At 36.6% G+C, this 288,358-nt stretch overlaps 2 protein-coding genes and 1 pseudogene across 5 annotated transcripts; 2 read left to right on the top strand and 1 right to left on the bottom strand.

The window, feature by feature from the left end:
• Positions 1-126,073: 126,073 nt before the first annotated feature.
• Positions 126,074-172,585, top strand: IL7 (interleukin 7). 3 transcript variants are annotated; one of them, XM_037150097.2, is made up of 7 exons: positions 126,074-126,726; positions 133,928-134,061; positions 163,585-163,665; positions 164,690-164,821; positions 168,635-168,717; positions 169,186-169,239; positions 171,605-171,639. In XM_037150097.2, the coding sequence occupies exons 1-7, from the start codon at positions 126,717-126,719 to the stop codon at positions 171,621-171,623; spliced, it is 513 nt and encodes a 170-aa protein (XP_037005992.1). In that variant the 5' UTR covers positions 126,074-126,716; the 3' UTR covers positions 171,624-171,639. The 3 variants fall into 3 exon arrangements, with proteins under 3 accessions (XP_037005992.1, XP_053516983.1, XP_037005991.1); XM_037150096.2 differs by lacking the exon at positions 168,635-168,717 and having other exon boundaries at positions 126,124-126,726; positions 171,605-172,585; XM_053661008.1 differs by lacking the exons at positions 168,635-168,717; positions 169,186-169,239 and having other exon boundaries at positions 126,117-126,726; positions 171,605-172,585.
• Positions 172,586-179,241: 6,656 nt separating this feature from the next.
• On the bottom strand, positions 179,242-237,736 carry ZC2HC1A (zinc finger C2HC-type containing 1A). Of its 2 annotated transcripts, XM_053661214.1 has the most exons (10): positions 237,654-237,736; positions 229,017-229,090; positions 220,316-220,432; positions 214,863-215,004; positions 212,742-212,890; positions 208,833-208,932; positions 208,170-208,269; positions 187,428-187,544; positions 184,257-184,364; positions 179,242-182,038 (listed from the first exon to the last, which is right to left on the bottom strand). In XM_053661214.1, the coding sequence occupies exons 1-10, from the start codon at positions 237,667-237,669 to the stop codon at positions 181,873-181,875; spliced, it is 1,089 nt and encodes a 362-aa protein (XP_053517189.1). In that variant the 5' UTR covers positions 237,670-237,736; the 3' UTR covers positions 179,242-181,872. The 2 variants fall into 2 exon arrangements, with proteins under 2 accessions (XP_053517189.1, XP_053517188.1); XM_053661213.1 differs by lacking the exon at positions 187,428-187,544.
• On the top strand, positions 222,015-222,766 carry LOC119049741 (BTB/POZ domain-containing protein KCTD20-like; annotated as a pseudogene).
• Positions 237,737-288,358: the final 50,622 nt, after the last annotated feature.

Below are 288,358 nucleotides of genomic sequence, written 5' to 3'. Positions count from 1 at the left end.
CAGCAGCATCTACTTCCCACAGAATGGAAAAGCCAAGGACCAGCAGACAGATGCCTCCTAACCGAAAAGCAGCAATGCAGAGGTGAGCAATGAATGCACCTTCTAACTGTGTATGTGTGTGTGTGTGTGTGTGTGTGTGTGAAAAATCAAAATATTTACCTGTAAAGGTCAATAATTGCTGAAGTATACTGTTTTCTAAATCTCCAACTAGATGTTCAACAAGGGTCTAACCATTTTACCTTACTCATTCCCCCCCCCACACACATGCCTGTTTTTTAGGTGCATGGCTGTTACTTGCTGCCATCAACACAAAAATCTGTGCCAGACCAAGTTGTTCTAATTGGATACAAAAGTAAGAAATGTAATGGGACATGATTAACCTGTTAGTCTACTCAGCTGTAACAGCTGGTTGGAAATGTAAGGAGTTCCAATAAATCACCCCCCAAAAACAGCAACTGCTAATTGAAAGTGAATTTCAGAAAAAAAGAAATATCTGATGGACAGCATATTAACATTATAGGTATCATCCTATTATTTCTTTAAACTTTACCCTAGCTTCTATCTCTCTCCAAATTCCTCTATAGAGTAGTATTTCTTTTTTTTAAAAAAAGATTTTATTTATTTATCCTTAGAGGGGAAGGGAAGGAGAGTGGGAGAGAAACATCAATGTATGGTTGCCTCTCGTGGGTCCCCTGCTGGGAACTGGTCTGCAACCCAGGCATGTGCCCTGACTGGGAATCGAACTGTGATCTTTTGGTTCGCAGGCCCACACTCAACCCACTGAGCTATACCAGCCAGGCCTAGAGTAGTATTTCTAAAGAACAAGGTTGAATGGAATTTTCCTAAATTCGTGTTTCACTTGATAAAGTTTTCATAATTTTTTCTTGGCTCAATGTTGACCTTATGGTAATTTTTGTTGATGGGTCCAACACTTAGTATCACATTTTCACATGGGCCCCTATGTGCATGTGGTACAAGTCAGCACTGTATCTGGACTGCTGGTGTTCACAGATTTAGCCTCCTAAGTTTTCATTCACAAAACCGAACTTCAAAGGACAGTCAGATACTGTGATTTTTGGTGTAGCTAAGGGAAAAAATAGAGACTGTCGGGCAAGAGCCTGTATATAAGCCATCAGTCAGCTCATTTAATCATCATATATCTTGTTAATATTGTGCATATTTTAGATTAAAAATATAAAGTTATATTGAGGGACTAAAAATAGTGAATGAATGTTCTGCATCCAAAGTAGATCTCATGACCATGCCCAGCACAAAATTGAAATTATGAATTTTCTTACACAGTCACTTCAAAGGTCAGTTCCTAACCCTTCTTCTTAAGAATTTTCCAGACTTATTCTGCACACCAGTAAATAAACTTTTTATTTGTTGAAGGTTAAATTGCCTTAATGCAGAGTAAAATGATACTTTTACATGTTTCATAAATTTTGCAATCTATGCAACTTGGAGCCATCAACAACTTTTATAGTTAAATATTTTTACTGAACATTGCAAATTAATTGTTTTCCAGATGAAATCCACATCTTAAAACATTTTTTTCCACTGGCTTCTTTTCTCTCTCAGTTCTCTCTAGCATTCCTTAGTGACATGCTGGCAGAATTCTTCAGGGCACCCCCCCCTCCATCGCCACCCACCATGTTTCTGACCACTCTCTACCCGTGGGGTTTTGAGTAGTACCAACCACCACAACAGGAACTGAATGAGGAGTTATGTGCTAGTGGGTAGAAGAGCCCCTGGCCTGGCCCACAGCCACACAGGCAGATCCTCCCCGAGATCAGTAGTGGGGCAACTGTGCTTGTCACTTGCAGTCAGCCACAGAAAAGAAACTGTCCCATTTTCCTACCTAATAAAAAAACTACCAGCCTGACCCACTACACTAAGAGGAGAGACATTGATAATAAAGAACAAAAGAAGAAGAAAAAATTTTTAAGGTACTTTTTTACTTAAGGCGGGAACTCAAGCTAGAAAAACAAAAGCTGTTAGCTTCCATTGAAGTAGAGTTATCAGAAGCAATGAGTAAAGTCTTCAGGCAGAAAGTAGGAGGGTCCTCACGGAGAGAGAATGAGAACTCCAAATAAACTTCCCAGAAATAATGAATATTGTTTCTGTTTTCTAAAAAGTTAAATTTTAAAAATTAAAAAAGAAAGGTGTATGTTAATTAACTTTTTTTAGCATTCTTGAGGATTGAGAGAGTGATATGCCATAACAGAAAGTTAACTTACGCAGAGCTGGAGTGTATGAGTGGGAGAACATGAGGTATGCAGAACAGTTCAGGAAATCTGATGACCATGTAATAGGGAACCCCCAAGGGCAGAGAAGTATGGGGGGAAGGAATTATTAGACAAAAATTTAGAAAAAAGAGGAACTACTCTAAATTGTAGAGTCTTCAAATCAAAAGTATTCATCATGTCATAGGCAGCATTTGTGAACACACACACTCTTCCACATGCCATGGCAACATTTCTGAAATGCAAGAAGAAAGAGAAAGACCTCACAAATTTCAGAGAGAAAATTACAAGAAACATAGAAGACACACTTTTTAAATCATCTTTCAATAAAATTAAGTCTAAGCTAACAATGGTATGACTGGAGTTCTATAAAATGTTATTTTAGAAAATTATTGAAACAGAAAGATATAATTTAAGAGAGTCTCATAATAGCACGAGACTAAATATTCTGAATTGTTTTAACTGAGGATTTGGAAGAAAGTAGAAAACAAATGTCTTGTAAAGTTTTTATCTCTGTGTGTGGAATGTAGAAGAGGAAGCAAGTAAAACATCTTGGCAAAAGAGTGTAGTTATATTTTAACACTCCTAAAATATTACAAAAATAATGTTGGTTGTTAAAGATTAGAAAATGATAAATCAGAATCACATTCTACAATTAATAAGGGTTAAAGAAAGAAAGAGAACCTAGCCCAAGACAGTAAGAGTAAGACAAAAAGAGGACAAAAGTAACATAAGAATGTTAAAGTAAAACATAAGGAATAAAATCAATCCTATGTTGCCAAAATAAACGTGAAAAACATTAAAAGTAAATGAGTTGTTTAACCTAATAAAAGAGAAAAATAATTAAAATAGAAACTAATGAAATATTGAAAGAATAATAATAGGAAAAATTTAACTCTTTGAAGACTAATGAAATAGATAAATGATCTGAATAAGGACATAAGAAATTTTAAGAAAACAATATTAAGGAATATAACTGCAGACAAGGCAGCAATGAAGAGAATTACAAGACAATTTGACATACCATTTTATAGCAACATATTCAAATAGCTAGATAAGGCTACTTTCTGCAATGGCCGACATGCTCTCTCTTAGCACTCTCTCATGTCAAAAGTTACTACTAGTCACATGTAGCTCTAAGGCATTTGAAATGTATCTCATAAGTTTGGAGTAATAACTTTTCAAATTGTATTAGATTTTAATGAATTTACATGTACATACTCACATATGGTCAGTGGCTACTGGTATTGAATGTAGGGCAATGCAGAGGAAATGATGACTACCCCCCCAAATACAACACTTAAAAAAATCTGAGCAGTTCAATATTTATTCAAAAGATCAAACAATTGAATATCTACTAATTAGAAAGGCAACAAGCCTAGACTTAACAGATGAATTCTATCTGCCTTTAAAAATCAGATGATTCCTAATTTATTTAAACCATTTCAGGGAATTTAAAAATAAATTGTAATTTCTCTAATTCACTTTACACAGGTGGGAAATTTTGATACTACAATTTAGCAAAGATAATTAAAAAAACAACACAATAAGCCAATTTTGCTACTAAATACTAATGCAAAACTCCAAATATTAAAGCAAATCCAGAATCATATTAAATGAATTGTAACTAAGTTTTCTACCAAATTTATTCATGTGTCTTGGCTGGTGTGGCTTATGGATTGTGTGCCAGCCTGCAGACCAAAGGGTCATCAGTTCAATTCCCAGTCTAGGGCAAATGCCTGGGTAGCGGGCCAAGTCCCCAGTAGGGGGTGCACAAGAGGCAACTACACATTAACATTTCTCTCCCTCTCTTACTCTCTCTACAAATAAATAAATAAATAAAAGCTTTAAAAATTAAATAAAATAATTGATGTGGTTCAACAGTAGAAAATCTGTCAACATAATTCACTGTAACATTAAAGAGGGTAAAACATGTAATTATAACAATGAGAGAGCATGTAATAAATGCAAGTTATTTCCTAATAAAAATTCTATTTGAAAATAAAATTAAAATGTCCTGGCCCATGTGGCTCAGTTGGTTGGGTGTCATCCTGCAAACCAAAAGGTGGTGAGTTCCATTCCTGGTCACGGCGCATGGCTGGGTTGCGGGTTTGGTCCCCAGCTGCAGCACGTGCAAGAGTCAATCAATCAACTTTTTGCTCTCACATCAATGTTTTCCCCCTTCTCTTTTTCCCTCCCTTGCCCTGTCTCTGGAATCAATGAAAAAGTTTTTTAATTATAAAAATTTAATTAAATATGTTAAAGTGTACCCCAAATAAATAACTAGTACTAGAAATGGTGAAATGCTGTAACCATTTCCATGAGATTATGGAAAAAAATTACCTCTAGCTATCATTAATTCAAAATTATGTTAGACTTCCTGGGCAAAGCTTCAACACAATAAACTTTAATACCATAGATTTGCAAAAGTAAGCTGAATTATTCTTATTGCAAATGAAGATAATAACTTCAATGGTTTTAAAAAATAAACATATTACAATAAATCCAGGGAAATTTTTATATAGACCTAGCATGCAAGAAGAGCTCAAGAAGTCAGGGATGCCAGAATCCTCAAAAAATCAAAGAACAAATCTGGCCTCCAAAAGTAAAAATGTCTCACATGTCAGAAAATGACAAAGTTTTTAAAAATGTATTTTTATTGTTTATGCTATTACAGTTGTCTCATTATAAACCCTTTATTCTCCTCCACCCTACACACCCTCTCCCACCTGCAATCCCTCCCATTAGTTCATGTTCATGGGGCATACATATAAATTCTTTGGCTTTACATTTCCTATACTATTCTTAACCTCCCTCTGCCTATTTTGTACCTACCATTTGTGCTACTTATTCCCTGTACTTTTCCCCCATTCCCCCATTGATAACTCTTTATGTGATTTCTGTTTCTGTGAATATGTTCCTCTTCTGCAGTTTTTTTTTAGTTTATTTTTGGTTTTGTTTTCAGCTTTGGTTGTTGATAGTTGTGAATTTATTGTTATCTTACTGTTAATGTTTTTTATGTTCTTCTTTTTCTTAGATAAGTCCCTTTAACATTTCATATAATAAGGGCTTGGTGATGATGAACTCCTTGAACTTGACCTTATCTGGGAAGCACTTTATCTGCCCTTCCATTCTAATTGATAGCTTTGCTGGATAGAGTAATCTTGGATGTAGGTCCTTGCCTTTCAAGACTTTGAATACTTCTTCTATCTAGCCCCTTCTTGCCTGCAAGTTTTCTTTTGAGAAATCAGCTGATAGCCTCATGGGAACTCCTCTGTACATAACTCTCTCCTTTTCTCTTGCTGCTTTTAAGATTCTCCCCTTATCCTCAATTTTGGGTAATGTAACTATGATGATGTGCTTTGGTGTGTACTTTCTTGGATCCAACTTCTTTGGGACTCTATGAGCTTCCTCTTCATGGACTTTCTGGAAATCTATATCTTTTGCCAGATGAGGGAAGCTCTCCTTCATTATGTTTTCAAATAAATTTTCAATTTCTTGCTCTTCCTCTTCTCCTTCTGGCAGCCCTATGATTTGGATGTTGGAGTATTTAAAATTGTCCCAGAAGTTCCTAAGCCTCTCCTCATTTTTTTGAATGTTTGTTTCTTCATTTTGTTCTTGTTGAATGTTTGTTTTTTTCTTCTGCTCTAAAAGATCTGAGTCCCAGATCTGCCCTTAACCTGAGTCCCAGTTTCCTTCCCATCACTGTTGGTCCCCTCTACATTTTTCTTTATTTCACTTTTCATAGCCTTCACTTTTTTCCCTGTATTTTGTGACCGTACTCAACCATTTCTGTGAGCATCCTGATCACCAGTGTGTTGAACTCTGCATCTGATAGATTGCCTATCTCTTCATCACTTAGTTGTATTTTTTCTGGAGCTTTGATCTGTTCTTTTGTTTGGGCCATATTCATATTTTTTGTCTGGGTGAACCTGTTACATAGTAAGGGACAGAGTCTTAGGGTTTTGCCAGGGTGGGGCAACCCACATCACTACATTGTGGCACTGTATGTGGGGGAGGGGTCCAAGAGGGAACAATGTTGCTTGCTGGGCTCTCAGTTGTCTCTCAGTCACTTCCTCTGCTACCCATAGGCAAATTGGGCCCTTCTGGTGCTGACTCCCAGGTGGGTGAGTTTGTATATGTTCTAGGAACCTGTAGATCTCTCCAAGGAACTCTCCTGTGAGGTGGGGAGTCTCTCCTGCCCCCACCACTCTCCACAGATTTTTTTCAGTCAGTGGTTTTGAGGCTTTATCTCTCTGCACTGGAACCCTGGGTTGTGTAATCTGTCTCGCTCTCCAGTTGTTCCTCAAAGTCTATCACATGCAAATGTGGGACCATCCTCTCTATCAGCTGCTGCCTCACCCAGTCCACCTGCTGCTGCTTTGCCCACACTTGTCCTGCAGCCATCACCTTGCTGTGCATCTTCTAACCCCCAGCTGCCTGTCTCCACTCCTCATACAGGTCTGGATGAATGTTTCTCCTTTAACTCATTGGTTGTCAGATTTCCATACAGTTCTTATCTTCTGTAAGTTCTGGTTGTTTTATGTTTCTAAATACATTGTTATCCTTCTTTTGGTTTGGCAAGGAGGCACAGTGTATCTACATGTGCCTCCATCTTGGCCAGAAATCCTGAAAATCACATAAAGTGAAATAACAATGACTTAGAAAAAAATTATAACTATGACAAAGTGTATTTTGCTCAATTTCTTACTGGTTTTATAAAAGGATAAGTAATCCCTGGCTGGTATATCTCAGTGGTTTGAGTGTGAGCCTGTGAAGCAAAGGATAACAGGTTCTATTCCCAGTCAGGGCACATGCATGTGTTGCAGGCCAGGTCCCCAGCAGGAAGTGTGCAAGAGGCAACCACACATTGATGTTTCTTGCCCTCTATTTTTCCCTCCCCCTCTCTCTAAGAATGAAATAAATAGCCCTGGCTGGTGTAGCTCACTGGATTGAGCATGGGCCTGTGAACCAGACAATCGTGGTTCGATTCCCAGTCAGGGCACATACCGGGGTTGCAGGTGTTACATCCCGTCCTTGAGAGCAAGAAGGGTCGGAGACTGCTGGGTAGTCAGAGGTGTTTTATTGGCCAAAGTTTCAAAGTTTTACCTGCGCAGGGGCGAACTCTCGGGGTGCCTCCGGAGACACACGAGTGCCAAAATGGCTGCAAATGAGAGTCGCGCCTGGTGCTTACAGCCTGGGGTTTTTATTGGGGTGAGCAAGCAAGCAAGCAAATACAGAAGCAGACGTAGCTGTTAGCAATTGGCTATTTTGAGAGGACACACACACATCTCTGCTTACTACAATGGATACTTTTCTGAAAAGACAAGGCCATGCAAAGACAAGGTCATAACACAGGCGGGTTGTACTTTTACTTTTTTTTTTTACTTTTTTATCTCCCTTGCTGAGACAGTCTGGTGCCTGCCTTGTCCTCCCTGCTAATTTAACCCTATGGTGCCTGCCTCATCCTCCCTGCTAATTTAACCCTAACCTAACCTAACACAGGCTGGTTCCCTGCAGGGCAGTTCCCAGCAGGGGATGCATGAAAGGCAACCATACATTGACGTTTCTCTCCCTCTCTCCTTCCCTTCCCCTCTAAAGATAAATAAATAAAATCTTTAAAAAAAGAATGAAATAAATAAAACCATAAAAAATACAGTGAGCTTTAATGAGATTTCTTAATTCATGGAATGTAGGACCACATTAAAAAAAGATAAGTAATCCAATAGAATACTGAATTTAACAAACTATTTACAAGACAGGAATTAAAATGGAAAATGAACAAATAAAAATATATTTAATTACATGAGTGGTCAGAAATACACAAATTATAACTACAGCAAGATACCACTTTTTACACATTAAACTGCATACAGTTAAAAAAATAAAAACAGTAACATACAGTGTTGGTAGAATGCTGATTACTAGTGTTTTGGAATTAATGTGGCAAAATTTATTAAACCTAAGGTACTATGACTTGTGCCTGTGGAAACCCACTTTGAGATTTATCCCACAGATATAAAATGTAGCATTTGCTCAGTACCAACCGGCTTTAGTGGTATAAACCTAGTATCATATCAATTGATGAAAAAGCTATGAAATGTTCTGTGACTATTAAAAAGTATGTGTTTGAGCTGTGTCTTGTTCTGATATAATGCACATGTGTATTGTTCAATGGAAAAATCAAATTGTTAAAGTATATAATATGATTCTGTTTTTATAGAAAATAAATCCCACATGTGTTTGTTTCTGGGAACATGAATAAAGGTGTAGAAAGACATACTAATCAGGCTATGTGTTTGTTGTTGTTGGATATTTTCCCATTTTAAACTTTCTTTTACATTATATTTTTTAACTTTAAAAGGTAAAAATAAAGTCATACCATGGGAAATGAAACAATGTAGTATAAAGACATACAAAGGAAAAGATAATTATACCCCAATCCCATGTTCCTGCTCCTTTTCTCCAGTGCTGGCTTTTGTGGTAACAAATGCTAATAGCCCAGTGCCTGGCCTTCCTAATTTGTATCCTTGCTTGAACAAATGTGAATATACTCGTATATGAGCATATCACAGAAGTAATGGTTTGCTTATTCCTATTGAAATAGAATCAATTAGGGATATTTCTGATACACATGCTCTATACACAAGTGATATTTAAGTGTCTGTGTATTTGTGTGTGTGTGTAGTTCTCCCCCTTGTGATTTCCTTCACATACACAACAATTTTAGTTGCATGGATATATCACAAATATTTGGACATATGTTGAAAGGTTGTGTGTGTGTGTGTGTGTGTGTGTGTGTGTTGGTTTGGCCTGATTTGTGACTGTGTTTTTGGTTTTATATTTTTACTTGTTACTTTTATTTTCAAAGATTTCATAGATTTCTTATTTTCACTCTTGTTCACCACCCTTTTTTTCATAGATACCTCAGATGAGTAGAAATTGAAGAATAGAAAAAAATGTTATTTTTAAATAAATAGTTATTATTTGTTTTTTAAATGAGCACTCACCAGTTTTGTAATTTAGATAATCTAGTAGAAAAAACTGAAGGAAAAAATTAATTTATTTATTCTGTGTACAAATATATTGTTCCAAGTTTTATTCCTTTTATTCCTATCATCTTCACATGATACTCTCTTTATATGAAGAATAATTAAATATCTAGAATATATGTGAGAAATTTGTCTAGATCAATATAGCAGGTCAATCAGAAATTGTGGAGCAGATGGTGCTCAATAAAATGGCTTATTAATCCTAAAAATTATGAGAAAAGTCATTTGATAAGAATATCACATAGTACCAGTTTATGTATGTATAGTCCATTAATTCATTGAATTAATATGTCTACCTATAAAGTCGACTGTGAGGAAATAACCCATGGCATAGAATATTTGAATGAAGGATGGTTTGGAACACAAAATACCATCCTGGACATAACATCCTTAGCTTTACATGTCCACAGCTTGCATGCTTTGAATACCTGGAAACTAACCTACTCCTACTTCCTTTGGAAAGGCTCTTTACCAGCTGTCAACACTAAAGGAGATGTAGTGTTCCATGGAGTAGTGGGTAAGAATACATGTGAGACCTCAGACTTTCTGGATTTGCATCCAAGGTCTCTTTATTCCTTATGTGACCTCCGTACTCCATTCCTTATCTGTGCAACAAGCATTGGAATAGCATTTAACTCACAGGTAACGGGGAGGATTCAATAACCTGATACATATAAAACAGAACAGTGCTTGGCTCAGTGCCATAGAAGCATGTGCATTATTTGTTGATGTTATTGTTGTTGCTATTGTTAACATATGATTGGCTGCCATGCACTGGTCCACTATTGTGACTCAGCTGTATGCTCCATCAACTCACATTAGGGCTTTCCCAAATTGAACTCTCCTGGCTCAAGCATCAGTCTAAGGCCAAGGTGAACAGCAAAGGTTCGGAAAAAAACAAGAGGATGATGTTAAAACATGAAATCAGGTGACACTTTAAGAATTTGAGGCCTAAAATATTTAAAAACTTGGACAGTCAGCCATGACTTTCATAGTAGCCAGTGTATCTGCCTCTGGAAATTATTTCCCCCACCTTGTTTCTCATCCTAATTTCTTGATTCTCATCTACCATATGTTAATATTTTAAATAAATTAAAATGGTTTCTAAAATAAAAGTTATAACATCTTAGCCAGAGACAAAAATAACATATAATCTAATGGATAGAATAAAGGAACTTAATTTAAGATCTCATTATCCTATCAATTTTGGAGCTACTCAGCTGTTGGTCACATGATTCCTACTCATTGGTTCATTACTGTGGGTTTATTATTCTGGTTACATTGGGAGTTACATTTCAGATAGGTGCAATATTTGTATGGATCTCCTGGTAAGTGAAATACAGGGATAGATAAAACCATTTCTTCCTGCCAAAAAACACCCCCTTCCATTTCCCTCATTCTGAAAATTGAAATGATCTTTTCTCCTCCACCCATTTTAATCACTGAGTTTTAATCTTTATATTATCTCTTTTATCCTGTCTTCTCCATTCTTGTCATCAACTCTCCTTTTTATTGGTGTCACCTCACAGCAGGATTATGATCATAGCTTCTTATTTTGGTTTCCTGATTCCTCATCAGTTCATTCTGTATCAACATGAACAAGACATGTTCTTCTTTCAGCGTGATTTGTCTTCTCTTTTAAATTGTTAAATATTCAAAAGCTAGGACCATGAAACATTCATGTCTATATTTTCAGTTTTCAATCGTGTGCCCAATACATAACAATTGTGAGGTAGAGGGGATCTTGAATTTAAATTTGACTTGGGGGGCTAAGAGTGTGGTCATTAAGCTAAATCCATTTTTTTACAAAAATGTGCTTCCCAGCTCTTTGAGGGATTATGAGCTTGTTTAGGAATTCTTTGTTTTTGTCTCTTCTATCCTCTCAAATGTCTACAGCATGTGCCAGGAGGAAAATCGTAATTTCTGTGTGCTCAAGCAAAGAGTACTTGAAAACCTGTCTCCTCAACAGTTAGAAACAAAAATAGTCCCTGAAGAAAAAAGTGTCAGGAATATAATCTGATTTCAATTTTAGAAATAATGGTTTTGATGAGTAATTTATATGAAAAGGACAAGTATTACAAGTCATTTCTTCGGTAGGACAACAGGTGGCAGCAAAGGGGGCTAGTCATGGCCTTCCCACTTTTCACAGTAATTAAATCAGAGAACTTGCTTTCTGTTTAAAAATTAACACAATATTTAAAAATCAGTAAAGTAGTTTTAGTTAGTAATTATGTCATTTAGGTTTTGAAAATAATAGTGTTCTAGGACAAATAGGTAGAGATGTAGATTTTTAAGACCTCTTTAGAAATCTCCCTTAAAAAGTTACTTTTGGTAGATCTAAAAAGAAGAAAATAAATGAACTAAACAGAAGGTTGGCTTCCAAAGAGATGTTCACAGGACCTCTCTCTTACTTTAGCCAAATTTTCTCTTCCTATTAAGCAATCTGGCTATCACAAGAACATTTGAAAGCTTTTAAACCACCAAATTTCATTCATGATATAGTTTGCTGCATATTTTTAAAATACAGAACTAAATTTTTTATAGAAAATATTAAATGTGAATAAATAAAGTTAAAGTTTTTTAGTATTACCAGGATTTATCTATTCTTGGGAAATGAAAAGAACTATGGCCATTATACCAGTCATTTTGAAAGTAAAGGTGTCCCTTGACATGAATTATCTGGATAATTGACTAAATATTAAATTGTATTATTGATATGATTGCATCAGTGATGACAACTCTTTCTTTTAGAGAAATATTTTCACCTATCATCTTTTTGCAGAGGGAACTAAGGGCAGAGTGGCAGAAAAAGGACTAACATCTTCTTTGCACCCAATGGAGAAAATAATGAATGATCAGATCACATCACTGAAGAAGCTCCAGAGGTACCAAAACTGACGACAGTTAAGAAGTCACACATTTGAAGATTAGGCTCAGGTTAAATTATTGGTAGAGTTTTTAATGCATTTAAGATGTTCAGGCCACTTACAAGTATAATGGTCTTTTAAAAATACATGTATTTTATTGATTATGCTATTATAGTTGTCCTGATTTTTCCCATTTTGCCCCCCCCAGCACCCCTCAGTCCCTCAGGCAATTCTCCCACATAGCTTGTGTCTGTGTGTCATGTGTATAAGTTCTTTGGTTAATCAATTTCCTATACTGTATTTTACATTCTTATGGCTATTTGGTAACTACCTATTTGTACTTAGCAACCTCAGCTTTTCACCCATCCCCTCACATTTAGCCTCTTATCTTTTGCTTTTTAGATTCAATTATTGACAGATATGTTATTTTTTGCCATTTTATTGTTCATAGTTTTGATCTTCTTTTTCTTAAATAAGTCACTTTAATATTTTGTATAATAGTGGTTTGGTGATGATGAACCCCTTTAGATTTTTCTTATCTGGGAAGCACTTTATCTGCCCTTTGATGCTAAAAGATAGCTCTGCTGGGTAGAGAAATATTGGCTGTAGGTCCCTGCTTTTCATCACTTTGAATATTTCTAGCCAGTCCCTTCTGGTCTGTAAAGTTTCTTGGGAGAAATCAGCTGACAGTCTTAAGGGAACTCCCCTGTGGGTAAATACATTTTTTTCTCTTGCTGTTTTTAAGATTCTCTCTTCATCTTTAACCTTTGGTATTTTAATTATGATGTGGGACTTTTTGTATCCACCTTGTTTGGGACTCTCTGTGCTTCCTGGACTTGCATGTCTATTTCCTTCACAAAATTAAGGAAATTTCCTTTCATTATTTTTTTTCCGAATAGATTTCCAATTTCTCGTTCTTTCTCTTCTCTTTCTGGTACCTCTATGCTGTGAATGTTGGACCTCTTGAAGTTGTTCCAGGGGTTTCTTGTACTATCCTTATTTTCTGGATTATTTTCTCTTCAAATAGATCTCCAATTTCTTGCTCTTTCTTTTTTTCTTCTGGTACCTTTATAATGCAAATATTGAACCTCTTCAAGTTGTCCCAGAAGCTGCTTATACTATCCTCATTTGGGGGATTATTTTCTCTTCTTGTTCTGATTGGTTGTTTTTTCTTTCTTTTTTTCTAAATCATTAATTTGGTTCTCAGCTTCATCTACTCTACTGTTTGTTCCCCTGTAAAATGTTCTTTATTTCAATTAGTTAGTCCTTGTTTTTGACTGGATCTTTTTTTAGGCTACTGAGGTCCTCACTAAGTTTTTTTGAGCATACTTGTAACCAGTGTTTTGAACTTTGCATCTGATACATTGTTTATCTCCATTTCACTTACCTGTTTTTCTGCAGTTTTGATCTGTTCTTTCATTTTGGTCATGTTTCCTTGTCTCCTTGTTTTGGCAGCCTCCCGGTGTTTGTTTGTATGTATTAGGTAGAGCTGCTTTGACTCTGCATCTTGGTAATGTGTCTTAATGTAGTAGATGTCATTTAAGCACAGCCTCTCCTATTACCCAAGCTGGGTACTTGAAGTTTGGCCTTCGTGTGGGCTGAGTATACTCTCCTCTTGCAATTGAGCCTTGGTTGCTGTTGTCAGATCAATGGGAGGGATCTACCCAAGCCAGTCAGCTTCGAGGACTGGCTGTGAACACTGACCATCACCCTTGGCCCTCTCTAGGGTTAGCTGTGCATGGGCAGGGCGGTAGTGCTCTGATACAATCTGTATTGGGTGTATTGGCCCTGGGGTCTCCTGAGTGGTGCAGGCCAAGGTCAGCTTCCACTTGTGTTTTGTCTAGGGCCATCCTGCCTGAGTTATAAAGCAATCTGAGATGGCTGCTATTTGTGTTGGGCTTGGTGATTGCCAGTGGTGGTCAAGCTATTAATCTTGACTGGCTGCTGCTAGTGCCATGCCAGGGTTCACTGAGCCCTGCTGTTGCGTGTTTAAGAGGATTTAGGAAGTTGTGAAGCATGAGCCAAGACCAGCCATTCATATGGAAAAGCAGCTTGGATGGGCTTGTAAATTGAGCAGGGCAGAATTGGTGAGGATCTCCAAGGCAGTTCAAGCAGTGTTAGGTTGATGCAGTCTCAGATATGGCACCTGCCTGTTGACTGTGGTGGGAGGGTTCAGAAAAGGAACCATGGCCTCTATCCCCCTTGATACCAAACACCTCAGTTTCTCCCTGTATGCCACTGGTGCCTTTGAAGCTGCTACCCTGGTGCTGGAGCTCAGAGGAAGTGAGTCTGGGTAGGTGAGTCCATGAGTGAGTTCTTTAAGAGGAACTGTTTGGGGGTCCAGAATTTTGTTTCACTGATTCAATTCCCACTGGTTTTTGCAGCCAGAAGTTGTGGGAAGTTTTTTCTGGCTCTGGAACCCTGGAAAGGGGACTAGGGGTGTGGGGTTGGGACTTTTAGTTCCTGAGATATCCCTCTTGAATTTTTATCCACCACACATGTGTGAGGGACCTGCATGTTCTGCATCTGCATCCCTTCTATCAATCACGATGAATATTGTTTCTTTAATTCTGTAGGTGTCAGACTTCCATTAGCTTTATTTCTGGTAGTTCTGGGTGAAGGTTGTTCTATATTGTAGTTGTAATTTTTATGTGGTTGTGCAGAGGCAAGCCATGTTGGCTTACACCACCATCTTGACCAGAAGTCTAATAGTCTTTTCTATTTCTTTAAAAGAAATCAAATGTGCTTTTAGAAACAGAACTTGGTGGATGGCTAACAAACACTTGTTTTGTTTGTTTTTCAACTGTAAGTGTAGAGGGGTAAAGTTTGCTTGATAACAGAAGTAGTTTCAAAAGGAGTTTAGACTCACATGGTGCCTTCCAGAAGCAATAGTTATTTTGTCCTCTCACTCCTAGTAATTACACGTTTTCCTACCTTAGGCACCCATGGCCTTCTATATTTTCTTCCTTCTACCCTTACTTTCAGATCCCATGTTGATACTAAATATAAATAACAGGAGCCAAAGCAGTAGATTAAAGTTCTACTGAGTGAAATTTCAGGCTCCCAACTATCAAGTGGAAGGGCACTTACAAGGCATCAAATGAGGGAAGAGAGTTGAGTGCATTAGACTCAAATCTGCCTATACGCTTGTTTCTTCTATTTCCATTACAAGTAGCTGAAACCATTGCAGCTACACACAGCTGTAACTATCATAGATACAGCTATGATATGGTCTCTGAGGGAAATAACCTCTGTATAACTGTATAATACATAACTGTATGATGTAAACCTGTGACCAATGCAATCTCAAAGCAAAACAAACAAACAAGCAAGCAAGCGAAAACCAAACTTATAAATACAGAGAATGCACTGATGATTGGTGGGGGTGGGGGCAGCAAAATTGGTAAAGGAGGTTAAAAAGTACAAACTTCCAGTTATAAAATAAATAAGGCATAGGATGTAATATATAGCATGATGACAATAATTCACAATACTATATTAGTATTTGAAAATTACTGAGAGTAAGTCTTAAAAATTCTTATCACATAAAAAATTTTTATAAGTATATGGTGAAAGATGGTAACTATACTTATTTTGGTGATCGCTTTGTAATATATACAAATATCAAATGATTAAGTTATACCCCTGAAATTAGTATGATGTTATAAGTCAATTATACATCAACAAATTTTTTTTTACGATTCTTTTGCTGTGGTCCAAAAGACAAAGCTTCCCACATGGAAAATTAGATCCTTTCTAATTAAGTAGTCTCAAGAAGTAAGATCAGCACCAATACTTATGCCTTTGAAGACTTCATTTCTCAAAAGAAAATACCTGGGCTGGTTCAGTGTGTTTGCTTCTATCACATAGCAATGGCTTGCTCCCGAATGGAGAAAGCCCTAATATCAAAATAAACTTAATAACAAGGGCAAGATAGCAAGATCAGTCAAGATGGTAAAAAGGCAATGGACAGAAAACAAAAAAGAAAGGGGAGTCATAGTAAAGGAATTTTGTTTTTGGAGCAGGAAGAATCACGCATCTAAGGGCTGCTAAGTTTGGTCAAAAACATGTGGAAACTATGTTCCTGGTCAGCTCACTCTTGGCATCTGAACAATAACTGTGGATGCCAGGTCAATAGCAGGTCCTCTTGACCATGGTGCTTCCAAACAAGAAGAAAAGGAAGCATCTGAGCCAGATTCCAAAAAGAGACAGCAATGTGTTATGTCCTCACTGTGTTTGGTTATCTCTCAATGAAAATAAATCTGGTTCCACCTGGATCACAACCAGAACAGGTGATGATATAGAGATGGATTCATTCCACTTTTTGTTCTCTTGTAACTCTTATGGGAAAGAAAAGCTGTTATAGCATGATCATATCATTTAAAAACAAGAGCAGAAAAAGCATGCTGACATGCATTTTACCTCACAGATTTAGGATGTGTCAGAGCACATTAAAATCTGCTGGAAAAGCACAATTTGTGAATTACAAATTAAGTCCCAGCTCAGCTCAGCTCAGTGCAATCAATTGGTCCCATTCTTGCACAGATCCAATCATTAATATGACAGCATAAATGTAAGGATACAAACCAATGTCTCTCCTATGGCCATGTAATAAGGGTATACATACTTGTGGGTAGGGGTCCTCACTAGAAAAAATATATTTCCTGGTTTGGGATACCAGATCTCCTCCAACCTGTCCAAATAGCTGAGACCTGCTAGGATTTCAGGATACAAAGAGGAAAATTTGTTTGACTCATGGAAATGTAACTATAATAACAGTTATAAATTATTATTGGATAAGCAACAGGTACTGGGTTAAGTCTGTCACATAAATTACAAAATCCTCACAAAACTCAATGGGACAGACCCCAAAGATCCACAGTTATTGGCTCTTGGTAAACACTTGGTAAAAATTGGAATTTGGAATTTCAAATGTTTTGAATTTTAGAAAGACCGTATGATACGTAGACCATATATTTTCTAACCCCATTAGAAGGGTTTAGAGCAAGACGGTGAAATCAGACAATAATATTTAAAAATTAAAATATATAAATATTTAAACTAGAGTGGGGACAAATGAAGATAAAAACAGGTAATGTTTGGCTACCAAATAAAATTATTCTAAACTTTAAAAATATTTCTTGGACATTTTGGATTTTAAATTTGAGTATGAAAATTCTAGATTTAGTTTTTCTTATTGTTTATATCTAATTTTACTATGATACATTTGTCACAGTTAATGAACTAATGTTGATATATAATTATTAACTAAAGGTCACCTTTTATTTAGACTTTTTTAAGTTTTTACCTAATATCCTTTTCCTTTTCCAGGATGTCACATTGCCTTTAGTTGTCATGTCTCTGTAAGCTCCTCTTGGATGTAACAGTTCCTCATATTTTTCTTGTCTTTAATGACCTTGAGTTTGGAGGAATATTGGTCAGGTAGCTTGTAGAATATTTCTCAGTTAAGATTAATCTGATATATTTCTCAGGGTTAGACCAGGGTAGTGGTCTTAGGGAAGAAACACCAATGTAAAGTATTGTTATCATCACATCATGTATTGGGTATATACATACTATCAACATGACCCATCACTGTTGACATTAACCTTGATCATCTGGCTGAAGTAGTGTTTGCCATGTTTTGATATTTTATAGTTATGCTTTCCACCTTTCTACCTTTCAGCATTGTACTATTTGGAAAGAAATCACTATGCCAAATCCACTTTTAAGGAATGGAGAATTATACCACACTTCACTGAGGGTAGAATATGTATGTAAATTATCTGAAATTCTTCTGTCCAAGAGATTTGTCTATTCTCTCCTATTTATTATTCTTTTAATCACTTATGGACTCGTAGAAATTATACTTTGGGTCATAATCTAATATTACTCTGTTTATTTTGTTCAAATAATTTCAACTTTGGTCATTGGGAATTATATCAGTAAACTCATCTTATTCTCTGCCCCAGCTGTAGAATCAGCCATTTCTCAATGAGCTCTAGTTCTTTATGTTGGGGAATAATATTAGGAACCAAGATCTGGGTGTTCGGTGTGCTTGTTTCTATCAGGGGAATTTTAGGGCCCTTATTTAATCTTCATATGTGGGGAGAGAGAAGAAGGATCTAATTTTTAAGCCAGCATTCCCAAGAATTTCTAAGAAGAGAAATGTCAAATCTACAAAGTAGCTGATGACACATATCTAGGATTCTGCACATTATTTGCATGTAATGCTGGCATCATCTCTTCTTCATATCTTATTTTGCTTTGCAAAATAAATATTAATACAGTAATTTTATGCTTTTGCAGAAGAGAGACAGAATTATGTATCTAGCGAGAAGCCATTATTAAGAAACAAGGCAGAAGAAGCCTCTAATGACAGGACTAAAGTGACACACATAAAGGTACCATGGGAAACTTAAAATACTAAAAAAATTTTGTGTGTGGTATAAAATAGTATGTTTTGATGGTGGGACATGGGGACAAAAATGGAAGAGGCTTGGGGAGAGTGTGTTTTCTTTCCTGCTGAATTGAATAAAAAATAGTTCCAGTGACTTAGCATGTGACAAGCTCTCAGTTATTGTCCAAATTAAAGTAGGTTTCTGGAGCACGGCAGATCTGTAAGCCTGATGTTTGCAGAAATGACAGCCTGTATGAGAGAAAAGCTTTTAGCATATTCTCAGTGGTAGCGAAATGTGAAATGCAAGACCTCACCCTGTTCCACTGAATGATTTTTTTATGGAGACCTCAGGTATGATCATACTGTTTTTGAGGGTGAAGGAAAATTTAGCATGCCCTTAATGTATTTTGCTTTGATGTTCCTTATGTACTTATTCTATAAAGGAACCAAATTAAAATTCACAGAAATGCACAACAGGTAGGATACTAAATAAAATCATGATGTCATAGAGCACCGAAAGAATACAATTCTGGGGTCGTAGAGAGTAGAAAATAACATTTAGGCAAAAGCAGAATCAATATATAGTATCTGAATTATCATGTGGGCGAAGTAACTGGTTTGCTGTATGAAAAACATGTCCCTGCTTGGCAGTACAGTCCCAAGTTCCTTGTTCATACTCAGATAAAGCGTTCTCAAGATCTGGCCTGTCACAGAACACACTACAACACTGAAATGCTAGCACTTGGAATTGAGGCACCAAATCCTAACTTCTGTACTCTCGAGAGAAACCCACTGGACAGATTCTAAGAGCCACCAACAAAAGCCCATCAGATTCAATACGGTAGAGATAATCATTACCAGGCTGGACTCTTCTTTCAAATATAAAATAGCGAATTATAAAACATCCAAATGGGAGTGCGTGACACAGTCCAATCCTTCCTAATTTAAACTGCAAGATCTGTGGCTTTGCATAGGATGTAGGATCTGCCTACTAAACTATTTATCTGGAAGTCTGCAAAAAAATGCCTTTTTGCTCTGACTGATGATTTCAGGGTAGGACTATTTCATAGGTACTTTCAAAGTCATTATTCAGAGTCCTAGCTAAGTGCCCTTCATTCTGAAGATGTGAATTAAAGAAGGAACAATGCTGATGGCAGGTATTAAGTGCATGTTCTTTCACTGCCCTGACAGCTATGAATTGGAAAGACATTAGAATACAATCAAATTAATGGAATGCTATTTTCATGTCAGCAGATACAATTTTGTGGAGGTTTTATAAACAATTCTAAACCCATCAACCTTGAGTGCTGTATTATTATTATAGTTCTTTGTGTCTGTACAGCTTGTTATTCCAGGACAAGGCCCATTTTGTATTCGTTTCTACATGCCTGCTGCCTTTCATGGTGTCTCACTTGTAGAATTATCTCACTTAATAATACTTAAATCTGAACACGTGAGAGCAGACACTGAGATATGGATTGTCATGAGAATGACATTACTTTTTTTTCACCCTGATTTCCCCCATCACCAAAAACAACTAAACTTATTAACTGGTTCCATATGACAGACAGCATTGTGAGTGCTTTTCATCCTAATTTATTGAGCCCTCCCCCAAACCCTACAAGGTTCTACTATCATTTTTTCCAGGTATTGCATGTTTTATTTTATTTTTTAACTTTATTTTTAAAATTAGTTTATTGTTGTTCAGTTACAGTTGTCTGCATTTCCCCTCCACTCCCCGTTACCCCAGCCAAACCTCCCTCCCTCCCTTGCTTCCACCCTTCCCTTGATTTGTCTACTATCATTTTTAAACAAACGAATAAACTGAGGCATAGGGCCATTCAATAACTTGCCCAAGATACTACAGCAATTGAGTGACTGAGCCATGATTTGAAGTCACACAGCTCTGTGTCTGAGTCTGTGTTCTCAGTCAGCCCACTCTGCTGTTGAAGGTGTGGATGAGCTTACAGAAGAATGAAAAACTGACTCCACTCAAAATTTTTGGCATTTTCTAAGCAGCTTACATCTCCTCATTAATACAGCTTTTTACCAAGATCCACTTTATTACTAATCAACTTAAATGACTATACATTTTTATAAATTTAAAATAAATCTTTCTTATAACACTCACCTCTGCAAACTTCAAATGTTTCTAATAATGTGAGGTAGATTTTACTTGAAGACACCATTTTATTCATTTATTTTAAGATTTTATTTATTTATCTTTAGAGGGGAAAAGAAGAAGGGAAGGAGAGAAATATCAATGTATGGTTGCCTCTCATGAGTCTCCTGCGGGAACTGGCCTGCAACCCAGGCATGTGCCCTGGCTGGGAATGGAACTGCGATTCTGTGGTTCACAGGTCCACGCTCAATCCACTGAGCTACACCAGCCAGGTTGAAGATACCATTTTAAAACAATGTTTATACCTGTCCACTTGGAAATCTTAGTATTTGAGGGACATAAATGAGTAAAATATTCAAAAACAAAATTAACAGTCTTTTATGTCTATTATATATGCATAAGATATAATTAAGCACTTTTTACTGCAGTGGAAAGAACAATGCCTGTTTCCATCATTAACCCAAAATTCACCCAACACACAGATTGCAGTTAGAATTCTCTGGTTATAAAGTGCCTGCCCTGGGTGATAAGAGGAATCTGATATCTCACTCCTTCTTCTCATGTTGAATTTCTATAGAAATTAGTTAAACTCATTGAAAATCTTTGCAGCACTTAAATCTAATTTTTTCTTTATTTTTACTCATATGAACATACATTTTTATTTTTTATTGTTGGTCAAGTACAGGTGATTCCATTTCCATGGACAGGCTTTGTCCATGGGTCCTTAGTACATGTTCCTTGATGACCCTTCCCCTATTTCCCATCATTATCCTTCTCTCCTCTGGTTACTGTCAGTTTGTTCTTTTTTTTTGGCATTTTTTTATTTTTAAATTATTTTTCAACTACAGTATTCTTTTTTTTACTCCCTTCCCAGCCCACCCCCTCCCCCAGCTCCCTCCCCTTTCCACTCCTCTTAGAAGTTGTCCAAGTGTCCTTCATGCTAGTTCCTGTAAATCCTTCCTTTTTTTCCCCTGAAATTCCCTCTCCTCTCCCCTTCTGGTCGCTGTCCCCCTGTTCTCTGTTTCAGTGTCACTGTTTTTATTTTGCTTGTTTGTTTGTTTTGTTATTTAGCTTCCTGTTAACGGTGAGATTGTATGGTATTTGTCTTTCACCATCTGGCCTATTTCACTCAGCATAATGCTTTCCAGTTCCATCCATGTTGTTGCAAAGGGTAGGAGGTCCTTCTTTCTTTCTGCTGCATAGAATTCCATTGTGTATATGTACCACAATTTTTTGATCCATTCATTTTCTGACGGGCACCTAGGTTGCTTCCAGCTCTTGGCTATTGTAAATTGTGCTGCTATGAACATTGGGGTGCAGAGGTTCTTTTGGATTGGTGTCTTAGGATTCTTAGGATATAGTCCCAGCAATGGAATTGCTGGCTCATAAGGCAGGTCCATTTTTAGTTTTCTGAGAAAAATTCCATACTGTTTTCCATGGTGGGTATACCAGTCTGCATTCCCACCAATAGTGAACTAGGGACCCCTTTTCCCCACAACCTCTCCAACATTTGTTGTTTGTTGCTTTGTTTATGATAGCCATTCTGACTGGTGTAAGGTGGTATCTCATTGTGGTTTTAATTTGCATCTCTCTTTTGGCTAGTGATATTGAGCATCTCTTCATGTGTCTCTGGATCCTCTGTATGTCCTCCTTAGAGAAGTGCCTGTTCAAGTCCTTATCCCATTTTTTAATTGGGTTATTTGTCTTCTTAGAGTGGAGCTGTGTAAGTTCTTTGGATATTTTGGAGATTAAACCCTTGTCTGAGGTATCATGGGCAAATATGTTTTCCCATGCAGTTGGTTGTCTTTTTATTTTAATAATATTTTCTTTAGCCATGCAGAAGCTTTTTATTTTGATGAAATCCCATTTGTTTATTTTTTCCTTTATGTCCCTTGTTCTAATGGGACATATCAGTAAAAAAGTTGCTGCTTAAAATATCTGAGATTTTCTTGCCAATTTTTTCCTCTGGGATTTTAATGGTTTCGTGGCTTATATTTAAGACTTTTATACACCTTGAATTTATTTTGGTGTATGGTGTAAGTCAATGCTCAAGTTTCATTTTTTTTGCACGTAGCTGTCCAGTTCTCCCAACACCATTTGTTGAAGAGGCTATTTTTAGTCCATTTTATGTTACTGTCCCCTTTGTTGAATATTAATTGACTGTAGAGGGTTGGGTTGATTTCTGGGCTCTCTGTTCTGTTCCATTGGTCTATGTGCCTGTTTCTGTGCCAGTACCAGGCTGTTTTGATTACAGTGACCTTGCAATACAATTTGATATCAGGTATTGTGATTCCTCCAACTTTATTCTTCTTTCTCAAAATAGCAGCTGCTATTTGGGCTCATTTATGGTTCCATATAAATTTTTGAAGTGTTTGTTCTATGTCTGTGAAATATGCCATTGGTACTTTAATAGGTGTTGCATTGAATCTGTATATTGCTTTGGGTAGAATGGACATTTTCATGATGTTAATTCTTCCAATCCATTAACAAGGTATATGTTTCCATTTGTTTGTGTCTTTTTTGATTTCTTTCTTCAGTGTTGTGTAGTTTTCTGTAAACAGGTCTTTCACCTCCTTGGTTAGGTTTATTCCCAGGTATTTTATTTTTCTTTTTGCTATAACGAAAGATATTTTTTCTTGATTTCGGCTTCTGCTGATTTATTGTTAGTATATAAAAATGCCTTTGATTTCTGGACATTAACTTTGTAACCCAATGTTTTACCAAATTCATTTATTAGTTCAAGCAGTTTTTGGGTAGAGTCTATAGTATTTTCCATGTACACTATCATGTCATCTGCAAACAGTGACAGTTTTGTTTCCTCCTTTCCTATTTGGATGCCTTTTATTTCCTTTTTTTGCCTGATAGCTGTGGCTAAAACTTCCAGTACTATATTGAATAGAAGTGGTGAAAGTGGACATCCTTGTCTTGTCCCTGATCTTAATAGAAAATTTTAGTTTTTTTCCATTGAATATGATGTTGACTGTAGGTCTTTCATATATGGCCTTTATTATATTGAGGAATGCCCCCTTTATTCCCACTTTGCTGGGTGTTTTTATCATAAATGGTTGTTGAACCTTATCAAAAGCTTTTTCTGAGTCTATTGATATGATCATGTGGTTTTTGTCTTTGCTTTTGTTTATATGATGTATTACATTTACTGATTTGCGAACATTGAACCATCCTTGCATCCCTGGGATGAATTCCAGTTGATCATGGTGTATGATCTTTTGGATATATTGTTGGATGTGATTTGCCAATATTTTGTCGAGGATTTTAGCATCTATGTTCATCATCAATATTGGCCTGAAGTTTTCTTTCTTTGTTATGTCTCTATCTGGTTTTGGAATTAGGATGATGGTGGCTTCATAAAAAGAATTTGGGAGTTTTCCATCTTTTTGGATTTTTTGGAATAGTCTGTGAAGAATAGGGGTTAGCTTTTCCTTAAATGCCTTGTAAAATTCTCCTGTGAAACCATCTGGTCCAGGGCTTCTGTGTGATGGGAGTTTTTTGATTACTGCTTCAATTTCTTTTGCTGTTATTGGTCTATTCAGGTTTTCTGCTTCTTTTTCATTGAGTTTTGGAAGATTGTATTTTTCTAGAAATGTGTCCATTTCCCCTAGGTTTTCAAATTTCTTGGCATACAGTTTTTCATAGTAATTTCTTACAATTCTTTCTACTTCTGTGGTATCAGTTTTAATCTCTCCTTTTTCATTTCTGATTGTGTTTATTTGTGTCTTCTCTCTTCTTTTCTTAATGAGCCTACTTAAAGGCATATCTATTTTGTTTATCTTTTCAAAGAACCAACTCCTGAATTCATTGATCCTTAGAATTGTGCTTTTAGTCTCTATGTCATTTAGTTCTGCTCTGATCTTGGTTATTTCCTTCCTTCTACTTGCTCTGGGTTGTTTTTGTTGTTGTTCCTCAAGTTCTTGCAGGCGTAGAGTAAGGTTGTTTGTTTGAAATGTTTCCATCTTCTTTAGGTAGGCCTATGTTGCTATAAACTTCCCTCTCAGGACTTCCTTCACTGTGTCCCATAAGTTTTGGGTTGTTGTGAGATCATTTTCATTTGTTTCCAGAAACGTTTTGATTTCTTCCCTAATTTCATTCTTGACCCATTCATTGTTTAATAGCATACCATTCGGTCTCCATGATTTTGGGTGTTTTGGGTTTTTTCCTTTGGGGTTGGTTTCCAATTTCAGTCTCTTGTGGTCAGAGAAAATGCTTGGTATGATTTCAATTTTCTTGAATTTTTTGAGGCTCGTTTTGTGTCCTATCATGTGGTCTATCTTTGAGAATGTTCCCTGTGCATTTGAAAAGAATGTGTATTTAGCTTCTGTGGGATGAAGGGCTCTGTATATATCAGTTAAGTCCATTTCACCAAGGGTGTTGTTTAATGCCTGAATATCTTTGTTGATATTTTGTTTGGAAGATCTGTCCATTTTTGATAATGGGGTGTTAAAATCCCCTACTATAATTGTGTTGCTATCAATATCTTTCTTGAAGTCCTCTAAGATTTTCTTTATATATTTGGGTGCTCCTATTTTGGGTGCATATATATTTACAATGCTAATGTCTTCCTGGTGAATTCTTTCCTTGAGTATTATGAAATGACCTTCTGGGTCTCTCTTTATGGGCCTTTTTTTGGAAGTCTATTTTGTCTGATATGAGAATTGCTACCCCAGCTTTTTTTCTTGTTCATTTGATTGGAAAATTTGTTCCCAGCCTTTGACTTTTTGCTGTGATGGTCTTTTGTCCTGAGGTGAGTCTCTTGTAGGCAGCATATGTGTGGGTCATGCTTTCTTATCCATTCAGCTATTCTGTGTCTTTTGATTGGAGCATTTAATCCATTTACATTTAAGGTTATTATTGATAGGTACTTATTCATTGCCACTTTTGTACCTGTGTTCCTCTCTGTCTCCCTCTTTTCATTCCTTTCCTTAAAGCAGTTTTTTTAGTGTTTCTTGTAGGGCTGGTTTGGTGGAAGCATATTCTTTTAGACTTCTTTTGTCTTGGAAGCTCTTTATTTGGCCTTCTATATTAATTGAGAGCCTTGCTGGGTAAAGTAGCCTTGGTTGTAGGTCTCTGGTTCTCATTGCTTGGAATATTTCTTGCCATACTCTTCTTGCTTGGAGTGTTTCCATTAAGAAGTCAGTAGCTAACCTTATTGGGACTCCCTTGTATGTTACTTCTTTTTTCTCCCTTGCTGCCTTTAAAATTCTCTCTTTGTCTTGGAATTTTGCCATTTTAATGATGATGTGTCTTGAAGTGGGCCTCCTTGGGTTCCTCTTGATTGGGACTCTCTGTGATTCCTGGATTTGTGTGACTTTTTCTTTTATCAAATTAGGGAAATTTTCTCTCATTACTCTTTCAAATACGTTTTCTATCCCTTGTTCTTATTCTTATTCTTCTGGTATTCCTATTATTCCGATATTATTACATTTCATACTGTCTTGCATTTCTCTTAATGCCTCTTCATTCTTTCTCAGCCTCTTTTCCCTTTCCTGTTCTTTCTGCGAGTTGCTTTCTACTTTGTCCTTCAACTCACTAATCTGACCTTCTGTCTCATTAATTCTATTTTTAATACTTTCTACTGTGTTCTTCAATTCGGAAATTGTATTCTTCATTTCCTCTTGGCCCTTGCTAATAGTTTCCATTTCCTTTTTCATGTTGATATAGTTTGTGGTGAGATTGTTGTAGCTCCCCTGTAGTTTCTGGTAGCTCATTGTGAGCTCTTTGAACTTCCTGATAACCAGTGCTTTGAATTCAATATCTGATAGTTGGCTTGCCTCTATTTCATCTAACATTCATTCTGAGGGTTCCTCCTTTCCTTTCATTTGGGGATTCTTTGTCTTCCCAATGTTTGTGGGACTCTTCTTGTCAGCCTCAGCTTCTTAGATTGATCTGTTTTGACTCCCTGGGTTTATGGTGTGAACTTCTATGGTGGATGCCTGTGAAATTCAGTGGTGCAGTCTCTCTCAGTTATCCTGTCATTCTCTGCTTCCACCTACTCAAATATGCAGCAACTTGTGACTTCTCTCCTACAGCAAAGTGCAATTTGTCTCTCTGACTCTACCATTTGGAGGCCTCTTCTATGGGTCCAGCTCTGGTCTTTTTGTATTTTCAAGTTGTTTGTGTCTCTTGTGGGTAAAAGAAAGAAAAGACAAGGAAAGAAATAAAAGGAAGAAAAAAGGAAGGTAGGGGAATGGAAGAAAGAGTGATAAGTTTGGAAAGAAAGGAAAAAAAGAATAAAACAAAAATTTGAAAAAAGAGGACAAAAGCATAGAAAAATAAAACTAATAAAATTTAAAAGAAATAACAATACTTTAAAAAAGCAAAAAAAATAAAGAAAAGAAATGGGAAAAGAAAGAAAAGTTTTAAAAAAGAATAAAAAGAAAAAATAAAGTAAATTAAAATTTAAAAAAAAAAAAGAGAGAGAGAAAAAAAAGGAAACATTGCTTGTTGGTTTCAGACTGGCCAAACTGGTTTTTCTGGCTGCAATTGGCTGAGAGGGTCGATTATTGTGATTTTTCTGCCAACCCTCTCTCAGGAGCCAGACCACTGGCACCTCTCCCTAGCTCCCTACAATGGGGAACTAGGACTTCCTCACAGTGCTCTTTTCCCAGGGGTTACTGCTGTGGGTTGGGTTGCGGGGTGCACAGGTGCTTGCCCCGGCCAAGTTGCCTGGTTCCCAGTGCATCGAGCACAGAGCACAGACCTGCCCCCGGTGTGTGGGGAAGCTCCAGATCCTCTGCCCAACCTCGGGTTCACTGCCAGGCTGGGTGTGGAGCAGACCAGGCAGTTGTGACAATTGGAGTCAGAGCCCCACACTGTGCCTATCAGATCTCCAGGGCTGGCAACCACAGAGTCCTCAGCACCCTCTCTGTAAACTCTAGCAAATAAGTCTCTCTTGGTGCCCAACCTTGCTTGGCCAGAAAAAGAGGGAGTTGAGGATCTCAGCTCTTTCCCCAGGACCCCTTGGCAGGCCCGTGGCTTCCAGATAGTCTGAGGGAGATGAACTGAAAGTTGGGAGCCAATCTGAGGGCTGGGCACCTGCGAAACTCTGTGCACATGTCAAGGCGCGCTGCAGGTTGTGTACTGATCCCCCAAACTGTGGGCCTTCTGCTCCTGTCTTTGTTTGGGTCCCCTCACAGGCCTGGCAGTGAAATCCTAGGGAGGGAGCAGTGCGGGGGACGTTGGCCCAAGCGCTTGGCAATCGCCCAGATACACTGCTCGAGGGCACTGGCCCCCCAACCATGCACCAGCCAAAAACTCTTCAGCTCCTGTCTTTGTTTTGTGAGGCCGCAGCCTCCAGACCAATCCAAAATAGGGGTTTGCACGGGTCACTGGTCCAGAACGCTGGGAGCTCATCAAGGGGCACCATGTGCTGAGCACTAGTCCCCAGACTGTGCACCCCCCCCACCCGAATTCCCTGCTGTTCCTCTCTTTGCTCCATCCCCCGGACTCTACTGTACCACTGCTGTCTCCCTATTGTCTGGTTCCTCCGTGACCATTGAGATTTCTGATCCCTTATTTTCATACATGCTGGGCAACTGCTGGCTTGCAGGCTTCTCCTCCGCCCACAGGTTTCTCTCTCTTGTGTACAAGGAACTGGAATCTGCTCTGTCCTACTCCATTGCCATCTTCCCAGTTTGTTCTTTATTTCAATGTCTCTGGTTATCTTTTGCTTGCTTGTTTTGTTGATTAGGTTCCACTTATGGGTGAGATCATATGGTATTTGTCTTTCACCACCAGGCTTATTTCACTTAGCATAATTATCTCCAGATCCATCCATGATGTTACAAAAAAGTGTTGTTGTTGGTGGTGTGATGGTGTCTTTTCTTGTTATTGTGGTTCTTTGCTTTATACAGTGACTGGTTTCTATGGCCCATTTAGCAGGATAAAGCATTATTGCATTGTTTCAAAAGCATTAACCATGGTCTCAGCAGACACACTTTCAACTACAACATATCTAATGTGTAACAGTCAAATTGCTTAATTTCCTTTATTCCAGGTCCCTCACTTGTCCTATGGGAATGATCTGTTCTTCATAAAGCTGTTTGTTTATTGATTGATTGATTCCATCAGTCAACAAAGAATTTTTGAGCATCTGCAGGTAACAGGTACTATTCCAGATACCAAAACCTACACAAAGTGAACCAAGTGTCCTCTCCTTGGCAATCATGTGCATTATTATTTGGATTAAATTAGAAAAATGTAGATAAAACCCTCAGTGCCTGGTGTATACTAGTTAAAAATGCACTAACTACTTTAATAATTAACCCAGAATATGCTCTTTGCTCACACAAATTTAAATGGATGAGCAAGCTTATTTTTCACCCTCAGGCCTTGATAATCTCTGAGGAACTAGAGACTAACAATTGCAAAAAAAAAACAAAACAGGGAATTGGAGGGCATGTTGAAACCCAGATGTGGGTGATTAATTTTGCTTAAAGCTATATGGAAAGCTTCATAGAGGAAGGTATTTGATATTTTATACTTGAGCAGAATATGAGGAAGTGGAATTTGACTAGACAAGAAAAAAAAGGGCTATCATGGATCTGTGTGGAAGGGGCATGGCAGGTCACAGGAAGATCACAGAGGCATGTGCCATGCTCTGTGAGGTTCTCACAAAACTTGGGGTACATCTTGAAACACCTTTCTTCACATGTTCAGATGGGGTGCTGGGTATGGTCAGCAGTGTCTACAATGACATTCATCAAATACATGTCATCAATTTCCTTTCTCCTCCAGTTTCTCAGAGATACTTCTCAAATCTCAGCCACACACATATGCACACAGTTGACACTGGAAGCTGAACATTCTGTAGTAGTTTTTCGCTAGTTTGTGCTGATTGTTCTATAGCAAATAATGAACAACTTTGTTTTCTGTCTTGTGGGAAGAAAAGAGTATCACAGGAAAATAAAACAATGTTAGATGTTTGGTGTCTCAAGTTTTAATCTACAAAAAAACTCATTCTTTATGCACCATCTGCCATAATAGGAAAAACAAAAACAAAATAAATGCTCCATGTTTATTTAAATATGCCATCCTGAAGCCAGTTATAACAAAGTCGTCATTCTGTACTTCCTGTACCACAACTTTCTGTTTGCTTCCTCTCCTTCCTTTTCCTTCCCTGACTTCCCATTCATTCTACTTTTCCCCTTTACTTTTTCAATTTTCCTCCCTGAAAAATGATTGTTGTGGAGGGTTAAAAGCAGTGTTCATTGCCATTTAGGCTGTTTTTCCAGCACTTTTCAGGGGAGACAATGGCATCTTCATGCACCATGCACAACTGTCACCATTCAGAAAGAATAAAGGACACAAAATGTTGAAATATCAGCTTGAGAACATGAACACTTGCTAATAAAGTAATTTTTGTATAGCATATGCATTTCATATTCACAAATATAATGATTATGCATATTTTCATAGAGAGAAGCATATGTTAATACTGCTAGTATTAATATTAAAATATAGCAGTTATATAGTTTTTAATGATTTAAAAATAAAATCTGATTCAAACTAGACTCCTATCATCAAGTCTTGATTTAGGCTTTTGTCTCTTCTGCCAATAATAACACCAACCCCCATACACTGTAGCCACACTACATTCAACACAGTTTAAGGAACAGGCTGCATTGTTTTGCCCTCTCTGGTTCTATAATGTTGATCTCTATGCCTGGCAGGTTTCCCATGTCAGCTTTCCCTCCCAATATCATTTCCTCTTCCATCCTCCTGAACACATACCAGCACTTGCATGTACATACAGTTTGCATGGGTAGCACTAACAAGTGCTTAATAATGTTTATGAATAAATTAATGAATTGATGAATAAAAGTGTATTATGGATACATTGTTAAGTTACAATTTGATGGAGGTGAGGAACAAGTAATAGACATTGTAATTGATCATCCCAAATCGGTGGGCTAACTTGTTTTCTTGTAAGAATTGTAGCTGCAATGATCTGTTTTGTTCTCTCTCTCCTCAAAGCTATTTCCCAAATGCTGACTGATCATCTGGCATTAACAAACTACAGCTTTATTTCTTCTATAAGCTATTTTCTCTAATGGGATATTATCCACCATAAGTGCTCAGGGAAGTTATGTAGGACTGAAAATAGAAGGTTGAATTTAGTAGTTGGGAGGTTATTGTTGGTTTTTGTGAGAACAATTTTTACTGTTATGAAGATAGTCACATTGTGAAAAGGTGAGAACAAAAGGTCATGTGAAGAGTGATTGATGATTTCTGTTTGAAAAAAGTAGTTTATAAATCAAAGAAAGAGTTTGTTAATGTCAGATGATGAGACAATTATTCACCCTCTCTCTCTGTGTCTAGAAACTCTATTCTGGTATCTGTATCCCACTCTGTCCAATGACTAGTAATCCTATGAAATTCTTACTCTTTCATTTCTTGGCTAGTCCTTTTGTATACTTACTGTGTGTCAGGGATCCCAGCCCCAGGCCTTCTAATCCTGGGGCAAATTCTCCTCCCTGGAGATATACTCCCATTTCTTTACTTATATGCAAATTTTAATTATGTCTTTACTTTTCATATAGTTACCAGACTCTAAACTTAAATTTCTAATTGTCTCCTAGGAAAATAAACTTTGATATTGTAGTACTCCAAAGTAACATCCCGAAGAAATTTTTAACACACCTGCTTCCACACAGAATACCATGCATATGTCTCCATCAGAGAGGAAGTGTGTCTAGTGTCAATAGGATGGACTCTGGGGCCAAATGCCTTTTACAATATGACAATCTTCACCACTAGTTCTGTGACTTTGAAAGGCTGACTAATCTCTCTGTGTTTCACTTTCTCACTTGTAAAGTGGGCATAATCATAACACATTAAAAATACTGTTATAAAAATATAAAGAGGTTATTCATGCAAAAATATTTAGAAGAGTGCTGCTACAGGTAGAATGTTTGTGTCTCCCTAAATTCATATGTTGGAATTTTAACCACTCAGTGTAATGGTATTAGAAGGCCAGCCTTTGGGAGGTTAAGTCATAATGGTAGAACCCTTATAAATGGGATGTGTCTGTTAAAAAAAAAGACATTACAAGAGTGGCATAAGAGAAATGGCAGTGTGAGAAGTCCCGTTGGTCTCTCTCCTTGAAATTTCAACAATTTGAACAGCTACAACTCAACAAAGGATTCCCTACTTAACATACAATCATGTCAGAGAGATTTGTGCATTGAAGCATCTAAAGCTGTGCAAGTGGAACAAATAGGGAAGTGAGGAGGGAGGTGTGCTCAGACTGGCCATGAATGCAACCCTGCTGCTAGGACCTGACAGTGGGCTCCACCCAGAGAGAGGAAAAGGGTAGCTGAGCCTGGTGCTTCCTCCAGCTTGGAGAAGTTCAGTGGGCATCCCTATGGGAGTGAGCAGTGTGAGTTGCAGCTGAGCTGAGAGACTCGGGCAAGGACACAGCGCAGAGGTTCTTCTATGTCTGTCAGGCAGTTGGCATTCCAGAAAAAGAAAGAAAGCCTAAGTAATGGAGCCCTGCTGAGGGCAGACTTCCAACACCCTCTTCCTGATGTCACTGGTGTAAAGGTGCAGAGCACAGTATCTGCAAACCCAAGAACTGTTTCTATATAATCACCATCTTCCTAGAGAAGACGGTGCACTGTAACTGAGCTCTGATAGGGGCATATAACTGAGGGATCCTCATGGGGGCCTGAGGTTGTCATTACTAAAAAGGCAAAACAAAGAAGGTGGTCAGGGTTTCCCATGCAACCCCACCACCAAGCATTGCAACCACACTGATGACAGCTGCAGGGTTCAGCTTTGGAATTTCACAGAGCAAAAGGAAGGAAGGAAGGAAGGAAGGAAGGAAGGAAGGAAGGAAGGAAGGAAGGAAGGAAGGAAGGAAGGAAGGAAGGAAGGAGAAAGAACAAACCAAAACCAAAAACTTATGATTCAGCACCACCTTCTGGAAAATAATAGTAAGATCTTTTTTGGTCTACTTGTACATAGATGCCTAGACAGAGAAGAAATCCATCAAATACCATGAATAACCAAGGTAGTGAGACAGCTCAGAAAATGAAAACTCTCAAGAAAGCAAACTTGAACATATGAAAATATGTGATATAAATGATAGAGAATTCAAGATTGCTATTCTGAAAATGGTCAATGAGATGCAAGAAAATACAGATAAGCAATTTAATACAGCCAGAAAACAAAGAATAATATGAGTACTTTACCAAAGAGATTGAAACTTTATAAAAGAACCAAACAGAAATCCTGGACATGAAGAATTTAAATAAAAATATCAGATTAGGAATGAACTATCAAGCATGGGAAATAGAGTGGACCAGATGGAGGAAAGAATTAGTGATATCAAAGATAAAAATCTAGAAATGATGCGGAGGGAAGAAGAGAGAAACTTGAGCACAAGTGACAGGTACACTGACCGGCAGTGCCTGAGGCGTCATGATGAGACATGAGACAAATTCACACGGACTACCGAGTCCTGTGGAGGAAAAGGGCCAGCAAGGCTACTCCCTCAAGGGAGGAGAGCCTCAGAATGGCTTTGCCACTCTTTCAAGGGGAGAGCAGCTTGGAGGGATAGGGCAACTCTCTCAAAGGGAAAGAGAGCTGCTGCAGCGGCTGGGCAACTCTCTCACCAGGGGAGAGAGAGTGCCCCGACCCTTGCCTAGTCAGGGTTTTATTGGAATTTTTGCACAGGAGTTCAGGTACAACTTACTAATCATTGTCAAGCAGTAAACAGTAGATAGTATACAAAGAACTATTAGGGCCTCTTCTAAATCAGGGCCTGTCAGCTAAAAGGCTATAGAACTTTGGGAACATAAACTCTTTTTCTGCTTGGGCCCTTATCTAACTAAAAGCATTTTTAAACAAAGCAGGTCTCACAGGGTTTCACATATTCCTTCTCAGGCCTAATTACCCAGGCAGGCTGCCATTCCCAACACAAGGCTTGTACTACCTTCCCCATCAGAGGTTCTTGGGCTTAAGGGGATTAGAGCCAGAAAGCACTTCTCCCAGAGGACATGGGGACTCAGGCTATCTCAAAGCTGGGGGGTGAGAGTCCATTGCTCCCTGTCGCAGCCCCCCCGGGTCCTTCCATGATGGCCTCCCAAGTGATTGTGTGTGGCCTAGGTTGCCCCTCCTATGAGGGGTCTCACCTGTCTCTGACCATCTGACCATACTTTGGGGGCAGGGAGATGAAGCAGGGGCAGCATCTGCTGCCAGAGACTCACATTCTGGAGGTCGTTCACAGCCTTAGACATGGGAGATGGTTTACAATTCCTGAAACCGGGCAGTGCAGTCCCCAACACTCAAGGAAAGAATAATATATATGGCTAAGTTATCCTTTAAGTATGAAGGAGAAATAAAGGCTTTTCCAGACATACAGAAGCTGAGGGAATTTATCACCACAAGACCTCCATTGCAGGAAATACTAAAGAGAATTATTTTACCTGAAACAAAGAGTAAAAGGTCACAACGCTATGAGTAAGATCACCACCAAACCTACAGCATAAACAGGGATAATTTGTGACAACACAACATAAAAGGGGAGGCGGTAAAGGTCTGAATTTTCAAAAAAAGATGGAGATCAGACACACTCAAGAAAAAAAATTACTGTAAAAATAAAACTTTCTTTTTCATAAACCTAATGGTAACCACATACACACATGTAACTGGGACACAAAGCAAAAAAAGAAAAAAGAAAAAAAGAAAGCAAGGAAAGAAGTGTAGAATACCATCAAACAAAAACAACATACAGAAACACAGAGGGAAAATATCAATGGAGTCACAGAGCTAAAACAAAATGTTAAATGACTATAGAAAATCCTCATACATCAATAATTACCCTAAATGAAAAGGACTAAATTCATCAATAAAGAGACAGAGAGTAGCAGATTGGATTAAAAAAAGAAAAACAAAACCCAACCATATGCCATATGTTGTCATCAGAAAACACATTAAAATGTAAAGACAATAGTAGATTCAAAGTGAAAGAGTAGAAAATAATTCTCCAAGCAAATAACATCCATAGAAAAGCAGTAGTCATACTTATATCTGACAAAATAGATTTTAAGATAATAAAGGTAACAAGAGATAAAGATGGATATTTTATAGTGATAAAAGTGACACTACATCATGAAGACATAACTCTTTTTAATATATATTCACCCAATCATGAAGCACCAAAATATATAAAGCAACTGATGACAGAACTGAAGGGAGAAAGGGATCATAATACAACATAGTTGGGTACTGTAACATTCCACTGACAGCTCTACACAGATCATCCAAACAGAAAGTCAACAAAGAAATATTGGCCTTAAATGGACATACTGTATTTTTCAGACTATAAGACACACACCCCCAATTTGGGAGGAAAATGGGGGTGCATCATATAGTCCGAATGTAGCTTACCTGGCTCGCTGTGGCAGGGCAGAGGGGCGGCAGCCTATTTTACTTATGTTTAATATTTCTGGTAAATATCTGACCACACTTTTTGCTTCAAAACATTTTTTCCTATTTTCCTCCTCTAAAGTCTAGGTGTGTCTTATGGTACGGAGCATCTTACAGTGTAAAAAATTTAGTAATTGAAATTTACAGAGATTTTCATCTCAGAACATCAGATTACACATTATTCTCCAGTGCACATGAAACATTCTCAAAGAGAGACTATATATTGGATCACAAAACTATCCTCAAAAAATTTAAGGAGACTGAAATTATAATATACATATTCTCTGACTACAGTGCTTTGAAATTAGAAAACAACTACAAAACAAGGAAGTTAAAATCCACAAATATGTGGAAATTTAAAAATATATTACTAAAAAATGATTGGGACAAAAAAGAAATAAAAAATGACACCAAGAGACTTCTGCCAAGATGGGGTGTAGGTGGAAGCACTGTGCCTTCTCGCACAACCAAGTTTAAAAACAACAAAGTTTTAGCAACAAACAAAATACAGAAAATTGAACTATACAGAAGTCTGACAACAACGAACCCTTCAGCCAAATCAGTAAGAGGGGCAGAGCCAGCAGCAGAGCGGAGTCTGGCAGGAAAGATCTACCAGACCAACCTGGGCATGCCAGCAGCCCTGGTGGATCCCAGGTGTGGAGTAGCAGGTGGACCCACTGAGAGCTGACCGTGCACAGATAAACCAGTGAAGCAGCAAGCAGTGAGATGGACCACCCAGGCCCCAGGGGTGGGAAGTGGTAGAGGGGACCACTATTGTTCCTCCATGACCCCACCCCCACATACAGCATCACAAACCAGTGACCTGGGTGGCCCTGCCCTGGTGAACACCTAAGGCTCTGCTCCTCATACATAACAGGCATGAACAGATCAAAACATGGCTCAAGAACAACTCAGAGCCCCAGAGCCAATAAATCTAAGTGATGAAGAAATAGCCAAACTTTCAGATGCACAGTTCAAAACACTGGAGATCAGGATGCTCACAGAACTGGTTAATTTTAGTCACAAATTAGAGGAACATGTGAAGGCTAAACTAATTGAAATGAATGGTAATGCACAGGAAACTGATAGTAAAGGAAAGGAAACTGGGACTCAAATCAAAGGAGTAGACCAGAAGGAGGTAAAAAATAACCAAACAGGAAAATATAAAGAAACAAGAATTCAAAAAAATGAGGAGAGGCTAAGGAACCTCCAGGACATCTTTAAATGTTCCAACAGAATTATAGGGGTACCAGAAGGGGAAGAGGAAGAACCACAAGTGGAACACTTATTTGAACAAATAATAAAGAACTTCCCCAATCTGGCAAAGTAACTAGACTTCCAGGAAGTCCAGGAAGTTCAGAAAATCCCAAAGAAGGTGGACCCAAAGAGGAACACAGCATATACATCATCATTACATTAGCCAAGATTAAAATGAAGGAGAGAATCCTAAAAGCAGCAAGAAATAAGGGGACAGTCACCTACAAAGGAGTTCCCATCAGACTATCAGCTGATTTCTCAAAAGAGACCTTACAGGCAAGAAAGGGCTGAAAAGAAGTATTCCAACACATGAAATCCAAAGACCTATGACCAAGATTGATCTATCCAGCAAAGCTTTCATTTAGAATGGAAGGACAGAAAAAGTGCTTCTCAGATGAGATCAAATTCAAGGAGTTCATCATCACCAAGCCCTTATTATATGAAATGTTAAAAAATAGAAAAAGACTTATGTAAGACAAAGAAGATAAAAAAGATGAACAGTGAAAGGACAGCAAATGCACAGTTATTAAGAACCACACCTAAAACAAAAGCAAACTAAGAGGACAGCTAGATCAGGAGCAGAACCATAGAAATGAAGATCACATGGAGGGTTAGCAACAGGGGAGTGGGAGGAGGAGAAGGGGGGAGAAGGTACAGAGACGAAGTAGCATAGACGGTAGGTAGAAAATAGGGGGGAGGGCAAGAATAGTAGGGAGACATAGAATCTAAAGAACTTGAGACATGTGGTCATAAACTAAAGGGGGTACAGTGGGGGAGGGGTGTGTAGGGTGGAGAGGAATGAAGAGGGAAATAGAACAACTCTAATGGCATAATCAATAAGATATATTAAAATTTTTTTAATAAAAATAAAAAATAAAGTAAAACAAGCAAACAAAAAAATGAGATCAAAAGATAGATAGAGCCCTAGCCAGATGGCTTAGTTGATTGATGTGTCATCCCATATACCAAAAAGTTGCCAGTTTGATCTCTGGTCAGGGCACATACCTAGATTCAGTCCTTGGTCAGAGTATGTACAGGAGGCAACTGATTAATGTTTTTCTTTCACATCATTGTTTGTCTCTCTCTCTCCTTCCCCCTCTTTCCCTCTAAAATCAATAAATATGTCTTTAGGTGAGGATTTAAAAAAAGATATATGGAAACAAATGAGAATGACAATATGACATATCAAAACTTCTGGAATACAGAAAAAGCAGTAAAAAAGAGGAAACTTTATATCATTAGAGGCCTATCTCAAAAACCAAGAGAAATCCCAAGTAAACAACCTAACATTCCATTTTAAAGAGGTAGAAAAAAAGTACAAAAGCAATCCAAAATCAGCAGGACAAAGGAAATAACAAAATTTAAAGCAGAACTGAATGAAATAGAGAGCAAAAGACTATTCAAAAATGAATACAAAGATGATTTTTGAAAAGATGAATGAAATTGGCAAATTCTAGCTAGACTTACTAAAGAAAAAAGAGAAAAGATAAAATCTGAAATGAAAGAGAAATTACCACAAAATCACAGATACACAAAGGACCATAATAGAATACTATGAAAAACTATATGCTGCCAAATTCAAGAACCTAGAAGAAATAGATTAGTTTCTAGAAATGTTCCTATAACCTGCTTAAACTGGATTATGAAGAATTGGAACATCTAAATAGACTGATCAGCAGTGAGGAAATTGAAACAACCATCAAAAAACTCCCCAAAAATAAAAGTCCAGGACCACCAAATGGTTTCACTAGTGAATTCTACCAAACAGTCAAAGAAGATTTGAAACCTATCCTTCTCAGACTCTTTCAAAAAATTGATGAAGGGGCAATACTTCCTAACACATTTTATGAGGCCAACATAACCCTGGTACAAAAACCTAGCAAGGATAACGTGAAAAAAGAAAACTAAGACCAATGTATCTGTTGCATAGAGATACAAAAATTCTAAATAAGATGCTAGCAAATAAAATATGACAATACATTAAAAAATACATCACAATCAAGTGTGGTTCATTCCAGGAGCACGAGGATGATTCAACATGCACAAATCAATCAATGTAAAACACTACACATTAACAAAAGGAAAGGTAAAAATTATATGATCTTGTCAATAGATTAAGAAAAAGCATTTGACAAGATGTATCCATTTATGGTGACAACACTTAACAGAATAGGTATAGAAGGAAAGTACCTCAACGTAATAAAGGACATATATGACAAACCCTCAGCCAATATCATACTCAATGAAAAACTGAAAGCTTTTCCTTTAAAATCAAGATCAAAACAAGGATGCCCATTCTCACTATTTTTATTCAACGTAGTGTTGGAATTCCTAGCTAAAGCAAGGAAAGAAATAAAAGGCATCCATATTGGGAAAGAATTAAAAGTGTCACCTATTGGAGATGACATAGTTCTGTGTATAGAAAAGCCTAAAGACTCCACCAAAAACAATAAAAAAATAGAATATAGTTTCAGGATACAAACTTACTATTAAAAAATTCAGTTTTTCTATATACTAACACCAAAACTTTAGAAAAAGAAATAAAAACTTCTTTGCAATTGCTACCAAAGGAATAAAATGCCTAAATTTAACAGAGGATGTGAAAGACCTGTATACTGAAAACTATAAAGCATTATTAACAGAGATTGAAAAAGACACACAAGATGGAAAGATATTTCTTGTTCATGGATCAGAAGAATCAACATAATTAAAATTGCCATATTATTCAAAGTAACATATAGATTTAATTTAATCCCCATCAAAATCTCAATGTGATTTTTTAAAAGTATGTTTATAGTTAGAGAGAGGAGAGAGAGAGAGAAACACTGATGTGAGAGAAAAACATCAATTTGTTGCCTCTCATATGCACCTAGACTGGGGATCAAACTTGAAACCTAGGTATGCGCCCTGCCTGGGAATCAAAGCCCCAACTATTGGTGTACAGGGTGATGCTCCAACCAACTGAGACACATCAGCCAGGGCCAAATGTCATTTTTTAAAGAAATAGGACCAAAAAAATCATCACATTTGTAAGGAACCACAGAGGATGCTGAATAACCAAAACAGTTCTTAGAAAAAAGAATGAAGATGGAAGTATCATACTACCTGACTTCAAATTATACTATGAAGCTATACTATAAAACAGCAGAGTATTGGCAGCAAAACAGACACACGGATCAATGAAATAGAATTGAAAGCCCAGGAAAAAAAACCCACATGCATATGGGCAGATAATCTTTGACAAAGCAGCCAAAAACACACAATAGAGAAAAGAAAGCCTCTTCAGTAAATGATGCTGGGAAAATTGGAAAGCCATATGCAAAAAAATGAAACTAGATTACAGTTTGTTTCCATGTAAAAAATAATTTCAAAGTGAATCAAAAACAAAAATATCAGATCTGAAATAATAAATTACATAGAAGGAAACATAAGTATGAAGCTTATGGACATTAGTCATAGAGAACATTTATCAATCTGACCCCAAAACAAGGAAAATAAACACACAAATAAATGAGTGAGACCACATTAAACTAAAAATATTCTGTACAGAAGAAAAAAGTTAGAATAAAACAAAAAGGCAACCAACTGAGAGGTGATATTTGCAAACAGCAGCTCCTACAAAGGGTTAATATCCAAAATATATAGAGAACTCATAAAACTCAACACCAAACAAAAAACAATCCAATTAAAAAGTTGACCAAGAATCTGAACACTCACCACTCCCAAGAAAATGTAAAAATGGCCAACAGATATATGAAAAAATGTTCAACTTCACTAGCTATTAGGGAAGTACAAATCAAAGCTAAAATAAAATACCAGCTCACACCTGTTAAGTGGCCATTAGCAACAGGACAATTAATAACAAGCGTTAGAGATGTTGTGGAGAAGAAACAATCCTCATTCACTGCTGGTGGGAATGTAAACTGGTACTGCTGCTATGGAAAACAGCCTGGAGGTTCCTTAAAAATTAAGAATAAATTTACCATATGACCCATCAATACCTATCCTGGGCATCTACCCCCCAAAACTCAAGAACATGTATTTGCAAAGATATATGCACCTCTATGTCCAGTGCAGCATTATTCATAGTAGCCAAGACATGGAAACAACTAGTGTTCTTTGATAAATTGGATAAAGAAAACATGATACATGTACAAAGGGAACCAGTTTGTTTTGGTCTGGCAAATGTGACTCAGCTCTGTATGGAAAACCTACAGATGCGAAGTGGTGGGCAGGAGCCAGATCTTATAACCGAGTTTCCCCGTGGGTATCAGGCCTAGAAAATGCATATGGACTGCTATGGCTGGCTCTTGCTAAAACTCCATCACCCCGGTTTAAAACAACAAATGTGTATTGACTATCTTCAAGGTAATTTCTGAAGCCTGTGTGAATTCTCCCAAGGACAGAGCTAATGAGCTCATTGTCATTCCCCTCTGCATGTTATTTTCATTTTCTTGATTGTACCTAAAATGTAGACAATAATATTTTATGTATAGGTAATAAATCTTTCTCTGATGTAAAACCCAAAGAAAAACAATAAAAGTTTGTCTAGGCAAGGGTTGAGGCACTCTCCTTTTCAGGGAGTGGTCGAGGCATCCATAGGCAGAAAACTCTCCCCTTGAGAGAGTAGCCATGCTGTTCTCTTTTTCTCCACAAGATTGTTGTCACCTGTGCATTTATTCTCGTCATCAGCTACAACAGACAGACTCTGCTGGCTGGAGTCCACCACACATGTATACAATGGAATACCACTTAGCCATACAAAAAGATGAAATACTGCCATTTGCAGCAACACGTGGATCTTGAGAATATTATGCTAAGTAAAATTAGTCAGATAAAGCTAGGAGCCATATGATTTCACTCATATGTGGGATATAAAACTGAAACCCATGGACATAGACAACAACACTGTGGTAGTTACCAGAGGAAAAAGAGTGGAATTGGAGTTGGGATAAAGGGGATATAATATATAGTTAAGGAAGATTATTTAACTTTGGATGGTGATCACACAGTGCAATACATAGATCTTGTATCATAGAAATGTATACTGACCTCCATTAACCCTCCTCCCCACCAGCTCATCCTTGGTTGTGTGCCGGCAGGCCTGCCTTTTGTTCTCTGCCTCTTGTGAGGGGCCTGATATACCTGAGAAACAACAAGATGGAGGTGTAGGTAAACATAGCTCACCTAGTACAACCACAGCAAAATGCCAACTAAAATATAGAACATCACTCAGAACCATCTGCAAATTGAGCTATGTGGAAGTCTGTCACCAAGGACTTAAAGAAAACTCATTCATCCAGACATCCCAAATACATATGTGGTGGATTATAAAACAGAAGTATATCTTGGGAATAAAGAATCTCAGCCCCATATCAGACCACCCAGACAAGGATTCCAGTGCCAGAAAGATAAATCCTCTAATTGCTGGTTGTAGAAACCAGTGGGGGTTGGATCGGTGGAAGAAATTGAGGTATCTTCAGGCACTTCCTTTTAAAAGGTCTTGCAAGGCGCACAAACTTACTCAGGATCACTCCTTTTTGGATCAGGGAAGCATCTTGAAGGGCACCAGTGGCATATGGAGAGGAATTGAAGTATCTGGCATTTAGGCAAAAGCTGGGAGCCATCTTCCTCCAAGACAGAATTACAGACAGTGGTTATTGTACCTTTTCTGAGCCCTTGCCCACACAAAACTACAGCAGTGGCACCATATCTGAATCTCCATCAACCCTGCTCACACCCTGCGCAAGCCCCACTCTGACAATTACCAGAGGGTCTGCCCCATTCAATTTACAGGTCCACTCAAACAACCCTCCCACTCTGGTAATAGAGGCTTTTCTATATGAAGGGCGAGGCTAGGCACAGGTTTAGACCATTCTAAATCCACCCAAATAAGCAACAGCTTAGACCAGCCCCCATACCTCTCACTTAGTGGCCCTAGGCCTGACACTAGCAGCAGCCATCAGATCGCTTTAGATCTTATACCAAAGAGCCCCAGACAGGACACAGGTAGAAGCTGACATGGGCAAGTACCACCCGGGAAACCTCAGAGCCTGTGAAGTTAGTGGAAAGCTACAGGCCACATCAGAGTAGTACCTAAACACCTCCACAAGCTATCGAGATGGTTGCTGGCCAGTGATAGTAGCCAGTCCAACCAGCTGTCTGGATTGAGTAAATCCCTCCCATTAACCTTCTGTCAGCAATCAAGACTCATCTACAAGAGGAGGGAGTACTCAGCCCACGTGGAGGGAGTACCTCAAGTATACAGCTTGGTAGATAGTGGAGGATGTGCCACTGGGTCCTACAGGACACCTACTTTGTCAAGCCATCCTATTAAGATACAGAATCAAAGAAACTCTACCTGATACATACAAAAAACACAGAGAGGCTGCCAAAATGAGGAGACAAAGAAATATGGCCCAAACTAAATAACAGAACAAAATTCCAGAAAAAAAAGAACAAACAAAATAGAGATAAGCAGTCTATCAGATGCAGAGTTCAAAACACTGGTATTAAGAATGCTAATGAACTCAGTGGGTACTTCAACAGTATAAAAAATCCATACAGAAAGGAATGATGTAGTAACTGAAATAAAGAACAATTTACAAGTACAGGGAATCAAAAATGGAGTGCATAAAGCCAAGAATCAAATCAATGATTTGGAACATAAGGAACAAAAACAGCCAATCAATATAGCAAGAAGAAAAAGAATTCAAAAAATTGAGGGTAGTATAAGTAGCCTCTGAGACAACATTAAACATTCCAACATTCACATCCTAGGGATTTCAGAAGGAGAAGAGAAAGAGCAAGAAATTGGGAACCTATTTGAAAAAATAATAAAGTAAAATTTTCCTAATTTGGTGAATAAAATAGACATATAAGTTCAGGGAGAACAGAGAGTCCCAAACAAGACAGATGTAAAGACTGCACAAAGACACATCATACTTCAAATACCAAAGTTGAAAGATAAAGATAGAATCTTAAAAGCAGCAAGAGAAAAGCAGATAATTACCTAGAGAGGAGTTCCCATAAGGGATGACAGCTGATTTTGTAAAAGAAACTTTGAAGGCTAGAAGGGATTGGCAAGAAGTAGTCAAAATGATGAAAAGCAAGACCTACAACCTAGATTACTCTATCTAGCAAAGCTATCATTTAAAATTGAAGGGCAGATAAAATGCTTCCCAGACAAGGTAAAACCAAAAGAGTTCATCATCACCAAGCCATTATTACATGAAATATTAAAGGGACACATTGAAGAAAAAGAAGAAAATCAAAACTATGAACATTAAAATGTCAATAAATACCTAACTATTAACAATTGAATCTAAAACAAACTAAGAAAAAAAGCAGAATGGAAACAGAATCAAAGATATGGACATCACTGGGATTGTGGCTGATGGGAGGGGGCTCTGGGAGAATGAGGGAACAGGTGCAGGGATTAAGAGACATAGAATATGAAAAAATAAGAGCCCCTTATTCAAGAAAAAGCCTACTCTAAAAAATAAGATGAGCCCTGGCGAGTTAGCTCAGTTGGTTAGAGCATTATCTCTGTATGTCAAGGTTGAGGGTTTGATTCCTGGTCAGGGCACATAAAACAATCAACTGATGAATGCCTAAATAAGTGGGACAACATATTAATGTTTCTCTCTCTCTCTTTCTCTCTCATTCTAAAATCAATAAATAAAAACAAAATAAGCTGGGGTCATGGAAAGGGCCAAATAAAAGATATAGCAAGAGAAGACTAGATGGAGAAAAATATTTTCCATAATTTCATCTGACAGAATAATCAATTTTTTAGCAGGAAATAGTTGGAAATTAATACTAGAACCTTATCATAATTCTAGTCATTATAAACATTATGCTTTTATATGTGTTGGTATAGTAAAATTAATTGTATAAAATGAGTAAACTTTTATTACAAAATTATAGATTTATCCTCAATTAATTATTTTCCTATTTTTATAATGTGATGAGTTAAAATAAAACTATCTAATTACATTGCTATCTATTAATTCTTTAATCAAGATAAATAACCACACTTTAGGGGAGAAAACTCTCTGAAACTTCATGTATGCCTCTGTATGTCAAGTCTTATACATGCATATGGTCCTAATTTGATGATATGGATTTTCCATTTTTCTTCTTATTATTCAAAACAATTTATTAAGTCATTTCTATTTAGTAGATACTCTAGGAATACAGCAAAAATAATAATGATAATATTATTATTGCCATGAAATTATATAATACTGATAATATATACTTATTATAAAAAAGCTAATATTTATATATTATGTTCAAACACTGTTCTAAAGTTTTACATATATCAGTTCACTTAACTGTCACAACCCTATGAAGAAATAGAACAGATATGATTAAAAAGCTACAGAAAGCCTAAGCATCTTGCCCAAGGTCACTTCATAGGCATGTAACTTGTACAGTTGGTACAAGTTGGTCCTTGTATAAGGACCCCATATAGAGAAGATTCACTGTTCTATTGTCCCTGTCTCAAAATGCTTAATTCATTTTGAACAAAATTTTCTGCATTTTAATTTTTTATTGAGCCCTGATAGCTGATGCTGCTTAGATTTGTAAGTGTTGGTTTCTGGTGAACTAATCTTTAATCACTGTACTCTACTGCTCTCTTGAGACAGTGGAAGCTTATTCTTATGTGTATATTTAACAAATATCAACTGCATATCATGTAGCAGGCACTGTTCTAGATATTGAGGATATAATGAGGGCAAGGTAGACAATGTCCCCATAATCATAAATTTTATTTTAGATAATAAATGAATAACCTGAAAACATAGGATTAAGATGCATTGTCTAAGGAGAATTAAACTAGAGTTGTAAGATTAAAAATAACCAGTGGTTGCTATGGATCGACCAAGGAAAGATGGCATTTAAAATAAGATCTAAGAAGATACCTTTCATGAGATAGTCCGAAGAAAACATGTTGCGCTTAATTCCATGTTTGTTCTTTATTGTTCACCTTCAGGGGTAGAAAAAGCAAATATTTCCTAGTCTAAAAAATGAATTATTGTTATAACATTCTCTTCCTTATTTGACATGCTTTTCAAATATTTTGATTTCTGACTAATTCATTTTTCCAAATAGAAATGGTATACAAAAATGAGAAAGCTTCGTACCTTATATTGAAGTGTCAAGGGAATTTGTCAGTGATTTATGTGTTTGTAAATTAAACTCAGCATGCCTAGTAAAATCTGGCCGTGATACTAATTAATTGCAATGAGAACAAGATAGAATTGATTAGGACATTGACTCATCAGGTCTGGGCTGTTCTCTACTGTGCACGGTGAGTGTCTCCTGTAGTTGTGCAGTGTGGTGTCACTGACTAGGAGTTGATTTACAGCCTTGCTTTCCCAACCCACTAGAAATATAAAATATTATCGTTAGACCCTTTATTTTACATACAAGGATGCTAAGGACCAGTAAATTTATTTAGATAGTAAAGGGCAGTTTTACCAGAAAGAAGGTGGGCGGGAGGAGGTGGAAGGGGATAAAGAGGGGACAAATGATGATGGAAGGAGATTTGAATTGGGTGGTGAACACACAGTACAATACACAGATGATGTTTTGTAGCATTGTGCATCTGAAACCTATATAATTTTATTAACCAATATCACCCCAGTAAATTCAATAACAAATTTAAAAAATGGTAGGCCTCATGATTTCCTACCAGTGCATTTTTTAACTCCAAAAAGAATAACCAATGAAAGATGAAGCAGGACACATTTCTGTTACAAAGAAAGACCCTGAAGCAAGTCAGGATCACCACACCTATAAGAGAAAGATACTAATAATTAGTAACACATCTTGCTGAATTCATAACAGCATTTTATATTTTAAAAACTGCTTCTCTGCTATAATAGTGATCACTTATTTGTAATTGAATCTACTTGCCTTCAATTATCAAACTCTATATTACTGAATACAACAAATAGCCCCTGGAAATTTGAATAAACAAGCAGTGAAGTCAAAAATATGAAAATCTTTTTATCTTAAGGTCTTTGGGAGAAATTTTGCTTTTGAATTTCTAATCACAGCTCACCTTAAGTTGTACAGTCACCTACTTGAAATTCATTGGCTATCTCTGACTCTTTTTAGGGCTATATTTTTGGTAATTGACAGATAGAAAATAATTTTCTTAAAGTCAGTTATTTTGTAACAAAATCAATAAATATTTTGGCTACAGAGAGAGCAATACTAAAAATAAAAAATAAAAGAACCCCCCCTAGGAGTGAGTGGAGAAGCGAGCTACTGTTATGGTTTTTAAACCTCAGTTTATAAAGACTCAGGGCTCCAGAGAGACCCTGCAAGGGCAGAATGGTTGTGGGGTGTTGGTAAGAGGAAGGCAAAAATGAGGGGGTTAGGTCTGGGAGGATAGCCAGCTTCTTCTTCTGTGAGAATGAACTCTGCTTATTTGGTCTGTATATTAGGATTCAAAGAGAGGTGTTTATTAAAAACAATGTTTGCTAACCAGAAATCTATTGAGCTGTTAACTATTATAAGTTTGTTGCTGTCGAGAAAAGAAATAAACTAGATTTTTTGGGAGACACACACACAAATAATAATGGGGAGAAGGAGAGAGAGAGAGAGAAATCTATTGAAAGTATTCTAGGTTTTCAGAGGCCCCTAAGGACAATTCCCAGAGCCATGGAGTGGGTGGGACAAAGATCAGACACTGAGGGACTAACTGCTCAGAGCTCCTGAATTCATGTGCGTCCAGTTTAGCGATCTTCCCAGAGAGAACAGCTGCTCTTGGCCCACGATTTTGAAATCCCTAGGAGAACCTGAGTACCTTAGCTGAGTCACATATCCCCTGTGGAAAAATTAACCAAGGTCAAATGGCAGGTTCACCAGCCCCCAAAATGACTGCTGAGGGCAGGGCAGATCTCCTAAAAGAAAGGTGGGCTTGGTAGATACTTGACTTTAAATCCCATACCTATCTTCCTAGCAACTAGGAGACCAACCATGTCGTATTCTTGGATACAAGACCAAAGGTCATTTTTATGGGTTGAACCGTGTACTACCAACATTTATATATTTCAGTCCAAACCCCTAGTACCTCAGAATGTGATCTTATGGGGAGATAGGACTTTTGTACAGGTCATCAAGTTAAAGTGAGGTCATTCATGTGGGTCCTAATTCGATATGACTGGTGTTTTTGTTAAAAGGAGAAATTTGGATACAGGTATGCAGAGAGGGAAGAAGATGTGAAGACACAGAAACTGCTGTGTGAACATGAAGACTGTGGCTGATTACAAGTAGAGAGCTAGAACAAGTCCTCCCTGCTCAGAACTCAGAAGGAACCAACCCTGCCAACTCCTTGATTCTGGACTTTTGGCTTTCAGTGAGGCCATTAATTTTTGTTGCCCAAGCCATTTAGTTTTTGGTACTTTGTTATGGAAGCCCTGACAAACAAAAACAACTATTGAGGAGATGACCTCTTTCCGCAGGTTACATAAATTAACCTCCACTCCCGACTGTAAAAAAATTTGAAGAGTCAGGCCACCTATATTACTATGAGGTTTCTGGAAAGTCACTTACATTTTCTGGGTGCCAGTTTCTTCATCTTCAGAGGAGCCGTGATTCCTCAGCTGTCTAGGTCGGTTGTGAGATTTTCAGGATAAATTAGAACATTGTATTAGAGAGTTCTCTGAAGAATGTCAAGGAATCTAACTTGATGACCTTTTTTCCTATGAAAAATTGACATTGCACCTATTTTATTTCAGTCTGACTATATAAATCAGCTAATGAGGAAGCTTCTAATAGAGTCATTTTAAGCAATATTATTTTGACAATTATACATTGAATAGGTGGAGGAAAATGGGACATCTTCAGTTAAACCAAAGTTTATAGTGCCACTTGTTTTAATGTTATGATTGCTTTCTCCCTTCTTTCTCAAAATCTTTCCATTTTACCTAGTACAAGTTGAGTAATCCAATGATTAATAAGATTCTTTTTACCACTTAAAGAAATTAGAAGGATCTTGTTACATTAATTTATATCAAAATATGTTAAACGACTTTTAAGATAGAATTGCAAGTTTCTAGATGACTAGATAATGACTTTGTGAATGCCATGGATTGAATTTTAGCTTCATAAAGCTGGTGCATGTACACACACACACGCACACACACACACACACACACACGCTCATGTTCCTGCGGGTCCCGAACTTAATCTGATTTAACTGCTCTTCCTGCCCCGTGACATGCTTTTACTGGTATAACAGTAGATCAGAAGCTCTCACCTGCATGCTGGATAGAGATGCAATTATTGGGTCTGCTCTTGACATTATGAAACTTGCCTGAGAGATTTTTGTTGCTTTGTGGCAACTCCCTTGAAATCCACAACAAGATATTATTTTGAAAGGTGGCTTTATACTATGTGTTTGCCAAGTTTCAGGTAAATAAAATGTAGTTTCACTGGTCCATACATTGAGCTTAACTGGATTCCAAGTAATGGACACATATGGCCTGTAGTTTTTATTATATCTACATTCTTTGTGCTTTTAAAGTTGAAGAGATAAGTTGAATTTAATTTTTTAATTGATTTAAAAAGAAACTATCACACATCCTTAGAATAATCTCTTTCCGATGTTTTGTAAATAATAAATTCATTCAGTATTCACTGACTTGCTAGTGCCATTTAAAAATAACTTACAGCCAGTGTTACAAAAATAGCTCTTTCTGCATTTTTTTGTTATTATTCTCTGTTAAAGAGACTGACAGATTTGATGAAGCAGTCGTTTGTCATAGTTATGTTCCTAGTCATAGTTTCTTGGGGCCACTGTATTAGAAAATATGCTAAAAAGTTATCCCTTCATGTTACCTTGTGAAAATAGGTGAGTTGACATTCCCCACACATATATTACATAAAATACTAAAGCATAGATTAATTTATAGTTCACATATTATATAGCATACCTAAATTAATTTATTTTCTATGGATCATTTCTGATAGGCATTTAACCAGTCTTTGTACATCATACCTCCATTCTCGAATTCTAGACTATGTTATGACAAATTTTTGCCCCTGATTTTTTATATTAGAAAGCTCAGAGTTATTTTATTTTTCCCTTTTCTTCATAAGCTATCTAATCAAATCAATTTATTATTTCTTTTTGCTTTCTTTTTTAAAAAAGTATTGGTGATCCTTTCTCAGTACAATAGCTGCCTCCTGGGTGCCTATACCTCTACTCTTATCTTGTCAATTTTCTCCCCAATTAGTTTGAACTTTACTTCTATAGACTTACCCAATTTTTTAATGAAAATATGATCCTGGCATTCTTTACTTGAAGTGTTGCAGGGTTTGCCAGTGCCTAAGCAATACACTTCAGGCTCCTTGGCAGGGTAGCCAATGACTTTTAAATCCTGGCCCAAATTTTATTCTTACGCCTACACCCTCCACTCAGTCCTCCTACATTCCTGCTACACCACACAATTCACTATTGCCTGGACATGTTCTTTCATGCCTCCAAACTGTTGCCGATGCCATATTATATCTGCAATACACATACATTCTCACATACACATATGTTTTTTACTTTATATATCCCTCTACAAAATTGTTTTCATAACCCTGTTTTGGAGTTTTGTATATATAGATACACTTAGCTCTAATTTATTCATATTTAGTATTGTACAGTCTTTCTTTTTATGAATATTATAATCTATTATCCCATTGCCCTGATGGTAGACATTTAAGTTAGTCTAATATTACAAACAATGCTACAAATAACAGTAGCATATATGTGTATATTAGCATGTATGAGTAATTTGGGAGTTTAATAACCTAGAAGTGAAATTACCAAAAAAGAGGATACATACACAACTTGTTTGATGTAGTCTGCCAAAAACATCATTTTAAAGATGTTACCACTTATGTCACAATCAATATTATCTATTTAGCTTCATACTTATCTTTGTAAGATGTTATCAATCTTTGTTATTTTTAAAATCTTAGTGTAGCAGTGCATAATTATATCAGTGGGGAATCGTAACCCACTCTACCACCCTTTGACATTGTTTCTGTAAGTGCTGACTCTGACTAATGTGTAGTTTGTGGATGAACAGCATGCTTGTAAAAGAATCTAAGGAACTAGCTTCAAATGTTACAAACTCCAACCTTCAGGCATCCCAGTTCTGGGAGATTTGGTGACCTTCAACGGTGAAGTCAGGATGACATACGACCAGGATGATGTGAAGCAGGATGACTAAACCAGGGTGATGCACACTGGACCATCACTGTCACTGAAATGCACTGTGCTAGTATTCACATAGAGAATTTTTTGGCCCCCTCCCTTGATCTTTTATTCTGTTCCTCTCTCCCTTCTTATAAAAACCTCTGCCTCCACTGAGAGGTGGAGATGGGCTTTGTTACATGAGTCTCCCATTTTCTAGGTGGCCAGCACCTGAAAATAAACCACTTTCCTTTACATCAGCACCTGCCCCTCAGGTATAGGCTTCATAGCACCGGACAGCCAGATCTGTTTTTGGTTACAGTTTTTGACAACTACAGATGAAACTATGTGGACTCTGGTAATGCCCAGAGGGCCCAGGCTGGGCATCCCAGTTGCTTGTGCCAGGCTGATACCAGGACGAGGATTTCAGGAATTTCCCAGCAGCTCCTGAGGGTTCTTTATCTCAGAGACTCTTTCTGCTCTCCTTCTCAAGGCATCAGCTACATTTAAATGCTTTGCTGGTGAAGGTTGTTGGTGGGCTGATGAGCCCAGACTGGGTAAGTCCACGGTGTGCACAAGGAGAGAGACCCTGTCTCCCCACATGGGTCCTTTGAGCCATTTAGAATTCTGTAAAATGAATAGGCACCACTTGGCAGCAGGCACAGCTCATTCACAAGAAAATATCTCAATTCTCCATTGTGGGATTGTTTGATTTTTTTATTGCAAACTGCTTTTTAATTAAAAAAGCAGTTTTATTGTTTTTGTTTCTGTGTTCTTCTGCAGAAAGAAGTCTATTTTTGTTTGAGAGCTTATGTCTGTTTCTCTCATCTGTCTGAAACAAAAATTTGGTTACAGTTTTTTCGGTTACAGTTGCTTTCTCACCTTTGGAGACTTGGTTTGATCTTTGCTCTTTCATACACATCAAGAATCCTCTGTCCCCACTGTTTGGGTTTCATGCCATTTGGAATTTGTCAGGGTTGTTTGTGGTACTGGTGTGAAATAATATTCTAAGGCTAGTCCCAGTCCCAACTTTTAGAGGATGTAGTTTGAGTGTACTCATCTGTTTAAATTTTTTCCTTGCTTTATATATTTTGTCTTGTTTCTGTTTATGAAAGGAAGAGCTTTGTCTTACTCTAGAATTGTTCTGCCAAAGGTCTGACAAATGGGATAAGATCTGTTATGTAGAAGCTTTCATGTTGTTACATCGTAAGGATTCTACTGAGAACGGATTTAAACTGATGGTCTAAAAAAGGGGAAAGATCTCACTACCCTCTCAGAGAGTAAAAATCAGAAAAGGAAAAAAAAAACATGGCATTTTTAAACCTAAGTGGCTAAGGCCATGCCAAGCCTGATATTTCCCCTGTCTCTTCTTCAGCCTCTGTAAAAGTTATCAAGAACACTAGAAAATGAAACAGCTCACTTTTGAGCACACTAAAGGAATGCAGTAATCACCAAGAAAAATATTGTAAGTGTATTTGTCAATAGAAAAAATGGTTCTGAAAATTATAAATGTGTTTATAAATGTATCAATATAAAGAATTCTAGTTACTTCCAGTGATCTATAGAAATTGAAAATTCTAATTAAGTTGGGAAAATATATGGTTTTAATAATAAAAGCTACAAATTATGGCAACATATTTTGAAGGAAATAGAATTAATTGTAGGTCAAGTTAAATAAACTTTGTTATTTCTGGATAAGTTAAAAAGGGCAAATGAAGAGGGACTAGGAAAGTTGCAGAGAGTTGGTATCAGTTGAAAAAGATTTGTGTAAGTCATAGAGGGTCTGTAAGGTGAAGATGGTCTGTGTAAGTAGAAGAAAGTATGTGTAATTTGAAGGATTGGTAGAAAAAAGAAGCAAGAAGAAAAGGAATTGAGGAAGTACAAAAAATGAGAAAAGATAAAAGAAATGGATATACATATTACAGAAAGGGAGAACATTTGGAGAAAAAATTTTCAACAATGGAAATGGAAATTAAAAAAAGAATAAGAAAGAAAAACAAAGGCACATAGGTAGATGATAAAGCAAAGTAATAATTTTATGGACAAAAGCTCCCTGTGATTTTCCAAAACCAATAGTTATTTCCCAACTGAACCCCCAGGTAAAATTGACAGTGCAGAACAAATTAATTGATTTCTTAGTCTGATATAGTTTCATTTGTAACGTTGATTGCTATCTCAAAATGTTTTTACAAAAAAAGTAAATTACTTTATCAATTCCATTGTGATGTGATCCGTAACCCTGTCATTTTAAGTATTATTTTTGGTCATTTAGAGTCAGTCATTGTTTTACTCTGATGCATTTGTAAAAATGTTACATCTTGTGAGTTGTTCTAGAATATGCCTTACTGAGAATATATTTTTAAATCATGCTATGAAATAGATGGGGATTTGTGGAGCTCTGCAGAATGACTTGTTCCATAGAAACACTGTCAAGTACTCAGGAGAAACGAGAATTGGGCCCTGACTGGTGTGGCTTCATGGATTGAGTTCTGGCCTGTGACCCAAAGGGTCGCCAGTTTGATTCTCAGTCAGGGCACATGCCTGAATGGGGGGCCAGGTCAGGTCCCCAGTAGGGGGCACACAAGAAGCAACCACACATTGATCTCTCTCCTCTTTCTCCCTCCCTTCCCTTATAAAATAAATAAATAAAATCTTTTAAAAAGAACAAACAAGAATTGGTTGTGGGAATGAATGAACTGAGGATAATTATTGTTCTTATGACTTCACTGAAACTATTACTGATTTAAAAGTACTTATTTGTTTTCATAGAATGATTTGATAAATTGTAGTAATATTGAAAGCATTTATGTTTTTCTCCCTACTTTATCCCTCTACAACTTGGAAACTCTTAATGAGTATTATTATTTTCATGGCACTATATTTGTATGCCTGAATTCAATAGGAATCTGATGTTTTCCAGTTTCCAATTGTGGATTTATTGCCTTTGGCCAAGACTTTGACTGGGATGTCACATCTGGGAAAGAACTGCCTAGACTCTGGATGTCAGCAAAAGCTTATTTTAAGAAATAAAGATTGACCTTATGAAGCCAATAAAATTCTCTTGAAGAAATAGCCTGGTACCTTGCTTATTTATATAGTTCATAGCTGTTTTTCCAAGTAATGGGGAAAATATGTTAATTTCTTGCTTTCCACTCTGATGTTTAATAAGTTTGAGCATCTTTTCATATATCTTTATGGCCCTATTATGTTTCTTCCTGTAAAACTTGCCTATTTATATAATTTGCTTTCTGTGCCTGGCTTAAATGTCAAAAACATCTTTCAAGGTCAAACAAAACTTCTAGATGTAATTAATTCTTTTTAACAACTACATAAGATTTCAAACTGCATATTTCATAGCTTATTCAATTGTTGCTATATTAATGGACATTCAGAATGGTTCTAGTATTCTACTATTACCACTTAGGTTATACTATACATCCTTGTACATAGAAACTTACCAAAATATATTTATAGTGATTGAGTAGAATTTTCTAAATGTGAGATTGCTGTGTTAAAATGCTGACATATTTGCATACATTAGTCATTTTAACAAATACTGAGTTAATTTTCCAGAAGGGGTGGAGGAGGGGAATAAAAGGGGAAAGGAGGAGAAGGGTCATCAAGGAACATGTATAAAGGACCCAAAGACAAAGCTGAAAGGTAGGATTGAGGGTGGGAGGTGGAGGTGGATGGGGCAAGGGAAAGTGGTGGGGGGAAAATAGATATAACTGTATTTGAACAACAATAAAAAATACAATTATCCTTTTTAAAACACACAAAATAAAAATTTGTTAGTACATACATTCTTCAGCAATATGAGAGCCTGCCAGGCCAGCATTCCTGTCAGATTGACTCTTATCAGTTTTGAACTGAACATGCATGCCTTGGAGTCAGAATGTCTTGGTGCAAAGTTCACATGCATCGTTTACCAGCTCTGGGGTTCAGTTTTCTGCTGAGAAATGCTGATGATGCTACTAGCAGGTACTTCATGGGGTTTTCATAATAATTATATGAAACATTTGAAAATGCTTAAAACTGTTCCTCATACATAAAAACCCCTCATAATTATTAGCCATTATTTATTTTTGCCAATTTGATGTTTTAAAAAATGGTACAGGATAGTTATAAATTACTGGAGGTGACATTGGTTAACAAAATTACATATAGGTCTCAGTTGCACAATTCCACCACACATCCTATGTACACTGTATTGTGTGTTCACTACCTTAAGTCAAGTCTCCTTCCATCATCATTTACACCACCACACCCTCTTCTGCCTCCCATTTGTCCCACCTCTGACCCCCAGAAATCATCACATTGTTATCTGTGTTCATTAGGTTTTTTTCCATCTTTGCTCAATCCCTCCACTCCAATTTGTATTTCATTCACTCTGGAAGCAACTGAGTGAAAAGTATTCATAGATTAAGTCTTTCTTTACAGAGTGTTTTTCTCAGTTTGCAATGATATTTTTAAAAATCAATGTTAAATAACAAACCAGATACTCATAAGCTTCATGATCGGTGACATCGTGTCTCTTTTTCTCACCAATGTATTCTTTGTGCCTAGTACATAATTGGATAGTGGCATGACATTTTTATCTTCAGTTTTAGGAACTTGCTATATAGCATAGCTATTAAACCTTTTTTTTGTTGTTGTTTATATTACAAATATTATTACTTTTCCTATGACACTTTATGAAATGAAATATCAGCTTTTCCATCATAGTTTCCACATTTCCTATCTTACTGTCCTCCTACAGAAGTTTGTAAAAATATTTTCCTGAATAGTTTTCTAACATTTTAAATAAAATTTTAACAAACAATTATGGCAAGAGCATTTAATACATAGACCAATATTTCCCTACTAGATTGTAATACTACCCTTATCATAAGTGAAGTTTCCCACATAGATTTGAGCTTAAATTTTGTCTTTATTGGGAACCATTTATCTGCCTACTCTTTTTTAAAATTATTTTTTTTAATTTATTTTTAGAGAGAAAGGGAAGGAGAGAAATATCAATGTGTGGTTGCCTCTCTTGAGCTGCTGCTGGGAACTGGCCTGCAACCCAGGCATGTGCCCTGACTGGGAATCCAACCACAATCGTGTGGTTCGCAGGCCTGCGCTCAATCCACTGAGCTACACCAGCCAGGGCTATCTGCCTACTCTTATTTCAATTTTAAAAACTGTTGAATTGCAATATTTTGCCATTACTAAATGTATACACTGCTGGTATTTATTGTATAATGTAATCAATAACATTCAGTATGTATCAACTATATACAATATGATTGTTTGATTGTCTTCCTCACTAGATTGTGAAATCACTGAGAACAGGGAATGTTCTCTTCTGCTCCCTATATCCTGGCTGCACACTACTCTGCCTGGCACAGTATAGATACTTAAAAAACATTTTCAATGAATAAATAATAATTAGATGAACATACAAAATCCTAAATCCTAGATTCTAAGTATCATACTGAACATTAAAATCTTTAAACCATTGACATTTCATTCCATTACATGGAAAAAAGCAACATTTTATGGAGTCACTTTGGCATGTCATACCACAGCATTGCTTGCTTATTTATTGACATTGATACAGGCCTCTGTGCGTGTGACTCATGGAAATAACAGCAACTTCACAATCAACAGAGAAAACATAACTCCGTGTCTAGGAAAATCTTCTCCTCAAAGATTCAAGGTTCAGATTTTTTAAAATTTCTTTCCTTTTGCTCCCAAATATTCTCCATCATCCATAAACTCTGTCTATAGATCCTATGACAATCCCTTCCTGTAAAAGGAAAAAATTGCTGTTTTTAGACAAGCAATGCCCAATTGCATTTTTCTTTGATAATCAGAAGAATTCAAATTATACTTTAAAAAGAGGACCCTGGATAGAAAGTACCTGCATGTTAGAAACATTTTCCTTGGAGGCAGATGCTAACACCATTTGTTTAGTCTAAAAACCTTAGGAGTCCCACTTTCTGTAACCTGGCTTAAAAAATATCCATGTTCTTTTCATATGGGTAAAATATACACGGGTATTTTTTAAACCATATTATCTCTGATTTTTTAACAATCACTATTTTATATTGTTTATAGATTCTTGTATCAGACATTGAAATACGGTTCAGTGTGTATGTCTTGTCTCTGTTCATGATTTCTGGAGCCTCAGCTGGGAAGACCTGAAGCCTGAAGGTGACCTGATGGCTGGAGGCTGGAATCGTTTGAAGACTGAGTGCTCACATGCCTGGGGCTTGACACTGGCTGTGAGTTGTGAGCTCAGTTGCGGCTCTATGAGGCGTGAGGTTTCTTCAAGTAACTGAGCTCCTTTACAGGATGGCGACTGGGTTGGAAGAGGAAATATCCTTGAAGCATAGGCAGAAATACATGACAGATTATTTGTTTTAATTTTATTTTTTATTTAATCCTCACCTTATAATATGTTTATTGATTTTAGGGAGAGAGGAAGGGGGAGAGAGAGAGAAAGAGAAATGTTACATGAAACAGAAACATCAATCAATTTCTTCACCTATGTGCCTTAACCTAGGTATGTGCCTTGACTGAGAACCAAAACTAACCTTTTGGTGTAAGGGATGATGCTCCAACCAACTGAGCTACTTGACCAGGTGCATGGCACTTTTATGATCTAACCTCGGAGGCTAAATAGTGTCACTTCTATTGTACTTTGGGATGAAGAGAATCACCAGGGTTCACCTGGGATCATGGTGAGGGGACATAGACCAACTGTCAATGAGAGAAATGACAAGGTCACAGTGTAAGAACATTGGGATAGGAAGTATTATTGTGGTCATTATTGGAATACACAATCTACCCAAAGTATAATTACTTTGAATTTAATATTTAACACTTCCATGTACTTAAAAAATTACCAGGTTTTTTGGACTATAAGAAACACTACTGCTCCCCCCAAATTTAGGAGGAATAATGGTTATTAATGTTGTTGTTGAGTTCTGTTTACATTTACATTGGTGAAATATTATGTTATTTAGGCTATTAAATATTTTACCACATTCTTTGCTTCAAAAATTTTTTTCCTATTTTTCTCCTCTAAGACCTAGGTGTGTGTCTTACGGTCCAAAAAATACAGTATTATACATATGTATGTATGTACATATATGCAAAAATAAAAAATATATTTTTCATGTGTTTTAAAACTTTATATAAATGCTATATATATGCATTTTAAGCTTCTTTTCCCCTTTAATGTTCTTTTAAAGATTGATCCAGATTAATATATGCACTCCAGTTCATTCATTTTAACTTTAGTACTATATAGTATATACATATGTACATACATATACATACATATTTGTATATACATAAAACATAATATATATTTAATACTGTATATTTATATTTATATATGTAAAATAAAATATACATTTAGCACTATATGTATGTATGTGTGCATGCATGCATGTATGTATTTTGCATGTAAGAATGCCACACTTTATTTCTGCTCTCATTTGTCTGGTCTTTTCAAGTCCCAGAAAACAGTTCCAATACCCAAATCAAAGGGGTGCCAGAAGAAGAAGAGGAAGAGCAAGAAATTGAAAACTTATTTGAAAACATAATGAAGGAGAACTTCCCTAATCTGGCAAAGAAAATAGACTTCTAGGAAGTCCAGGAAGCTCAGAGAGTCCCCAAAAAGTTGGACCCAAGGAAGCAAACAACAAGGCACATCATAATTACAATCCACAAGATCAAAAATAAGGAAAGAATCTTAAAAGCAGCAAGAGAAAAGGAAAGAGTTACCTACAAAGGAGTTCCCATAAGACTATCAACTGATTTCTCAAAATAAACCTTGCAGGTAATAAGAAGCTGGAAAGAAGTATTCAAAGTCATGAAAAACAAGGACCTACATTCAAGATTACTCTCTCCAGCAAAGCTATCATTTAGAATGGGAGGAGAGATAAAGTGCTTCCCAGATAAGGTCAAGTTAAAGCAGTTCATCAAAAAATACATATAAAAAAATAATCTCACAAACACTGAAAAAATAGTAAATTTTCAGCACTCTTCAGCACTCTGCTTGAAGTAATGGCCTAGCCCTTAATGTGTAAGTTATAATTTGTTATACTATGTTAACAGAAACAAAAATAAATAAAAACTTTTATTTATATATTTTATTGATTATGCTATTATAGTTGCTGCATTTTTCCTTCCCCATTATCTTCCTCCACCCTGCACCCTCCCTTCATTTAGCATTCATGTACCCCTTAGTTCATGTCCATGGACAAGTTCATGTTCATCGTACATATAAGCTCTTTGGATTCTCCATTTCCTATACTATTCTTAATCTCCCCCATCTGTTTTGTGCCTACCAATTATGCTTCTTATTCCCCGTTAATTTTACCCCCATTCTCTCTCATCCCCCTCTCCACTGATAACCCTCCCTGTGATCTCCATTTCTGTGATTCTCTTCCTGTTCTAGATGTTTGCTTAGTTTGTTTTTTTAAGTTCAGTTGTTGATAGTAGTGTTTACTGTCATTTTATTGTTCATAGTTTTGATCTTCTTTTTCTTAGATAAGTCTCTTTAACATATAGTAAGGGCTTGGTGAAAATGAACTCCTTTAACTTGACTTTATCTGGGAAGCACTTTTTCTGTCCTTCCATTCTAAATGATAGCTTTGCTGATTAGAGTAATCTTCAATGTAGGTCCTTGCCTTTCACGACTTGTAATACTTCTTTCCAGCCCCTTCTCGCCTGTAAGGTTTCTGTTGAAAAGCCAGCTGACAGTCTTATGGGTACCCCTTTATAGGCAACTGTCTTCTTTTCTCTTGATGCTTTTAAGATTCTCTCCTTATCTTTAGTCTTGGTGAATTCAATTATGATGTGTCTTGGTGTGTTTCTCCTTGGATCCAACTTCTTTGGTACTCTGAGCTTCTTGGACTAGCAGTCTAGTTGCTTCACCAAATTGGGGAAGTTTTCTTTCATTATGTTTTCAAATAAGTTTTCAATTTCTTGCTCTTCCTCTTTTCCTTCTGGCACCCCTATGTTGGAATGTTTAAAATTGTCCTTGGGGTCCTAAGCCTCTCCTCATTTTTCTGGGTTCTTGTTTCTTCCTTCTGTTCTGGTTGAATATTTCTTTTCCAAATCTTTGATTTGAGTCTCAGTTTCATTCCCTTCACAATCAGTTGCCTGAATATTTTTCTTTATTTCAGTTTTCATAGCTTTCACTTCTTCCTTTATTTTGCAACCATGCTCAATTCATTTCTGTGACCATCCTGATTACCAGCATTTTGAACTCTGCATCTGATAGGTTGGCTATCTCCTCATCGAACAGTTATTTTTCTGGAGATTTTATCTGTTCTTTCATTTGTGCCATATTTCTTTGCTTGGGCATAGCTGTTACATTTTAAGGATCAGAGCCTCAGGTATTCACCAGGGTGGGGGCAACCCGCTTCTCTGCATCTGGCACTGTATTTGAGGTAGGGATCAGAGAGGGAACAATGCCACTTGCTGGGCTCTCACCCTGCTTTCAGTCACTTCCCTCACCACAAGTGGATTGTGCTCTTCCAGGTGGTGATTCTTGGATGTGTACACTTGTGTATGTTCTAGGATTCTGTGGGCCTCTCCCACAGACTCTGCTGTGAGACTGGGAGTTTCTCTCACTGCCAGAGGTTTTGAGGCTTTAGTTTCCTGCACTGGAAACCTTTCTCATTCCCCAGTTATTCCTCCCAGCCAGTTCCCAGGGGAATGTGTGATATCCCAGTCTGCCAACTGCTGCCTTGCCTGTTCTGGTCCACCAGCTGCTGCCTTTACACGTCCTTGCTGCCCTGGCTTCCCGTCTCTGCCCCTCCTACCAGTGTGTATCTTTGCATCTTTAACTCCTTGATTGTCAGACTTCCATACAGTTTGATTTTCTGGCACTTCCAGTTGTTTTTTGTTTTTAAATTCATTGTTATCCTTCTTTGGTTGTCCAAGGAAGTGAAGCATATCTACCTATGCTTCCATTTTGGCCAGAAGTTTCAAAAAAGAAATAACAATTGAATAAAGCTTAGCTTCCAAAGTCCAGGTAAATTTTTAATGTATATTCAGTCCAAAAGTATATTTTTTGCATTTTAATATGCAATACTTGTTATATTAAATAACAATATAATGAATGAATAAATGAATGAACTGACAAATTAACCCATCAATCATGTGATGATTAGTCAAGCATCTATGAATTCAAAGCTTTCCATTATCTGGAGCCAAACTTTCCAACCTGACTGACTTATCACACATCTTCCTGTGCAGACATTGCTGCCTGTCCTTGGACTGCTTTCTGTCCCAGTTTCTGTCAGTTGAAAACTTCTCCATCCTTCAAACTGCATCTGAAAGTCAGTCTGGCAAAGTGACAAAGGCTTAGGCTCCAGATCAGACTGGTTTCATAAAACTGCTCACCTACTTTCAAACTCCATGAGCTTGAGCAAGTTCTCTAAACTTTATGTTTTTAGTCTATAAAATACAGATAACAATGGTATTCACCTGGTGGGTTTATTTTAATAATTAAGAGATACTACACATGTGGTAAGTTTTCAATGGATATGAGTTTAGAAAGTTGTAAGATGGCATTTCCCTCATGAAATCTTTCCTGGGTGCTATATCCCAGTAACAAAGTATTTCCCCAACTTATCTGTACATTATATATAATCATCTACAGAACCTTTAAACATCCAAGACCCAAGGCACACCCCAGAACAGTTAGTCGAATAATAGTATCCTGGCAGGACAGAAGAATTTGCAGTTTTTGAAGTTCCCTCAATGTTTCCAATGTGCCTATAAATTCAAGAAATATGGCTGTAGTGTCTCCACACTCTACCTGATTATAAGAATCTCCTGGAATATTTACTAAGTAATTAACAGAGCCTTTGCATTGAATTTGAGAACTTGAATCTTCAAGGCAGAGACACAGGGATCTGCATTTTTAATGTATCATAAGTAAATCTCATTCTCAGGAAAGACTGGAAACAAATTGTTGATATATTAGATGTTCCTTTATATTAGATTATCTTGATAATTTATAAGTTCCTCAACGCAGGGATAGTGTCTCTTTCAATTGTGTATTTCCTTACGTGGTACTTACATATATTGGGTATGGAATACATGCTTTATGTTGAGTTGAATTAAAAAACACAAAAGTAGAGTAATATAAATCCATCTCTTAATTGAAGCATTTATAATTGTATTAAAGAGTAAACATTAGCACACAGAGTACAACCACTTGTACATAATCTGACATCTGCAAAGTGTTGACATTAGCCTCAGCTTTTCCCCCATCAAGCTTCAGGATCTTGGAGAGCCACTTAGCTCATCAGGGCCTCAGTTTCCTTATATGTATAATGTCATACATCTGCTTGTGAATTAAATGAGCTCTCTACAGTTTATTCAAATTGAATGCAAGCTAAATCCAAATTTTATTAAATATGAACAAGGAGAAGCTGAAGCTTTATTTCCCAATTTTAAAATGTCTCTCTTAATTATTCTTCCCAGAAACAATTCCATCACTTTTCTGCAACCAAACATTCTTTCTCATTTTGTGTTGCCCTTTAGTATCCACAGATCAAATGTGTTCAGAACCTGGCAGCCACTGTCCTTCCTACAGGGGTGGCAGCCTCCCTGACTACACTTTGCCATTCGCACAAACCTCTATGCTTGTTTTTATTCTGAAGCTTCTCTCTCATTGTCTGATTTGTGAATTATGTGTCTGTGTTCTGTTTCCTGCCATAATGTTTGCTCCTCATCAGTTGGTCATTTTCATCAATAGAGATACTCATCACACTCATTGCTAATCTCCCACCGTACCAAATGAAAAACATTCATTTTTTCTTGCTGTGTTTAACCCTATTTCTTCTCATTTACCAGAGAATATGGCATTACAATTAAGATGACCTCATCAAGAGAACAGATACAAGACCTACCTATCAGGCCTTGAACATGTTATTTAACCCATCTATGCAGAGATTTCCTTCTCTCTGGTCTTTCTACTCACAGATTATAACAAAATATTCTTCAGAAAAGATAGAATAATTAGCTTTTAGATATAATTTTTTTCTTGAATTATGTGGAAGGAATAACATATTGCTATTGGAAAACACTTGATCTCAATCAGCTGAAATGATTGTAATACCACACACATAAAGAGGAATCATATGTGCTAATAAGACAATTTTTATAGTTAATTGAGAACTAAAATTGGTGGTGTTACCATTACTATTATTTTTGAAAAAGTGTATTAGCTTCTTAATGCATTAAAATGAATTTTTAACATTTTGGACAAAATAGATATTAATAAAAACAATAATGACCAAAATATGTCATAATTGATATCAAAATATCCTTAAAAATAAAATAATGTTGGACTAGAATCATGTTGCATCTCATAAATAAGTATATACTTTTATTTAGAGCTTTATTTGGGGGAATATGATTGAAAAGGTTATCAAAGAAGAAACTAAAATTTTATAACTAAATCTAATATGATCTTAGGAGAACACCAATTTCATTTTATTAACTGATGGTCTAAATATTAGGCATGGGTCAAATGTCCATGATTATCCTGCAGGTCATTCATCTACCCACAATCATGATGAGTCATATGGCATATAGGAGAGATGAAAATAATCCATGATGATTCTACTTGTGTATCTGGATAAAACCAGGAGAGTTATTTTTCAGTAAAACATTTTACATCTGATATTTTCCCAATGTTTTAATAAGTCAATAAATATCTGTTCAATGCCAGTGGACACAATAGAAAATAAAGTAGGTGAAGAAGAACAAAAAATAACAGTCATTTTATTTTTAAAGAATATTGAGAACTGATCATACAGAAATGGTTGTTGAAAATAAAGAGATAACTGGCATATGATGCTGAGACAAATATTTTTATCAACCTAAGAGCCTTTTTGATGTTCTTCAGGACCATCACATCGAGCAGATACACAACAGTCTCTAATTACCATTGCTCAAAACAGTTTGGAAACAAATTTTAGGGTACATACACATTTTATATGACAAGATTACCTGTTTGTTACAGGGAACAATTTTTTATTGTCTTTGGTAATATATTGTCAGAATATATGTATGCATAGCAAAAAGGTTAAGAATATGGAGTCTGGAACAAAAATACCTGGGCTTAAATCTCAACTCTACCAATTCCATTTCCTACCTGTAAGACCTTTAAACAGAGATTTCCTACTTCCTAAATCTGTATATAATTCAGCTATGAGTAAATAATTATATCTATATCTATATCTAATCTTCTACATCCATATCTATCTGTATTTATATCATATATCATCTATCAACCTTCCTATATCCAGAAACTATCCAGCTATGAAATATGAAAAATAAAGACATTTATTGAAGAAGATACAAGATACAAAAAACATTGTACATTAGACAATGATGCCTCAGTCCCCTTCAAAGTAGTTACTTTGGACCTTCACAGTTTTCTCAGCATCTCTCCCACTGTTCAAAACACTCTGCAAAACTTTGTTGGAATTGCCCTGGCTGGCATAGCTCAGTGGATTGAGCGTGGGCCTGCGAACCACACGATCGCGGTTCAATTCCCAGTCAGGGCACATTGCCTGGGTTGCAGGCTGGTTCCCAGCAGGGGACTCACGGGAGGCAACCACACATTGATGTTTCTCTCCTCTTCTTCTCTAAAGATAAATGAATAAAATCTTTAATAAAATAAAAGAAGGCTGATGTTTAAAAAACAAACTTTGTTGGAATTGCCATCAGCTGCCTCAATGTATTTTCTTGAATCTCATTAATAGTCTGAAATCTCTTCCCTTTCAAAGATGATTTTAGCTTTGGGAAAAGTGAGAAATTGCGGGGCACCAATCTGGGCTGTATGGGGGTGAGTTACCTGAGAAATCCGATGTTTCATAAAAAAAATTCTGCAAGAGTCATGATGCATGAGCAGGCACATTGTCCAGATGAAGCTGCCAGTCAGGAGTTGCCCATAGCTGTGGCCATTTTCTTCATAGTGCATCTTTCAACTGATGAAGAACATCAGTTCTCCTCATTAATTGTTTGACCTGAAGGGGTGTACTCACGATGGCCAACACCTTCCCAATCAAAAAACAAAGTTAACATGGTCATGATCTTTCTGCAACTTTGTGGTGCTTTATTTGGGCATGGGGAACAAGGCAACTTGTGTTAGGATGACTGGACCTTTGTTTCTGGATCATAGCTCAAGACCTACCATTCATCTCCAGTTATGACCTTCTTGAGGAAATCTGATTCATTGGTAGCGGTTTGAATCAGGTCACCAGCAACTGCAACACTATGTTCCTTCTGCCCTGGCACAAATTTTGCCACAACATGTTTCATGCAAAGATCCTGCATCAAAATCTCAGACACAGTAGTTTTTGGAATCCCCAGATCAGCTTCCAGTTCTTGCACTGAGTCACCAATCTTTGTTGATTGCAGCTCATACTTGTCCAACATTCTCAGGGGTTCTACTTGTTACAAGGCTTCCAGAACTTGGATCACTTTCAACAATTGTTGACCATCTTTGAAGCATTTGTGCCACACTTATTTGTGCTGCAATCATTGCATCATTCCCCAAAGCTTTCTGAATCACCTGAATAGTTTCCACAGAGGAATGTTCAGGTTTAACACAAAATTTGATGTAGATTCATTGCTTTACTTACTCAGTCATTTTGAATGTGATGGCCACACAGTACACATGCTCACCCAACGTTGTATGACTAGCTCACCCAATGTTGTATACCTCAATGACTAGCACAGTGAAGTCATCATTGTTCACTCATGTGCATTCCAGTCCACTCTCCTTGGCTGCCAGGTTACATGTATATTATGTAAACCATTCTCATTATATTAACAATGGCTGGAGTTCTTCTAAACATACATACCCATATATATTTGTGCATGTGTATACATGTATGTGAATATGTGTGTATACTACAGACATGATTATATGATATGCTAAATATTTGTTGTTACTACTATTATTAAATAGTTAGAGAACATTCTCTCTTTTTTTTTTGGTGAGGAGTTTTCTCTGAAGTTATATACTTTTTCCTATGTAAATAATACCTTTAACCATGAGAAGTATATTTTGAAAATATTGCAAAATTTATAAGAAGTAAAGTTAACATAATAATTTTAATAAAAATTTTGACACGATAACCTCAGTATAGTGAATAGATAGTAATTAATACACATGTTAATTCTTCCAGATGTTTTTAGAATAACTGAAAAAGCTTCAAAATTTGATATTTATAGAGGAGAAAATATTTATGATACTTAATCTTCTTACATAAGTACATAACCTTTCTCCATTTTAAGTCCTTTTTACAGTTGCTCACTAACATTTTATAGTTTAATTCATAGTTATTTATAGGTATTTTATATTTTTCTGTGATTTATTGTGAACAGAATTAATTTTTCAACATATTTTTTACATGTCATTTCTGATGTTTTAGGTTGATTCTTTCAAATGCAGATGCTGAAATAAGAATTCATATGCAAGTAATTTACTAAGAAAGTGTTCATGGGAAACTTGCAAGAGAATAAGGGTAAAGGGGATAGGGAAGGGGGAAAGTTCACCAAGGACAATCTCAGACTAAATCCTTCTTAATTCACCTTTAACTTGATCCCGGGGGAACTGTGACATATCAGCTAAGATTTATTGCAAAAAGCTGGGGTTTTCATACTTCCACACATTCAGTCAGTGGTAAATGGCCATACTCAGGGAGATATTTCCAGACACTTCTGGGTGTTCATTCAGGCACAGTTGTCACCAGGAGCCTCAAGGCAGCACTCTGTTATACTCAGTGTCTTCTCTTCTTGGGAGTTCAGTAGGCTAATAAATGAATACATTTGATACTTTGAGGTTTTAGTTAGAATCTTACATAGCTTGCACTTTATTTATTTATTATTTATTGTTGTTCTATTAAAGTTGTTCCAATCTTTCCCATTGCTCTCCCCTTTTCCACCCATACCCTCCCCCCACAATCAATCCCCACCCTATTGTCCATGTTCCTGGGTCATTTACATATGTTCCTTGACTTAGACCATTCCCCTTCTTTCCCTCCTTAACTCCCACACTTTCAGTGACCCCCTCTGGTCACTATCAGTCTGTTCATTGTTGATGTGTGCACTGGCCTGCAGTGCCTGTGGCGTTATGGATGGAAAATTAAGACAACTTCACAGGGACTACCAAGTCCTGTGGAGGAAAAGGGACAACATGGGTACTCTCTCAAGGGGGGAGTGCCTGGGAGTGGCCTGGCAACTCTCTCAAGGGGACAGCACCCGACCCTTGCCTAGACAGGCTTTTATTGTTTTTTTGCACAGGAGTTCAGGTACAACTTATTAATTATTGTCAGGCAGTAAACAGTAGATAGCATGCAGAGAACTATTAGGGCTTCTTCTGAGTCAGGGTCTATTAGCTAAAGGAATACAAGACTTTGGGAAAACAAACTCATTTTATGCTTGGGCTTTTATCACTCAACTAATAGCATTCTTAGTGAAGCAGGTTTCACAGGATTTCACATATCGTTTCTCAGGCCTAATTACCCAGGGAGCCCACCATTCCTAGCACAGGGCTGTACCACCCTCAGTCATTGTTTCCAGGCTTAAGTCAAAGAATGGAGGCAGATAGCCAAGGAATTTTCAAAGACTTCTCACAAACAGACTGAGGACTCAGGCTTCATCAAAACCAAGGGGTGAGGGTTCATCACCCCCTCTTTGCTGCAGCCCCCTGAGTCCTTCTTTGAGGGCCTCCCAAGTGATCTTGTCTGGCTTAGGTTGCCCCCCCGGGGGTCATACCCATCATGGACTAACCGACCAAGCATTGGGGTCCAGTTATGGAAAAAGGAGCAGAAGAAGCGCTCCTGCCTGGAAGATAAGCTTTGTATCCTTTGTGGCTTATGGTCTGAAGGTCACTCACTCAACCTTAGCCATGGGGGTGTTATAGCTCCTGAAACTTCAGAGCAGTTCCCAACACATTGTCTCCAAGTCTCTGGTTTTATTTTGTTCATTTGTTTGTTTTGTTGATTAGGTCCGACTTATAGGTGATATCATATGGTATTTGTCTTTTGCTGCTGGGCTTATTTCATTTAGCATAATGCTTTCCAGTTTCATCCATGCTGTTGCAAAAGGCAAGGCTCTTTTTTTCTTTTTGATGTGTAGTATTTCATTGTATAGATGGTCCATAGTTTTTTGATCTACTCATTTACTATTGGGCATTTAGGCAGTTTCCAGAACTTGGCTGTTGTAAATAACACTGTTATGAATATAGGGATGATTAGGTTATCTTAAATTGGTGTTTCAGGATTCTTAAAGTATAATCCCAATGGTGAAATCAATGAGCCAAAGGCAGTTCTATTTTTAGTTTTTTGAGGAAATTCCATACTGTTCTCCATGGTGGCTGCACTAGTCTGCATTCCCACCAACAGTACACTAGGGTTTCCTTTTCTCCTCATCCTCACAAACACTTATTATTAATAAGTATATTATAATATTTGTTCTAAATCTGTGAACAAATATGTAATTGGCATTTTAATAGAGGTTATGTTTAATAGGAATTGTGTAGATTGCTTTGGGTAGTATGGATATATTAATGATGTTAATTTTCCAATCCATGAACACAATATATGCTTCCACAGATTGTACATTTGTTAATTTCTTTCTTCAGTGCTGTGTAGATTTTTGCATACATGTCTTTTACCTCCTTGGTAAGGTTTATTTCTAAGTACTTTATTTTTCTTGTTGTTATAACAAATGGGATTTTTTCTAATTTCTGTTTCTGTTATTTCATTGTTGATGTACAAAAAATGCCTTCAATTTCTAAATATTGACTTTGTAACTTGCCATTTTGCCAAATTCATTTATTAGATTGAGTAGCATTTTTGTGGAGTTTATAGGATTTTCTAAACACTATATGTCATTTATAAATAACAACAGTTTTACTTTTCAATTTGGATGCCTTTGATTTCTTTTTCTTGTCTACTCATTGTGGCTAGAACTTCCAATACTATTTTGAATAAAAGTGGTGAAAGCAGATGCCTTTGTCTTGTTTGTGATCTTAGTGGGGAATATTTTTGTTTTTCCCAGTTGAGTATGACACTGGCTGTAGGTTTCTAATATACGGTTTTTATTATGTTGAGGTGTCCTCTGTCTATTTCCATTTTGCTGAGCAATTTTATCATAAATGGGTGCTATACTGTATCAAATATTTTTAGCAGCATCCATTGATATGATCATATGATTTTTGTGTTTCACTTTGTTTATGTGGTATATTATGTTTATTTATTTGTTGCTATTATACCATCCTTGCATCTCTGGAATGAATCCCACTTGATCATAGTGTATGATCTTTCTAATGTATTGCTGGATCCAGTTTGCCAATATTTTGTTGAAGATTTTAGCATCTAAGTTCATAAACAATATTGAACAGTAGTTTTCCTTCTTTGTTGTGTCTTTACCTGGTTTTGGAATTAGGATAATACTGTCTTCATAAAAAGAGTTTCAGAGTCTTCCCTCTTCCTGATTTTTTTGGAATAGTTTAAGAAGTATAGGAGTAACTTCTTCCCTAAATGTTTGGTCAAATTCACCTATAAAACCACCCAATCCAGGGCTTTTGTGTGCTGAGAGTTTTTGGATTGCTGCTTCAATTTCAGTAGTTGTTATTGGTCTAGTTTGGCTTTATTGTTTTTTCTTGATTCAATTTTGCAATATTATATATTTCTAGAAAATTGTTCATTTTGCCTAGGTTGTCCAACTTCTTTGCATAATGTTGTTCTTAGTAATTTATTATAATCCTTTATATTTCTATTTTTAAAGATTTTATTTTATTTTTAGAGATGGAAAGGGAGGGAGAAAGAGAGGGAGAGGAACAGTGCTTGGTTGCCTCTTATGCACCCTCTTCTGGGGACCTGACCTGCAACCTAGGCACATGCCCTAGACTGGGAATCAAACTGGTGACCCTTTGTTTCTCAGGCTGGCACTCAATCCACTGAACTACAACAGGGAGGGCTGTATTTGTGTGGCTTTTAATTTCTCTTCTTTCATTTCTGATATTATTTATTTGAGTAATCTTTCTTTTTTCTTGATGAGTCTGGTTAAATGTTTGTAAATTTTGTTCATCTTTTCAGAGAACCAGATCCTGGTTTTATTGATACTTTGAATTGTTCCTTTAGTCTCTATGTCATTTAATTCTACTCTGATGATGATTATTTCCTTCTTTCTACTCACTCTTGGCTTTGTTTGTTGTTGTTTCTCCAGTACTTGTATATGGAAAGTTCAGTGCTTATAAGAGATTTTTCTCTTTTCTTGGTGGGGCTGTATTGCTATGAACTTCTTTCCTATGACTGCCTTCTCTGTGTCCCATATGTTTTAGGTTGCTATTAGTTCATTTTCATTTGTTTCCAGAAAATTTTTGATTTCTTTCCCGATCTCATTTTTGACCCATTCATTATTTAATAGCGTGTTGTTCAGGATCCATTAATTTAATCGTTTTTGAGTTTTTTTTTCTTGTGATTCATTTCTAGTTTTAAGCTATTGTGATCCAAGAAGATGCTTGATATGATTTCAATTTTCTTGAATTTGTTGAGGCTTGTTTTATATCCTACCATGTGGTCTGTCTTCAAAATTGTTCCATGTGCATTAGAAAAGAATATATATTTTTCTTCTTTGGCATGAAAGTTTCTGTATATATCAATTAAGTCCATTTGATCTAGAGTATTATTCAATGTCATGATATCTTTGCTAATTATTTGTTTGGAAGGTTTATCCATCATTGGGAATAGGGGGTTAAAATCCCCTATTATGAATGTGTTGATGTCAATACCTTCCTTGAAGTCTTTCAAGATTTGCATTATTTATTTGGGTGCTCCTTTGTTGGCTGCATACATGTTTACAAGAGTTATATCTTTTTTAGGGACTATTCCCTTAAGTACTAGATAGTGTCCTTCTTTATTCCTTTTATGAATTTGTTTTGAAATCTATTTTATTGATATAAGTATTGCTACTCCAATTTTTTTCATGTCTCTTAGCTTGGAATATTTTTTCCATTCCTTCACTTTAAGTCAGTGTAGATCTTTTGCTTTGAGGTGGGTCTCTTGTAGACAGCCCATATGTGTACTGTCTACATTCAGCTATCCTATGTCTTTTGATTGGAACATTTAATCTATTTACATTTAAGGTTATTATTGATGGGTATTTGTTAATTGCCAGTTTTTTTCCCTTTGTACCTGTGTTCCTTTCTCCCTCTCTGTTTTTCTTCATCTTCTTATAGTTCACTTTAGCATCCTTCATAATGATAAATTTTGGGAGCTGTATTCTTTTAGCCATTTTTGGGGGGTCTGGGAAACTCCTTTATTTTGCCATACATTTCAAATGAAAGCCTTGCTGTATAGAGTAGTCTTGGTTGCTGGTCTTTGCTTTTCATTACTTGGGATATTTCTAGCAATTCCCTCTGGCTTCTAGCATTTCCATTGAGAAATCAGATGATAGCATTATCAGAACTCCCTTGTATGTTACTAGCTGTTTCTCCCTTGCTGCCTTTAAGATTTTCTCCTTTAAGTTTTGTCATTTTAATTATGATGTGTATTGGACGGGGTCTCTTTGGATTCATCTTGATTGAGACCTTCTGTGCTTCTTGGACTTTCATGAATTTTTCTCTCATCAGTTTAGGGAAGTTTTCCATCATTACTTTTCAAACAGATTTTCTATCCCTTCCTCCTCTTCTTTTTCTGATATCCCTTTGATATGAATATTATTAAGTTTTATGTTGTCCTGAAGTTCCCTTAATCCCTCTTTGTTCTTTTTGTGTATCTTTTTTCCCTTTCGTTTTCTTTCAGGGAGTGTTTTTCTACCTTGTGCTTTATCTCACTCATTCAATACTCTGTTTCACTAGCCTGCTTTTAATTCCTTCTACTGTATTCTTCAAGTCAGAGATTGTATTATTCATTTCCTCCTGGGTCTTATTGATAGATTCTATGTCCTTGTTCATGCTGGTGTAGTTTTCAGTAAGTTTCTTGTAGCTTCCCTGGAGTTTATAGTTCTCACTGAGCTCATTGAGCATCCTTATAACCCTTATTTTAAACTCAGTGTCTGATAGTTTGCTTGCTTCTATTTCATTTAGCACACATTGCTAAATGAATATGCTATTATTCATTTCATTTAGCATTTTCTGTGGATTCCTCCTTTCCTTTTGATTGGAAGTTGTTTCTTTTTTTTTCCCTCCATTTTAGGTGACTTTCCTTGTTTGTCTCTGCTTCTTAAATTGATTTACTTTGACTCCCTGTCTCTCTGTTGTGGCCTTCGGTGGCAGGAGACCTGTGGGATTTAGTGGTGCAATCTTCTTTGTCTCCTGAACTTGATGCTCTTTGGATATCCCTTCTACTGTTTATGTGGGCTCTGTGGTTTTTATAAGTTCTGGTTGTTGTTGGGTTATTCTTTGGTGGGTCCTTCCCTTCTGCTGGCTGACTGAGAGTCACTCTACCCACTGCATCTTTGTTCTGGGTGCTGCCAGAATAAAATCAAACAGCCCAGAAAACAAACTCATGCCCAAGAAATTAACCCCCACTCACAGTTGCACTATCAATGGCAAATTAGCCAGTATTAATAAAGGTGTAAAGAGATTAAGACTATCATAAGAAAAGAAAAGAAAAGTGAACATGAGATGACTAACTAAAAGGGAAATGATTTTTCAGTGCATAGAGGAGCAGTAATAAGAGTAAGGAATAGAGACAAAGTGAATAGAGAGAGTAAAATTTACATCGTAAATAAAAAAGAGAAGGGAGAAGTCAGAATGGAGTAAAAGAAGGGAAGCATATAGTATTAGGTTTAAACAGAACATAAAAAAACACTAATATAATGTGTGAGATAAAGAGAAATAAAAAATAAGAACCAAATTGGAGAAAAAGATCCACCACAGCACTATCAACAATAAATAAGCAAAGACTAATATATGTGGGATGGGAATATGAGGAAAGAAAGAAAGAAAGAAAAGGTTAATAAATGTCTATAAGAAAGAGAAGTGATTCTGAGATGATAGAAGAAGAAGGAATGCTAAGAATGGGGATTGAAAAGCAGGCTAAGATAGAAAAAAATTAAAACAAAGTGAAATAAAGGGAAGGAGGAAAGCAAAATGGAGAAGGAGAGGGGAATGGTAAAATTTGAGATTTGAAATACAAAAATAGTAAGGATCTGGAAATAAAATTAAATAAATGAAATAACCACTATATACACATCCAATGAGTAAAGACTTATAAAGGTGGGGAGAGAATAAAGGTATTGTAAGAATGGAAAAAAAGATTATGAGATAGCTAGTGAAAAAAATGGTTCTGAGAAGCTAGAGTGGGGAGAAATAGTAAAAGTGAAGAATGGAAATGAGTCATAGCAAGAAATAAAATGTAAAATGAAAAGAAGGTTAAATGGAGTAAGAGAAGGGAGGAGCAAAATACGAGATTAGAAATGAGTTATATTACAAAAACTAGTGACAATATGCAAAAATTTGGAGGACAAGAAATGAATTTTAAAAAGCTATACAGGAAAAAAGATAATGCAAATCCTTAAGAAGACTATAGTGGAATTCATCTTAGTAGTATCTAGTTTTTGCCACTGTCTTCTCTTTCTATATCTGTCCCTAGTGAGGTCAGATGGTGTCCCAGTATGGTCCTAAGCAACCTGTTTGAGACAGCCAATGATCCACAGTCAGTTGTTAATGCAATCTGTCTGTAACTAGCAGTCAGCCTGAAGCACTGCAGAGTGGGGCAGGGTAATTCCTTTTGGTGGGTCTATTGCTTCCCCTCAGGCTGATGCCATTTGGAGTAGACTCCTCTGCCTGAGAAAGATGGCTCCTGCTATATGAGCAATAACTCAGTACAGAAATCCTGGTGGCTGCTCTTTCTCCAAAGCCAAAACCCCAATTCTCCTCTAGTCCACTCTGTCCCCTTTTGCTGGATCCCAGGATAAGTGGCTGCAAATGAAATTTTATGCATTGACCCTATAAGAGGCTCTCTGTGACTCCAGCCCTCTCCCCCTGACAGACAGATACCCCTTGCTTTTCACAGCTGCATGTAATCTCGGTTTCTTTCTGGCTCTGGTGCTGTAGGCTGGGAAGCCCACCTTGGTGTTTAGGTTCCACACTTCTAACAGGGAACCCCCTTGCTGCTGAGATTTCCCTCCAGCACTTCAGCTGCCATCTATGGGAGCCCAGGCAGCCATTCATGTCACCATTGCATTCCATACCAGTCATGTTGCAGTGAAGTGGTTTATTCTGTCTGCCTGCAGTTATAAGACATCTCTCCGGCTATTTGTCAGCTGATTATTCTGGATAATTTGTCTACAATTAAGTTGCAATTCCAGATTGGTCCTGGGAACAGGCCAGTGTAGCTTCTGCTTACTCTTCTACCATCTTGGATCTTCCACATACCTTGCATGTTTTCATTCTTTTCTATTTTTATTAACCCATGGAATTATTTTAATCAGTGTTATAATACCAACATAAAATCAAATAAGTAGACAAAGAAAATGCCATTAATGCTGGCTATTGGAAAAATAAGTAGACTAAAGTGATGGAATATAAAACCAATATAAAAAGGATCTGAGAATACCTTGACCTAGTATCAAAACTGTTCACTTTAGTTCTAACCTAGCATTTCTCAGGTCTATTGCCATTATACATTAAGTTCACTCCATCTTGTGACACAGCCTTCAAAATAATGGCTTGTCTAACCTAAGTGGCTAAAAAAGTAGTGCTGCATAAATACAATGAAATATTACTCAACCATAAAAAAGAATGAAATCTTACCAATTGCAACAACATGGATGGATCTAGAAGGTATTATGCTCAGTGAAATAACTCAGGCAGAGAAAGACAGATATCATATGATTTTCCCTATGTGTGAACTTTATATAGACCAAAATAAAGGAACAACCAAAATAGAAATAAATTCATAGATACAGAAAACATAATGTTAGTTATCCGAGGGGAGAGGTATGTGTGAAAAGGTGTGGGGTTTGAAAAATGCAGGTTGGTAGTTGTGAAACAGTCATGGGAGTATAAACTACAGCATAGGGAATATAGTCAATAATAGTATAATAACTATATATGGTGCCAGTTAGGTATATGAGATATCAGGGGAAACACTTTGTAAGGTATATGATTGTCTCACCACTATGCTGTATACATGAAACCAATACAAAATAATATTGAATGTCAACTGTATGAAAAATAAAATTGAAAAAATTATGGCTTCTCACAATTTCTCAGGGAAAAAATAGAAAAATATCCATATCTGGAACAGAAGCTACAATTGGAGTTATCACCTGATGAACTTTGAAACAGTGCAGGCATTTTTAAAAACCTATTACATTTTCTACATACCAAAAGGACAAGACAAATAGGAAAGTGAACAGGTCACCAGCTTGCCTTTTTCCAGCCTTTCATGCAGGCACTAACTTCTGCAACTCCCATTAGGGAGACAGTGCTACTTTTAGTCTAATATCCTGGCAGGAAGGAGAAACTCAGCAGCTTCCACTTAGCCATCCTACCATAATAACCCTACTTTCTGGATCACAGGGCCACTGCAGGGATTCTGCTCAATGACTAGTATGGCCATTCCAATTACACATCCAGTAACTGGAGAAATAATCACAGGATGGGTCCATGAACCTGTTGGGTACTTGGTGATTCAAAGCTGGGACAAAGCTCTACTTATTATCTGATTATTATAAATCCTGCATTGGTATTTCGGGTCCTCACAAATTCAGGGCTATCTCCAAGAATTTAGATATTTCATTTTCTCCAATGCGCAATTAACCCTGTAGCTGGCTTCTCTTTTGACAAGGTTTGTAGAAGATAAATGATAGATGCCTCTGCCAATGTTGCAGAACACTCAAAACTGTCCTTCAGTCAAGAGACTATTTCCCTGGTTTCAAACCATGTTACAAAGGAATAGTAATCTAAACAGCATGGTATGGGGACAAAACAAACATACAAATCAATGGAAGAGAATAAAGAGTCCAGAAATAAACCCATACATATATGGTCAAGTGAACTGACTTGAATCTAGAATTAGAGAGAGGAAATCATTGTCTATTGTAGTGACAGAAAGCATAGATTTGACCCTGTCCCTGGATTTTTTCTTGTAAATCAAGTGATGTTTTGCCAGGCTGCACATTTATTTTATTTTTAGGGACATGAGATTGATTAGTCCCTGCTAAAAATCTCTTTGGATCAAAATTTCAATTCTAATATAAATTACACTAATATATCCTCTTAGTGTCTGGCCATTATTGTCAAGAGGAGTTCAAGTCAATGCTGATGTCTCCCAATATTATCCATGGCCTGTTGAGGACATTTTCATATTTTAAGGTTATAGATATTCCTCTCACCTATAAAATTTACAGTGACTTATGAAGGATGTGATCTCTGAACCTTCTCAGAAAAAGCAGTGTAGGATAAATTAGCACATGATGAATTTGTTCCAACTTGCTTATTTCCTTAAGCTTTTGGATTTTTTCCTCTGCATTACACCAAGACAGCCTGGTATCTCAACATCACTGAGTTACCACTGAATTGAATTTTCACTCAACCAACCAGCTAAAATGTTAGAACCTCTCCTACCAGCTATAACACATCATATTAAGACTCAGTGGTAGTTGCATCCATATCAATATATTTGGTCTTATTCATTCATATACATTTTACAATTATTTTGAGGTACAGCTACTTCCTCCCAGGTCACTGTGTGTGTGACCTCTTGAAGCATGCTGAGAATTGACACTAGTTATAAGATGCTTGAGGCAAACATGAGAAGCAGAAGCATGTCCTGGTAGGACTTTACCAGGAAAGGTTATTATAGAACCTTTAATAAAAGAAGGCTAATTTCCCTGAATACAGGAGGAAGGGCTGCTTCCACTAGCACAGAAAGTTCAGAGTGTTCAGAGGTTCAACATATTTAACATACTCCAAGTTTTTTCCAATATCCTATTTCAGATCTCAGGGTCTACTCTTTCCCAGTGAGTGCCCTGACTTTCACATGAGAGACTTGACAAGGCTGTGAATTCACCTTCTGTAATCTACACAAATAAGTTTTGTTTCTGATTTTTCAGAGATTATCATAGAATTTAGGAAATGAAAGATGATGGTTAGATTCTCCATAAAAGTTTCCTGGTTCTCTGAATGTGACTTGACTGAGGTATTGCTTGAGAATTTAAAGATCTGAGATATGATTTTCTTTTGAAAGTGCCTTATTGCACTGCATGCAGCCCTAGCACTCTGTGTTTGTGTCATCGTTGGAGCCACACGAGGATACACAGCAGCCACTTCAGCTTTCCAAACACGTACTTCCCTGGACATTTCATCACCATTAACTGTGGATGATGAGGCTGTTTATCACTATGCCACCAAATGCCATCACTTACTTGGACCCATTATTTTGGATTCCTTTTGGCAAGAGTCTCGTCACTGCATTGAAGTTTAGTTCAAAGAGAAAAATGAACCAATCCCTAAAAACAACACAAATGTTTGAAAAGACAAGCACAGGCTGGGACAGTACATGTGCAGTAAACTATAAATGATTAATATCTAGAATATAAAACATTCTACAATTAATGAGAGAAAGATTGATAACAGAAGAAAAAGTAAGCAAAGGCATCTGAACAGCCAGCAACTGCAGGGCAGAAGCCAATGATGCATGATAATCTGATTGGGCACTGAATCTTCAGCCTGTGTCCTTTATAACTCTACCTTGTTTGTCTTGCAATATAATTTGCTAGTATTAATACAGCAATAACAGTTTCTTTTGGTTAATATCTCGTAGGTAGTTTTCCTTTTGTTGTCTTTCTGTATCCTCAAGTTGTTAGTTCTAAATTGCATATATTTTATATTTTAAAAATATAATGTATTTATTTTCACTGGCAAGAACAGTCCATTTATATTTACTATAATTATTACTATATTTGGAACTCTTTCTACCATCCTATTTTATGTTTGTTATTTGTTCTGTTTTTATGATCTCTCTTTTTTTTCATTTTATGCTTCTTTCAGGTCATTTTACTCAATATTGAAGTGTATTTTATTTCTCTTTTTCATTCTTTGATAATTTATTCTCCTTATTTTTTCCAATGGTTATTTTAAAATTTTTATTACTTAACTTAAAAGTTAAAATTTTCTGTATGTTATTGTTTTTCAAACAACAAAAGACATTGGAACACTGACTCTGATCAACTCTGTCCTATTTTTCTTGCTATCATTATGCTGCATTTTATATCCATCTGGTTTATTCATGTGAAAATGTAGACATTGTTATTCTATACATTTAATATATTTATGTTGACTTAATTGTTTAGCATGTGAATATCATTTTTCCCCACTTAACGTTGCATCTCACACTATTTCCAGGATAAATTTCCTTCTTTCTGAAGTCCCTTTGATGAGTATCTGTTGGAGATAAACTCATTTATTTGTTCTAAGTTTTTTCACTGTCGATCTGGAAAGAGAATAAAAATGCCAGATTATTTTTTCTCAGCTTTTTGAAAATAGACTTCCACTCTCTTCTGGCTTCCATTGTTAAGAAATCTACTGTCAGTTTTATTCATATGTATATTTATTTTCAATGGCTTTTTAAGAATCTTCTTACTTTGGTGATCTAAGAAACTATGATGCCTTTAGGTATTGGTTTTATCTTCTTTTTATCTGCCCACTACTCATTGACATTTCTTGAATGCAAGGATTCAGGTCTTTAATCAGTTATGGAAAAATCTTAGGCTTTATCTCTTTAGATTCTCTCCACTATAACCACTCTCTCTAAAAAAGTCCTATTAGTTTGATTGATTACATTTTTTACGATAAATGTAATTGTTTATATTTTTTATAACATTTTTTCTTGCTATAAAATACGTTTGTCCTTTTTATTAGATATCCTTCTTTCTCATATTTTCTGTTATATTGTCGTTATTTACTGTGGCTAATTACTTAGTGTGTTTTCATTTTAGTTGTGAATTTATAGTCAATGAATTTTTTTTGTGGAATTTTCACCTGGCCTGGATGAAGGTACATTCTTTTCAGCGGATGCATATTTTCTTACTACATATGTAGTGCAGCATCTTAGTTCATGTTGGTTTTTTTTGTTTTGTTTCATTATACATGCCTCTTGCTATGCATGTTATATTTTGGATAAACAAGATAATTTCTCAGCTGTGGTTCCCTAAACTACAAGAGTAAAGTAGATTTGAACTCCAGACCAATGTGGTTATACATTCCCAGCAGGAACTTTTTGCTCTCCCACTGAAAGTACTCCTCAAAACAATAATCTTCTTTGTTTTCTAACTTTGTTCACAAGAAACTTTTCTCATTTATTGTTTTTGTTATTGTTGTTTGTTTTGTTTTATATTTTATATCTACTCTTTTACTAACATTGTAGCCCTTTTGATTCTCAGCTTCGCTTAGGAGCTTCACTTTCACTTTCCCTGCCCGGCCTGGGTCCAAGGGCCCAAGGGAAGGCTCCTGGGTTTTCTGGAAAGTATTCTGCAGGAGATTTATAGATTTCAGCTCTGTTTCCCAATCATTTGTCTAACTCTTTGTTGTTGCTTTATCTCTAGGGATTCCTTTACATTATAGTGAACACATTAAAAGTGACTTGTTATATTTTACCCACATGAAAATATACATTGTAATGATACTTATCTGGATATCTATCTATTCTGCATTACTACCAGAAGTTCAAATCTTAAAACTTTCATTTCAACTTCATCTTTGACTCAAGAGTTCCTTAGAGAGTAATTTTTACTTTCCAAATAGTTGTGAGTATTGTTGCTTAATTTTGAGATTTTTGGGGGGTTATTCTAAAACATAACCTGTAATTTTCCCTGATTGGGCAACTTAATGGAATTTCTAATGTGGTATAGTATATCAGTCAATTTGGTAAATGCCTTAAGGGAAAAAAGAATGAATTCGTTTTAAAAGAAGAAATGCCAATATTAATTTTTAAAGTAATCTATTAATTAAAGTGTTCTATGTCCTTACTTATTTTGTATCTGATCACTTGTCAAAAATTGAAAGTGAAAATAACATGTTCCCAAATGATTGTACTGTTTTACTTCCCCTTTTCTCTAGCAGATTCTGCTCCATGTATGTCCCTATCATTCTCCTGGCTGTCTAGATTTGGGCTCTATTATGAATTCACCATGGATAGTGCACTTGATCTTCCTTTATTTACTGGTTTTGTTTTGGAATTATATTTCAATGGATAGTCATGGTCCCACTCCTTTATTTTGTTGTTACTTTCCTATCCTTCCTTTGATTGTTTAATTTTGTTATATCATTTTGGGTTATCTTTTGGGTATAAGGGGTGCCCAGCCTTTAGTCTTTGTGTTTATACAGGGACTTTAACCTTTTTTAAAATTATGGTTGTATATAAAATAGTCATGTGCTCTGTGTTTTATGCTCTGTTTATTTTGTGTCTTGTTTCCTTTTACCTGTCTTTCTCTATATACAGATTTTGTTTGCTTAGTTTCTGCGGAGATTTAGGAGTCACCCTATTTTTATGTTTCTACTGATTTCTTAAAAATTAATGTTTAAAAAACAAACCATAATATGTGCATTTAACTTTTTTTACAGCAGTGCCAAAGTGTAACTATTGACTTCCTGCTATAAAAGATGAGAAATGTAGCTGGCTTCACTTCCTCTCCTCTTGCCACCAACCCATCCCAGCGCTTCATTCTAATAACAGATCATTTGGATTGTTAGGCCAAATTTAGTATTAATACATGTTATAGGTCTTCCCTTTAAAATAATTATTTTTATATATATTTACATGAATTGTTACAGTTGTTGATTGAATTAAATAATGTTCAAATAATTTTGGTGCTTATTACTGTCATTTTATATTGTAACTTCCTCATTTTTGTGATCTCTATTTTAATGATTCTCTTGTTCAACTGGTAAACTTTTTTTTTTTTTTTTTTTTTTTTCAGAAATAGACGTGGGCAGTGTATTTTCAAATAGTTAGCATATGAGAAGAGAACTCTTGCAAATGCACATGACCAGTAATCTGGCTGAGTACATAGCTTTTTAGTGACATCTTCTCTCAGATAAACTATTTATCCATTTTCACCTCAGGCATTTCACAATGAAGGGACAATTTTTATGTACTAATTTTTTATATCAATTTAAGAAGATATATGAGGTCAGAGATGCAGTTGCCCTTGGTGAAATGGTGAGGCTCTGAGAACCCTGCATAATTCAACTAGGGTGTTTGCTTCTCCACCAAGTCTTCCCTGTTGCCTCCTCCTACAGAAGAAGATGAATTTACAGGACATGGTGTTCCATCGACCTAGCTGCCCACACTAGAAAGAAGGCATGACAGCTCTGGGGTTGTTGATGTCAGGAGTGCTCTTTCTGAACTGTGCATTCAGGAACTGTCCTGTAAGGTTGTCTTCTTCTGTAGGAGGAGGCAACAGGGAAGACTTGGTGGAGAAGCAAACACCCTAGTTGAATTACGCAGGGTTCTCAGAGCCTCACCATTTCACCAAGGGCAACTGCATCTCTGACCTCATATATCTTCTTAAATTGATATAAAAAAAATAGTACATAAAGATTGTCCCTTCATTGTGAAATGCCTGAGGTGAAAATGGATAAATAGTTTATCTGAGAGAAGATGTCACTAAAAAGCTATGTACTCAGCCAGATTACTGGTCATGTAATTAGAGGCCCAATTAGAGGGACTCTAATTCTGCTGGTGGAACCCAAAACCATGTGTTCAGAAAAGGGAAAAGCAACATGAGTGTAATGGCCCTCATGGGCTACAAGTTTACTTGGCCTTCATAGGTAACAAAAATTGTTATATTTTCCATCCCCATCTTTCCAAATCCATGTACATATCCAAATCTAGTATTTGCTGTTCATGAGATAAGAGGTATAACCCACCCTATTAAGTCTTGGTTCCATCAGCATAAAGCAAAAACTCTTTGGCATAAAAGCAGGTCACATGTATCCATGGAATAATAATGGATCTGCTTTGACTTTTACTCAGTGGCACTCTGGTGTTCTATGCTATCTGCCTTTGTGAAAGGTATTAAAGGAACCATCCTATGTGGTTCATAAACATAGTCACTGTAGGATATTGGTGAAATAGTGTTAATTATATTGCACAGTAAAGCTGTCACCTATAGGCTCAACCATAATTCAGGTTTTTAAAACCAGCTTTTTCTATAAGCAGAGCAATTCTTAACCTTGTTTTTATAGTATATCCTAATCTCTTAAATCAGGCTATTGTCTCAGAGTTCAGCTTCAGTAACTAAATTCTGCCCAGGTAAAGCTGTATCTTTTTAAGCAGGTCTCTGTTCTGCCTAATTCCAGGCCTCCTAGGTTTTAGAGTGCTGTTCCTAAACTCCAGCCCTGTGATAAAATGATGTCTACTCCCTGGTGCTAGATAGACAGCCCTGACATACATAGTTCTTTCTGCTTAATAGTTCTCAGCCTACTATTCTCCAAGCATCTCTTGGTTATGGTCTGTACATTTCAACAAAGCCTGCTCATTTCCTTCTAATAGGCTCTTCAAATTTTGCTGCCATATCTCAGGGATTTACTGAATATAACATAGTGTATGAAGGGAGTTTTTAGGGCACATTCTCAGTCATTTGGTACAAAAATATGGTTAATTCAAATTAAGATGATGCCTACTCCACACTACATAAATTACTTCCTTTTCACACATAAATAAGTGAACTGTACTGAGACATGCTTTTTATTTTTTCTCTAATTGTCCTCACAAAAGAAACCATGAATGATTATTTCCCCACCACTGGGTAGCACAGAAAGGAGAAAAACACATGAGTGTCTCCATTTTTTTTCTAGCATTTAGGTAAACCTGAATGGTATCTTACCTTTCCAATAACTCAAAATGTATTATTAATACAATGGCAATTTTTATTTTGTTTAAGTCAAGAAATAGCTATAGCACCCAGAGAAGATGAATTTTCAGCAATTCTCTCTGAATAGTCCTTTTTCAAAGTCAAATAAACTTCTAATAAACATTCAGGGCAAGCGCCCTAGATGGACAAGGATAAAGACTAAATCATTATTTTGAAAATGTTGACCAGAGCATAGTAGTGCTGTGAAAAAAATATGTTTATTTAATATTTTACTTAAACAAATACCACTGTCAAGCAGTTTGTTTTTAATAAACATTTGTAATTTACAAATGATAACATTTCTTATAACAACATGGTAACTGCTATTATTAGCCCCATTGTACAGATATGAAGACTGAGGCACAGAGAAAGTCTAACTTGTTCAAGATAACTCAGGAAGTGGTGAAGCAAAATTTCAGATCCTGGCCAGCAGGTTCCCGTGTCCATGCTGTTTGCCAACACACTGAAAAGTGAGGTTAGGGAAGCACAGACAAGCCTACACAGAGCAGTCACCGGTGGTAATGCTTTTTCATGGAGCCTTCCACAGATTTAAGGTTTTTAAATTTTGCATGGAGTGCATCTCATTGAGAATAATAGATCTTATATGCCTTTGGTTAGGTTTTTACAATTTTTTTCTTTTATTGATTGAATTTTTTAGAGATAAAGAGAGGAAGGGAGAGAAAGAAACCTTGATTTATGATTCTACTTATTTATCTATTCATTGGTTGATTTTTGTACAAGTCCTAACCAAGGACTGAACCCTCAACCTTGGCTTATTGGGATGACATTCTAACCAATTGACCTAACTAGCCAGGGCCTACTCAGGTTTTAAGAAAGTACAGTAAAGAATAAAAACCAGTGGCTGGCAAAGGAAGGAAAAATGAATGTTCACAGACTGGGAAAGTTTTCTAAGAATGTATTATTTGCTTGGAGGAATATAACATTTGAGTGAAACACAGTCAAAGAATTATTAAATTTGGAATTAAAGGGTAAAAAAGAAAGCCCTATCCAGTATTTTTATGCAGAAAAATTTTAAGTCACCCTCCCTGTAAACTTAAGTGGGTACATCTCCAACAGTAGTGAAGAGTGGTTTACTTTTAAGTCTGTGAAATACATCCCATCTCATGGGAATGTGTTTTTAAAGGTGGCACCAGAAAACACATTTTAACATTTTTTCTTTTCTTTTCTTCCTTCCCCTTTCTTTCTTTTTTCTTTCTTTCTTTCTTTCTTTCTTTCTTTCTTTCTTTCTTTCTTTCTTTCTTTCTTTCTTTCTTTCTTTCTTTCTTTCTTTCTTTCTTTCTTTCTTTCTTTCCTTCTTTCTTTCTTTCTTTCTTTCTTTCTCTCTCTCTTCTCTTCCTTTCCTTCCTTCCTTCCTTCCTTCCTTCCTTCCTTCCTTCCTTCCTTCCTTCCTTCCTTCCTTCCTTTCTCTCTCTTTCTTCCTTTTTATTTCTTTCTCTCTTTCTCTCTCCCTCCCTCCCTCTCTCTCAATCTCCCTATTTCTTTCTTTTTCATCACTCCCTGATTATCCTTCAAGATATGTTTCTTTGAACACTTTATCATTGGGCATCTATCTGCCTGTTGTGGTGGGCTGAGGGGGCAGAAGTGTTATGATGTGTATATTAGTGAAAGTCACAGAATGTTTGTGATAAGGACTCTGCCCTTTGACACAAAATCTGCCCTGTGGCTTTGTAAGGAGCTGTGGTGGGGCCAGTGGAGGACAGGGAAAGGGAAAAGAGTACTCATGGTGGCCCGTGCTTCTGAGGGAACTACACTATTGCATGGCCTAACTGTGACATACTTCCTGTGCATCTGCAGCAGCAGCTGTGAAACACTGGCCTAGGAATGACAGTGGGGCCCAGGGCTCGTTGCCTCCTGGGTGTCTGGGAGATCATGGTATGTCTCCGGTATCTCAAGTTTGAAAGGGGATCTCTGAAAACTTCTAGAAGGCTTCAATCATCCCGTCTGTTAAGTAAATGTTTGTTAGAGAGTAGTTGTGCTTTGTGGAAAAATGTGTCAAGTCAAAATTTTCTGTAGTTAATATTTTACTTTAACAAATATGTTTTAAATTATTCACAGAGGGATTTAGACCTGGTTAAAATGCAGAGTAATGCTAGCACCATATAGATTTTTTTGGTACAAGTTGCTAATATGCAGACAATGTTTTTATTAAAAGTTATTGTTACATTGAATGTATTTGTAAGCAGCCTGGAGACACAGGAGTGTCCAACGTTTTGGCATTTCTGGGCTACACTGGAAGAAGAATTGTCTTGGACCACACATGAAATACATTGTGACATATAATAAAAAAATCTCATAATGTCTTAAGAAACTTTGCAATTTTGTGTTGCGCTGCATTCATAGCCACCCTGAACTGCATGCAGCCCATGGACTGTGGGTTGGACACCCTTGATGGGTATAAAGGAGATGAAAAAGGGACAATATAGCAATGCTGACTTCAGACGAGTAAATTCCACCACTATTCAGTATCTATGGTTTAGTTTTCAATTGAGACAAAATTCTAGTTATGGTGGACAAAACCCATTGACTTCCACTTAGAAGTTGCAAATAAAATACCTGATTTTAAGTCAGCGTTTTGGGAGAAGCAGGCCAGCTTGCAGCCTTGTGAAGCAGTGAAGAGTCCTGGCCCCACTCCTGGGTCTCACTCATTGGCTCCATGTCCTTAGGTAATTTGCTTACCCTCTGTGAATAACAATTTCCACAAAACAGGGTTGGTTGACTTACTGTGTGGGAAAGCTTTGTAGAGATTTATAGTTGGGTACAAAGACAGTAGAGAAATGCTGAGAGCTCCCAAGAACTGTCCTCTACCACCACCCTCCAAGAATTGCTTTAATAGAAGGCAGCTGGTAAGCCACAGGAAAGTGTAACTCAGAGGCTTGCTTATAAGACACCCGATATTTGAAAGGGGAGTTTTACTGGGAGATCCAGGACTCCTCATTGCTGGAGAGAAGCAGCCTGGTAGGACCAACTCTGCTTGCAGGAAACAGTTGGGTAATTTTCTTTCCCATTTCACACCCACGTAACATTTGTGGTAAAAATGTTTGGAATGCTTATTTTTCCCAGGGGGGGAAACATAGTCTATTATTTAATAGCTGTTAATTAAAATGATGTGGCATCTGTAGTAAGACAAGATTTTAGGCATTTTATGTACAAAAGACCTGATTACAGCCTATATACCATGATGCACAGCTAAATGATTTTTTTTTATTTTCAGTCATAGTACATATAAAGCCTGGGACATTTATTTTATTCTTGTTGGCTTTTAGAATCCATAGATTAGGGGACTCCCTCTGGTGGTTGTATAAAATATCATTTTTATGTTAGTAATGCTAAACAAGCAAACAAAAGAATAAAAAGCTAAGATCTACATAGAATAACTTTCTGGATAATATGAGAGTTTTTTTGACTTTTAAGATATGACACCCATCAGGGCATTGGTAAGGATGATGAAGGAGGAAGAGGAGGAGAAGCTGGAGAAGCTGGAGAAGATGGAGGAGGAGGAGAAAGATTCTACTCAGCTCTGGCTTGCATTGATTGCCCCAATCACAGATGAAAATAATCTGTCAAAAACAAGAAGAGAAGTCAAAGAAAATTACACATTTTTTAAAAGCACAAAATTAAAAATAAATAAGATTACAGAAAGCATTATAAAAATTAAAAAAACATTCTAGGGTTCACAATCAGTATCCAAAAGTCCAAAATGCTTAAATATCAAGAAATGCAGCATCCATAACAATAAAGATACTATTAACATTTCCACTGTTATTACCAATATGTTGTTTCAACAATTTTATTATTTTATCCAATATTTTGGTGTGTATTCACCATAGCAAAACTATAGTTGCTTTATTAGAGAACTTGGGATTTAGAAAGCCTATTGGATACAAGGATTTATTTCTCCCTCATTCTTTCCTAGTTCTCATTAGAGAACAGGACTTGTTTTTCATCTCTTCCTTAGCCCCTCTCTCCTTTCCCCTGATTGATGATGGAGTTTGACGTTATCAGTTTCCTTCTGAGAGTGGAGTGAAGACCCTCACAGCCTGGATCATGCTGAAGCTAAAACTTCCCTGTGCTGAAGTTATAAGGGAATTGGACGTTTCTGCATTGTCAGAGTTCTTTATCAATTATATTTTCTTAGCTGATGATATGAATAGCGTTAATCATGGTAGCATGAGGGTGTTCTGGAAGTAGAAAGGGAATCAGACAGTGCTTCTTATTTCTAGAAAATCTTCCAAGAATGGGAAGATTACCACCTCCTCCCAATCATTCCAACCTTCACAAAAGGTTAATTAATTATCAATAATTTAAGAACTAAAAATATTCAGAAATGATTTCAAATATAGAAAAATAAAATCATTCTCTATCAGGTTTGTAAGATCAGCTTTAAGAATTTGAACATTTTCAGATGATTTCTGAAACACTTTCATGTGAGGACAACCTATTTTTTCCCCCACTTCTGAGACAATATATATTTACATGAGTATATCTGCTTACATGCCCATCTTTATGTAGCCCAGGCTGTTTCTAGGCAATCACAGCAATAGGGGAAGAAGGAACATCTGTCTCACCAGGTCACATTACCTCAATTCCTCTTTCCCTCAAGAGCTCCACTGAATTATTAACCGAACAATATGAGAAAAATCTTAAGAGCTATTCAAAAATTTAAGAGCAACACACAGACACAAGGCAATTGTTCTTGTTGCTAGGTGCCCTCAGGTTAGTAGCAGGGCAGAACAAGTCTGCCCTGAATCATGAAGTCTGCCACACCGCACCTAAACAGGAGATTCAGTGTGCCAGTTTTCTGGTCAGCGCCGAGGCTGGCTTCTCCTCACTGGAAATGTGTGTCACAACTGTTCTCCAGCCAGGTTTTAATTCATCTGTACTGACCACTAGTTCCAGCCAGTGTATAACTCTTCCCCTGTATGAAATTCTTTAGCCTAAAATAGAAAACTCTAAGGTGGCAAAGTGATTTGATTGCTCTGTTAACATCATCTTATGCAAACAAAAATTCTCTTTAAAATGTTGATACTTTACTCACAGCAACATTGTGGTAGCCAAAGCAGTGCCTTCATCCTATGTTGTTCACAGAGAGATTTGCATAAGCTTCAGACTTTCTCCCAAATCCTGTTTCGCCAAGAGCCACGAGGTTCAGTCACTGTGACTGATGGCCTATGATGCAGCTCCACGGCACATGGGATTAACTCTGCGCCCATCTACCTTGAGCCATAGCCTCATGCACCCTTACTTTATCAAAGTGATGACTGTCTTTTCTCCCAGGGCACAGAGTCTGCTGTGTCCCTTCCCAACTTTCTGCTACCCTCACGTGCCACATAGCAATGACAGAGACCTGCGATATTTTCCAGAGGTTAACTAGAACTGTCCTCTTTCTCTCCCACTTAAGAAATCATGTCATAAATCAAGTGAGTGACAATAGTGCTGTTATAAATATAACCTGGAACATAGGGTGTTTTATCTTTAAAAAGAAAATTATGTGATATCACAAATTTGCAAACATTAAGAACTTGCAACATTTTCATAAATAATCTTAACACGCCAGTGTGTTAGATGCATCTTATGGAAGCAACCCTAGTGCCCATCAACAGATGAATGGGTAAAAAAGCCGTGGTACATATATGACATAGAATATTACTCAGCCATAAAAAGAATAAAGTCTTACCATTTGTGATAACATGGGTAGACCTAGAGGGTGTTATGCTAAGTGAAATGAGTTAGTCAAAGAAAGACAAATGGCATATGATTTCACTTACTGGTACATGTGGAATTTAAACAACAAAATAAACAAACAAAACAGAAACAGACTCATAGATACAGAAAACAGACTGATGGTTGCCAGAAAGGAGGGGGATGGAGGGTAAAAAAGTGAAAGGGTTGAGAAGTACAAATTGTTAGTTACAGAGTAGTCATGGGAGTGTAAAGTACAGCATATGGAATATAGTAAAAAGTACTGTAATAACTATGTGTGGTGCCAGGTGGATACTGGAAATACTGGGGGAACACTTAGTGAAGTGTATGATTGCCTTAGCCACTATGCTGTACAACTGAAAGTAATACAAAATAATATTGAATGCCAATTATAATTGAAATATAAAATTAAAAACAAAAGAAAACCATCGGTCCATGAGTTTCACTGTTAGGCAATGGGACTTGTATAGCAGTACTTGACACACATTTCATTCAGTTCTTGCAAGGTTACCGGGAAGTGGGCAATGAACGTGGTACTTCTCTCATATGAGAAGGAGACAGTTCAGCATTTTCAGCATTAGAGGAGGGAAGAAGGGAGCAAAAAAGGAAGGAGGAGGGAGAGGTGTTTTCATATTGAGTTTGTAAGGCTCACATTCTAAAGACTTTTCCTGTACTTCTAAATTTTCCACCTACAATTAAGAAATTGTGCCATTATACCAGTAATTTACAGAGTCTAATCTGCAAATTTATTTCTTGTTTGTGATGTTTTATAGAAAATTTAAAATATGGAATATAAATAAATTATGGAAAAAACTTTATGTCTGTCTCACAGACTTACCTTGCATATTCCAGGTACTAAAAAGCCCTTCAGTAAAGAATCATGTTTAATTTTGTGCTATTAACATTTATTTGACCATGGGAAACTTTTCTCCTGTAACTCCTATTAACAAGAGGGGAACCGAGTTCTGAAGACCACACTCTGAGAATTGGTACATGAGATGTTAACTGTCTCATAGTTCAAATAAACAAGTGCCCTATATGAGCCCTACTCACCTATTTTATTTGAAAGAAAAAAATGGGCAATACCTTATGAGAACCCCATGTGAAGGCCTTCTCTTGGAAACTGACAGATAAACTAAAAAAAATAAAAATGAGAAAGAAAATGCTTATCAGTTCTGAATATAGTAAATACTGCCGACAATGTATCTCAAATCTTTGGCAGGATTTACTACCAAATACAATGAATTTGAATCCATGTGGGAAAAATAAAAAGCCATCAAAATTGCTGGGCAACTTCCTTTCCTGAAAATGTGCAGTTTTCGGAGAAGTAACTAAAGAAAATTCAGGTAATTGTCACTAATAGTGAGTAAAGAAGGAAGAGGGCCAGAAGCACAGGAGGACTTTGGAGAAACAGACTTCTGCTCTGACTACCCTGGCCCAAGGCTAGGCAAACCAGAAACTAGACCGACACTCCGCTGCACTTTGTTATTGTTTGTTTAATCATGCCAATCTCCTTAAAGCTGACACATTTTCTCCAACAAGACAATAAGCAAGGGTGTCATAATCTAGAGCCTCTAGAAACAAGGGTGAGCAATTTCTGCAGATGAAAATGTGGTTATGTAAGAAACGAGGGAAAAAAACCACGTGTCCTCACCATACTAAAAACCTGTAGGCCCTGCAACTTTTTCCAACCTGACTTCTCGCCTCTATCTTAAACTTCTTGGCCTTATAACAACAAAATACCAGAGACTGAGAAGCTTCAACAACAGACATTTAGTTTCTCACAGTCTGGAAGCTGGCAGTCTAAGATCAGGGTGGAGTGGGTGTCCTGAGTGCTGTTTTCCTGGCTTCCAGATGGCCATCGTCTTGCTGCATACTCACATGGCCGCTCCCTGGTGTGGATGCTTTCTATTCCTCTTCTGGGAAGGGCATGAATTCCATCATGAGTGTCCACTTCTCAAGACTGCATCTAAACCTAATCACTTCCCAAAGACCCACCCCCAAATACTACTACATTGGGAGTTCGACATATGAATTTAGGGGAACAAAAACATTCAATCCACAATGCCTGGATGGCTAAAGTAGGTGAGTGTTGGGAATCACTCTGCCTGGTTTCAGGAATTGTAACTGCTTCCCATGGCTAAGGATGAGTGAGCGACCTCCAAAATTCAAGCCACAAAGGAGACAGCTTGTCTCTGCTTCCTCCCCGGCCCCCAATGCCTGGTCGGTTAGCCAGAAACAGGTAGGACTCCTCAGAGGAGGGGCAAGCTAAGCCAGACACAATCACTTGGGAGGCCATCATGGAAGGACTCCAGGGCCTGCAACAAAGAGGGAGTGATGGACCCTCACCCCCCCTACTATTCTGACATAGCCTGAGTCCCCATGTCCTCTGACAGAAGTGCTTTCTGGCTCTAATCCACTTAAGCCTGAAAACCTGTGATGGGGGAGGTGGTACAGCCCCTGGTCCAGCTAGAGTGAGATCCAGGGTGATCAGGCATAAGAAAGAGTTCCTAAAGCCCTGTGAAACCTGCTTTGCTAAGAGTGCTTTCATTCCTATGATAAGGATCCAAGCAGGAAATGAGTAAGTCTCCCAAAGTTTCTGCAACCCCCTTTCCTGACAGACACTGACTCAGACTAAGCCCTCAGATTTCTTTGAAATGTTATCTACTGTTTGATCCTTACCACCTGTATTTCTGTGTGTTACAACCTGATAAAAGCTGTTGAAGAAGGGGCTCTTGGCCTTTCTCCTCTGAGAGATTGGCCACCTCTCCTCCCCGAGCAGATCATGTCTTGGTAGTGTTACTTTCATCTGTGGTGGTGGGGGGGACTTACTGGCAAAGTCACCCCCACAGGTGAGCAATCCAGAAAAGCAGAGATATGTCTTCATACCCTCAATAAGGACACCCATAGAATTTCTTTCTTTTTCCTCCATCTTTTCTTTCTAAGTTCAGTAAACATGTCCTTGGGTGAGGATTAAAAATAAATTAAAAAATAAAAGTAACATAAATATTTTAGAACTGGGTAAGTGCACTTTGTTTATAAAATCATAAAGAAAACAAGGAAGGGGTTCTTATAAACGCCAGGATAGTGGGTGTTTCTGGAAAATAAGCTAAAGAAGCCTGGGTGATGTAATGTACAGGACAATGACTGCAGTTAATTCTGTGTTGTATATTTGAAATTGCTAAGGTAGTAGACCTTAAAAGTTCTCAACACAAGAAAAAAAAACAAGTATGTGTGGTAATGAATGTTAACTAAACTTATTTTGGTGGCACACACACATATACATATATAGTCTGTCCGGAAAAAAATTCAGGCATTGTTAATATAACAAGAATGGTTTGCAAAACATCAATGTAACATGGAATCCAAGGAGAATGGACTGGAGAGCACATGCATGAACAATGACAACTTCATCGTACTAGTCAGTAGGGGTGGTAGACACCACTGAGTGAGCATGTGTACTGTGTGGCTGTTGCATTCAAAATGACTGAATGAGTAGAGCAATGAATCTGTACCAGATTTTACATTAAGCCTGAACATTCCACTTTGGAAACTATTCAGATGATTCACAAGGCCATAGCTATGGGCAAGTGGTGATTGGCAGCTTCATCATGACAATGCAGAGTTTTTTGGTGAAACATCAAATCACCCACATGACTCAACCCCTCTATAGCCCAAAATTGGTACCCTGAGACTTCTGGCTTTTCCAAAAATTAAAATCATCTTGCAAAGGTAAGAGATTTCAGACTGTCAGTGAAATTCAGGAAAATACAATGGGCAGCTGATGGCAATTGGGATAATTGTGTGAGGTCCCAAGGGGCCTACTTTGAAGGGGACTGAGGCGTCATTGTCCTATGTACAGTGTTTCTTGTGTCTTGTATCTTTTTCAATGTATCTATTTTGCATATTGCATGGCTGGCTACTTTCCTGACAGACCTCATCGTATATGTATATACATACATATCAAATCATTATGTCTTACACCTAAAACTAATGCAATACTTTTTGTAAATTATATTCAATAAAAAATAAAACTCAATCAAAACAACAACATCAAAAGATGGGGAAATAAAGGGACTTCTGAGGTGGCTGTGAAATTTCTATTTATTGACCTAAAATGAATAAAATGATTTAGTTTATTTCAGTTATGTAAAATAGATACATTATTGAGACCTCTATAGCATTCTATGCTTAACACTTGTTAAGAGGGTAGATCTTATGTTAAGTGATTTTTCCACAAAGTATTAACTACTACTAATAATAAAGGGAGTAGGGGGAGACTTGGAGAGTCAATGGATATGTTTGTGGCCTTGATGGTAGTGAGGTTTCACAGGTACACATGTATCTGCAAACGTATTGAGTTGTACACACAATTACGCACAACTTTTTACATGTCAATCATACCTCAATACAGTGCTTTAAAAAAGATTATTTACCTTATAATAATTCACTGATTTCTATATTTTTCTTTGTGTTTTATTTTAGAGTAAAGAGTTTAAAATGTGGCAAAAAGCATAGCATTGCAAAATATACATTAAGCATATTCTCTGCAAAATAATTCACTTCATAAAAGAGAAGAAAATTTTTTAAGATTTTATTTTATTTATTTTTTTAGAGAGGGGAAGGGAAGGAGAAAGAGAGGAAAACATCAAGGTGTGGTTGCTTCTCGTGCACCCCCAAGTGGGGTCGTGGTCCACAATCCAGGCATGTGCCCTAACCAGGAATCGAACCAGTGACCCTTTGTTTCACAGGCCAGTGCTCAATCCACTCAGCTGGGGTAAGAGAATTTTAAATATATGAAATAGCATAAACTCTTGTGTAAAGGTAATTCTTTTTTTCAAGTTCCCAGGGAAGTTATTTTACATACACACACACACACAAATATGTACATACATATATATATATATAATATTTTTACATATATAAATGTATATGTATATATAAAATATTCAGCCCTATAAGTTTGAAAAGCTGTATGAAAGATTATCTTCTGGGAAAAAAGGAAGCCAGATTGTGTCAAAACAAATTAACAATAAAACAAAGCACCAACAAAGCTATTATGTAACAACAATAAATGTCTTAAAGCAGAATTCTTTTAGATTTCAAGGAATCTAAAAGAGGTTACTTCTGCGAGCACAGAGAGAGAAGGAAAACTTTATTTCACTTTATATGAAGTCAATGTAACCCTGAAACAAAAGCTAACCAAAACAGTTAAAATAATAAAACCATAGACTCATCTCAATATTAATTTAACAGCAAAATTGTTAAAATGATAACATTTGTAACCCATTGTTGTATTAAAATTCTACTACCCTATGACCAACTGACACTTCTTTCCAGGATGTAAGAATGATTTAATGGTAAGAAGCTTGTTAATGTAATTTCTTTTTTAAAAAACTTTTTTTATTTAATTATTTTTCAAGTACAGTATTCTGTTTTTCACTCCCATCCCAGCCCACCCCCCTTGTTCCCCACCTCCCTCCCATTTCCATCCCCCTTAGTTGTTGTCCATGTGTCCTTTATACTAGTTCCTGTAAGTCATTCCCCTTTTTCCCCTGAAATTCCCTTCCCTCTCCCCTCTCCCCTCTGGTCCCTGTCAGCCTGTTCTGTATTTCAGTGTCTTTGGTTATATTTTGCTTACTTGTTTGTTTTATTGTTTAGATTCCTGTTGAAGGTGAGATCATATGGTATTTGTCTTTCAACACCTGGCTTATTTCACTCAGCATAATGCTTTCCAGTTCCATCCATGCTGTTGCAAAGGGTAAGAGCTCCTTCTTTCTTTCTGTTGCATAGAATTCCATTGTGTATATGTACCATAATTTTTTGATCCATTCATTTTCTAACGGGCACCTAGGTTGCTTCCAGCTCTTGGCTATTGTAAATTGTGCTGCTATGAACATTGGTGTGCAATAGGTTCTTTCGGATTGGTGTTTTAGGGTTCTTAGGATATAATGCCAGCAGTGGAATTGCTGGGTCAAAAGGCAGGTCCATTTTTAGTTTTCTGAGAAAATTCCATACTGTTTTCCATAGTGGTTGTACCAGTCTGCATTCCCACCAACAGTGAACTAGGGACCCCTTTTCCCTACAACCTCTCCAACATTTGTTGTTTGTAATCAAAACAGCATGGTACTGGCATAAAAACAGGCACATAGACCAATGGAACAGAACAGAGAGCCCAGAAAATAAACCAGCTCTCTACAGTCAATTAATATTCGACAAAGGGGGCAATAACATAAAATGGAGTAAAGATAGCCTCTTCAACAAATGGTGTTGGGAGAACTGGACAGCTACGTGCAAAAAAATGAAACTTGAGCACTGACTTACACCATACACCAAAATAAATTCAAGGTGTTTATGTAATTTCTGTTAAAAAACATGGAAAAATACTCTGAAGTCATCATAAGTGCCAAAAAGTTTTTAAACATCTACTCTTCAATTTCTTAATAAAAATTTTTAACATGATTTAAAAAATATACCTCACTAACAGCTAGATATTTTTCTGTCAACACAACTATTAATATTATTCTAGAGATAACATGGTTTTAGACATATTGCTTTAAATATTGTTCTAGGAATAATGAAGAAATTATTTTAAATGTTTTCTAAAAATGTGAAGTATAAATAACTGAAAACTTTTTACATAACAAGGGCTCAAAATTGTTAAATAATTTAAATGCGCAGATAAAACAGTTTTCTACATGAAGAAAACTAAAATATTGACTAAAAATGAAATAAGAGTTCTGTAGAGGCTTCTAGTTACAAAATGTATGTGTTTAAATGTAGCTTCTCAATATCAGTAAGTACTTACTTAGAAGAAATTAAACATTATCCAGTCACAATAGCAGTTGCTACTCAATAGTCTTAACAGACATCAAAATGTGAACAGTGAGAGATGGGATTGCCTGTGCTCTTTTTCACTTCTTTATTAGGTTCCTATACTGCTTAAAAAAACACATATAATTTTATTATCAACACCTAAAGCTCTATTTTCTTTAAAAATTGAAAAAATAAAATATATCAACAAATTTAACCATTATATTTTAATAGATGACATAGCAGTACTTAGTTCATAGAATATTTTTTATTTTTATCTTATTGGTTATTATTTATTTATTTATTTATTTATTTATTATTTGTAGTACTAAGAGTCTTTAGAAGATGTCCAAGTCAAGCCTTCATTTTCAACTAGGACATTTAGGACCTGACATTTCATAAGGTTTGTTTAGTCGATGGCAAAGCAGGATTATAGTACAGAACTCAATACTGATTTTGAGACCAATGGTTTGGAAACAATGTGTTGTATTAAATAACTAACAGGTGTCTGTGCTTTAAAAAAACCTATATTTAAAACTATCTGCTTTTAACTAATTGCTTCATGGTATCAGACTAATGTATAAATTACTTCCTTATGGAAGATTTAAGTTGAAGATCCATGAAACACTGTCCCAGAGGAGGAGATCTGTAGAATATTTTAAATAGAATATTGTAGTTACTCAGCATAACTGTTAGTTATATTTTTCTACCAAATATGCAGTTTTTCAACTGTTATCATGATATCTTTTCTTGGTCATTCTGCTGTTACTGTCTTGTCAACAAGGCAAAATGGAGTAAGATGGCAATTTTTTTAGTTAAGTAAGATATCTTAAATCTCTTTAGCTTATGGGGAGAAGTGATAGAAATAGGTGTGGAAAGCGGGATGGTTGTATGTGGGTAACAATGATGGTTTTGAAAGAAGAAATCAGAATCACTAAATCTAAGAATGATTTAACCCTCTGCATGGTAAGTTGCTTCTTAAAAGGAGTAGTCAAAAGTGAGGGGATGAATTTAGAAAAGTAGAGATGGATCTAGAAATGTTCAAAATGGTCTTTGTGGAAGAGTCCAAGTCATGAGCTCACAGTGCCACTGTTGTGTGTTGCGTTTGACACTTTAGTAAGAAAACAGCTACTTGAGAGCAAACGCTCAGATAGTCAAGGATTCAAGAAGCATCAGAAATGAAAATATCTCCTGAAATTGTCCCCTTCTTACAAAGGGATGTCTTATATTTATGGAGTTTTAGGGAAATAAAGCAAGAATTCTTATGCTAATGAGACCAAAGTAATCAATGGGAGGGAGTAGAACTCACTGTATATTCATCTTAGTGACTCAAAAAGACAACTGAAATAGGGAAAAAATATGTTTAATTTGGAATCAATATTTTGGATTCATTAATCAAGTAATGCATATTGTCTATTTTTCTTTTGTATAGTATTTGAAAATAATACAAATTCTATAATTTGAAAAAAAATTAAATCCAGGACTTCTAATTTTGAATCATATTTTCTTTACTTTTACCTAATTTCTCTTATCTACTCTTCCTTATGTTAATAATAATGTTTTAGACATTCATGGTCTTTGTTTAATTCCACATAGATTTGAGAGTATTAATAAGACACTTATTTCAACCCATACTAATATTTTGACATAGTGAAATTTATCAGTGAAGAGTCAGATATTCAGGCTAGCCTAGCATCAAAAATTATTGCATCTATCTTTTCTCATCTGATACAGACCACTCTGCCACGGCCATGAGATAGTTCTTTTCTGCCAAATCAATAAAACTAAACATGGAAAATTGTTCCCCTTTCCAGTGGCTCCTGGACCCCCTGCTCTCCTTCCTATCCACCTAGGAACAGAAATAGAAAAACTCGGCATATCCAGTTACAAGAACACACCTCCTCCTTGCCCATTTATGAACTATTTAAACAGAATTAAAGGGTTTATGACCAGATGCTAGGTATTATGTTATTAACAAAGTGGTTATACTAATTTATAATCACATTTTCCCAATTCCAATCCACAAACATGATTCAGAAACAAAGAGATCTTTCTTTTACATCTAGTCTTAAATCATAGTTTAGCCAAGCAAATGGTCAACATTAAATATTAATATAAAAGTGAATTAGTTACTAAGTGCAAACAATTAGCACCTAGGACATTGGGTAAATTGCCAAAGTGCAAGCAGTACTTTTAAGACAAGGAAAGGGAGAGGAATTATGGGTCTGCTTCTCAGGAATCAGATGCAGAAGAGGAGAGGCCAAGGGTCTGAGTTCTGAACTGGCCTGTGCTCTGATGGTTACGACACCTCGCCCACTCCACAGAAGTGTGTATTATGATGTAATCTACCCTCCAAATGACTCTTTTCATGAATGACTCTCCCTCATGCCTCCAAATACTTGTCCAAATACACTCTCAGCTGTGGCTGTGCTCTCCTACTCTGCTGAAAAGATTGAAGCAGACAGATGACCCTCTCACTGGCTCCTATCATCATATTTGCCTATAGTCACTATCCTCCTAGTCTGTTTTTCTGTTTTTCTGGATGAACTGCCTGCACCCTTATTTGAGGTGACCCCTCAGCTAGGTACTTGGTCTCATGTAGCCTAGTCTATCGAAGGACACAGCTCCTCAAATCTCTCTTCTTTCCCTCCATCATCACTTTCTTATTCTATAGGAGATCATTTCCATCAGCCTTCAATCACTTTATTTTTCCTATTAAATTAAAAAAAAGAATACACATTCAGCTGTGACCCCATCTCTCTTTGATTCCACCGCATTGCTGTGTTCCTTGTATCCACCCTGTGTCCTTCCTTTGCCTGCTCTGCCATTGACCATACTCGAACCATGGTCTTCAGTGATCCCATATTATTAAATCCACTTGTATAGAGCAAGAGCGAAGCAGGCTTTTTGCACACCTTTGACAATCAAATATGGAGTCACTGTCAGTCATGACAGCCATGTGCTATGTCAAGACTGAGGCAATGGGGTTTAATGGAAAAATCCTTAGAACAGGCCCGGAGCACCACAAACCACAAGTCGGGACACCTGGATAAGGACTTTATATGGACACTCATCTGAGTGGCACCTCCACCCCTAGTGGGCTATAAAAAAACTCAGAGCTCTGACCACCCAGTGCTTGAGCTTAGCTTTATCACGGATTATTGCTTGGAGCCCTGCTGTAGCCGCCTGGCTTGAGACTGATGCCCATGCTACCAGTGAGTGAGCAGGAGAGATTTGGTGCCTTATGCTCATCTTACTCTGCTCACTTCTATCACCTATGCTCCCCCCTCTGTGTGTAACCTGCTGTGACTCTGTTGGCTTATTGGGGACACTTCCCTTAATAAACCTCCACTGCAGGCACTGTGGAGGTTTATTAATAAACCTGCCACTGTGGAAAGATCCAAACCTGTGTGAGTGACTCCTCTCAGGGATGCTCCCTTGCTCTCGACACCACTGATCAATTCTCAATTTTCATCTTATTTGATCAACTAGAGGCACTCTTTACTTGACTTCAAGCATGCTTCTGATTTTCCTCCCCTCACTGGTTGTTCCTACTCTGTGTCCTTTACACCTTTCATCTTCCAAAGCTTTACTCTCACCTCTAATTACTCCACTATGTGGGTGATTTTATCCTGATTCATGGTTTTTAATATCACCCTATCATGGATAACATTCACATTCATATCTGCAGCTCACAATTCTCCCCTGAACTACATATTCATATATTGAAGGTGACACAATTTGATATATCCAAAACGTCCTTTCTTCCCTCCCAAATGTTGCTCTTTCCCTATCTCAGTTTGTTGAGTTCTGATCCATTCAGGTACCCAGATGGAAATCCTTGGACTTATCTTGGTTCCTGTTTTTTTCTTCACACCCTCTATTCAACCCATTATCAGATTTGGATGATTCAGTGCTGAGATTATATATAGGATCTTATGACTCCCTGACACCCTCACTATCGTCACCCTGGACTGTCACCTGCATTGTTGCAACATCTTCCAAACTGGTTTTCCTGGTTTCACTCTTAACCCACTCTAGTATCTATGTTCAACGGCAGCCAGAGTGATCATTTAAAAATGTAAGTTGCATCCTATTACTCTTTTGCTTAAAGTTCTGCAAATTAAATATATATACATATAAAACCCTTCATATGTAAATATATAACTACCCACTTCAGAGCAAAAGTCAAATTCTTCAAAGTGCCTCCAAAGCCTTACACACCTGGCCCCACCATGACCTCTGTGACCTCCCATTTCCTTGCTCCCCTCTTTGATCCTTCTGCATCAGCCACAGAGGATTCCCTAGTGTTCTTGGAAACAGGGCCTTTGCACTTGTTGTTTCCACAGTCTACTTTCAGACTGTAAAAAATACTGATGGCTCTATCTTCAAATTAATTTTAGAATCTGATATCTGCACAAAAATGTTCTCATATTTCTTCCTACCTTCCAATATTTATAGAGCTCACTCTGCTCAGACATCTCATTACCAATGAGACTCGCCCTCATGGCAACCCTTAACCCTCTGTGTATTCCACAACTCCCTTACTTTGCTTTACTCTTCTTCATAGTACATATGACCTTCTTACATACCATACACCTTAATTATTTATTTTGTTTTATGTCTCCCTCCCCTACCATCACGGAAGCTCTATAAGGGCAGGGATATTTGCTCTTTTGTTCACTGCTTTAGCCACAGCGTTCAGAAACACACCTGCCATATAGTAAATTAATAAATAATTATGTGAATGAGTGAGTGAATGTCTCTCCTTGACTGGCTCATTTCCATGATGGAATTTACAGTAAGAATGGTGTGCTTCCAGAGTACCCAGCTATGAATATTAAAAAATGACATTTTACATTGCTTAGTGCCTTTCTTATTATTTACTTAAAGTGCTTACTCTATGGGTATTTCTGCTCTTACAGTTAGCAAAATGGTTTTCTAGAGAAACAAATCTAATTTAAAGCTGAGAAAATCAACAATATGCTCCCAAACATTTGAATATTTTTTGATCCCAGGCTTGGTTTGCGATCTCCCAGGACTCAGGTGATCTGATTCTACTCTGCTTGCCTCATGTCCTCAGGCTGCTTGCTAACTGACCCCACTCTTTCCTTCTGGTGTCACAGTACATTATAAATTTATTGAATAAAACAGTTCAAGATACCAGGATTTAGTCTGTCATTCCATCCGTTCTGTGACCTCTGGTACAGAAAGCCTGCCCAGTGGTACACTTAGAGGCTACAGATATAAATTGTAGAATACTGCAAGAATTTAGACTGTCTGCTGAATACAGGTAGACATGTTGTAAATAACTTTTTATGTTAAAAGTTATCAATTTGTGATAAAAGAAAATATTTTCTGATTTGTACAGTATACAAACTTATCTTCAAAGATGCCAAATTGAAGAAATGAGCCTAGATCACTTTTAAAAATCATCTGTGTCTTAAGAAATTTAGAAATGTGACCTTGCTGATATTTGGAAGACCTATGTCTAAAGCACAAAAATATTGTTGCAATAGAGCTTTTTTCCATCCCTTTCAATTGTTAAAATACAAAGGATTTTAAAAAGCAATAACTGATAAAACAAATACCAATATTTTTTAGTTCTCTCTACAATCAAACCAACAGACCAATTATATGTAGAGTTCACAACCTGTTGGGAAACCATAGTGGGTCGGAGCATTTAGAGATAACAGTTCTTACAAAGGCAGAAAATTGGAAGTGTGGCTGTGACTGCCTGCTCTTTGTGTTGATGTGTAGAGGACCGTTCTTTGTGGCGTGGGCCCAGCCCCCAGTGGCAAACATTTATTGCAAAGTAACTTCCTAAAAATCATGCTAAACCATCCAAGGACCAGTGTAATCAGTTCAACCACTCTTGCCTTTTTATTTGCAAATACCCCTCTTCTGTGATGTGATTGCCAGCATCCTCTCCGTTGTTTTCTGTATAAGGTAACCACCTAAAGCAAACCTGTACATATCTAATGAGGATTTTCCTGTAATGTGCCCACTAAGAGAATAAAAGCTCATTGGAGCAAGGTTGAGGCTTTCGCTCCCCTTGAGAGAGAAGCCACTTGCCTTTCTTTTCCACAGGATTCAGTTGTCGTGTGAATTTCTTTTGTTTAAGCTACAATGCCGTAGGGAGGCTCATCTTCACCACCCCCCCCCCCCCCGAATACCACTGTAACCTGGAGTCACCAAAACTTCACAAGGTGAATTATGCTAAGACAGGGTAGGGGGTTCATTTCATAAATGACAAAGACCTGCAGCTAGACAGATGGCTATGGCCCTGGATTAAAAACCTGCCTCTGACCATGCTACTTGTGGTTAGGTCTCTCTCTTTCCCTCATCTACCCTATCTATCTACCTATTATCATATATCATTTTGATCTCTATCTCCCTCACCACCCTTGTCCCACCACCATCACTCAGACACATTTCTGATGGCAATTTGTAGAATCTCAGTTGTGCAGGCTCTTTTTTGTGGGTCCCATGGTCCTCATCAGACCTGTGTAAGGGAAGAGCATCTACATGGGCTTGGCTAGAAAACTGAATATTATGTTCTCCTGTAAATCTTACAACATGTGACATGTAACTGAAAAATATAGTGAGTCAATGTTTCAGTATTTATACTGTGTTTATCTCTGAGCATGTCACAGGTGGTCACAGGTAACCAGGTTCTTGATGATCGGGACAAAGATTTGAACTGAACACCCAGAGTTTATAGCAGAGAACATGGGAGCAGGCCAACTCCAAGCGGAGATTGACCTCATTGGCTGGAGGGACTCTATTCTTATAAGGTGGATTTTTCCTGGCTAGTTTTGGCAGGCTTTTACTGTGACAAGTAGTTGTAAAGCTACCGCACATGTGGTCTTGATACAGGGTGCAGCCAGGGGGCGGGGGGCAAAGATACCCCAGTCTTGGAATGGTGTCCAGAACTCAAGTGTATAGGAATATTGGAGAGACATATAAGACATCCTCACCCCTTCCCCCCACAGGTGTGAGTTGGAAGAAGGGACACATGGGGCAATAACATGCAGGGCTGTTTTGTACAGCCACAGCCTTGCAGCTAATCCATGGCATGGTCACTTAACATATCTATAGCCTTTGATGGGTCACTCAGATATGTTAAATGGCTGTGGCCAGGCTTGGATGAAGTCACTTCCCCGCAAGATGTAACTGGGGGCAGGTCCCCCGAGTTACAGCACCTGCTTGGGAGCTTGGAGAAGACTGGCTCCAGAACATGGGGCCATACCTGCCCAGACTAATGATGGCAGCTCAGTAAACTTGTAATAATACAGAAATACTGGCAGGTGTAACTGATCGTAGGAGGAGTCAGAAATAGGGGTACAGAGAAAAATTGGCACAGGGATTTAAACCCAGACACGGCAGCCATTGGGGAGAGAGCCATGTGGTTTTGGCAGAGTGAGGAGCCCCTCTTGGCAAGGTGAAAGGGAGATCCATGTAGTTTTGGCAGAGTGCAGACCCCCTCTTTCCCAGGTGAAAGGGAAAACCACGCAGCTTTGCCAAAATGGAGATCCCTGCAGCCAGGTGAAGAAGAAAGGCATGCGCTCTTGGTGGAGTGCTGACCCCTGCAGCTTTGGTAAAAGAGGCCCATGAAGCTTTGGGGTGCCCCCTTTGGCTGTGTGGCCTGGAAAGCAGGAGAGACTTTGACTGGAAAACTTGGTACAAAGAACTCTTGCCAGTGGGAGGTGCTGCATGACTTTGTATTAATTGGAGGTCCTGCCTGGATGTCAACACAGCTGACAGTACCAGTGGCCTGGAAAAATGGACGTGTGCTTGTTTCCTGATTTCAGGTACCCGGAGTTAGGACAAGGGGAGAAGGGAACACTGTGTGTGTGTGTGTGTGTGTGTGTGTGTGTGTGTGTGTGTGTGTGTAGGGGTATACCCTAAAGAACTTTGATATTTTAATGGAGGTGTTAGGCCTGAATAGCATTAAATAAACACTCCGGTTTCTTTTCACAGATATCTGGCATTGACAGATGTCTTTCCAATTGGTGACTGATGATCGGGCCCAGTAGGGGGGTCTGGACAGTATTAGTATACCATCCTCTGGAGTCCGGGGCCCCAGTGTATCTGTTCTTTAACAGTGTTTTTTTTTTTTTTTTTTTGCATCTCTGGGTGGGCCAAATATTCCCCCCCTTGGACCTCTGCTCGGTAACAGTCTCCCATGGTTTTCCCAGATTGGCCACCAGGGAAGGAGGTCCCACTATGTTACCTAGTTGACCCCCCTTCTCCTGGGGTCCCTCTGTACTAGGTTCACCTTTCCCTCTGCCAGAGAATTATGGCTCTCTGGCAATTATGGCTCTCCATGTTAAAGACTGGTAAAAAGGAAAGGAATTATTTATTCAAGTTATTCAGACTTAAGAGTAATGACTTAATGTCTTCATCAAAGTCCCTTAAAACACCCACAAACATACACAGTCCTTTTTTCTTCCTTTGCCCAGTTCAAGGTACTGTATCTCAGGAAAAGAAATAGAAAGCTGTGTGGTGGTTCTCTGCTAAAGCTACATGATGATTCTTCTCATGGCTATGGGGGGGTCCCCCCACTCTGGCCAAAGCCACATGGTTCTCTCTGCTAAAGCTACATGGTGATTCTTTGTCACATGGCTGCGAGAGTCCCCCATGCCAGCAAAAAACATGTGGTTCTCTCTCCAATGGCTGCTGTATCTGCCTTTAAGTCCCCACGCCAATCTTCCTCTGCAGTCCCATTTACAACTACTCCCACAATTGGCTACATCCGCCAGGACTCCCATATCCTCCCAGCTTTACTGGGCTTCCCTAGTGAGTCTGGGCAGGCGTGGCCCCATAGTGTGGAGCCAATCATCTCCAAGCTCTCATGCAGGCACTGTAACAGGGGCTGGGAGTTGCCTCCCAGTTACATCTTGAGCGGAAGTCATTCCCTTCTCCCTGGCTGAAAGCATGGCCACAGCTATTTAACACATCTATGAAACCAGTAAATGACCATTCTAGAGGTTATCTTGGAAACTGTTGCTATGCAAAACAACTCAATGGCCCTGCTCCATGTATCCCATCTCCCCAGCTCAGACTTGTAGGGGTGAGGACATCCCATATTTTTAATATTTTCTGGACACCCTGAGTTCTGGACCCCATTGCAAATTCTTCTTTTGGGGGCCTCCTGGCTGCACCCTCCTACAAGCATAGTGGAAGTACCCATGACTGTAAATCATTAGATTGTTTCACTTAAGTGGAAAAAAAAGAGTGTGTTTCTCATTAGCCTGGCAAAATGCTTCTCAGTTCTTCATCTGTATTTTATTTACTACAGATGTAAAAGACTGAGTGACTAAGTGAAGAAATAGGCACCAGCTGAGAGCTACTGAGGAAGAGAGCTGCTTCCTGGTCCATTTCCCAGCCACCCGCATCTCTGAATCAGGTGTTTCCCCCTGCCCTGCCCCCCACGGAGACTGGGCCCAGCTCTGCTTCCTGCCTGGCCCTCCTCATATGCTCTGCATCCCTGGACTGGATAGACCTCCAGCAAAGCGCTCCATGGCATCATGCAGATGCACTGAATGCACGTTTAATGTCATGAGGATATTGCTTAAGGAATGAGCACACCACTAAAATTTTCTTTTTAGTTTAGAAGAAAGAGTCAAGTAAGTTTTAAGATTTGTTACAAAGCTATATCCCTACCTACTAGCATGTGCCAACATAGATCACAGTAGATTAAAGAATTTCATGTTTTAAAAAATAGAAACTAACAAACCTAGAGAAATAGGTATAGATGATTGAAATGTACCAACTTCCAGTTATAAGATAAAGAAGTCCTGGGGATGTAAATGTACACTATGGTGACTTTAGTTAACAAATACTGCACTACATAGTTGAGAGTTGCTAAGATAGTATACCTTAAAAGTTGTTATCACAAGAAAAATTAATCTTTGTAGCTATGGTTATACTTGGCATTTAGACTTATCGTGGTGATCATTTTGCAATATGTACGTATATCAGTTCATTATGTTTTACACATAGAACCAATATAATGTTATATCTTATATCTTCATAAAAATAAATGAAATGAGTAAAATGGATCTATCAAATTTAAGGAGGTCTTTTGGATTCTAAAATAAGGAAAAACAACTTTAAAAGTTTTGTAGATCAGTATTTTTAAGTTTTTGAACATAAAAATACATCATAATATTAAAAGGTTATTAGAAAAAATATTTTGGCACAAATGACATAAAAGATTTAATGTAACCTAGTATGTAAAGGTGTTTTATAAATCAATATGAATAGCCTAGCAGAAAATTAGGCAAAAGACATGAAAAAGGGGTTTTACTAAAGAACTAAAATCAGAAAAACAGAAATTTTCAATAAAATATTTAAGTTTAAACTCACTAGGAATAATAATAATGGAAATAAAAAACAATGGTGCAACAATATTTTTTATGATCACCTCGGTTATTCAGTGGCTCTATGTCAATCCCAGAATCTCAGTAAATTAACACAAAGAAATTGATTTCTCATTCATTGTGATAAGTTTATCATGGATTGGAGGGATCCCCTTAGGGATCTTGCCTGAGAAAGCTATTCCATCTAAAACTGGTGCCTTCTTAGCAAATGAAGAAGAGAAGAGAGAAGAGAATCATGCACAATATTTTCTCTGCCATGTCCCAGAAGTAACATGTTACTTCTCGCAATTTCCCTAATGATATAGTCACATGCCTTCCCAATTCTAGCATTGCTCTCTCTGCCAACCTCTCAAATTGGCAAAGATAAAGAAAAAAAAAAAAGAAAACCTGCGTAGATCAAGATATGTCTTGCAGAAAACCAGTGTGTGCAAAGTGAAAGAGACATGAAGCTGCATGACGCATTTGGAATTTTACAAAATATTTAGCTAGGAGACAAAGGTTGGTAAGAAATACATTAAGAGGTAGGGAGAGGCCACCTGCTAATATAGGCTTTTAATGAGTTCAGGCTTTATTCTGAGGGTAATGGGACTACTGATGATTTTTAAGCAGAGGAGTGCTATGATCAAATGTACATTTTGAAAACTTGTTCTAGCTGTGGTAAAAAAAAAAAAAAGGATTGGGGCAAGCACTGGGAACTCAGATATGAAAGAGAGCACTATTTCAGGGAGTATTAAAGTATAAATAAAAAATTAAGACTTGCTCCACTAGTCTGCATTCCTACCAACAGTGCACTAGGGTTCCCTTTTCTCCACATCCTCGCCAGCACTTGTTTGTGGATTTACTGATGATAGCTGTGTTGAGAGTATGAGGTGATAGCTCATTGTGGTTTTAATTTGCAGTTCTCTGTTAATTAGTGATGTAGAGCATCTCTTAACTTATCTACTGGCAATCTATGTGTGTTCTTTGGAGAAGTGTCTATGTAGGTCCTTTGCCCATTTTTTAATTGGATTCTTTTTGTGTTGAGTTGTGTAAGTTCTTCATAAACTCTGGGTACTAACCCTTTAGGTATAGTGGCAAATATTTTCTCCCATGTTGTGGGTTAAAAAATTAAAAATGGATCTGCCTTTTGGCCCTGTGATCTCACTTTTGGGACTATAACCAAAGAGACACAAAACACTAATTAGAATGAATATAAGCACCCCTCTACTCAGTGCAGCATTATTTCCAACCACCAAGATATGGAAGCAGCCCAAGTGTCCATCAGTAGATGAGTGGATAAAACAACTATGGGACATTTACACAATGGAATACTACTCAGCCTTAAAAAAGAAAATTTTACCCTTTGCAACAGCATGGATGGACCTGGAGAACATTATGCTAAGTGAAATCAGCCAGTCAGAGAAAGAAAATGCAATATGATTTCACTTAGATGTGGAATCTAATGAACAAACTGAACTAATGAGGAAAATAGAGACAAACTCATAGATACAGAGCAGGATAACAGATAAGTGGGGGTAGGTTACAGGGTAGAGGGATTGAGCAAAAAGGAAAAATGACTCACAGACAGGAACAACAGTGCGTGGTTGCGGGGGAAAGGGGTACAGGGCATTAAATGGTAATGGAAAAATACAATAAAAACATTTTTGAAAATAGAAAGAAATGAGTTCAAATTTTTTAAAAAAGAATGTCTACTCCATAACATATTTGAGGATGTCAATCACATTAACTCAAAATGGGGAGATTGTAGTCCCACGTCAATTTCATGTAAAAACTAACCATTATAAACCAAATTAAGCAACCAAATCACAAGGTTTCAAGTTAATAATTTCTTGCACCTGGTACAAGAAATTTTAGAACTGTTTGCTCAGCTGTTCATACCACCAGGATTTAATTCTTGTGAATGACTTTTTGGACACCCTTATCTCCTTCCAGTCACTGAAATGAGATGGGTTCCAACAAGCTGGCAAGGTAGATGGCAGCCTCCAGGCACTCAGCTACCTTGGATGACATGCCTTCTCTCTTTCCAAAACCCACAGACCACAGGCAAATCTTTACACATTTCACAGAGGAAGGAGGAGTCCTAGAGTCATCTTCTTGGAGACACCTTCCTTTTTCTTCTATGTGGCATGTTTATTCTTTTCTCTCTATAGAGTTACTTCAAAGCCCCTTTGATATTATTTGCTTTTCTTCTCTATCACTCCACCAACTAATTTAAAATCTCACTTGAGAGAGAGAGTAATTAGATTGTAGGAGTTAAAAGCATAGACTGAAACTAGACTGTCCGAATTCAAATACCAGTGCCACCATCTAATTACTCCATGACCTTGAGCTGGTTACTTAATTTCTTAATTACTTAAAAATCTCAAGTTCTGCCTTGGCTGCTGTAGCTTAGTGGATTGAGCATGGGCCTGGGAAGCAAAGAGTCACTGGTTCCATTCCCAGTCAGGGCACATGCCTGGGTTTCAGGTCAGGTCCCCAGTAGGGACACATGAGAGGCAACCACACATTGATGTTTGTCTCCAAAAAAGAAGACAAGCAACCACACATTGATTTTTGTCTCCTCTCTCTAAAAATAAATAAAATCTTTAAAAAAATCTTAAGTTCTTATAAAATGAGGATAATGTTAGTACCTATCTGTAGAAAAGTTTCAAAAATGTTTTCAGTTCTTTACAGGATCCATACACATTGATGAAGAGACAAGATGAAGAGGGTAAGGAGAAGTCTGCATGTTGAAGACAAGGTTGCCAGGCCCCTTGCTTCACCCTGGCATGCCGACTGGTTTATGCTGACTGTCCTAAGAGATAGGAAGAATCTTCTCTGCTTTTAACAACAGATACAGACAACAAAATAAAGAAAGAAAAAAGAAGAGACCCAAACAAATGAACATAATGTAGGTAAAAAAGATGGACCTTTAACTATATATTTTCCTCTCTTTGTCTACATAAAAGAAAATATTGCAGTCACAAATCAAAAATAAGGTAAAAAGGGAAAGAATCAGAGAATAAAAGCTAAAAAATTGGGACTCTAATTCATCACTCACTCTTTTAAACTGAGACACCAAAAAGTTACAGCCTCATTGTAAACAGACACTGTGATGTAACATGTCTTTACATAGACTTAGAGCCTGAATTTTCATCATCTGGGTGGTCCAAGAAACCTGAAACCTTAAACTTGATTAGGATGATCCCAGACTGGAAGTCGATCAAGTTACCCAGCAAAAGTAAACAAAAATCCTCTCTGGAGGAGGATATCTACTGTTTTAGCATTTCAATTATTCTTACGAATTAGGTCTGAAATAATGTGTAGCATACAATATGATATGACCATAACCAGGCACACAAAGAAATAAGACCCTAATGTGTGAAACAAGTAGAAACAAAGGAAATAAAAAGTTACCCACAAATACTTTATATAAAACCTTACCATAAATAAGTGGAAATATAAGAGCAGTATAAAATATACGGGGTATTTTATTCAATAAAAATAAAAAATCAAGCTTAAATACTTCATCAGGACACTATAAATTATAAAAAGTTATATAGCATGTTAAAAAAAGGACCAAATAAAAAACCAAGAACATAATACCTGTTGAAAAAACTTTCTAAAGGGTTTATAATTTGATTATACATAATTAAAGAAAAAATTGTTAAACTGGAAGAAATATTAGAAGAAACTAAATGGTGTGAAGCACTGAAAGATAAAGTGATAGAAAATATAGAGGGCCCTGGCTGGTGTGGCTCAGTGGGTTGAGCACAGGCCTGTGAACCAAAGGATCACAGTTGATTCCCAGTCAGGGCACATGCCTGGGTAACAGGCCAGTTCCCAGCAGGGGTTGCACGAGAGGCAACCACACATTGATATTTCTCTCTTTCTCTCTCTCTCTCCTTCCCTTCCCCTCTAAAGATAAATAAATAAAATTAAATATTAAAAAAAGAAAATATAGAGGAAAAGGTAAGAGATTTTGAGGTTACAGTGAAAAAGCATAGCATCTCAGGAGCAGAAAAAAAAGAATAAAGATAGAGCAGAAAAAATATTTTAAAAAATAGCTGAAATTTTTTTGAACTGACAAAAGGTACCAAACTGTAGATTCAAGAAGCTCATAAATCTAAAGCATAATAAATAAAAAGAAATCTACATCTATATATACCAAGGTAAAACTTTAGAAAAATTAATGACAGGTACTCTTTTAAAAGCCATAGGAAAACAGACAGATTATTTTCAAAAGGGAAACATGTCCTGAGACCCAGCAATTCTGCATGCCTGAGTAAGTTTCACAATGTAGTAAGTACATCTCTAAAACGGATCTGAATAGTGCTTGTAAATCGGGCCATTTCAAGTTAGATAGTTCTAAATGTTTCAAAATGCTTTCTTTTGTTAAGCCAGTTTCTCACAAGTCTTGAGTCAAGTGGTGTTCTGTAAATGGCTGGCTTCACGCAATGAGTGCAAGATCACTGAACTTGGACCTGCAAAGTGATGCATTCAGTCATTCCTCACAGGCCAGGATGAGCCAGCATCTTCACACTGCTGGCTGTATTTCTGACTATGTCTGTTCTTGTCAAGGTTAAAAATCTTTGATTCTTTACTTATTTCCCCCATGTAGGCAATTGTCTGTAGAATATTCATTCATTCCATGGATATTTATTAAGGGCCTACTCTTTGCCAATAAATGTTTTAGGAACTAGATCTATATCAGTGAACAAAAGGTATCTCCATGGAACAATGGTATAGTGAAGAGAAAAGGGCAATGGACAAAGAAGTAAATATACAATCTGTCAAATGTTGATAAATTAAATGGAAAAGAGTATCTGGGGATGAGGAAAAGAGGAGGAATTACTACTTTAGATGGGGAAGCCTCACTGATAAGACCATATGATACATTTCTTCTCTGTTCTCACTCATTGTCATACTAAAGTAGAGAGGAAAACTCTACTTTAGGAAAAACTCTAGTTGAGTTTAGGAAAAGAAAGCTGAACTTATGAAAACTTTTAGAAATGTTTACATAGAGTGTAAGCACTACAAAGAGGTATTATTAGAAAGGAGAGATTGTAAATTAAGTGTTTAAAAGAACTGAGCCATTTCTATAAATTCTTTATAAAGAATTAAAAAATTGGGAGGGTCCAGTAAATATGCACATTTCCAGCCTTGCCTGCAAGATCAGAAAATCAGGCACTGCAAACCCTGCATTCTAGAATCCTTCAGACAAGTCCAGCTCTCCAGTCAGTCACTGTGGTTCTCATCAGGCCGTTTGCCTTCACCTTACATAAACTACCTGCTCCCTATAACCTTTCGAATTTGTGACCTTTCCAAAATTAATGAAAAAATTTAAAAAGAATCTCATAATGTGTTTGTTTCTAAACTGCTGTTTCTCTGTTTCTGAAAATCAAACCCACCATCAAAACAAAAAGAAATTTAAATAATATACTGGAACCTACTGGAACCTATCTGAAACCTACTCTGGATATTTCCAAAAACCATTTTGAAGAATGAGAGCATAAATATAAAACAGGTGTGTAAATTAAGGCACTCACTTTGATGTGAAAAATAAATATCAGAAAATAAAATCTCCAGTCTAAAATGCACATAATACCTTGTATTAGTAATTAAAGTATGTAACATTATACAGATACTCATATTGTTCAATGTGCCTATTTTAACATTAACTGTAAGCTTTAGAGAACACTTTCTTCTTATGATTGACCTTACACTATCAGTATTACTAAAATACAATGAAATATAAGGAGCATTTCATACTTTAAAATCATTTAATATGTATAGGACAATATGAAGGAATTTGACCAAATTAATGACAAATCAATGCAAATATTTTTTTCATCAATGAATGTAGTATGAAAGTTATCAAGTTATTGCAATCAATTCAGGTAAAACAGTTTTTAATTCACAATTCCCAACTGCAAATAAACTTCAAAACAAGCACCTGTCCTGGTTTATAAACAGTTCATGGACTGAGTTTATGAAATATCACCTTCCAACTGCCAAGATGCATACTTACAAAATTCTATTTACAATGCTGCCTAGATACCACTATTAGTCATCCTAAATATTGCTACAACCAAATAAGTCCCATAAATCAAATGTTGCCAATAAAGACAACTGGTTCTGGAATAATTTCTAGAGCAAGTCTCATCAATTCCAAATTTGTTTTGTTTATTTTGGAAAGAATAAGAGGAGGATAAAATAACTGAAGTAGAGCTTACAACTAAAATTATAATTCAATTTAATAGAATATCTGTAAATGGAATGTTAAATAAATATTTGACATAAGAAACTAATTTGTTCTAAATCAATTCTTTTCCCCTTCACTTTGAAATTTCCTTATACCTATTTTTAAATTATAGAGCACACACAAATACATGTATTTGGTTGGCATTAAATTCATTTGGAGGTCATTTTTTTAAAAAGTCTTTTTTCATTTTTATAGTATTTTTAAATCTGAATTATATAAGGTTTGAGGACATTGAACTGTCCTTATAGGAGTTTCCCTTATATTACACTTTTAACATAGCCAAATATTCTAAATATCACTTTTGGTTTTTTCATGTTTCTTTTTTAAGTATACTTTACTGATTATGCTATTAAATTTGTCTAATTGTTTCTCTCCCATTTCTCCCCACTCTGCTCTGTACATTGCCACCCTCCAGTATTCCCCCAACACTTATTTCATGTCCATAGGATGCATATTTAAGTTCCATGGCTTCTCTATTTCCTATACTATTCTTAACCTGCCCCTGTCTATCTTATGCCTACCAATTATGCTCTTATTCCCTGTACACCCCCCCCATTCTCCTCCCCCACTGATAACCCTCCATGTGATCATTTTTGTGATTCTGTTCCTGTTCTAGTGGTTTGCTTAGTTTTTGTTTTTTAGGTTCAGTTATTGATAGTTGTAAGTTTGTTGTCATTTTACTGTTCATAATTTTGATGTTCTTCTATTTGTTTTTTTGTTTGTTCGTTTGTTTGACTTGCCTTGGAGTGGGTCTTCTCTGTCTGTCCTGTCTCTGCCCCTCCTACTGGTCTGGATGAATGTTCCTTTAACTCCTTGGTTGTCAGAGTGCCATGCAGTTTGATTTTCTGACAGTTCTGGTTGTTTATTGTTTTCCAGTTCATCGTTATCCTTGTTTTGGTTGTGCAAGGAAGCAAAGCATTTCTACCTATATCTCTTCTTGGCCGTAACCTTCTTAAATATCACTTATGATATCGGATATGTATGATGAAATAACACTAGTGGATTTGTTGTTCAAATATATGAAAAAATTGAGTATGCCTAAAAGGCAGAGGTTGTCTGTGTCTAAAATTTCTGTCTGTATCTAAAGATTAAGGTACTCCAATTAATCAAATCCTAGTTATCAGTTGATGAGTAAATATACCAGGATGACTACATGCATGTACCTTTGAAATGATATTGGCTGTACATTTACCAGGTGCTTGTGATGTCCAGGGCTGTGCAAAACATTGAGAATAGATCTGCCATCAAGATTGGGGTCTGGCTCTGACTGGTACGGCTCAGTGGATTGAGCACTGGATTGCTAAACCCGGGGTCACCAGTATGATTCCAAGTCAGGGCACACGCCTAGGTTGTGGGCTCGGTCTCCAGTTGGGGGTCTGCAGGAGGTAACCAAACATTGCTTTTTCTATCCTTCTCTTTCTCCCTCCCTTCCACTCTCTCTGGAAATAAATAAATAAAATACTTTTTAAAAGATTGGTGTCTGTCCTCAGGAAACTGGCACAGTTTAATAGTGTAGCACATAACAGCAGAGGTAGCTATCTATTCATTCAACAAACTGGAATGAATCTCCTAAGGCAAGACAGCTGTGGTGCTGGACTCAAAGATATCATAAATAAATAGAAGTCTGTGCCATGAAGGATCTCACATCATAGGAAGAAAAGCATCACAATAATTACAATATAGCTGAGAAGCACTCGATGAAGGAAGAACCTAGTCCACACAAATGAGGCTATATAGAGCATCCCTCAGAAAATAAAACCTGAGCTTACCCTGAAGGACAGAGTGGACAAGGGCACTCTGGGCATAAAGAAAACCATGTGAAGATGTATGGAAGCCTGAAGATCTGAATGCTTTGGGGTGTAGGATGCCAGGTGGAGTGTCTAAATGATTGAATAGCAGGACGAGATGGTGGTGCTAAGTCACGGAAAACTTAACCTCATATCCAGGGGACATGTTGACACTACCCTTAGGAAGTAAACAGGAAACCATAAAAAACAGTCTCATAGTCATTTTTTTCAAAAATTCCTTTTAAGTAGATTGTATAGTTGAGAAGAGAGAAAAAGAACACCTAAACACAGTAGGAATGGCAGACAGAGAATAGTTAGTATCAAGCAAATGGTATAAAATAGAACTTAGTGATTAATTCCATAATTCCTAGGTTTCAAGCTTGGGCTGTAAAATGTACTATTAAAGTATATCTTCTGAAAAGATATAGGATGAGAAGAATAAGGTACAAAACAAGTATGTGTTTGTACATGTTGAGTTTGAGATATCTTTGAGAAACTCAGGTACAGATGCACCATACGTGGCTTGTTGTTAATGGGGCTGGAATTTAAGGTCACAGAGGACTAAGCTGGAAATATAAAATGTGGGTAATAAGCACAAACTGGTGGTTTAAACCATCTCAGTGGCTGAGGTGACTCAGGAGGGAAGTGCAACATAGGGATGTCACAATAGACAGACAGAGGAAGAGTCCAGAGCATGATAAGTAAAGAATTCAATTCTGTAAGACAAGAATCAGGAGAATGGTATCAGTAGAAACATAGGAGAGAAAACATGCTAAAAAAAAAGTAAGTGTCCAGTGCTCCTGAGATGTCAGTCAACTGGGTGGTGAAATATACCCAAAGCATTTTTACAAAACTGCATCACCCCAAGTGGCCAGCAAGAGAGAAATGGTGGGGAAAATCATGGGCCATTTGTGTAGAACACAGTTATTTCAAAAGTCACAAAAGGTCTCTCTGTTCTTGTATGGGGAAACTATCTACTGGGAGAAGGAGAAAAGGTTACGAGAGGAAAGAAGTAGTTATCCCACACAGCACTTCTGTAGCAGTCTTGTCTTTGTAGTTAGATTTTAAAAATACCATAGAAACAATGAACCTATCATGTATTAAATTGGTAACATAACCATAAATAGAAAATATTGATTTTAAGGGACTTTAGTATACAGCATTTTGATATTATATACATGCTTAGAGAGAGACATTCAGGTAACAGAAGGAACTATAAAGATGGTTTAAAATTCCATTAGAAGTTATATTATCTTATCAATATTTTGCAGCTACTTTATTTATATCTATTGTTCAAAAGTAAGCATTTCAGTTAATCATCTCAGGAGTCAGTGAATATTATCAGTGAAAAAGAAAAGTGATGATATTCTAAATTATTTAAATTAACTGAATATACCTGAACTATTAAAATGTAATTAGAAAGATCAACACAAAGTCACAATTTTTCCAGCTACGAAAAAAATGAGTACTGAACTGAGTACTAGGCCACTAAAATGGCCTAGAAGCAATGAGTACTTTGAGTGCCCAGGTTGTGGTCATTAATACAATAATATATTATATTATTGTAATGAATGTTTTGGGGACAATTTTGGAAATTCAAATTATCTACTTACTAGGTAAGAATTTATTAGAATACAAAGGTAGAGATAGAGGCCTGAAAACAAAGCATGCTGCAGAACAATATGTATAGTGCTCCACTGCTGGAATTATACGCTAAGAATCCTGAAAGAGCAGTTCAAAATACCCCAGGCACTCCAATGTTCATATCAGCATTATTTACAATAGTCAAGCACAAAACAGCTTAAATGCCCAGCATTAAATGAGTGGATTAAAAAACAGTGGTACATTTACACAATAGAATACCATGCAGCAGAAAGAAAGAAGCTCCTCCCCTTTGTGACAGCATGGATGGAACTGGAGAGCATTGTGTTAAGTGAAATAAGCCAGGAGGTGAAAGACAAACACCATATGGTCTCACCTATAAGGAAACTAATCAACAAAACAAACAAGTGAGCAAAATAGAACCAGAGACATAGAAATAAAGAACAATCTGACAATGACCAGAAGGGAGGGGAGACCGGGGATAAAAGAGAAAAAAAATAGTCAAGGAACTTGTATAAAGGACCCATGGACAAGGACAATGGTGAGAGTAGGATTAAATGTGGGAAGGGTAGGCAGGGCAGGGAAGGGCAATAAGGGAAAAACGAGGGCAACTGTAACTGAACAACAATAAATATATATATATTTATTCACATTATGTGAATATATATATATATATTCACAGCATATTAAGCATCACAAGTGCAATGGTTAGATGGAGTTTTTAATTCTTAAATTTTGTCTCAATTTATTACATGTTTATATTTAACATGATCTGCTTTTATTTTGAAAAGGAAATTTAAAAAGTAGCATTGTCAACTAGTTCACTGATGACCCAGGGCGTGGTGGACAGAAGCCAGGGTGCCTGGGGTGAAGAATGGCTAGGCGTGGACACCATAAGTGTGGACGACTCAGAATGAGTCAGGCACATGAGAAAGCAAGGACAAAGGAGAGTAATTAAAAGCAGATACCCTAGTCTTCAGGCAAGTATTCTCTGCCATAGAGCTTTGGCACTGGCTTTCTCTCTCCTCTCCAGAAGGTGCTTTCTTATAGGCATCCATGTGACTCACTCAGTCACCTAATTTCAGTCTTTGTTCAGATGTTACCTTCCTGCTAAAGCCTCTTCATAATCACAACTATTACCCTATCGCTTCCCTCCACATATACATATCCCCTACTCTGACCTTATTTTTTTATAGACCTTAGTAAATTCCTAATGTTTTATGTAATTTTTTCTTGTTTATGGCCTATTGCCTCCACTGGAATGTAAACTCACTTTAACATAAATTATTTGTGTTGTACACTGGTATGTTCCAGACACCTAGAACAGTGGATGGGGACTTAGTGTTACTTGATAACTATAAACAGAATTAAAACAAGGGTTATTTAGGGTTAGGAAAGACTTGAGCACATTTACGTGCCAACCTTGACTATTACCAGGGAGAAACACAAACCCAATTAATGAACTTCGGGATGAGAGAAGTAATTCTTGAGATTTCCTTTGCATCTTCCTAGACTGTATAGAGTAAAATAAAAATGCTGTTTAGAATGTTTTACAGGCCAATGACAGAGTGAGCTGATTACCATGTGTGTCCTTGCTATTTGACCTTTACTTCTAGCAATACAAAAGTCATCACCGGAACAAACAGCTACATAAAATTTTATTGGTGCTTTTTTTAGGAGGGGAAAAAAACCTCATTGCCTTGGCAACAGGATATTTTAGAAACACACAATAAGCTGGTACTTAGCATCCCTGAAAAACAAAGATCCAGTTAATTTTATTTACTGACATGGTACACTGACCTAGCTGCACTTACACTATGGAAAAAGAATCAGTAAGAACTGCCATAGATGTCTACTTGAAAAAAAGTTTTGCCTTTCACTGCCTAGCTTATTTCACTTACTATAATGCTCTCCAGTTCCATCTATGCTGTCATAAAGGGTAGGAGCTCTTTTTTTTCTTTTCTTTCTACTGGACAGTATTCCATTGTGTAAATGTACCATAGTTTTTTTAATCATGTATTCTACTGATTATGCCATTACAGTTGTCCCCTTTTCCCCTTCATTCCCCTCCATCCTGCACACTCCCTCCCACCCACATTCCCCCCTTTAGTTCATGTCCATGTGTCATAAGTTCTTTAGCTTCTACATTTCCCACACTACTCTTGCCCTCCCCCTGTCTATTTTCTCCCCACCATCTATGCTACTTACTCTCTGGACCTTCTCCCCACCTCTCCTCCTCTCACTATCCTGTTGCTAACCCTCCATATGATCTCCGTTTCTGTAGCTTCACTCCCATTTTAGCTGTCTGCTTAGTTTGGTTTTGTTTTAGGTGTGGTTCTTAATAACTGTGAGTTTGCTGCCCTTTCACTGTTCATATTTTTATCTTTTTTCTTAGATAAGTCCCTTTAACATTTTATATAATAAGGGCTTGGTGATGATGAACTCTTTGGACTTGACCTTATCTGAGAATCGTTTTATCTGCCCTCCCATTGTAAATAATAGCTTTGCTGGATAGAGCAATCTGGGATGTAAGTCCTTGCCTTTCATGACTTGGAATACTTCTTTCCAGCCCCTTCTTGCCTTCAAGGTCTCTTTTGAGAAATCAGCTGACAGTCTGATGGGACCTCTTTTGTTGGTGACTGTCTCCTTATCTCTTGCTGCTTCTAGGATTCTCTCTTTCATTTTAATCTTGGCTAATGTAATGATGATGTGCCTTGGTGTGTTCTTCTTTGGGTCCACCTTCTTTGGGACTCTTTGAGCTTCCTGGACTTCCTGGAAGTCTATTTCTTTTGCCAGATTGGGAAAGTTCCCCTATATGATTTGTTCAAATAAATTTTCCACTGATCCCTCTTCCTCTTCCCCTTCTGGTACCCCTATAATTTGGATGTTGGAACATTTAAAGATGTCCTGAATGTTCCTAAGCCTCTCCTCATTTTTTTTGAATTCTTGTTTCTTTATTCTTTTCTGTTTGGTTGTTTCTTACTTCCCTCTGGTCCACTCCCTTGATTGGAGTCCCAGTTTCCTTTCCATCATTATTGGTTCCCTGTGCATTTTTCTTCATTTCACTTATTGGTAGCCTTCATTTTTTCATGAATGAAGAAACCAAAATCAACCAGTTCTGTGAGCGTCCTGATCATCAGTGTTTTGAACTGATAGGTTAGCTATCTTTTGGTCACTTAAAAGTATTGGCTCTGGGGCTTTGATTTGTTCTGTTTGAGCCATAATTTTTTAGTCTGATCACACCTGTTACATATGAGGGGCAGAACCTCAGATGTTCACCAGGGTGGGGCAACCCAGTCATCCCAGTCCCTGGATTGTGACACTCTATGTGGGGGTGGGGTCAGAGGGGGAACAATGGTGCTTGTTCCTCTCTCTCTCAGATTTCAGTCTTTTATGCAGCATCCCACAAGTGAATTGGGCCCTTCTTTTGCTGGTTCCCGGGTGGGTGGCCTTGCATACATTTTAGGACCCTGTGGGTTTCTCCAACAAATTCTCCTGTGAGGCTAGGAGTCTCTCCCAGCACCTTTTCAATCAGTGCTTTTGGGCTTTATTTCCTGGCGCTGGAGTCCTGGGTTGCATGATCTAGCTTGCTGACCATTTTTGCCTGGTTTATTTGTGGGCGATTGTGTGACTGCAGTCAGCCCCCAAAGCTGCCTGTGCTCCTGGTTCTGGCAGCCACTGCCTTTTCCTTTCATGACTCCTCCCTGCCAGCCACTGACTCTGCCCCTCTTACTGGTCTGACTGAATGGTTGTTGGACTTCTGTACAGTTAAACTTTCTGTTTATTCCGGTTATGTTTTTGTTTCTAAATCTTTGTTGTCCTTAATTTTGGTTGTGCAAGGAGGCATAATGTTTCCACCTATGCCTCCATCTTGGTCAGAAGTGTACCATAGTTTTTTGATCCATTCATTTACTGATGGGCACTTAGGTTGCTTCGAACACTTGGCTATTGTAAATTGTGCTGCTACAAACTCATCTATAAGTGCAGCCTAATCAACAAAACAAACAAGCAAGCAAAATAAAAACAGAGACATTGAAATTAAGAACATACTGACAGTAAGCAGAGGGGAGGTGGGAGGGAATAACAGAAGAAAAGTGTACAAAGGACACTTGGACAAAACCAAAGAGAGGTAGGATCAAGGGTAGGGAGTGGGGATGGTTGGGGTTGGGGGGTAATGGTCAGGCTAAGAAAAAAAGTTTTTCCATGAGGCAACAATTAAAAAAAGTTTTGCCACAAGGCTTATTTATTATTTCCTTAATATTCAGTTTAATATTCAATAAAACTTTATCTGGAAATAAAAAGGAAGAAATTGTATTAATTTCAACAAAATAAATTTTTATTAAGGTCATCAAAAGACTTAGAAAAAACTAAAGTCATAAAGAAGACAGTAATCTCAATCAAGATTAACAACAACTACAGTAGTAATATAGAAACAGAAAAGTATGACTTTGCTCTATTCCAGATCTCCTAGCATTTTTTTTTTTTTAGATTTAACCTCCTGAGATATTTTGGGGGCTCCAAACTTTATCGCTTTGTGACAGTTATTGTTTTAGCTCCTAAAAGTCCTCAATTTTGCTGTTTTATTTCAATAGTTTTTGGATTTTACTTTAAAGTCACTAATTTAAATTTGGCTATTAAACAAAAGTGTCTGAAAACACCTCTAATCTCAGAGGATCATTCTTAAATGATCAGTGCACAAATACACACAATTTTCATTTTTGTCTTGGTTTATTGGGTTTGGTCTTATTGTATGTTTCATGTAAATATATATATATATATACACACACACACACACACATACATAAAGCTTAAAAATAAACTCAAACACCTTAACACATAGGAATATATTTGTGTTTGGTAAGGAGCAATCATTTCATATTTTTCTTTAAAAAGTTATAAAATAACTTTTTTGGATATTAAAATCAAAGAATACTAACTTTTAAAATCTGAATAAAAGCTCAGAGGTCACAGAGAATAGAAATGACACAGAATCTTACTTCGAAAGGAAAGAAATAACAAGAACTAGAAAACCTTACATTTTACTGATAGAAACAATGTCTTACCTAAGACCAGGGATTCTTCAGCTGGTGTGCCACACATATTTTTAAAACATGCAGTACCTATTTAGTCAGGGACACTGACCTCTTTCTTCTTACATTGTCAAATAAAAAATGGTAGCAGCTAACACAACAATAGCCAACTGGGGGGAGTGAATTAAAATTATACCTATTTTTTATCAAATTGGCAAGAAAATATTTTTTTTGTGCTGCAGAATTTTAGTAATCAGTTTATATGTGGCATGATATGAAAAAGGTTGAAAGTCACTGCCTAGGACAGGTCAGAAAAAAAATAAACCTAATGAATAAGACATACTTAGAAAGCTTGTTAGTTAAACATTAGGGAAAATTGCCAACATAGTAAAAGAAACAAGGAAATCAAAACCTTTAGCCACCATTTCATAGGGCATGTCACTGAGAAAAATATATATCACTTTGTTCCATTGTTTGAAGAAAATATTGATACACCAAAGTTGATGTCTCACTGTTTTCATCTCTTGAAAACTTCCATTTTTGTGGTCTTCTCATTGAGGTGTATTTGTCACTGCCAGCTAACACATTAACAATTTAGGTGAGCATTTTAATGGTAGTTTCAGGCTTATAGGATGTCAGTTAACTGACACATGATTGATACTCTAGGAGCTTGGGAAAATACAAAATCTTTTCAGATTACTGTTTATTGACTTCATTACTGTGACAATACATATAATCATTCCATTTCATGCACAAATTAATGGAGGTTCTGAGAATTCACTCACAGTCCAAGGTAATGACAGTTATGTAGGACAAACTTGGCCTGCCTAAAGGAAAGATAGATTGGATTAATTATCTAATATAATAATAAAAAAGACTTTAATAGGTTACATAGTCCTTCATATTAGAAAAGGTCCAAATCTATTAAGTATGAGAATTTTGACACCCTTACCAGAAACTTAGGCAAATTCAGGTCAATCAGTGATTGTTGTTATAACATTACTGGATGTTGTCACAGGTTCACCCCAAGAACCGGTTGTCTGTGAAAACAAGTCAAAACCTATGCATCTGGTTTCTTCCTTTCCCACAAGTTACACTTGGGTAGAATCTGTATCTTAAATGGGATTCTGTTGACTTCAGAGAATTCCAGGTTGAATAAGACACCGCTACTACTGTCCAAGACTTCATAAGAACAACATAGCATCTTTCCCATAGTAAGTGGATGATGTTAAGGGAATCTCTCCAGGGACTTTAAGGCAAAGAAAGACACTATTTTTCCATTTTCTTCAAATAACTTGCATGAAGAAAACTATCATAGGCATAATCATCCCCAATTAGGCATCTATCCAGGCAGTAGTTAAAAGCACAATCTCTCTAGAATTTAGTATATGAAAGATAACTCTGCCCACAACACATCCATTAATGTACAAAAATACTGGATAGTGAAAACTATATAAGCTATACTTGCTCCCTCTGAAGGTAATTCAGGAAATATTTTTCTCTTCAACTAGCCAATACTCAATCCAGAAGTAGACATGAGAGTATTAAAGGGAACACTTCAATAAAGAACATAAAATTAGGCACTAGATTTATAGTTGGTTCCTATTATGCAGAACTGGAGAATTCAAGGACTGAAATGAAAGAGGAGAGAGAAATGAAAGAAGCATAAGAAAAAAATAATTCATCTTGGGTTTCTTGGTTCTATCCTTTTCTACTTCTTCAGAAGAACACCATTTTACCAATTAATATATAAATATGCTCTAGTACCTCTCCTACATGAAAACAAAAACCTCCACTATGCTGGGCATGTCTTTCAGACCATTACGCACGTCCTTTTACTTTCACCAGGTATCTTTAAAAAGTTGTCTCTCACTTTATTTGTATCTTTGTTTACACCCTACCAATTGGAATATTATTTTTATGTTGTTCTTCTCAAACTGTTGTCATGAGGAATATAGACAATCTCTCCTATGCCAAAGTCAGTGGACCTACTTTTCAGACTTCACTTGTTCAATCTCTCTGTGGCATTTGGAAACACTGACTACCTAAACTAACTTGAAATTCTATCCTCCTTTGCTTTCTGGGAAACCAGATTCTGCCTTTCCCATTTTGCTGCCCACTGTTTGTTACTTTGTTCATGGGCATCCATTTCTCCATCGAACTTTAGTGTTCAATACTCAAGGTTCCTCCCAGCCTTAGTGCTCTGTCACTTCCTTCTTAGTTGTAGGTTGAGTAATTTCATTCATTTCTATAGCTCAAGCAATCACCAATATGCTGACATACACATTTCTAGCAAGATTCTTGATAATTTTTATAGATTGTATTTATTTATTTTTAGAGAGAGGAGAAGGGGAGGAGAAAGAGAGGGAGAGAAATATCAATGTGTGGTTGCCCCCCCCCATGTCCCCAACTGGGGACATGGCCTGCAACCCAGGCATGTGCCCTGACTGGGAACTGAATTGGTGACCCTTTGGTTCACAGGCTGGCACTCAATCCACTGAGCCATACCACCCAGGGCAAGGGTTCTTGATATTTTGACATGGCCTTCATTCAAACTTCAAAAGAAACCTTTTTATTTTCATTTTCATAGCTCAAAACTGGCAGTCTCATCTTATCCCTGGGCTTCATCCTGCTAAATCAAATATGTTTTTATTATTGAACTATAGTCAAGTATCCAAATACAAAGAGTTTACATAATACTTAAATAGCTATGGTTTGCAAAAAAACAAGAGAATTCCCAAATCCCTTTAGGAAGTTAAAAAAAATCTGACAAAAATAGCCCAAGCTCAGTTAAATATGAGGAACAAATATCTACCAATTAAGAATGTAATTACAAAATTTTAAGTTAAATATTAGCAACTTGAATATAGCATTAAGGTAAATTTGTGGTTTATTTAGAAATGGAACAAGAAAAAACGTAACTATGTAAATAGATGCTAAATAATCATCTGATAAAATTTAAAATTCATTTTCATGCTCAGGCCTGAAAAACAAAGAGATCTGATTTAATTTATAGCTTCTCCATTATAGCTTTTTCCCAATGGACATGTAAATGAACCTTTTTTGGACCCCAGTTTCATTAATCTTTAAAATGAGTCTGCCTAGACTGCCTTAAGTTCTTGGTTTGAAATATCAATACATCTTGTCCTTTCTTTTTTATAATATTCTTTTATCTTTGAAATTACACATTTAACTTCTGATCTCCCCAACAGACCTGCATTGCTATCTACAATGTCTAGCTTAATATGTGTGCGTACACAAGCAGTTACAGAATTTGTGAGGCCCAGTTACAAAGTGAAAATAAGAGTGCTTTTGACAAAAAAAATCAGGAATCACAAGACAGTGACATAGAGCATTAAACCAAGCATAGAGCCCTTGTAAGCACTTACACAGGCCCCTGGGTGATGACCCAGAACACATGGTCATTAAAAATGTCAAACTCATGTGTATGTGTGTGTGTGTGTGTGTGTGTGTGTGTATCTGTGTGTCTCCAAAGTACGTTGAATACTATGCCTGGAAAATTAAGTCATAGGAACTTCAGAAAATATCCACAGACAGAGCAACAGCTAGCATTGAGATCTTAGACTATCAAAAATAGTTATAGTTAGGTAAAAATAGTTTAGATAATTAATTAAGAAAACATTTTCAGGTTACCAATAATTGACTATTTTGATTGAAGGCACTAGACCATATGCAACTCAGGATGGCTATGAACATGGCCCCACACAAAATCATTAATTTCTTAAAGCATTATGAGATTTTTTTTTGATTATATGTCACGATGTATTTAATGTGTGGCCCAAGACAACACTTCTCCCAGTGTGGCCCAGAGATGCCAAAAGGTTGGACATCCCTGCTAGAACATTAAAAAAGACACTGTTTAATCTTTAACAAGTCTCTCTTTAAGATGACTTTTATATCATCTTATTTCATTTTTTCTATTACATTGTATTAACAATCCTGAGAATGTTGTCTTCCTTCTTAGTATTTATTGGTTATAATACATAAACTTTATGTACTGTTTTCACGTTGACCGTTCTGCACACTTCACTGGGGCTATGAGTAAACATAATAGTAATAACTCCATTTTTCTAATCATAAAACATCAGCATAGAAAAATTCAGACATTTTGTCCTTGCCCATCTGTCTTGTAGAAAATAATGTTCAGTTTATCAAAATATCAACCATTCATTTAAGACTTCATTTAGAAATTCTTTTCTGATAGAAAAATAATAAAAATGTGGTGAGAATGGGTCCACTCTCATACAACAAAAATTCCAAATCCTATGTTCTGAAGAGTGATTCTTCACATTTGGGGTCAGAATGAGGAATCTACATCTCTCCTGGAGCTCTGAATACTTCTCCTCATTCTTCCCCAACATTCACTTATGCATGCGCCCTTATTGTGCCAGGTTTTGTGGTGATTGCATGAAAAAGGAAGACAGATTTCCTCTTAAGGAAGTTATTGATAGATGCTCATTTATCTGTCCCTTAAAAAGTGAAAAAAGCGGGGGGTAATTTCTATAACTCAGTATCACTGTCAGGGATAATAAATAACCAACCTAAGTGTGTTTAGGTACTGGATTCCCTTTTAGAAGTCGCTGCAGCTTCCTGTGTCTCCATGCTCATCTCTTCTCCAGGTTCCAGTCATATGGAAGTGGTCTGATTTGCCCACCCATTCCCTCTCCTGCTTTCGTTTTCATCCTCCTCTCCATCTTCCCTGTTTCCCTCTGCATTCACATCCGTCCCCTCAGGCATGTGCCCATTCATGCCTTCTCTCTCGGTTGTTGTCTCACTCTGTTCCTAAGGAGTCCTGTCTGACTGCCTGAATCTAATACTATACTTAACTGAAGGCAACTTGGGTGGGACAGGACAGTGTGGCTGGAGCCACAGAGGGTAAGAGAGGCAGCAGAACCCAGGTCACCCAGGACCTTAGGCTTGGGGTAATTGGAAGTGGTCAGGCTCCTGTGAGGAGAAAGGTCACCGGCAAGAGTGAAAGCTGGCCATTCTGGACTGCAGGATGGGGTGTTTGTGGTTGGCCCACAGACAATGCTCAGAGCAGATAGAGTGGATTAGAGGTAGAGCTAATGGGGCTTGACTGTGGATTGGATGTGAGACAGGAGACTAACAGACAAATAGAGGATCCAAGTTTCAGGCTTGAGCAATCCGTCTCACTCTCTATTTCATTGGTATTCTCTCTCTCCCTCCCCTCTTTCTCTCTTCCTTCACCCCAGAACAGAATCAGGAGTGCTCCCATGCCCCTGTCTCCCTCCTGGCGTCAGTTTCTACATGATTCATGAGGACTTCTAACACAGGGTTCCATGCATAGACTCCACAGCCAGAATGCAGCAGGTTTGTGTACAAGCTCCGCCACTAACTGGCTAGGTGAACTCTGACAAATTACTTAAGGAAGTATCGGTTCCCACAGCTGTGACCACAGATAAGAAAACTGTCTACCTCACAAAAAATGTTGCATGAGACCACATGTGCAAAATGCTTACTTAGCATAATACTAGCACAGAACAAACGATAGATACACAATAGCCACTGTTATTATCACCGTTATTACTTACCCGCCTTCATTTAAGCAAAGCTTCGGCGGACTAACACAAACCAAACTAAAACAGGATATACCTAAATAATTCAGGCCTGAAAAAAATTTTAACTACTCAGCAACACACAGTCAAAATGAAAAGTACGATTTCTTAGCCAATTCAGATAAATGTGAGAGTCACTTATTTAACTATAATAGACTCCATTTCCTCCACCTAATTTGGGCTTTGATTTCCATGTCCAAAGATTTCCACTTACCAGCGTAGGTGGACCCACAGAATTATTTTACCCTAAGGTCTCACCTGAGCAGGTGCATCTACAAAGAGCAGAAAGAGACTGATGAGAGGAGTTGGAGAGGCTGAGGGCGTGACTTTCTCAATCCTTCCTACTTTCTTTCTTAGAAGACCGATTGGCACCGGCCATCACACCTGTGGCCAGAGCTGCTACGCTCCCTCCCTGGCGTCTGCTTGCAGTAGCCCAGCTTTCGTCCTATACTTTTGTCGCTTCCATGACACAGTGGCAACCGATGCTTGCCTATTCCAGGGACCTAGCTCTGCCAAGGCGGCTAGAGGTCATCTGGAAAGCGTCTTGCCTAGAACCGCTCTAATTCAGAACGTCCCCTCGGTCCTCCTGCGGAGTCCTCCTCTAGTCCTGGTCCAGATTCACAGAAAGCGCTGGGGAGTGGGGTACACAGGTGCGCAGGGGAAGAAGGGCCACTGAAGGCGCCGGTGATGAACCCAACGCTCGAACCTGCAGATCCAGAGCGAAGTAGAAACTGAAAGTACACTGCGGCAGATCCTACGGAAGTTCTAGGAAAGGCAGAGCGCCCAGCCGGGCCGTGGCGTGTGCCGCTGCCCCCACCCCCTCCCCTGGGATGGATGAAGCGGCGGGCGCGGCGTGGGGCAGAGGAACCAGCCGCAGAGGCACCAGCTGCAGAGGCGTCCGCTGGACCCAACTACCGGCCCCTCCGAGCACACGGTGGTCCTCGCAGTGATCATGGGCTGTGAGAGTGCGCTCCTGCTGCCGCTGCGGTCATCATGACCACGCCCGCCTCCCGCAGACCATGTTCCATGGTAAGCGCTCCGCTCCTGGCGCACAAGTTCGCGCGCTGGGCACGCTGGGGGCTCCGGGGCGCGCAGTCGGGCCCCGCGCCCAGGCGCGTCCGGGAACAGCCAGGCCTTGCACTTTGGACCTGTCGAGAGCACTGGCTGTCCCACTAGCAGCCGGTAGCTGCGCCGGAGTTCCCTGGCCCAAAGCCACTGGCACCTGGGGCAGCTGCGCCTAGCTGGCTGCGAGAAGCCATCCCCGACGCCCCGTTTCTGTTTCTGTCCCGGGACCAAGCGCTGCAGCCTCTGCGCTGGTCAGCCAGGGCAGACGGGCCTCCGAGGGAGACGGGGCTCTGTCGGTCGTCCTCAGCTACGCTGCCCTTGGTCCTCCTCGCCCAGCCACCCTACTCGCGTCCCTGGCCGCTCCAGATTACAACTTACCGGCGCCCGGCGTCGGGGAGCACTTGGCTCCTACAGTTCTCAACTCCCCGGAGAAGTGAAAGCGCGGCTCCCACAAGAAGTGATTTTAAACCCTAAGGGGATAGGACTCTGGAAAACCCCGTTTTCCTCCCTCAGAGAGGCTGGGAGTTTCCCTCAGGGGCTGTACCTTGTGCCTTTTGCCGGGAACCAAGCCTTCGGGCTGACAATGGGAGAGGCCAGTTTCAGGTTTCTTTTTCTTCCTATTTTATTTGTGCGGATTTCAGACCTGAAATGAACAGGGGGGGGGGGGGCGAGCTGGGTTTCGTTGGCAGCCATGTGACCAGAGTCCAAAAGTTTACTGGAATAAGAAATGGGACAAAAAGATGTTAAGGGAGAGAATCTGCTGAGGAAAATTGGAATGTTTTACAGTAAATACTTCCTCATGCAAAAAGAGCCGGGTCGGGGAGAGTGCTGGAACAGGGATTAGCTCCTCGGTCCCTTTGACGCTTGGTCTGTGGGCTTTCCTGGCTCCACCGTGGAATCACAAGAACCCTGTCCCATCTCCAAGGTCTTGAAGAATCAAGAATGGACATAGCCCAGAATTACCAGATCAGTTACAAAATAAAGGGGCACGAGTTAGAGTATAGAGGACAATTATGGAAGAAGATTTATAATGGGCACCCTCCGGAAGTTTATGGAGAATTAAAAATTAGGTATATCCTTGTTTTCCTTTCAATGCCCGCGGGTCCTGCTGTTACTTCTTCCTGGATCGTTCCTGGTTCTATCTAATCCTCGCGTCACCTTGACCTGAAGTGGAAGGTGAAACAAGAAAAGGAAGCCAAGGGTGCGCATTATGGACGAGTCTTTCTTTTCTGAAATATATCTATATTAATCATGTAGCATAAATTGTTATCAACAAGCAATATTAAAACTCTAAACTTGGAAGAATGGTTACAATAAGTGGCTTTCTGCAGTTTGTTTCAATAGATTTCACTAGAACTTTAAGGATAGGGTTACTCTTTGTCCTTTTTCTTTGCTACTTCATTTGGGAATTTAAGTTATTGAGGACCGAGAAATGGAATGTTACTAGAAACAGAGAGCTAAGAAAGATTAGAAAACTTGAGCGTGAATAAAGGAGTATTACACACAGTACCACATTAACGTTTAAATATCTTAAAAATGGAAAAGATCATTTCATAGGACTAACTGACACATCTTATCACATGTGAGATTTTTTTTTCTGGTTGCACTTCTGACATATAACCTAGTGAAATAACAGCAAATGGTAGTGTCTTTTTTCCTGCGATGAGAGTATATGATGGCAGCCTGTCAGAACTTGGCCAGGAAGTACTGTAGTGAGGTTCCAATGGAGCAAGGTGGGTGCCTGTACATTTCCCTCGACTGAACAACACACGGTTGTTGGTGTGTGTGTTTTTTTGTTTTCTGGGGGGTTTTGTTTTTTTTGTTTGTTTGTTTGTTTTTAGGAAGCAGGGTAAGTTGGTGGCTAAAAGCTGAGTTTCTAGACTCTTTCAGCCTAACAAACCTGAATTTGAATCTTACCTCTCACTAGACATTTTATATATGGAAAAAAAAAACCCAGCTTTTTAGGTTTCAGATTCTCCATCTGCAAAAATGTTAATAATTGGCAGCCCTTAATTCACGAAATGGGTGTGAAATATTATATGCAGTGCCATAGGAGGGCTTCAGAAATGTCTTTAGTGTTCATCATGGGATTTATGGATAGAATTTACAGTTAAATCTGACTATGCTTGTGGAGGTTATAAGATTTCTTTATGTGAGCGGCGTATTCATTTCTGAAAGCTGAAAAAGCTGATTTCCATATAACATATGATTCTTTTATACTCTTCATTAACATTTTCTTTATTCACCCACTTGCTTGTACCAATTGATCATATGAAAACCAAGTCTTATGCATTCAGATGTTTTTTAATCCATCCTGAATGTCTTTTTACCACTTTTTAAAATTTCCAGGGAAAATAGGTCTATGTAATGTTTGTAATGGACAATCGATTAACACTTACTGGTCTTAAAGGCTGAAAAACAGATTGGATTTGATGGGTTGTAGAAACTAATTTATTTATGTTCACTTTGACCCCATAACTTAAGTAGCTGAGGATTGAATGTATTATTTGGCTTAAATTAAAAACCAACAAGAGTTTTTTAGACAGCCATCATTTTGGTTTAACCAAAGTCCCTACTGAAAACAAATTCTCCAGTTTCAATCCCTTCAGGAGATCTAAAGAAAATTCCAGAAGTCCAAGCTTGCATTGCATTATTCTTTATGGTTTGTCTTCTTTGTAAGTTAATGAAAAGGTCGGGCTGGGGGAAGTGTGGGTATCAATATATAATTTGAAACGAAACAAAATGAGTCCTTTTTCCATTGTACCAGTGTTAAAGCAAGCTCAAAGCAGCCAGTACTAATATTACTCTCTATGTGGTGTGGAAAAAAGAATTCAATTACAGACCAAAGTGCAAGTCATTAGCAAGAGAGCTGGAAATCTATGAGATGGATGTACGTCATAAGCCCAGGGTATGCTTGCAGCATTGTCCATGAGTGATTTCAAGTCTAAAGAGTTACCGCATGTGGATTGCTAGGTAGATTATGAGCAATAAGGTGCTTGAGAATTGGAAGGGACATGAAGAAATCATTTAGTCTCCAGTCTTCATTTTACACATCAGGAAAGTGAAGCTTAAAAGATACTCTGCCATTCATTCAGTCCACAGCCCATTGTCATACCAAGACACAAACCCCATCTCCACTCTGGAAAACCTCAGTGCCCTGCACTTCCCTACTCTTACTGAGGGTAACTTATCTAACAGTAATGGGCAACAAAGGGCACTTCTTATTGACAAGTCAAATTATATTTTAGAATTTGAAACTAGTTTTATTACACACAAAAAGACTGAATTTTCCACCAAGTCATCATTCAAAATGATTGATAAAATAAATGCCTTTCAGTGAATAAACAGGCTTATATGAATTTGGAAGCATGAATTTTTCAAAGTTGAGGTGAAGTAGATACAACAGCTAGTGCTCTACATAGAAAATAAAACATCCTTCTTTATTAACTTATAGAAGGTATTCTTTTGAAATAACATATATGTATAATGGTAAAAATGCCCCTATTTCATTGTAGTATTTGAGTACTTTATTGTATTTCCCTTAAAGCTCATTTCAAGTTATGTGCCATATAACTTTTCTTTTATCATCTAATTCTCCCAAAGTCTACCATGGGGACACCTGTAAGGTGACAGGGAAAAGTTAGTTTGTCTACAATCCATACAAATCTGATTACAAAGTTAGGACCTTGTAAATCATTAGTAGTTGTTTGTATCTGGGAATCTTCAGGCTGAAGGAACAGTAGTAGAAGAGAGAGTGGGGCTTATATAATGTTGCATGGAAGTGGTTTGCATCCACAACACCAATGTAATATCAAAAGATGATGACCATTTCAGATCAAGTCCAGTGAGACAACAAGCTCAGGTTAAAATCCAGACCTGGCACCTACTATCCATGTTTCAGTAAAAGATTAACTTGCAGAACTCTTGTTCTTTAGAAGTAATATGTATGTGACACTTAACAGTACTTGTCACATGGTAGGTATTCAATTGAAGGTAACTAGTGTCATCATTATTATTAATCCCCTAAGTGAATTACTGCTTGTCATGTACATAGATATTTCATGCTGAGCAATGAGTAGATTCCATGTCTCATTTTGTTTCTACTGCCTTTCCCAGTGTCAGTGACATATGAAGATGAGATTCATGTAGAATTCATGTTTGTTCCCATATCTGCTACCCACCCTACTTTACTTGTAAAATATGGGTTTTAATAGCACATAATTTATTAAGTGCTACCAATTTATAACAAATAATGATATCATAGATGACAAGGTTATTGGGGACTTTGTGATATATTTAATAGTCTTTAGGTCATTGTCACAATATTAGTAGCTTGGGTTCTAAGGAGTATTGTTTGTGATCTTTTTAAAAATATATTTTATTGATTATGCCATTACAGTTGTTCTATTCCCCCCCTTCATTCCCCTCCATCCTGCATACCCCTCCCCCACCATTACCCCCCTTTAGTTTATGACCACGTGTCTCAAGTTCTTTAGATTCTATATTTCCCCTACTATTCTTACCCTCCCCCTATCTATTTTCTACTTACCATCTATGCTACTTATTTTCTGTACCTTGTCTCCCCTTCTCCTCCTCCAAGTCCCCTGTTGCTAAGCCTCCATGTGATCTTCATTTCTATGGTTCACTCCTGATCTAGCTGTCCTCTTAGTTTGCTTTTGTTTCAGGTGTGGTTCTTAATAACTGTGAGTTTGCTGTCCTTTCACTGTTCATCTTTTTTTATGTTCTTTTTCTTAGGTGAGTCCCTTTAACATTTCATATAATAAGGGCTTGGTGATGATGAACTCCTTGAATTTGATCTTATCTGAGAAGCACTTTATCTGTCCTTCCATTCTAAATGAAAACTTTGCGGATACATCAATCTTGGAGGTAGGGTTTTGCCTTTCATGACTTGGAATACTTCTTTCCAGCCCCTTCTTGCCTGTGAGGTCTCTCTTGAGAAATCAGCTGACAGTCTGATGGGAACTCCTTTGTAGGTGACTGTCCCCATATCTCTTTCTGCTTCTAGGATTCTCTCCTTCATTTTAATCTTGGCTAATGTAATGAAGATGTGCCTTTGTGTGTTCCTTCTTGGGTCCAACTTCTTTGGGACTCTCTGAGCTTCCTGGATTTCCTGGAAGTCTATTTCCTTTGCCAGATTGGGGAAGTTCTTTTTTATTTTTCTTTCAAATAAGTTTTCCACTTGAGGCTGTTCCTCTTCCCCTTCTGGTACCCCTATAATTTGGATGTTGGAACGTTTAAAGATGTCCTGGAGGTTCCTAAGCCTCTCCTTATTTTTTTGAATTCTTGTTTCTTCATATTTTTCTGTCTGGTCATTTTTTTCTTCCTTCTGGTCCACTCCCTTGATTTGAGTCCCAGTTTCCTTTCCATCACTGTTGGTTTCCTGTACATTTCTCTTCATTTCAATTAGTTTAGCCTTCATATGTTACTCTAATTTGTGACTAAAATTAACCAGTTCTGTGAGCATTCTGATCACCAGTGTTTTGAACTGTGCATCTGAAAGTCTGACTATTTCTTCGTTGCTTAGAGTTATGGGCTCTGGGGCTCTGAGTTGTTCTTGAGCCATAATGTTTTGATCTGTTCACACCTGTTATGTATGAGGAGCCAAGCCTTAGGTGTCCACCAGGGCAGGGTGACCCAGTTGCTGGGTTGTGACACTGTATGTGGGGGCGGGGTCAGAGAGGGACAATAGCGGTCCCCTCTGCTGCTTCCCACTGCTGGGGCATGTGTGGTCCGTCTCACTGCTTGCTCCTTCACTGGTTTATCTGTGTGCGAATGTGTGACCTCAGTCAGCCCTCAGTGGGTCCGCCCGCTTCTCCACACCTGGGATCTACCCACTTCTGCCTGGGTGCCGGGGTTGTGCTCCCGGGTAGGTCCAGTGGATCTTTTCTGCCCGACCCCGCTCCACTGCTGGCTCTGCCCCTCTTACCAGTTTGGCTGAATGGTTCGTTGTTGTCAGACTTCCGTATAGTTCAATTTTCTGTGGTTTGGCTGTGCTTTTGTTGCTAAAACTTTGTTGTTTTTAAACTTGGTTGTGCGAGAAGGCACAATGTTTCCACCTACGCCTCCATCTTGGCGGAAGTCCTATTGTTTGTAATCTTTATCCAAGAAGGTGCACATGTGAAATGCCTTGCACTCAATAAGTACAGTTAAAGTTCATTTGGGGAATTCACAGAAAATATGTTGTCAGTATAACCCAAGCATTTACCAAAAGATGCAGAGAAGATACTCTGGCAGGTTAATGAAGAATTAAGTCACTATATAACCAGATTTTTATGTCTGGGAACCACTGACTTTCTATTCCTGTATTATTACTGCTCCAAATTATACCATTTATGATTTCATTCCTTTTGATTACACAATTGCCCCTAATTAGGAAGGCTTATAAAAACAGATAGAAATAATTAGTTAACAGGGTGTGAACTTATTTACTGGGTTTTTCTTACATATCAAGAAGCTAAACAGTGTGTGAGGAGAATAGGGGTCTTTGAGTACTTAGAAATAGCAGTTACTGAAAAGATAAGGAGTCTCAAAATGCAAATGTCAGCTTTAACATTTCTGGGAAGGGTAAACACTATACACATACACACACACACACACACACACACACATATATATATATATATATATACACACACACACACACATGATCACAGGGCAGTAGCATGGAGATTAACCTGTAATGCATCCACTTAGACAACCACTGAGTTTTACATACATATACAATTACATGCCATAGATCATAAAATTTCAAAAATGCATACTGTTTTTACCTGTCATTAGTTTACCTATTCACCTGTGGGTGCCTTTTCTTGTAGGGATGTTCAACATAAATCAAAATTAGATAAATTGTATTTATATGTTGAGTGTTTCCCAGGAGCAAAGAGACTCTGCTGGCATCCACCCTTTTCTGCACTTTCTTAAAGAGTAATTTCTCAATTAAGAAGTGAAAGAAACCCAAATACTAAAATTCTGTCTTACGTTTGTTTTTATTTAATATTGAATCTTAGAATTCTTCCCATTCTATCAAAAAGCCAAGATGCATGTTTATAATTTTTAGAACTGCGTGGCCAGGCCCATTGAAATGCTACTATCAAATAATATGACTTATAATGTTTAGCTTATTCTTACTTACTGTTGACTTTAGTTTCTTTTAGGTATATCTTTGGAATTCCTCCCCTGATCCTTGTTCTGTTGCCAGTAGCATCATCTGATTGTGAGATTGAAGGTAAAAATGGTGAAGAATATCAGCATATTATAATGGTCAGCTTCAATGAGTTGGTATGTACTTCTTTTGCTTTTCTCAGACTTAAACTCTTTGGGAAAATGTAGTAGGTGCTGTCATCATGCAGTTTTGTATTTTAGTATCTATTTGTAATTCTTGAAAGTGAAATAACTAAAGAATAAAATTCATTGAGCTACTGACTATGTATTTTCATAATTGGCATCATTATATCCTTTAAAAACAATTCTTTCCTAAACTTTCAGAATCCCACAACTATCCACTTAAACCCTACTGCTGTTCATTTATCAAATTTTTTATAAGCATGATTTAGCACAGCTGTTTGCATTTCCTCCCCTGTCATTAACAGTTAGTCTCTGTAGAAGCATTATGTCAAGAGGGAAAATAACAGAATATAACATTTAAGATTATCACGAAAAAAATATGTATAGTTATCTCATTTTATCTGAATACATGCATATGCATATATATGATGTATGTATTTTTATACACATGCATATATAATTTGCTGTGAGTTAATTTTTCTATTTACCATGGACAATTTTTAATAATAGATTTTATTTTTAAAGCAGATTTTATTTTTAAAGAATCAACTTTTACAAAAAATGTTGCACTGAATGTAAAGAATTCCCAGATATCCATTCTCCCTCTGCACAATTTCCTCTATTATTAACATCTTGCAATTTTGTGGTACATTTGTTATAATTGATGAACCAATCTTGGTATGTTATTATTAATTAAAGTTTATAGTTGACTTTGGGTTTCATTCTTTGTGTTGTATAGTTCTATAGGTTTTGACAAATACATAGTGTCATGGGTCTGCCAATACAGTGTCTGATAGAATGATTTCAAATGCCCTTAAAATTTCCCTGTGCTCCACTGATTCATCCCTCCCGCCCTCCCCTTGAACCCATGGCAACCACTCACCTGTTTGTGGTATGTCTAGTTTTGCCTTTCTGGTAGGTCATGTAGTTGGAGTTAGGCAGTACACATTTTTTTAGACTAGCTTTTTCTACTTAGTAATGTTCAGTTAAGGTTTCCCAATGACTTATTCTGGAATGACTTATACCTCATCTCATTTTATTGCTGAATAAAATTCCATTGAATGATTATACCTCAGTTGGTTTCTCCATTCACTGATAGAAGGACATGTCTTGGTTGCTCCTAATTATTGGCACTTATTAGTAAAGCTTCTATAAGCATTCATGTGCAGGGTTTTTTGTGGACATACAACGTGAGTTTTTAATTCACTTGGATAAATACCTAGGACAGTGATACTGCATTGTATGGGAAGACCATGTTGAGCTTTGAGTAAAACTGCCAGACTGTCTTCTAAAGTGATTATACTGTTTTTCATTTTATACTTCATGAATTTTTGACATTTTCTGGACTAAATGATACTACTAAATAAATCTTCCTGAGTCAAGATAATGTTTTGTATTTAACTCTATTATCTGTGCAGGGAATCAACAAGTATTAGTTCTGCAACACTCATGTGAAATTGTAAAAAATAAAAATAAATTAAAATACTATTGACAATTCAAAAGGAAAATTTAGCCACCAGATTCACAGCTTACCCCTCCCCCACCCAGAAATACAAAAGAGCTTATCTTATTAAAATGCACAGCAGCAACAATGACATTATTAAAACAAAGCAAAGCATACCTACTGGTCTTAAGGAGATTAATTCACAAGACAGGGAAAAGTATGTGAGGTAATCAATCCAAGTGAAAAGTGCCACAATAATCTCAGGGAAGTTGTAAATATGAGGTGAGAGTAGAGAAGATTGAGTCATTCACTCATGCATACTTTTCAGACATGGCTGTGTTTAAATCTTAGGGAGACCATAATACTGACACTTGAAAGTGCTTGTTATATTCCAGGTTATAACTGATTTAACTGTCTCAAGGTCCCTATCAGACAGGTACTCTTCTAGCTTCAGTTTCACAGAGGAAGAATCTGAGGCTCAGGCTGCTCAGTCTATTAAGCCTCTGCTGGTAACCAGCACCCTTTCCTGCCTCCCAGTAGCAATATCTGTGTTAGGAGAGGTGGAAGACTGGGAATAAGGCAATGATGGACCAGATATAGAGACTTCTTTTAAGAAGCTTACCTTTGGTGATGTTTAGGTCTTGGGGGGAAGAATTCAAGTTGCAACTTGAAAAGTTGTGAGCCAGATTTGGAAAGATATAAAGTATGTTCTAGGAGGAGGTACATGATGTCATCTGGGTACTAGGAGACAGACCACATTGTGGAGTGGCGTGCTAATCTCTAGACTTTTTAGATAGTACACCCCTTTAGTAAAACATTTTTAAAATATATTTAATCACTTATGCTATTACAGTTGTCCCATTTTTTCTCTCCTTTATACCCCTCCTCCCTGTACACCCCCACCATCATTCCCCCACCTTAGTTCATGTCTGTAGGTCAGACATATAAGTTCTTTGGCTTCTACATTTCCCATACTATCTCTCAACCTCCTCCTGTCTATTTTGTACTTACCATTTATGCTTCTTATTATCTGTACCTTTCCCCCCATTCTCCCCCTTCCCCTCCACACTGATAACCGTACATATGATATCTATTTCTGTGAATCTATTCCTGTTCTAGTTGTTTGCTTAGTTCATTTTTGTTTTGTTTTCTTTAGGTTCTGTTGTTGGTAGTTGTGAATTTGTTGTCATTTTAATATTCATATTTTTATCTTCTTTTTCTTAGATAAGACCTTTAACATTTCATATAATAAGGGCTTGGTGATGATGAACTCCTTTAACTTTACCTTATCTAGGAAGCACTTTATCTGCCCTCCCACTATAAATGATAGCTTTGCTGGTTGGAGTAACCTTGGATGTTGGTCCTTGCCTTTCATAACTTTGAATACTTCTTTCCAGCCCCTTCTTGCCTGTAAGGTTTCTTTTGAGAAGTCAGCTGATAGTCCAATGGGCACTCCTTTGTAGGTAACTGTCTCTTTTTCTGTTGCTGCTTTGATTCTCTCCTCCTTAATCTTCAGTGATGTAATTATGTTGTGCCCTGGTGTGTGTTTCCTTGAGTCTAACTTCTTTGGGACTCTCTTAGCTTCCTGGACTTCCTGGAAGTCTATTTCCTTTTCCAGATTGGGGAAGTTCTCCTTCATTATGTTTTCAATTTCTTGCTCTTCCTCTTCTCCCTCTGGCATCCCAATGGTTTGGATGTTGGAACATTTAAAGTTGTCCTGGAGGTTCCTAAGTCTCACCTCACTTTTTTTTAATTCTTGTTTTTTTCATTCTCTTCTGGTTGAATGTTTATTTCTTCCTTGTACTTTAAACTGTTAATTGAGTCCTTGTACTTCCTTTCCTTCATTGTTGGTTCCCTGTACATTTTCCTTTATTTCACTTTTCATAGCTTTCACTTTTTTCTCTGTTTTGTTACCATTCTCAACCATTTCTGTGAGCATCCTGATTACCAGTGTTTTGAACTCTGCATCTGATAGGTTGCCTATCTCTTTGTCACTTAGTTGTATTTATTCTGGAGCTTTGATCTGTTCTTTCATTTGGGCTGTATTTCTTTTTCTCCACATGCCTGTTACCTAGGTATTCACCAGGGCGGGGCAACCTGCACTGTAGCACTGCATGTGGGGGAGGGGTCTGAGAGGGAACAATGCTGGTTGCTGGGCTCTCGACTAATTTTCAGTCATGTCCCTGGATACCCAGAAGCAAATTGGGCCTTTCTGGTTCTGATTCCCAGGTGGGTGGGTTTGTATACATTCTAGGACACTGTGGGTCTCTCCAACAAACTTTCTCGTGAGGCTGAGTTTCTCCCACCACTGCAACCCCCACAGGTTTTTTCAGTCAGAGGTTTGGGGGTTTTATTTCCCTGAGCTGGAACCCTGGGTTGTGTGGTCTGTCTTGCTCCCCAGTTGTTCCTCCCGGTTTATCTGCATGCCTGCTCTACCAGCCACCACCTTGCCTGTCCGGTCCTCCAGGGGAGGTGCCAACCTTGCTGTGAGTCATCCCTACTCCAGCTGCCTGTCCACCCCTCCTGCTGGTCTAGATGAATGTTTCTTCTTTAACTCCTTAGCTGTCAGATTTTCATACAGTTTGATTTTCTGGAAGTTCTGGATAGTTTTTGTTTTTAAATTTGTTGTTGTCCTTTTGGTTGTGCAAGAAGGCAAAGTGTGTCTACCTATACCTCCATCTTGGCTGGAAGTCAGCAAAAATTTTTTGAGCCTGTACTTCCATTGCACATTTAACATTTATTTATATAGTATAGCATTTTCATAGTATTTTCATGTACATTAGTAATGATAAATACAAAAATTAAAATTTACCTAGATGAGATAAAAATAAATTGTGATAGAATTTTTAAAATTGCCTTCCCCTGTTGCGGTGGACTGTCCATTGTGGACTCCACTTTGAAGATCATGAACATAGCAGAAGACATGAATGGGCCTATGTGTTATATAGCAAGATGGGGAGTGGTCTTAATGTAATGGCATTTGGGCTTTCTTCTAAACTAACAGTCAATGGTGATTCAGTCATACTGTAACATTTCAGTAAAATACAAACTTTTCAGTGTTTTCTATGTGCAAAGTGGGCCATTAAAATAAATGGTAGTTCTTGTTCTCTAATCTGTGGTGGTGATGGAGATATATGTCACTGTAATGCAAAATGATAATAGTACATTACAAAAGAGTTTGATACACATTATCTTACTTGAGTATCACAATATCTCTATGAGGTGATAATGATGTAATAATAATAAGTTTTGCTATTTGCCAATGCTGTTCTGAGCAGTTTCCATGTATTAATTTATAATCCTTACAACTCTATGTAATGAAGGTACAGAGACCCAGACAACTCAGATGTCAAGTGGCAAAGCTGGAATTCAAATGCAAGCATTCTGGCTCTAGTAAATGCCTTTATGAGGCAAAGCAGACCCCTCTGACCTCCTATTTTTGTGGGAGAACATGGATTAGGGAGTTGTGAGGATAACTAACATCAGAAGGTATTAGGAGCTTTAAGATGGTAACCAGACTGGATGAATTGTAGGGAAAGGAGCTAGGGAGATGAGCAGGTGTTGTAAATACTGTTATAGCCATCTAAATGAGATAAATAAGGTGGAATCTAGTTGTAGAAGAAAGATATGATGTCTAAGAAAATAGACATGATGAAAAACATTACGAAGAATCCAAATAGGGTCTAGGGAAGGGAGGTTCATAACAAATGATAAAGACACTAATTTCATATGATTTTCCAAATATGGAGTTTAGATTCCTAGAATTGGGATAACTAAATTAAATAGATTTAGCATTTTTAAGTTTTGTAATACATATAACAAAATTATTCTCCAGAAAGAACCAATCAATTTATAGTTCTTATAGCAATTAGAATTCTTGTTAGCGTTGAGTATTCTTTTTCTGTTTTTGATAAAATCTATCAAGGCAATGGGAAAATAACCTTTTGTTTTGATTTATATTTCTTTGCTTGTGACATTGCCTGTTTTTTTACATCAATTAATTTTATGTTTTTAATTATTTTGCATTGAGATAAAATTCAATTTACAATTTACTTTTTTTAAAGTGTGAAATTTAGTGGCTTTTCATATATTTACAAGTTGTGCAATCTTCACCATCATCTACTTCCAAAACATTTGCATCACCTGAAAAAGTGATGAAAATCACTAGTAGTGACTTTTTATTCCCCAACATCAGATGCTGGCAGGCACTAATCTAGTTTTTGTTGCCATGGGTTTTTTCCAGGCATTTCATATAAATGGAATCATACAACATATAGCTTTTGTGTTGGGCTTCTTTCACTTAGTGTAATGTTTTTAAGATTAACCATATCATGGTATGAATCATTTAGCTATTCATCAGTTGATGGACATTTGAGTTGTTTCCATGATGAGTAATACTGCTTAGAACGTTGATGTACAAATTTTTGTGCAATTCTCTTGGATGTGTATCTACAGGTGAAATTGTTGCATCATATGTGTTTAACTTTTGAGGAAAAGCCAAACTATTTCCAAAGTGGCTGCACCATTTTACATTCCCACCAGCAGTATATGAGGGTTGTGGTTTCTCCACGTTCTCACCAAATCTTGTCTGACTATTTTACTGCAGTGGTCCTGGTGTGTGGAAAGTGGTATCTCATTTGTTTTAATCCTCACCCAAGGATATGTTTTTACTGATTTTAGAGAGAGAGGAAGGAAGGGAAATGGAGAAAGAGAGATGTGAGAGAGAAACATCAATCTGTTGCCTCCCATATGTGCCCAGACTAGGGTTCAAACCCACAACCTATGTATGTATGTGCCTTAATTGGGGAACAAACATGCAGCCTTTTGATGTACTGGATGGCGTTCCATCCAAATGAGCCACCTGGCCAGGGCTCATTGTTTTTTGATTTGCATTTCCCTAATGACTAATGATCAAGCATTTTTTCATTACTGACCATTATTATTGAATGTTCTTTAAAGAGACATCTTCTTTTAACCCTCTGCTCACTTTTAAATTGTGTTGTCTTTTTATTGGTCAATTGCAAGAATTTTTTAATATATTCTGGATACTAGACCTTTATCAGACATGCAGTTTGTAAATATTCTCTCCCATCCTGTGGGTTGTATTTTCATCTTCTTTATAGTATCCCTTTAAGCACATAGGTTTTGTATTTTGATGCAGTCTTCCTTTTTTTCTTTCTTTCTTTTTTTATTATTGTTGGTCATGCTTTTGGTATTATACAAAGTCACAAAGACTTACACCTGTTTTGTTCTATGAGATTTATAGTTTAAGCTCACATTTAAGTCTTTGATTAATTTTTAGTTAATTTTTGTATATGATATGATGTGGGGGTCCAACTTTATTCTTTTTCAGCTGTTCCTGAAACTTTTGGTGTAAAGACTGTTTTCTGCATTGAATGATCTTGCCACATTTATAAAATATCAATTCAACCCAAAAATGTATGGGCTTATTTCTGGACTTTCAATTCAATTCCATTGTCTATTTGTCTTTCCTAATGTCAGTCACACACAATCTTGATCACCATAGCTCAGTAGTTAGCTTGGAAATTGGAAGTGTGTATCCTCCAACTGTTTTTTTTTCAAGATTGTTTTGGCTTTCATGGGCCCCCATCATTTACATTAAATCAATTATTGATATTTATCCTATAGATTGTCTACATTTTTAAGGGATTCTGTTGTTTAAAAGCTTTAAAATTTAAATGCAATGGAAAATTCTCTGTTGATAACATGATTCTGCATAATAATTTAACCACATAACTCCACACTTGTAAGGATGGCTCAGTTGGTGACATGGACTGTGGGAAGGGTGATGATGAGCTTACAGGTATCTTTTTTCTCATAGCCCTCATTATCCCTTGTCATTCTCTTATGGGCTTTTATTGATAGTCCTATTATTTGGTAATAGATCATTATATATTAGTATAATAATTTTATGATTTTCATATGTGTTAAAAACATTTTCTAGTTTATCATTTACATTTTATCTTGCTTTTTGATATACATTTCTTTGTATATATTTTTTATTTGATCTGCTAATGCTTTGTTGAAGATTTTTATATCTGTGTTCATGAAACATACTGGATTGTAGTTTTCTTTTCATGTAATGTCTTTATCTGATTTTGGTATTAAGGTAATTCTGGTGTCATACAATGAGTTAGGAAGTCTTTCCTCTTCTTTCATTCTGTAAAAGAAATTGTAGAGATTTGGTCTAACTTAAATGTTAGATAGAATTCACCAGCAAATCCATCAGGGCCTGGTTCTTGCTCTTTTAAAAAGTTATTAATTATTTATTTTATTTCTTTTATAGACATAAGCCAATTCAGAACCATCTGTTTCTTCTTACATGAATTTTGGTCACCCATGATTCTTGAATCTTAAAATACATGTAGGTGTTACCAAAAGCAGTAGAACAGGGTTGGGGGGGGCTCTTCCAAGGGGAGGATTGATCACTTCACAAAAGAATGTAAGTAGGAAACCACTTGGCATGCTGTGGCTGGATTGTAGGATGCAAGATGAGAACTGAATCCTCAGAGGCAGCCTGGATGACTCAGTGTTGTGGCTACCATACAGAGGAGTCTAGACTTTTTCCTAAGCACAGGAAGTCAGTGAGGAATTTGTGTGTACAGAGGTGTGGCAAGTGGGAAGACACTCAATGTAAGAGCCATAACAACAAAAATCTTTGTCCTTCATAATTCACTGCTGTACTGGGAAGGACTAGAACTCTCAATAAAAATCTAATGAATGAATGAATGAAGTAATGCCATCAGATTTTCATCTTACAACTTTTTTTTTTCTGGCAACCCCATAGATAATTTGTAGGGTAGGATTGAAAACAAGACAATGGGAAACAACTTCAGTCATTTAGGTGAAAATTGTTGATGGGCATAAACCAAAGTAGTGATTCAAAATTTGGGGGTACTTCAGAACAAACTAAAAGGTGTATTAAGATATAATCTGCTGGGCCTCATCCCCAGAGATTCCTATTTTGGGGGAATTTTAGTGATCTTGGAGGCCTCCTGGATAATTTCATGTATATCCCTCACTTATTTCCAAAGAATTTATGAAGTCAAAGAAAAAATTAGAATAGTCCCCTGATTTTGGTCTGATACTTAAATTCTGTTGCATCAGCTCTGCAAAGTCATATATTACACTCTGTGGGTATTAGCTGATGCCAGTTTCCTTGTTTGTTTGTTTTTCAGTAGCTAGCTCAACCACAGTAACAAAACAAAGAAAAAAACTGAGCTGTAAACTGAATTAGCTATTATTTTCATCACACATTTTATTTTAGAATCCATGACTGAACCTCCATTTTAAGGATAAATAAAGCAATATTCTGTATCATGGAAAATATTTTTCCACTGACACCCGCAATTAGATTGCATTTCAGTGAGGCAGCATTGCAGTGCAGTGTGAGGGACACTGAGTGAAGGATCAGAAAACCACGTTTTTACTAACTTTGTTCTCAGCAAGCACTGTGATCTTGGATACCTCATTTAACCACTTTAGACTCTTCAATCTCCTTAAAATGTGGAAAAGGAATTATCCCTGGGGTCACTCAGAGTGCTAAATTATTTGAGACATGGAAAAAATTGTTCTTTCCTTCTTCCTTTCCTTTTTCCTTTCCTCCATTGTTGACTTGTCTGGATTTCTTCCCTTCTTTCATAAGTTTTCATCAATCCCCTACTGCGTACAGTGCTCTATGCCAAATTCTTACAAATAGTAATATTAAGTGGTCATCAGTGAACATATAATTAAGGACTGGAGCAAAATTTATTCAGAGATATTATCTTATAAAGCAACAATTAAGCCATACTTGGATAAGAAAAGACTATTCCTTATTCTCCTGAACAGTCCTGACATCTTTTGACCATACATGTATGGGTTTATTTCTGGATGATTCAATAGAATTATTTATTATTATATATACACACACAAACACACACATTTAGTATCCTGTGCCAGTACACTCTGTCTTTATTGCCATTGATTTGAAGTAAATTTTTAAATCAGGAAATGTGAGTTCTAGTTTGTTCTTTTTTTCAAGATTGTTTTGTCTATTTTAGGTCCCTCTCAATTCCATGTATATTTTAGAATCAGCTCATCAATTTCTAAGAAGAAGTGATTTGGGAATCTGATAGAGATTTTATTGTACCTGTACACCAACATGTAGGGTATTGTCTTTTTCACAATGTAAAATGATGGTTATAATCCAGGAATATGGTATGCTTTTCCATTTTTTAAATCTTCTTTAATTTCTTTCAACAATGTTTTGTAGTTTCTAGACTGTAAGCTTTGAAGTACTTTTGTGAAATTTATTTATAAGCCTTTTATGTCTCTTTGATTCTATTGTAAACGGGATTGCTTTCTTAATTTCATTTAAAAATTATCTGTGATTCTTAAATCTGTACTTCTTGAATACTCACTTAAGTTTGTATCTTATTTCCCCATACTAGTCCATAAGTTTGTCAAGGACAGTTTATGTTTAATTTATTTTTGTATCCCACAGAATGCTCAGCATAGTACCTTGCACCTAGTAGTTTATCATACAAATAAAAATATGAATTGTAATGATATAGGATAAATAACATATGAATTTTAAACCAGTACCATAAGTTAGTGAGAACCCAGAATTTGTTTCAGATAAGCTAGAAAGTATTTTTCCTTGAACATTTGTTTCCTTGGAAATTTGTTGTAAATCAAATGTCAGGTACTTTTTAAATACTTAATATGAACTGGTTTGGGATGTTATACATTATTTTATCCAGAAAAAAAACTGTTTTGCCTAAACATGACTCATGATTGAATTATGTAACTTAGTCACCAACCTGAGGCTGGTTAAAATTTAAAGACTACTAGAGAAGGCCAAATACTTTCTAGGAATACTTCAGTTTTACACATGCTCATGAAGGGCTGTCCTTTCTTTTAAGTTATAAAATTTAATATCTAATGACTAAGAGGTTTCAATTGGTTTTTATAATTTCTAATGCCTTTATCTCTATTCTAGAGTTCCTCAGAGATTCAATTTCTGTCTTTGCATAGATAGCTCTCAATCAGCCACTGGTATATACCTCTTCCATGGAAGAGGAACCATTTAATTCTAATATGAATTATAAATCTCTACCTAGAGGTATTGTGACACATCATGCACAATAGAGAGTTAATTATCATCACTTTTATCCTGTTCTTCCTTCTGCATTTTGTGTTTTGGATAACAGCATTTGAATTTGTCCAGTCATTCAATCCTAAAAACCTGGAATGATCCTTTGATACCCTTGTTCTTTTATATCATTCATCATCACATCCTATAGATTTAGTTTATCACCATAACAGCTGTATAAGTCATTCATTCTATTGACTTCCATTGCTGTAGTCTTAGTTCAGGTAGCCATCAAGTATCAGTGGGACAACTTCCAAGGCCTTCAGCCTGGTTGATCTCACTGTCACCAGTATATATCTGTTCTCTTCCCTGGCATTTTCATTATCTTTCCAAAATTCAAATTTAATACTCTCTCTCCTTTTAAAAATTCTTTAATACCTTAAAGTCTCTTTATTTATAATCTAGTAATAAAAAAGGAAATAAAATGGTTATTGTTTAGAAAAGATATCACTATCTTCATTAAAAATACAGAAAAGTCAACAAAAGAACTCCTGGACCTAAAAGCAGTTATAACAAAGTTGCGGGATACAAGTACAATATGCAAAAAACAATTGCTTTTGAACAATCAGCATCTGAAATTAAAAGATACCATTCATATTAGCATAAAAAAAGAGAAGTACTCAGTTATAAATATAACAAAATATATGTAATATCTATATGAGAAAACCTATAAAATCCTGAGGTACAGAAATTAATGAAGAACTCAATAGGTAGAGATACTCCATGTTCATTGATAGGAAGACTCAGTAGTGTTAAGATGTCAATTACCAATGCAATTTTGATAAAATCCAACAAGTTCTGTGGATATCAACAATCTGACTCTAAAGTTTGTATGGAAAGTTGAAGGACCCACAAATATCCAACACAATATTAAAAAGAAAAAAGATTGGCTGCCCCCACCCAATCTCAAAACTTATTATAAAACTAGGATAATCAAAACAGTATGATACTAGTAAAATATATTTATAAATCAAAGGAACAGAATAGAGAACTGAAAATAGACCAACACTAATATAGTCAACTGATTTTTGACAAATGATTAAAGCCAATTCAATGGGAAAAGAATAATCTATTCAACAAATAATGTTGGAATAGCTGAACATCCATTCACACAGAAAATAGACCTTCTACCTCTCATAAAAATAGACTCAAAATGGATCTTAGGCCTAAATATAAAACACAGAACTCTAAAACTCATAGAACAGCATAGTAATAAAATCTAGGTGACCTTGGACTTGGTAGTAACTTTTCATGCACAACGCCCAATAGTATAATCTATGAAAGAAAGAATGAGGTTGAATTTAATTAAACATTAAAACTCTATTACAGGAATAAAAAGACAAGCCACAGAATGGGAGAAAATATTTGCAAAAGTATATCTGGTAGAGGAATTACTTTCAAAATATCCAAAGAAATGTTAAAACTCAACAATAACAAAAGAAACAATCTAATAAAAAATGGGCAAAATACCAGGACAGACACCACACCATTCTATTCAGTGGAATACAACCAATGATTAACATAAATGAGCTACTAAGCTACACAGGACATAGAGGTATCTTAAATGCATGTCATATGAAAGAATTCAGTCTTAAAGGGCTACATACTACATGATTACAACTATATGACCTTCTAAAATTACAAAACTATGGAGAAATTAAAAAGATCAGTGGTTGCCAGGGGTTGGGGAGGGAAGGAGAGAAGAGGGAATGAGTGGATGGTGCAGAGTGTAATTTTATAGCAATGAGACTATCTGTGCAACACTGTAATGGTGAATTCATGACATACACATCAAAACCCAGAGAACTTTACAGCACAAAGAGTGAACCGTAATGTAAGCTATGAGCCTCATTTATTAATAATGTAACAATAATGATTCATGTTTTATAACAAAGGTACCACACATCAATGCAAAGACATTAATAATAGGGAAGACTGGATGGAGAGGAGGGGATACATGTGAACTTTCTCTTCCTTTTTCTGTAAACCCGAAAGTATTTAAAAAAGTAAAGTCTATTTTTAAAAGCAAAATAAAATAATTAATTAAAAAAATAAAAGTACTTACGTTAAAACTCCATACATTCTCCAAATCCAACATCCTTTGGTATGCACAACTAGCTGTTAGGGAGGAAATAATTATACTTCCATAGATACTTTCCTGGGAAGAATGACATTAAAAACCCAACCTCTTATTTTTTGAGGTTCCATGATATTAGATTCTTTATGAAAGACTGAATCATTCCTGGCTGCTATCCACTGATGGGGAATTCATCATGAGAGACAGGAATCATAACTGGTTACCTGGACTCCACACAAGTTTCAAGACATTTGTTGGAAAAAGGTTACTCTAGAAAAATAAGGATTGTCATCACTTTCAGATAGAGTACTCTGCAATTTCAGATATCTTTGGAGATAATGTTGAGTATATAAATATGAATTAAATAATTATAATTTTGGTCCCTGAGGCCTGTGTATGGTTGGAACTGGTGCAGATACCTGGACCAATAAGAACATCAGACTATATTGCATGGGCTTTCTATCTTGATGTCTCATAGCCACTACAGACATCAAAAGAAGTACTTTTCTTTCAAAAGAAGAAAGAAAAAGCATGAGCCAAAGGCTGTGGGTGGATCAGATAGTACTGTTTCCTCTATGTGGCAAATGAAAGGAAACATCATCTGTGATTAAACTTTCTATATTCTGAATTCAGAAGCTTGAAAATAAATATTTCTACTAATCTAGCAAGTCAAGATAAACCTACTTTAATTGGAAAAGCTGATAAGACATGACATTTGAGTACTTTCAACCCGCTGAGGCATTCATACCTGTTTTGAAAACTACTACTACCTTGTTACAACAAAGAAATAATATAATGTAGATTCTAAGCTTTGTAGTGTACTTTAACAGACTGTGTTAGATGATGACACAATAAAACTTATAGGTGCATGTATCACTGTGATTCATGATTTAAAATGTCCTGCAGGGGTAAGATGACAGATGGATACACATTAAAATGAACTAAGGCCTTACAAAAGTATAAAATATAAAATCAAACTAAGGAAAAGATAATTGTTTTTGCAAAAAAAGAAGTCATTGAAAACTGGCAGCCTAAGAATGAGAAAAATCTTTCAAGAAACCACATGGTAACAGCATCTCCTGAAAACAACGCCCCTCCAAAAATAATGAAATGTACTTTAATGGGGGTGCCCCAGATGACATGCGCACAAGGAACTCGTGAATGTGACCTAACTTAATCATATCTGAGAAAACCCTTTTTCCAAGTTAGCACGTTCAGCCTGAATGTGCCAGTTGCTTGGCTATGTAATGTTGAATAAATTGTTTAATCGTTTTACTTTTTTAGTTTCTTCATTTTTAAAATGAGGTGAAAATTAGAACCACATTTAAAGGGGATATTATAAGGATTAAATGAATTAGTGTGTGCAAAATTAATGAAACAGTGCCAGGAACTTGTTGAACACCCAAGAAGTGATGGCTCTCAACATTTTTTATGTTGGAAATGTTTGTAATAATACCTTCTGAATTTCCTATTTTATATCCTTACAAAACAAAAGTAAATAAAAACCTATAATATTTTTGAATGGCAATAAATGACTTGATTTATGAGAGTGAAAATTTTTTGAAAATTGAACATATACAAGATGGTTTTGCATTTATAGAACTTAGAGGTAGATCATCAATAACTGGCTTTCAATGTTTTTATCATGAATTTTCTTCAAAAAGAGGCCTCCAGCCTTAATTATTCTTCATCATCTGATGCCCATTTCTAACCAGACCTTGTGAAAACCACTGCTCACGTTTATTGTGCTCATTTTACCAGCTAAGAAATTCAAGGAGAGGCAACATTTTATCAGCACAGTCCCACAGGAAGGTCTTCTGGTCTGGAAATGTTTGGTTCAGAATCTTAGCTTCATCACTTTATTTGGAAACTTTGGACAAGTCAATTACATACTGTAGGGCTTCAAAATTCTTAATTTATAAAATTAGAATTTTGGCTTATATAATAATCTCAGAGGCCCATTCCTGCTGAAAAATTCTATAATGGCTCTCGTGGAAAAACTTTATAATGCCGCTAGATGCACCTGTTCACACCTCTGTTTCAATGTTCTTTCCATTGCACAGTTTAGTTAGATAAGCAGAGAATGGATGCCCCATATGCAGCTTCTATATGACTCTCCTCACAGTATTCCTATACTTTAGAGTAAGATTTGTCACTCTTTTGTCTGCAGCACTATACCCTGTACAGGTGAATATGTTGCCAGATTTATAATATTTAGTGCCTGTATTTGGCACCAACATTAATATTTAGGAAAACCTGCCGATTGCTGAATCATGTATTTCTGGAATACCACTTCTTATCCCCAAGTGTACCTAATCACACCTTGATTAATACAAATGAATAAAAAAGCAAGTTGTATATCTAGGGTATGTTGGTGAAGCTGGGAAGGCCTGGCATGAATAGAAAATATATATTCCCCTCAAGGAAAAGTCTTCAATGAACATGGGACTTTGCACAAGATAAAGAATGGGTTTAACAACTAAGACTTATTCATCACACTTTGTGGTACCCTCCTTCATTCTGTAATCATAACTTTGTAAGTATCAAAGAAATTCTATAGAGATAGTTTCACAAATGAAAACTCACATTCATAAGTTTTCTTTTTCCAACTCTTCTGCATAAAAAAACATTCTGGGTGCACTTTTATGATATTATTTTGAAACATAATATTTGAAAATATAGTCATTTTCAATGTTATTCTAGTGCTCTTTGCTTTATTATTGGAGTGTTCTCTACAGTGGAGGACCATCAATTTTATTGAAGCATTTAACTTTCTCTTTCTGCTATTGTTTATATTTTATGAAGACATGGAATGTAAAACATGCTATTTTATGAGTGTAAGTTAAATAAGAAGCAAAGTGATAATACATTTCATTAAAACTAATTTACTTGGATAAAAATAATCTAATCTTAATAAGTGGATTATATATTTTATCTTTCAAGTGGACATTTTTGTATAAGCATATTTCTTTCAGACTGCCTAATTTAATTATTAAATTATTTAATTTAATTATTAAAATAAAGAGGTTACTAATAAAAAACTAATTGCAAAAAAACAACACAACTACTTTAGTTGGGCTACTCTTGGTCATAAGAAAAACTGGGGAATTACCAAAATTATACTTTGGTAGCCTCAGGGCTTTAATTAATTAATTTATAATTGTGAATTAATAGTACTACCTTAGAACTTTAGCAAAAAATTTAGATTGAAATATGTTTTGGCTATTAAATTACTGTATTCAATATCCCCTCTTTCTTAAATGTCAGAATGTAATTAATATATATTTATTGTCATAAAAAAGAATAAATGCTAACGCCAAAAGATTTCCCCTACTCACCCCCTATCCCAACACTTGTTAACATGCAAAGTTGGACAAGAGACAAAGGAAAGTCAAGGAATGCAGCATTTGATAAGGATGTGCTATCTCTGTTTTTGCAACATGATACCTTCTGAAAACCTGTCTGTTGAGAATGAACTCTCAGTAATAGAGGAGTTGAGAATATTAGGACAAGCCAGAGTTGAGTACACAAATGTTTGTGTAAAAGTTTTGTATGTTTTCTTTCTCCTAAATTTTGGTGAAAAATTTAGAAAATGATTTTAAGTTTGGAATTAATTATTTGACCATTTGTTTCACAATGACTATTCCAAAATAAAGAAGCCTGTTTACATGCTAAGATATCTCCAATTTGGAGTCACTTCCTTTATTCAGTGGGACTTGCCCAAATGCACATTTCTAGCAAGACAGAAAGTCTTACAAGCAGCATTCCTTCTGATCCTTCCATATTTTTCACAGCTTTATACCTACCTCCTTTCATTTCTCCATAATTTATATTTACTCATCACCTAATTTGATTCTCCAGGCAACATAGATAAGCATCATGATCACCCATACAATATGAGCACTTGCCCAGCATGTACTAATCATCATAAGGGAGAGTTGGAATCATGCCACATCCATTCTCTGGTGAATACAGGACTAATATCTTCTCTGGGCATCTTGGCAGCAGAATCTGCTCCCAGTCTGTATTTCTAGCCTACTTACACTCTCTGCATTGCCCTGGATTGCTGCCCCCCATCACAATAGAACTAGACTATTTACTATTTCCCAAAGAAGCTCCACATTTTTGAACCACCGTACCTTTGCTCCGTGTTCTCTCATTTTGGAATTTTCTTCTTCCTCTGTCTTTCTCTCCAAATATTCACATGCTCACATTTAAGTACCCTTTAAGATTAAGCCCAGGTCATACTTCATTCTTAGACTGATCAAAAGTAATCTTTCTTTTATAGCATTCTACCTTTACAATGAAGTCAGTTATTACTCTATTTTATGCACAAATATATCCAATAAATTTCCTAAGTAGACACATAATGAATAAGCAAAGAAAAAGGACTATAAGCTATGTCATATGGACAGGGTTTAAGATTTAGAAAAGAATATATTTTCCCATTTTTCTTTTGTCTAGAACTTACAACATCAACCCTTCTATTAAAAATTGAGTTCACATTACTGAGATGGCAAAGTTGGCGTAGTAGGAAAGAAAACACACGGGCTTTGTAACTGGGCAAACCTATTTGTGTATTAGTTGTGCATGTCATTGGATTTTCCACTTAGCCTATTTGGGAATCTGCTTTGTCTGGGATTATGAGGTGTAATGGAGGTGCCTGTTGCTGTGCTGAGTACTGTTTGCACCTTCAGTCATTCGAAGAAGAGGTATTCCTGGGATAGAAAATATAACAAGTTTTTTTTTTAAGGAAGAAATGCTCTCCTGTCTTTGGGGCAGGAAATAAGTTGCTCTAAAAATCTAAGTTAGGAGAGGAGCTTTTTTTCTTTTAATCCTCATCTGAGGACATGCTTATTGATTTTAGAGAGAAGGGAAGGGAGGGAGAAAGAGAGGGAGAGAAACATAATTTGGTTGCCTAATTGGGATCACCAATCCAATTGGGGACAAAACCCACAACCCAGGCTGACTGGGAACTGAGTCCATGACCTTTTGGTTTATGGATGATACTCCAACCAACTGAGCCACACTGGCCTGGTGGGAGGAGCTGCTTTAATGCTCAAGGTGGATTTCCTCTTGAAATCCATGTGAAGGTTGAGCAGGAGCAAGCCACAGATTTTCATTGGTGAAGGTAGCTCATCAGAATTGGAGCCGTTTTCAGAGCAGCCAGAATCCAGGGTATGGGTTATGAAAGTCTCCAGGCTCAAGAAGGTATATTAGTTAGTGTGCTTCCACTTATAAGTAGCAGAACATTGAACATAAATGAATTTAAACATTACAGAGTACTTCATTTGCTTACATAACTGAAAATTTCAGCAGTTGAGGGCTCTCAGTTGTGGCTTAGTCAGAACTTCAGTTGTATTTCTTTATAATTTTTCTCACTGTGTTTCTCTGTTTGTCACTTGGCTTCATACTGTGGCTTTCCAGTAGCAACCAGGTTTTTTTTTTTTTTTTGCTTCTTTCAAATCCAGAAGAATAATCATTGTCTTCCCTATAAGTGATCAACCAAGCTCCTAGCTATACTCACTGGATTATTTATGAGACTAGCTCTATGCAAGGGGAACACCAAGGCTCTGATTGCTTTAGACCTTGGTTGTTTCAGCCAACTTCTCTGGCAGGCAAGATAGGATAATTCTTATAGTCTTAGTATCTATGTATTAGACTCATTAAAGCCCAATTTATGTGGGAGTGGAATTACGGTAGTTTCAAAACAAACAAACAAACAAACAAACAAAGCCAAGCACTTTACTGCTAAATAATGGAGAAGGGAGAAGGGAGAATAGGAAAGATGAAAAGAACTCTGCAGTATCCTTTAAAATAGGTGTGTTGGGAGTTCCAATGCCCAAAGAAATGCTTTGGTCTCAATGAGGGCTACAATTCCTCTCTATAACCAAAGTGGGGACATTAATGGTTGTCACTAGAGAAACAGCTTTACTCAGGAAACTGGTGATTTCATTAAAGTTTATCATCTCTGGAGACATATTTTGACAGCAAGTTGAGCAGACCAAGTGGAAAAACTTGATTTTATTAAAGAGCACACATTAGGCAATACCATGGGGAATTTCAAAAAATCTTCGTGAGGAGTTAGGCTACATCAGGTAAAAAATTGAAGGTTTATAATGGCAATTTTCAACTGGTGTGCCACAAGAATTTTTAAAACATGCCATACTTTACTATTTAGTCAGAGGCACTGACCCCTTTTCCCTTACACTGTCAAATAAAAAATGACAACAGCCAACACGGTGATAACTACCCAGTGTGAATGTCCTTTGTTGAACCATAAATATATAGGTCATATAACAGAGTTACATCTTATTGATCATATCACCTAATAAGTTGCATCATATTTGTTAATTCTTGGTACCAAAAATTCTCATATATAAATATAGGCACCTGATTTTTTGAAAACTCACTTTAGAGCAAAAAGGATAGGTAATTCTTATTATTTTTTGTATATCAATCCAAATTATATTTTTGTCAGCAAACAATATATTTTTGGTGTACCACATAATTTTAGTAATTTGTTAATGTGTGCCATGAGATGAAAAAGGTTGAAAATTGTTGACTTATTATAATGAGTGTATAAAAAGAAGAGTGACTTTATGTTGTAACCATCATAGATACACATGTAAAGTCTCCCATACAAAAGCAAAGATTTTATATAACTACACAACCATAAATATTATCTTTTTACCTCTCTCTCTTCCTCTCTTTCTATCTTTTTCTCTCACATACATACACACACATATAGATACTTATTATTCTGTGTATTTGTGCATAAATACAATTAAGAGAAGGTAATTAACACCATAGACAGTGTCCAGAGAGATAATCTGTGAATAATAAATGATTCTTAAAAAAAGCTAACAAATGAAACAGAAGCAAAAATTCCATAATTTAAGAGAGATATATTTTTGTATTTTGAAAAGATAGTTTGTTCATTGTGAGTCAACAGTAAATAACAAGTGACAAACACTAGGATATACCAAGGAGAGATTTTTCAAACAACTTCTTTCTGGAAGAATAGAAAGGGTTTCCAATAAAGGGAAATTAAATCAGTCTACCCTTCAATTTTTCATCAAGTTTTACCTCCAATTGACCAATTTCTACTGAGATTTGTGATAACAAGAGCATGAATTTAAAATCCTAGACCTAGGCAAACTTCACTGAATGTGCAAGAAAAATCAATATACACAGAATTCAGTAAGGATACAAATTCCTTATTTAAAACAATCAGGAAAACTGGGCTGTAAGATTAGTCCAGTTGAATAATATATTAATAAATAATTGGTGAATAAAGATGAGTTATTAAATAGTGAACTATTTAGTGACATCTAAATAAGTATGGCAAATACAGGCATAAAACAATAACATTTCACCTAAAAACTAATAATATACAAAGTATGTCGTGACAGATGGCTGAAAGTAAAAAAAGATGACATATCCCTCTTTTTATATCAAAAGGACCACTAGATATGTTTAGTATTTATATTGAGATAAAATGTAATTATACTTTTTTTTGGAAAACACTTCTAAAAGACTTTTTTAATATGCTAAAATTTATATGCCAATATTACAAAACAAATAAAGAGAGCATAAAGAAATAATGAGTCATGGCCGGGTAGCTTAGTTGGTTACAGCATTGTCCTGATAGACTGAAATTTTGGGTTCAGTCCCAGGTCAGGGCACATACGAGAATCAATCAATGAGTGAATGATTAAGTAGAACAACTAATAAATGTTTCTTTTTTTCTTTCTAAATGGTTTTATTTCTCTCTACCCTCTCTTTAAAAAATCAGTAAAAATTAAGAAATAATAATGAATATCTGACAAATAAAATTACTTTAAACTATGAAATTAAGTAAGACTAACTGTATAAAACTTGCATTATATGAAAGATTCACCTGGAAATAAAACATAGAAAATGTTTTAAATTTTCTAATATAAAATGTACTGATCATTAAGAGACAAATAGCCTATCAGAGTAGATAAGAACAGGCTATTTATATAAAGGAATGCAAATTGTGAGTAATATGAAATGATACTTATCTTCCAGGAGTTATGGAAATGCAAATTTAAATGGATAATGAAGCAGAAACTGTCTTATGTCAGACTTGGTAAGAATTTCAAGGTTGATGACACCTGGTGCTGGAAAAGATGTGACAAAACACACCCCCTTATTTGCTAGTGGAAGCGTGAATTATTTTCTGAAATAAATATATTTTTTTCTTCAGGAAATTTCAATTATGGGAGTCAATTTTAGAGAAATGCAGGCGCTAATATAAAATAATTTATACACATATATGTATACACAAACATACACACAGATATACACCCCTACCTTGGTACAGTAAGTCCTCCCTAATGTCAGTGATATGCACTTGCAACTGCAGAGAAATGACTTTTAAGGAAACTGATTTTATTATATGCTAATTGACATAAACAAGAATTAAGCAATGTCAACGTAAGAAACATTTGAACCTGTGGAGAATTTTTGGTGAGTTTATTTGAGTCAAACTGACAATTGCTGGAAAGCAAAATTTGAATGGCTTGAGAAATGTTCCAGAGGATGGTAGTTTAACACCTTATTTTAAACATTACAATCAAAAGAGGAGACAAAAAGGAGTTACAAGAAACACATTCCTGATAGATTTAGGGAGGTGGGAGAAAGCAAAGCAGGGAAACCTCTGGGACGGGATAAAAGGTAAAATAGACATACTTTTTTACAGGGGTTGGTAAAGCATAGTTAACAGTCAACAATTAACATGATAAACAATAACAATGAGGGGATTTGTGGTCTCAGCTTGGGCCCGAGGGTTTTGGAAAAAAGGGAAGTCACCTTGACATTCCAGAGGTGTGTTATGGTAGCTGCAAAAGGACAATAGAAGGGTTTAGTTAAGATGAAGATTGGCCATTGTTAGAGAATAATACTGACCTAGGATATGACTACCTGCCATGATTTGCTTTTAATGGGGTATTTTTTCATTACCATTTTAAACCCCTTAAAGCTCATCCCTCACACCTCACTCCTCACTCCCACCCCATGAAATCACCACACTGCTGTCCATGTCCATGTCTTTTTTTCCTTTTTGCTTAATCCCTTTGTACTCTCCCTATCCCTCATGTCAGACCACCCTTGGTGATTACTTTAGGTCTATGAGTTCAGAGGCTGCCTTGCTGACCTACCCTGAGCTTGTCAAGTTAATGTGTGGCCTACAGTTCCTAGGGCACCTCATCAATGTCATAACAAAACAATGTTATTTAAGGACCTGGTATACTGCCTTGTCTGGGTGAAGTCACCTCTGGGTGGAATGCTACCTTTTAAAAACACCTAAGATTCTTAAGAAATCAGCCTTTGTGGCTGCAAGGTTCATCACAGATGCAGTAATTAAATGATAGCATGTTAACCTGTTGATTCCCTGCCTGCCCATATGAACAACCTTAAGAAGCAAGTCCTAAAAAGTTTAATTTGCAAACTTTGTTTTCAAAGATATAGGTGTGTATGTATAAGTAATATACAGTATTATCTGTTATAGAATGGATATGGATGGTGTTCCTATTATAAATAATATAAATCTCATATATATACTATATTATAGTACACATTACACACATACATGTCCCAGCTGCATGCATGTGTGTGAGTAGGGAGAACACTACTTTAGTTACTCTAATCAGGGGAAAGGTGTATATGTGTCTATTTTGAAGTTTTGATTTTAATAAAATCCCAGTTATCAATTACTTCTTTAATACATCATGCTATCACATTTTAGGGATTTTATTTTAAAAGCTATCACCATACTCAAGGTCATCTAAGTTTTCTCCTACATTACCTTCTAGAAGCCTTGTTTCATGTTTTAGATTTAGGACTGTGATACATTTTAAGTAATTTTTTGTGATAGGTATAAGGTCTGTGACTATATTTATTTTTGCATATGTATGTCCAGTTGTTCCAGCACCATTTGTTGAAGGGACTGTATTTTCTCCATTGCATTGCTTTTGCTTCTTTGTTCAAGATCAGTTGACTGTTTGTATGTGGGTTTATTTCTGGACTTGCCTTCTGTTTTATTATGTATCTATTATTTTGCCATTATCATAGTCTAGATTACTGTAGTTTTACAGTAAGTCTTGAGTTGGGTGGTGTCAGTCCTTTCACTTGATCTTGTCTTTCAATATTGATTTGGCTATTCTGGATCTTTTGCTTTTCCATGTGCTGATTTTAAGGTCAGTTTGTTGATCCATAAAATAACTTGCTGGGATTTTTATTGAGATTGTGATAAATCTAAATCAATTTGGGAAAACCAGCATCTTGACAACATTGAGTATTCTCATTCATGAGCATGGGCTATCTCTCCACTTTTTTAGTTCTTTGATCTTTCATCAGAGTTTTATAGTTTTCCTTATAAAGATCATACATATCGTGTTAAATTTGTACCTATGTATTTCATTTTTGGGGGTACTACTGTAAATGGTGTATTTAAGTTCAAAGTCCACTTGTTCATTGCTGGTATATAAAGAAACAATTAATTTTTTCCTACTAACCTATATACTGCAAACTTGCTATAATCATTTTATTAGTTCCAGGAAATTTTGAATTTATTTTTTGATTCTTTTGGATTTTGTGTATAGTTGATTATGTCATATGGTAAAAAAAATACAGTTTTGTTCCATCCTTTCTAATTTGTATACCTTTTATTTCCTTTTCTTTTTTTATTGAATCAGCCAGGACTTCTAATGGGGTGTTGAAAAACAATGACGGAAGGAATGTCCTTGCCTTGTTCCTGACCTTAGAAAAGCTTTTAAAGAATAATTTATTAGGGTACAGAATTCTAGATTGGTGGGTTTTCTCTCAATGTTATAAACATGTCACTTCACTCTCTTCTTGCTTGCGTGTGTTCTCAGGAGCAGTTGGATATAATTTGTGCCTCCTCTGTAGGGTCCTGCCCCATAGCTTTTTTCATTAATTTTTCTTAATCTTTGATTTCCTAGAGTTTGAAAATGATATACCTAGATACAGGATTTAGGGCATTTCTCTGCTTGGTGATCTATGAGCTTCCTGGTTCTGTGGTTTGGTGTGTGACATTAATTTAGAGAAAACTCTGTCATTATTGCTTTAAATATGGCTTGTGTTCTTTTCCTTCTCATCCTAATACTCCCCTGTGCATATGTTACACATTTTGTAGGGGTTCACAGTTCTTAACTATTCTACTTTTCCCCCCAGTATTTTTGTCTTTTTACTTTTCAATTTTGGAAGTTTCCACTGTGATATCTTTAAGTTCAAAGGTTCCTCAGCCATATCTAGTGTAATCAAGAGCCCATTATTCTATTACAGCCTTTTAAAATCTATAGCATTTCTTTATGATTCTTTCCTAGAATTCCCACCTTTCTGCTTATATTATTTTTCTTACATGTTTTCTACTTTTCCTATTAAAGCCCATAGCATATTAATCATAGATTTAAAAAATTTCCAGTATGATGATTCCAACATTTCTGCCATATCTAACTGTGGTTCTGATAGATGCTCTGTGTCTTCAGATTGTTCTTTTTTGCCTTTCAGTAGACCTTGTAATTTTTGTTGAGATGTGGACAGGATGTACTATGCAGAAAGATGTGTGGTAGTAATGCAGTGGTAGGTGTGGGGAGAAAGGAAGCAGTGTATAGTCAGTCCTGTGATTAGGTCTCAGGCTTTGATGAGTCTGTGCCTCTGGGCTATAAATTTGACTGGTGCTTCTCGGTACCTTCCACTCTGAGGTAAGACAGAATGACTAGAGGGGCTGAGATGGGTAGTTTCCTTACTTCGAATGTAGGTTAGTTTCTGGTTAACTAGTTTCTCCTGAGAATGGGCATTGTGAAGAACATAAGGCTCTGGCATATACAGAATGATTCCTTTCTCCTTTCTCTGCCAGAAGAACAAAGGGATTTTTTTGAGATATTCACTGTGACAAATGTATAGAACACCTGTAGGTAAGACTTGGAAAAGTGTGCTTCTCACCCACAATGATAGGGTTTTCTTAAGAGTTTCTACTTCTCAGACCTGTGCACTCTGAGCCTCCAACAATTCATCGATCACATGTTGGGTCTCTGTGCCCCAGCACTGCTTCCCATAGAGGTTCCAGCTCCTGTAAATTGTGATTATCATAGCCACTTGTCTGTCTCTCCAATATTTTGGGTAGCAGTTTGCCCTGTGACTGTAATCCTCTTATGGGTATAAGAAAATTCCTGATTCTTAAGTTTACTCAACTTTTTTACTTGTTATAATGAAATGGTGACTCCTAAGCTCCTTGACTATCAAACTGGAAACCAGAAGTCCCCCAAACAACTCTAGCCTCATACTAATAATTCTTGGGTTTATATAGAATTATTAACTGATATATGAATAATACTTATTTTATAAATAAGTATAACTTCATGTAATGGAATTGACTTAGTAAATATGCAACTCAAATCATGAGCATGAAAATATATGAGTATATTAGAAACAGATCAAAACTCCAGAAAAATAATTCAGCAATGAGGAGATAGCCAACCTACATGATGCAGAGTTCAAAACGCTGGTAATCAGGATGCTCTCAAAAATGATTGAGTTCAGTTAATAGTAGAAGAAGAAGTGAAGGCTATGAAAAGTGAAATAAAAAAATGTACAGGAAACCAACAGTGAAAGGAAGGAATCTAGGACTCACATCAAAGATTTGGAATACAAGGAATAAATAAACATTCAACCAGAATAGAAGGAAGAAATAAGAATTCAAAAAAATGCAGAGAGGCTTAAGATCCTTTGGGACAAATTTAAATGTCCCAACATCCAAATCATAGGGGTGTCAGAAGAAAAAAAGGAAAGGCAAGAAGTTGAAAACTTATTTGAAAAAACATGAAAGAAAACTTTCCCAATCTGGAAAATAAACTAGAAACTCCAGGAAGCTCAGAGAGTCCCAAAAAAGTCAGATCCAAGGAGAAACATACCCAGACATATAAATTACCCAAGATTAAAGGAGAGACTCTTAAAAGCAGCAAGAAGAAAAGAGAAAGTTACCTACAAAGGAGTTCCCATACGACTATCAACTTCCTGATTTATTAATTTCTCAAAAGAAACCTTACAGGCAAGAATGGACTGGAAAGAGCTATTCGAAGTCATGAAAAGCAAGGGCTTATACACTAGATTACTCTATCCAGCAAAGCTATCATTTGGAATGGAAGGGTTGATAAAGTGCTTCCCAGATGAGGTAAAGTTAAAGGAGTTCATCATCACCAAGCCCTTATATGAAATATTAAAGGGACTTATCTAAGAAAAAGAAGATCAAAACTATGAACAATAAAATGCCAACAAACTCACAACTATGAACAAGTGAACCTAAAAAAACAAAAACTAAGCAAACAACTAGAATAGGAACAGAATCACAGAAATGGAGCTCACATGGAGGGTTATCAGCAGGGAGGGGAAGGAGGGAGACTAGGGGGGAAAGGTACAGTGAATAAGAAGCATAGTTGGTGGGCACAAAATAGACGGGGGGTGGTTAAGGAAATGGAGAGGCCAAGGAACTTACACGTACAACCCATGGACATATAAGGGGTAGGGGGAGTGCTGGAGGGAGGGTGGTGCAGGGCAGAGGGGGAAAAAGGGGGAAAATGGGACAACTATAATAGCTTAATTAATAAAATATACAAAAAAAGATACTGGACTGTAGTTGAGCATGTTCAATGTGCTATGGCAATTAGTCAATATATTTTTATAGAAGGAATAGTGAGAATTGATCGGTTCAGCAAGTTGGTTAAATGGAGACCAATTAAGAGAACTTCTGAATATGTTCATGTGGCTGAACAATAATCTAATCTATTATCCCTTCAAAAATAACCGTAAAATCCAGAAAGAAACACTATATACTGATACTAGCAAAACAAATGAACAAATGAATGAACACACAAATAATCAAATGAATACACAAGGGAAATAAAGAATTCAGACCACAGATTAATTATTTATGAAAGCAGTAGAAAATGTCAATAATTTTCTTCTTAACACTAAGAAATCAAATCACAAAGAGCTAAAATAGCATTAATCAGATGAAATATAGAAAAAAATTAAAGTGAGTTATCTAGATTTGGGGGTGGGTGGTAATAGTGGTAAAATAAAAACCAGAAATGAGTGCCCTATTAGAACAGGCATAAAACCTCACACACATACACACACACACAAAAAAAATAAAACAAAACACAAGACACATATAAAAAGAAAAGTGAAATAAATAATCTATTGTATACATAATTAGTGTTTCTGAAGAAGAGACTGTTACAATAGAAAAAATTCAAAGATATAATAAAATTGTTGAAATGAGAAAAGACGTACTTCTAAAAAGTGAAAGGACATGTATTTTATGAACAGCTGATATAAAGCAATATTTTACAGTGGAAAATATTGCAGTTCAGAGTCAGAGTGATCTTGGCTTTTCTGATTTTTCACATTCATAATAGATATGAAGAAATCTTCAAATATGTTAAGATGCCTATAAGAAACTATTATTGGCAAAGCAATTCTGCTATTGGTTAGATCAAAAGAGAGACATACTGAATCTGGCAGAAATAAGGCCTGCTTGAGTGTGGTTGGTAGGGTCATAATACAGTGTAATAATTTATAGTTTTAATTTGAACATTTTACCTAAAATGTCATATGGTGTGCTTGAGTGTAATATTGTTATGTTATTACATAACATATGAATTACATGCCTATGATTTTGTAATTTAAAAAAGGTGCATTATTTGCACCAGACCTTGTAGCAGCTTCTTTCTAACTCCAGGATTCTGTAAATCTTAGTCTGCATCATCCTTCTTATAGGGCTCAAATGGAAACAATTTCAGAAAACAAATGTAACAGTACAGTTGTACACTGATATTTACTTTATTCATAAAATGTACTAAAGTCAACTAGTCAATTCTAATTATGACTTCTATAGACGTCAATCTTTCAAGTGAATAATAATATCTTTTTTTATTGTTGTTTAAGTACAATTGTCTCCATTTCCCCCCCACCACTTATCTTCATATACTGTAGCAAACACTTGGCAAATGAATCAGGTGGTATAACATTACCTTTCTGTATCTGGCTAAAATGAGTTTTATTAAATACCAGGAGTAGTGGTTTAACCAGTATGGCTTTTCAAATATTCATGAGTCATTCAGTTTGTTAAAATGCCCTAAGAAATGTATATTAATTCTGTGACGTATTTTCATATAATATTTTTGGTAAATTGGAGGATATATGAGATTTGCTGCTCATTTGTCTATTTTTGAAAGAAGGATGGCATAGCAAAAAAAGTGAACATATGTTTTATCAAAGAGAAATATATGTGTGATATATTCTCCTGTTTCGGGTTAAGTGGAAGTCAATAAGAAGATAATAGGCAAATAGTACTTCTCCACTACCTTTTCAGGAATGTATATAAGGGCAACCTGGGGATAGTTACAAAGAATATATGTGTTTCCCTGGCTGGTGTAGCTCAGTGGATTGAGCGTGGGGCCTGCGAACCAAAGGGGTGTGGTTCAATTCCCAGTCAGGGCACATGCCTGGGTTTCGAGTCAGGTCACCAGTAAGGGGTGCATGAGAGGCAACCACACATTGATATTTCTCTCCCTCTCTTTCTCCCTTCTTTCCCAGGTCTTTCAAAATAAACAAATAAAACCTTTAAAAAAAGAATATATGTGTTTGTGCTACAGACATCTGCAGTATGGCTGGGGTGGTTTCCACCAACAAATCTGTTTTTAAAAATATACTTTTCCAAAAATAAAAAGTGATATAAAAATGTCTAATGCATATATCATCCACTACCCTTTATATCAAAAGGCACAAGAAACTGGGATAGTGTTTTCTTATCTTTGTTTTCCTATGGGGTTTGGTAGAGGATCTTGCACATTGGCCTATAGTAAGTGGTGAAAGTTTAAGTGAATGTGTTCAGAACTAATTCCTGCAAGAAAAACACATAGTATATTCATTTAGGATCAGGATGAACCCAGAGACCATCTATGCTTTTGATGGTAAGAGTAATGCATTTTCTGAGAGTCAGAGGAAGGAAGATTAAAAGCCCATGACTGTCCTCACTACTCCACTTCTTATCCTATTTTTTGGTGACAACATACTGACTAAGACTGCTTGCAGCTCTGGAAGCTCTGACTGCATGTTTGCCAGACTGACCTAGTCCAACCTTGTGCATCAGAGAATCTGAATCCTCAGGAAAGTCTTCCTAATATGTCCACTGAAGTTTTTGATTCAGGGAGTCCCCACCTTCAAATACTACATTCCTTAGAAATGAAGTATGAGAATGTACCAGTCCGCTTTCCCACTCCTGCCTTACAATATGCACACATTCCAGACAAACCGGGTTGCTAAAAAATGCTGCAGAATGACTTTCTACTTTACTCTCACTCTCAAGAGGTTTTCCCTTCATTCTAGTGTAAAGTGCCCTTTGTTACTGTTTGATACTGACAGAAAATTGGACCAAATAACCTCAAGTACATTTCAACTCCAAGGCCTCAAAATTTATAGTATTTTCTGTATATAGTATAACTTCTACAATAGGTACTTTTATTTTCCTAAATGAGTTAGGTTCTTTCAATGATTGCTGGGATTAAATGTGGAGTCTGGAGGGAGCTCTAAGTCTGTGAGGCTCTGTGTATGTACTTGACTATTCTTTAACTTCAGAAAACCATTCTACATGCCTTGTCAGCTAAGCCAAGCTAAAGTTATTTTCCTTAAAATGTACATATAACTACCAAGTTCATTGTTATTTTTACAGTTACTACTTATTATAAAAGTCCCCAGTTTAATTATTTAACTTTATATTATTTATTACAGGAACATATAAGAGAAAATGCTAGTAATTGCCTGAATAATGAACCTAACTTTTTTAAAAGGCATTCATGTGATGATGATAAGGTAATGACAATTATTTGTAGTTTATATGTCATTCAAACTTGACTTCATAAAAGCTTATATATTTTTGTACCTCTGTTAGATAATTATATTGATTATATTAATAACAGATTTCTTTGGTTCTAACCAGATAATTCCTACTGATCTATTAAGTTATACCATAGTCTTCTGTGCTGGTTTTATATTTATTTATTCAATCATTTCATGTTCATTTATAAAATGCTAGAAGAATTGCTGAATTCAAAGACACATATCTGCTTAATCTGAAATCTTTATTCAGTAAAAAGCTTGTTAGAGTGATTACACACATGAATATAAATTACGGGCATAATTTAGTTGTAGGCATTTAGAAAAATTTTTCACTATTTTATAATCTTCACATCACTACCACTTGTACTTGGTATAATGATAGAATCTACAAAACTTTTAACAAATATTGGTGTGATTTTTTCAACAAAAGCCAATGTAGTATTAAATAGTCTTTTTAAAAAACTCATAATAGCTGAGTTAACTTCATGACATCTAATAGTTTATATCTATAAATTATTTTTTAAATTTTTCATAGTTACATTAAATGTCTGAAAAACTTGTTTTAGATTAATATGACCCTTTATTTTCCTGTTACCAGCTCTTCATCCATAGCTAAAAGATGAAAACATAACAGTAAGAAAAGCCACACATACCTTTCATTATTGTCTTTTCCAGAAGACCTCCCTTTTCATTGCTTAAAATTAAATTTGTTATGTGTTCACCCACAAGTGATAAGATCACACATGTATAACACAGAAAGAGGGTTTAAAAAGCCAGCTAATCATTAAACCAAGTTCTAGGCCCTTCAGGCTGTACCTGGAAGCTTAGCAGTTTCAGTCTAGTTACGTGTCAATCATGTGATTAACTGGAAAAGAAATCTGGGTGGAGGTAGGGCATTATTTAGAAATAGGGTTCTGGCTTTAGGATCCTTAAGAATGCTTATCATTTCTTAATATTTTATTTGAATCACAGCCCTTCTGGTTTTTTTCTGTAATAGGAAGCTACGTTTTTAAAAACTGCTGCTCGCAAGTTGAAGCAATTTGTTAAAATGAATATCCCTGAGGATTTCAAGCACCACTTATCAGTAGTTTCACAGGGCACATTAAAACTGTTGAACTGCACCAGGAAGGTAAGCTGAGGACTGTTTACTTTGAACAAAAATTACAAACTATTCCCATGGTAGGATATTATTGTTCTCTTGGTGATCCATTTTCATGAAATACTAAGTGCTTATTATAACTTAAGGTTGATATACATTTACTCAACTCTGGCAGAGGACAATCTCAACTTGGAAAGTACCTATTTATCTCTTGGCTGGGGCCAAGTCAGTGGATTTTAAAAGGGGAATAAAATGCATGCTTCACTGCTATAATAACTTTCAAGAAGGCTAGTTGGATGAGTTAGGTGGGGAAAGGTAAATTTTTATCTTTAAAATATATTAATAATTTTAATCCATAGATACATAAATTTATAAAAACATAGTCAATAGAATTGGTAATAAATGTATTTAACGAATACATTTCTATGCTAATATAGGATATATATATATACACACATATATGTGTGTGTGTATACACACATATACGTGTGTATATATATATATATATATATATATATATATATATATATACCCAGCAATTTCCTCTTTCTTTGCTTTAATAATTTTGATAAGTAGATAGCTATTTTTTTCCACTTTCTCAATAGTGGTTGTTAGGCAACTAAACAAAATTTGGAAGACATTATCTTGAGACTAGACAACAGCTTCTTCATCTATAAAATGGAGGAAGAATATAGTATCCACGTTATAGGATATTAAAGGCTTAAATGGCATAAATGTTTAGTATTTCATGCAAAGTGCTTACTGTTGATGATTTCAATAAATGTTTTATTATTACTATTACCCACCTTCTTCAAGAATTTTACCAGCTGACACACAAAGCCAAAAGATTTCTTATGATCGTTTTTTAGAAATTTAAAAAGAATTATGATAGAAAAAAGATTGTATATTATTTTTTAATGCTAACGGTTGCTCACAGAGGGTAAAATGGTGAGACTGTTTTTGAGCCTTACTGACACTGATGATAAAGATGATTTAGGTTGAACCATTCATTTACCATGCATTCCCTACCTGACACCAGTCAATCTCCTTTTGGTGTCCTGGATTTGCCAAGGTTATTTCCCATTTTGTTCCCATTATGTTAATCCCTTATGTGTTGTTTCTGCTGCTTTCTATAAATCTGATCTGTCCTGATCTCTCCATCTGTCGAAGCCAAGCTCAAGATTCATGAAGTCTTCATAGTCTAGCCTACCAGCTCTTAATCCTTACTCATAGTGATTTCAAACTACTTTTTAATGCAGGAATGGCCAATAGATTCTTTGTTGCTTACACATCCAATTGGTTGGTAGTGACTGTTGGAAACACTGAGTTGAGTGTAGCCTCAAGTCAGGGCTTAACTGAAAAACTGCAGAACAAACTTATTATACCTCTTGACCAAGAAAGGGGTAAGGGTTATGAGTATGTTATATATTTACAGTTCCTTCTCTCATGTGTTTAGCTTTGCATGGATCACTGTGTCCAAAAATCAACTAACTATCAGGAATGAAAACACAAATAATTTATTTTCGAAAGCAAATAAAATTATGTTACAAAACTAACCTAAAATATAGACCATTTTTTCTTAAAATAACAAAGTGAGATATTAAAGATAGTCAGCTACATTGAATTTCTTTGTGAGTCAGGCCTGTTATAAGCATTTCCTATTGTTTATTTCATTTTGCTTCTGATGGGTAAAGCATAATAAAATTTATGGTCAGGATTTAACAATTTAATGATTACTTTGTTGTCATGTTGATTAAAATTCTAGTTTTGTCTCTGTTACTACACCCTTCAGTGTTAGTTTTTCATACCTCACAGCCATTAACACAGTGCTGGGCATACCTGTAAACTTGTGGATCCAGGGTATTCAGAAGACTAACTTCTCTTGCTTCTTCCTTTTCTCTCATGTAGGCAGACCTCAGAGATAGTGTAGATTTGGTTCCAGACTGCCACAATAAAGCAAGTCACTCAATTATTTTTGTTTTTTTCTAGTGTATATGAAAGTTCTGTTTACACTATACTCTAGACTATTAAGTGTGCAATGGCATTTTGCCTAAAAATGTACATACCTTAATTTCAAAAAACTTTATGATTAAAAAATGCTAATTATCATCTGAGTCTTCAGTGAGTCATAATGTTTTTTGCTGGTGGGGTCCTGTCTCCATGTTGATGACTCCTGACTGATCAAAGGTGGTTACTGAAGTCTGTGGCAATTTCTTAAAATAAGGCAATGATGTCTGCCACATCGACTGACTCTTCCTTTTATGAATGATTCCTCTGTTGCGTGTGATATTGTTTGATAGCATTTACCCACTGTAAACTTTTCAAAATTGGAATCAATCTTTTCGAAACTTGCTTTATTAACTGAGTTTGTGCAATATTATAAATCGTTTGTTGACATTTCAGCATCTTCACCAGGGGTAGATTTCATGACTACTTATCCACAGGAAGCAACTCCTCACCCATTAAAGTTTTATTGTAAGATTGCAGCACCTCAGTCACAATTTCAGTATCTCCTTCAGATTTCAGTTCTCTTGCCACTTCTACCATATCTGCAGTTAATTTGTCCACTGAAATCTTGAACCCTTCAAAGTCATCCATGAGGGTTGGAATCAACCTCTTCCAAACCCTATTGATAGGAGTTGATATTTTGACCTGTTCCCATGAATAACAAATGTTTTTACTGGCCTCTGGAATGATGAATCTCTTCCAGGTTTTCAATTGATTTTGCCTAGATCCATCAAAGGAATCACTATCTATGAACATTTTGACATGTATTTCTTAAAAAAATAAGACTCGCAAGTTGAAATTCCTCCTTGTTCTATGGACTGCAGAGTGCATGTTGTGTTAACAGGTATGAAAACAAATTAATCTTGCTGTCCAGCTCCATCAGAGCTCATGAGTGACCAGGTACATTGTCAATGAGCAGTAATATTTCAAAAGAAATCTTTTTCTTTTTCTGAGCAGTAAGTCTTAACAATGGGCCTAATATATTCAGCAAACCATGTTATAAACAGATGTGCTATGATCGAAGCTTTTTTGTCCATTTATAGAGACAGGCAGAGAGATTTAGCATAATTCTTAAAGAACCTGGGGTTTTCAGAATGGAAATTGAGTACTGGCTTCAACTTAAAGTTCCCAGATACATAGCCCATAATAAGAAAATCAGCCTGTCCTTTGAAGCTCTGAAGCCAGGTATTGACTTCTCTCTAGTGATGAAAGTTCTAGATGGCATCTTCCAATATAAATATGTTGTATCTACATCAAAAATATGTTTTTCAGTTTAGGTACCTTCATTATCTGAGCTAGTTCTTCTGGATTACTTGTTACAGCTTCTACATCAGCACTTGCTGCTTCACTTTGCACTTCTGTGTTAAGGAGAGGACTTCTTTCTTTAAACCTTATGAACCAAACTCTCCTAGCTTCCAATTTCCCTTCTGCTGCCTCCTCACTTCTCTCAGGTTTCATAGAATTGAAGAGTTAGGGCCTTGCTCATGATTAGACTTTAGCTTAAGGAAATTTTGTATCTTATTTGACTTTCTATTCAAGCCACAAAAACTTGCTTCATATCAGCAATAAGGCTGTTTTGCTTTCTTATCATGCATATGTTCCCTGGAGTAGCACTTTTAATTTCCTTAAGGATGTTTCCTTTGCTTTCACAACATGGTTAACTTTGGTGCAAGAGGCCTAGCTTTCAGTCCATCTTTGCTTCAACATGCCTTCCTCACTAAGCTTACTCATTTGTACCTTTTGACCTAAAGTGAGAGAAGTGCAACTCCTCCTTTTACCTGAACACTCAGAGGCCACTGTTGGGTTTTGGCCTAAATTAGTATTATTGTGTCACAGGAAATCGGGAGAGGCCCAAGGAAAGGGAGTGAGACAGAGGAACGGCTGGTCTGGAGCAGTGAGAACACACACAACATGTATCAGTTAAGTTCACCATCTTATATGGGTGCACTTTGCAGCACCCCAAAACAACTGCAATAGTAACATGAAAGATCACTGATCACAGATCATTGTAACAAATATAATAATAATGGCAAAGTTTTAAATATTGAGAGAATTACCAAATTGTGACACAGAGACACGAAGCTAACTAACATTGGAAAAATGGCACCAATAGACTTGCTCAGTGCAGGGTTGTCACAAATCTTCAATTTGTAAAATAAAGCAATGTTTGTGAAGCACAATAAAATGAAACAAAAGAAAACAAGGTATGCTTGTATTCTATTTCTAAATGAAATTAGTATTCTGCCATACTAACAATAAATAATTTAAAGTAGACCCTCAAAAAGATTAAATGGGTTGAGAGTAATACATGAAAATTAGCAATTACATTAATAGGAGAAGTGATCAAAATTAATATTAAATGTTGTAAATGTCATTTTGTTTTTAAGGATAAAGAAAAAAAACAACCTACCCTGGGTGAAGCCCAGCCCACTAAGAATTTGGTGAGAATAATTGTATAACTTCTTTTTTCATTAGCTTTTTACTTACCTTAATTTCTTCAGTTTCTCTTTGAATTTTCCCTTTGATGGTTGGTTTGAAAGTATTCATTATAATGTTAATAAAAGACATAAAAAGCTACTTCTTAGAAATTGGAGTCCTTTAAACTTTTTCTTTAAAAAAAAAACTCACTATTTTAAAATAGGAGAAGCTAGGGGATATATCAAAGCATTCATTTTTTAAAAAGCAACAACATTGAGACATGACTAATTAATAGGCAAAAGACACAAGCAAACCATCTAGAAGAATATAAACCAGAAAATAAGCATGAGAAGAGAGGAGCCAGCCTTCTTTGTTAATAAAGAAATACAAATTAAAAATGAATAGCCCATTTTATACCTATTTTATCAGTATAGAGTATTCAGCATATATGTGTGAATACTCTATATTAAGTATTTATACTAGTAAATATTGTATATTATATAGCAATATAAAATATTTTTGAATGAAAAACTCATAATAAATATGATTAAACATTAATGATATAAATATCAACTAGGAAAGGACATGTAAAAATAAACACCCCTGGTTCATAAGAGCGATGGGTTTTTCCTTTATATTTTCATTGTTATTATTGTCATTTGACCAATAGATACATGGGAACATGAAAATTCCTTACTCCTCTTAGAGAAGCAGGAGGAGCTTGCTCACCCTGGGACTCAGGAAACCTAGGAATTCCACCTAAAGTGGCAGAGTTGAGATGAACACACGAGCAATGTAAATACAATGATGGCTTCTAAGAACATTTGGGTGGTGGGCACAAAATGCAATGTGCGGATCCTGTGTCATAGAAGTAAATGTTCACGTGAAACCTATATGATCCTATTAACCAGTGTCACACCAATAAACTTAATAAAAAAGAAAAGAAAAGAAATAAAGGGCATGAGAATAAAAATAGAAATAAAATTTGGAAAGACAAAAAAGGGAGTTAAGCCCTGGCTGGCGTAGCTCAGTGGATCGAGCATGGGCTGTGAATCAAAGTGTCGCTGGTTCGATTCCCAGTCAGGGCACATGCCTGGGTTGCAGGCCAAGTCTCCACTTAGGAGCACACAAGAGGCAACCAAACATTGATGTTTCTCTCCTTCCCTTCCTCTTTCTCTAAAATATAAATAAAAATAAAATCTTTTAAAAAAAGGGAGTTAATATCTGTCTTCTTAGGATTACGGAAATAAAATCATGGTTCTTTGTTTTTGTTTTTTTAATGAATGTTCCATCTTGATCTCTGAGGAAAAGTCATGAAATTTTCACATCTATGCATTTAAATCTGCTTAGTCGCATAAATCTCAATTTATATTTTTAAAATATGTCCTAGAACCCTCATTAAGAAGTCTATAGAAATTCTTCTTCATATTTACCTTTGATATCTGTTGTTTACCTTTGATATTTGTGCTAATCTTTCGAATGGATTATTTAAAGGCCAAAAGTTAATCTGTTAGTAAGTAAATACCTAAAAGAGATATGAACCTATGACTTAAAATAGAATAGCTGAGCTCAAGACCCAGTCATCATACTTCACATGTGACCGTGGCAGCTTATTTATCCTCTCTGCAGCTCAGTTTTCTCATCTATGGGGGGGGGCGCAATCAGCAATACCTTAGAGGAATAGATAAAATGAAATAATATATGTGAAGCACTGAGCATAATACTGACCTAGAAAACACCCAATAATTGGATCCTTTCTCAGTGAAGAATTCCTCTGCCATGTACCAGTCCCACTTTTGGGGGGCTTTCAGGAGTATAACTGAATATAGGCAACACTACTCCCCTGTATGTCTCTTCAATGTGAGGTCCCTTTTTTCCATTTTCTGTAGGTTGTATAGGTAACACTTTTTAAGATTTTCATCAGGAAATGAGGCAGGTGTCCTCCATACTCTAGTGAAGACCACACTGTTGGGGTGGACCTCAGGGCACAAACTCCATCAGGTAGATCCTAATTAATCATCTTTGCCAAAACACTCTGCATATTTTCAGTGTTAACTATTCCTTCCCGCCAAAAATACATTTTTCCATATTACAAAACTTTTTTGAGTAATTTACAAATATTGTTGTCACAAAAGTTGAAACAACATTCTTGTCTCACTGTTACAGCTGCCCAACACAGCTCTTTAATGAATTCTAGATCTTAAACCACAACAACCACAACTAGAGTTAGCAATCATAGCTTAAAAATATCATGCAAGATTCTCCTTTTCCATGACACCAAATTTTCAGTAGAACCTATGATGATGAGAATTAAAGAAATGCATAGTTGGAAATGTGTATATTTATAAAAATGTGAACTTAAAACTTTTTTTTTATGCATTTCTGTAGGAAGAGAAAAAATCTTTAAGGGAACAGAAAAGACAGGATGAAATGTGTTTCCTAAAGATACTACTAGAAAAGATAAAAACTTGTTGGAATAAAATTTTGAGAGGCCCTAAAGAACATTGAAAAGTATGGTGTGACAATATAAAAATGTGTGAACTTTAGTTGCGTCCTTCAAGAACTGATCTGCTCATGCAATTTTTTTGGAGAAGAATGCCTTCTAGAAGTTACTGAATGCATCCTGGTAAGAATGGGTTAGAGCAGTTGAGAAATACACACTGTGGTACTTCAAGATGGACTTAAACAATGGAAACTGAATGCTGCAATCAATAAAATATTTCATGTGTATGTGGACACAGATCGGCTGGTGTTAATTTTGTGCTGATGTTTGTAAGATGATTCATGTAAGGTATTAGCTGCAATATTAATTATTTAGACCTATTAAAAAGTTGAAAAGAAATTAAAATCTGTGATGTATATAAAGGTTACAAGAATTAAAAATGAACATTGCTTTATTACTAAAATATTTTATGGCCTCCACCGCATCAGTATACTGCAGTAAGTGTGGAAATTGTTGTCATCTGTGCTGAAAATGTTTCAGAGTTAACAGTGAGCTATGGATAATGCCCATGCAAACAGGTCATTTATATTACTTAAAGTAACAACATAAAAGAGTACAAGATGCTTAAGAAAGGTATTAAGACATGTAATTAAACATGAATGTATTGCACAGTGCCTGTAATAAATGGCATAGCAAATGTTTTAAAATGAAAACTAAAGAATAATTTCACAAAGTAGGAAGTCATCTGTTCTAAGGATGCTAAACCATAGTACTGAGTTTCTTCTGTCATTTATGTGTAATAAAACATGTCTAAATGAGCTTTCAATTTGGGAAGTATATTTTTAAGAGAATAATATATGTTTGCCTTTTAATTAATGGAATGTATATATTTAATTTTGATAGTATATCTGTATATTAAACTATTTTCATACAGTATTACAAGCAAATAGTTTACTTTGGATAACATTTCTTCTATGATAATAAATGACCTATGTATTAACACTGTCAGATTCACTTAATTGCAACAGGATTTTTTTTCTCAGTTTTATTGGGAAATAATTGACACACATCATTGTGTACATTTAAGGTATATCTCATGATGTTTTGTTATACATATGTTGTGAAATGATTAACACATTAGGTTTAGCTAATATCCATCTTCTCATATAATAAAAAAGGAAAAATATCTTCTCCTTATGATGAGAACTTACAGGATTTACTCTGAACAACTCTCTTATATAGCATACAGCTAGATATGTTAGCTATATTCATCATCTTGTACATTATAGTCCTAGTACTTAGTTACCTCATAACAAAAGCTTGTACCTTTTGACATGCCTCCAGTTACCCCCTGCCCCTACCCTCTATGTCTAACAACCAGTGTGATCTCTTTTTCTATGAGCTTCTATTTTTAGTTTCTACATATGAGATCATATGGTATTTGTCTTTCTCTGTCTAACTTATTTTACCTAACATAATGCATTCATTCAAAGTCTATCCATGTTGTCACAAATGGTAGAATTTCCTCATTTTTATGGCTGAATTTTATATAAATATGATATATATTTATCATATATAATATATGTATATATATATACACATACATCTATATACTGTCCATCTATATACTAACCATTGTTAATATAATGGAAACAGTTTGAGTGACATTGATGTAATCTGGCAGCCAAGGAGGGTGGACTGGAATGTGTGTGTGTGGACAATGATGACTTCACTGTACTAAGTAGTGGGGGTGGTAGATGCTGTTGAGTGAGCATGTGTACTGTGTGGCCATTGCATTCAATATGACTGAGAGAATAGAGCTATAAATCTGCATCAAATTTTGCATTAAGCTTGAACAATTCTCCGTGGACACTATTCAGATGATTCAGAAGGATGCAGCTGTGGGTGACTGGTGATTGGCAGCTTCATCACAACAATGCACCTGCTCATGCATCCCATCTCATGCAGAGTTTTTAGCCAAAACATCAAGTCTTCAGAAACATCTGAGGGTGACTCAGCCCTCCTACAGGCCAGATTTGGTGCCCTGTGACTCCTTGGCTTTTCCCCAAACTAAAATCACCTTTGAAAGGGAAGAGATTTGGAGAACTATGTAAAGGCCAAGTTGCCTACTTCAAAGGGGACTGAGGTGTCATGGTCCTATGTACAACGTCTCTTGTATCTTATCTTTTCAATAAATGTCTCTGTTTTTTATATTACATGGCTGGAAACCTTCTGAATATATATATATATATATATATATATATATATATATATATATATATATATAATCTCATGACTTCATCTATTCATCAGTAGACACTTAGATTTCTCCCCTGCTTTGGCTATTGTGAATAATTCTACTATAATAGGGGTGCAGTTACCTTCTGCAGTTGCTGTTTCTGTTTCCTTTGGACATATTTCCAAAAGTAGAATTTCTGCATCATATGGTAGTTGTTTTTAATTTTTTAAGGCTCCTCTATAGTGGCTGAGCCAAATTACCTTCCCAGCAACAGAGCACACATGTTCCCTTTTCCCCATATCCTAGCCAGCATTCGTTACCTCTTGTCTTTTTGATGATGGCCATTCTAAGAGGCATGAGGTGATATTGCCTCACAGTTTAAAACTGCACTTCCCTAATGACTAGTGACTTAACAGCATTTTTTAAGTTAAGATTCTTAATGTTATTACCCAAAGCAATTTACAGATTCAATGCAATACCTATTAAAGTACCAATGGCATATTTCACAGACATAGAACAAACATTTCAAAAATTTATATAGAACCATAAACAACCCCAAATAGCAGCTGCAATTTTGAGAAAGAAGAGCAAAGGAGGGATCACAATAGCTGATATCAAACTGTATTACAAGGCCACTGTAATCAAAACAGCCTGGTACTGGCATAAAAACAGGCACATAGACCCACGGAACAGAACAGAGAGCCCAGAAATCAACCCAACTCTCTACAGTCAATTAATATTTGACAAAGAAGGCAGTAACATCAAATGGAGTAAAGATAGCCTCTTCAACAAATGGTGTTGGGAGAATTGGACAGCTACGTGCAAAAAAATGAAATTCAAGCAACTTACACCATACACCAAAATAAATTCAAGGTGGACAAAAGACTTAAATATAAGCCGTGACACCATTAAAGTCCTAGAGGAGAACATCAGCAAGAAAATCTCAGATATTTCACGCAGCAACATTTTTACCGATATGTCCCCTAAAGCAAGGAATATAAAGGAAAGAATACACAAATGGGATCTCATCAAAATTAAAAGTTTCTGTATGGCTAAAGAAAACAGCATCAAAATGAAAAGAGAACCAACTGTATGGGAAAACATATTTGCCAATGATACCTCAGACAAGGGTTTAATCTCCAAAATATACAAAGAACTTATACGACTCCACTCTAAGAAGACAAGCAACCCAATTAAAAAGTGGGCAAAGGACTTGAACAGACATTTCTCCAAGGAGGACATACAGAAGATCCGGGGAAACATGAAAAGATGCTCAATATCACTGGCTATCAGAGAGATGCAAACTAAAACCACAATGAGATACCACTTTACACCAGTCAGAATGGCCATCATAAACAAAGAAACAAACAACAAATGTTGGAGAGGTTGTGTGGAAAAGGGGACCCTAGTTCACTGTTGGTGGGATTGCAGATTGGTACAACCATTATGGAAAACAGTATGGAATTTTCTCAGAAAAATAAAAATGGATCTGCCTTTTGACCCAGCAGTTCCACTGCTGGGATTATATAATAAGAACCCTGAAACACCAATCCAAAAGAACCTATGCACCCCAATGTTCATAGCAGCACAATTTATAATAGCCAAGAGCTGGAAGCAACCTAGGTGCCGATCAGTAAATGAATGGATCAAAAAATTATGGTAGATATACACAATAGAATTCTATGCAGCAGAAAGAAAGGAACTCCTACCCTTTGCAACAACTTGGATGGAAATGGAAAGCATTATGCTGAGTGAAATAGGCCAGGTGTTGAAAGACAAATACCATACGATCTCACCTTTAACAGGAACCGAAACAACAAAACAAACAAACAAGCAAAATATAACCAAAGACACTGAAACAGAGAACAGGGGGACGGTGACCAGAGGGGAGAGGGGAGGGAATTTCAGGGGAAAAAGGGGTTTATAGGAACAAGTATAAAGGACACACAGACAAAAACTAAGGGGGTGGAAATGGGAGAGAATGGGGAGCACTGGGGGGTGGGCTGGGGTGGGAGTAAAAGACAGAAAACTGTACTTAAACAATTAAAATTAAAAAAAGATTTTTAATGTTGCCCTACTATTTGATCCCTTTTTTACTGAATATATAACCTTTAATACCATATTACCAAGAATGTATGAAACCAGTAATAGTACTGTTAAATATTTTGCATAAATATTTTTCCACACTTCAGATTATTCCTCCAAGAATTAATTTTATAAATAAAATTATTAGGTTACGAGACATGAATATTTTAAAGGCTTTTAAATTAAATTTAGTTACCTTATAAAAAGTATTATCAATTTATATTTCCACTGTGAATAGATAAAGTCTTTCATCATCATGCCCCATGGCAGTTTTCAGTTTTATAATTTAAGGTTGTTAATCTGATTAATCAAATCAACTGTTGAGTGTACTCAGAACTACCAGCACCCTCCTCCTATTCCCAGCCTAATTGCTGCAAATTCAAAATTGTATAGAAGCTGAGGTGCTTGGACAAAGAGAATAAAAGAAAGTAAAAGTGGAGAGTTATGTAAGATAACACTAAATGGAGGGAAGTGACAGTAACTTTCACACGACATCGCTTTTTCTTGGCCATCTGGGCAATGCAAGTTGCCCACATTTTACAGCTGGAGCGGACCCACTACACACACATCATTCCCATGGCCACTAGCCTTTCTCTCCAAAAGGTAATGCAGCTGTCATACACCCCAGGTGTCCACCTGAGCATTGGGACAGGGAAAAAAAATAGAAAATGAGGAATAGCCCGCTGTTTAACCTGTGATAAGAAGCTCCATTTTCAACCTTCTGCATCATTTTGTTGGTAATTTTATAATAAAGTTCTATTAAATCCTCTTTTGTCCTAAGTTGTAATTGCTTACATATCAGCTTCTTCAAATAAATTACTGAATATGTCAACTTCAGGGCGAAAACTTCATCACATATTATTTCTCTTGATTTTTAAGACTTCACACAATGAAGGCCACATAAAGGATATTTAAAATGTTTATAAAGTTTTAGCTTTGTGCATGTTAGCATTATTTAGTCTAGGCAATTTATTCAACTCCTGTTTAAGTAGATGTCACTCTCACATGTCATGTTGTTAGGCTAGATGGCTGAAAACAGTCTTAAGTTAAAGGAGATTATAACTGCTGTACAACTGAAATGAAATATTAAAGTAATAGACTGGACAGTATTTGGTAATGTGCATGAGTAATATGTTAGAGATCTATAATTGATAACAAAATACTGAGGCAAATAGCAAATATTTCTATCAATTATAAGCACCGTGGTGCCCAAAATGAGCTAGCTAGACTAGGTTTCTGAGAACCAACATATAGATTGTAAAATCAGGACAAAACAAAAGCAACCTAGCTCTTATAAAACTCTGTGATTTCATGTTTCTAAAAAAAAAATTCATACCTATATTGCTGAGAGGCCTTTAAAATAACTACAGGGCTGGTAATATTATCCAAAAACACCCCCTAGTGACAGAAACAGCAAGTCACACTTTCACATGCAGTCAGTGAGTATCCTGACTATAACATTTAACTGAAGAAATTTTAAATGAAACTAAAAATGAGTGTGGCTATCACTAACTTCATTTTAATGATTCCACTGCTCTTTAAATAATGTGGTCAGTTGAAAAATTCAATCTATTTAATTATTAAAAACATACTTACCATATGAAATACTTATTATACCTGCAACGCAAATACATACAAGAGTCCTTCCTGCTCTTTGCAGCTGTGTACCTCTGTACAGGGTGGTGTCAGGCCAAACAGCTGGGGAACAGAGTAGGGGTGCCCAGAAGAGGCTGGCCCTCCTTGCACAGGGAGGAGCTGCTGGTGGAGGGAAATTGCCTCAGGTAACTGTAAACAAGCCAGGGTGTGTTGCTCTGGCAACTGAGCAGCAAGGCCAGCAACAAGAAGGGCAGAGAAGAGGGCCCCTGGGGTGGGGGGAAACAACCAAAAACGGAGCTGGGGCTTGATAGCCTTCCCACAATTTGGGGCTACTGTAAACATTCAATACTGCTTGTGACACTGGCTGCACAGCACCTGTGTAAGCTGGGGGGCAAAAGTCCCACCCTGATATGAGACCCACGCAGGACTGGAGACTGCCCCCTTGCAGAACAGGGCACTCACAGAGGGGCAAAGGCGAACGTGGTGAACATTAGCACACATTGGTTGAAAAGTTGGACAGTCCCAGTGGCTTGTGGCAGCAGGGGGATTGGGGGACTTGAAAACACAATGCAGGCAGCTCAACCTCTGCTCTTCCTCTCAAGGAGGTTGGAAGTGGCACATGGAGGAGTGAACTGGGAACATTCCTCAGCCCCACGGGTGCAGGCAGCCTTGGGCACCTGGGCCACATGGGCAGTTTTCCCTGCAACACAGTCTGGAGTGATCTGGCAGTCCCAAGAGGGAATGCTGGTGGGGAAAGGGAGACACGGACCTCACGAGTGCACACCAGAGAGAGAAATGCTGGAGCTGGAGAAACAGAGACCCCTTTGAGTAACAACCTTGAACTGCAGATTAAGAATGATGGGGAACTTCTGGGCATGGGTTTGGACATTAAGCTTTTGGGGAACACAGGAATTTTTGTACTTTGAGAAAGAGCAGCAGCTCCTCCCTGTGCATTTACTTTTGTACTTTGAGAAAATATAAGTAGGAAAGAGGGGCAGGAATGCTCCCAGGCCCCTCAAATTGGGAACCCTGTTAATAAAAACATCTTCCTTCCCCCAAAGTATCTGTGTTATGTGTGAACATAGTGGCAAGCTGCCGGACCCCACGCTGCCTGGTTACACCTCTTCCTATTATTTTTTTCACTTGCTGAGCTTCTACTCATGATAGCAATGTTCATTTCTAGCCTAAGAAACAGTGAGTACAAATATGTCTAATCTGATATTTTCACTAGAGATAAACCTTGTTTAAAATTTTAAACACGATAGTCTCAACCATTAAGTATTCATTGTAAGTGAATACTTTTTGCCATTAAATTGTATGGACCTAATTAGAAACACCCATAATGTTTCTTATCAACCTTGACTTCACTGTTTTCAATTGCTAAATTTTATTGGCTATAAAATATTTATATGCCTTAAAAATCTGTGACATAACATATTTACAACACTCTGAGGTCAAAAACACTTCAATAAAATAGTAGTAATTTCTTTGACAGCTGATGACACACACAAAAAAAACCCTCTCAATTAAAAGCTAGTATTATTTTAAAATATATTTTTATCTCAAACATTTTCTTTATATAGTTCAGTATATTCCTATCTATGTTTGGCTAAAAGATGACATCAATGAAAATCAACAAGCAATTTTTTCTTCATGTCTTTATTGAATATGTTCAAAAATGAAAACTTGTTTGTAATAAAAAACAGTGAACAGGAGACAACAGCAGTTATAATAATCTTGCCTTTTCAAGCTAATAACTTTCAGGATAATATTTTTACACTTTAATTTAAGCTTACAATCTCTTAAATTCTACCACACTGGAAAAAACTGGTAAAAATAAATAATAGTGATGCTTAGATCTAGAAAAATTTCTTAAAGACCAAACTATTGCACAACAAATCAATGTGAGACTGATATATGTAATATAAAATGCATTTAAATGCATTGTCATAACATGTTTCATAATTCATGAATATATTTCACATACTATTTATAATATTCTCTGTGGTGTGGAATTGGATATTTTACAAATTTATTTTCCATGTAGTACAATATAACATTTACTTGCTACTAGAAAATTCAGTGAGAAACAAAAATGTATCACTTTACTTGGGCCATTTTTCTACTCTTTTCTTGGGGAGACAAAAAATTATGTGATACCATATTATGTCATTCATATATGGAATCTAATGAACGAAATAAACAACAAAATAGAAATAGACTCATAGATAGAGAACAGAGATGTCAGAGGTAACAGGGCTGGGGGCTGGGTGAAAAGGTGAAGGGATTAAAAAACCACGTCATAAACAGACCAACAGCAAAGAGAGTGGGAGGAGGTGGGAGAGGTGAAAGGCAGAGATAAATCATACGGTGGCTGAGGGAGACTTGACTTGGGGTGATGAACACACAATGCAATGCACAGATGATGTGTTACAGAACTGTACACCTGAAACATATATAATTTTATTAACCAATGTCATCCCGATAAATTCAATAAAAATACTTAAAAGGAAACAGAGCCCAGTTCTAGATAAAACAAGAATTGAAGTTCTCTATATGATTTATAACCTCAGAAGAGAAGAACATAAATTATTGAAATGGAAATCTAATTGCACATTATCCTCCTAGATTTATTGTAGCTAATCTAGTTGGTGAATTCTTTTCTGACCAATATGACTGAATAAAGATGACCAGAGCAAGTTAATAAAAAGTCACAATAGAAACTATAATGTAAGTAAAATTACAATTCCCATTACATTCAGTTTCTATCTCTTGGCTAAATGGAAAAAAATGAATACAATTATTAAGTATAAGAATAAATGAATTTCAAAGAAAACTGTCAGCCACAAATTTCTACATTGATCCTTATAATTAAGCAGAATCATAAGAAGCTAGAAGTTGCCAATAAAAGATTTGTTTGTACCTTTATAATACCAATACGATCAGAGTTGCTGGTTTCACTCAACAGAAATTACTACTGAATTACTGAATATGGTTTTACACAAGCAAAGAGATTTACTACTAAATACTATGTTACACTGAGTGTGACAATAATTAAATACTATATTTTAGCCCAAGTTAAAGAATATAATTACATTTTTGTGAATGTTTAATTACGAAAGTCAGATATGCAGTAAAGCAATGCATTTTCAGTGGCTTTTCATTGTGATGTGAATGGTGTTTCAACATGAAAAACTAAAAAGAAAATATAAGTAGGAAAAACTACATATTCTCTTAACCTACTAATAACTATACCTAACTATACTTGAAGGGGCTAAAATTCAAAACTTTTACCTGTATGCCCTCCACTACTAGTTATTTACCAAATTATTATTTATTAGGTGAGGTGGTTGGTTTTAAAATTAATTAAAGTAATTTCTTCTATGTTCAGATACATAGAAATAAACATAAACTATTTTGAGGAAAATTTTTGCAACTTATGTTAATTACATTTCCAAACTTTGTAAAAATGAAGTAGAGTAAATTAAAACTACTCTTTAGACATGAAGTTATGGAAAAGAAAGAAAATAAGTGAAATTTGAAGATACAGCTGGAAGTAAAAAGGAATATACTTTCAACTAATATACACAGAGGTAAAATATTCAGTAACAACTAGAATAGATACATTTGTATTTTCAGCTTTGTGTCTCTGGAAAGAAAACGACATGATTATATTTTCAGAAAATGAGTAAAAATATTTAAATTACATCATTAATCATACACTAAGTAAAGGGTAACACAGAACTTAGGGTTTTTTCTTTTTAAAAATATTTATAAAATTAATTGTTGAAGAGCTCTATATCAAAATGACCCAATTTAACTAAAAATAGTCTCTTCAATTCCAAGCATACTAATCTACCATCATAGATACTACCTGAAAATAGGCACCAATAAGAAAACATTTATTCTGATTTTTTACTCAAAGTAATGATTATCCTAAACTTGAAGGACTAAACATTGGAGTTGGAAAGCTTGTAAAGGAATACTTAATGTGTTTTAACAACCAAAGACTATAATATGTAAGTTAATGATTCCACTTGAAATTATTTTCTAACATATGAGTGTTTCCTTGAATGGCACAATTTGGGGTATCAGGAATTTATTATATACAGTATATATACACATATATACACATGCACCCACACACATTACATAGCCGGAAGAATTCTGCTCTAAAAATTCCTGGAAAAATCGTAACAATTTTAGGACAAAATAACTAGGGGAAGTGCTCTAGCAAGCAGCAGCAATAGTCATAAAACTCTGGACTTTGCTCTTTTTCATTTGAGATTTTGCTCACAGAACCATTCTTCGGATGCCACATTCACAGCAGAACTTGGCCCATTCTACAGGGTATTTAGTTCCACACTCATGGCAGAATTTTGGTAAGTGTCCAGATGAATTTCCTTCAATGCCTTTAATGTTCCCACCATTGAGTGAGGATACACAGTTTCCATCTGGCCTGGAGAAGTACAGAAAAAAGTTCACATTAGCTGTTTCAACTCCCCCATATGCTTGGAAACAGGGCATAATATTAAGTATGACTAAAAAGCTTGCTTAATCTCACATTTAATATTCTTGCAGTTCAGATTAAGAAAAAAATCCTCTTTTAGTAAATAATAAAATGCTAATTTTTTTAGCATTGTATTTGTTCTTAAGTAATGTCTTTACATCTATCCTCCAGCTCACTTCTCTTTTCTTTCACTCTGTCTAAATTACAGTTTAAACAATCTCTTAAGTCTTTTAGTGTTCTTCGTTATATTGAGTTCTGTTTGGTTCTTTCGCACAGGTGTTCAAATACCTATGGCAGAATACTGTCATATTAATGATTCCAATTCCCCCATTTGTTGACATACTTTAAACAGATTCATAAATCAATGTTTGATGATTTCAACATCATAGGTATTGGGGTTTTTTGTTTGTTTACTTGTTTTCAAAACTGGTGACAGATTGCTAGTTTCTTTGTATAGCTTGGAATTTCTCTGTGTATCTTTTAGGTCAGAACTATGTGCTCATGTTTGCTTACCTGTGAGAACTGGAAATGGAGCTGCTAAACCAAACTAAGTTATTTTTCCCAGTTAAGAATCTCTTAGAATATGCAGATATTGTACCACAAACCCTAAACTCATGTGAAGGTAAGCCTACAGTTACGAAAAGTCAGTGGGAACTCTTGCATTCCTCTGAACCATGGCTGAGACAGACAGGTTTCTTTGGGGTCTCCTCTTCCAGGTTGGCGGAATTTTTTCCCCTAGTATATCCTTTGAGTATCGTGAGGAAAGATTGACAGAACGTTCTAATTTTCGGTGGACATATCTGACCTTGGGACAACTTCCTGGCTGTTTAATGAAAACCTAATAAAGATGGATGGAATGCCAACTGTTTTCCCAGGCAACGGTGTTTACACGTTGTCCACTAAAACCGGACATACCATATGCTCAGGAAAACCTGGAAGCCATGGATATGGGATTGTTACAAGAGATATTGCTCCTTTCGGGACACAGAATGTCTAATTAAACTGTGTGTATACCCATACATGAGATCTTGTTCACACCTGAGCTGTCACTTGGTCACTGGCTCAGAGTAGCACCTGAAGCTGCCTTACTATCATTCCTCATTTCCTATAATTTATTCTAATGCCAAGTGAAAATATTGTCACGTAAGTAGCTCTAGCTGAGCCTAGGATGCCCCTTGGTGGGCATTTTAAAATTCCTGGCTTAGAAAAGAGGAATGCAGGGTGGGAAGTGAAAGCTGAGTCTCTAACTGTTACCCTCTCAGTAAGTCCTAGAAGTCAACTCCTCCCTCCCATGACAACATTAAAACCCAAGCCTAAGTGGTGAACGCCAGTCAAAACCTCAATGGAGCTGCAGTATCAAGGTTAATTTACTAATCTGACCTGGTCTCCTTTACATTTATGTCCCTTAGACTTTTGAGAGCTAAATACCTTGCTCTTATGGTAACTTTATGTACCTTGTTTTAAAACTTTCTGGAACATTTTGTGGACTAACTTCACCCCTTTTTCCCACTGTTAATTCTTATTGTTCCTCTATTATTCTTTCATTTAAAAAATTATTGTACCTCACTGTACATCATGAATTTATGCACCTTGCCTTAAAACTTTCTGGACTAAGTTGAGATGTATATAAAAAAATATCTGTGACTGGGACAATTTCATTCCATGTTTAAAAACAGAGTAAATGTGAAAGTTATTCAAATATTGTGAGAGTTTAGAAAGGGAAGTACATGAATAATCACAACCTCGGCAGGGGAGTCTAAATGTATGAAAATTTATAATAATAGTGGTTTAAAGAGTCTTTATTCAATGTGTAGTTAAAAACACAGACATAAAAAATATATTAATCCAGTAGAACTGAACAAACTATCCTGGAGCACATTTACAACAGTAATCCTAAATACAAAGTTTTAAAAACAAAGACATAAACATTAATCCGGTGGAACCAAACTGTCTTTGAGCATTTATAAAAGTATTATAACTACAAAGTATAGGACTGTATTACTTATGTCCAAAGTATTTCTTTAGTCTATAAATTAAAAGCCATATTAAATAACAAAGGAAAAAACACATTTTCTATCAAAGCCTGATACATATTTTTGTATATGGTCCTTGGAAAACTACATATTCATTTTTATTATGGCTACTAAAGTAACAGAACTAAACATACCTGACTATGTAACTCTCACCATATGTTTTTCTTTTGCTTGTAAGAACACCCGAGGCAGGATTTCGTGCCAAACTAGGTGGTGTGGAGTTTCGAGGTTTGATATTAGCTCTAGAGAGGGAAAGAAGTGGCAGTGAAAAAATATTGAATAGTAATCATTTATTTCCTAAATTCCTACTTGTGTGATTAGAAAAATAATTAGAAGCTGTAAAGAGCTAAGTCAAAAGATTAAAATCAAAATAATTATTTTAAAACTGAAAACGGAAGTTGAAACTAAAGATAAACCAAAGCATCTTGATGGTATATAAATTCAATTAAAATATGTATACATGCTTTACATGAAATATTTAAATTAATCATTCTGAAAAGCTTCAAGATTTTTAAAGTTTAAAATTGACAGTATCCTCAAAATAAAGATGTGGCTTGTTAAATGCCTACAGATCACTGCTAAATAATATGGTAAGTGTATGCGATGTGGTAAAAAAATGAGCTAATCACTTTAAATACTAGCTAACCACTCTAAAGAGTAATAATTCAATTTATGAAACTCTGTTGTGAGAAACATCAACTCACACATAATTTCCCTTTAAAACTTTAGTTTCACTAACTGCATGGCCTGGGCTATCGCTCTCAGTAGAGAGGTTTTGGCTGGGACATCACTAATTCCCTTACTGAGACTCAGGAATCAAGGAAAACTATGGTCACATGACAGTTAACTGTGAATGTACAGGCTCTGGAGATACAGATGCATCTGCACTCAAATCCCAGCTACTATGGACCAACTTTGTGATTGTGGTCAACCTCTCTGAGACCAAGTTCCCTCACTTATAAAATGGGACTATCTTCACTTATAAAGGAAGTTTTAGACATAAATTGCAATTTATATGAACATACTACAAGTTCACATTTCTATAATTGTGCTTACTATATTTGGTATAGCTACTTTTCTAACTGCCTTCATATATAAACTTATTTAATTTACATAGTAGGCAGAATTAATAACTCCACTTTACAAATGAGGCATGTGAGGTGAAGAGTGGTTAAGTCACTTACCAAAGTGACACAGCCTGTATGGTACTAAACCAGTGGTTAGAGGTTCAATAAAGCATCAGTTCCCTCCCCCTCTTTAGAGATTTACTCAAATCTTTTCATTTCAGAAATAAGCAATGTTATGTAATAAACAACTAAATGCTTTTCATATTTCCTTTAAATTGAATGACTAAAACTTTTTTTTGTCTACTTACACAGCAAAGTTGCAGAGCATTTCCTAAAATTTCAAACATCTACGTTGAAAATAATATAGGTAATACAGTATCTATTTCTCAAATACCACTATATGCCAAATATTATACATATATAACTTTGATTAATCTTCACAAAAATCTGTGAAAGTACTATTTATTCCCATTTTAAAGTTGAATAAACATTCATATTCAGAGAGATTAAGTAATTTGCAAAGCTATTGCATGGCCAGAGTACTTGAGATTGGATTTGGGTGGGTCGTATTACAAATCTTATGTTTAATATGCAATGCTGGCATTCAAAGAGGCTGGTCTGAATAGTGAGGGACTTTAAATTATTGCTAAACTTAGACAAGAATCACCTTTCACATTGGTGCATGGATAGATTACCCCTGGACCTCAAATGGCCTTCAAATAGTCACTGCCAGTCCACCAGTGAAGTGTATTCTACTCTATTAGGCCCTCTAAAGATGTTGCAGAACTGCTACTATGCCTTTTTAGGAATTCAATCTCTAAAAAAATCATGCAAGTGAGTGGTAGTTCCTTCAGTGAAAGTCATCAGAAGAATAGAAAGGACACATTTTTTATTTTTTGGCTCTGGAAGCAAGAAGCAAGTCTTATTAGAAATCCTATCACTTTCGTATAATATGTACATGAGATATACAGATAACACCAATACACCCATGCATACACACACTCACAATTTTACCAAATGAATAATTTTAAATTGTTTAAATAATTAAAAATTTAAAAATTAGGGGGGAATAAGATTATAAACAATAACCACTATTATTAAATGTCGATCACATATTTTTAGTAATATCTTCTAAAAGGCAGAATCTGAATGTTAAGACCATTCTCAGAGATTGTAAAGATCTGTCTTGATCAGTACCTGACACCTGTTGCCCCAGGCTCACAGGGTCAAATCTGCCTACTATATGTAGTTCAAGAAGTTATAAAAGAAGGTTTAATTTTGAAATTGCACTCAATTGAGCTTACTGCTAGTCAGTGTTTTTTTCAGATCTGCTTCAGTGACTATAGACAGCAGTAGTAATACAAAGAAAAATGGTTCAGGGCAGATTCTTCCTTCTAGGACTTATCATTAACTACTTAACAACAGCTCATGGCTGCTGGCTGCTAATAAATTCAAGACTTCACCCATCCTTATTTTACTGTATATCTAGTTAAAAGTATTACTTTTCACACACAGTAAGAGAATATTATACAGTAGACCCTGGTTCCTAAGTGAACTCTACCTAAGTGAATTCTATCAAATAATATATTTACAAGCTTTAATAAGTAATTTATTAGGCCCTACTTTCATCATTTTAAAATGAGGGCTAAAAAATAAATAAAATGAAAGGGCTAGACCTCTCATTTGTATTGGAGCCCAAATGAGCAAATTTGAAGACTTATATAGACAAGTTCCAAAGTGACTTTCATATTTTTTCTTTGCGTAAGGTAGAATTTATAACCATTTAACAAAAAGACAGGATCCCTACATGAAATGTTTTCTAAGATCATTTTTCCTGCCTTTTTTTTGATTAATCATCATCTGCTTAACTAAAATATAATCTAACAATATTATATAATACTCCTATATATGGCATAATACTTCCTATACTCATAAAAATATTACTCAAAAAACAGCTTTTTAAAATTAATGATTATTGAAGATGATTGCTATTCCAACCCTTTAAAAATTAATGGAATAAAATATATGCAATAAAGCAGTTTTAGAACAATGGAAATGTTTAGCAAAAATCAAGCTGTTGTAAGTCCTAGAAGATTATTTAGCACTTCTTGGCTTAAAAAACGATTAAAATGAGATTTTTTAAAGTATAGGAATGTACAAGTTTATAGTATTATAGTATCTAGAGCTTTTAAGGAAATATGGGAAAAAGATTAACCAAACTGAGTTACAAATACTTACTTGTAAATGGGTAATAACTCATATCTTTTGATGGCACTGTCTGATTTTGTATCACTGTCATAGAACCTTTGCACATATCTTCCAGTTCGAAGTGGAGGGCCTAACTTGTCCATCTTACTATTAAAATATATAAAGGTGTACCCATAAGGAAATAGCTACATTTGTTTCTTTATATAATTTTTAAGATATTATTCTGGTTCATCAGAAATCCACTCCCCAATCTCTTACTTATCTCACTTCCAGGGTCAGGACTAATTTCAAAAGGAATCTTCAGAAAGTTCATACAATGTCCATTATTAAGTATAAAAATTCTGACTAGGCAGGCAATCTTGCCAGTTTTGATGACTAGCCAAAGAAATGCCATATTTATGCATAGCAGGGCAGTAAAATTAATGAAGACACTTAAGACAACAATTGTTTCAAGTAAAATTGTGAAGCTAGAACAAACTGAAAGTTGTTATTTTATTTTATTTTTTTAAGATTTTATTTATTTATTTATTTATCTTTAGAGGGAAAGGGAAGGAGAGAGGGAAAGAAACATCAATGTATGGTTGCCTCTCGTGGGTCCCCTGCTGGGAACTGGCCTGCAGGGAACCAGCCTACAACCCTGGCATGTGCCCTGACTGGGAATCGAACCGCGATTGTCTGGTTCGCAGGCCCGCGCTCAATTGAAAGTTGTTATTTTAGATGACAGATGAGATGCTTGTTCCCAAATAATCTCACTTTTTCCCTTCCCTGAATTCATACAACCTTTCTCTTTTTTTTCATTTCTCCTGCATTTTAAAAGTCCAAGTGTAAAACAGGAAATCAAATAAGTATTTATATCTTTACCCAATTTAACTTTCTAACAAAAGATGACTATTTTAGATGCTTATGTAGGGAAAAGTAAAAATAATCCTATGTGAAAAAACATGGATGGCAATATGAAAAATCATAGGTAAAATGTGAAGTGGTCATGCCAAAAGTATAAAGTATATCTATTTAGAGGATAATAGAAGAATTGATGGCCTACAGGTATTTCATTTTTTCTATCAACCAAATAACTGAATCATGTATACTATCACCAACCAATATGCATTCATGGTAGGGGACAGGGAAAATTTAATTATGAAATTATGGAACTATATTAAATATCTATTGAATAACATCTCACTGCTTACTAACTTTTAAAGTACATTCTTTTAAAGGGATGCCTGTTTGCTCATTCATGCTTCCACACATTTGCTGACCTTACAGATCCTGAGCACCTACTATGTGTCAGGCACTGTGCTACATTCTGGGGATATCATGATAAATAAGAGACTTGATGCTTGTTCTTATGGAGTTTAGTGTTCAAAAAGAATCTGTTCATTTTTCTAGATTATAAGGGTCTCTAAAGAGAAACATATTTCATCCACTTTTATGTTCTTTTGGTATCCTATACTATCCTATATACATAACAGGCATTTTGTTGTCATTAACAGGTTCATATTAATAATTTGCATTATTTGGTACATTATTAATAATTTGGTAGTAATGTTTATATTACTTGAGACATTTTAAAGTTTTTAAAAACACATTCATTAAATACATATTAAACATAATCTCTAAAATATTTGAGATTAAATTTGATGGTTTATTTGTGAAAGATTACCTAAAAAGTTACCTATTTGAAATTTAAACTAACAAATCAGAATTTTCTTTGAATTAACAATTATTAAAACATTGTTCCAATTCTAGCTTAACAAAATGAATTTGGATTTAGAATAAGGAACAAAAGATTTTATTTTCTCTCTCAGAAAAATAGTTATAAAAACTAAAATTTAGAAAATCTTAAACTACATTTCTAAGACAGATTCCTCTAACATAAGAACTACTAAGATCTTACATATGCTATAACAAAGTTCAATTTTGGAAAGAGGACTGTAAAATCTAATAAAAATCTGGAGGCAATTATCTAATGGAAATATTCCGCACACTCCATATGTGAGAGGAGTGCCAGTATTTTCAGATTTTGAAAACAAAACTGAAAGGCCAGTTCCAATGATGACTTATCATCATGCCATATACCTGTGTTATAAATTCAACTCAACTAATCTATTTATCTACCTATATATGTATATAAGTGTATATATATAAACATACACAACACAATTCAAATGTTACTTAGGCTAACTGTAAGTAAATGTTCATCTTAACCTAAAAATCACTTAAACTTATGTTCTGCTAAAATCTGCTACTCTATACTATGTTCATATCAAACTATAACTATATAAAAATTAATTTATAAAGTTAAATATAAAATTTTACATATATAAACATTTATACATATAAATATACTGTATATAATTTATGTAAAATATATTCATATAAAATCTTAATTACACATATATTTTTAAATAATAAAAGCCAATGTTGGGGTAATTAAATAAAAATTTTAAAAGACATATTTATGAAGAACTTTCAAATATTTAAATCTTTCCTTAAGCTCCCCAGACCTAAGATGTAACAGGCTTTTCCCTTGTACCATCATCATATTTATTTTGGTATACATAGACACATCTTTGCTCATATCTTCTTTTCTATCAGACCCCTTACTTCTGTATCTCTGCTTCCAGTAGCACTAAGGATAATTTAAAGCAAGCAACAAGATGAAGGGAAATTTGAAAAGAAATGGAAAATTTTGCACAAGTGGTTATATTATGAAAGGACATTTAAAAGCATCAATCCAGCTGATCATTCTCTGGTTGAAATTTCTTCTGTCTTCCTTGGTTTCCTTGGTCTTGTAAACCATTGGTTAAGGGAGTGAATAATATGAGTATAGAAACCAGTTCTGGCTGGTGTGGCTCAGTGGGTTGAGTGCTGGCCTTCGAACCAAAGGGTCACTGGTTTGATTCCCAGTCAGGGCACATGCCTGGGTTGCAGGCAAGATCCTGAGTTGGGGCAACCTGTGAGGCAACCACAGTGATGTTTCTCTCCCTCTCTCCCTCCCTTGCCCTTTCTCTAAAAAATAAATAAATATTTTAAAAAACTTAACAAAAACAAAGAAACTAGGACATGTTTTGCCTTGATATCAAGGGCTTAGATGTTTCAAATTATGAAAAAAATGCAACTTCACTGATTTTCATACAGAATTCATATACCATCTACTTCTAGGGTTACTTTGAAAATTAGTAAATGTTGGAAAATTCAATTTTATTATGTATTTTTAATTATTCACAAAGTTTGAGGAATAGAAATTCAATCTGATAGTATCCAGTTATGGAACTAGTAAGATCAATGTTTTTATAGAGTGCTTCAATACCATTTTGTTTAAAGGCTCCAATTCATTAATGGCAATTATTATACACTCCAGGTCTGCGAGATATTAAGGCAGGAATAAACAAATCCATTCATCAGTAAAAGTAGTCTTGCTGCTGCTAAGGAAAACAAAGGAGGGCACTTGGATGCCAACTACGCTTTCACACGTAGCAGACATTTTGCTTAGTGCAGACTAAGCAATCCAATCACATAAGACAACACAGAATTTCAATCTCATATAATATGCCTTTACACTGGCACCTAGATTTGGGCATAGTAAACATGAAAGTACATTTTCAATCCCTCACTTTGTTTGAATTCAATCACTGAATAGTGTTGGATTAATAAAAGTTATAAAACACTTTAGTTCCACAGAATACTAATGTGTAGCATAAGTTCCTAGAGAGCCCAAACGACTTAAAAAAATACCAGTTCCATCTTTGGAAGTAAATGAAGAATTCTTAAAAATCCTACCTTCAAATTATAAATATCTAATGCCTACTACAATAACTTACTTATTCTAAAATAAGGAGTGGCAAACTTTTCCTATAAAGGCTAGACAGCAAGTAGTTTAGGCTTTGTGGACTGTACTCTCTCTGCCATGAACACTTAACTGTGCCATCAGAGCAAGAAGAAAGCCACAGACAATGCAAAGCAATTGGGCATGGCCATGTTCCAATGAAAACAGATGCTGGGATAAAGAATTTAGATAATGAGAAGATGCTGGCAAGATAGGCAGCAGCAGAATCTACTTCCACCTGCACATGGGTGAAACTCCTGACAAATCTTCTGAGGAACAAAGTTAACAGCTAAAGGTACCCCAGCATATATGAATACTGGAAACCAAAAGTTATAGAGGACATTGAAAAATCAGATGAGTAGGTAGAAGCTGTGAACCCAGGATACCTGCTGGAAGAAGAAACCTACCAACAAAGGAACTTCCAACAGAAAACAGAAGAAGGTGAAGGAGGGAGTGGAAGCCACACTACCCTCAATCCAGGACCTATCTGGAAATACAACTAAATAGCAGAGAAATTACCCAGAACAAACAACTGAACAAGAGCAAGAGAGAATCCTCAAAACCTTGTACACATGGAAGAACAAGCTTCAACACAACCTGCCCACACCTGCACAACAGAATACAAGAGGTGGTGGACAAAGTGACCCTCAGTTAACCACCTAGAGGGAAGAACCCACCAAAGAAAGAACCAACAACAATCAAAACCCAAAGATATACAGAGAGCCAATATAAATCCAAGACCAAGAACAGCAAGCTCAGGAGATCAAGGAAACTGCACCACTGAATCTCACAGGTTTTCTACCATAGAAGTTCACACCATAAACCCAGGGAGTCAGAAGAGATCAATGTTAAGAAGCACAGGCTAACAAGAAGAGTATCACAAACAATGGGAAGACAAAGAAATAATTGCCAAATGAACACAAAGAAGGAAGCATCCGAAAGAATGCTAAATGAAATAGAGGCAAGTCAACTATCAGATATTGAGTTCCAAGCAATGGTTATCAGGAAGCTCAATGAGCTCACAGAGAATTACCAAAAACTACAGAGAAACTACAATGAACTCACTGAAAACTATATTAACATGAAAAAGGAAATAGAAACTATCAACAAGGGCCAAGAAGAAATGAAGAATACAATTTCTGAACTGAAGAGCACAGTAGAAGGAATCAAAATCAGGATTGATGAAGCAGAAGATCAGAACAGCAAGCTGGAGGACAAGGTAGAAAAAACACCCAGAATGAGCAAGAAAAAGAGGCTCAGAAAGAATGAAGAGGGGATAAGGGAAATGCAGTGCGACATGAAACGTAATAATATCCAAATAAGGATACCAGAAGGAGAAGACCAAAGGATAAAAAACCTGTTTAAAAAAGTAATGATAGAAAACTTCCCTAATTTGATGAGAGAAAAAGTCACACAAATCCAGGAAACACAGAGAGTCCCAATCAAGAGGAACCCAAAGAGGCCCACTTCAAGACACATCATAATTAAAATGGTAAAATTCCAAGACAAAGAGAGAGTCTTAAAGACAGCAAGGGAGAAAAACAGAAAATAACATAAAGGGCATCCCAATCAGACAAGCAGCTGACTTCTCATGGAAATGCTCCAAGCCAGAATGGAATGGCAAGAAATATTCCAAGTAATGGAACCAGAGGCCTGCAACCAAGACCAAGACTACTTTCTCTAGCAAGGCTCTCAATTAAAATGCCAAATAAGGAGCTTCCCAGACAAAAGAAGCCTTAAAGAATATACCTCCCCCAAGGTAGCTCTGCAAGAGTTGCTAGAGGGTTTGCTTTAAGAATAAGAAGAAAAACAGTGAAAGAGAAGGAAACACAGGCATGAAAAAATGGCAATGAATAAGTACCTATCAATAATAATCTTAAAAGTTAATGGATTAATTGCCCCAATCAAAAGACACAGAATAGCTGAATGGATAAGAAAACACGACCCACATATATGCTACCTACAAGAGACCCACCGCAGAAAAAAAAAGACCTACACAGACTGAAAGTGAAGGGCTGGAAACAAGTTTTCCAAGCAAACAGACAAGAAAAAAAAGCTGGGGTAGCAATACTCACATCAAACAAAATAGGCTTCAAAATAAGAGCCATAAAAAGAGATCCAGAGGCCTCAAACTCCAGACAGACAGACACACCTTCATTCAGGTCACTGCCCCATGCCTCTTCATCTGGCTATTGAAATAGTATCAGGGGAAGATGGCGACGGAGTAAGATGGAGCTGATGCTAGCTCCTGTACTCATGCGTGAAAATCCTGGCAGATCTATAGAGAAACAGCACAATAAACCATTGGTTACCCAGCATTTATGAAATTAAAAGACCAGAGATTGTGACCGATGCTGAAACACCAGACGGCGGCAGAGTCAGCTACTGGAGCTGGGTCTCACGCTGCTGCCAGAGCAACAGGCCTGGGAGCCGGGGAGTCAGGTACGGGAGCCGGACACTCCAAGCCCCTGTGACAGTCCTGGGAGACAGAGGAGTCAGGAACCGGAGCTGGTACATTCTCGGCCCTGTGCCGATGCCATAGCTACCAGCCTGGGCAACGGAAGGGTCAGTTGCAGGACCTGGGACACCGGAAGCCCCTGTGACACCGCCATAGAGACAGGCCTGGCCCCCTAGGAGCCAGCTACGGGAGTCGGGACGTTCTCAGACCCTGTGCCGCTGCCATAGTGACAGGACTGGACACCGGGAGTCAGGTACGGAAGCTGGGACACTCCAAACACCTGTGACAGCCCTGGGCGGCAGAGGAGCCACCTACTGGAGCTGGAACGTTCTCAGCCCCTGTGCCGCTGCCATAGCAACGGGACTGGATGCTGGGGAGTCAGGTACGGGAGTTGGGACATTCTAAGCCTCTGTGAGAGTGCCATAGAGACAGGACTACAAGCTGGGGAGTCAGGTACGGAAGACGGGACACTCCAAATCCCTGTGACGGCCCTGGGCAGAAGAGGAGCCAGCTACGGGAGCGGGCACATTTTCAGCCCCTGTGCTGATGCCGTAGTAACAGGCCTGGGCACTTGAGGAGGTGGCTACTAGAGCCGGGACATTCAGCAGTGGTAGGCGAACCAACGCAGGGACCAGCGCAAGGACCAGCATGAGAGTAGGTGCAGACAGAGAACATCAAGAAACTTCAAGGAGTCTGCACCACTGAACTTCACAAGGATCATACCACAGAAGTTCACACCATAAAACCAGGGTTTCAGAACAGATCAATTTTAGAAGCTGAGACTAACAAGAAGAGTCTCAAACAATGGGAAGACAAAGAAACAATCCCCAAATGAAAGAAAAAGCAGAAACTTCAGAAAGAATGTTAGATGAAATAGAGGCCGATCAACTATCAGATAGTGAATTCAAAGCACTGGTTATTACGAAGTTCAAAGACCTCACTGTGAACTACCAGAAACTACAGGGGAACTACAATGATCTCTCTGCAAACTACAGCAACATCAAAAAGGAAATGGAAACTATCAGCAAGGGACAAGAGGAAATGAAAAATACAATTTCCGAATTGAAGAACACAATAGAAAGTTTCAAAAGTAGGATAGATGAAGCGGAGGATAGGATTAGTGAGTGGGAGGACAAGGTAGAAAGCATCTCACAGAAAGAGCAAGAAAATGAAAGGAGGCTCAGAAAGAATGAAGAGGAATTAAGAGAAATGCAAGACAATATGAAACGTAATAATATCCGAATAATAGGAATACCAGAAGGAGAAGAAGAAGAAAAAGGGATAGAAAACGTATTTGAATGAGTAATGAGAGAAAATTTTCCTAATTTGATAAGAGAAAAAGTCTCACAAATCCAGGAATCACAGAGAGTCCCAACCAAGAGGAACCCAAGGAGGCCCACTTCAAGACACATCATCAAAATGGCAAAATTCCAAGACAAAGAGAATATCTTAAAGGCAGCAAGGGAGAAAAAAGAAATAACATACAAGGGAGCCCCAATAAGGTTAGCTACTGACTTCTCAATGGAAACACTTCAAGCAAGAAGAGAATGGCAAGAAATATTCCAAGTGATGAGAACCAGAGGCTTACAACCAAGGCTACTTTACCCAGAAAGGCTCTCAATCAAGATAGAAGGCCAAATAAAGAGCTTCCAAGACAAAGGAGCCTAAAAGAATACGCCTCCACCAAACCAGCTCTACAAGAAATACTAAAAGGACTGCTTTAAGGGAAGGAAGGATAAGAGGGAGACAGAGAGGAACACAGGTACAAAAATGGCAATGAACAAGTACCTATCAATAATAAAATTAAACGTAAATGGATTAAATGCTCCAATCAAAAGACACAGAATAGCTCAATGGATAAGAAAGCATGACCCACACATATGCTGCCTACAAGAGACCCACGTCAGGACAAAAGACCATCACAGACTAGAAGTCAAAGGCTGGAAACAAGTTTTCCAAGCAAACGGACAAGAAAAAAAAGCTGGGGTAGCAATTCTCATATCTGACAAAATAGACTTCTAAAGGCCATAAAGAGAGACCCAGAAGGTCATTTCATTATACTAAAGGGAAGAATCCACCAAGAAGACATTAACATTGTAAACATATATGCACCAAACATAGGGGCACCCAAATATATCAAGAAAATCTTAGAAGACTTCAAGAAAGATATTGACAGCAACACAATTATAGTAGGGGATTTTAACACCCCACTATAAAAAATGGACAGATCTTCCAAACAAAATATCAACAAAGATATGGTGGCATTAAACAACACCCTAGATGAAATGGACTTAACTGATACATATAGAGCCCTTCATTCCAAAGAAGCTAAATACACATTCTTTTCAAATGCACATGGAACATTTTCAAAGATAGACCACCTGATAGGACACAAAACGAGCCTCAAAAAATTCAAGAAAATTGAAATCATACCAAGCATCTTCTCTGACCACAAGGGACTGAAATTGGAAATCAACCCCAAAGAAAAAAACCCAAAGCACCCAAAATCATGGAGACTGAATGGTATGCTACTAAACAACGAATGGGTCAGGAATAAAATAAGAGAAGAAATCAAAACATTTCCGGAAACAAATGAAAATGATCTCACAACAACCGAAAACTTATGAGACACAGCACAGGCAGTCCTGAGAGGGAAGTTTATAGCAATACAGGCCTACCTAAAGAATATAGAAACATTTCAAACAACCTAACCCTACGCCTGCAAGAACTCGAGGAACAACAACAAAGACAGCCCAGAGCAAGCAGAAGGAAGGAAATAACCAAGATTAGAGCAGAATTAAATGACATAGAAACTAAAAGCACAATTCTAAGGATCAATGAATCCAGGAGTTGGTTCTTTGAGAAGATAAACAAAACAGACAAGCCTTTAAGTAGGCTCATCAAGAAAAGAAGAGAGAGGACACAAATAAACACAATCAGAAATGAAAGAGGAGAGATTATAACTGATACCACAGAAATGGAAGGGATTGTAAGAACCAGACAGTTCATTACTATGAACTGTATGCCAAGAAATTTGAAAACCTAGGGGAAATGGACACATTTCTAGAAAAATACAATCTTCCAAAACTCATTGAAAAAGAAGCAGAAAATCTAAATACACCAAGAACAGCAAAAGAAATTGAAGCAATAATCAAAAAACTCCCATCATGCAAAACCCCTGGACCAGATGGTTTCACAGGAGAATTCTACAAAGCATTTAAGGAAGAGCTAACCCCTATTCTCCACAGACTATTCCAAAAAATCCAGAAGGATGGAAAATTCCCAAATTCTTTTTATGAAGCCAGCATCATCTTAATTCCAAAACCAGATAGAGACACAACAAAGAAAGAAAACTTCAGGCCAATATCGCTGATGAACATAGATGCTAAAATCCTCAACAAAATATTGGCAAATCGCATCCAACAATATATCAAAAAGATCATACACTATGACCAAGTGGGATTCATCCCAGGGATGCAAGGATGGTTCAATATTCGCAAATCAGTAAATGTAATACATCACATAAACAAAAGCAAAGACAGAAATCACATGATCATATCAATAGATGCGGAAAAAGCTTTCGATAAGGTACAACACCCATTTATGTAAAAACACTCAGCAAAGTGGGAATACAGGGAGCATTTCTCAAAATAATAAAGGCCACGTATGAGAGACCTACAGCCAGTATCATACTCAATGGGAAAAAACTAAAAGCTTTTCCACTAAGATCAGGAACAATACAAGGATGTCCACTTTCACCACTTCGATTCAATATAGTATTGGAAGTTTTAGCCACAGCGATCAGGCAAGAAAAGAAAATAAAAGGCATCCAAATAGGAAAGGAGGAAGCAAAACTGTCACTGAGTGCAGATGACACGATAGTGTACATGAAAAATCCTATAGACTCTACCCAAAAACTGCTGGAACTAATTAATGAGTTTGGCAAAACAGCTGGTTACAAAGTCAATATCCAGAAATCAAAGGCATTTTTGTATACCAACAGTGAATCAGCAGAAGCAGGAATCAAGGAAAAAATCCCATTTGATATAGCAAAAAGAAAAATAAAATATCTGGGAATAAACCTAACTAAGGAGGTAAAAAACCTGTATGCAGAAAACTACACAGCACTGAAGAAAGAAATCAAGGAAGACACAAACAAATGGAAACATATACCTTGTTCATGGACTGGAAGAATTAACATCATCAAAATGTCCATACTACCCAAAGCAATATACACATTCAATGCAATACCTATTAAAGTACCAATGGCATATTTCACAGACATAGAACAGACACTTTGAAAGTTTATATGGAACCATAAATGAGCCCGAATAGCAGCTGCTCTTTTGCGAAAGAAGAACAAAGTAGGGGGGATCACAATACCTGATATCAAACTGTATTACAAGGCCACTGTAATCAAAACAGCCTGGTACTGGCATAAAAACAGGCACATAGACCAATGGAACAGAACAGAGAGCCCAGAAATCAACCCAACTCTCTACAGTCAATTAATATTTGACAAAGGGGGCAGTAACATCAAATGGAGTAAAGATAGCCTCTTCAACAAATGGTGTTGGGAGAACTGGACAGCTACGTGCAAAAAACTGAAACTTGGGCACAGACTTACACCATACACCAAAATAAATTCAAGGTGGATAAAAGACTTAAATGTAAGCCATGACACCATTAAAGTCCTAGAGGAGAACATTGGCAAGAAAATCTCAGATATTTCACGCAGCAACTTTTTTACTGATATGTCCCCTAGAGCAAGGAATGTAAAGGAAAGAATAAACAAATGGGATCTCATCAAAATAAAAAGCTTCTGCGTGGCTAAAGAAAACAGTATTAAATTAGCAAGACAACCAACTGTATGGGAAAACATATTTGCCAATGATACCTCAGACAAAGGTTTAATCTCCAAAATATACAAAGAACTTACACGACTCCACTCTAAGAAGACATCCAACCCAATTAAAAAAGAGGAAAAGGACTTGAACAAACACTTCTCCAAGGAGGACATACAGAACATTCAGAGACACATGAAGAGATGCTCAATATCGCTAGCTATCAGAGAGATGCAAATTAAAACCACAATGAGATACCACTTTACACCAGTCAGGATGGCTAACATAAACAAAGCAACAAACAACAAATGTTGGAGAGGTTGTGGGGAAAAGGGGTCCTTAGTCCACTGTTGGTGGGATTGCAGACTAGTACAACCATTATGGAAAACAGTATGGAATTTTCTCAGAAAAATAAAAATCGACCTGCCTTTTGACCCAGCAATTCCACTGCTGGGATTATATCCTAAGAATCCTAAAACATCAATATCAAAGAACCTATGCACCACAACGTTCATAGCAGCACAATTTACAATAGCCAAGAGTTGGAAGCAACCTAGGTGCCCATCAGTAAATGAATGGATCCAAAAATTGTGGTACATATACACAATGGAATTCTATGCAGCAGAGAGAAAGAAGGAACTACTACCCTTTGCAACAACATGGATGGAACTGGAAAGCATTATGCTGAGTGAAATAGGCCAGGTGTTGAAAGACAAATACCATATGATCTCACCTTTAACAGGAAGCTAAACAACAAAACAAACAAGCAAGCAGAAAAAAAAAAGACACTGAAATAGAGAACAAGGGGACAGTGACCAGAGGGGAGAAGGAAGGGAAGTTAAGGGGAAAAAGGGGGAGGGATTTGGAGGAACAAATAGGAAGGACACAGGGACGAGAACTAAGGGGGGGTGGAAATGGGAAGAAGGTGGGGAGCAAGGGGCAGGGAAGGCTGGGATGGGAAAAATAGACAAAAAACTGTACTTGAAAAATAACTAAATAAAATTTTAAAAAAATTTAAAAAAAAGAGATCCAGAAGGTCACTTCATAATACTTAAGAAAAGAATCCATCAAGACATGAACATTGTAAATATATACGCACCAAACACAAATACATAAAAACACCCAAATACATAAAAAATATCTTGGAAACATAGACCAATGGAAAAGAACAGAGAGCCCAGAAAGAAATCTAAGTTTCTACAGTCAATTAACATTTGACAAAGGGTGCAAAAGCAACAAATGGAGTAAAAATCGCCGCTTCGACAAATGCTGTGGGGACATCTAGACAGCTATATGTAAGAAAATTAAACTCGATCACCAACTTACACCATGCACAAAAATAAATTCAAGGTGGATAAAAAACTTAAATATAAGTTGTGACACCATTAAAGTCCTAGAGTAGAACATCAGCAGGAAAATCTCAGATATTCCACACAGAAACATTGTCACTGATATGTCCCCTAAAGCAAGGGACATAAAGGAAAGAATAACAAATGGGACCTCATCAAATTAAAAAGCTTCTGCATGGCTAAAGAAAACAGCATTAAAATTAAAAGAGAACCAATCATATGGGAAAAGATATTTGCCAATGATACCTCAGACAACGGTTTGATCTCCAAAACATATAAAGAACTCACATAACTCCACTCCAGGAAGACAAACAACCCAACTAAAAAATGGGCAAAGGATTTGAACAGATACTTCTCCAAGGAGGACATACAGAGGACCCAGAGACATATAAAAAATGCTCAGCATCACTAGCCATTAGAGAGATGCAAATTAAAACCACAATGAGATTCCACCTCACACTGGTCAGAATGGCTATCATAAACAAAGCAACAAACAAGTGTTGGAGAGGATGTGGAGAAAAAGGGAACTGTAGTGCACTGTTAGTGGGAATGCAGACTGGTACAACCACTATGGAAAACAGTATGGAATTTTCTAAGAAAACTAAAAATGGATGTACCTTTTGACCCAGAAATTCCACAGCTGGGACTATACCCTAAGAACCCCAAAGCACAAATTCGAAAGAACCTATGCAGTGCAATATTCATAGCAGCACAATTTACAATAGCTAAGTGCTGACAGCAACCTTAAGTGCCCATCAGCAAATGAGTGGATCAAGACACTATGGTACATTTACATAATAGAATTCTATGCAGCAGATAGAAAGAAGGAACTCCTACCCTTTGGACAGCATGGATGGAACTGAAGAGCATCACGCTAAGTGAAATAAGCCAGGTGGTGAGGGACAAATACTGTATGATCTTACCTTTAACTACAACATAATCAACAAAAGAAAAAAGCAAACAAAATATAACCAGAGACATTGAAATTAAGAACAATCTAACAATAGCCAGAGGGGAGGAGGAAGGGGCCCGTGGAGGAAAGGGTTTTCAGGAACATCAATAAAGGACACATGGACAAACCCAAGGGGGAGGGTGGAAGCAAGGGAGGGAGGTGGGTTTGGCTGGTGTCGGGGGAGTGGTGGGGAGAAAATTCATACAACTGTAACTGAACAACAATAAAGTAATTTATGAAGCAAAAAATTAAAAAATAAAAAAATAAAAACAACAAATAAAAAAACCAAGAAAGAAAAACAGGTGCTAGGATTTGGCTCTCAAGTCATAATTCAAGAATATCATCTCCTCCAAAATACCAAAATTTCACATATGAGAGAATCCCAGCATTTTTTTAAAATCTAAATAAATAGCAAATTTCAATGATAATTTTAAAAAACTTTACCATATGTTAAAAGGTTATGATAAATATCACTACATCACCTTGTTCCCCAACAAAAATACATTATTTTTGTCAAGCTAACACATTTCTCCAGATGATAAACTGTTCTATTTTGACCAAGATTTATAAATTGAAAACGACTATCTGTAGCTACATATGACTGCCATGCTATGAATATACCATGGTATATCCAAAGTATATCTAGAAAGAAATGATACTTTGGCAAGCTTTCAAAATATTCATAGCTGAATGAGCAGTTTTAGAAATATTTGACAATGATATCAAGGACATAGTTCTAATCTGAAATAAACTTTAACCTATTGGAGGTCCTTGTTTACTTTTGATATTATGAAAGTGAATTCTCTTAAGAAATAAGCCACTCAATCTTGTAAAACTATAGCAAACAAAGTAGACTGACATATAATTAAAATATGACTTCTGAATAAATATTGGAAAAAATTATATAATACCAGTTGGTATTCTGTCTGTATCATTGTTGACCTCCATTGTTATAATACCTGAGGCATTCAAAGTTCTGAAATGTGTCCTCCTATTTTTGATTTCAAATTTATCTTATACGGATAATTTGGTCTATAATTCCCTGACAAAGTTATCTTTCCAAATTCAATAATCTCAATCATTATTGTCCACCTGAGAGGCCGAACCCTGCAACTTAGGTTGTTTTGGGCATTTCTGTATCAATAAAAAAGAATAGTTCATAAAAATTTAAATACAAAATGTACTTAAAAACCAGTTATTTATACTACTGTTAATATAAAGTATGAGGAACCAAATTCAATTTTTATATTAAGAAATGTTCCTTACATGCATTCTGTTGCTTCAAACTCCTGTTTTTTTGCAGTAACCAAACAGAATCTTTGAAATTTGATCTTTAGCTATTGAAAATTATCAGCTGAAACATCCACTTAAGCTGGTAATAAACCATTAAGAAAAGAGTTCTCTGAGAAATTCAGGAAGCTCAGAGAGTCCCAAAGAAGTTGTACCCTAGAAGGAACACACCAAGGCACATCCTAATTACATTAGCCAAGATTAAAATGAAGGAGAGAATCCTAGAAGCAGAAAGAGATATGGGGACAGTCACCTACAAAGGAGTTCCCATCAGACTGTCAGCTGATTTCTCAAAAGAGACCTCACAGGCAAGAAGGGGCTGGAAAGAAGTATTCCAAGTCATGAAAGGCAAGGACCTACATCCAAGATTGTTCTATCCAGCAAAGCTTTCATTTAGAATGGAAAGGCAGATAAAGTGCTTCTCAGATGAGGTCAAGTTCAAGGAGTTCATCATCACCAAGCCCTTATTATATGAAATGTGAAAGGGACTTATCTAAGAAAAAGAAGATAAAAATAGGAACAGTGAAAAGACAGCAAACTCAGTTATTAAGAACCACACCTAAAACAAATGCAAACTAAGTGGACAGCTAAATCAGGAGCAGAACCATAGAAATGGAGATCACATGAAGGGTTAGCAACAGGGGAGTGGGAGGAGGAGAAAGGGGAAGAAGGTACAGAGAATAAGTAGCATAGATGGTAGGTAGAAAATAGACAGGGGGGAGGGCAAGAATAGTATGGGAAATATAGAATCTAAAGAACTTGTGACACATGGACATAAACTAAAGGGGGGAATGGTGGGGGATGGGGTGTGCAGGTTGGAGGGGAATGAAGGGGGGAAAATGGGACAACTGTAATGAAATAATCAGTAAAATATATTTATAAAAAAAAGAAAACACAGTTCTCAAGGCATGACTGTGAAGTCCATGACAGAATTCAAATGTGCAAATATTTATTTTAAAAGTTTGTGTTTCATAATACTTCTAAATCTCCTAGGATTAAAGATAGCCATCTTTTAGAATAAGGGAAAAAATTCCACTGGGTGTATGCTTCACTTAAAAAAATGTTAAAACTGGTTGACCCACATGTTGTTTAGAAGCTAATTAGCAAACATGAGAATATTTCAAAGTACAAGGATAAATTGTTCTGTGGGATGTTTCCAATGCATGCTAAATATTACAGAATCATCAGTATGCATGATTAACGCTGAACACAATACAGACTGTGTATATACAGGTTTTAAACAATACCAAATCACTGAAATTATCTCATTTTACTAATCACAGAAGTAATGAAATGAAATTATTCATTTTACTAGTAATGAAAGTTTATTAGTAAATTTTCAATTTACTAATCAATTTCTTGAACATTTCAGCTAACCAGATGTCTTAATTCCTTTACCTGAATCACCTGTGTCAATGGAAATAATAGTTGCCATACAAACTTCATGTAATTATTCTACCAGCACCAGGATCGTGATTCTGTGATGTGCCAACAGATTGACAAATGAGAGATTCAATTTATTAATTCATTATTTTTTCATTTATTTGTCAAAAATTTGTTGAGTGCCTATATGCTGTTCATTATACAACATTTTGCAGTTATATCTATCTGTAAGCAAGGCAGACACTCAGAGCTTTATGATCACAGAGGTTATGCTCTAGCAAGGGAAAAAGATTATTACCTCAATAATTCTGAAAAACTAATGAAGTATGCCACTAAATAGAGCCATGAATGGTTCTGTTTATTACAGTAATATTTAATATAGTAATATACTAGCCAGAAGCAAATACCACTGCTCTCCTCCCTGTATCTAAAACACTCCTTTAACACGTAAGGATCAATGTAAATGGAAAACTGGGGTTTGAGTAGTTATGTCTAATAGTTTAATATGATGTAAGAGAACCAGAGATGTTAACTCTTCATCATATTATAAGTAGTACATAACATAAAATTATGTACTCATAATCTTTGCTTATAGTACAAACATATTTTCTCCAAGGGATCATGTAAATGTTGATCAGAGTTTCTTCTGTCAGCTGTCAGGCTCTAAGCAGAGTCACAGATATTGTCAGATTGAGATAGAAAAAGGAGACAGGCACAAAGTCAAAGTCATAAAGCTTTTTAGTGGCAAAGTAGGGCCTGAAGTCTAGTTTTCTAACTCAAAGTCAGGGCCCCTTTCAATTATACCAGCCAGCTTCACATGCCCTACCTAATACTGGGTATCAGTACAACTCTGTATAGCCAACTGATAAAATTACTAGCATGATAGGAGAGGTACTGAAAATATTAGTTTTTAATTCATAATCAATTGCACATCAAACTATAAATAACACTACAAAGAAATACTAACTAGCATGGAAGGCAATTCTTTCTGATCTGGTTAGAGGGGCTTTATAAATTAAAACACAGATGGCTATGTCTATACTCTAGTTATTAAAGTCAAATCAGCAGAGCTGATTTGGACACATGGACCCATGTGTCTCAGTTGGTTGGGAGCCATTCTGCACACTGAAAGGTCTTAGTCCATGCCCAGGTTTGGTTCCTGGTTGCGGTGCATTTAAAAGGCAATCAACTGATGTTTCTCTCTCACATCAATGTTCGAATACCTTTCTCTCCTTCCCTCCTCTAAAATCAATCTGCATATCCTCAGGTAAGAATAAAAAATAAAAACAAATGAAAATGAATAAAATAAAAAAAATAAAGTCAAGTCAAATCAAATCAGTAGAGAAGAAAAAAATAAAATCAGTTTTTACCAATGGAAGATGAGAATCTTTTACTTTTCAATCACCAGTTTGACTGATAACCTCTCTCTTTATGAAGGATAGCCTGTCTCTTCTTTTTGGACTCAAAACAAATAAAAAAAACATTTAAACTAATCAGATCTCATTAGTTGATCATTACTCTTTTTTCATAAAAGAAATTAAATTCCTTTTAGTTCTTGTACTTTCAACATAGTCCAAATGAGAAAACAAACAGCAATTCCTTTCATTTGACGTACACTTTCATATATATTTCCTATATAGAACTAAAGTAATAACTTACTCTGAAAGTAATATGTACTATACTTTCTGTATCGACTTTATCACTATTTCTAAAGACATAGACATAGCCTTCACTTTAGTGGTGATATAGTAATCCTTAATTTTGTTACATTGAAATGGAAGAAAAAGTAAGTTTCTACTGGAATATGAGACCATCTATTAAAATCTCCACTGTTATCAATAATTTTCCCATAGAAACATAATTGTTGAAAGCTAATTACTCTATTGAACGTTATATATATAAAACTGTAGAGAAATAAGAAGTATTTAGAAAGTACTAAATGAAAGAAAAAGAATCACCATTGCTATTTTAGCATATTAGGTTTTTTGTCTATACCTATTTTTCTTTCTTTTAAATATATTTTATCAATTATACCATTACAGTTGTCCCATTTTTCCTCCCTTCATTCCCCTCCAACCTGCACACCCCATCCCCCACCAGTCCCCACCTTTCGTTTATGTCCATGTGTCACAAGTTCTTTAGATTCTACATTTCCCATACTATTCTTGCCCTCCCCCCTGTCTATTTTCTACCTACCATCTATGCTACTTATTCTCTGCACCTTCTTCCCCCTTCTCCTCCTCCCACTCCCCTGTTGCTAACCCTCTATGTGATCTTCATTTCTATGGTTCTGCTCCTGATTTAGCTGTCCGCTTAGTTTGTGTTTGTTTTAGGTGTGGTTGTTAATAACTGTGAGTTTGCTGTCCTTTCACTGTTCCTATTTTTTATCTTCTTTTTCTCAGATAAGTCCCTTTCACATTTCATATAATAAGGGCTTGGTGATGATGAACTCCTTGAACTTGACCTCATCTGAGAAGCACTTTATCTGCCCTTCCATTCTAAATGAAAGCTTTGCTGGATAGAACAATCTTGGATGTAGGTCCTTGCCTTTCATGACTTGGAATACTTCTTTCCAGCCCCTTCTTGCCTGTGAGGTCTCTTTTGAGAAATCAGCTGACAGTCTGATGGGAACTCCTTTGTAGGTGACTGTCCCCATATCTCTTTCTGCTTCTAGGATTCTCTCCTTCATTTTAATCTTGGCTAATGTAATTAGGTTGTGCCTTGGTGTGTTCCTTCTAGGGTGCAACTTCTTTGGGATTCTCTGAGCTTCCTGGACTACCTGGAAGTCTATTTCCTTTGCCAGACTGAGAAAGTTCTCCTTTATTATTTGTTCAAATAAGTTTTCCACTCGAGGCTGTTCCTCTTCCCCTTCTGGTACCGCTATAATTCGGATGTTGGAATGTTTAAAGGTGTCCTGGAGATTCCTAAGCCTCTCATTTTTTTTTGAATTCTTGTTTCTTCATCCTTTTCTGTTTGGTCATTTATTTCTTCCTTCTAGTCCAGTCCCTTGATTTGAGTCCTAGTTTCCTTTCCATTACTATTGGTTTCCTGTGCATTTCCCTTCATTTCAATTAGTGTAGTCTTCATTTGTTCCTCTAATTTGTGACTAAAATCAACCAAATCTGTGAGCATCGTGATCACCAGTGTTTTGAACTGTGCATCTGAAAGTTTGGCTATTTCTTGGTTGCTTAAAATTATTGGCTCTGGGGCTTCGAGCTCTTCTTGAGCAAAAATGTTTTTGTCTGTCCGCACCTGTTGCATATGAGGGGCGGAGCCTTAGGTGTTCACCAGGGCGGGTGACCCAGGTCACTGGGTTGTAACACTGTATGTGGGGGTAGGGTCAGAGAGGGGCAATGGCCTTTGTTCTGCTCTCTCTCAGATTTCTGTCCCCTCTGCCACTTCCCACAAGCAAATTGGGGCCTTCGGGTGCTGGTTCCTGGGTATGTGGGCTTGTGTACCCTCCAGGACCCTGCGGGTCTCTCCAAGGAACTCCCTGTGAGTCTGGGATCCTCTCCCGGTACCTCGAACCCGAAAGTCTTTCCAATTCATGCTTTCAGGCTCTAATTCCCACCGCTGGGGCCCTAGCCTGAGTGGTCTGCCTCACTGCTTGCTCCTTTACTTGGTTTATCTGTGCTCGAATGTGTGACCATGGTCAGCCAGACACCCTGTGCCCTCACTGTGTCCGCCAGTTGCCACCCCACACCCAGGTTCCACCAACCACTGCCTTTGGGTCGGTCCGGATGATGTTTCCTGCTTGACCCCACTCCACTGCTGACTCCACCCCTCTTACTGGTCTGGCTGAATGTTTCGCTGTTGTCGGACTTACGTGTACAGTTCAATTTTCTGTGTTTTGGCTGTGTTTTTGTTACTAAAACTTTGTTGTCTTTAAACTTGGTTGTGCGAGGAGGCACAGTGTTTCCACCTATGCCTCCATCTTGGCCGAAGTCCTTACACCTATTTTTCTTGTTTCTATCATAGCTAACATGGGATTTGTATTCCATATTCCATTCATGTTATGGCAGAATTAGTTTATTAAAATTTATATATTTTTATGGTTGTATAATATCCCACTATAGGTTTTTAATATTTGCTCTTCAAACAAAGCTAGACATATTTAAATAATTGTATATATTATAATAAAAGCATATGAAAGGAGAACAATGTTTAGGGCTAAAGAGACACTAATTTGTATTCTACTTCCAATTCTAAGCAGCTGTGTAGCTTTGAGCAAATTATTTTGCTTCTCTGGCCCTCTCATCATATGGTAGTCAGGTGGTTTTAATAAAAATATATGTAAAATGTCTAGCACAGTGCCTGATACATAATGCTTAATAATGATTACAAAATCTTTTGTATTTAAAACGATTTCCTTAGCTAGATTCCCAGAGTAAAATTATTCAATCAAAAATATAAATGTTTTAAGACTCTTGATAAATGCCACCAAGTGTTTTTCCAATACAGTTATACTAATTTAGATCTTCAAAGGCGGTGAGTGTGGATCTGACCAGCAATATTAAAAGACAAATTAATTTAGAAAGAAAATTAAGGATAATTAAAAAGCCAATTATCTGAAGAAAATAAGGCTTAGTATTATCTATGCATATGTATACAGATATACATATGTGTGTGTATACATCACTAATACATTAAATTCAATGTAGACTTACCCTACATGAGGGGCTGCTATGCCTTTATGTGAGGGAGATAAGGTCTGAAGTTTGTTTCCCAAAGAACTGCTAACTGAAGGCACTTTACCTGAAGGTACACCTTATAATAAAAACGTATTAGTTTTAATGACACTATGAAATAAAAATCACATAAAATCTGACAAGGAAAACAATGGTTTAGTGACAATACATCTAAACAAGTTATCAACTAGAAAGAATTCCACACATAATATCCTTAATTTCTTATTTCTATATTTCTTATAATACACATACAAATAAAGGTACACGTCAGCAGTCAACATCTTCTTCAAACCATTAAACACTTGTCTGTTAAGGACACTTGTCAGAGTGGTATAAGAAGAAATGAGGGAAAAAACAGTCAAAGAATCAATAAAAGAACTTGGTTGACTATTCTGAACAAATGTTTCATCAACAACATCAAGAATATGCACTGAAGCTTTAAAAAAAGGACTATAAAATATCTGAAGTAGAAGCTATTGAAAGTTACTTTATTTTTATGCAAAAATAATTACTTAACCTCCCAATATTTTGTTAATTATAAATCAATTTTAATAATCCAAAATAGAATACTATCTTCATCTCCTTTTCTACCAACACAGTTAATAACAAAAATAAAACAAGTTATTTCATAGATCTCATTACCTACAACAGTCTTGCTAGTTCCACTCGGTTGTGGTAATCGTGAAGAGCCTGATGATGTGGTCCCAGGAGAATTTGACTTTTTAAGAGCAGGTGGCTTATACTAAAATAATGAAAGTAAAATATGTTATCAGCATCATTTTTTAATATCTATTTTTGACTAGTATTTCAAAACTAGTATTTTTCATTCCCTTCAATGAGCAATCTTTGTAATAGCTACTGTTATCCAAAATTAGAAAGTATAGATTAAAAAGTGTCCTTTCAGCCCTGGCGAGGTGGCTCCATTAGTTGGAGCATCATCACATACACCAAAAGGTTCTGGATTTGAGTCCTGGTTGGCATGCATACCTAGGCTGCAGGTTTGATCCCTGGTCAGGGAGCATATGTGAGGCAACTGGTTGTTTCTTCTTGCTCTGTCCCTTCTTCTTTCTCTCTCAGAAAAAAAAATCTACAAACAAATCCTCAGAGGAGGATTAACCTTTAAAAAAAAGTGTCATCTCAGAGAGAGGTTCCCCAAAATATGTTCCTTCTCAAAACTGGTGTACTAAAAGTTTGGCTCAGATGTTCCACGGCTAAAATAAACAAAAACCAGCTTTTCCCAGTTCACAGAGTAAGGAAAGGTTTAGTGGAAAATATTCCCTCAATGTTAGATTTTAAATGCCAAGCAAGTACTAACAGAAAAACTTAGAGACACACAATGATGCTCACTAGGTGGTGCAGCTTTAAAGGTGAGGATTTTGCATGCTCCTGGTATGGGTTTTTATTTCACATGTATAATCCTGTCAAATTTCTTGGTAAAAATTTCTAAGATTACATATCAATAAGAACAAGTTCTACAATAGCTGCCTGTTGGATATCTGCAGGATGAAGAGACAGAGCCAAGTCCAGCTTCACCATCCTCGCCAGACCACGTCAGCTGAATGGGATACAGGTCGAGGAAAGATAAGAGTATATCAGCATGTTTTATTTTTATTTTTGCTCCATTCTCTAGAGGGATATCACTATTAATTTTATTTTACTGTCTTGTATGAGCCAAATTTTGCTCATATACTAAATAAAAAATATAACCTGCTCTGATAGCAAGAAATGCACTTGCCCAGGGTTACACCCGAACTTAACAACTGCACAGAATTTAAGACTCACGCCACCTTAGTTCCAACCCAATGCTTCAACCATAAAGTGGCTGCTGTGCTTGCATACACACTTGAGTTTAGCACAATGCATTTAGACTGCTTAGGACTTTGTGAAAATGGCTTTAAACCTGATTTTCAAAAATCGAACCATATTTCATAGCCAATAATCAGTAGTAGCACTACTGGTAAAATGCTACTGGCATAGTAAATCACTGGTAAAACACAAATTTTAAGGTCAAAACATTATAACTCTTTGAAATTCAGTATGTAACCTTTTAAAAAAATAAATCTTGATACAAGGGTCTCACACACACTCGAATACCATGCACCTTTGGATCTGTTGTGCCAAAAACTGAAATTTCATAAGCATGTAGCAAACAGACAAGCTTCAATAATTATCTGTTAGATGAACAAATGACTAGAAGACTTTGGAGATAAACCATCTAAAAGTTTCTTTAAAAACTTAACAGGTGTTTCTGGTTTATAAGGACATCTGTTAGTATGACTCTCTCATTAAAATACCAATGAAGACATAAGGAAAGATTTTAAAATATACAACAATATGGAACACAAGATCTAACAAAGACTTGTCAACATATCAGAGACATATCTACTAAAAATAGGGTCCATAAAACTGAATTAAGAAACAGAATTGGTGATACTCATATTTTGCTAATTACCAAAAAAAAGAGCATAATGATCAGCATAAATGAAGGGTGGCATATTATATATTGATTGAGTGGTCAAATCATTGGGTTGAGCATAGGTAGGAAGAGCTCTCACAGCAGTATATATCAGGGACTGTAGACTTTCATGTACATATTAGAATTTATTATTAATAAGTCAATGGCTTACAAATAAAAAAGAATATTCCTTTCAAAAGGTCCTTTGTTTTTCCACTTTCTAATATTAGACCTCCTACCATTTTACTCAATTTTATTGTCAGGTTTTCTGAGGTACCTAGAACCTAGCCCAACCTTATCTATCTCCTATAATATTTCTATTACTTTCAACAAGAACTAGTCAGGTTAGTTTCCTTTCTGAATCCTCATACTATGAATGCCTCTCGTTTAAAACATATTCGCCTGACTCTCAGTAAGTCACTGTTCCTCTGACCTAGATACTCTGACTTCTTCCTTACTAAGCTGTATTGTATCTATTCTAAAACATCTAGCTGAGATTCTAGCAGAATTATAAAGGCTTTTAGGATGACTTTAGCTATGAACAATTTTGTATAAGTTCATTCAGAATAACAAAATACTTTTATTTTAATACAATTATAGTCAATGTATATTTCTTTCATTTATTATATGCTGATTATTTCATGTGTTTTTATGAAGACCACAAATCTAATATTTCCTTAGTAAAATATTATATTGACCAAGACCTTTAATTGAAATTAGAAAAGCTCGAAGAACATGGAGGCCATTCATTTCTGATAAAATGGCAGAAATTGCTATTTGAACCCACTGTTCAGCTAAGCACTAAAAATGCTCAGAACTGATAACACTGAGTGCTGGTGAAAGTACAGTTGGCATGGACAAATATGACATGGATGCATTTAAGCATCTTCAGAAAAGTACTGTATTTAGTTTACTAATAGTATTTAGTTTACTTGCTACAGTGTCTGATTCAAAGAGAGTACTCAGTAAAAACTTGAATGGACAAAGGTGAGAAATTATGGGGTTAAACTCAAATGAACATATATGACTAGGCATGGAATCAGCACTGAAACAACTGAAGGTGGGAAAATTAACTACCTGGATTTTACATTCATCAATAATTTGTCTTGTTAGAATATACACATTTTATTGTATATTCTCTGCTCTACTAATTTATTCTTGAAACAAAAGAATACAAAAATCAGATTACTATTTGTATAAAAGATATATGTTGCTTGACCTCTGATGTGGACATTATTTGAATCACTGTTCTTTGTGCACAATGATTATGATACTGATGTGCTCTATTTCCAATAATATTAATGAAAACTCAACGAAAATACTCTCTCAAGGAGGTCCCAAATTTAATGGAGTCCTTTAAGTCAATATTTCATTAATAAGTAGTAAGACATATGGATTTATTTACTGTTTGCTAGATATACAGTACTAAAAAATTATTTACAAATGAAAGCTTTGTAAAAATATTTGCTGGAAGTATGACACTCTCAGTGTTTTTGTGTAACAATATGCTTTAAGAAAAACAACAGTATTGTTAAAATTAATTTCATATAACAAAATCCTTATATGGTTAATGGTGTGCTAAGTGTTTTCACAGACATTAGTTTGCTTGTGTCTCAGAAAACTCATGTAGTTACCACTTCACAGATGAAGAAATAAGGACTCAAAGTAGCATTTTGGATTTGACCCTACATCCATTCCCTCATGTGTATTATTTACATATAGCATGGAAATATTCGGTACTCACATAATTTTTAAAAGAGGTTTTTACTGTCATTTTCTTACTCCTCTGTCACCTCTGGTTTCCCATGCATCTGCTTCACCTATTTTTACTTATTTTCTTACTGTTCCCTAATACTGGTTTAAAGTCTAAATATTTTCAAGTCTCTACTAACTCAAGTCCATTTAGAACTGATTATTTTTACATATGTTTTCAATTAGCCATTCAAATTTCTTACTAAATCCTTCAGTAGTAATATCTAAATGTTAACAGATGAGAAAACTACTTAAATGTTCTATAAAACATAACCACAAAACAGTAAACTTGAAAAAGTCATTTTCTCATCTGTTTATAGTAATGATTAAGTAGTGCATTTCACCTGGGTCCGAGAAGTAGCTTTTCCTTTGGCATCAGATGCAAATTTGCCTTTGTTACTAATACGTGCTGCTTGTTCCTTACAGAAATTTATATGTCTATCAGCTGCATTTTCATTAAATCTCCTCTGGCAATATGGACACTGAATATAATCTAAAGCAAGAAAAGAAACAACTTAATAATGTAATACTTGAAATGAGACATAAAGAATTATGAGTTTATATAAAGGCAAGCATAAATACATATATATAGACATTTGATACACAAAATCTCTTACTTCCTTACCCAACCTGACTTATCCAAATTTAGTAAAAGATACTTAAGCATGAAGTCTGTTAGTATGATAAATTCCAATGTTCTTCCAGCTTAGAATTAAATTTGGGGGGGGGGGGAAATCGCTGATATAAAATATGAGTAAGTAGATGAAAAATGTTATTTCTTATTCATCTCTATAATGCAATATTTCTATCACATATACATATTTTATATGGTAGAATAGTTAAACAGTAATAACATATTATTTTCAAAATATATTATAAATTTGAGATCTGTTAAAATCTTTTAATTCTATTAGAAGAGAACTGTCATACAATAGTTTAATTGACTTTATACAGTCAATTTACCTTTGAGAGGGAGTTTACCCTTTAGAATTTACATTCATCTGAAGCTCAAAAATTTGTACCACTAATTAGAGAGTAGGTCTAAAACTTCTAAAAACAAATGAGTTATTTTGTCAAGACTAAGGGATTAAAAAATTTCTAAAGCCCAAATCAATACACAAATACCTCCAAAACAAAAAGAAAATTCAACTTCATGGGGAAGAATTAGAAGAGATCCAAACCTAGTTAGGTCATCCCAGAAACACTCCTAGCCTTAACGTTAATTACTTAAAGTTAAAGTAATTAATTACTTAATTACTCTAGAACAGCAGTTGGCAAGCTAGGGCCCCTGGGCCAAATTCAGACTGCCTGCTGCCTGGTTTGATAAATAAAGTATTATTAGAACACAACCATGCCCATGTATTTACATATTGCCTGTGGCTGATTTCCTGTAACAGGTGTAACAGAGCTGAGTAGTTGCAAAAGAGAGACCCTGTGGCCTATAAAGCCTATAATTTGTTGAGTTCTCTACAACTAAATATGAAAATTAATCATATCTAGATTTTATAAAGAAATTTCTCTTTATTAAAAAATAAGTCCAGCCCTGGCTGGTGTAGCTCAGTGGATTGAGCGCGGGCCTGCAAACCAGACAATTGAGGTTCGGTTCCCAGTCAGGGCACATGCCTGGGTTGCAGGCCAGTTCCCTGCAGGCCAGTTCCCAGCAGGGGATGCACGAAAGGCAACCATACATTGATGTTTCTCTCCCTCTCTTCTTCCCTTACCCTCTAAAGATAAATAAATAAAATCTTTAAAAAAAAAAAAAGTCCCAATCTAGAATACTAACATAGTTTTCATGCACTTAACTTGTTACATTACAATAACTACCTGTTCAGGCTACTCTAATAACCAATGTTAAAATGTCAACTGTGCTATTTTAAATCTGTTACTATCTTAATATCTCAAATGGGGTTGCCAGCATCCTTCCTTGCTTTTGTTAACCATAACAAACAACGTTTACCCACTCAGTGAAGAAAACGTAACACATGAGCTTAGGGCACACTTTAGGTATATCAATTTATATGGTAACTTCCTCACATGAACTAAACATTTCGGAAGAAATATTATGAATTTTTTCCATCCCAGATGAGAAGATTCCAAAGAACTAGGCAATATTATCTAAATCTTACTGAATGACTACATTTCGATTCACAGTGAGCATCATTAAAATGTTTCCTAGAATACTAACATTTAATAGTAATTGTAATAGTTTTAAAAGTTATATTATAATGTTTTATGTTTAAATGAAAGTATTAAGATAAAAAGATAATGCAATTCTTAGTCCAAATGCTTATTATCGCCATTATTTTGTAACAAAAAATTTAAAGATTATGCTTCAATAATGCTCCATTATAACGAATTAAGTTTAATAGCAACTTAAAATTTATAAAAATTCTATTACTGTTTTTCTCCCCAAATGAAATGTTCATTTCAGTAATGAACATTACTGTCCACAACAATCCATATACCTGGATCATAAGAAGGTGGTGGAGGAGGAGGAAGCTTGCCCCCTTCCTTAAGTGCCTGATCAAGGCCTTTTGCTGCTCTTATGGTGGCAATGAATTCCTCATGTTTTCTTCTCCAATTAGATGGTTTCTTTGGAGGTTCAGGCTATAAAAAACAAACGAACAAAAAAACCCGTTTTTGAAACATTTTTAAAAAATAATAAATTAAGGTAAAATTTGAAGAAATGCCATATGACTTTAAAAATTGTCTTACCAGGATTCCTTACATGATTTCCTTCCCAAATTTATAATTACAAAAAAGAATTTTATGCAACTTATGAGTAACTTTTAAAATACAATTGTAATTGTGATAGATACTGCTTAATTGACTTCTGTAGATGTGACATGCATTTAAATTACAACTAAGAGTGTATTTCCCTCTTTTCCACAGTTTCTCCAACTGAGGTATGTTATCACACTTTTGGGTTAACTGATTAGAGGTGAAAAATAGTTGTCTCTATGGTTTTAACTGGCTTTTCTCTTATAATGAATAATATCGAGCAGCTGTTATATCATTAAGAATCATTTGTTCTGACTTTGCTGTGGAACTGTTTATATATGCCTGGTCAACTTATCTGTTAGGTTACTGGTCTTTTTTTTCCCCTAAATGATTTCCCCTAGTAACTCTTTAGAGACTAGCCCCAACTTTCCTTCCTTAATAATTATGTCTGTCTTTTGACCTTGTCTAAGGGTCTTCTGATATAAAAATTAATTTTTTAACGTAGTTTAATTTATAAATCTTTTCTTTGTGGTCACTGGGTTTGTAGTCACAGTAAGGCTGAATCTCACACAAAAGTAAAATGAAAATATTCTACGTTTCCACCCAGAACTTTCATGTTTTCATGTAAAAATGTTTAACTCTCTTACACATTTCGAATTTATACTGATGGATGGTATAGCATAAGGATTTCACTTTATTTTTTGTTAACATGGCTATGTAGCTATTTCACTTACCGTTCATTGACTTTTCTCCCCACTCAACCAGGATAATACCTTTATCATATTCTCTTTTGTATTTGGGCTTATTTCTGAACTATTTCTTTTATTTTTAATTTTTATTATTATAAAAATCATAATAATAAAGTCATATTTTATTATTATAAGGTTTATTCCAAAATATTATATATTTGGTGTTATTCTTTTATTCTTCACTTTTTATGTTATAAACTGTTGAAACATAAAAACTAGTAATTTCTGTATACTAACATTATACTTCATTTCTTCACTGACTTCTTTTATTATTGGCAGTAATTTATCAGATTTTTCTGGGTTTTCATCTCATAATAATGGCAGTTCTAACTCTTTTCCAATCCTTAGACACCTTATTTCTTGTTATCATCTAACTATCAGCTGGCACTTACTATATTGGTTAGAGCTTAATTTTGCTCCCAACTTTAATGGTACTTCTAAGTATGTTTCCACTAAACATGATGCTGGTTCTTGTGATATAAGATAATTATTTTATTACTGAAATATCCAACTATTCCTATTATGTCTTTATTTTTTAAATCAAGAATACAGGTTGGGTCAATACAATCAGAAGATAGTTCTTCAAAAACAATAATAAGGCAAGACTAATCAAAAGAGAAAGAAAAAAATACAAATAACCAAGAACAGAAAATAGTACATGATCTAGTTCTTACAAACATAAAAAAGAAAACATAAATATATTTTAATAAATTTGATAATTAAGAAATAATACCCTTAGCATACCCCTATAAATCAGATAAGAAACAAAAAATGACAATAGTGTTATATTCTTATAAATGTTTTTAAAATGAATCTGTTATTTAAAAAAACCCACAAAAGAAAACTTGGCCCAGATGCCTTTCCTACTGAGTTCTTAGTGACATTTTTAAAAAATATCATCAATCTTTAAAAAAAGAGAAGATGAACAACATTCTAACTAGTCTTATGAGAGTAACAAAACTTTGATAGAACAAAAATTACAGACTCATTTCTCATGAATATAGATGCAAAAATCTAAACTAAGTATAAGCACATGTTTGTTTTCCATGTTTGAGATGATTAATACTTTTGTAACAGGGTGCAGCCAAGAGGGGGCCCCAAATAGGGATTTGTAATGGGGTCCAGAACTCAAGGTGTTCAGGAAATAATAGAAATATGTGTGTGTGTGTGTGTGTGTGTGTGTGTGTGCGCGTGCGCGCGTGTGTGTGAGATGTCCTCACCCCCCACAGCTCTGAGCTGGGGGATGGGACACATGGAGCAGGGCCATTCCAGCTGTGCTGAATAGCAACAGCTTTGCAGCTAACCTCTGGCATGGTCATTTAACATATCTATAACCTTTAACTGGTTTCATGGATATGTTAAATAGCTGTGGCCATGCTTTGAGCCAGGGAGATGGGAGTGACTTTGACCCACGATGTAACTGGGAGGCAGCTCCCCTTGGTTACAGCACCTGCATGACAGCCTGGAGAATACTAGCTCCATGCCATGAGGCCACACCTGCCCAGACAAGGGCAGACTGAGTATGGCAGCCCAGTAAAGCTGGAAAAATATGGGAATGCTGGCTGGTATACCGATTGTAGGAGGAGTTGGAAATGGGGCTGCAGAGGAAGACTAGCACAGGGATTTAAACCCAGGCACAGCAGCCATATCAGGGAGAACCCCTGAGCTTTGGGGTCCTCCCTTTTGCCACGTGGCTTAGGAAGCAGGAGAGACTGTGTCTGGAAGAAAAGGGGTGAAAGGACTCTTGCTGGTGGGCCATGAGAAGGTGCCACATGGCTTTGAATTAACTGGAGATCACAGTGGCAACACGGCTGATGGTGCCAGGGGACTGAATCACAAAACTTCTACTTCTTTTCCTGAAATACAGTACCCCAGACTAGGGGGAGAAGGAAGGACTGTGTGTGTCTCTGAGTATTCCAAAGGACTTTAGTATTTTAATGACACTAAGTCACTACTCTAAGTCTGTAGAGCTTTTAAATAAATAATTCCTTTCTTTTCCCCAAATCTCTGGCATTGAGAGATCTCTGGTGGCAGGCATAGCTAACCTAGTGGGGGGGATCCACAGAGAAAAAGGGGGGTCTTTTTGGTAACAGTATATTGTTCGGCCCCCCCCCCCCATCTATTCTGTAACACTTTGAAGTTTTGTACTTTATAGTCATAAATGTCTGATCACATTCATCTGCTCCACAATGAGAACAAGTATAGTCATGTACCGGTCAGTCCTGCTGCCCTCTTCTATTTTTTTCTTACAGTATCTGTATCAATGCTGAGCTAATGGTTTTTTATTACTCATCACTGAATGAGTTAGGTTTTCTTGGTACAGCTATTTACAAGCGGTTTTAAGGAGAAGGAGAGGCCAGGGTAGCCTTCCAAGCAACACAAACCAATAGTTCTCTTCTTTGTTGCATCAGATACAGATGCAAATAAGGCTGTTCTGTGTGCTTAGACACACCCCGTCTGCTTCTCTAAAACAATATGTGTCAAGAGGGTTACTACTGCCAGCCACACTTACTTCAAACAAGACAGCCCTGCAGAGTGGGCCCCATAACCTCAGAAAGGGTATTTTCCTTTTGGTAGTGCTTTCTGAGAGCCTCTGCCTCTGGCTGGGCCACTTAACTCTGTGCCTCTTCTCTTCACTCCTCCCTCTTGGCTTTATTCCATTTCAGCCAGGATCGTTCCTGTTCCTGGCTATCCAAGGCCCTGCAGCTCTTCTCAGTTCCTGCCCTGCCTGTAGCAAACAAGGGATGTACCTCCTGATAAGACCCCTCACCATCAAAGTCACCTGTAAGCTGAGGAGACCTCTCACCTAAGATGCCGGGTTGCCAAATTCTTGGCCATAATTCCCTCCTCCCAGCCCCCACACCTGCTCCAGGAACCTCTAGTGTTTCCTTACTAAGTAACTTCTCCTGGATCTCAGTTGCTCTGGGCAGCCCTTACATTTTGTGTTCTGTGGATTATGATTGTCTTTGTTTCCTCAAAAAATGAAGTTTGTTATTTGCTTTGCTCTACTGTGCTTGTGATTTTGTAGAATTTCCTCGATACAGACAGATCTGAGAACTACACTATGATGTTCAAAATCTTTTAACATACTGCTCCTCAAATTTAACATGTATATGACTCAAATAAGGATGAAGTTAAAATGTAGGTTCTAATTGAGTATGTCTGTTTGGGACCCAAGACTCTGCATTTCTAACAAGCTCCCAAATAGTGCTGATATTATTATTCTATGGACCATCATTTAAGTAGCAAGAATACAAGCTACTTAATGTAAATATATGGCTTTTATTTTTTCTGAAGGTTAATTTTTAAGTATATAAATTCATAAGAAAGATATAGGACAATATTTATCAAGAGATCACCATGGATAAATTTACATAATCCCCCTAATAACTCCACAAAATAGATGCTACCACTCCTATCACCATTTTACAGATAAGTAAAAGTATGGATTAAGTAACTCGCTCATCACAACATGGTAAGTAGCAGAGTCAGATTAAGACCCAGCAGTCTCTCTTGAGCCCTTGTTTATACCCACTATATTATCCTGCTCCAGAAGACTTCAATAGTATTTCTTCTAAGCTAATTAAAGTGAATACAATTATACATCTGGCAGGTGACTAAGGAAAACAAATAATGTTTTACCTTATTCAGTCTTCACCAGCATTCTCTTAGATACATAGATGAAAATACAAAAATGAATATGATTTTTCTTTTACCAAATGATTTCATTAGTAAGATTAATTGCCCCATAGAGAAATGCTTTCCTGCACTTCTGGAGGACGGTATTAACACTGAAAGCAGGGTTTTGTTTCAAAAACCTATTCAACAAGGCACTCAAATTTGACTATTTCACTGAAATAACTCTTTAAAACTTTGCTGAACAAAGTATTTACATGACTTATTCTTAGTAATATAACATATCACAGTGGTTTTAGAGACATTATCATAGGAGATTCAGTGCTTTGATTACAAGGAAGAAAAGGCTGGGAATGGCTATGTGTAGACAGTTGAGCAACTGATAAAACTTTCCTGAAGAAAACATAGTAAGAGCACAAATAATGACAATCAATCAACCAAGATAATCAGTATTTATTATGCTACGATATCTATAAGTAATAGCTTTACGTTTACTTATAGTTATTACACTACTGGTAAGAGAGACTTCAACATACTTGAATTTTATCTGAGGTAATTAACAATGACTTAAAAGGAACATGTGAAGGACTTCTAATTATTTCCAGCCTACAGCTAAGAAGTGATTCTCAAATGCAACAAAACATCACTGTAATAGTTCGAGTTTGAGACAGTAGTTAGGCTTCTCCTTTGCAGCCAAACTGAGAACATTACACAAAATCCTGCTTATTCTTCAATCTTGGTATAATAGATAATTATGATTTTTTTCAATATATAATAGCGAGGTTCACACTGTTCAAAGGTTACACAATTACCCTGGGTTTAAGAGGTTTCACTGTTGGAATATCAGTTCCTTCAGCTCTTTGTCTGCTGGAATCAAAAGTCTTCCGTTTTTTAGTAGCAGTTTTCTGGCAAATGGGTCCATGTTTTTTCTGTTAAGATGCAGAAAAGCAATGTATCATTTTCATTACTACACAAGGGAAGATTTTAAATTGTTATTTTAGACCAGGTTAAAAATCTGAAGATGAAATAAATAATAAATAATAATACATATGACATTCCTTGCTTTGACTAAAATTGTTAAAACGTATATACAATGCATGCTATTAGTTATCTTTCTCACAGCAAGAGTAGAGCTAAATACCCTTTCAAAACTGTATCGAGTTATTTAATAGTCTAGTTTCATACTGCTTAAAATAAAGGTAATAATTTCAACAAGTCAAGCCGTCTGAATGGGGAAAAAGTTATTTGGAAATACCTGAAAATAAATACTGTCTATGCCTTAAATACATATACATATACAGTAATAAAATATAATACAGTAATAAAACACTGTACTGTATTTTAAACACCCCAAAATAATGTATATGGAGAATGCATTTGTGTTAGGATTACAACAGTTAATATAATAGAGGTAGTTTAGATTACTAAAGTTAACATAACGAGATTATGTTAACATAAAGTCAACATAAAATAATAGGACAAAGTGGTCAGATTTATATCCTCGTATCCTTCCTCCATAATCACTCCTTTCCTCCCTCTGGAACTCAAGTTTTCTACCATTCTTTATCCAGGACTTTCCTTGAGCTATTTAGTGCTGCATTCCTACAGGTATTTTTCTTCTTAACATGGTTGACAACTTATTCATTCAATTATTCACTTATTTATTCATTTAAAAAACATTACGATGGAAGCTCTCTTAACTGATCCCTAGCTAACCTACCAGATAAATACTTCTCCTTCCACTAAATAAAGCGTGTTGACTGCTGACATCGGTGCACTAAATGCACCTTTTTTTCTTCTGTATTCCGATAAACACTAACTGAATAAGCTGGAGCTGTTAAATTTCTTGGGACGATAGGAAACTTCAGAACTGGTAGGTTTGGTGTCATGGGGCCTCTCATATTTTTCAATACACAATCAGTAGTCAATCATTTTACATACTTGTTTTAACCCCACAAAACAACCCCACAAAAGTACTTGCAGTACTTGTTCATTCTGACAAACAAGTACTGTAATTATAGCTATTAGAATAAAATCTTCTAAATATTAAAAGTGTGGCCAGCAGGTGACTTTCTAGTAGATGTCTGTTCTCATACTGAGTTGTCTGTGTCAAAAGTATGTGGTGCTTGCTCCCAAAACCGAGGTATTATACAAGTTGGAGTTGTTACAGTAATTATATCATATGTAATTAAATCTATTACAGAAATAAAGTAAAAAAATAATTTTTCTATGAAAACTCAGCTGAATGCTTTGAAAATGATTTGAAAGTAGTGACTTGCTTTTTAAAAATTGCCAAATTAAATGTGAGAAAGCTGTTTTTGTTTAAAAAACTTGAGAGAAGAGTTGTCATTTAAGAGGAGCTGGAGTTGCTTTGGCACCGCCATCCCCAAGGCAGCTTCTGTGGATGCTGTGTACGTGCCCCCTGGGTAGACTCACCCCGGCACAAAAGCAGGGCAGGGAGCAGCAGTATTGTTTTCTGATCAAGAAGAAAAGTCGGTGTACAGTCCAAGAATGAATGTTCACTGTGGCAGTGAGACGGGCAGGTTATTACAGCAGACCAGCTGCCTGGGGGATGAAACCTCAGCTGCAGCCAAAGACATATCTAAGGTCTGGGATAGAGATGATTACCTCTGCATTAGCACTTCAACACTATCTGATACCAAGGTCTGACTGGTTTACTGAATTAACTGTCTAACAACAATGCTCTCAAGCAGTTTGATCATTTCCTTGAAGCACTGATCCTACCCATCCTGGTGGGCTGTGCCAAGAAAGGGGAGAGAGTGCCAGATTGTGGTGCTAATGGATGAGGATTCTGTGGACTGGGATGAAGACCCCCCACCCCCTACCCGTGAGGGAGGAAAATTCCCAAATTCATTATAGCTTCACACTCTACAGATTCTTCAAATATATTGAGAATCAGAATGTTGCAAAAACAGGGCCTGAAAATCATCCGCATTAGAATTCACTGTTACTCTACTTGAAAGGAAAAAATTAAAAGAAGACCTAGTGGTTGATCTGAAGTAATCTATAATTCTGTGCAGTGCACCTTCCTCCATATGTCAGGGGAAAAGCAAGAAGGAAACAGTTGCCATGTGGCTCTCCAGTGTGTTTGGAGCAAATCCCTCACTAATCTGGTAGCTGCTGGAAAAGATGTCTCAGAGGACAAAGAGATATAAAGGCATTACATCTGCCCCCAAGTGGACAAACTCAACTAGCTCAATGCCTCACTTTCTCAGATAGCTTCTAACGACTTTCAGGATTAGGGCCAGCTATGGGTCCACCCTTCTTTGAAACTTTTCTCTGTCTGGGCTGCCTCAAGCCAATCGTACCCATGAGTAAGAGGCATGCTTTTCCACTATCCTTTCCCTTTCTCCCATAATTCATGCACACCCTTTTCAGTATATTTGCATCTCCTGCCTAATTACTAGGCAGGGGATAAAAAAGCACTTACTGATAATTAAGGTACAAGCTTTGCAGCAGCCCTGGTAACTTAAAAATTTAGGTCTGCTACTGTTCCCTGAATCTTTGCATAACTGCAAAAGCAGAGGAGAAAGTAAAGACTCTTGTTGCCTCATATTCAGCAAAACAGTTCTCATCCTTTATGTTTTGTGCTTGGCTTTTGTGCATTTTGTTTTATACCAGGCACATTATGTACCAATAAAGAGACCAAACTTAAAAGAAGACCATCTCTATCTTCTACAAATACACACTTAGAGCACTCATTAGAGGTTAATAAAGATGCCATTCGTGGCATCTGTGCCCAGACTGCATAAGGGAAGAACTAGGCTCTCATTCAAAATGTCTAAAAGGAAATTCTTAGGTGCTTAAATTCAAGTTTTGTGTTTTCATTAATTCAATGAATAGTGCAAAACCACACAGATTCTGTGACGGGAAGGATAATGGCATAACAATGTTTATGAAACCTTGGCTTCATGGTGTTTGAGCCTAAACAGATTGATTATTAATTCTGAAGGAAACTCAACTCAAGTAGAAGAATCTCTCCAAATCAGGCCACTTTAATTATCCTGGCTTAGAATCCAGTGTGAAGCCACAGGTCTTCTTCACTGTAGAGCAGCATGTCGCTATAGGTGTGGCTGGGAGACCTTAGATATGATTTAAAGGCCTTTAAATGTGGGCAAAATTTTCTCACAAAGGCTCAGTTTCTCAATAGGAAGACTTATAACAGCTCCAGTGAGGGAGCATTTGGGGTAAAGCAGGTGGGTAAATATCACCTGTCCAGGACTGGCCCCAGTACAGGAGTTTTCTTTTCACATTTATGGAATGTTTTTAGATACCAGAATATTTTAAATAGTTTTTCAGCTGCTCATACTGAGTAAGAAACCATACTAATGTCATCCCCAAAGAATGGATGAGTTGAGAGGAAATGAAAACTACTAATTGTGTTTGATTTGGTCAGCTATGTGTTAATACATAATGTATGACAACCCAGATCACTCTCCCCAGCACTGAACCACCTTTCCCAATGTCCCCATGGCTAGAGCCAGATGTGTCATGGGATTACCTCCCATTTTGTGGTACAGGTTGGCCTTCCAATCACCTACCTGGAGCATTTACTCATCATAAATTATGAAGAGGCACAGAGTTTCCTTCAAGTTCTTTAATATAAGAGCATGACTGGTTTTCTTAAATTCTATTCCTATAAGAGACTACAGGGCTAGCTACTTGATTAGTCACAGAGTCCAAAGGTGAAATCAGATGGGTGTTGAAAGCTGCACTTTCCAGGCTTGCAGAACAAGAACGTCTTAACTCTGTGCATGTGGTTAGAATCACAGTGGAAATCAATGCACGGTTCCTTACTCTGTAAAAAGTAATAGGGGTCCAAGTGAACCATCAACCCTCTATAGATTTCGGATTACTACTGGCATCCACTTATAAGGCTGATGGCCAGGGTTAAGGTTTAGGGTTAAGGTTACTTTGTAGCCAGAGGGTAGTTTTATTTCTGTGAACCTACTGGCTCATACTTGAGGTCAGGTTTGGCTGTGACCTTACCAATATACATTCATTCCCACTAGTAGTTCACCAGCCTAGTAATTGTTTAATAGTGCTTTCTTTACACTTTCAGTTGACTTCCCTGTCATCACAAAGGAAATGTGACTGTTTGTGTAGTCTGTGATATGTATAACTCCTGTTATACAGCTAATGTATTTTTAACATTTAGTAAGTGTCAACATGCTGCAGCTAATACTCTAATTTAATTCATCCTTGCTTAGGTAGAAAGCCAGGTATGAAAGGATGGCATGTACTTAACACTTTTTTTCTATGTACATGATTAATTTACTCAGGCTTTCAAGAACTAGATCTTTTTTCCCCAAATTGTGTTAATGTGCTTTTGGCCCCAACCCCATGCAACACCTGTGGAGGTAAATCTGCCAGTGTCACCAAGTGGTGGCAACTAAGGTTCCTACTGAAGAGGGAGGTTCCTCCTGCACCCCACATTCTCCTGGCCTGGAGCTCAACATTACTGTAATCTGGTGGCTCCTCTTAGTCATAACAGCTCTGTTTCCAGGGCCAGGACGTTCTTCCATAGCAGGACCTCTCAGCCCTCACAGGGCCATGGGCTGGGCTGCGGTCATTCCCTTCAGAGTCAGTTACTGGCCACCTGGGCAAGAAGTGTTTTTAATTAAAAAGGTGGAACTTGGGTTTGCTGTTTCTTCTAAGTGCTTAAATAAGTAAGCCAGGTGGGTTATAAAGGAACGTTTTCATACAGAAATGGTTTTACCCAGACTGACTTACTCAGAGATCTCAGCAAGCCAAAACGAACCTGAATTTGAAGTTTATAATGCAAGTTTCTGTCCGTATCATATCAGTTGATACAGTATAGTTGAGTAGGGAACATCTGCCATTGAGGACTTGGAAAGTAGTGAGGAAGGAAAAAGTGTTAAAATGTGTCTGGTGATACAACTTAATGATTTCTCCAAAGTGGAGCTAATATATTGAGAGAATGACAGCAAAAGGCAATGAAGCTAGAGAGTAGCTGGATTACTACACACAATATGAAATAGCCAATATTATTTTAAAGTAAAATCCAAGAGAATGGTGTGCTATATAATGTATAGAGAAATAAGGACTTCCAGCCAAGATGGAGGCACATGGGTAGAAACACTTTGCTTCCTTGCACAACCAGAAGGAGGATAACAACCAGTTTAAAAACAATAAACAACCAGAAGTGCCAGAAAATCAAACTGCATGGAACTCCAACAACCAAGGAGTTAAAGAAATATTTATCCAGACCAGCAGGAGGGGCAGAGATGGGCAGCTGAACTGAGAGGACATGCAGCAAGGCGCCACTTGGGAGAGGCGGGGCTGGCTGAATGGTAAATAAAGACTCAATACCTTTAGCTCTGGAATCCTGTGGGAGTTGCAAAAACAGAGGAAACTCCCAGCCTCACAGGAAAGTTAGTTGGAAAGTGGGGCTAGAGCAAAGCCAGCTAGTAGTAGCACTGTTCCCTCTCAGACCACTCCCCCACATACTGTGCCACCACACAGCTAAGAGGGTTGTCCCGCCCTGGTGAATTCGTAAGACTCCATCCCCTTACAACATAACAGGTACGCCCAGACAAAGAAATAATGGCCCTAATGAAAAACAGATGAAAACTCCAGAAAAAGAGCTAAGTGACTAGAAGATAGACAACCTATCTGACACAGAGTTCAAAACACTGTTAATTAGGATGCTCACAGAATTGATAGAGCTTGGTCACAAAATAGGGAAGAAATGAAGGCTATGCAAAGTGAAGTAAAGCAAAATATACAGGGAACCAACAGTGAAGGGAAGGAAACCAGGACTCAAATCAATGATCTGGAACAAAAGGAAAAAAAATCTAACCAGTACAGAATAAAGAAAATAAAAATTCAAAAAAATGAGGAGAGGCTTAGGAACCTCTGGCACAACTATAAACATTCCAACATCCAAATCAGAGGGATGCTAGAAAGAGAAGAACAAGAGCAAGAAATTGAAAACTTATTTGAACAAACAATGACGGAAAACTTCCCCCATCTGTGGAAGAAAACAGACTTCTAGGAAGCCCAGGAAGCCCAGAGAGTTCCAAAGAAATTGGACCTAGACAGGAACACACCGAGGTACATCAGCCTTAAGTTACCCAAGATTAAAGATAAAGAGAGAATCTTAAAAGCAGCAAGAGAAAAGGAGAGAGTTGCCTACAAAGAAGTGCCCATTAAGATCATCAGCTGATTTCTCAAGAGAAACCTTGCAGGCAAGAAGGAGCTAGAAAGAAGCGTTCACTCATAAAGAGGACCTACATCCAAGATTACTCTATCCAGCAAAGCCTTCATTTAGAATGGAAGGGCAGATAAAGTGCTTCCCAGATAAGGTCAAGTTAAAGCAGTTCATCTTTACCAAGCCCTTATCATATGAAATGTTAAAGGCACTTATCTAAGAATTAGAAGAAGATAAAAAACTGTGAACAGTAAAATGACAAGAAACTCATAAGTATCAACAACTGAATCTAAAAAACAAAAACTAAGCAAACAAATACAACAGGAACAGAATCAGAGAAATGGAGATCACCTGGAGGGTTACCAGTGGGAAGGGGGAAGGGAAGAATGGTGAGTGGAGAAGGTACAGGGAGTCAGAAGCATAATTGGTAGGCATAAAAAAGACGGGGGAGGTTAAGAATAGTATGGGAAATAAAAAAGCCAATGAACTTATATGTACAACCCATGCGCATGAACTAAGGGGGAGGCAGAAAGCTGTTAGGAGGTGGGTGATGGGCAGAGTGGGGATAAAGGGCAGAAGAAAATTGGGACAACTGTGATATAGCATAATCAATAAAATATAATTAAAAAAGAAAGAAAGAAAGAAAGGAAGGAAGGAAGGAAGGAAGGAAGGAAGGAAGGAAGGAAGGAAGGAAGGAAAGAAAGAAAGGAAGAAGCCCAGGAAGGATATTTGCAAATGGTGTTCTGAGACGTCCTTTTGTAAGTAAAAATAATCAGCACTGGCTGGTGTAGCTCAGTGGATTGAGCATGGGCCTGTGAACCAGATGATCGTGGTTCGATTCCCAGTCAGGGCACATGCCTGGGTTGTAGGCCAGTTCCCAGCAGGGGACACATGAGAGGCAACCACACATTGATATTTCTCTCCCTCTCTCTTTCCCTTCACCTCTAAAGATAAAGAAATAAAATCTTAAAAAAAAATAGAACATAAGCTTTAATTCAAACTGTCAGTGTAATATGGAGACTTTTTTATCGAGTAAAAATAGAAAAAAGTTGTTTGAGTAATGTATTCAATGCCATTTCTTGCAATCATTCTGAAATTGTTGAAGAGGACATAGTGATTTCAGAAAGCAAACCTGATGCTTTCGTGGGAGATGGAGCCACATTCAGGCCTAGTTGGGAACACCTCTGCAGAACATTTCCTCCTAAAGGAAAACGTCTCTAGTTTTGCCTCTTTACTTTGTATTTAAAGTTGCACATGTTCACCTAACAGTGTTTACAAAATTCTTGGGATGCTTTTTTAATAATATTATCATTTGAAAAAAGAGAGAGAGGAATCTGTAGTCAGACTGACATTTATGGATCATTAATTCCTCACTTTGCTTTAAAGAAACAAACTGGAAATATTGAGTATAAAAAGTGCTACATAGCAGAACTCTAATCAAACAACCCACATTCAAAGAAAAGTCTTTACATCAAAATGTTAATAGATGTCCATTAATATTTAAAGGTACAAAAAATATGTAAAGTACATGGGCATTTTTCTTATTCTCTATTTAGATGGTACTTTACATTAAAATCAGTTAAAAGTGCTTTTATTTGTATATACTAAGTACTGAAAAGTGTCCAGAGAATGCTTAATATATTTCAGGTGCACTTTTAACTGAAAACAATTTTTCTTTGGACTATTTCAAACATATATTACTATTAAGAAAATAGTGCAATGAACTCCCTGTTATTCATCACCCTGTTTCAATAATTACATTTTACCAATCTTGTTTCATCTATCCCAGTTTTTCCTGCAGTGCTTCATTTTTTTTAAACATTTTATTTATTTATTTTTACAGAGGTGGTAAGGGAGGGAAAAAAAGTGGAACAGACACATTGACCACTTGCCTCTTACACCTGGCCTGCAACCCAGGTGTGTGCCCTGACTGGGAATCAAACCAGAGACCTTTGTGTTTGCAGGCCAGTGCTCCATCCAGAGCGACACCAGGGAGGGCATTTTCCCTTAAGCACTTTATAGCAAATACCACAATGTCATTCTGTACTTTTAAATACAGTACGCATTTCTAATAGTTTTGTTTGTTTTTGTTACTAATCCCACAATGAAAAGAACACTTTAACACTTTAATAGAGAAATTTTGAAGACCAATCAAACTCTGAAGGGAAAAAGACCATCATGGAAGAAAGACATAGATGGAACTTAAACTCCTGAACAGTATCTCTTCCAATTATTCCAGAGGTTCTTTCCATACAAGTTGTTCAGAAGAACTGAACAATTACTGATCTATCAAAACCAAAAGAAAAAGGGGTACTCACTAATGCCACTGGAAAAAATGTTCTTCCACAAATCTTGCAAGGTAGTAATTCTCCAACTTGGACACTTCCATTTTCTAAAACAGAAAACATTTTTGTCAATAAATTCTATGTTCAAATTGTGAAACTTCCGAGTTTTAATGTCCTCTCCTAACTTCAAGATGTAAGTTGTCAGTTCTTGTGCAAAACATTTTCTTTCATTTGAAATAAATGGCATTATCAATTTAAATGGGCACCAGACTCACAATTTATCAGTAGTCAGAAAGGCCATGCCAAATACATACATCATGATTTAAAGATAACCAAACTGATTTATAGGAAGTATCTTATTTACTTTTAACCAAGTCAATTTATCATATTCTCTTAATTTATAGCATATGTCTATTGTAAGTTACTAAACTTTAAAAATCAAATTTATCTTATGGTTAACATTATATATTATTAATCTTCAAAGCATTAAGAAATAACATTGGTGATCAGTGAGGTGGCTTCCTGAGATAATCTAGGATGAAAAGATGACATGATAGTGTACACAGAAAATCCTAGACTCCACAAAAAAACTACTCAAACTAATAAATGAATATGGCAATACAGTGGAATACAAAGTCAGTATTCAAAAATCAAAGGCATTTTTGTATACTAACAATGAAATATCAAAAACATAAAACAGGAAAAAAACCCATTTGATAAAGCAAAAAGAAAAATAAAATAACTAGGAATAAACCTAACCAAGGAGGTAAAAGACTTGTACTCAGAAAACTACACAACACTGAAGAAAGAAATTAAGGAAGACATAAAGAAATGGAAACATATACCGTGTTTATGAATAGGAAGAAAAAAATCTCCTTCTGTTTAACACCATGTAATAGGAAGTATTACGCTTCAAGGAAAAGATCCACCTAGTTACTATGCAGACATATTATGTGAACAGTTCATTATTTTATATATATTGTATTAACATTCATGGTCTAGTAAGTTGAGATATTCTGACCTTATGGACACAAATTCATTAAGCTAGAAGTAGGTGCAACTTCTATCAAAAATTAATACATATACCATGTATTTTCATGCAACAGATTATGAAAATGATAAAAACTACATTCTTTGGGATTCTACATAACTGAGTCAATTTATCACTGTATTATCAAGCAAAATATCAAATCTAAATTTATTTATTTCAAATAAATTCAATTTATTTGAATTTATAGGTTCAAATATCATTTTCTAAAAATGATATTTGAACCTATACCTTTACCATATTTTCTGCTGAATATTTTACTGTTACAATTCTTTTATCATATGAAAGACAAAGAGAAAAACATTTTCTTTTAGAAGTAACATAAATAAACTCATGCATACTACAATTATGACTTCATATAATTTGTTCCAAGGCATTTCTTTAGTAGGTTCACAGAAAACTAATCAGGAAAATCAACACAGATATTTATGGGAATACAATCAAACAGTAATGGAAGAACTGTTTGATGTCTCATTCTCCTAATACTCTACTGCCCTATTTTAGTAGAAGGTAGTGACTATGTGTCACTTCAGATGGTGGCAATGTCTGTGGTGGAGTTAAGCGGTGGACACTACAAAAGCAAAGCTAAGATTTGCCTGATTTGTCCTTCTATACCAGAGGCTAAGTTATTTTGGTAGAGCAACTCCATTTATTTGGATTGCTTAATTCCGGTTCTAGATGAAATACATTAGGAACATTAAAATAAAAATATCTTTATATTATGGCCAAAGTGATACCATATGCTGTAAAATCTATTAAGCTTGCTTATTTATAGTTTTCACGTATTCCTTTAAATACTAAGCATATGATATAAACATTCATGAAACCGAAATGTCAAAAAGTATCACATACTGTACTTGCTTCAAAGTATATTTCAGTATCTCCTTGTTATAGAGAAGAGAAAGCAAAATCTTACAAAAATTAACCATTAAAAAAATCAGTTCAACATATGAAAATAATGTGAGTGTGTACTTGGGCACCTGCTTGCCAAGCATGTATCGAGTAATGGTGATGCAAGGGCAGAAGGACAGAGTCATAGCTCTCACAAAACAAATAGTCTACATGATTCATGGCTTTATATATCTAAGGACCAAATCATCTTTTTTTTTTTTAATTAAAAAACTTAAAATTTAACAGCAACTAGAAAACTACAATATAATAAAATACAATTCCTGGGATTAATTCCTACAAATTATCAAACATGTTCAAATTGTCTTTAAAGAAAATCATGATCATTGAAAGGCATAAGAAAAGGGGTACAGCATTAAAGAAAAGAAGTTAAAAACAATTATCTCAAAAAAATTACTCCATTCAAAGTAAATAAAATAAAGACTATAAATTTATAATTGCCTCATGTTCGCTGGTCTAAGGGCATAGCTTTATAAGGCATTACTGATCATACAGGTAGCCTCAGTTTAATGAGGATAAAATATCAGCTCAATCTACCTTACCATTTAAGAGGATCAACTGAGATGTTACATACAAAAATGCTTCACAACAAATGATATAAAAAAAAACACTGCTCTCCATGGCAGGCAAACAACTCCACTAATCTCTCCAGAATAGCAAAAGCTTGCAAATTCTTCATCTTATAAGAATACAGTACAGAGATGATATTCAGAGAGGTGATTAGCATACACAGAGGTGAGAGCAAACACTGTGGAAAGAAGCACTCAAACTGATGTACAGAACAAAGTATATTAAGTACTTTAATAATCTAAAACTATCAAGATGTCGATGTCTCCTTACAATATTTATCCTGCACACATTATTGATTCTATCAGGAGTTGCTGTATTTAGCAACTTGAGAACGTACATGATAACAAGGCTTGAAATGGTATGCTTATATTATTACATAGGTCAGGTGAAATAATATGCTGTTATTTAAAATAGTTATGACATTCTAAAATGTATAAATTTAAAAAATAGGAGAGAACATTTACAAGAGAAAAGACATCCTGGAAATTAAGAACTGAGCTGGCCTCTGTTTATAGCATGTTTGTTTCCTAAGCATCTGAATGTAACCTTTTTTAAAACTCAACGGAGCCTCCCTTTTGAAGCAAATGGCATTTGTTGTATCAACTTTCTCTCTACAGCCCATTTTAAAAATCAAATTACTGATTTTAATTTGATTTTTAAGAATCAAATTATCGACCTTTAATATCTCACAGGATTTCCCTAGATTTCAACATTTACACTTAGCCTGCCGAACACAGTACCTTCACCCTCCATTCCACTTTAGTTCAACAAAACACCCAAGGGTCCTCCTCTGGACTCTCAAAATACATAGGTCCCTCTCCAATCACAGACTTCTGCCTCTCTATAAATTACTTCTTGATCTCAGGGTGCCTTGCATGTTCTTGATAACTGAACCCTGGCTGCACTTCCCTTTCTATCTAGTCTGAACTTGACTAGTCATTTCCACTACTTTTACCAATCATCCTCACATCCCTTTCTCCATGGTCAAACGTATGAAAAATTCTAAATGACAAAAACGGGTTTTCTTAGAACAGAACTTTTGCAGTCTTAAAAACAGATTCAGTATGCTGTTATTTCCTCAACAGAAATCTTTTCTGCCCTGTCCCTCTCCCCAACCCCTCACCGAGATATTTAGGGCCAATGTCCCGAGTAGTACATTTTTTAAAATACATTTACTAACTAGCTTCTCTCTACTACCTCTCATTCACTCCCCATCTAAATTGCAGGCAAACTTTACTAGGTCTAATCACGGTATTGAAATAGATCCCTTTGTGGATTCAACAAGTACATACTTACTGAGCATCTATGAGGTGGTAAATGTTCTAGGAGGTAGGCAAACTGTGATGATAAAAACAAAGACTCAGATCTTATGAAGCTTCTACTATTCAAATAGGAAAAACATAAAATAAAACCATTAAATATAAAAAATGGCCCTGGCTGGTGTAGCTCAGTTGGTTGAGACATCATCCTGTAACCCAAAGGTTGCGGGTTCGATCCCCCCATCAGGGCACGTAACCATGTTGTGGATTTGGTCTCTGGCCTGGGTATGTGCAGGAGGCAACCAACCAATCACAAAGAGAAAATGTCCTTGGGTGAAGATTTAAAAAAATGTAGGGTGGGTAAGAAAGGGGAGAGTAATGGGGAGGTGGCAGATGCCAACTAGAGAACTAGTAGGGAATATTAAAGAATTATTAAAATTGTCATGTGTCATTATGAAAAATTATGTAAATATTAAATTATGAAAATTTTTTTATCTCCCTTGCAATAATATTGAATAAAGTGTCTTTTTACTGTCTAAAAAAAGTCAAGTGGTAGCCCTAGCTGGTGTAGCTCAGTGGATTGAGCATGGGCCTGTGAACCAAAGGATCGTGGTTTGATTCCCAGTCAGGGCACATGCCTGGGTTGCAGGCCAGTTCCCAGCAAGGGGATGCACAAGAGGCAACCATACATTGCTATTTCTCTCTTCCCTTCCCTTCTAGAGATAAATAAATTAAATTTTTTTTCTCAAGTCAGGTGGTGATAAGCACAGTGTAGAAAAATAGAGCAAAGTGAAGGAATCAAGGATAGTCATAATGCTATGTATGTTTGTATTTGGGGAAGAGGGAAGAATTAGGAAAACATCCTTTAATTAACAGACATTAGAGTAGAGACCTTAAGAAACACCATTCATGTGGTGTAGTAATTGTACAAGCTTTTTTTCAGGCACATAATAAATATTAGTTTCTTTCCAACTGCTTTTTCTTGACAGTGGTTAAATCTCCTTAAATACCTCCCCACCGACACACACACTCCAATTTCCCATCATGCTCAAACCAACAGCATCTGTTCTGCCCAACTTTCTTTCCTCATTTTGTTAAATACAGCTTTCAGGAGAATGCATCCATTTTCTATTTCTATGTTGTTGACTACTAAACTAAAAACTCCAGAGAGACTTCCAAGTATCTACGAGGCTTTTCTACCGGATATCCCTAAAATACTGCACAAACATATTTCAAAAGCCAAACTCTACCTCATCTCCCAAACTTGGCCTTCCTCTTAGTTAAAGATATTAATATTACCTCTTAGTCCAAGCTAGAAAGCTGCTTTATCCTTGATTTCTTTTCCATCTCATATTCAGCGGTCACATCTCATCATTCCAGTTCAGAAATGTCTTCTAATCTGTCCACCTTTTCAGTTCCTGCTACCTTCCCCTTAGTTCAAATTCTCATCACATATGTATTTCCAGCCCTTCTCCTAACACCCTGCTGCTATGATTATCTAGTGGGACTGCCCCCTAATCCCTTCCAAGCACTCTGTTTTATCTATACTGAACCACTCTTAAGCTCCTGAAATACTTCCTGAATTTGAGGGCGGCCTATGTATTACGCACTTTGCTAAATACTTTATATATTACATCATTTAACAATTTACATACTTCAGGCAGATTGGTACTTAATTGCTCCATTTGTTTATAACTAACTGAGGTTCAGATTAACTGCACAAGTCATAGAGCTGAAAAGAAACAAAGCCAGTATCCTTTCTAGCACATTGGTTATTAAAACACCTGGCATCTGTCTCAGTACCATGTACAATAAATACTAAATACATTAATAAAGATGAAGAATTATTCAGTAAACTAATGTGTGTTTAGGGAGAAACAAAACAAAGAAGAAGCTCTAATGGGTCTATGGCCATACCATCCTGAACGTGCCAGATCTCGTCTGATCTCAATCTTGAAAGCTAAGCAGGGTCGGGCCTGGTTAGTACTTGGATGGGAGAATCAGCTCTAATGGGATAGGATGGCTGTCTTTTGTAGATCAAGGGCTACACTGGGGAAGAGCAATCAGATTTGTCACTGGGTTTTAGGGGCAGTACACTAAGATCTACTAAGTTTACCTGTCCATATAAGATAGGCAGCTTCATCGATCTCCATCACAACTGTTAATAACCTCTCATCAATATGTTATGAAAGGAATGACAATGCTGTATATGTGGACAAAATCTGCATAGAGTTCATCATCTCTCCATTTTACCAATGGAAGCTTATGAGAGACTAGAACTCTCCCAAGTCTAGACCTACCTCTATTGCCTATAGCTTATACCTACAGGTCACAATATTTAGGTGAGAAGACATTAACAACTTTGCTCTAATTACCCACACAGTGCAAAAGTGCTCAGATATAGTTTATACAAAATCATGAGAAATCACTGATATTTGGTTTTAAAATACAGTGTTTTTAGCCTAACAGCTCACATCTTTTCACAATCTACAAAACATACAGGTCCAGGAAAGCCAAAAATAATATAAGCAGTAAAAGATGAACATGCAAATGAAGTTATAAGAAAAAGCATGTGATATTAGAATTTTTCAGGGGTTCATATACTTGGTTTCACCATTGAGATTAGCCTGGTAACTGATCACAGCCAGAAACGTGGGTCTAATGACAAACAGTGCAATACTTGCTTAATTGTTATAACATGTGAAACAAACTCCTAAGGATTTTCTACTGGAAAGAGCAACATGATGTTTATTAGATAACTTCAACGTGTTAGACTCTAACTTCCAATACGGCAAACTTATCTATCATTGTACTGACATTTCTTTATTGAAGACACAGATGAATTGCAGAATGGTAACCTTAAGACACAAACGTTTTGATCTTCGCAAATATGACTTAATAGGGACTGATTCTTAAAAATAACAAAAGAGAAAGAAAGGCACTGTCCTAACTTCAATAAAAAACCCTCAGCTTTTTTATTAGTTTAAACAATTTTAAATTATGAATATTCAATAGTTCTGCCCTACAGAGAGGACCAAAAAAGTCAAAATCAAACACTGAGTGAAGAGCAAATATTGTTTAACATGATATATCACAAGCTGGACCCATTAAACATGTCCATCATAACCTACTACATACATCAGAATTTAAGTATTTCTCCACTCATGTAATTGAGGACTCTATAATAGGTTTTCATTACATTTTTAAAGCATTCTTAGTAAGATTTCAATAATAATGCCTTAGCACTGCTAAAATAAAAAGTTCACTAAAATGTAGGCTCAATGAGAGCAGAACTTTTTACTTTTGGCTGCATCCCAGGGCCGACAATAATGCTTATCATAGCCAAAGTCACTGCTCTAACAAAAAATATTTACTGAATCCCTATTTTGTATCAGACACTGTTTTGGGTGCTTAGTATACATAAGTGAAAAATCAAATGAAGACCTTTGCTTTAATTACAAATGAATAAATTAAAAATATGCAGAGAAACTGTTCTCAAGGACTTTATGGGTATTATAAACTTGAGAAGTCCAGAACCCAAGATCCTACTATGCTTTAAAACACTACCATGTTTTAAAGTTCATTTAAAAAAAAAAGCTGCCTCTAGGAGCCCTCTAAACAAAAGTATCTAAAAGTAACAAGTACTATCACTATAATTCCTATTTCATAGAAACTTGAATGACCTGCCTAAAATGAACTAAGAACAAGACCTTCATTTTTTATAATATACCACGGCTGCCACAAATAGACAATTATAATTCTTAATTATTGTCCTTAAGGTGTTTTCTATAAGAACTTCACCTAAGAGCAAAAGCATGAAATACTGATCATGCTCATTATTACATTAGCTTTTTTTGTGAGCTTAGGTCACTGCAGTTACTACTTTTCGATTGAAAACACAATCTGAATACCAGGTAATTTATTCTTTAACATGCAATAATGCCTAGAGGCTCAATACCTCTGCTTATTCTTAATTCCACCTGAATCTATTAGAAGAGAAAAACAAGAGCTAAATCCAAAGAACAGAATCTTTCAATTCCACAAGCTTATTCTTCGTCAGAAGGATTAATCACAATTTGAAAAAAAAACCTTGAAACTGCTAGTTCGGTGTTTTCTTTCTTTGTTGTTTTTAGGCGAATGCCGAATTACAAAAGATAAAATGGGTAAAGGGAATAGAGAAAAAAGGGAAAGAACAGGGAACAAAGCGAAATCAAGAGTCCCGGTTACAGCACAGGGATAAACCGAAAGATAAGGAATCAGTGCTGGCTCTTCCATACAGAGCCACCGTGAATAAGCCCTTAAACACTTCTGTTAATCTATTGTTCCAGCTGTAAAGCTGGCCAGTGACACTTCCTTGGAAGATGCTCTTGGCATCCTTCCCATAGAAGATGCTGTAGAAATGGTAAAACGGTTACCTAGGAAAACTGGCCAAGGAAAAGTGTCAGAAGCTCGAGGCTGGAGACACACCCCAGGGCCCCGGCAGACACTGGAGGTGGAGAGGCTGTGGATATTCATGTACAGTTCACTTTGCAAGGAAAATAAAATCTGGCCAGAGGCTGTGATTACCAATAGGGCAGCAGGAGTCAAGCAAGACCAGAAAACTATAGGAAGGGACTTGGAGGCGTGTGTCAGAGGAAGATCAGACTCCGGGTGGTGAACCCCAGACCCTCCCTCGGAAGACCCTCCGAGGTGGCAGTCTGAGGATCATTAGACCCACGGCAATGGGAGCGGTCGTGCTCCCACCATCCCGCCGGGGCCTCCAGAGGTACCCGAGGGGTCCGCCGCTCAGGACCCGCCCTCGCCTCCCCAGTACCCGAGTCCAGGGCTCTGCAACTGCTCCGGGCCCGTTCCAGACTCCCGTCCTGCGTCCATTTACCCCCTCACCTTCCAGTCCCTCCATTGCGCCACCGCCTCCGGCTCTGGGACACTCCGCGGGCAGCGCCCACAGCCGCCCAGCTACGACGGTAGCAACGCGGCCTCACCTCCCACACGCTAACATCCCGGGTTCCCATTGGTCGGGGTGGGGCGTGGCTTACAGGGGGCGGGGCGTGGAGCGGGGAGCTGCCCGTGGTCTCAGCAGGGTTGCTTCCTTGCTGTGAGCGTCCAGGAGGTCCCTCCGTAAACCTCCGCCTCTCCACCGCTTGCCGCCTCCCAGCTGAGCCTTTGTTCCACTCCAGCCACGTTACCCTCACAGCTTTCCTTCTGTTCAGCCGATCTCAGTACCGCATGGGACCCCGATTGCCCGTCTCTCAAGCAGTCTGCAGTTTTGTGTTCTGAGGTGCCCCTCTGAGTTCTGTTTAAGCGAACGGGCAAACCAAACGAATGTCCTGGAAGTCGCACCATTTCCATTTTACACTCTTTGGTCACAAGTATTGACCTGAGAGCATTCCCTAAATGGTATCTCTCACCCAGCTTTTGTGAAGTAAGCCACCTTTCCCTAGATACCACACTTTGTGTCCGGGACGCGGCACTGAAAACAGTTTCCTCACCTGCATCTTTTCTTGGCCCATCATGGCCCTCCACTTTATCACCCTTGAGCTCAGTTAGCCTGTTGGCCTTCTCACTAATGATGTAACCTCCATACTAAGTTAAAGGGGGAAATCATGTACACCTGACCGAATAAGGCCTGTTTCTGTAGGCCATAATCAATAAGGAATGTAGGTGTCAACCCGGTAAGGATTTTGTCTGACACTGCAAAAGCCTATCAGGCTTCATAACACCAGTCAGGATGTATGGTTCTGACCGATTAGGATAATGTTATTTGCACCAATCAAACTGCAAATATAGTTTCTTCATTGCATAAATAAGGACCAGTTAGGGACCAGACCTGGCACTTTTTCTATATAACAATTTTCCATTTGTGCCTGGGAGGCCACTGAAATTGGGTTCCCAGAGATAGTTAACAAATGGAATTTCCTGCTATGGAGGATGTGTTTCTTCAGTTTGCAAACTGTTCATCAAAAAGGAGAATAAAGTTTCTCTTTTTTATTGTTTGACAGATTGGGGACATCTCTTGGCAATGGCTTGGTGGCAGAAATATTTTATTGACAAAGGTAACTTCATAACTAGCTGAAACCTTTGCTTAACAGCTTAACTAACACATTTTGCCAGGACTAAATTTTTTTTTGAAAATTTGATGTGGCAACCATAAACAAACCATGCTGTTTGTTAACTTTGTATATCTACTGTCAACATAAGTTTTAATGTAATTTCCATAACAAATCTTACATTAGTTTTCTCATTAACCTGTTCAGTCACAAACTTCTGACTTTATATTTAACTTGTTTACTGTTAAAAGTATGTATCTTACAAACCTTTCCGAAGCAAGAGTCCAGCTCCTCATTCAAATGAAAGTATTATTAACACACACTTGAGGGGCACACCAGCTATTATTGGGATGGTCCTTTAAATGCATTTAAATATGGTATGGTCCATCTCTTACATGCAGTCATATAAGGGAAAACTTCCTTTGTGTCTGTCTGGACCCCTGCCCTTGGTCCTGCTCTGGTTCTTCTGCTCTTCTGAGATCTGAGATCATGGCCCTGTTCACTAAATCAGTCATGCTTGCCACATAACCTAACCCCTATCCCTGGCCCAAGTGTGGCAAGTCCCTTTTCCTTACTTAGTATTGCCAAGATAAAGTTAGAATTGGGATAAGGACAACTTTAAAAAGACCACTAAAGAAGAAAAATGCACACAAAGAAAAAAACCTAAATGTAAAGAGGCATTTACAAATTACAAGTTCTTAACTGAAGTCAAGACAGTTTGAGTTGACCGATATACATCTTATTGGGTATAAACATTACAGTAACAGCAAAAGAATAAGAATGATAACTATTTAAAAAATCACATTAAGCATGTTTTAGGTCTTTTATATATTTTCTTATTTAATATTAAAACAGTCTATGAATGGATTCCATAATTTTAATTTTTTAAGACTACAGATTTTATAATCTGGATATCTCAGAGAGACTATATATTATTTTCACCAGTATTTATACTACTAATGAATGGTAGCTTGGATTTAAACTCTGATCTGACCAATACTACCTTATGACAATGTCAATGGATTCCTCTCCTTGCCTTCTAGCTGCCTCAAATATAAAGCTAAATGTTCAGTTATGCTTTTAAGGAATACTGTTTGAGTAGTCATTGCCACTGTCAATCTCAATTCTCTAAAACATGCCTGCTAATCTCTACAGGGGTTGGGCTCTCAGCACTTCTAAGGTAGAGCTACTGTGGCTTCTGAAGCTTTTCTCTGGTCCTGACCCCTGGGTGAAGAGGACTGTTTCTTATATGCTGTCTTAAATTCTTTCCTCTGCTTCCTGGTCTGAGACTCTCTCCGGTCTTGGTGTTCTCTTTTGATTTTACCTCCTCTCTGATTCATTGTATTTTTACGATGTATTAAAACATTTGTTAAATACTTATAATGTTTTGGATCCCTTTCATTCTAGCCAGTTACTAAAATGAATGAAGCTCAGTTTCTTCTCTTATGTTCCTAAGATGTTTGTTGCTCATATTTTTTAGCTGCCAGATTATCTCAATTGATGATAGCATTCATAGATGAATACACATTAGAGATCATCCCAATTCCTTATACAAAAAAGAAAGGAAAGGTTCGGAGATGTTTACTGAGTCAACCCAGATCCCAAAACTAGCAAGTAGATGAAATAGATATTGTACCCTTTTCTTATTACATCATATCCCCAGTTCTTTCCACTTTGCACTCCTTTCAATTCAGTCACCATTCCCTGGAATCAATCCACATCTTTTCTGCACCTTCCAAAGAGCTGAGCAAGCTACATATACCTTCTGTTTAAAAGTTCCAGCCTCCTGTTGTTCTTACACAGAGATCGATTTCCCTTTCAGAGGCAACCTTTGGCTCCTATTCAAATTGTTTTCAGAGCACAGCCAAGTGAGATTTTGAATCTCAGTGAGAATCTAACAGAAGTGTATCAACTCTGCTATGTATAATGTTTCTTCTTTCCACAGTTTACAGAGGAATAACCCACCACAATTTAGTATATAAGAATGAGTTCATACATTTAATAATAAAAATAATAAAATGATAATTTTCATCAAAAATAATAGAAGCATTTTTTTCCTTAAAAGTGGGGGAAAAGAGCTAGTTAACAGTGTTCTAGATTGATGAAGCACATTCTTAATTGGCTCTTACTAGCTTTATTTTATAAATTGAAGTAAAAACAAAAATTTTTAAGTGCTCCAGGAGAATTTAGTGATAGTCCTAGACAAGAAACACCCAGAGAAAGAAAAATAGCAGAACCCAAAGCAAAGTTCATCTCCTTCACTGATTGGAGGGCTATTCTACTCACAGTATGATAGGGGTTATCCTATCTCTTTCTCCTCTAGTTTCGAAAGGAACTCCAATTCCAGGAGTTTAAATTCCAGGAAATTCCATTCTCCTCCACTTTCAAAACTAATCCCCAGTGGCAAAAGAATACATTTTTAACCTTCAGTTATTGTCTCATCTGTGCATACCTGCCACCACAATTCCAAATTCCAAGTGAAATTCTGTGAATCCCAATGCTTAACTAAGATATTCCTGTGTATGCAAACAATGTTCTAGCCACTACAGGAAGCTCCAAAGAAGTCTGTCTAGCCCCTCGGAAGTTAACAACCAGTATTGAAAGCCCCCAGAGGAGACAGAATCCAGAGAAATACAGAACAATGTATTCAATGCATCATTAAGACAGAGTATTTGGTTTCAGGAAGACATTTGCATGAGTAGAAAAAATTTAAGTTTTTATAGAAATGTAGACTTAAATTGTGTCTTGAATGGTGTCAATGGGTAGGTATAGATTACTGAGAATAGCCTGTCTCCCTAAGAAAATAATGCAAGACTGGCAAGTTCTGGGACAGTCAGTAAAGAAATAAGAAGAGTATGAATATGTATTTTCATTCATGTAGCACATAATTACAGGTACAGGTTGTATAGGTATAATTACATAATTTATATATATTTTTAATCTCAGGTACAGGTTGCTGTGAGTTAATAATACTTTTTAGTTACAGCAAGTGCATTAACTCTCCATGCACACACATCTCTTTATTTTCATTTTATTATTTTTCCCTTCATCCATCATTTTAACTCTATTAGTCTCCTCACTGGAAGTACCATTATATTTCATTTAAGCTCTAAGATCACAGTAATCTCTGGATATACGTAGTTCCTTAAAACATATGTGGTACTGTTTGATATGTGCATCTGTTTTTAATTTATGTATAGAGCATTTTTCTATGACCTTCATTCAGTTTGTAATTTTTAAGTAAATATTCATTCAGAGAGTCACTGACGCTCTCGAATACTAGTTTATTGCTTCTGAATGCTGAATAATAATGTACTGTATGCATACACCACATTTTATTTACCTATCCCACAGTGATGGGCACCCTGTGGCCTCCAACCTGCTACCACAATGAACATCTTTGTGCCTGTCCCCTCATGAACCTGGACTCAAGTTTCTTTGGGATGTCTCCCTGGAATGGATTACTGGATCACATTCATTTCCAGTAAGGAAGCCCAGATTCTCTCTACAATGGTTGTGCTAATGTATACTCCTATCAACATTGTGTGAGAGTGCCCATCTTCCTATATCTCACTAATAGCTGGCTTACCTCTAATTTTTGCCAATCTGTTGAAAGTCAGGAGCTGGGAAACACTTCATATACATGCTAAATGAAATTTGGCTTTCAATGAATTGCAGAGTTGTATCCATATTTTGTATTGGGATTGTCATCTTTTTCTGGATTTATAAATTCCTTGTATATTCTAGGTGTTAACTTCTTGCTAATTTTGATTATTTAATTTTTCCAGTATGTTTAATACCTGATAATTTTGTTTTTGATGCCTTTCATTAAACAGAAATCCTTAACTTAATTCTAATAAGCCATCAATATACCTTCCCTAAAAATTGTTTCTTTCTTTAAGGAAGAAAACGTTCCTTAAAGTTTTCTTAATTTCCAAATTATAAGTGTATTTGCTTACACATTATTCTATTACTGTAGCCAAACCGTGATCCTCAGAAAATAGAGACAATTTAGCTACAGATCAAAAAACACAATAAAAACATTTCCCTTTCGTGTTATTAGGTAAATCTAAAATATTCAAATAGAAACCAATGTCCAGAACATTTTGAGAACTTGTGGATTTTTAGCTTTATTGAGAACAGCCAAATGTTTTCAGGTGCTTCTTTCCACCCAGGAGAAAGAGAAACAGAAAAAAAAGAGCAAATTAAGAATCCTCCCCCTCCTTCTCCTTATTATTAATCATAGCAGCTTCCCAGGGCCTTTAAAAGAATTTACTTTAAATATTGTGAAGCATCACATGTAAGTATTATACAGTGTTGATGAGGACATGAGGGTATTTATACTAAGGACAAAGAAGAAAAAAATATCCCGTTATAAATCACCAAAAAGAATCTCTGGCCACTTTTGTTATAATTTTAAAACGTTTAAGGCTCTGTTTGTAAAAACAGTTATTAAATACTATCCTCTTGGCAGGTACTTTTCAATGGAAACAGCTATATGAGAATTCGTCCTATGAGCTGACACTCATTACTAATATAATTGATTACTTCATTTTGCCTTAAGAACAAACAAGAAGTGAAAGATTAATGCTCTGATTTTTATTGTGGATGCACATGCACTTACAATTATCTGCCATTAATTATTTATACAAATGCCCACATTTGCAAACACTTTTCTTTTTAGAAATGTGCCTTGTTTGCAGTTCTACATTGAAAGTAGACATTTCTATTTACTTTCTTCTTAGTTAGAGTGTTTTACAAATTTGGTATATTTCTATCTAATCTTATCATATGAATCTAACATTTGTTTGCTTGCAGTTTCCAATAAACATAGAGTCGCTTAAGCTTATGTACATTTATGTTTCTGAGCAGCTAACAGATAATCAATAAAATAGAGATGAGTCTGCTCTGGCTCTGTTTTCAAATGTAATAAAGTTTATATTTTTATAAGAAAGAGAAACCTCAAATGATAAAATATCAGTATTAATAGAAACTTAATTTACACATAATTCAAGAAACACTCATTTTCAAGTAATACTATAAAAGATTATTATGAATCCATACACTGGCTACTGTAAAATAATGCTGCAATGAGCATAGTGGAGCTCATGTTCTTTTGAATTTCTGTTTTGGGTTCCTTCAGGTATATTTCCAGAAGTGGGATCGCTGGGTCAAAAGGCAGATCCATTTTTAATTTTTTGAGGTATTGCCATAGTTCTTTCCACAGGGGGTGTAACAGTGTTCATTCCCACCAAGAGTGCAAAAGGGCTCCCCTTTGTCCACACTCTCACCAGCCCTTTTTTGTTAACATATTAATGATGGCCACTCTGACAAGTGTGAAGTGATATCTCATTGTGGTTTTAATTTACATTTCTCTGGTGATTAGTGATGTTGAGCATGTTTTCATATGTATATCGGCCATCTGTATGTCCTCTTTGGAAAAGCATCTATTCAGGTCCTTTGCCCATTTTTTTAATTGGTTTCTTTGACTTTTTGGTGTTGAGTTTTGTAAGTTCTTTGTAAATTTTGGATATTAACCTCTTATCAGATGTGTTCGCAAATATGTTCTCCCATTCCATGAGTTGTCTTTTTATTTTGTTCTTAGTTTCCTTTCCTGTGCAAAAAAAAACTTTTTAGTTTGATATAGTCCCATTTGTCTCTTTTCTTTTTGAAGCAGCCCAAGTGTCGGTCAATAGATAAGTAGATAAAACAACTATGGGATATTTACACAATGGAATACTACTTGACCATAAAAAAGAAAAACCCTTTGTGCCAGCACAGATGAACCTGGAGAACATTATTTTTTTTAATTTAATTATTGTTCAAGTACAGTTTTCTGTCTTTTACTCCCATCTCAGCTCACCTTCCCAATGCTCCCCACCTCCCTCCCATTTCCACCCACCTTAGTTGTTGCCCATATGTCCTTTATACTAGTTCCTGTAAATCCTTCCTTTTTCCCCCTGAAATTCCCTTCCCTCTCCCCTCTGCTCATTGTTCCCCTGTTCAGTATTTCAGTGTCTTTGGTTATATTTTGCTTGCTTGTTTGTTTTGTTGTATAGCTTCCTGTTGAAGGTGAGATCGTATGGCATTTGTCTTTCAATGCCTGGCTTATTTCACTCAGCATAATGTTTTCCATTTCCATCCATGCTGTTGCAAAGGGTAGGAGCTTCTTCTTTCTTTCTGCTGCATAGAATTCCATTGTTGTATATGTACCACAATTTTTTGATCCATTCATTTACTGACGGGCACCTTGGTTGCTCCCAGCTCTTGGCTATTGTAAATTGTGCTGCTGTTAACATTGAGGTGCATAGGTTCTTTGGATTGGTATTTCAGTGTTCTTAAGATATAATCCTAGCAATGGAATTGCTGGGTCAAAAGGCAGGTCCATTTTTAGTTTTCTGAGAAAACTCCATATTATTTTCCATAGTGGTTGTACCAGTCTGCAATCCCACCAACAATGGATTAGGGTCCCCTCTTCTCCACAACCTCTCCAACACTTGTTGTTTGTTGCTTTGTTTATGATGGCCATTCTGACCAGTGTAAAGTGGTATCTCATTGTGGTTTTAATTTGCATCTCTCTGATAGCTAGCGATATTGAGCATCTTTTCATATGTCTCTGGATCTTCTCTATCTCCTCCTTGGAGAAAGGTCTGGTCAAGTCTTTTGCCCACTTCTTAATTGGGTTTCTTGTCTTCTTGGAGTGAAGTTGTGTAAGTTCTTTGTATATTTTGAAGATTAAACCCTTGTCTGAGGTATCATTAGCAAATATGTTTTCCCATACAGTTGGTTCTCTTTTTATTTTAATACTGTCTTCTTTAGCCATGCAGCAGCTTTTAATTTTGATGAGATCCCATTTGTTTATTCTTTCCTTTATGTCCCTTGCTTTAGGGGACATATCAGTAAAAAAGTTGCTGGGTGAAATATCTGAGATTTTCCTGACAATGTTCTCCTCTAGGACTTTAATGGTGTCACGGCTTATATTTAAGTCTTTAATTCACCTTGAATTTATTTTGGTGTATGGTGTAAGTTGGTACTCAAGTTTCATTTTTCGCATGTAGTTGTCCAGTTCTCCCAACACTATTTGTTGAAGAGGCTATTTTTACTCCATTTTGTGTTGCTGCCCCCTTTGTCAAATATTAATTGACTGTAGAGACTTGGGTTTATTTCTGGGCTCTCTGTTCTGTTCCATTGGTCTAGGTGCCTGTTTTTATGCCAGTACCAGGCTGTTTTGATTACAGTGGCCTTGTAATACAGTTTGGTATCAGGTATTGTGATCCCTCCTACTTTGTTCTTCTTTCTCAAAATTGCAGCAGCTATTCAGGTTCATTTATGGTTCCATATAAATTTTTGAAGTTCTATGTCTGTGAAATATGCCACTGGTACTTTAATTGGTATTGTATTGAATCTGTAAATTGCTTTGGGTAGTATGGACATTTTGATGATGTTAATTCTTCTGATCCATGACCATGGTATATGTTTCCATTTATTTGTGTCTTCCTTGATTTCTTTCTTTGGTGTTGTGTAGTTTTCTGCATAAAGGTCTCTTACCTTCTTGGTTAGGTTTATTCCCAGATATTTTATTTTTATTTTTGCTATATCAAATGAGATTTTTTTCTCAATAATTTTATTTAGTTATTTTTCAAGTACAGTTTTTTGCCTGTTTCTCCCATCCCAGCCTTCCCACCCTGTGCTCCCCACCTTCCTCCCATTTCCGCCCCCCCCCCCCAGTTCTCATCCCTGTGTCCTTCATATTTGCTTCTCCAAATCCCTCCCCTTTTTCCCCCTTAAATTACCTTCCCTCTCCCCTCTGGTCACTGTCCCCTTGTTCTCTATTTCATTGTCTTTGTTTTTATTCTTCTTGCTTGTTTGTTTTATTGTTTAGCTTCCTGTTAAAGGTGAGATCATATAGTATTTGTCTTTCAACACCTGGCCTATTTCACTCAGCATAATGCTTTCCAGTTCCATCCATGTTGTTGCAAAGGATAGGAGCTCCTTCTTTCTCTTTGCTGAATAGAATTCCATTGTGTATATGTACCACAATTTTTTGATCCATTCATTTACTGATGGGAACCTAGGTTGCTTCCAACTCTTGGCTATTGTAAATTGTGCTGCTATGAATATTGGGGTTCATAGGTTCTTTGAAATTGATGTTTTAGGATTCTTAGGATATAATCCTAGCAGCGGAATTGCTGGGTCAAAAGGCAGGTCGATTTTTATTTTTCTGAGAAAATTCCATACTGTTTTCCATAATGGTTGTACCAGTCTGCAATTCCACCAACAGTAAACTAAGGACCCCTTTTCCTCACAACCTCTCCAACATTTGTTGTTTGTTGCTTTGTTTATGATAGCCATCCTGACCAGTGTAAAGTGGTATCTCATTGTGGTTTTAATTTGCATCTCTCTGATGGCTAACGATATTGAGCATCTCTTCATGTGTCTCTGGATATTCTGTATGTCCTCCTTGGAGAAGTGTCTGTTCAAGTCCTTTTCCCATTTTTTAATTGGGTTTTTCTTGATTTCTGCTTCTGCTGTTTCATTGTTGGTATACAAAAATGCCTTTGATATCTGAATATTGGCTTTGTATCCCACTGTTTTCCCAAATTCATTTATTAGGTCGAGCACTTTTTTGGTGGAGTCTATAGGATTTTTTGTGTACACTATCATATAATCTGCAAACAATGCCCGTTTTGTATCTTCCTTTCTGATTTGGATGCCTTTTATTTCCTTTTCTTGTTTGATCACTGTGACTAAAACTTCCAATACTATATTGAATAGCAGTGTTGAAAGTGGACAGCCTTGTCTTGTTCCTTATCCGAGTGGAAAAGATTTTAGTTTTTGCCCATTGACTATGATGTTGGCTGTAGGTCTCTCATATATTGCCTTTATTATGTTGAGGAATGCTCCCTCTATTTCCATTTTGCTGTTTTTATCATAAATGTATACCATACTGTATCAAAAGCTTTTTCTGCATTTATTGATATGATCATGTGATTTTTGTCTTTGCTTTTGTTTATGTGATATATTACATTGTGTGATATATATGAATCATCCTTGCATCCCTGGATTGAATCCCACTTGATCATGGCGTATGATCTTTTTAATGTATTGTTGGATATGGTTTGCCAATATTTCGTTGAGGATTTTAGCATCTGTTTTCATCAGCAATATTGGCCTGAAGTTTTCTTTCTTTGTTGTGTCTTTATCCAGTTTTGGGAAGAGTTTGGGAGTCTTCCATCATTTTGAATTTTTTGGAATAGTCTTTGAAGGATAGGGGTTAGGTCTTCCTTAAATGTTTTTTAGAATTCTGTGAAACCCTCTAGTCTAGTGCTTTTGTGTGTCAGGAGTTTTTTGATTACTGCGTCAATTTCATCTGCTCTTATTGGTCTGTTCAGGCTTTCTGCTTCTTCTCCATTGAGTTTTGGAAGACTACATTTTTTTAGAAATCTGTCCATTTCACCTAGGTTTTCAAATTTTTTGGCATACAGTTCTTCATAGTAATTTCTTATAATCCTTTGTATTTCTGTGGTGTCAGTTATAATCTCTCCTTTTTCACTTCTGATTGTGTTTATTTGGATCTCTCTTTTTTTTCTTGATGAGCCTGTTTAAAGGCTTGTCAATTTTGTTTATCTTTTCAAAGAACCAGCTGCTGGATTTATTGGTCCTTAGAACTGTGCGTTTAGTCTCTATGTCACTTAACTCTGCTCTGATCTTGGTTATTTCCTTCCTTCTACTTGCTCTGGGCTCTCTTTGTTGCTGTTTCTCGAGTTCTTGTAGGCGTAGGGTTACATTGTTTGTTTGAAATGTTTCTGTCTTTTTTAGGTAGGCCTGTATTGCTATGAACTTCCCCCTTTGGGCTGCCTTCACTGTGTCTCATAAGTTTTGGGTTGTTGTGAGTTCATTTTTGTTTGTTTCCAGAAACTTTTTGATTTCTTCCCTAATTTCCTTCTTGACCCTTTTCATTGTTTAATAGCATGCTATTCAATCCATGATTTTGAGTGTTTGTTTTTTTTCCCCCTTGGGGTTGGTTTCTAGTTTCAGTCTCTTGTGATCTGAAAGAATGCTTGATATAATTTCAATTTTCTTGAATTCGTTGAGGCTTGTTTTGTGTTCTATCATATGGTCTATCTTTGGAAATGTTCCATGTGCATTTGGAAAGAATGTGTATTTAGCTTTTTTGGGATGAAGGGCTCTCTATATATCAGTTAAGTCCATTTCATCTAAGGCATTGTCCAATGCCACAATATCTTTGTCGATATGTTGTTTGGAAGATCTGTCCATTTTTGACAGTGGAGTTTGAAAATTTCCTAGTATAATTATGTTGCTGTCAGTATCTTTCTTGGAGCCTTCCAAGATTTTTCTTATGTATTTTGGTGCTCCTATGTTGGGTACATATATATTGACAATGTTATGTCTTCTTGATAAATTCTTCCCTTGAATATTATGAAGTCACCTTCTGGGTCTCTCTTTATGGCCCTGTTTTTTTGAAGTCTATTTTGTCTGGTATGAGTATTACTACCCTGTTTTTTTTTTCCTGTCCATTTGCTTGGTAAATTTGTTTCCAGCTCTTCACCTTTAGTCCGTGTAGGTCTTTTGTTCTTAGGCTGGTCTCTTGTAGGCAGCATATGTGTGGGTCATGCTTTCTTTATCCATTCAGCTATTCTATGTTTTTTGACTAGAGCATTTAATCCATTTGTTTAAGGATATTTTTGATAGGTACTTATTCATTGTAATTTTTGTTCCTGTGTTCCTCTCCAAGTCTCTCTTTTCCTCCTATCCTTAGAGCAGTCTATCTCTTGCAGAGCTGGTTTGGTGGAGGTGTATTCTTTTAGACTTCTTTGGTCTTGGAAGCTCTTTATTTGGCCTTCTATCTTGATTGAGAGCTTTGCTGGGTAAAGTAGCCTTGGTTGCAGGCCTCTGATTCTCATTACTTGGACTATTTCTTGCCATTCTCTTCTTGCTTGGAGTGTTTCCATTCAGAAGTCAGTAGCTAAACTTATTGGAGCTCCCTTGTATGTTACTTCTTTTTTCTCCCTTGCTGCCTTTAAGATTCTCTCTTTACCTTGGAATTTTGCCATTTTAATTATGATGTGTCTTGAAGTGGACCTCTTTGTTTTCCTCTTGTTTGGGACTCTCTGTGATTCCTGGATTTGTGTGACTTCTTCTCTCATCAAATTAGGAATGTTTTCTATCATTACTTTTTCAAATAAGTTTTCTATCCCTTGGTCTTCTTCTTCTCCTTCTGGTATCCCTATTATATTAATATTATTATGTTTCATGTTTTCCTGCATTTATCTTAATCTTTCTTCATTCATTCTGAGCCTCTTTTCTTTTTATTACTCTTTCTGGGTGTTTTTTTTACTTTGTCCTCCAACTCGCTGATCCAATCTTCTGCTTCATTGATCCTGCTTTTGATTCCTTCCATTGTGTTCTTCAGTTCAGAAATTGTATTCTTCATTTCATCCTGGCCCTTGTTGATAGTTTTTATTTCTTTTTAATGCTGACATAGTTTTCAGTGTGTTCATTGTAGTTTCCCTGTAGTTTCTGGTAGCTCATTGTGAGAGGTCTTTGAGCTTCCTAATAACCATTGTTTTGAATTCAATATCTGATAGTTGACTTGCCTGTATATCATTTAATATTCTTTCTGAGGCTTCCTCCTTTCTTTTCATTTGGGGATTGTTTCTTTGTCTTTCCATTGTTTGTGATACTCTTCTTGTTATCTCCAGCTTATTAAATTGATCCGTTCTGGCTCCCTGGGTTTATGGTATGAACTTCTGTGGTACAATACCTGTGAGATTCAGTGGTGCAATCTCCTTAATCTCCTGAGCTCACTGGTCCTGAGCTGTCCTTTAAGTTGGCTCTGTATTTGTCTTTGTGTTTTGGTTGTTTTGGGGTCTTTCTCTGGTGGGTCCTTCCCACCAGGTGGTTAGCTGAGGGTCACTTTGTCCATCACCTCTTGTATTTTGTTGTGTCGTTGAGGGCAAGTTGTGTTGAAGCTAGTTCTCCTGTGTGTACAAGGTTTTGAGGATTCTCTTTTGCTCTTGTTCAATTGTTTGTACCGGGTAGTTTCTCCACTATTTAGTTGTATTTCCAGATAGTTCTTGGATTGAGGTTTGTGTCATTTCCTCTCCCTCCTTCACCTTCTTCTGTTGTTATCTGTTGGTGGTCCCTTTGTTGTTGGGTTTCCTGTTCCAGTGGGAATTCTCGTGTTCACTGCTTCCACATACTCTTTTTTGTCATCGGTTCAAGGGGAAGGGAAAATTGTTTAAGCTTACAAGAGCATATTCTATGATATTTATAGTAGCAGCCAGTAAAGAAGAGATAGGAGATTCTTTTGGTATGTATAGTGTTAACCATGATTTTCCACCCAGCTAGCCACTTTTAAGGAAAAATGAAAAGATTAGACTCTTGTTGGGGAGGGAAGGATTGTGAATTGGATCTAGAAAGCAGTGAGGTTGTGGGAGGTCAGATTCTGAGATAAGGTGATAGTAAAGGATAGTAATTAGGTGTAGTGTGTGAGAGGATAGAGTTAACTGCTACAGTTATAGAGTTCAGGAAATTGCGAAGTGGGCTAAAATTAGGGAGGGGTGTTGTGAAGTATTTACAGTTGTGTCGAACAGCTATTATTTAATGCGGACACTGGCCCACAGTGTCTGCATCATAATGGATGAAATGAGACACTCACACAGACTACTGAGTCTTGTGGAGGAAAAGGGACAACATGGCTTTTCTCTCAAGGGGAGCAAAAGCCTTTGGCCCTTGTGGCCCTTTATTGGGTTTCTTGGCATATTACGTGATGGTCCTCATATACTATGCACAGGTTCACTTTAAGTGGTTACCTTTTACAAAAAACAAAGGAGCCAAAGCCACTAATCACATCACAGAAGAGGGATATTTGCAAATGAAAAGACAAAAATGGTTGAATCAGTTACACTCATCCTTGGAAGGTTTAGCATGGATTTTAGGAAGTTAATTTGCAGTAGATGTTTGCCACAAATCTGGGTGACAGAGTTTTTAGCAAAAAAGCAAGATTCAGAGCAGCCTAGGCATATTGCAGGCCTGATTCCCCACAGGAGAACCTATCCATGGGTGTGAGTCCTGTGCATCTCCAAGTGAGAGCTGAGCCCACACCACACAGAACAGTCTCCTATAATTATTAACAATAACATTAGAGCAACAATTGTATGACAGAATCTATGTGATCTGGATAACAAGAATAGGGGATATAGGACCTTGAGTAGTGTGCTAAAGGAATGCAAGTGATGTGAAGGACAGTAAATTAGCAATACACTATGAAAGAGAGAATAGGGGACACCTGTCAAATGATACAATATAACCAGCCAAGCAAAGAAGACTATATGGAAAAAAGAGGAATACAAAAATACTATTAAAATAAAACATGTAAGAATAATGAAAAATAATAACACAAATATGCGGTAACTTGCAGGTTCTCTGCACCAGCAAAGTGAAATTTGTCTCACTGTCTCAACTGTTGGGATGCCCCCTTTTTAGGTCCAACTCTGGTCCTTTCACAGTTCCAGATGTTTTTTGTCTCACTCATGGGTATTAAAAAAAAAACAGGACTTCTGGCCAAGATGGAGGTGTAAGTGGAAATACTGTACCTCCTCATACAACCAAATTTAAGGACAACAGAGATTTGGAAGCAAAAACGCAACCAAAACAGCCAGAATTTTGACCTGTACCAAAGTCTGACAACAACGAACCATTCATCCAGACCGGTAAGAGGGCTGGAGTCAGTGGCCAGTGGAGAGGGGTCCCGGCAGAAAAAGGCGATGGTTGGTGGATGGGCGGGCCTGAGATGAAAACCCAGTAAGGCTTGCAAGGTGGCTGGCTGACCGCAGACACACATTCCCGTGCAGATAAACCAGGAAGGTTTAAAAACGGTTAGAGAGAGAGACCATGTGTCCCAGGGCCCCAGCGATGGGAAATAAATCCTAAATGCACCAATTGGAAAAACTTTCGGGGGTTGAGGTGCCGGGAGAGGCTCTCAGCCTCACAGGAGAGTTTGTTGGGGAGACTCACAGGGTCCTAGAGTGTACGCAAGCCCACAAACCCAGGAACCAGCACTAGAAGGACCCAATTTGCTTGTGGAAAGCAGCAGACAGGACCAAAATCTGAGAGAGCATGGAACAAGCACCATTGCTCCCACTCTGACCCTGCCCCCAGTCACAACCCAGTAACCTGGTAGGCCTGACCTAGTGAACACAAAGCCTCCGCCTATCATATGTAACAGTCGTGAACAGACCAAAACATTATGGTTCAAGCAGAAGAACAGCTTAAAACCCCACAGCCAATACTTCTAAGCGACAAAGGGATAGCCAAACTATCAGATGCATAGTTCAAAACACTAGTGATCAGGATGCTCACAGAAGTGGGTGATTTTGGTCGCAAATTAGATGAAAAAATGAAGGTTACACTAAGAGAAATGAAGCAAAATGCACAGGAAACCAATAGTGATGGGGGAAAAACTGGGATTCAAATCAATGGAGTGGATCAGAGGAAGAAAAAAATGACCAAACAGAAAAGAATGAAGAAACAATAATTCAAAAAAATGAGGAGAGGCTTAGGAACCTCCAGGACATCTTTAAACACTCCAACATCTGAATTATAGGGGTACCAGAAGGGGAAGAGGAACAGCCACAAGTGGAAAACTTATTTGAACAAATAATAAAGGAGAGCTTCCCCAATCTGGCAAAGGCAATAGATTTCCAGGAAGTCCAGGAAGGTCAGAGAGTCCCAAAGAAGGTAGACCCAAAGAGGAACGCACCATACACATCATAATTACATTACCCAAGATTAAAATGAAGGAGAGAATCCTAGAAGCAGCAAGAGATAAGGGGACAGTCACCTACAAAGGAGTTCCCATCAGACTGTCAGCTGATTTCTCAAAAGAGACCTGGCAGCCCCCTGGCAGGGGCTGGAAAGAAGTATTCCAAGTCATGAAATCCAAATACCTACATCCAAGATTGCTATATCCAGCAAAGCTCTCAGTTAGAATGGAAGGGCAGATAAAACATTTCTCAGATAAGATCAAGTTCAAAGAGTTCATCATCACTAAGCCCTTATTATATAAAATGTTAAAGGGACTTATCTAAGAAAAGGAAGATAAAAATATGAACAGTGAAAGGACAGCAAACTCACAGTTATTAACAACCACACCTAAACAAAAGCAAACTAAGAGGACAGGAGGGAGGCCACAGAAATGGAGATTAGCCACATGGAGGGTTAGCAACAGGGGAGTGGGAGGAGGAGAGATGGAGGGTAGGTACAGAGAATAAGTAGCATAGACGGTAGGTAAAAAATAGACAGGGGGGAGGGCAAGAATAGTATGGGAAATGTAGAAGCCAAAGAACTTGTAACACAGGGACATGAACTAAAGGGGAGGAATGTGGGTGGGAGGGGTTGTGCTAGCTGGAGGGGAATGAAGGGGGGGGAATGGGATAACTATAATGGCATAATCAATAAAATATATATAAAAAAGCAGGAGAAGGGAGGAAGAAGAGATAAAATTAGAAAGAAAGGAAGAAGGAATAAAACAAGACAGGAGGAAAGAGAGGAATAGATATTGAAAGATAAAACAATAATACAAAATTTTTTAAATTACTTAAAAAATACTTCTTGTTGGTTTCAAACTGGCCAAACTGGTTTTTCTGGTCTTGCTGGCTGCAGCAGGCTGAGGGGCAATTAGTATGGCTTTTCTCCTTTCCCAATGTGTACTCAACCATTTTTGCATGCACTCTCCCAAGAGTCCAGTGTGGCGCCTCTCCCCCACGGCTCTAGGTCTTGGTTCCACATCTTCCTCAAAGGCTCTTTTTCCAGGGCTACTGCTGTGGGCTGGGATGCAGGTGCGTGCATGCTCAGGTAGGTTTCCTTGCTTCCTTCCCAGTGCTATGGGGGTGCACAGGGCCTTCTGTGCGGCCTTCTACACGGAACCTTTCATGCAACCACAGGATCACTGCCCAGCTGGGAGGGGAGTAGGCCTAGCAGCTGTTGCAGGAGAATTCCCTAAACAGTTTTTCTTTTTCAGAAATTCCTCCTACTCAAGCCTGCTGCTCAGCACAGCCCAATTCTCCAGCCAGACTGGTGACTATCGGGGTCAGTGCGAGTCACCGTGCAACTCTCAACTCTCCCAAGTGGGCGACCACAGACTCTGCGAGTGTTCATGACCCCTGTATGTTTGCCTCTTTGTCCTTATTCCCTTCTTTGAAACTTCAAACAACCAGGTCTCTCCCAGTGCTGCTTAAACCTTGTTTGGCCAAGGAGGAGGGAGGAGTTGACCCAGCTCTCTCCCGGATTCTGTGGCAGGCCCACCGCTCCCAAGGAGTCAGCACAGGGCCCAGGGCCTGGGGCTACAGCCACCCTGGTCCCAGAGCTGGTCCCTGGGATCTCATTGGCCTGAAGCACTCCCCTTACCATCTGGTTTTTCAGTGTCCGCTACAATTTTTGATCTCTTATTTTCATATATTCTGGGGTACTGTTGGCTGTTTGCTCTGTTCCTCCGTAGATTGGCTAGGTTCTTCTCCTGTGTAGGGGAAGTGGAATCCTCTCCCTCCTACACTGTCCCCATCTTCCTTCCCCTAAACTGCCCTTTTTATAAAGAGTGCTGCCAAACCCTTGAGGTTACAGCCCTCATCATCAGGAGGGCAGCCCACAGCCAGTGACGGACTGACTCTGGCATACAACTAGCCTTTGACTCAAGGTGGGCTGAAGCCAGACTTCAGATAAAATCACTTTTTTGCTTACCTTTGTTCTTTTCTACTGCACGAACCGCTTCCTTCACTAAGAAGAACCATCTCCAAAAATCACTTTCATAAGAATTTCCCTCTCCAGTCTCTGTTTCTAGGGGAACATGACCTAAATCCACTTTGTAGATGGATAGTAGTGACAATTTAATGACTTAGTGCTGTTATTAAAATTTACTCCAATCTATGCCCAGCTGTACTTGAGTTGAAAATAACTACATTGGATATCAACTATTTATTCAGTGCTTTTTGATAATTCTCTACATTTTCATAGGGCATTGTCGGTTTTGAGAAAATTAGTTTAATACTTACTCATTGATGTTTAATAAATATTTGCTGAATGACAGAATAGATATGAGTGAGTTCTGTGGTCTTCAAACAGTTCTTTTAAGTAGATAGAGAGGTTTTATTGAACACATAATGTTTATGATTAATATGCTACTATGCATACTGTCTCTCATATAATCTCATGTGGTTGGTTGGCTAAATGAGATCTAGAACTCAGGACTTACATTGGCCCTTTGCCCTTCAGGCTGTAATTGGGTCTCTTTATTTGCAAAATTTTACATAGTTCAGCTCTAGACATTGTAAGAATAGAAGCCTTTGACCTCAGGGAACTTTAAACCTAGTGAACTGAACAAGAACATGTGAAGATATAATACATGACAAATAGCATAATTAGGGGGCAAACTGGAGCTCTAGGAAATGAGTACTACATATTCACAATAGAGAGACTGTTGGAGCCTGAGTGTCCAGGGAAGGATTAATGGAGGAGACAGGGTACTGAGAATGGAAGCCCTGCACCAGTGTACACTGTACGTGGGGTCATTTTATCATATGTGAAAATTTTAAATTAGACCCAGATTACAGAGGATCATGAGTGCTAATCTTTCTGATTAAACTTTATTTTATAGACAATGAGAGGTCTTCAGCCTTGGTGATTTGGGGCAGGGTGAAACATTTTTTAAAACTGCAATTTCAGATGATTATCTGGTAGACAGTGAGTAGGGTGATCTTTTTACAAGGACATGAAGCAACCCAAACTTAACATGATGGTGATCTAACCTATTGTTGGTAACAGATTTGGTAAATTCAACGGCATGGTTTTTATAAGATAGCAGTTCCTTAAATAACTGTCTTGTTCAATGTCGTTTTACTGTAACACCAATGAGAAATCAAAATCAATTTCCAGCCAAGGCCCTGTCTGTGTGGAGTTTGTATGTTCTCCTCATGTTGCCTTGGCATTTCTTCATAGTCTCCGGTTTTCTCCTACATCCCAAGGTGAATCAGGGTGTCTGCACTGTCCCAGTCTGTGTGTGTGAGTGACCCTATGAGGGATGGAAGAGTGTCTTTTCCAGGATGGGTCCCACTTTATGTCCTGAGCTGCCATGAGATGATCTGGCTATCAGTAACCCTTAACTGGAATAAGTGAACTGGAAAAAAATTATCATACTAGTTTTTGTTATTATTTCACAAGTGCATGTATAACATTTATTTCAATGTCAAATACTATAAATGTTCTGGATCTTTATTTAGAAGTTTGGTGATATTTTAGTCACCAGAAATATACCTTAGGAACTTAACTCTTGTTTGCATTGATTAGCCTATGGTAAAATCAGTTTTGTTATATGTTGTTTCACTTAAAGTCCCAGTTTTTCAGAAGCTATCAACAATGTTCAGTGAGGACTTAATGATTTGATATTATCATTCTCCCCAGGTGCTTATCCCTGGGCAGTAGAAAATCTGCTTATAACTTAAATTGGCCCTCCTCATATACAGATTGCCATGGCTTGTTGAATCTACAGGCATGAAACCCATGGATATGAAGGGCCAACTGTATATTTATTTTCTAAAATATGCATGTAAGTGGACCCATATAGTTTAAACTCTTGTTCAAGGGTCAACTGTATGTAGATATTTTTTGCCAATTATCCCAACCACCAGTGGAGTACCTTAGGTAGATTAGCTATTAAATAGTAGTGAAATGTGAAACAGAGTTCCACTTTATTATTAGTTGGGCTAATTTTCAATGCCAGCATTGTAGAACTATGATAAAGCTTGGTGGCGATCCATAGCATAAGCATTCTACTAGTCAGGTTGGGCTACTATAATGAAATACCAGAGGCTTAAACAACAGAAATTTATTTTCCCACAGTCCTAGAGGCTGGAGGTCTGAGCTCAGGCTGGCAGGAGAGTCCAGTTCTGATGAAGACACTCTTCATGGCTTGTAGATGGCCAGCTTCTTGCTTGGTTCTTACATGGAGGAAAGAAAAAAATTTCTCTTTCTCTTCTTATAAGGCTATAGTCCTATTGGAGTAGATCCATGTCCTAACTTCACTTAACCTTAATAACCTCCTAAGGGCCGAATATCCAAATGCAGTCACACTGGGGGCTTAGGGTTTGAACATATGAATTTTAGGATGCCCAATTCGGTCCATAGCAGCATTTATTTAGATGTTCTGCTGAAGAATTAAAAGGTGATATACACTGTGTATGGCAGTGTACTGCACAATGACTTCTCATTGTTAAATGTCACCCAAAAAGAATGTGTACAAAAATGGTACAGTGAGAGAGAGTATGCCCTCCCATAACTATATTAACCAAAAAAGGCATAATAAATATTTCAAAGTAGGAATTTACAGGACTTGTCCATGTGTTAGATACATATTTTCTTTATTTTTCTTTATTTAGGTATCTACTCCCAGAAATATTTAAGGCAACTTCTAATAATACCATTAAAATATAATCGTACTATTAAAAACCACAGATATAGAAATAAAAATATAATAAAAACTAGGTTTTAATCAACTATATTTAATACATGCTCAGTAGATACTTGTTGAATAAATATGTACCAGTTTAATGCAAAGCAGCATAAAATGGCTGTAATTATTGAGGATTAGTCAGTATACCTGTAGTTACCTCAACTGAGAAAAAGAAACTGAGTTACAAAGTCTCTTCATCAGATATTGGGAAGCATTCTAATTCTTTAGGAAAATTCCTCTTAAAATGGAATTACAAAGCAATTTATTGGTGGGACTTGAGAATGAAAGGCAAATTAGGAAATTGAGATGACTTGTTTGAATGAGTAAAAAAAATAGACATTCTAATTGGAGAAGTAGGGCAATTGGAAAGAAGTTTATTTGAAACAAAAGTATACATTTGGTAATTTATTTTTATCTTTATTTTTTAAATATTTTACTTATTTTTATAGAGAGGGGAAGAGAAGGAGAAAGAGAGGGAGAGAAACATCAATGTGTGGTTGCCTCTCATGAGCCCCTGCTGGGGATCTGGCCCACAACCAAGGCCTGTGCCCCAACTGGGAATCAAACCAGTAACCCTTTGGTTTTGCAGGCCTGTGCTCAATCTATCAAGCTACACCAGCCAGGGCTATATTTGTAATTTGGTAATTTATACTGATTAAATTACTGACATTTTAAAAATATACATATTTTATTGATTATGCCATTACAGTTCTATTTCCCCCCTTCATTCCCCTCCAACCTGCACACCCCTCCCCCACCATTCCCCCCCTTTAGTTTATGACCACGTGTCTCAAGTTCTTTAGATTCTATATTTCCCATACTATTCTTGCCCTCCCCCTATCTATTTTCTATCTACTGTCTATGCTGCTTATCTTCTGTACCTTCTTCCCCCTTCTCCTTCTCCCACTCCCCTGTTGCTAATCCTCCATATGATCTTCATTTCTATGGTTCTGCTCCTGATCTAGCTGTCCTCTTAGTTTGCTTTTGTTTTAGGTTTGGTTCTTAGTAACTGTGAGTTTGCTGTCCTTTCACTGTTCATCTTTTTTATCTTCTTTTTCTTAGGTAAGTCCCTTTAACATTTCCTATAATAAGGGCTTGGTGATGATGAACTCCTTGAATTTGATCTTATCTGAGAAGTACTTTATCTGTCCTTTCATTCTAAATGAAAGCTTTGCTGGATAGATCAATTTTGGATATAGGTCTTTGGATTTCATGACTTGGAATACTTCTTTCCAGCCCCTTCTTGTCTGTAAGGTCTCTTTTGAGAAATCTGCTGACAGTCTGATGGAAACTCCTTTGTTAAGGGGACAGATAAGGGGACTGTCCCCTTATCTCTTGCTGCTTCTAGAATTCTCTCCATTTTAATCTTGGCTAATGTAATTATGATGTGCGTTGGTGTGTTCCTTCTTGGGTCCAAATTCTTTGGGTCTCTCTGAGCTTCCTGGATTTCCTGGAAGTCTATTGCCTTTGCCAGATTGGGGAAGTTCTCTTTTATTATTTGTTCAAATGAGGTTTCCACTCATAACTGTTCCTCTTCCCCTTCTGGTATCCCTATAATTCGGATGTTGGAATGTTTAAAGATGTCCTGGAGGGGTAAAATCCCTGGCTGGTGTAGCTCAGTGGATTGAGCGCGGGCCTGCGAATCAGGCAATCGTTCGATTCCCAGTCAGGGCACATGCCTGGGTTGCAGGCTGGTCCCCTGCAGGCCAGTTCCCAGCAGGGGACGCATGAAAGGCAACCATACATTGATGTTTCTCTCCCTCTCTCCTTCCCTTCCCCTCTAAAGATAAATAAATTAAATTAAAAAAAAAGATGTCCTGGAGGTTCCTAAGCCTCTCCTCATTTTTTTGAATTCTTGTTTCTTCACCCTTTTCTGTTTGGTCATTTTTTTCCTCCTTCTGGTCCACTCCTTTGATTTGAGTCCAAGTTTCCTTTCCATTACTATTGGTTTCCTGTGCATTTCCATTTATTTCAATTAGTTTAGCCTTCATATGTTCCTCTAATTTGTGACTATAATCAACCAGTTCTGTGAGCATCCTGATCACCAGTGTTTTGAACTATGCATCTGAAAGTTTTGCTATTTCTTCCTCGCTTAGATTTATGGGCTCTGGGGCTCTGAATTGTTCTTGAGCCATGTTTTGATCTGTTCTCACCTGTTACATATGAGGAGGTGTTCACCAGGGCGGGGCCAACCAGGTCACTGGTTTGTGATGCTACATGTGGGGGTGGGGTCAGAGAGGGACAATGCGGTCCCCTCTGCCACTTCCCGCCACTGGGGCCTGCACTGGTTTATCTGCATTCGAATGTGTGACTGTGGTCAGCCCTCAGTGGGTCCGCCCGCTACTCTACACCTGGGATCCGCCTAGGGCTGCCCGTGCGCCTGGGTTGTGCGCCTAGGTTGCGCACCAGGGTCGGTCCTGTGGATCTTTTCCTGCCTGACCCCACTCTGCTGCTGGCTCTGCCCCTTTTACCGGTTTGGCTGAAGGGTTTGGTGTTGTCAAACTTCCATGTAGTTCAATTTTCTGTGGTTTGGCTGCATTTTTGTTGCTAAAACTTTGTTGTTTTTAAACTTCGTTGTGTGAGAAGGTACAGTGCTTCCACCTACACCTCCATCTTGGTGGAAGTGATTAGACATTTTTTAAATGAAAAATAAAGCTAAGTAGATATTTTCAACAATATATAAGATGTGTCTTCATTAAATAAAAAACTTGGATTACGTTGTTCTTTAGAAATGAATTGTTAAAGTCATGTTTTTATAAGGTATTTCTGTAGCAAGATATGAAGAACTAAAAGTTTTGATGATTAACAGGTCAAATCATCTGTATGTGGGGTATTACACAACAATGATAATCAGATAATATTCAGAAGATTGGTGGGTAAATTTAATCACCTTTTACATTAAAGGATTCAACATCAACAGATACACATTCCCAAAACAAATGTGGTTTACTATATCAGTCATTCCTTCAAATTTATAAGTAAGAACTTCTTAGAACTATAAATTGAATTTTCTCCATTTTTAAATGGTGAAAGCCTCTTGGCTTTCTTAACAAAAAATAGAAAAATTAAATGATAAATCAATAAATTAGAATTTAATAGTAAAAAAGATACAGATTAAAATAGATATAACTGTTAGAAATGTGAAAGAATGGAATGGGAGGAACTGGATGATTCAATCTAAGTGCCTTTACTTGATGCTGCGCTTACAGGTGGGCTGAGTCTGGATGGACTCAGAAGGGATGGCAAGAAGGGGGTTTTTTAAAGGAAAAGTGCAGGATTTGTTGGGGGGATAGTGAAAGCGTTTGTGTCTTGTTCTGGGTGGTTGCCTCAGGGTTTCAGGATGTGAGTTGGGACAATGGGGTTAAGTAAAGGGCCAAGCTGTTTCCAGGTACAGGAAGGTCAGTCTGACCAGCAGCCTTTATGGCTGATGTCATATGTCTATTGTGGGTGGTGGAAGAGTTTCGATTAAACTGCAGGCTGTTGATTAAGTTGGGATAACTGAGTCATGAGCAGTCCAGTGGATTGGAAAAGTGGCTTGACTGGCTCATAAGCAGTCCGGCAGGTTGGGAAACTGCCCTGACCCTTTCAATAACCTCAATTTTTAAGTTGGGAATTATAAACATTCAATAATATAATGGTTAGTTTAAGGCTGTATTTGTTCAAAAACATTTATGGCTGTTGTTTTTCATTTTTTCAAGATTTCAACCTTAAGTTCCTAACTGAAGCTTATAGATGCTGGCTTCAGATAATATTTTTGCATCCAGAGTTGAAATAATGACTCTGGGGTCCACAATTTCTATTTTAGCATAGTAAAAAAGTAGATATGAGTGGGTTTGTATTGGAATAGATAGCATATGCATATTAAATCTAAATGTTAAAGGTTTCATATATTCTTTCTACTATTATCATTTACAAAGAAATCTTACTAGTACCAATAAAGCCAAGAAATATAAAGTGAAATAAACTTTATGAGGTTTAAATGATTTATCCTTTACAAATGGATCTTATGGATGGAAAATTTTAAAGAGACACTCTATGTTTTTGCTGGGATTTTCTTTTATTTTTTTCTTTATGGAGAGTGAAGTATCTTCATAAGAAACACTTCATAGTTCTTCCTGACAAACAGCAGGATGAAATTACAGAATTACTTCTTGTGCTCCAAATGAATAATGAACACTTGCCCCGTTATCCTGTGATGTCTGGCTGCAGATCTGTATAATCACAACTTTTATACAACTCTGGAACAGAACCGACCTATCTGAGGTCAATATAGCTTTTGAGAGTTTATTTAAATTTAACACTCTTTTCTGTGGACAGTCTAACATTTTTGCCAGTTTGTGGATTTTATATTCTCTTGGTCATATCTGACTCCAAGGACATAATCCTACTGAATTATCAACTTTACCCAGGTGGTTGGTCTCAATAACCCCGATGTGGAAGTGAGATTTTTCTCTTTAATTCCTTAAATGTCATTCCCATAAGCATCTGCATGGATAGATTTGTGAAACCTTCACTTTAAGAATAACACTCTGAAACCACAAATTTTGATCATATACTAAAAACTAAAATATTAAAGATAGTTTTTAGAGAGAAGAAGGGAAGGAGAAAGAGAGCGAGAGAAACTCCAATGTTTTTTCCCTCTAGTGTGTCTTCCTACTGGGGACCTGGTCTGCAACCCAGGCATGTGCCCTGATTGGGAATTGAACTGGTGACCCTCTGGTGTGCAGGTGGGCATTCAATCCACTGAGCCACACCAGCCAGGGCAATAGCATTTTTTAATTGTTGGAAATTTACATATTAAGTTAAACCACTCTATCAAACTTAAAAAATGAAAAGATAAGTATTTTATATACTCTTTATTGTTTTATGTATTTCCAGGTAGAACTTTCGAAATATTCAAATGATTTTCAGGACTTTTCATGGCTCAGTCTAATGAATCACTGTTAAACAGCGGCACCATCTATCCAGGAAAATTTGCCCTGACTTGCAGGAAACTGGGTATACCTTGAATGAATTTAATATCATGTTTTCCAACTAAGAGGGTAAACACAGGAGAAGACAGACTGATATGGTAAAGTTTAATGTATTTTATGAATACTAGGGCACTAAAAATCTATAGGTTTATAAAATTTGATATGAACACCATATTATGAAAATGATGGGATTTATAAAAATTAAAGGAAGAATTGAGATGAATAATTTTTCATGCTATTTTTCTTTTTTGCTAGGGAAAGAAATGTTGAATTCACTTTTTTATAGTCACCATAACTTTTTATTGCATTAAAATAATTTGGAGTAGTTCCGTTTATGAAAAAATTATTGCAAATTTTAGATATTTTCTCAGCACATACATACTCCTATAAACATTTTAAAGTTAATTTTAATCAAGAGTGGTCATTTAAAAATTTTTTCAATAACAGTTGACATTTATTATTACATTAGTTTCAGGTGTACATCCCAGTGACTAGACATTACATAATTGAATAAGTGATCATCCCGATAAATCTCACACCCATCTAGTTATTAGACTAGTTATTAGACACCATACATAGTTATTAGACTATTATTGACTATATTCCCTATGGTATATTGTACATCCCATGACTATTCAGTAACAAACAATTTGTACATCTTAATCCCTTCACCTTTTTCGCAAACTTCCTCCTATCTGGCGACCATCAAAACATTCTCTATATCTATGATTCTGTTTCTGTTCTGCTTCTTCGTTTATCTTTTGGATTCCATTTACTTAGATACATATTTATTGCCATTTTATTATTTATATGTTTGATCTTCTTGTTAAAGAAGACCCTTTAATATTTCATATAATACTGGTTTGGTGGTGATGAACTCCTTTCGGTTTTTCTTGTCTGGGAAGCTCTTTATCTGTCTTTTAATTCTAAATGATAGCTTTGCTGGGTAAAGCGATCTTGGATGTAAGTCCTTGCTTTTCATCACTTTGAATATTTATTGCCAATTCCTTCTGTCTTGCAAAGTTTCTTTTGAGAAATTAGACTGTCAGCTGACAGTCTAATGGGAGCTCCCTTGTAGGTTACTTAACTGCTTTGCTCTTGATGCTTTTAAGATGATCTCCTTGCCTTTAACTTTGTCATTTTAATCATGATGCTCCTCAGTGTGGGCCTCTTTGGTTTCAACCAGTTTGTGAATCTCTGGACTTCCTGGACTTGTATATCTGTTTTCTTCACCAAGTTAGGGAAATTTTGTCATTATTGTGTCAAATAGTTTTTTAATTTCCTACTCTCTCTCTTCTCCTTCCAGCACCCTCCATGATGCTGATGTTGGTATGCATGAAGTTGTCCCACAGGTTCCTTAGCCTAGCCTCATTTTTTATTCATTTTTTTCTTATTGTGCTGATTGGATGTTTTTTGTTTCCTTAATGTTCTAAATCACTGATTTGATTCTTAGATTCACCCACTCTATTGCTGATCTGTATATTTGTGCTGGGCTCGGAGGTGTCCAAATGAGCTTAAGCTATGAACCAAGGCAACTGTCACTAGTTCCAGGCTTGGGTCCACTTAGTGAGTGGTATAGGGCTGGCCAGATGCTGCTTGTTTGAGAGAATTTAGGAAAATCTGATGCATAAGCCGAGACAATACATTTGTGTGGAAAAACCACTAGAAACAGCTTAGGTGGGCCAACATGTTGGATGGGGCAGGAACTCAGGGAATCATGAGGGTAGGGCACCAGCTGCCAGCTCTGTGTGGGGAGGACTCTCAAAGGAACAATGGCCTCTGCAGCATTTCTGTCTGGGAGAAAGCTGCCCTCTAAATCACTCTTGCCCTGATGTGGAACAATTTAGTTCCTCCTTGAATGTATCTAGCGCCCTCCTTTCAAGCTGCTGCCCTGGCACTAGAGCTCAGAAGGAGTGAGTCTAAGCAAGTCCATGAGCAGGTCCTCTAAGAGGAACTGCCTGGGACTCTACAAGTTTCCATTTTCCTCAGCCTCAATCCCTGCTGGTTTTTATAGCCAGAAGTTACAGGGACTTCTGCCCTGACCAGTGTGGCTCAGTAAGTTGAGTGTCATCCCACAAAGAAAAAGATCACTGTTTTGATTCCCAGTCAGGGCTTGTGACTGAATTGTATTCCCAGTAGAGGTAGAGATGCATGGTCCCCAGTTGGAGTGCATGTGAAAGGCAACTGATCAATGTTTCTTTCCTTCTCTTTCTCCCTCCCTTCCCTTATTTCTAAAAAGAAATAATTGGATCTTTAAAAAAAAGAAGAAATTATAGGGACTTCTCCTCCTATCCTTGGAACCCTGGGCTGTGGGGCCTAATGTGGGGCTTGGAAAGATATCCTTCCTAATTATTTCCACCACTTAAGGGTGTGAAACCAGCCCATTTCACAGCTCCAATCCTCCTACCAGTGTCCATGTGGTTCTTCTTTAATTCCATATTTGTAGGGCTTCTGTTAAGCTTGATTTCTGGCAGTTCTGAATGATGGTTATTCTGTAGCTGTAATTTTGTTGTGATTGTATAAGGAAGGAAGTACTGTGTTTACCTACACCACCATCTTGACCGGAAGTGTAAGGGTGGTAATTTTTAAATGTAATGTTTGATTTGCCCAACATTCCTAGGTCAGCACAATCAAATGATGGAAAACAACTGGATCACACTGCATGTGTCCCAAAAAACAGTGTGTGGTTTAATTTGACTGAACAGTCCCACCTAGGCTCCATTTTAATTGAGTTATACTGCATAGGAATCTAGAATCTAATTTTTATAGGTTATCAAAGTCTTTGCCACTATTACGTAATTTTGTTCTAATATTGGGTGGGCCAAAAAGTTCATCTTTTTTTTTCTGTAATATGGGTCTAGTAGCTGTTAGCTGTTTTGAACTTCATTTAAAGCAATTTTGTTATAATGTATTATGATAGCTGTCGTATCAGCATGCATTTAAAAAACTTATCAAAATTGGTGAATTTTTGTGTAGGCATTTTCATACTGAAGATGGAAAAAATAAGCAACATTTTCAGCATATTAAGCTTCATTTTTTCAAGAAAGGTAAAAATGCATTGAAATAAAAAAAAAAAGAAAGATTTATACAGTATATGGAGAAGGTGGTGTGACTGATCAAACATGTCAAAAATGGTTTGTAAAGTTTTGTGCTGGAGATTTCCCTCTGGATGCTACTCCATGGTCAGTTAGACCAGTTGAAGTTGATAGCCATTAGATCAAGACATTAATTGAAAATAATCTACATTATGCCATGTGGGAGATAGCTGACATACTCAAAATATCCAAATCAATAAAGTTATTGGTGAAAATGAAAAATGTGTCTTATTTTATGGAAAAAAGTAAATGGATTTTTTGGCATGTTGCTTGCACAAGTTCATCTTATTTTTTTATTCCAGTGATTTTTTTCTAGCCATTTTATGTAGACAGTATATACATATTCAGTGTCTTGTAGGCAATAAAAAAACTGTCATTTACATTTGTCAAAATGTAATATTTTTTAAGGGTATTTTTGAAGGTTTTTCAGGAACATGTATAAGAGTACATCGATAAAACCAAAGGGGGGGTAGGATCAAGGGTGGGGAATGGGGGCGGGTTGGGGGGTCGGTGGGGGGGAATAGAGACAACTGTACTTGAACAACAATAAAAATGTGAAAAAGTGATATTTTTGATAAGTATGTATTAATGATTTAAAAACACCTATCAGTTACTATAAAACTGAATTTATATTGAATAACTTCTCTGCTAATATTGTATAGTATGAAATCTGCTTTAATAAATTCAACAAAACTGGTAGCTATAATTTCTTCAGAAAATGAAAATTATTTCTTTTAGAAGGTTTATTTGCATCATAAAATGTAGTCATAATTAATACTTATTTTACTTTAATATTTTTAACTAAAGGTTGGCATGGTTATGTTAACTCAAATAAATTTAAGGAAAACATTATTAGCTGCAGAAATGTCAATTACTGTGGGTTCTCCTCTCCATAGAGCTAAATGGCTTATGTAATGTTTCATTCAGAAGTTTCCAGTTCCACTGTTTTGTGTTGTAAATACATTTTCATTTTTCAGTGCCAATTTCTTACTAGCACTATTTCTTAATGTAACATATTTACCTGAAATATATTGTAACTATTTTTGTATAATGTAAACTGAAATATGCACATTTTGAACTCACTTTTGCTTCTCTTCTCCAAATTGTCTTTACTGTTTCCCAATCCCTCAATTCCCTCTATCATTTCTCATGTTCTCAAGACAACATTTCTATTTACTGTATTTTGCTGTGTATAATGTGATTCCATTCATAATGCACACCCACATTTTTGGCCCAGAATTTCATAAAAAACCTTCAATTTAAATTTTTTAATTCTATTTTTATTTATTTATATTTAGGAAAAAACTGATTGTCACATTCCAGGGTATCATTTTGCGTATGGATATCATGATTGCTTTCTAATGTTATACTTTTAATGCATAAGCATAAAAGAATTAAAAACATTTATATAGATATGGAATTAATACTGCCCATGTATAATGCACATCCTTATTTTTTCCTAAAAAATTTGGGCAAAAATTGTTCATTATATATGGCAAAATATGGTAGCTGCTTGCTTGACATCAGCTTCCCATGTAACTTTGTACTAATGTTAAGAAGTGTTGCCAGAAATTGCAGAAGGTAGTAGAATGAATGACCATTTCCGGATAATATTTTCTGGCTGGTTGTATTTTTACAGAGGTGTTTGGTTGAAAATTCACCTTGTCCAGTAAATTATAGGAGTTGATGAAATTAAAATAAACAGTGAAAACAAGTAAATGGACAGAAATATCAAATTTTTAAAAGTCATACTAACTTTAAAAAAATACTTGTATTTCTAATAACATAATAATACAACTATAACTGATTCTAGTTATTTGTCCTAAAGGACAGTGAGGTCAAGTTCATGGGGCTAGGTGGGAAAAAAAGGATTCACGTAAGGAAAAGAGGTAGTAATGAATAGTGGTTAGACTTTTCGTCTCTGGAGCAGGGATTGGCAAACTCTAGTGCATGTCACACCTGCCTGTTTTGTAAATAAATTTATATTGAAACACAGCATCCGTGTTTATGTGCAAATGGCTGATTTTCCTCTAGATTGTCAGAGTTGAGTATATGCAACAGAGACTTAACGGTAAAAAGGAAGAAACAGAGAAATTCATTGCCCTGGCTGGTATAGATCAGTGGATTAAGTGCGGGCATGTGAAGCAAGAGGTCTCTGGTTCAATTCCCAATCAAAGCACATGCCCAGGTTTCAGAACAGGTACCCAGTAGGGGGTATGTAACAGGCAACCACACATTGATGTTTCTCTCCCTTTCTTCCTCCCCTCCCCTCTAAAAATAAATAATTTAAAAAAAGAAATAGGGAAATTCAAATTTAGAGTTAGAGATTTCAAATTTCTTCTCCCATTAATTAATAAAGCAAGTAGACAAAACAATCACCAAAAACATTAAAATAAATGAACAATCAGTTGAGTCAATTAACTAGAACTACTTGACATTTATACATACTTCACTCAACAACAGAAAAATTGTAAATTCTTTTCAAGGCAGATAGTGCCTTTACCAAGATAGATGACATCAGGAAATCAAAAAAATATTGATATCATTACAGTATATCTCTTACCATAATGAGATTAAATTGGAAATAATAAAGATATATGTAAAATCCCCCATCATTGGAAATTAAATAATACATTTCTGAATAGCCCATGGGACAAATGCAAAATAAACCCACAATGAGATACCACCACACAATATTGTACATTTTTTAGAACTGTCATATCAGAAACAGACAATACCAACGGCCAGCATGGGTAGAGAGACACTGGAAGTCTCATATTTTGTAGATGTGAATACAAAATGCTGCATTCACTAAAAAAATCAGTTTTATAGTCTCTGAGAAAGATAAATATAGATTTAACCATTTGACATAGCAATTCCACTTTCAAATGTTTATCCTAAAGAAATGAAAATTTTTGTTCACATAAAACCCTACATGTGAATTTTATAGCAAGTTTCGTCATAATTGCCAAAAACCAGAAATAACTGAAAAGTCTTTTAACATTGTACAGATAAACTGTTGATACAGCAATACAAAGGAATATCACTCAGCAATATAAAAAACAAGTATTGATCTGTTCAACAACATGCATGAATCTCAAGGGCATTATGCTAAGTGAAAGAAGCTAGTCTCAAAAAGTTATATTCTATGTTACTTTATTTATATGACGTAGAAAAGGCAAGCTGACAGGTACAGAGAATGCATTAGTGGTTGCTAAGAGAGTAAGTAAGAGGTTGAGGGGAGAGAGAATGACTATAAAGGGATGGCACAAGGGAGTATTTTGTGGTGATGGAAATTGTCTGTGTCCTGATTGTGATATTGGTTACCTGAATCTATACACGTGTAAAACCTAAAGAGCTGTACATACGCACATGCAATTTAACTGCATGTAAATTTTTAAAAATTAATCCAAATGCCAATGGGTGATTTATTTATTTACTACCTTAATTAGAACAGCTATACCTAGGAAGTAGGCAGCAATTAGGTCTAAGATGACCTTGTTTCTTTGGTCAGTATAAGACACAGTTGATTGAGCATTTGACAAAATATTAGAATTAAGAATGCATTTTTAAGTGGTTCTAGTAGATCTGAAGAAGAAATAAAACCATGTCAATATTGTCTATTTAATAAAAATTTTTCTCTCTAGTGGTTACATTTGGGGTCTCTTGGTACATACATATGCTTTTTCACTCTGATTCAAATAATATTTACAAAAAATTTAGTGCACATTTCTTTATAAAGGCAAGGTTTTTTAAATAGTAGTTTAGTTCTTGACTTTTAAAAAGTGTTTGCCAAGTGGTTCAACATCAGCAATCCCTTTTTTGTTATTCTAGTCCAAGTTCTTTCCTTTCACTAGCCATGTAATCCTTGAGTAAATCAGTGAATGTCTGTGCATTTACTTTCTTCTTTCATAAAACCAAATGTTTTAATACTAACTTTATATAAAAATATTAACATTTTGTGATTCTTCTGGTATTCTGTAGTCATTTATGGAAGAAATAGTTCTGTGAAGGGAGGGTTTGCTGCAACCAAGTGATTGTGTGCAAGGCTCACCTATCCATTGCTTGATTTACTGCTACATTGGTCAGTATAAAGCCAACCTCAAGTATTACTAGTAATACCTTGACACTCAGCCAAATATCCCAGTAAGGCAGATTGTCTACTTAAAAAGGTTATGTTGATTAAATGCTAAGTCTCTGAACAAGGACAGATCTAGGTTGTAGTCATAATCTTATCTCCTATCTCTAGTGGCTTCTAGCAACTTTATTTGCTTCAGTTTCTTTGTCTGTAAGTGAAGGTAATGGTAGCTCTTTCAAGTGTTATTGTGTAGATTAAATAAAATAATACATGGACTTACCTAACAGACTGCCTGGCACAAGGTAATTCACTATTATGAGATTCATGTAAATTCCAATTTCTATTTTTCTTTAAATTAATCAAGAACTCAGAAGAGCCATCTTTATTTTCAGTACCCAAGAGTGATAACCATCGAATCAAAAAGGTTTATCAGGAAACATGGGTTCCGCCACCTCTACAGTTGAGGGAGGTGGGGGCCAGGGCAAATGTATTTGCTAGCAATGTGATGGAACGAACTATGAGGAAAAAAACAAGTAAAGAAACCAGTCCTTAAATTGTGAAACCTAAGTTACAATTCTATCAGCTCTGTAGAGCAGTAGATATGAAAACAAAACCAAAGAAAGTCTAGGAGCTTTTTGAAAAACTGAACTGTCACTGATACTTCAATTAGGCCATCTTTATCCAACTGCAAAATTTTTTATTACTCGGTACACATAGTTCTTACGTAAATCTTTCATTTTTTCTAGCTATAATTACTTACGTGTTTTATCTTGGTGTTTCTGATAATTTGAAAGTAGGTCCCTCTGTATTAATTTCCTAAGGCTGCTGTAAAAACCAGAGGGAGGTGGGAGGGGATAATGGGAAGCAAGGGGGGACAGGATTTCAGGAACAACTATAAAAGACACATGGATAAAATCAAGAGGTGATGGAATCAGGAGATGGGGGTGGGGGCGATTGGTGGAGGGTGAATGCAGACAACCGCACTTGAACAACAATAAAATAATTTTTAAAAAATGGCCACAAACTGGGTGCTTTACAACAACAGAAATTTAACTCCTTCCCCTATCCTTCTCTAGCCTCCCCTCCATTCCCATCAGCCGCTCTAGCTCCTTTTCATCTTAGAAGATAAAAACCATGATTTTGTGTTTTATTTCAGGGTCTTATTCAATCCAGCATAATGCTGGGCTATAGGTATGGATTTATAATCATTACAGCTCTGTTTTATGATTCCAAAAGCTTTTGTTGAATTAAACATCTAAAATCCTTGAAATGAGATATTTTGAGGTACCTGTGAGAGAGAATTTCAAAGCTAAGAGAGGAGGGAATGGTATATAACACTCATCTGTCTTTGAGACAGTGGTAAGAGTACTGCGAAGATGATGCATTTTGTCCAACCTATTCATCAAGATGGAGAGCTTCTCATGTATAATATATCTGCATTTATTGAGTGGGAGCTCTGTGCTTAATGTGTTATACACAGTGTATCAGCTAATTCCTTGAGCAATCTCATGAGACTGGAACTCTTTATTCTTTCAACTTTGGCTTAGAGAGATTAACCTTGGTTTTCTCAAGGTCACACAATTAGCAAACTACAGAACCTGATTTAAAAGGTCAGTAGCTTGACCCCAGAGGCTCATTCTGTCTGGAAAATAATATGGCAGCATTGGCTTGTTTACTTATAATGCCTGCTTCATGGTCCCAAAGGCTGAGGGAATCGGCAGGCAGCTAACTTTTTAAAAATTGTTTTACTTTTTTAATTTTTAAGCATTTTAAATGTAATTATTGTTCAAGTACAGTTTTCTGTCTTTTACTCCCATCCCAGCTTACTCCCCCACAGTGCTCCCCGCCTCCCTCCCATTTCCACCCTCCTTAGTTGTTGTCCATGTGCCCTTTATACTTGTTCCTGTAAATCCTTCCCCTTTTCCCCTGAAATTCTCTCCCCTCTCCCCTCTGGTCCCTGTCAGCCTGTTCTGTATTTCAGTGTCTTTGGTTATATTTTGCTTCCTTGTTTGTTTTATTGTTTAGATTCCTGTTGAAGGTGAGATCATATGGTATTTGTCTTTCAACACCTGGCTTATTTCACTCAGCATAATGCTTTCCAGACTGGTACAACCATTATTGAAAACAGTATGGAATTTTCTAAGAAAACTAAAAATGAATATGCCTTTTGACCCAGCAATTCCACTGTTAGGAGTATATCCTAAAAACCCTGAAATGCTAATCCAAAAGAATCTATGCACCTCAATGTTCATAGCAGCACAATTGACAATAGGCAAGAGTTGGAAGCAATCTAGGTGCCCATCAGTAAATGAATGGATCCAAAACCTGCTGTGGTACATTTACACAATGGAATTCTATGCAGCAGAAAGAAAGAAGGAGATAACTACCCTTTGCAACAAACAGCATGGATAGAACTAAAAAGCATTATGCTGAGCAGCTAACTTTTTATTTTTATTTTTTGGCATTGGTTATTTTTAATTAATTTTTTCAGCTTTGACTCAAAGCAGAGTTAATTATATCTTTTTTTATTTAGTTATTTTTCAAGTATATTTTTTGTGTATTTCTCCCATCGCAGCCCCCCCCCGCCCCATGCTCCCTACCTCCCTCCCATTTTCCCCCCTCCCATTTCCCCCCCTCCCAGTCCTCATCCCTGTGTCTTTCATACTTGTTCCTCAAAATCCCTCCCCTTTTTCCCCCTTAAATTCCTTTCCCTCTCCCCTCTGGTCACTGCCCACTTGTAGCAGCTAACTTTTTAAAATGCTTCTCTCTGTGTTGACATTGACTCAAATGATAACTATTCATTCCATTTTTATAAATATTTTTATTATATAGTTGCTTATAGTTTTAGAAATGTCAATAGATAATTTAATTTGTATTTTTTCAAATTTCTTATTAAACCTCAGGCTTTTGAAAGTTAAAACTATTAAAACATTTCTTTTAAAATATATACCAATGTCATTTTTATTTGAGATTATTAATATATTTTAATGTTTCTCAAGATGAGCTTCAGGAAAAATACAATAAAACAAAAATTTATCTGTATGTCAAGTAAAAGGTAAAGTCTCAAAATAGACTTACCATTTATTATAGTTTGTATTCTTTATGTTAGCACTTAATTTCTCAAGTGCTAAGAAAGGCTCCTAAAACCTATTGTTTCAGACTACTTATTTTATTTTTCAAACTCATAGTTAATTTATAGACTATTACATAATCTTGGAGGTCGTAAAGTATTCAGTTCTGCTTAAATAAGTAATTCATAGTTCACAAAGGTCACATTTGACCTTTATTCTGATTTTGAGGATTATAATTGCTTAATCAAATGCCTTAAAGCTAAATAAAATGTGAGATTTAGAATTCAAGTCTTGTGACTCATTTGTTTTGGATTCAATTTTGCTCAAACATTCCTAGTAACTTGGAAAATCATCAGGAATAGCAAAGAATTAACTTAGAGTAAGACATTTATACTATGTTAATATTATCTAAATATTAGTAACCAGGGAAAGATATGAAAAAGGAATAATTCTTGGTCACCCCCTAGTGGTTTTTCATTAAGAATTAACCAGGAGAAGCTGCACTAGTGTGGGAGTCACACACACCTATACACACACTGTACATTCATACATGTATGTATTTACATGCAGATGTAAACATGTATGTAAATTATGTATATGTAAAATGGAAATGGTTATCAAGGCTATTTGATTACATTAACTCTGTATCATCTTGTAAGATATTAGTAAACTACCGTAGAAATAAAAACTGAGTTTCTCAAAAAGTTACTTACATTTTTCTTTTGGAAGATAAAACATTGAACAGCTATTCATGGAAATGGCACAATATTGCCCTAAACTTACCATTATTAGAAGATTTTTATTTGACTTATTAACAATTGATATATTTAGAAATTATCTGTATATATTTTAATAATATAACCAGACCTGATAGTGTCATTATTTACCAAATCTGCTGATTTTTATGCTATTTTATTATGAATAATTTTTAGTGTCATTTTATACATGTTTAAAATTTGAATTTCACACATTTTTTTATTTCCCACACCTCTGATCAAGATATAAAATGTGGCGAAAATAAATTTTTAGGTTTAGAAAAAGAAGTAAAAGAACGTGTGTATACATAATTATTGTTACTATTGTATCTTCTAAGATGCAGTGCTTACATTTACCTGTCACGTTATAATTTCTGGTAAGTAGTTGTCTGGAAGTTAAGAGAGAAGTTTCATTTTTGAATGCTGTTTTGGACAGTTAACAATATGATTTGAGGCAAATAATCACTATATTTCTTTATGTTTGCATTCTCATTTGTGAAACAGAGATGTAGTATATCTCTAGTGAGAAACAGAAATAATAAAGGTCTAATACTTTGTATTTAAGTGCTCAAAATACAATATTTTTTCCTGAATGCATTTCTATCTATATTAGCATGAGCTTAGGTTTTTTTTAAGAAAAAGAGGTTCTTCCAAATTTCTTAATTTTTTATCTTAATTTTTAACTAGTATTGTATAGTTTATGCCCAAGAAGAAATTATAAAAGATACATATAAAGTTGACAACTTTGATTTAGTTTTTTTGCTATGATTTAGTTTCCAAGGTCTCTAAAGATACTCTGTTGTTTCAAAATCTGAGAACTTTCTGTGAAATGGAGATTCCATAGAGGGTGGGAGGTGGGGATGGGAGGGGTGAGGGGGTTAGGGGAAAATGGAGACAACTATACTTGAACAACAATAAAAATAAATAAATAAGTAAACAAATAAACAAAAATAAATAAATATTGTTTTAAAGAAGAATAGAGTATTCCAGATGCTAGGACAAGGAGGTAGAAATAGTAAGTAACTTTTGCCCCTACGTGCAATAGAGGGAAGAAGTAGAAACATGACTTAGATGCCATATGAGAGCATTATTTTGTCCATTATTGCTTATTTTAGAGAAAGAAAGTTGAAGCCTGACATCAACAAGAACATAGATCTTAGAAGTGTATTTCTATTCTTTATATTTGCTATAGAAATGCACTGGTGGTACAGAGGTGTTTAAGATGCATAATCTTTAAACCTTACATATGCCCAGTTTTTAGGGTTAAGTGATGAGTAATCATAATGCCAACAGAGTTGTTGAGTTCATAGAGCTCTACTTATTCCCATTTCTGATAGCCTGTAGGGCATTATGACTTAAATATTTTGTTATGATCCTAAACAGTAAAATTAAATGAACCAAGTCTCCAAAAGTCTTTCCCTTCAGTGCTGCCCCAATTTCTCTCAGTGATTAGTACCATTCTTCAGGGTTAGAAGATACAATTACTTTCTATCTCTTCTTTTTTTCTGGTGGTAAAATTATTTTGAAAAAAATTGAATCTGTGAAGGGTTTTTAATTAATTAATTAATTTATTTATTTTTAGAGAGAGGGAAAAGGAGGAAGAAATGAGGGTGAGAAACATTGATATGAGCCTCACTGGGAACCAGATTTGCAACCTAACCGTTTGCAGGATGATGGTCAACCCATTGAGCCACACTAGTCGGGACTCTGTGAAGGTTTTTTTAGTTTTCTTTTTTCTTTTTTTATTGTGCAGTTACAGTTGTCCCCTCCCTCATTACTCTCCTCTGCCCTACCCACTTCCACCTCCCACATTCAATGAATCTGTGAAGGGTTTCAATTATGTATTTAAGAATCCCACTTGACAAACTCACCTTTATAAGAAGAACACTGATTCAGAAAAACATGTCTAGCTGATCCCGTATGTGAGATTGTTATGAGGAATAATTCAAATTTCTAAGTAGCCAATTTAAGTTACTAGGAAATACTGTAATTAGCAGTAAAAGTTATACTTGGGAAGCAAACTTGCTTTTCTATGTAGATAAAGTTACTGTTATAAAATCTAAAAAATAAAAGTTCTATGTATGTTTTCATAATTATTTCCTCCTAACACATTGAGGAAAACCAGGAGGCAGCACCTTTTAGCGTAATATGACAGACTCAGAGCTTTTTCTCTCTTCTGATGTTTTCTCTCTCTCAATCATACATGCCATAAGCATGGCTCTGAGGATAGTTTCAAGAACTTTAATTCATTTCAGAAACTTGAGTGGATCTGGGATGGTTCAATACTGAAAAGCCTAAGCAACAGAAAGAAACCAAAGGCAAAGGCTATGTTGTTAATGGCTGCCTGAGGCAAAAGGATTTACAATATATCATATAAAAGATTATAAGGCCAATAGTGCCATATCGTATTCAGTTGCTCCATTTTGGTCTCAAGTGAGGTCTGTATTGACAATTTCATTTAAAATATGTAACAAAATTTATGGACCGAAGTGATAAATATTTATTTATCTAGATTTAGAATGAAGCAGTGAAGAGGCCCTTATTTAATGTATAGTCAGTGCACAAGAATGTTTTTGATCGTATCCAGACCCCACATCTTCTTGTTCATGTTGCCAAGTCATCTCATCATATCCCTATTGTCAAATATATCATTCTTGGTTAATATCCTAACTATCATTACAATAAAAAGGTAGTTAGTTCAATGCCATGACTCTTTGGAAACTGTCTTAATGATTTTCTTGCCAATATATTTTCAAATACAATTTAAAAATTCTGCTATAGTAGCCCTGGGTGGTATAGTTCAGTGGATTGAGTGCAGGCCTGCAAAACCAAAGGGTTGCCAGTTTGATTCCCAACTGGGGCACATGCCTGGGTTGTGGGCCAGGTCCCCAGAAAGGGGTGCATGAGAGGCAACCACACATTGATGTTTCTCTTCCTCTCTTTCTCCCTCCCTTACCCTCTCTCTAAAAATAACTAAATAAAATCTTTAAAAAATTCTGCTATATCATTACTTACAGTGCCACATCATCCATTATGCAACCTATGTATGAATGCTATCTTATAGTATCTCTCCCAAAATGTGTTCCTATGCTTTATTAATCATGTTACAAATTCACAGCTTAATCAGAATATACAGGAAAATGTGAATCATACTCATTTTATGTTAATGTTACATTTACTGTTTTTAATTTCCTAACATATAATAAGTACCATGTCTTCTCTTGCACTCTTTCATCTCAAATTAATGCATTCTTTGAATTCTGTCTCTTTCAGTGTTGATCATAATTCTACCCTTCACACCCTACCACCAGTGCCGAGTGTGTTTAGATTGATAAGAGCACTCTACTTTGCACCCCCAAAAGGCTCAATCCTCCCTCTGTCAGGGCTGGAGAACAAGCATGATGTCACGCATTGGCCAGAGACAAGAGAGGACATTAAAATTGGCAGTTTTCTTACTTCAGTCTATATCTTTATAATAAAAAGAAACATGTATAAAGCTGAAAGCAATAGAAATGGAAAAACTGAACCCTATTAGTTTTTATTGTATTCTACTTATTATATTCTACTTATTGTATTCTACTGTATTATTTTCTATTAGTTTCAGGTATATGGCATAGTTGTTAGACAACAATAAAGTTTATAGTGTGACCTCTTATTGGGAACTGTTCTGCGTGGTGTGGGAATGTAGCTCATCCCCCACTCGGAAAGGCCAGTGGGGAATGAGGTCCAGCACACAGGAGCCACACCCACGGACAGGTTCTCCTGTGGGACATCATACCTGCATTGTACCTAGGCTGCTAGGAACTTACTCTTGCTAAAACTCCCTCATCCTGGATTGAGGCAGAAAATGTTTACTGCATATCTCTAAAGTAACTTCCTAAAATCTGTGCTAAACCTCCCAAGTATGGAGTGTAACCAGTCCAACCACTTTTCCCCTTGATCCTTCTTTTTCAAGTAATTAGCAACATTCTTTCCTTTGTTATCTGTAAAAAGTAGTCACCTACAGCGAACCTGTGCATAGTAAATGAGGACCATCCTTGATGTAATATACCCAGAAAGACAATAAAAGCTTGTCCAGGTAAGGGCTGAGGCCCTCTCTCTCACTTAGAGAGTGTCCATGCCATCCCTTTTTCTCCACAGGACTTCTGTAGTCTGTGTGAATTTGTTCATTGTGGCCACAACCCATGGACACTGCTGGCCAGGGTCTGCACCATCTTCTGATATTTCCAGTATCTACCTGACACTATACATAGTTATCACAATATTACTGGCAATAGCCCTTATCCTGTACTTTACACCCCCATGACTGTTCTGTAAAAACCAAATTGTACTTCTCAATCCCTTTACCTTTTTCATCCAGTTCTCCAACCTCTTCTCCTCTTTGGCAACCATCAGTCTGTGCTCTGTGTCTATGAATCTGTTTCAATTTTGTTTTTTTATTTGTTTATTTTTGATCCTTATTAGCTCTTTAAAAATGGGGCTACTCATGTAGCCTTATTGAATAAAACTAGGTCAATAAATATTAGAAGTATCATGCATATGCATATCTATATACACATATGCATATATATATGGCAAGCCTATGTTAAGAGATTTTTTTCCCAGCAGAAAGAATACAAAATTAGATATGATAGTTTCTGCACTCAGAGGAACTTACAGTTTGGAGGATGGATTTATGCACAAATGCACACAGGAATACACATGTACTAACAGGGGTAAGCGGAGGAAAAGATGAAGGTTTTGGTGGGGTGTCTTTTTCTTAGTATGCTTTATGTTGTCAAAGCAAGATATAACTACTGCAAAATATGAATTGTTCATGAATAAGAACCAGATTATAAACTGGATATCATGCTGGTTTCCTATTGCCAGAATTATTACTTTATTATGGCATAGTTAACTGTCCTCTGTGGATCCCTTGTGAAAGGGCCTGAGTCTGTAACAGGCACAGGGTAGGGAGGATTGAGCTGAAGAAATGATAATAACAGTTGTTACTAAATACAAACCTGATGCTTATGCCACTATTATACCAGGGGTAGGGGTAGCTTTTTAAATTTCTGTCTGCGGAACAAGTACAAGAATATTTCTAACAAAATGAACTGAGTTTGAATGGTTAGTAGGCCATTCATTGTTGATATCTTCAGAAAAAGGAGCTAATTTTTTATATGTCTTAGTCTTCTTTTTGATTCAACATTCTAGTCTGAGGACCATGTGTAAGGGAAATTGGCCTCTTTCCCGCTTCCTGACATGCTTATTTTATTTTATTTTATTTTATTTGTAACATACTTATTTTCTTAAAGTTGTCCTTGATATTTCATGCTAGCCTAATTATATTTGCATAGAGTTAGGAGCTAACAAAAAGAACATATCCATAATTTGTTTAGCAAACCTCAGTGGCTCTCTGTACAGTCAAATATTGCAGTCCATAAAACTTGCAAAGTATTTATTCTGTGACTATTTCAGAGCAATGTGAGGGTACATTCAACTATGTTTGAAATCAAAATAACTGCCTCAGACCTTTAAATATTATTTTACCCTGCATCCTTAGGATGGTAAATCTTTTGAGGTGATTTTAGATTTTATTTCCTAGGAGGACCATTATCTGTCAGTTTGTAACATAAAGTTCAGTACTAAATACTATCGTTCTCAATCATAAGATTTTTTGTTATTTTTTTATGAAATAAATCTGGTCATTCCCAACCAAAGTCAGGAAAGAATAATGTTATTCTTTAAATTAAGCTGCTTTCCGTCCCCAAAGCAAATGGCCTCTCATAATAGGCAAACTGGGACATAAAGGGCCCTGTGGTGTCTTGCTTAACAGACAAAGACAACTGCAGAAGAGCCTGGAGACAAATTTACATTCTGTTAAGAATAGCAGAAAGTATTTTGGTTCTCAGCAGCCTAAGACCACTTGTGGTTTGTTAGGAACGCCAGACAAGCTAGCTCAAGCCTGTGGATTTTTTGGGTGAATAGAAACAACTCCCTTCTGTTCCGTCCTTCACTGGAATGCTGACTTGTGTAACATTTGAAAATTCAGGTCATTGTATTGGAGTCAGCCAGAATTTACCCTGGCACTTTGGAGAAGACACTATTTCAGTGATAGAGCCTTCAGATTCATGTAACAGAAGGTATATAATGATATTCAGAAATGTAAGACTCTAAATTTGTTGCTCTCCAGATGACATAAGTACAGTGTGGTAGGTGAGAATTTATGGTTGTTTAGCTGTTATATTTCCTAAACTTTGTGGTACATGAGAGAAATCAAAAAATACTATTCCTTGTATTAAACTTATGGGCTGTAAATCAAGAAATAGTATCTCTTATATTAAAATTATAAAATGAATCTTAGATTAAAAATTTTCACACATTTCACTAGTTTATCACAAATTTGAACATTTCCAAGTCTGTGACTATGGTAGTGGTTTGAACTTTCAAGTGCTCAAGGGCTCTATTTCTGTTGGCTGCCGTGGGCGGAAATGCGGCCAGTGAAGAATCAAGTAGAAAATGGAGGCATAATTGAGAGTTAAGAGGTTAGGGCCAATGGCAGTCACTAAGCAGAACCGTGCATTCTAGAATTTTATTAGTGAAGAAGTTGTTTAACTGTTGGAGTCAGAAGTTGCTTGTGGTCAGAGTGGTCCCTTGACTTCCAGGTATCTGTTTGGTTCTATATGTCCTGCTGGTTTGTTGCTGCTTTGCTGTTTTTTTTAATTCATATCACCCAAGGTGGGGCAAAAGTAGGTTTATAGTTGTTCATATGGGAAATATACAAGAATTAATAAAGAATAATTTATTAATAAATAATAAATAACAATACAAGAATAAACTCTGTGTTTCATGTACTCACAACTATAAACCTACTTTTGCCCCACTTGTATATGTCTGACTTATCTGTCAGGCTGGAATATCCAGGGAGCAGATACTATTAATGTCTTGAGAAGATGCACTTTTTGTGACTACACATTAACTTTAGTAGGAGTTTATTCTGTAGGCCTATGTGTAAGAGATGTTGTCTGATGTTGTCAACTATGATGTTAGATGAAAATGCAGAAACATTTTTATTGTGGTGGTTTCTTATACTAATCTTTTCTCAGTGCTGAGAGTTCAAAGATGGTTCTAAGTCTGGGAAGCCATTATTTAAATGGAAATTGAGTAATGTGGTTCAAGTGTGTTGCATGTTGAATATTTAATTTCACACACAGCCAAAACTTTTGTGTCAATAGCAGTAATATTTCAGTGAGGCCATGAAGCTGTCTCTCCTTCAATTATCATTTTTAAGGAGGCCTTCATCTGATGTTAAATGATAATTCATTCTTATTTATGTTTGTGAAATGAAAACACCAATATTCCTTAGAGTTTCAAATGGGATTTTTAGTTTTTTGTTTTTTTTAAAATATTTTATTTATTTATCTTTAGAGGGGAAAGGAAGGAGAGAAGGAGAGAACTGGCCTGCAACCCAGGCATGTGCCCTGACTGGGAATCGAACCGTGGTTGCTTGGTTCCCAGGCCCGCGCTCAATCCACTGAGCTACACCAGCCAGGGTGGATTTTTAGTTTTTTAAAAGTAGGCTTGCTGTTACCAAAGTCTGGACATTGAAATCTTTCTTAATATCAGGAAGGGAGAATTTTCACTTCTCTATTGAAATAAGCTCTTGGTCTAACTGAAAGAAGCCCAACATATCTCTCAGCTAACTTATTTAGGCTAACTCATGGGTAAATGTGGAGTTTGTGAAATTCAATAAAAATCCTTCCCAGACTTGGCAGAAAAATAAGATGTTACAACAGGCTAATCTCAAAAATATATCCAAAAAATTCAAAAAATATATTAGAAAATAGACTCTGTCACCAAATTCAAAAATAATAAACCATGGCCACTGGTATTTATTATAGGAAAGTGAGGGGGATACAATATTTAAAAACAAATTCTAACAAATATACTAAATAGCATAAGATATTGATAATAGAGGAAACTGTGAGAGTTTTATATGGGAACTCTTTTATTAATTAATCTGCTCAACTAATCTGCACATCTAAGACAGTTCTAAAAGTAAGATCTATTAATTTAAAAAGTAGTTTAAAGAGATCTAGAAACCAACTAACTATAGAGACATATGTGAAACTATCATAAACTGGAACAGTGACTAAGTATTTGATAATAGGACATTATTCTTTTTCTTTAGTTGTGATAATGCTACTGTGATAACATAAAACAGTCTTTATCTTTTAGGATAAAACTGAAATATTTAAAGGTAAAGAGGTAAAATGATATGATGTCTGAGCCTTCCCCACAATGGTCCAGTTGGGTTGGGGATTGTGGATGTGCAGATGAGTCAAGATTTCCTAAGAGATGATAATGATGAAGCTGGATAATAACTAAAAAAACAGTTCATTATACTATTTTTTTACATGGTATAAGTTAAAAGTTTTCTATTAATAAAATATTTAAATTTAAAGTTCATATTAAAGAGCTGTCATGAGTTAATGAATGCTTGTCTTTGGCAGTCAAGTGTATTATTTCTTCTCATGAATTCATTGTTTCTACAATTGTTTAAGACAACATTCATCTATGATCATACAACCCTTTTATATTCTCAAAACAATAGCAGAAAAAACTCTGATACAATTGAACCAAAAATAATGACATACAGGTATGTTCAGTGATTTGGATTCAGGTAACTTGTCTATTATGCTTATTACTTATGTTAAAATAATAGCCATTCAATCCTTTTCCTTCCTCAGACCAGCTCTAATCAAAATAATATTGTGAGATACATGGAATAAATCATAAATAGCTTCTGTGTCACTTTCACAACTAAATCCAGTGTTGCAATCTGAAGTAATTTAAATATATAGCCTTGAGTTGATTCATCTAGAATTTTTTTAATTACATGTTTACGTCATACTCCTAGCTCTAAGAGATTGTCTCTTGAAACTCTTCCTTCTATTTAAAAATCATTCTGTATCATAAACCTTTTAAGTACTTAAGTTAAATATTTATGTATTTTAAATTTGTTTTTAAAGATTTTATTATTTTTATTATTTAATTTTAATATATTTTATTGATTATGCTATTACATAATAGCATAATCAATTGTCCCATTTCCCCTCTTCACTCCCCTCCACCCTGCATAGCCCCTCCCACATACATTTCTCCCCTTCAGTTCATGTCCATGTGTCATACATATAAGTTCTTTGGCTTCTATATTTTCCATACTATTCTTACCCCCCTGTCTATTTTGTACCTACCATCTATGCTACTTATTCTCTGTACCCTGTCCCCCTCTCTCCCTCTCCTACTCCCCTATTGCTAACCCTCCATGTGATCTCTATTTCTGTGGTTCTGTTCCTGTTCTAGTTGTTTGCTTAGTTTATTTTTCTTTTAGGTGTGGTTGTTAATAATTGTGAGTATTCTGTCATTTTACGTACATATTTTTAATCTTTTTCTTAGATTAAGCCCCTTTAACATTTCATATAATGAGGGCTTGGTGATGTTGAACTCCTTGAATTTGATCTTATCTGAGAAGCACTTTATCTGCCCTTCCATTCTAAATGAAAGTTTTGCTGGATAGAGCAATCTTGGTTGTAGGTCTTTGGATTTCATGACTTGGACTACTTCTTTCCAGCCCCTTCTTGCCTGCCAGGTCTCTTTTGAGAAATCAGCTGACAGTCTGATGGGAACTCCTTTGTATGTAATTGTCTTTTTTTCTCTTGCTGCTTCTAGGATTCTCTCCTTCATTTTCATCTTTGGTAGTGTAATTATGATGTGCCTTGGTGTGTTCCTTCTTGGGTCCAACTTCTTTGGGACTCTCTAAGCTTCCTGGACTTCCTGGAAGTCTATTTTCTTTGCCAGATTGGGGAAGTTCTCCATTATTTGTTCAAATAAGGTTTCAATCTGTTGCTCTTCCTCTTCTCCTTCTGGTACCCCTATAATTCAGATGTTGGAACATTTAAAAATGTCCTGAAGGTTTCTAAGGCTCTCCTCATTTTTTAAAATTTTTGTTTCTTCATTTTTTTCTGATTGGATATTTCTTTCTTCTGGTCCACTCCATTGATTTGAGTCCCAGTTTCCTTCCCATCATTTTTGGTTCCCTGTGCATTTTCCTTCATTTCCCTTAGTGTAGCCTTCATTTTTTAAATCTAGTTTGCAACTAAATTCAACCAATTCTGTGAGTATTCTGATTACCAATGTTTTGAACTGTGCCTCTGATAGGTTGGCTATCTGTTTGTCGCATAGATTGTATTTTTCTTGGAGCTTTGATCTATTCTTTCATTTGGGCCACTTTTTTTTTGTCTTGATGCACCTGTCACATAGTGAGGGGCAGAGCCGTAGGTATTTACCCAGGTAGGCTAACTTGTGTCACTGGGTTGTGGTGCTGTATGTGGGGAAGGGGTCTGAGAGGGAACAATGGTGCTTGCTCCACTCTATGCCGGATTTCAGTCACTTACCCTGCTTCCCCCAAGCAAACTGGGCCCTTCTGGTGGTGATTGCTGGGTGGGTAGGTTTGTGTACGTTCTAGAACCCTGTGGGTCTCTGCAACAAACTCTCCTGTGAAGCTGGGAGTTTCTTCTGCTACCTCAAACCCCACAGGTGTTTTCAATCAGTGGTTCAAGGCTTTATTTCCTTGCCCTGGGACTCTGGGTTGTATGGTCTGTCCCACTATCCAGTTTCACCTGGTTTATATGTGCGCAGATGTGGAACTGCCTGGTCTGCCAACCGCCTTGCACACGGTGCCCCCTTCCACAATTCACTACTTTGCTGGGTCTGCCAGCCGCTGCTTTGCTGTAAGCCCTCCCCACCCCGGCTGCCCAACTCTGCCCCTCCAACCAGTCTGGATGAATGTGTCTTCTTTAACTCCTTGGTTGTTGGACTACCATACAGTTTAAGTTTTTGTCAGTTCTGGTTGTTTGTTGTTTTTGAATTGTTGCTCTCCTTCTTGTGGCTGTGTGAAGGGGCACAGTGTATCTACTTATGCCTCCATCTTGGCCAGAAGTCCTAAAGATTTATTTTTTTAGAGAGGGGAAGGGAGAAAAAATAGAGAGAGATAAAAAACAATATGTGGTTTGCCACTTGAAAGCCCCATCAATGGAGACCTGACCCACAATCCAGGCAGGAGCCCTGACTGGGAATTGAAACAGCAACCCTTTGATTTGCAGGCTGGCACTCAGCCACTGAGGTGCACGAGCCAGATAAGTTAAATATTTATTAGTGATATGACATACAAAATATTTTGCTGTTATTTCTACTGAGGCACCAGTTCAAGAATTGACTCATATTTTGATAAATTATATATTTTTAAAAATTGCTCAGTAAATTATTATTTTGATAGTTTCAAGCATTTCTAACATATAGTTTTAGTAAGCAATGCTTTATTCCTGTCAAAGAATGTTTGATACTTCTCAAAAGATTTTATTGCATTGCTAAGTTAAGGCACTTAACCAAACAAAGGTACATATATTTGTTTGGCATATCTGACTGACACAGAGACCTTATATCTGGTCTTATATCTCTATATATGAAGAATATTCCATTTGGCTAAAGGTGTAGCAAAGGCAAATTGTACTGTGCCTTAGGGTTTTGGTGCTTAAGAGAAGATATTTGTAATAAATATATTAGAATTATCAGACATTTCGATTTTATTAAACTGTTTTCTCTGAGGACTCTTTGGAGATTATGAGCATATATTTATGGCTTACATGCCAATTGAGTGAAAGGAGGAGTGTTGTGTTGCACAGTGTCCTTGAGAGGCACTCATGTTGGCTGCCACTGCTGACTTCTCCCTTCCTGGTACCAAGTTGGCCTACCATTGCTCTCAGAGTGAGCAGCTTTCTAAATTTTAAAACAAAATCTCTTTGTTGTGTGGTAAAAGACACAGGCTATTTTTTTAGAACTATGTATGGCCACCAGGAGGCAGATATCTATTACTTCTTACTTATCAATATTTACAGTAATGCAGGTTAGAAAATAGAAATATAGAAAAACAGAGAAACATAGAAAAACATGGAGGTATATTTTTATTTTTCATTTGAGCTATATGAAAAATTGGTTTACTGTATTTTTTGGATTTTAAGATACACTCCCCCCCCCAAATTTGGGAGGAATAATGGTTGTTAATACTGCTGTTGAGTTTTGTTTACATTTACATTGGTGAAATATTGTGTTTTATGTTATTAAATATTTTACCACATTTTTTGCTTCAAAATTTTTTTTCTATTTTCCTCTTCAAAAACCTAGGTGGGTCTTATGATCCAAAAAACATGGTAATTATTGTTAAGTGAGTTAGTTTTCCTATTAGATTGAGAAATGTGCCATGTTTAACACAGACATATTTATTCAAGGGAAATTATAGTAAATATTTTATTGACCAGAATCTGTTATATAGAATTTGCTTAGTATTAAGAGGAACATGATTTTTATTTTCAAATTGCTATAAATAATTTTCTGGTGAGTAAATAGGCTAATAGGAACTATAACTGCTTTATATGCTGATTGCAATTATGAGGGCTCAAGGGCCATTTAAAAATATATATTAGTAAGAAAATACTTCTACCCCTGGCTGGTGTGGCTCAGTGAATTGAGTGCCTGCGAATTGAAAGGCTCTGGTTTGAGTCCCAGTCAGGGCACATGCCTGGGTTGCTGGCTGGGTCCCCAGTTGTATTTATTAATGTATGTAATTAATGTATCTCGTGTATATCAATGTTCCTCTCCCTCTCTTTCTCCCTCCCTTCCCCTCTCTCTAAAAATAAATAAAATCTTTAAAAAAGCCCAAACTTAACTCAAAAAGTACAATTAATTAAAAAACACTTATTTAGTATGTATGAATAATGTATGAGTGTGATATTAATCATATAATTAATATTGTATGCGGGAAGTTGATACCTATTTAAAGATGGCTTTCATGATGTATCTAACTATTGGAAAAGGATAGGGAGACCCTTCTATTGATGAAAAAGGGGAATTTTCTGCATAGTGTGTCATCTCCTTTAGAGGCCTGGGTAGGCCTGGAGCCCCTGGACTGTAGTTAACTAGGTTAAAATTGAGAAAGCTTCCTTTACTCACCCAAGCAACTTGTTCTCTCTGTATTTCCTCTTTTTCATCACCTTGGTATTTATCAGACTCTTTGCCTGATCTCAATTTTACTAAGAGGAACAAGAGAATGAGATTTTTGTAGGCCCCCGAATCACAAGACCAAAAAGGAACAGGTCTCAGAAGTGCCAGGAAGAGATGACAGAGGAAATCAATGTCATCAAATGACTGAATCTGTCCTACGACCCTCCCTGTCCTTCTGAGGCCAGTCCCAAAGGCTTTGTATTCATTATGTGAACTTATGTCCCCTTCTACTATCTACTGGCATTGTGAAAGTGCAAAGATGACTGTTGTAAGAAAAAGTTAGAGGTGAACTTGAATTTACTTTAAGAGAGTTCTGAAGTAGTTTTTCTCTCCTCATTTCACTCCTCAAAATTTGGCTTTCATAAAATAGGCTAAAGGAAATGCTCTGAGTATATATATAACTTGCTAAGATTTAATGAGATCAGGCATTAGTAGTTTGTGAGCTGCACATGGTGAGAGATCACCTCTGTGGTTAAGTTATTCATTGGATAGCTAGCATACTAAAAGTATCATTCATATTTGTTCATAAGTAAATAGATAAAACCCTGTACTGCTGGGAGGCACTACTAATTACAAGGTATGAACCATTTGACTGTGGTTTCTGAGTTATTTAAGACTGTAAATACATATCATATAACAACAGAATAATCACAATGATGTTACTAGCCAATCTTATGCCTAGTGCCAGGTGCTGTTCTCAGTGCTTTCTATGTGTTAATTAGTTTCACTCTTTTAATATTCTCTTACCTACAGTTATTTAACATTCCTAAGAGATGTTATCATTTCCTCTCACAGACAGACCAAAACCTAGAGTAGTTTAAGGAAATTTAGAAAAATTATACATTAGTAAGATGTCTGGGTTCTGAGATGATTCTATTAAAACTAGTCTTTCCTAAGTATATTTTCCAAATGTTTCCAAAATGATCAGTCATTTGGACTTTCAG

Source organism: Artibeus jamaicensis, unplaced genomic scaffold (assembly GCF_021234435.1).
Source record: "Artibeus jamaicensis isolate MK-2021 breed Jamaican fruit bat unplaced genomic scaffold, CSHL_Jam_final scaffold_916, whole genome shotgun sequence".
Lineage (NCBI taxonomy): Eukaryota > Metazoa > Chordata > Mammalia > Chiroptera > Phyllostomidae > Artibeus > Artibeus jamaicensis.
The sequence above is the reverse complement of the archived record's forward strand: the minus strand, read 5'-3'. Positions and strand labels throughout refer to the sequence as shown.

What these genes read in the sequence shown, in the direction of transcription:
- IL7 (XM_037150096.2), top strand. An exon ending in ATTCATGTGATGATGATAAG is followed by an intron (nt 163,666 to 164,689) that starts GTAATGACAATT and finishes TTTCTGTAATAG; the next exon opens with GAAGCTACGTTTTTAAAAAC. An exon ending in CCCAGCCCACTAAGAATTTG is followed by an intron (nt 169,240 to 171,604) that starts GTGAGAATAATT and finishes GCATTTCTGTAG; the next exon opens with GAAGAGAAAAAATCTTTAAG.
- ZC2HC1A (XM_053661214.1), bottom strand. An exon ending in CATTTTTTCCAGTGGCATTA is followed by an intron (nt 220,433 to 229,016) that starts GTGAGTACCCCT and finishes GCATCTTAACAG; the next exon opens with AAAAAACATGGACCCATTTG. An exon ending in GAGTTATTACCCATTTACAA is followed by an intron (nt 184,365 to 187,427) that starts GTAAGTATTTGT and finishes TTCCCTCTCTAG; the next exon opens with AGCTAATATCAAACCTCGAA.